Source organism: Phragmites australis, chromosome 23 (genome assembly GCF_958298935.1).
Source record: "Phragmites australis chromosome 23, lpPhrAust1.1, whole genome shotgun sequence".
Classification (NCBI taxonomy): Eukaryota; Viridiplantae; Streptophyta; class Magnoliopsida; order Poales; family Poaceae; genus Phragmites; species Phragmites australis.
The window spans coordinates 13,019,070-13,307,427 of record NC_084943.1 but is presented as its reverse complement, the minus strand read 5'-3'; the positions used below and the strand labels follow the sequence as shown (position 1 = coordinate 13,307,427).

At 46.1% G+C, this 288,358-nt stretch overlaps 1 protein-coding gene across 1 annotated transcript; it reads left to right on the top strand.

Annotated features, from left to right (window-relative positions):
• Window positions 1-161,044: 161,044 nt before the first annotated feature.
• LOC133905990 (vicilin-like seed storage protein At2g18540) lies at window positions 161,045-162,066 on the top strand. The gene is made up of 2 exons (XM_062347803.1): window positions 161,045-161,557; window positions 161,908-162,066. Exons 1-2 carry the CDS (start codon window positions 161,045-161,047, stop codon window positions 162,064-162,066), a joined length of 672 nt encoding a protein of 223 aa, XP_062203787.1.
• Window positions 162,067-288,358: the final 126,292 nt, after the last annotated feature.

The following is a 288,358-nucleotide window of genomic DNA, read 5'->3' as shown; positions in this document are numbered from 1 at the left end:
GTTGTCTCCCCTATGCCGCTGTTCCCGGAGCCAAGCCATTCCCATCCCCGTCGCCGACGCCGACTAAAACCTCTACACGTAAAACATCTACACGTACCCAGGCCGTTGAAGACAGCATGCGAGTGTCTCGTTATGGACCACGTCGCAATCACTTACTGAGCTTGGAGAGGCAAACGAGGTGACAAGTGGGCGGTTCCCAATACCATCAAGGATTTCATGTGGGGCAAGTTGACGCAAAAGTTCGAGTATCCTGAAGGATGCAACATGGCCATAGTGAAGCATCAGGCCCTAGTCATAATGGGCAGAATTTTAAAGAATTTTAAGGTTAAATTGTACAAAGATTATCACTTGAATGGTCGAACGCCGGATGGGATGATTATCTAATAGTGAAAGATTTTTGGAATGATGTTGTGGAGTACAGGGATTCGAAGGAAGCAAAAAAGATAAGTGAAGCAAACAAGACTAACTCCTAGAAGAACATATACCCTCATAGAACTGGCTCGCGCGGGTACGTTAGGAAAGTTGACCAGTGGGAGAAGATGGAAGAAGACGTAGCTACAAGTGGTGTCACACCTGTGACAGCTGAGTTGATTCCCCAAGCGAAGTTCTACCTGTATGGGAGAGGGTTGACTCTTGCGCCTGATAGAATCTTATGCTTGAAAAGAGAATGAGAACGGGAAGTCATGCAAAAGATTAGAGATGCCCACACCCAGTGTTCCCAGGGCTCTTTCCAGGCAAATAGGAAGAACGACATGCTAACATTGGCATCGGGAAACAAGGAGCACACCAGTCGTACATGCGCCAAGGGTTTGAGGCCTTGGAAGGTCGAATTCGAACAAAATGCCGACACTTACAAGAAACGAAGAAAAGAAAATATTTCAGAATTGATGGCCATGCTAAAAGAAGAACTTGCAGAGGACGGATGACAGATGTGAAGATAGAAGTAGCTATGTAGCAAACTAGGCAGAAAGCAAGGCATGAGTTGTTAGCCATCACAGATAATGCTTTGGTGCCGAGCCCTGGTGGTCACCGGAGTAGCTGCGCATCCACGAAGCTTCTAGGAGAAGCCTCAATCCATCACCCCATGGATGACATCACAGAAAGCACACCAAGCAAGCTTGTCGTGCTAGTCTTGAGAGTTCCCACCCTGGTGGCTAGGGGTCTAGCTCAGCATTGGGTGGAAGGGACCCTCTTCAACGCTAATCTGATACCATAGGGACACGCCAGGGACGTATGGACACTGTAACACATAAGTACTGTAAAAGCAAGCTGGATTACCCTGGAGAGGCGGGGGAAATGAGGCTCTCGAAAAATTTAGGCCATTACGTCCTATGGTGCAAGCGCAACATTTTGTTTGGCGAAGACACAAACAAGTCTAGGTTTAGTTTGTAGTCCTCGGATGCATCCAGAGGATCTACGCCTCCTCCACCTTCGTCTCCACAGCTACTCAGAGGATCTACGCCTTCTTTGCCTTCATCTCCACAGCCACCCAGAAGATCTCCACCTCCGTCGCCGCCTCCACAGCCACCAAGAAGATCTCCAACCCCTTCACCGCCACCGCCTTTCCCACTGCAGAAGCCGATAGCACCTGCACAAGCTCAAAAGTCAATGCCATATTAGAAATCAACTTTGTCACAGCAGTGAGCCGTAGCTAAGAAGTGACAGTCAAGATCTAAGAAGCTGACATCTCCTCTACCTTATGATTTAACTGAGGAGGAAATCAGAAGGAAAGTGAGCGCCGATGTCACTGCACACTTCAAACGTACTAAGCCAGAGATGATTCCTTTCGATCCAGTAGTGGTCGCTAAGTTTCTTCGATCTTTGACAAGACCTGTGCCTCCACCACAAAAATCTAACTACGCGCATATCATGGGCAAAAAACAGTTGAGGAAGGCGTCGATTAAGAAGGTACAAAAAGAAAGATTGCTACAACAACAGGAAGAATTAGAAAGAAACTTTCTAATGTCATCTGGATTGACAAAAGAAGCGCTTTATGATGAATCCAAGGTTGAAAAGGCAAAAATTATATGGCAAATTAAGTTTGGTGAACCACTGATCGAGTCCCTCTTGGAGCTAACAGCCCAAATACAGAGATTCTATGACTGGTACTTGGAACAGTCAAAGGTCGGTAAACAAATGTTCACGTTCCAATACATGCATTGTGATTCCTCCATGGGGACGATGAAGTCTGAATTCATTTCGACGAAATGTATCAAATGTACCACCAAGACGCCCTCAATGTTCAACTCATAAGTTTGTGGACTCTGTAAGTGTCTTACATGTATAATTCATAGTATATATTCTTGTGCCATTAGACTGAATATCTTAACTTTTGTGTATGTATAATAGAGATACATACATGTGGTCAAAAGGGAATCATTGAAGTAGGATTCCTTGACCCAATGAAGATAAACCAGACGATGGTCGCCACCAAGCCACAGGAAACCGAGGATTATGCACTTGATTGTATTCAAATATACCAATTAAAGGGATACATACTTCAACCTTACAATGTTGGGTACGTATTTTCCTTCATGTTTGTACTACTCTTTTTGAGCATCACTACGTTACGACTTACGACTAATTACCTATGGTGACATATGTGCAGATTTCACTGGGACCTCTTTGTCATCCAGACTGATTACATCACTATTGTTGTCCTTGATGGGAAAAGAAATCTAGTAGCTGAATACCAACCCGTCATAGACTTGCTACAACGGTAAACTAATTATTTCATTAACGCTTTAGTAAACTTCGAATTGATTGAATCTAAGTCTAGTTACGATCAATAATCACACTCGTACAGGGTGTACGTGCGCTATGTCAAGAGGAAAGGATGTCACTTTCCATTCCGGAAGGAATGGAAAATCGTAACAGACTTTCCTTGTAGGCTTTAGACCCACGACAACAATTTATGTGGCTTCTATGTATGTGACTTCATGCATGGATGTACCGAAAGCAATTATAGTGACATTCTCAAAGCTGAGGTAAGTGGTATAGATATTGATGATTAATTTTCAGTTCCTACTAGTGTTCAAATAGATTGATTTCTTCAATTCTGGTAATTGCAGGACCTCAAGCTAGAAACAGGTATCCTCACGCCACAAACAATCAATGCAATTCAGGAACAACTCTGTGGGTTCATCAATGACCAAGTCATTCCAGAGTTCGGGTGGTACCATATTTCCAAATGGTGTATTTCAGCCAAAGCCGTCTCTTCACAAGACCCATGGAGTTCGTTATCTGATTCTTCAAAAGGCAAAAAATGTAGTTCAGGGTCCTCGGTCAACAACAACAATTGAATGACATCGTTTCTTACCCCTTTGTTGTATATTCTGTTAATTATGAACTTTTATTGCAAACTATTATTAGTTGTGATCTGTAGTCAATGACATGTGAAATAACATGGTTACGTATGCATGAATCAGATAAGATGAGAATGAATTATGTATGTGTGTGATACATTATGTGCTGAGATGATTATATGTGCATGTGCTTTATGTGATATTATTTGTGCTGTTGTTAGCAAAGGCTACATATTGTCAAGCGGGAGGGGCTATCAGTGCCGGCTCAATATAAAAAACTGGCACTGATATGGATAATATCAGTCCCGGCTTTTACTAAAAACCGGCACTTATATTCTCTGTATCAATACCGATTTTTATTCATCAGCCAGCACTAATACTCATTATCAATGACGAGTCAAAAACCGACACTGATAGTCCATACTATCAGTGCTGAGTAATTAGTGCCGGTTCAAAAACCACCACTAATAGTGCTTTTGAGCTGGCACTAATGACCATTCCTATTGTAGTGGATGGAGTATCATAATAGGAAGCTACGAAATGAAATTCTTGGAAGTGGATGGACGTGCTAGAATCTGAACCATAAAATTTATATCCAACAATAAGAAGCACCAAGTATAAATTTATGATCATCATGCAGTACTACAAAAAATGGGCCGGATTACTCAAAAACCCTCCATCTGACCAGAATCCAAATGCTAGGCTAGCTACTAAATCTGAAATAGCATGATCCAACCCAATAGAGTAACTACACTAAGCCTAGTTTTACTTCCATTATCTAAAAAACTATTCTAACCCTACTCTATTCTATGCTTCTTTAACAGTGGACGAGAATGCCTCCTTCACCATGTTGTCATTACTTGTCGTTATCATCGTCATTGTTGTCATCACCATCGTAGTCATCCGAGGCTGGCAGCAATGGAGAACTATCCATTCAGCGCTCGTACTCCTTGTCGACTTCCTCCTGCTCCTCCGAGAGGGATCTTTGGTCATCCTCCCTATTGTAGGACACTGGCATTTCCTCCTCCTCCTCCGATTCTGACTCGAAGGGCCAACTAATTCGCAACCACCCTCCATGGGAAGGAGAGGGACAATGACCGTATGCGGGAGGCAACAAAGGTGGGGGAGGAGTGGTCATGGTGATGGTGGAGCGACGACGGCCAGCAATGAAGAGAGCTAGCAGTGGTGGGGTATTCTTGGGCGGGCAGAGTGGAGATTGGGATGGGTTTTCCTAGGCATTGTCTTCTATTTTTTTTGCCGTGTGTTCATGGAAGAGGAGGAGGAGGGTTAGCGGTTTATTAATTGCATATGGTGAAACCGTTCAACTTCCCGAGCCTTGGAATTTAATAAACAAAACAAAAGTTCGTATATATGTCAAATCATACTAGGTAATCCAGTGGGAAGAAATCCTTAAGATTTTAGGGAGGTCATAAATTCGACTCCTACCTGCCACAAAACTTTTTTGCATTTTTTGGTACAGTTTTTTCATTTGGAAATCAAAACTGCTCCTTGCTTGCATGTCGGTTTCCTTTTTTTACAACTCCCATGTGCACCAACTTTGTCTTCCTTGAACAACCATTATAATGCACGCCCTACCTATCCTCCTCCATTCCATCCATGGCGGAATTTCTCCAATCCGTCGCACAAAGTTTTCTCTCTTTCCTTTTTCAGTTTACTCTCTCCTCTCTTCATTTCATTTCGCCCATAGGCTGGTGAGGCTACTCAGATGAGAGGGGTGATGTTCTCTTCATCTCCTGCATCTTCATCTTGGTTGGTTAGGTTTTTGATTTATTTCTTTCTTCAAGGTTTTTGCTGTAGTTGATTTTATAATCGTGTGGATACAATTTGCTGTATTTGCTTGCGTTGTAGTCGCAATCATGGTATTCACGTTTCAATGTGCGGGGATCCCTCATCAGTCTGGTTATCCATTTTTCCAATTGTTTAGGTTTTTTATTTCTGTAGCAATGAGGTGTGTAATAGGTCTAATAAACTTCTCCATATTCGGAGTTTAACTGGTGCGATGCATTTTTGTTTCATTCTTTTTTATCGGTTCAATTTTATTAATTTTGCAATGGAGGTCTGTTGCAATTTTTTTTAGGAATATGTGTAGCCTTTTGAAATAGTATAAGGATGGGAGAGTAGAGATGGCTGCTTCTGTCATCCACTGCCATAGTGTTCAATTTGGCCCAGTTGACAATGTGTTTTACGTTGTCATGGAGGAATGTGCAACCAATAATCTTTGCTACAGGGCCATTCATGTAGCAACACATTTGCTTGGTTCTGGAAACTTTAATTTGGTGACTCACCAAGCGCGAGACAACTTCATATCCGTAATGGATGTAGGTGATGTGGACAAGGTGAACAACAAGTGTAGAACTTTTATCTTTAAAAAAAATTTGCTTTAGGTGCATAACTGAAATATGCCCTAGCTATATTGACCCTGATGATCTCTCATCTGTGTCTGACGATGATTGGATTGTCGAGAACTTTGATCGTCAAATGAAATGGAGAGCATGCAGGTGCACACAATCAGGGCCAAGTGATGCAAGATGTTAGGAGATGTCAGTTTGTGTCCATGAATGTAATAAAGATATTCAGACTAGTAATTATGTATGTCTCTATTCTTCTTTCTCATCTTTAATTATCAAGGGTTTCTCAATTTTATTTTCTTAGCCAATGTAGATGTACAGAGAGGCTTTGTCCAATAGCTAGGTTCCCAATTGAATGCATGAGCAAGGAGAAATTTGTTCTAATCACAAAAAGTACTATGTGTCAATAGAAGATATTTTTAATTTTATTTCAAAGGTGAAAAAAGAATAGAAAAACTCGGTAGCAGAATTGACTGTACTAGTCATGGTTGGCTAAACTGCACCACCATATCAGTTTAACCAACCAAGAAAAAAATACATTAAAGTAGGTACCCAGATAAACGATAAGGAAAAATATGGTGGGATGACCATGCAGGGTAGGAAAGCCACTCGTGCATTCCAAACCACTGCAAGCCCAACCCAACTTTTCTATTATGCAAGTAGGAGGTGAGGTTTATAAAGTAGGCAAGCTCTTCCTCGATAGGTAGTGTGGTATTAAAGGATAGTGAAGGAGCATGTTGCAAAGACCAAGGATGAAAAGGGGAGGTGAAAGTATTGGCCCACAAGGATATCATTCAGTAGGCTGCCCAAACAAGGCTACACTACTGTAGAAACCCCCTTCACTGCCAGCTCTAAAACCACCTGCATTACCGATTTTGGAGCCAGTAGTGGGCAATGGGCAGTGATACTCGTTGACTATCAATGCCGGCTCGGCGGACCGGCAGTGAAGGGCCTTACCAGTGCCAGCTAAATCTTTCAGCCAGCAGTGATAAACCTGAAATCACTGCCGACTGAAGGATTCAGCCGGCAGTGTTTTGCCTCTCCTCCTCCCTCTCTCTGTCGTCTCTGTACTCCCTCTCACTCCTCGATATCTTCATCTCTCTCTTAATACATGCATACAATGATAAATATATTTAATGTAAATCTAATAAAAGCACCTTCATTAATAAGTAGTAATGAACACATATTTCAAGTCATAGGCATCGACAAACAGACATATATACATAATTGTTCTCACAGGTCACCCCCTGAAAAGTCAGTCGAGTTCAGCCATTCCAATATCCCTCTACCTCTACCGCGATGAGGACGACATCTCCGCACTGTCGACTGTTAGTGTGTGTACATCCGGGGACGCGGGGGGCTAATGGTGGTGGAGCGTTGGACCCAACCACGCCTGACTGACCGCAGCGTCACCTAAGCTCCAGGCTCACCGGTGTGTCAAAGACATCGAAGTCTGACGTCTGAACGCCTCTATGGTATGAGCCTTCGGCCTCCTCCGCAACACACTGATGGGCCACCCTCTCATCCTCCTCCTCCTGGGCATGTTTACGGGATGCAGCTTCTTGCTCCTCTGTAGTGCACAACTAACGAGGCAGCCTCTCATCCTCATCCTGGGCACGCTTCCTGGCCACTACTTCTTGCTCCTCCTTCGCATCATCGTTGGAAGGCCATCCCATTGATATCAACTTCGCATCATATATAGTAATTTATATCATTCATTAATAAATATTAATTAATGACATACATTAATATCGTGTCGTTTGGCGGAATATAATACGTTGTCAAGCCCCTTGGTAGCCTTTCTCCTTGTCGCATACTCTCTACTAGAAGGAATCGTGTTATCTGAAGATCTGTGACGCATGGACGGCACGATCGGTTCATGAAACTCGCTGTTTGGGTTGATAATATGTTCTAAGAAGAACCCGGTAATCTGTTTTTGAAGGGCGTGTACTTTTGCAGATTGTAACACATTTCTGCGTACTTTCAAGCGCTGCGTTTGAAGAATCGAAAGAATTAGTCCTTAAACACGTATAGAAATTGAAAAGAAGGTATCAATATGTTATTTCGTACCTTAGATCATTGAACCTAACAGTGTCTCTGTCCGGGCTGAATGCGTGCATGTTAGTAACAACATAAAGTGCATAGAGATTGTTGTCGGCTACCTGCCTCATACACTTCATGAGGAAAGGATTCGTTAGTGGAATGAATTTAACCTTTTTATTCAGTAGGAAATGCAAGACATGAATATTCCCTGCGTACCGGAAAGTTGGTTTTTACATCATATTGCTTCCTGAATGGAAAGTAGATGATACTCTTTTTTCGTATCTTGTGTACGCCCTATAAATGAATATGAATACCAATTAAACTTAGATGCAATCGTCGAGAAGATTAAATGATCGAGTTAACCTATTTAGCATGTCGATGAAGTGTTGGTAAGTCATCTAATCTCTTTTTTGTGAGTCCAGGACAATGATCTTGCTCAAGTCTGGATGGATGAAAAGGAGGATCCAATGAAAACTGCAGAATATGTCACTATAAAAAATTAGTACTAGAATCGAGTTGCCCAAAAAATGAGGATGCCCTGACGCGTACTCATAATTGTAGGGTAAGAGTATGAATTTCTGGTATTCGTGGTGAAGCAGACACTTCAATAAGTAGTCCTCGGTGAAGTCTAGATTCCCCCTTATAAGTTTCTGGTTCACAAGCCTAGGATCGATGAATCCTACTTGCTTATAAAAGTCTTATCCGCATGCTTGGATCTCCATTCTACGAAAGAGAGAAGTTAGCTATGCAATTTGAAGGTACAAGATCATATAGTGTGAATTATATGCATAAGTCACTTACAGAGTCCACACTCTGACTATAGCCACGTCGAGGGCATCTGCCTTATACACTTCATACAAGTCCTTGAAATACACCCAGAAGGAGTCATCCTTGAAATACAATCCACGTCGTTCTTGTACTCTGCGCTCACATGGCTCGCATCGTACATCCATCTTCTGTCCATCTACAATTATATCATTATTGTAAATCCAAATTCATAACATCTAGAAGATTTTTGGATCACCAACAAATAAATTACCACGTCATCTCCTACCGGTAATTGGCCCGGGTTGGAAAAGCCGCCTTTTGTATGCTTTCGTGTACGCTTTCGATGAGTATTTGTTAATGCCATCCCGAGAAATTTTCTTTATTATCCAACCCTTTTGTAGGACTAAATAAATAAAAATAAAAAATACGCTCATACATAAAGTTTATATATTGGAGTCTACTAATTAAATAAAATATAAAAAATATAATTGGATCTTGCTACATACCTAAATATCATGGAGAAATTTTCTAATTCATTAAAAATCAAAATAAATACGCTCATACCTAAAGTTTTTATATAGGAGCATGCTAATTAATTAAAATATAAAAATATAATTGGAGCTTGCAACATACCTAAATATCATGGCTAATTTTTCTAATTCATTATAAATAAAAAATAAATATGCTCATACCTAAGGTTTCTACATTGGAGCTTGCTAAATTAATTAAAATATAAAAAATATAATTGAAGCTTGCTATATATCTTAATTTTATGGCTAATTTTTCTAATTCATTAAAAATAAAAAATAAATATGCTCAAACCTATAGCTAATGTAAATCAATAATAAAGACGCTTTCCACCATAAGCTACTAATTGAAGCTTCGTATAATAAATGAGATATAATTGCATCTACATTGTCTTAAAACTTCATGGCCATAGGTGTGTCTCCATCTTTTTAAAATCTAGAGCAATTTAGCATATAAAATTCAACTAGAAAGGGATTGGAGATGAAGTTACATACCTTGGAACACCTAGGGTATGAGGATTCCTCAAAATTTTGAAGCCACTAAGAACTTGGTGACAAAAATAGCCGCCACCGAGCAAATAGAGCTCCTCTCTGTTGTGTGCTTGAGCTTGGGGAAGGAGAGGGTGACTTTTATATCGTCGAGACATCACTGCCGGCTCATATAACAAGCCAGCAGTGATGCCCTGCTATCACTGCCGGTCGGTGGATTAAACTGGCAGTAAAGATAGAGCAAGGCATCACTGCCGGCTCAAGCCAATATCCAGCAGTGATGCCCTTATCACTACCGTTCGTAAGCCATGATGACTGTATTTTCCTGCGCGGCTTATGAACCAGCAGTGATTCCCCTTCATTGTAGGCCCATTAGGAACCGGCAGAGATGGGCTAGTATATATAGGGGTTTACGTAGTAGTGCTAGGAACAATGGTTTGGGCAACTTCTCCTAGTGCTAGGTAATAAATTAGTTCATAACAACTAGTTCTCTAGACAAACAATGCAATATTATTTTCAAAATACATATAAAATATGTCTCTACACAACCCTTCTAATGTTTATACTGTGTCCAGGATCTTGCTCATAGTATAGACTAACGCGGATCACATTGGTGAAGAAAACACTGTCTTCATCAATAGAGTACAGATGACGATGCAAATACTCTGTATCTTAGCATTGGGGGAGCAGTACTAGAGGTGTTGTTGGTTCACAAGGCATACTAGACAGCAGCAGTTTCAGTCATCCACCGGCTTCAAGTTGGATGAACCTGGTGCCTGCAAACCATAAACAATCATTCCTGAGGCCCTTCAAAGCGACACAAATAATCAGCCATCATATCGGGTTGAATCTAACTATCCTTCCAGTAGAGTTAGCCATCAAAATAACACAAAAGAGTATATACAAAAATAACACAAACATAAAACACAAAACTATAACTTAAGATAAGAAGAAGAAAGATCTAAGAAATAATGTTTGAAGCAAATATCCCTTCGTCTACCTAGAACAACATAGCCATATATTATAATACAAGTATTATTGCTCACCCTCTCCGGCCTCCTCAGTCTATACACGAATCATCACTCCAATCCCCTTCCTCCTCTAGCACGTCGGCGAAGCACCAAGCAGCTACACCGTCGATATGGCCTCTCCTCCTCCATCGCCGCCAACTTTAGCCTCTCCTAAGTCACAATCATCGTCGTCATTGGAGGAGGAGGCAATGCCAGCACTAAACTAGGCTAACCACCTCTCCTCCCCTAAATACCTCATGCCCTCCTCCCCGAGTGATGGCAGGGATTGGCAGTACTTCATTGAGGGTAGTCTGCCATTGCACTTCCAGATGACGAGCTCCGTGAAGGACACGGCGGACACTGATGACTCCTCCTCCACCAATGATGAAGAGGAGGAAAAGGAGGAGGACATGCTCAACCTCAAGCGCTCAACCGAGGAGGAGGAGGTTGCTGCTACTAGTGGTCCCGATGACCCCATCAACCGTCAACAACAACGATGATGATGATGAGCTGGAAAAGTCATCGAATGATTACATCCCACCGCTATCGAAGGCGTGGGGCGTGGTTGTCATCTTCATCAGACGATGATGGCTTGCCGATGATGAAAACTAATCTAGCATTGGTGGAGTAGGCTAGCTATAGCATAGGCTTAATTAGTTGATCTTTTTGCAATTTGGATATTAGCGGATAGGTTTTTTAATGATGAGGACCCTAATTATCTAGGACTGTTTTATAATCGATCGATCATGACTTTAGTTATTAGTGTAATCATATATTCCTTAGTGTATAATAAAATTTCTTAGTGCAATCATGAACTTATTTTTTACTCTTAGTCTAAATGACATAAGCTCAAAAGTAAACAATTTTAAACAATCAGGAACTTATATTTCTTAGGAGTAGTTACCTTTTTAGTCCAAATATATACAATTTTAAACAAGCATACCTCAAAATTAAATGGAAGGTTGGATCATTTGTTTATCAAAATGACAGGAGCTCAAGTACATCTATGGAAAAGAAAGCAAAAATAACATAGAGAACTAAATATATATATATATATATATATATATATATGAATATCTTAAGAAAATAAGAACAATACAAAGATCTAAGTTATTAAGGAATTAAAAATGAAAAGCACTAGATTATGAAAAGAAAACCCCATTTCTTCGCATCTACCTCCCGCGTTGAAAATGTGGCCAAGAGAAAATGATTGAGCCCCTAGAGGATTAAATAGAAGGAACAGGAGGGCATGCAATGACGATCGCATGTAGTAAACATTGAAATGATTTAAACCAATCAATTAACTCCCTCCATTACACAATAAATTAATCAAGCAGCAAGAACAGACCCCGCCAGCAAAATATTTCATTAGGTTCTTATTCGGAACCACTATATCTATCCAATTACTGCAATCAATCTGTGACATGAACTGACTGAAATGTACTTCAGTAGATTCTAACTATAACCCGAGTCTATTCGATTATTGTAGTAAGCTTGGGGCATTAACGGTTGTAATGTATTGCAATCAACCCTTATTACAAACCAACTATAATAGTTTGTTAGGATAGTCGGTTCTTTGCCAGGTGGCCATTTTCAGTCGATCTGAGCTAAGGAACTGACTACAATACATTTCATACCAATGAGTCCTTAAATCCGACTGTAAACTGCCCCTGGAAAAATCATTTCTATAGTAGTACAGGCAGCCGCATCTCCGAAACTATCTATCTTCTCCAAACTATTATAAATTAATTACTTAGATGTCCAATGCAGCATCCTCTGTTCTCACTCTCGACAACTCTATGGTGCCCTGAAGTATCAATTACGCCTTGTGACATCTTAAAATGTTTAAACAAATGATTATAGCCAACTCAATTTATACAGTATGCATGCGTGCTATTCCATCTTTCTCTGGTAAACAGAAAGGAATGAAGATTGACCATAGAAGAGCTAGCCATGCATGCATGCAATATATAGCATCACTCGTAGCCCGCGAAGCTCTCGTGGCCTCACACCTTTTTTACACACACAATCCAATATAGAAGCATTGCGCATTCATGGGCACCCCCACCGCACATAGGTCTCTCACGACACGACACATGCAAAGTCACCATCGTCCATTGAAAAGGTTTTGTAGCTGCATAACAATGGCTCAGAATAGGACAGATTTTGTAGCGGCAATGTTCATCTTCGCTCTCATGGCAGCGGTGCCGCTGGCGTGGACGTACTCCTGCTACGATCATTGCGTCAACTTCTGTGCCGACAAGAGACCTGAGAAGAGACCTTTTTGCACCACCGAGTGCAAGAAGAGCTGCGACAGTGGCAAGGATGATGGGTCAAGGAACATCGCCAGCTACAAGGAGAACTGCAAAATGGCGTGCTTCTTGGACTGCCGCCGTATGCAGGGCAAGGAGATCGACGCCAGCTGCAACAAAAAATGCTCGCCGGAGTGCGAACTGAAGACCCAGGAATATAGCGATAATTTAGACGCCGGCATGGAGAAGACAATGCCACGGCCTACGCGTCTTTGAAGAAGGCTCTAGCTTCCGCCGGCGCGCACCACACCTAGCTAGCGGGGCCTCACATCACGGCACTGCTGCCAATAGTATCATTCAATGACTGTGGCACCGTCCTATTAATTTTGATGCAACATGTTTCTTATTTTCATTTGGTTTTTATTTGTTTGTGTTTATATATTTCATCTACTGAATTATCTTTTTCTGCATGTTGGTAAGGGGTGGCCCCATCTTCTCAAGTATAATCATGGAATTCTTCCACTACTGATTAACTGGACTGCGAAGCCCGGTCTTCCCTTCTCGCCCAACGGCGTATTAGCTATGCGTGATAACTTTGAGAAATTCAATCACATTCAAGAGCATTTCGATAGGTCTCAACAGTAGATACAACCTACGAAAACGAAAACTTTCCCAATTTAGCTATCATTCTACCAAAGAAACAGGTATTTTGGACCACCATGTGCCATTGCACGGACTTGCAGCAATATGGATATTCGCTAACATGCACCGGGATGATCGCCGCTAGACCACGAGCGGGGATCGCCAAGCTCTCAATCCACAGCAGAAAAGTAAACTTGACCTTGATTTCCAGAACAAACAACGGATCGCCTAGTTCCCTTGCAGTAGTCCGCGCATGAACTCTTATGTTGAAAGAAACAAGCGATAGCTTGATGTCTATTCAAATAGAATTTTTACATGGGACTATAAAGGTTCCCCGCAGCCTGGACTTACATAGAAACACTACTATAGAACAGGTCATAACTAACGTCATATCAGTATTGATTGTGTAAAAACCGTGATTGAAGATGTATCTATGCCGGTTTCTAATCTCTCGCGTGCGAAAAATGAGTAAGACGCTAAGAACCAGTACTGAAAAAGACTTTTAGTGCCGGTTCGTGGCTAGAACCGGCACTGATACTTCAGTACCGTTTCTAACTACGAACCGACTCTAATAATCTTTTTCAGTGCTGGCTCGAGCCAACAACTAGCACTGATGTGTTCGGACCTGAATTTGGTCTCTAATACAATTTTGGCTCACGTCGGCTCAGTCCTCACGAGAGCCTTATCTCTTTCCTCACGAGTTACGTCCACAGAGCACCAGAGTCTTATCTCTTCCTCACTGGCCTCACCGAATTGATCCCCTTCTCTCTCCATCTCTCTCTTTTTTTATTCTCTGAGAATGGTAACTATGCTGGGTGGTGAACCGGCACTGATACTTGTGAAGTATCAGTGTCGAGTAGAGAGTGCTGGTTGAAAAACTTACAGTGAAGCCGTTTTTCAACGGTATTGGTATTGATGTGGTGTTTTGTAGTAGTGAAAAATAGTAACTAATTTTGCCACCTACGTGACAGGTCTAAATATGGTTTACAAGCAACCGTATGTAAAGCATAGAAAATTATTAGGTACGTATATCATGTTGTTTCCTTCTATAGCTGCACTTTCCTATTAAAACAAATCATCCTTGATCTTCCATCTGATTCGGGCCAGCTATTCACGTGTTTTCTTCTCACCCAGATGCAAATAGCAATAGCATGCTTCTCTTTTATTCGCCACACCATATGTAGGTTCCAGAATTAATTTGTTTTCTTCATCCTCCTGATTTCTCACGCACACACAAATATTATTCACGCCATCATCTTGTTCATCGACATACCTAAGGACACATAACATAGATGATTTAGATAGTATAAAATTCTCATTAAATGATTTACCATGCTCATGAAGGATTAAATTAACCTGTTCTTGAAGTTGTTTTGCTCAAGCTCCTGTAATCGATTCTACCGGCATGTCAATGCGAATATCTTGCGCTTGCAGTGGCATAGCTTGATCATCACATGGAGAAGGTGATATGCTAAGGATGCCCTCATCATCATATCCCCCTCTTGAAAAGGTGTTGTCCTCGACACTGGACCGTCACCTCCAATAAATGGCGATAAATCAGCGACGTTGAACGTGAAGCTCACACCATAGTCCTCGCTCGAAAGCTCTATCTTGTATTCATTATCATTTATCTTTTCAAGTACCTTGGATCGGCCATCTCCTCGAGGCAGCAAACTCTGATTTGCGGTGTTATGGAAAGCGGTCCTTGCGTTAGTGTATCCACAATAAATCGTCGGGTTGAAATATCAACTTCTTTCTTTCCTTGTTCGCCTTTTCAGCATATTACTTTGTCTTGCGTTCAATTTGCTCTTGCACTTGAATGTGCATTTTCATCACGTAGTCCGCCCTCTTTGATGCCTCCATATTAGCTTGGTGTTGACTTGGAAGGGGTAGAAAATCAAGTAGCATGATGGGCTTGAAACCATACAGCACCTCAAATGGACACATCTGGGTAGTGGAGTGCAAGGCTGTATTATAAGAAAACTCCACGTGCGGCAAACAATCCTCCCACTCACGCAGGTTCTTCTTGATCATAGTCCTCAACAACATTGAAAGTGTGTAGTTCACCACCCCTGTTTAACCATCAGTTTAGGGATGACACATTGTGCTGAATAACAACCGTGTCCCCAACTTTCCCCATAGTGTCTTCCAGAAGTAGCTCATAAATTTGACATCACGGTCTGAGACAATTGCAAGCGGCACACCATGCAATCTCATGATCTCTTTGAAAAACAAGTCAGCAACATGTGACGTGTCGTCACTATTGTGGCATGGAATAAAATGTGACATCTTCGAAAAGCAATCGACAACAACAAATATAGAATCATGGCCCCTCTTTGTCCTAGGCAGTCCTAAAGCGATGTTCATACTAGTATCTTCCCAAGGAGCATTTGGAACTGAAAGAGCAGTATACAAACCATTTGGATTCAACTTTGATTTCGCCTTGTGACAAGTTATGCACCATCACTACTACAGAAACCCCCTTCACTGCCAGCTTCAAAACCCCCTTCACTGCCGGTTTTGGAGCCGACAGTGGGCAACGTGTAGTGATAGTCCTTGACTATGATTGCAGGCTAGGTGGACCGGTGGTGAAGGGGGTTATCACTGCTGGCTAAAATATTTGGCTGGCAGTGATACCCAAGTCATCACTGCCGATTGAAGCCTTCGACCGGTAGTGATTTCCGTAATGTGTTCCCTCTCCTCCCTCCTAGGTCCTCCCTCTCTTTGTCCTCTCTGTACTCCCTCTCTCTCTCCTCGATCTCTCCATCTCTCTCTTTCAATACATGCATACAATGATACATATATTTACTGTAAATCAATAATAAAAGCACCTTCATTAATACATAGTAATGAACACATATTACAAGTCAGGCATTGATAAACACATATATACAAAATAGTTTTCAGAAGTCACCCCCTAAAAAGTCAGTCGAGTTGAGCTAGTCCAGTATCCTTCTACCTCTCCCGTGATGAGAATCACGTCTTCGCACTAACGACTAATGGTGTGTGTACGTCCAGGGTCATCCCGGGGGGGGGGGAGGTGATTGGTGGTGGAGCGGAGGACCCGGTCATACCTGATCGCCTTCGACCTCCTTCGCAGCACACTGACGGGCCACCCCCTCATCCTCCTACTCCTAGGCATGCTTACGGGACGCTGCTTCTTGCTCCTCTATAGTGCACAGCTAATAGGCCAACCTCTCATCCTCCTCCTCCTGGACACGCTTATGGGATGCTACTTCTTTCTCCTCCATCGCATCATCGTTGGAAGGCTATTCTATCAAAGAGTCATTCGATGATACCAACTTCACATCATACACAGTAATTCAAATCATTCATTAATAAATAGAAATTGATGTCATTCATTAATATTGTGTCAATTGGCGAAATATAATACGTTGTCAAGCCCCTTGGTAGCCTTCCTCGTTGTCGCATACTCTCTACTAGAAGGTATAGTGTCATCTGAGGTGTCTCACGCATGGACGGCACGATTAGTTCATAAAACTCGCCGTTTGGGTTGATAACATGTTCCAAAAAGAACCCGACCATATATTCTTGAAGGCCATGTATTTCTGCAGGTTGTAACACACTTGTCTATAGTTTGGAGCGCTGCGTTTGAAGAATCGAAAGAGTTAGTACTTGAACACATGTAGAAATTGAAAAGAAGGCATCAATATGTTATATCATACCTCAGGATCATTGAACCTAACAGCATCTCCGTCCGAGCTGAATGCATGCATGAAAGTAAGAACATAAAATGCGCAGAGATTGTTGCTGGGTGGCTACCTCATACAGTTCAAGAGGAAAGGATTCGTCAGTGGAATAAATTGAACCTTTTTATTCAGTAGGGAAATGCAAGACATGAATATGGATTGTGTACTGAAAGTAAGTTTTTACATCGTACTGGTTCCTGAATGGAAAGAGGATAAAACTCTTTTTGTGGTATCTTGTGTACGCCCTGCACATGAATATGAATACCAATTAAACTTAGTTGCAAGTCATCTTATCTCTATTATGTGAGTCTAAGGCAATGATCTTGCTCAAGTCTGCGTGGATGACAAAGAGGATCCAATGAAAACTGCAGAATATGTCACCATAGCAAATTAGTACTAGAATCAAGTTGCCCATAAAATGTGGATGCACTGGCGTGCAAACACGTACTCATAGTTGTAGAGTAAGAGTATCTATTTCCTGTATTGGTGATGAAGCATACACTTCAATAAGTAGTCCTCAGTGAAGTCTGGATTACTCGTTACAAGTTTCTGGTTCACAAGCCTAGGATCGATGAATCCTACTTTCTTATCTAAGTCTTGTTCGTATGCTTGGATCTCCATTCTACAAAAGAGAGAAGTTTATCTATGCAATGTCAAGGTACAAGATCATATAAATTGAATTATATGCATAAGTCACTTACAGAGTCCACGCTCATCGAGGGCATCTTCCTTGTCCAGTTCATACAAGTGCAAGAATTCCAACTAGAAGAAACAATCCCCATTGAGGAAATAATCATCTATGTATCTTACAGGGAACGCCTGAAACCCTGTCTAGACTGCTCCAGGTACTAGTAATGTAATTGTCTCCCACAGTAAGTCGTGCTTGTTCCTCTGCTGTTATTCAGCTAGAAAGTTTGCAATGTAAGATCATCCTTAATGATTAGGCCTAGTTTTGTCTTTGCCTGCTTGTTGCTAATGTGTTCATAGTCAGTTGACGGCTTACTTGAAGCCGCCCCCATCAATTTAGCTTTGGCCATTTTCATGAAAAATTTCAAGGCATGTTCAGGGACAACAGGCTTCGGTGGAGGTGGTGGAGGATTGAAATGAGACATGACACTGGCATCCACAATCTTTTTGGTTTCCTCATTAGTGAGTGAATAGACATCCTTGAGTTTCACCAACTTCTCAGATGCCACCAACTTCTTAGATGATGTCATCTGCTTGGATGTTGCAGAACCTGATCTTGTGTTCTGAGTTGATGGCTGGCTTCTGGACTGATGGACTTCTTTGAGGTGATGGCTGAGGAAGTGGATTTCTTTTGGGAGATGGGTAAGGAGAGAGAGATCTTCGAGGCAATAGAGGCTCGGGGTGTAGTGGAGAGTAGAGATTCTCAGGAGCTGTCCCTAGTGGAAACACTATGTAGACCTCCCAAGCGATGAATGTGTGTTGAATGTGTGCTTGTCCTCTCCTATAGTGTTCGCCCCTCCTCTGCGGGGTAGTCCACCCCAACATGGTGGTACTAGTCAACCGCCTTGTCTACTTCAACCACGGTCCCTTCGGTATCGGACGTCCATACAAATGTTCATATGAGCTGCGAGGATAAGTCACACTGGAAGCCACCTTCATGGTAATGTTCCTAGCATCAATGTGTAGTTCACACGGTGTCCGTGCTATGATGAGGTCCATAGCATAAGTGACAACATCAGCTCCCAAAATTCCCATGGACGCACAGCTACTTCGATGACCATCGGAGCTGGAGCACCCAAAATTAGGAGAGGCTGGCGGTCGTTCCTATTCACTCAAAATTACACCCTATTCACGCATGAGGGCATGTCGTACTGCTTTTGCTATTTTTTATTCTATATGTTCCCTCTCCTTTTTAGTACTTGTTCAAGTATTTTTATCATCCTAGTTTGTTCTGCCTCTCATTTTGAATCTCACTCTACTTGGGATTTCTTTCGACTCTTGTAACTATCAACGTCGCCTGGGAATCCATTTCCAAACCATCACCCCAACGCCTTGTGTGTGACCACCATGCTCCTCATTTCCTTAGGCCAAGGTGATCTCGTCTATATCCCTATTTGGCTTGAAAGAGCCTTGTGCAGACTGCTCATGGGCTTTTGCAAGCTTTTTGCAAGATCTTGCATCACTTTCGGATCTTTGGAGGTCGTAAAGGATAAGCTTCCATCAGACGAGTAAGAAGTACCCCTCCTAAGAAGGAAGTGTGTCAATCATTCGCTCTAGCCCTCCGTCTTAGGCGTGACACCTCTCTCTCTCATAGTTCATCTAGCTCTTGTTAACACTGCCTTTCTTTCCTCATGTACCCATGACTGTTGAGTTTGTGGGGGTATAGATTCTTCTTCGAGTTTGCTTTGTTCACCTCACTCAACCTCTGTGCTTCTTCTGTGAGGGATCGGTGACCTCCTAAGAGGGGGGTGAATTAGGACACTTACAACTATTTTAGCTCCAAAAAACAAACATAAGATAAGCCTATATCAAGATGTACTCTAGGTTTATCTAGTGTTTCTACTCTACGGATCAAAGCGCTTGCAACCTATCTAAGAAGGTAAATTGTAAGTAAGTAAATGCGGAAACGTAAATAAGGTAGAGAGAGCAAACTCGACACAAAGATTTTTTCTAGTGGATTCTATGGCATGAATGCCACCCTAGTCCACGTTGGAGCTCCACAAAGGATATGCTCCCGGTTGGCATCCGGTCATAGCCTTTGAGCCACCAAGTCACAAAGACAAGACCTCAACCTAGAATAGTCACTACTAACCTCTCTTCCGGTTCCTCACCGTCGTGATTAGTTCGGAGCTTGAGCCACAAAGGCAAGGGTCTCCATGTCCATGTACAATCGCCTTGTTGTCGCTCCACAACAAGTCAGAGGGTCAACAAGTTTACCGGCGAGTCACCAAGACTCCAAGGTGCTGGTGTACCAAGAGGTACACTGTTGGATCACTCCTTGATCCACTCTCTAGGCAGGAATCACCTAGCAACTCACTATCTAGGCCTATAAGCACTAATCACTCACTAATCTTGTGATTCATCACCTTGGATGATCACTTTAAGCACTTTGGTAGCTTGGATGTCTTCTCAAGTGTATATGAACTTCTCTGGATCCAGCCCTCTCAAATGACTGAGTGGAGGGGTATTTATAGCCTCAAACTCACGCACTAGCCGTTAACCCAACGGCTCTAAAAAGCTATTAACACCGGATGATCCAGTGAGAACAGTAGTACTAACACCGGATCATACGGTGAGTACACTCTCACAAACTAGCCGTTGGAACCCTCACTCTAGTGTATACATCATCTTCATCACCAAACTATCCAGTGAGTTATCCTGAGCCATAGGACCCTTTCCTTCTTCTTGGTGTAAATTGCTCTGGTGTAAGCATCCGGTGCACATCACTTCATCACCGGACTATCCGATGGGTTAATCTTCCTTCTTAAGCACTTGGAACCTTGTCTGCTGAAATTACTCTGGTGTGAATCTCCTCTGGTCACCAGACCATCCAGTGGGTTCAACTTCTTCTGTTCTACTGCAAAGCTCACCGGACAATGAACAGCGCCAAACACTGGACTATCCGGTGAGTTCATCTTCATTTTCCAGCACTTGAATTCTTTTATGCATGAATTAGTCTGGTGAGCACATTTGCATATCACCAGACCATCCAGTTAGGTCTTCAGCCCTCTGTCCCCCTTTATCAGAATTGCTCCGGTGAGTTCAACACAGTGAACACCGGACCATCTAGTGAGTCATTTTTCCTAGGACTTCTCCAATTCAACCAAACTTTTTCAGGCTTCGGTGGCTTCTTCATGTATTGCATCCATGAGACCTACTAACATATATTCCTAACAAACATGTTAGTCCTATTAAATATGTTGTCATTAATCACTAAAATCACAATCGTGGTCTATATAGGGTCATTTTCGCTACAATCTCCCCCTTTTTGGTGATTGATGGCAATACAACCAAAGCAAGTGGCAAATAACAAAATATTCCAAATGTAAAGATCATAAATGAGCATAAAGTCCTACCACATTGCTTGGATGCATGTTCTTACCACTTAGTCTCCCTTTGTTGTGGCTCCCCCTTTCTCCATTGCCACTTTCTCCCTTGATTTGACCTAAGCAAGAGCTTCTCCCCCTTTGTTAACCTTCATGTATCTTGCACTTGCTACAATCTCCCCACATTGTTCATCTTGCATTCCTTGCTTTGGTCGTCAAACTTCTCCCCCTTTGTCAACTGTTGGGGGAACGCTCCAACCTTGAGATATTTAGATGATGTACTATAGAATTACTGTAGAGACCATAATATCTTAAGGGGCCGGGTGGTAATCTCCGCCCACTTCTTCTCTCTATAAATAGCCTCATAGGGCCAGATAGACAGGACACATCCCGAGGAGACCCCGGGAAGGATTTTTCTCCTCTCATTAGATACGAGTACTCTCTGTAACCAGTTCATAAAAACCATATGAGAAGACACATGACATGGGGCTATTATCCTAAGGGAGTCCTAAACCTGGATAACCCCGTGTATTCTTGAGACCCCCAGAGGTCTTTTTCCATGAAGCAGAAACACACCCCTTCTCTCGCTCTATCCTCTCAGCTCACTGCTGTCCCTAAGCTTGAGCTTCCTCATTAGAAGAGGCTCTCGCCAAACTCTGCTAGGGAAAGACGAGATTTGCTCCAATAGCACTCCATCCATGGGGATGCAGATACAAAAAGCCATGAGAGGAAAGAGGTTGAGAAGACATCAAGAGAGCAAAACATGTCATCAGGTCTGTAGGCTGAGACGACACCTCCGAACACAGCTCCATGCGGAGCGTGACCGAAGGCTGCCAAAGCCACCCTCCACCCTTCGGCAGTCATTAGCATCTTGCGGGTGAAGAAGTCACAGTTGCATCGGCTCAGGCGCGTGCAAATGGTAGCTGTGGCAAGCTGTGAGCCGTCTCGAGGCCATCCAGAGGCAAACCACGTATGAGTGTGGCTTCCCATGCCCATCGAGCCTCAGGCAAAGGCTACCCATGTGAGAGCTAAGGCAAAAGTAAAATTCATGCAAACCTCCGCACACATGGTAAGTTCATGCACCCATTTATTGTGTAGGAGCTGAGAATACCTTTATTTATTACTAGTGTCAGCCGGTGGTCAGAGGGACCTGCAAGTGGACTAGCTAGTACTCTTAACAGTATTTTCATCGTTGCATTTTCATCTATGGGTAGGCGTCCACTGCATCTAGTCGCTATCAGCTTGGGGGCATTGGAACATTGTGTTTATTAGAACCCTAGATCTGCGCTCAAGCTAGGAAATATCTCTTAGGATAGAGCCAGACATGGTCCTCATCCTAGAATGATCAGCACATTTTTGGGTCACGGGGTGTACGACACAGCCTGCTGCACCAAAATGCACTCTATGTGTGCTCCTGACACACACAATGTCCGTGGCAAGGCATGGCGCCGCAATGCTTGACTGAGAGTCCTTGTGTTCAAATTATGTACCATGGATATTTATTCTCGTGGTGGAAATAAGAGTAGTTTATTTACCTGCACGCTCTTACACATCTTGTCAATGGCAGTAGTCAGTATTTAATTCTTTTGGTCATGGGTAGCTCGCAAGGCTCGACCAAGCCATAGAGGTTAAAATATCTCGATGGTTACCTGCTAGCCACACCTTGTTTAAGAGGTAGTACCTTTAAGTCTGTCCAAACTCCAAAACATGGGTTAGAACGGTTCGCCGCATTTTACGGCAGTATGCACATAGTGGGTAGTGGACATGTTTTACCGCGCTAGCATGATATGCTTCGGCAGAAACATATGCGTACGCATCAGGCTTTTTACCATGACACATGCATGAGTTTTACCATTTGTAGCCAATTATCACATGTTTGGTAGGTCATCGTGGCCATAATTCCATGCTGTTGTTACTCTGACACATGCACAGCATGGGCCTTGCAAATTGCATCTCATAAACGCCTTTTCCACTGGATAGCATTGGCTTCTTATCCTTCCACCTAGGACTTTGCAAACTGCAACGTGCCATGTTTCCTTTGCTTCTGGCCAGCAGACTTATCTCTGCTGAGGTGCTGGTCATGCCTATTTCATAAATCTGCCTTATCCTTTTAAGTTTTGCAAAATCAGTGTCCGGGCAGTAAGCTTCAGAGTGGGCTACATGCTGATAGACTGCATGCCGTCGCTTGGACTAACCATACACAGGAACCCTCTGGAAAAGCACAAGCTCCACTCATGGTGGTCGAAAGACTTTGAGCTGAAGGCCATGCACAATCAACACACCACTGGAGGCCCATGCTCCATGCCCCCTCCTCGCCTCTGGGCTGAAGACCACCTCCGGAGCTCCTCTAGGCTTGAGTTGGACCGTCCAGAGATCGCCTACCTCTACGGGCAGAGCCCGCACGCTCGGTTGTCAGCGCCACCTCCACTGCCACGCCAGAGGCCACCTCCGACTCTGGCTCACCCTCACTGCCTCTACCGAAGTCATCGGAGGCCCCTCTATATCCGCTTGCAAGCGTTGGCTCTAAGGCCGAGTCTGGAGACCCCTTATACTCTGTTCCACTACGGACAAACAACCTCGTGCCAGAGCTTCACAGGCCGGAGGGCCACTCTTCGCTGGAGCCTCACACACCGAAGCACCCTTCACTGCAGAGCCCGCTGCCTCAACACCGGAGCACCCTTCAGCCAGGGCGCACTACGCTCGACGCCGGAGCACCCCTCATTGTAGGACTCACTGCACTCAACGCCGGAGCACCCTATGCTATCGGGCTTGCTGCGCTCGATGCCGGAGACCTTCCGTCGCTATCGGAGCACCTCCACTGCTATCGAAGCTGCTCCACGCTGGAGCCCTCCCGTCGCTACCAGAGTCCATCAGCACTCTACACGAAAGGCATTCTCTTCCGTATCGAAGCAACTGCACCCTCTAGAGAGTCCATCCTCTCCATACTGGAGTACCTCCATCGCGGAGCTCCTTCGGTCCACTACCGAAGCCTCTCCAAGTGGTGGCTATAGCCTCTCCATGCTTATTCCAGGCCTCCTCTGGCTCATAGCCGCACAGGAGACTTCCTCTATTACACCGCTGGACTGAAGGCACATTCCAGCACCGACTCCGGCCCAACCTCACTGCCTTGCTGGAGACTCTCCAACTCAAGGCAGAGCCGGAGACACCCTCCGGCTCCCCGCTGCTCCGAAGGTCCTCTCCAGCTCACGGCCACACTGGAGACCTTATCTAGCTCCCTGCCCCTCTAAAGGTGCACACTCCACGCTCCGCTCTGACACTCCTCCACTGCTACAATGACGAAGCCCCGCCGCGGTCATCTGCTTGGCTCACTTCCTGCAGGCGGGCAGCAGCACGTTCACAGCATGGGAATGCAGGTAGGCAGCAGCATGCATGTGGATAGTGTAGCAGTGATCGAACCTACCGGCTCATCACACCATAGTCCGCCCTGCACGGAGGTCGCCCTCTGGCCACCTCCACCTAGCTGCACATCCTTACCAAGATACGGTCGCAGGACTCTCCAGCCTAGTACCTGCACCGATGTGACATCTCAGGATGTCCCGATGCTGTTGCTGCCTTCCGTCGTCTCGCTTCGCTTGTCAGCAATGAGAACCTCCAGCCGGACAAACTTTGCATGCATCGCTGAGGGCAATACCTATACAATTATCATGTTGTCTGCCGTTCACACATGCATGGCTCATGCGCATGTACATCCTTAGGAGCAAAATACGTACATCCTGTAGCTGAAGACAGGGTGAACTAGAGGTCCCTGCAGCTCACCGTGTGCTTGGGCCGCACCCACCCCGGAGGCCAGTCCGGCTACCAGCACTGGACACTCCATACCGAAGGCCGCCTCGGCTCTGCTCCGGCCACCTCCACGCGACAAGGCCACCTAATGAGCCTATGGCTCCTTCAGATACAATCAATACTACCAACAATCCTCGAATCATACAAGGTCCAATTACAAGAGCATGTGCACGACAATTAGACCACCAGGTGAACTCGTTCCTTGCTGTTCGTGTTTCCTTGGATGGATTACCACTAAATTCTTGTGTTGTTTTATTGCATAGGAATGTGGGAAAAGCACTACAACCTTACTCGGATGTCACTCCTCGAAGGCCAAGTCTACTCGAACTCAAGGCTAAGCTCTAGTCATGTTCGTGGTCATTGTCGAAGTCGTGGTCATGGTCGAAGTCGAGTTCTAGGTTAGCACGTCAGTAAAACGGGCATAACTCTCTCATAGAAAGTCCATTTTAGGCTATCTTGGATATTATGGAAAGCTTACGATGAGCCCTTTCCAATAGATATGAGCTCTACCAGATATTCTTTATAGTTTAGTCAGAGTCAAAGGAATAATGTGTTGCATCACCATTTTGAACCCTGCCGGATTTCGTAATCGTGTCGCAGTCGGAGTCCCGGTTGTGCATGCCTCTCTCCACGGTTGCACAAACCTAATCGACCTCCTCACGCCCCCCATATATACACAGTAGCCATCATAGTTTAGACTTGGGTTTAGCTTAGATTATTCTATTTAATACAGTTTTGCCGTTTATCGGTTTGTTGAACCCCAAACTCGAGTGCTTCATTAGTAATTAGCAATATTCAGATTGTACCAACCTGTTCTTGCTTGTGTTCTCGATTCGCTTGTAGGAAGAGCCTTTTTGGTGAGGTCAACCGCGTCTTGGCACGATTGATAACCACAGAGTAGTGGTGTAGTGGTTGCGAGAGTTCTTGATCTGTTCTGATCGGAGCCTTTGGATCATCAACATCGAAGCTCCACCAATCGACTTATCATATTATCTTTCGGAAGATCGGGAAAATGCACATCAAGTCATATCACAGCCTCGGTTGCCCGTTAGGTAATCTCAGTTATCCCTTTTTGTTTCATCGAATTCCTTTACCCAGAGTCCAGAAATTTGCCCACAAAAAAAAAAGGATTTAGATCTGAGTTTTCCGCTATCCAAACCACTTTGTGCCTTTTGCAATTTTATTTTCAGTTTTGATGTTGTTGAGTTTGAATCCATCGTTGGTGTCTTGTTGCTGGTCCAATCATCGTGTTCTAGTTTTTAGTGTTGAGTCCTTGCTATTTTAGTCATCGAGTTACTCGGCTTGCCTAGTCTGCTATAGCCGAGTTTGTGTCCCCTCGGGTACCGACCAGTCACTCCGACCACTCACTCGAGGTCCTGACCAGTCACTCCGACCACCCCTCGAGTCCCAACCACTCACTCCCGACCAGTCACTCCGACCACCCATCGGGTTCCAACCAGTCAGTCTGACCATCCACTCATTATTTGACGAGTCACTCCGATCCCACCATACCTGAAACAAAGGTAGCCAGAGTTCAGAGAGAGAGAGAGAGAGTGAGACTGGAAAAAGTTTGTGACCCACATACCTCACTGGCCTTAGAAAAAGCAGTAGAAGAGTTTTGAGTTTATGTCACATTCGCCAAAAAAAAGAAAGAAAGAAAAGAAAAGAAAGCAAGAAAAAAAAGAGAAGGAGAAGCAAAGAGTGCAAAAAAAAGACGAGAGAGAATTCAAAAAAAAGGAACCAGTTTGCATTGCAAATTTTGTTCCATTGTGCTGGTGTCTGTTATAGTTTTCGGCTTGCTTGAGCTAGTTCTAGGAACGTGTTTGGGCCAGCAACTGTGACGAGTATTGTGCACTTTTATTCAGTTTTGCTAATCTGATTTCAATTGTTGCTATTCCTTGCTACTAAATATTACCTGTCCAAGGTACACCTTCTCTCGATCAGAACTTTTGGGGGGAAAATAGACCAACCTAATGACAATGGTTCGAGATTACCATCCAGATCCCTCCGGAGTCTTGATCTCCGGACCCTCAGTTAAAGGCTCAATCTCCCAAGTCATCAGATCCCTTCATGGCACCCCTTCATACCTGTGAAGCCTTCACTTGGCTCCACCGGCTCGGTCTCCTGAAGCCTCCCAAAAACCCGACCTCCTGAAGCCTTGATCCCTCTAAGCTTCGGCCTCCCGAAGCCCCGACCTTCCAGAGTCATGCTTCCCAAAGCCTTCAGCTTCCGGTTCCATGCCTCCCAAGGCCCCCACCTTGGGATGCTCAGGCTGCCTTCCCGAAGGTAGCAAGGTGAGTCAGTAGGCCTTAGGAAGGATATGCCGGAAGGGGAGCACCAGTCGTGCTTTGCCTACAAGGAAGTGACCGGCATTAAAAACCTAGGCTAAGGGACGCCGCTCTGACACCCCAGCATGATGGAGGCTATCCTGACACCCTTGATAGTGCGGCGCCGAGCCGCAATTGGTGACCGGCTTGCCCCCTTCAGGGGGCAAGCACCATGATAGTTACCACGGTGAATATTTATCTCCCCGATAGGGTAGAAGGTAGTTATCCAGGATAAGCCCCAGTAATTCGGTCAGATCCCGGATATTTGTACATTATGATAACTTGTACACCAAGTTACGCACAGTCCTATAAATAGGAGGCCATGGTCCTCTAGGTAGGGGACGAGCAAGACAACAAAAAAGACACAAAGATGAAAACACACCAAGTCACGCTGTGATACTTATCCCAGAGTGATCCATTTTTCTACCATCCATACATTCGTTGTGTTCCTTCCTCTTAAACTTTGTCTTCAAACTAGAGTCTCCTCCTTAGAAGAAACTCTCACCATACTTGCTGGGGCAAGATGAACTCTTGCTCCAACAGTGCGCCGTCCATGGGGACCCGAACACAAAAGTGCTAAGAGGGGTAGGAATCCACCAGGAAAACCACCAAAGGATTAGCTAAAACCGCCATACCCACCGTTGCAAGCATGCAACCATATGCATGGCTGCCTCAGCCATATGCACCGTATGCATGCTCCAGCCCCGCTACCCTGTGGGACGGCGTTCCTCCGACCTTGGCCAACTCAGAACCCTGGGTCGGTACAGGAACTCCAGACAGCGCAGAGGCCTTCCAGCCTCTGCACGACGAAGACCTCACCACCTCAGGAGAGGATGCGGCCGAAGCCACGATCAAGCAGACCGCCTTCCAATGGTTCTGGGCGGTCCAACCCAAGAGTGTCCCACTTGGACTTGGTCCCTAGGTATCCCCTTCGACCATACCTGGGATACCCCGAGCAAGCCAACATCTTCGGAAAGTCTGTCCACCCAGCGCCCTCCTTGGGCCCCTCAGGTGAAAGAGGGTTCCAAGGAGACGGAGGGCTCCGAGGCGCGCAAACCCCGCCAGCACCTCCGACGTTGCCCTCACAATGCCAACCATGCACACCGCCTTGGGCAGCGACCCCAACGACAACTCCAAGCTCCGGTGCCCAGAGGAACACGGGTGCGTCCTGCACGGACCAGGGCATGGCCACAACACCAACGATTGTTGCACCCTCATGCGTTCCGAGGAATACCTCGAAGGCAAGCAGAATACCTGGTCGCAGAAGGAGCGGGCGAAGGACGGCGCAGGGTCCGGAGGCCTAGGGCCAACTCCTGGGCTAATCCCCAGCCCCTCAATCCTGCACCATCGCTACTGACCCTACCAACGGTACCACGACTAGTAACGAGAACTGAGTCGTGGACACACCGTCGCCAGGGTCCAGACGGAGCACCTCCAGAGCCGAGTAGTGGCTAAGGACCGAGGCGGTCAAGGACTGCCTCTCCCGACTAACCTTCGACTACACCTCCAACATGCTGTCGGTAGGCTCTAGACGGATTACCTCCGAGCTTGAGGGGTTCAAGCATCGCCTCTCCCAGCCTAGCCACAGGCTTCGAGGCCACCAAGCCTCACAATAGAGGCTTTATTCCTACAAAGGTACGCCCGCTATTAAACATCGAGTAGTTTACCTAGTGACCCGTCTTTCATACGGCCAGGTTAGAGTCTGTTGGATTCCTCCAACCTTACTACTAGAAGTCTTTCTTCAATAGATAGCCACTAGGTGGAAGCAGTAGAACTTAAGTTACATTCTCATTTAGCATGAACAATCATATAACCTAGCTATATTCTACGCTAATACTAGCTTCTTATTGCCAATAGTAGACTGCAAAACTTAGCTAGTATAACCATGCAAAATCCCTACACTCCCACAGATGCATGGTGCCTAGGTCGCCTGGTGGGAAGGTCCGCCCAGGTTTCCTGGAAGGCATTGTGCAGCGTCGGAAGTGTAGTTGCCACGTATCAAGAGATTTCCTTGATAGACCATGTTGCGGCGCCACCCGTAGGACATCTTTTGGTGGCATGACAAGCCCAGGTACCGCGGACGTAGCATGCCTAGGTCACCTAGAAGGCAAGATTGCCTAGATTTCCTGGAAGGCATTGTGTAGTCTCGGTAGACAGTGAAGCCCACACACCGCGGGAGCCGCTTATACGTAGGTCACCTGCAAAACAGATTATGCCCAAGGTGCCTTGGAAGGTGTTTGCATAGCCTCGGGTGTCGAATCCACACCCTAGGGGATGTCCTCAATGGAGGAGTTGCGGTGCTCCAAGGAATCCTGTGGTAAGGAATCCTCGTTGCACGACATGCCTACACACCGCAGGCATAGCATGCCTAGGTCACCTTGAAGGCATGACTACCTAGGTTTCCTGGATGGTATTGTGTAGCCTCGATAGTGTGTAGATGCTGGTTATCAAGGGACTTCCTTGGTAATGTAGTTGTGGTGCCCTCGGGGGATTTCTCCGGAGGCGTGATAAGCCCACGCACCAGTAAGCATTGCTTGCCTAAACCCAAGGTCACCTGAAAAGGTTTCCCGGAGGGTAGGCTTTGCCCTGGTAGGAAGTGGAGCCCAGACACCGTGGGCATAGCATGCCTAGGTCACCTGGAAGGCAAGACTACCTAGATTTCCTAGAAGGTATTGTGCAGCCTCGATAGTGTGTGGACATCGCATATCAAGGGACTGCCCTGATGTGAGGATGCGGTGCTCTGAGGAATGCTGTTGCAAGGAATCATCTCTGCATGACATGCTTATATACCGCAGGTGCTGCTTGTGCCTAGGTCACCTGCAAGGCAGATTATGCCCAGGGTGCCTTGGAAGGCATTGCATAGCTTCGGTCATATAAATGCCACGCGCCAGGGCACATCGTTGGTGGATAGTGTTGCGGTGCACCCCGGGCGTTTCATCAGGAGCACGACAAGCCTACACACCACGGGCGTAGCATGCCAAGGTCACTTGGAAGGCAAGACTAACTAGGTTTCCTGGAAGGTATTGTGTAGCTCCAATAGTGTGTAGGACCTGCAGCATTAATACATGCCAAGGAGTCTTACAAACCTCCGGCAAAAAAGGAGAGCTTTACAAAACCTTTGGCAAAAATAGAGAGTCTTACAAAAAACCTCGACAAAAACGAAGAGTCTTACACAAACCTCCAACAAAAATGGAGAATCTTACACAAACCTCTGGCAAAAACAAAGAGCCTTACAAAAACCTCTGACAAAAATGGAGAGTCTTACCCAAACCTCTAGTAAAAACAGAGAGTCTTACAAAAACCTCTGACAAAACAGAGTCTTACAAAAACCGCCGACAAAAACAGAGAGTCCTACCAAAACCTCCAACAAAAATAGAGAGTCTTACACAAACCTCCGGCAAAAATGGAGAGTCTTACAAAAACCTCCAACAAAAATGGAGAACTTTACAAAACCTCCAGCAAGAACGGAGAACTTTACAAAACCTCTAGCAAAAATAGAGAACTTTACAAAACCTTTGATAAAAACGGTGAGCTTTACCAACACTCTGGTAAAAATAGAGAGCTTTACCAAACATCCGGCAAAAAATGGTGAGCTTTACCAAACATCCGCACAACGAACAGCCTTACAAAACCTCCGGCAAAATGGAGAGCCTTCCAAAAAACCCCGCGATGGGAATGTTTCCCAAAAACTCCGCCGGGCGAAAAGGTTCTGAAAGGACCTAATGGGAAGGGTACCCTGGTATCTTGAAGGCTAATGCCTCCGTGCTGAAGGGATACAAAACCTGCTAGCCTCCAAAGAGCACAACACATAGATCAAAGGGGTATAAAATCCCCTTCCCTACAAGGAAAGGTATGACCCACGTGACTCAAATATGTATGGCAAAAGGTAAAATCATTACCCTACCATCTCCTTTAAATACACATTTTATATGCATCTTATGAGTGGTATACTAACATTTAATAAAAGCCCACGCTTCGTGGAATAGGAAACATAGTGGAACCCTCGACTGTCCATTGCAAAGACCACAATTCATGGCAGCGCATAAGGGCCGAGGGGGTCGCGGACTACCTCACCCGCCTAGCCTTCGGCTTCGCCTCCGACGCACCATTGCCAGGCTCTAGACGGAGTACCTCCAGAGCCGGGCAGCGGCTAAGGCTCGAGGGGGTCGCGGACCACCTCTTCCGTCTAGCCTTTGACTTCACCTCCGACACGTCGTCACAAACTCCGTACGGAGTACCTCCGAAGCCAAGCAGCGGCTAAGGGCCGAGAGGGTTGTAGACCACATCTCCAGCATAGCCTTTGGCTTTGCCTGCAACGTGCCATCGCTAGGCTCTTGATGGAGTACCTCTGGAGCTGGGCAGCAGCTAAGGGCCGAGGGGGTCGCGGACCACCTCTCCTGTCTAGCCTTCGGCTTTGCCTCCGACGCGCCATCGCCAGGCTCTGGATAGAGTACCTCCAGAGCCAGGCAGTGGTTAAGGGCCGAGGGGGTCATGGACCACCTCTCCAGCCTAGTCTTCGGCTTTGCATCCGACATGCCGTCGCCAGGCTCCGTACAGAGTACCTCCAGAGCCGGACAGTGGCTAAGGGCCGAGGGGGTCACGGACCACCTCTCTCGCCTAGCCTTTGGCTTCGCCTCCGATGTGCTGTCGCCATGCTCCGGACGAAGTACCTCTGGAGCCGAGCAGCGGCTAAGGGCCGAGGGGGTCGCGGATCACCTCTCCCATCTAGCCTTTGGATTTGCCTCCGATGCACTATCGCTAGGCTCCAGACGGAGTACCTCTGGAGCCGAGCAGCGGCTAAGGGCCAAGGGGGTTGCGGACCACCTCTCCCACCTATCCTTCAGCTTCGCCTCCGATGCGCCATCGCCAGGCTCCGGATGGAGTACCTCTGAAGTTGGGCAGCAACTAAGGGCTAAGGGGGTCGAGGACCACCTCTTCTGCCTAGCCTTTGGCTTCACCTCCGATGCGCCGTCACTAGGCTTCAGACAGAGTACCTCTGGAGCCGGGCAGCGGCTAAGGGCCGAGGGGGGTCGTGAACTGCCTCTCTTGCCTAGCCTTCGGTTGCGCCTCCGATCCAACATCGCCTTCAACTTGAGCAGTCGCTAAGGAACCCGAAGGGTCAGGGACCACCTCCAGAGCTCGTCTCCAAAGGCTCCAGATGGACTTCGTTGAGTCAGAAATCTGGAACAAATTGGAAAGGAGGCCCTACCAGTGCCAGGCCCAAGGAGTACGCAATAACTGGTGACAACGAGGTTACCACTGCTCTAGCCAGTTCTCCTTAGTTAACCTACGTATCTATCACTACCAAATTCCCGAGGCCACATCTCCCCTAGAAGGAACGAAACCAGCGATGATCTATGCGAGGGCTCGGTGCCCCGGTCATCAGAAAAACTAGCCATCGCCTTCGAAGAGGATGAAGAAGCACAGTTTGGAGGCACGAAAGCACGCGCGCATGCGGTCACCCGTTCGAAAGATCCCCACACACTCCGATATGGAAGGAGACACGATCGTTCCCAAAGGTCCATGTTATATTATTAAACAACTATTACATCCAGGGAACACATACTGAAGCAAAAGTACAGAAATTGCCATGAAGAGGATAAGGAGGAAGACGATGCCATACTCAAGTCAAGGTTAACTTCTCGCTCGTGGGGCTGTGGAGACTCCAGCCGGGTAACCCCAGCTTTATACTTAGGCCACGTAGCTATGTAGGTCCGGAAGATGAAGCGGAACCGACACCGCCATGTCCCCCCATTGAATACCTGGGGGGCCGTGGCCATATCCGGGTTTCCTCAAACACGTGGCAGCGCTCCATGATGAATGCCTCATTTTCTCGCACGGACATCCCGTCACATTAATAACACAAACCCATTTCGGTGCATGACAGGGGAGTGGGCACAAAACCCTAAATGACCCCCACATTGTCCAGTTAGAGCACGGCAATGGCACGTCTCATCCCGCCAGGCAAATGCATGAGATTCTCCAATCCCACACATAACCTCTACTCTAGCAACCTCAAGGGGCAAGAAAAGCCATACCAAAGGAATCCGGATAACCATATCGGTCCCAACACGGACCCCAGAAGTACACCACATCTCTCGACGTCCCTCCAACCCTAGGTCACTACGCCACACATGATAGCTCCAACAAGCTTCAGGGCAGATCGCCACTACCAGTATGCCATGAGGCATATTTGATGCTATACCAGGCTGGGGTTGATTTTTCCTCTGCATCCTCTCCCCACTCTGAAACATTGGGGCCCAAGAACGAGGGGGTACTGTTGGGGGAAAACAGACCAGCCTGAGGATAATGGTTGGAGATTACCATTCAGATCACTTCGGAGCCTTGATCTCTAGACCCTCAATTAAAGGCTCGATCTCTGAAGTCATCAGATCCCTTCACGACACCCATTCATACCAGCGAAGCCTTCCCTTGGCTCCACTGGCTCAGTCTCCCAAAGCCTCCCAAAAACTCAACCTCCCAAAGTCTTGATCCCCCGTATCTTTGGCCTCCCGAAGCCCCGGCCTTCCGGAGTCCTACTTCCCAAAGCTTTCACCTTCTGGTTCCATGCCTCCCAAGGCCCCCACCTCGGGCTGCCTTCCTAAAGGCAGCAAGGTGAGTTACCAGTCGTGCTTTGCCTGCAAGGAAGTGACCAGCATTAAAAGCCTACGCTAAGGGACGCCGTTCTGACACCCTGGCGTGATGGAGGCTATTCTGACACCCCTGACAGTGCGGCACTGGGTTGCAATTGGTGACTGGCTCGCCCGCTTCCGGGGGTAGGCACCACGATAATTACCACGGTGGATATTTATCTCCCCAATAGGGTTGAAGGTAGTTGTCCGGGATAATGCCCAGTAATTCAGTCAGATCCCGGATATTTGTACATTATGATAACTTGTACGCCAAGCTACGCACGGCCCTATAAATAGGAAGCCATGGTCCTCTGGGCAGGGGACAAGCAAGATAGCAAAAAAGACACAAAGGTGAAAGCACACCAAGTCATGGATGAAGAAAATTTGAGGCAAGAACGTGACGCCTTTGATGCACGACAACGGAATCGATTGAACTTCAACCGTCAACGTATGAGAGGTAATGATTTTCAGCAACATAACCCACGTGTTAATGATGATCCATTTGCTAAGGTTAAGTTCACTATACCATCTTTTGCACGTGCTTATGATGCTGAAAAGTATTTAGATTGGGAGATGACGGTCGAACAGAAGTTTAATGCTCATTTGGTTCCTGGTGTGCATAGAGTTAGGCAAGCTACTAGTGAATTTAAAGATTTTGTCATCTGGTGGAATAGAGTTTGCATCGATGGATTAGCGTCTACAACATGGAATGCTTTGAAGGTTGCTATGCATAACAGATTTGTTCCACCCTCTTTTAAACATGATTTGCATAAGAAATTGCAGCGCTTAAACCAAGGTGATAGATCTGTAGAAGAATATTATCAGGAGCTACAAATTAGTATGTTGCATTGTGATATTACTGAGGATGAAGAGGCTCCAATGGCATGCTTTTATGGAGGGTTAAGGCATGAAATTCAGGACATAGTTGATTACTAAGAATACAATAGTGTTCGTAGATTGTTCCAACTTGCATGTTTGGCCAAAAAAGAATTGCAGGGACGACAACAAAGGCCAAAGAACAAATTTGGAAGCTCAAGTTCTTCAAAATCAACGCCAGGTCAAGACAAAACAACCCCATGTTCAGTTTAACGGTCTGCTACCCCTTTCTTGAGTAGGGCACATTCAACAATACCCTCAACACCGTCACACGCTCCTGAGGTAAGCAAATCTATAAGTGTGCAGGGTCCAACCAAGAGGTCTTCTTCGGTTGCCTCTACAAGCCAATCGACCGGTATTGTATGCCACCGATGCAAGGGAATGGGCCACGTCATGAAGAATTTCCCAAGTCAGTGAGCATACATTGCAACAGAGGATGGTGGATATGTAAGTGCTAGTGATGTTGAGGATGAATATGCTCTTGCAGCTAACCTTGCAGGTAAAGAGGATGAACTCGAGACGGATATCGACCAAGAGGAAGAATTGAGTGCAGCTGCTACAGAGAATTATAGGACACTCATTGTGCAGCGAGTGTTAAGTACTCAAATGGAGCAAGCAAAACAGTTACAACGCCATAATCTATTTTAGATGTTCCTCGTAGTCAAGGACTTTCGTGTTTGAGTCATATTGATGGAGGAAGCTGCAACAATTTGGTAAGTTCAGATTTGATCAAGAAACTTTCGTTGCCAACTAGAACACATCCTCATCCATACCACATTTAGTAGTTCAACAATAGTGGTAAGGTGAAGGTAATGCAAACAGCTAGGCTACATTTTTCTATTGGTTCATACCATGATTGTGCTGATTTCAATGTAGTTCCCATGCAAGCGTGCTCTCTTTTGCTTGGATGACCATGGGAGTTTGATACTGATGCAACACATCATGTAGAAGTAATAAGTACACTCTTATGCATAAAGGAAAGAAAATAACTTTTCTACCTTTAACCCCTATTGAAATTGTGAAATGTGAACAAGAGATAGCTAAAAATAAGAGAAAAGAGCTTGAGAATGAATCTGAAAATCAGCAACTAACAGAAAAAGTTTTTCCACCCAAAAAGGAGAAAGCAACAACAACTTCTAAGTCCGATGGAATTAAATTGAAAGGGTGTGTTATTCTTGCTACTAAATCTGACCTTGCTGAAATTTATGATAGTGAGCTACCATGCTATGCTTTGATATACAAAGATGCTTTAGTTTCACTTGAGGATATATCTACCTCTTTGCCTCCTGCTGTTGCTAACCTTTTGCAGGAGTTTGTGGATGTATTTCCAGCTGAGGTACCCCCGGGATTACCACCTATTCGAGGGATTAAGCATCAATTTGATTTGATTCCAGGAGCAACTTTGCCAAACCGAGCTGCATATAGAACCAATCCAGAAGAGACTAAGGAAATTCCACTTATGATAAACAATTGTATGCTTTAGTTCATGTTCTTGAAACTTGGTAACATTATCTATGGCCCGAAAAATTCGTTATACATTCTGATCATGAATCGCTGAAACATATTAGAAGTCAAGCTAAACTGAATCAATGACATGCTAAATGGATAGAATTTATTGAGTCATTTCCATATGTCATAAAATATAAGAAAGGAAAAGACAATGTGATTGTGTGATTGCTGATGCGCTTTCTAGGCGTTATACCATGTTATCTCATCTTGATCATAAGATTTTTGGTTTAGAGACCATTAAGGACTTATATGCTGCTGATTTAGACTTTAAAGAAGTGCTTGAACATTGTACAGAAGGGAAAGCATGGAATAAATATATATTGAATGACGGATTGCTCTATCGTGCTAATAAGCTATGTATTCCAGCTAGCTCCATTCGTCTTTTGTTGTTGCAAAAGGCACATGGAGGAGGATTGATGGCACATTTTGGAGCAAAGAAGACTGAAGATGTGTTGGCTGCTCATTTCGTTTGGCCAAAAATGAGATGTGATGTTGAGCACTACGTGTCACGTTGGACCACTTGTAGTAAAGCTAAGTCGCGCTTAAATCCACATGGCCTTTACATACCTCTTCCTATTCCTAGTGTACCTTGGGAGGATATTTTCATGGATTTTATTTTAGGATTGCCTAAGACAATGAGGGGGAGGGATAGCATATTTGTAGTTGTTGTTCAATTCTCTAAAATGGCACATTTTAGACCTTGTCACAAGAGCGATGGTGCTATAAACATAGCTAATTTGTTTTCCAATTACAAGAGCACGTGCACGACAATTTGACCACCAGGTGAACTCATTCCTTGCTGTTCATGTTTCCTTGGATGGATTACCACTAAATTCTTGTGTTGTTTTATTGCATAGGAACATGGGAAAAACACCACAACCTTACTCGGATGTCACTCCTAGAAGGCCAAGTCTACTCGGACTCAAGGCTGAGCTTTAATCATGATCGAAGTCATGGTCGTGGTCGAAGTCGAGTCCAGGACAACACATCAGTCAAACAGGAATAACTCTCTCATACGAAGTCCGTTTTAGGCAATCTTGGACATTCTGGAAAGTTACGGCGAGCTCTTTCCAATGGATATGAGCTCGACCAGATATTCCTTATAGTTTAGTCAAAGTCAAAGAAATAAGGTGCTGCATCACCATTTTGAACCATGCCGGGTTTTGTAATCGTGTCAGAATTGGAGTCCAGGTTGTGCACACCTCTCTCCACGGTTGCACAACCCTCGGTCGACCTCCTCATGCCCTCTATATATACACAGTAGCCATCATAGTTTAGACTTGAGTTTAGCTTAGATTATTCTATTTAATACAGTTTTGCCATTTATCGGTTTGTTGAACCCTAAACTCGAATGCTTCATTGGTAATTAGCAATATTCAGATTGCATCTACCTATTCTTGCTTGTGTTCTTGATTCACTTGCAGGAAGAGCCTTCTTGGCAAGGTCAACTGCGTCTTGGCACAGTTGATAACCACGGAGTAGTGGTGTAGTGGTTGCGAGGGTTCTTGATCTATTCTGATCGGAGCCTTTGGATCATCAACATCGAAGCTCCACCAATCAACTTATCATATTACCTTTTGGAAGATTGGGAAAACGCACATCACCACCGTTCGCCTTCGCGCAGCCCGCCGACTCACCTTCGAGGTTCAGACCAAAGGCTTGTCTCCAGAGGCTCCTCCGACTCTCTGCCATGCCAGAGAGGGCATTGACATTAAAAAACCTCCACCTACGCAGATGTTTTAAAAACCTCCACAAAACAGAGATGTTTCAAAAACCTCCGCAAAGCGGAGATGTTTTAGAAACCTCCTCACTGATAGCATAGCCTCGGTGGTGGAGAGGTCTTACAGACATATCGTCTAAAAACCCTCCAGCATCTTGAAGGTAGTGCCTCTGTGTGGAGAAGTATAACCCTCTGCCATCTTTAAGGTCCAGCTAACCTACATGGCGGAGAGACAAAGACCGCTCCGGCATCATGAAGGCACTGCCTCTGTGCCGGATAGGCATATTCCCTCCGTTATCTTTAAGGTCTAGCTAACCTACATGGCGTAGAGGCAAAGACCGCTCCGGCATCTTGAAGGCATAGCCTCCGTGCCGAACAGGCATATACCCTCTGCCATCTTTAAAGCCTAGCTACCTACGTGGCGGAGAGGTAAAAAAAACCCTATAGCATCTTGAAGGCAAAGCCTCCATGCTGAAGAGGTATAACACTCTACGCATAAAAATGTATGGGCCACTCTACGCATAAAAATGCGTGGGCCACTCTATGCACAAAAAATTCATGGGCCACTTATTCATACATATGCACACACCATACATACATACGTTCATACATCATTCATACATACATACACTCGTACATCATACGCACATACTTACCTACGTACATATACATATGCTTATAGGTGGTACAACCGTTTTAGAATCTTCCATGCCATGGCTAAGGTCATGACAATAGTGCTAATAGAACGGATGCTCCGCTCGCTCATGGCCAAAAGCTGTGAGGGGAGCTAGGGAGTCAGGGAGCCAGAAGGCTCGGTCAATCCTACAGAGGTTGCAGAATTTTGTTATTCTGTGTCAGAGTACATTATGTTGAAAAGTAAAACCCTCTAGCATCTTTAAGGCAAAGCCTCTGTGCCGTAGAGGTAATTATTCTCCAGGCAATTACAGGCACAATGCAGGAGCAGAAATTCCAATAAACATGAGTGGGACTCAAAGTACGCAGGCTCTAGAAGCCTCTACCTCCATTATGACCCTCAGCTTCGCTGATGACTCCACTTCCAGCATCTACCACTGAGGGGGTAACGGGTTGCCTCCCACAGCCCCGTCGTTGACTCCCTCTCCAGGCTTCCATCGTCGGGGGCTTCAGACGGCTCTGTCTCTATTATGCCCCTAAGCTTCACCGATGACTTCACTTCCAGCATGTACCATTGAGGGGTAATGGCCTGCCTCCCGTAGCCCCGTCATCGACTCCGTCTCTGGCTTTCACCGTCGGAGGCTCCGGACGGCTCCACCTTCGTTATGACCCTCAGCTCTGCCGATGACTCCACTTCTGGCATCTACCACTGAGGGGGTAACGGGCTACCTCCCGCAGCCCCATCGTCAACTCCATCTCTGGCTTCCACCGCCGGGGACTTTAGATGGTTCCACCTCCATTACACCCCTCAGCTTCGCTGATGACTCCATTTTTGGCATCTACCGTTGAGGGGCTAACGGGCTGCCTCCCAGAGCCTCGTCATCAGCACCGCCTCCGTTATGATCCTCAGCTTCGTCGATGACTCCACTTCCAGCATCTACACCTGAGGGGGTACCGGGCTGCTTCCTGTAGCACCATCGTTGACTCCGCCTCTATTACGCCTCTCAGCTTCACCAATGACTCCACTTCCGGCATCTACCATTGAGGGGGTAACGGGCTGCCTCCTGCAGCCCTGTCGTAGACTCCGTCTCCGGGTTCCACTCCCCAGGGCTTCAGACGGCTCTGCTTCCGTTACGCCCCTCAGCTTCGCTGAAGACCCCACTTCCGGTATCTACCGCTAAGGGGATAATGGGCTACCTCCTGCAGACATGCCATCGGCTCTAGCTCTGTTACGCCCCTCAGCTTCAGTGATGACTCCACTTTCAGCATCTACCACTAAGGGGCTAGTGGGATGCCTCCCGCAGCACTGTCATTGACTCCGCCTCCATTACGCCCCTCAGCTTCGCCGATGACTCCACTTCCGGCATCTACTGTGAGAGGGTAATGGGCTGCCTCCCACAACCCCATCGTCGACTCCATCTCCAGGCTTCCACCGATGGGGGCTTCGGACAGCTCCGTGTTCGTTACGCCCCTCAGCTTGATCGATGACTCCACTTCCGACATCTACCGCTGAGGGGGTAATAAGCTTCCTCCCGCAGCCCCATCATCGACTCCATCTCTAGGTTGCCACCACCGGGGCCTTTGGACGGCTCCACCTATGTTATGCCCCTCAGCTTCGCCGATGACAACCACTTTCGGCATGTACCATTGTGGGGGTGATGGGCTGCCATCCACAGCCCCGTCACTGACTCCATCTTCGGCTTCCACCGCCAGGGGCTTCGGATGGCTCTGCCTCCGTTACGCCCCTCAGCTTCGCCGACGACTCCACTTTTGGCATCTACTGCTAAGGGGGTAATGGGCTACCTCCCACAGCCCCGTCGTCGACTTTGTCTCCAGCTTCCACCAATGGGGGCTCCAGACGGCTCAACCTCCATTACACCCCTCAGCTTTGCTGATGAATCCACTTCCGGTATCTACCGTTGAGAGGGTAATGGGCTTCCTCCCGTAGCACCATCGTCGATTCCGTCTACGGCTTCCACCGGCAGGGGCTTTGGACGGCTCCACCTCCATTATGACCCTCAGCTTCACCGGTGACTCCACTTCTGGCATCTAGCGTTGACGGGATAACTGGCTGCCTTCCGTGACCCCATCGTCAACTCCATCTATGGCTCACAACGCCAGGCTCCGGACGGTCCAGCCTCCGACGAGCCCTGCCGCACTTAACGTTGAGGGGGTGGTGTCCTGTTCCCCTCGGCCTCACCATCGACTCCACCTCCAGCATCACCACGACACTTCGGCATGCCTCTCCGACGTCGAGCGTCATCACAGCTCTGGACCATGTCGCCTCCATCAAACCTCATCGCCGGCAGCGATCGCCAAGAGGTTTTTACATGGACGGGAAACGATCCGGGATAGCTTGACTTCAATTAGGCCAGAGCTAGTTCTATTTACATCCGTTCGCCCCTTGAGACCTCGGAACTAGCGGATAAGGGGGTATTGTTGGGGGAACGCTCCAACCTTGAGATATTTAGATGATGTACTATAGAATTACTCTAGAGACCATAATATCTTAAGGGGCTGGGTGGTAATCTCCCCTACTTATTCTCTCTATAAATATGCTCCATAGGGGCAGATAGCAGGGGCTGGGTGGTAATCTCCCCTACTTATTCTCTCTATAAATATGATCCATAGGGGCAGATAGACAGGACACACCCCGAGGAGACCCCGGGAAATATTTTTCTTCTCTCATTAGATATGGGTACTCTCTGTAACCAGTTCTTAAAAACCATATGAGAAGACACAGGATGTAGGGCTGTTATCCTAAGGGAGGCCTGAAACTGGATAACCCCGCGTGTTCTTGAGACCCCCAGAGGTCTCTTCCCATGACACAGAAACACACCCCTTCTCTCGCTCTCTCCTCTCAGGTCGCTCCTGTCCCTAAGCTTGAGCTTCCTCGTTAGAAGAGGCCCTCGCCATAATCTGCTGGGGCAAGACGATATTTGCTCCAACATCAACAATCTTGCAAAAAGGACTATATGCGCAAGTTAAACTTAAAGGAAAAAACATTAAAGCACATGGGAGAGAGCTTCACAAATCGTGATCCAATTTAAAAAAGATACCAATTGTAACGATACCAATTGTAGGAATCACACTACAAAAGAATGATACCAATTGAAAGCTATAAAAGCACATGGATCACAATTCATGAAACTAACATAATATAGTCTAAACTCCCCTTATATGTGTGCATACATATGATGAGAAAGAAGCATATGCACAACTAGACAATATGTCAAGATAGGAAGTTTAAGCTATAATATGCATGGAGGTAGCTTAAATGAACAAAGATTTGACAATGATACCAATTGAAGCATTTGAGCATTGCACACCTCCTTGGACATGTTGATTGCTCCATGAGACTACAAGTGATACAACTTGCAACACATGTTAGTCTCAAAATCACAACCTATAGGATATACTTCCCCTAAATGTGTGCATACAAGTGTTGCATACTTGTGAGATATATGCACTTGTTATTGATAACAATGAGGAATTATCCTACATATTGGATCATGGCACATAAAAGATATCAATTGAAAAACTAGTGCCATGTAAGGGACCTACAACTATTAAACCATGTAGGTTTCTCATGGATAAGAGAGAAATACAAGCAACCAACCATATGAAAACCAACATTCATACTACCTTTGCTTCTAATTATGCACTTGAGCTTGAATCTTCATCATCACTCACCCATCTTCCTATGCCTACGAATGCTTTGGCTCTTCCCCTTGTCTCCCTCTTGTTCTTGGTCTTCTTCTTCTCCTTCTTGATATCATCAATTATGTTGACCAAGTCCTTCATGTAGATTGGTTGATCAATCTTGGCATTGATCTTCTTGATGTTCTTCTCCACTTGTGAGATGAGCTTGGTGACTTCAGATCCATCTCTTCATCGCTTGAGGTGCTTTGCTCATTTTCTTCACAGCTCTCTTCATCTTGATCTTCATCATCTTCACTTGAGCTTGACTCTTGCTCTTGTCTCCTCATCGTTGCCTTCATGTGTTGACATTGAGCTTGCTTGCTTGTGAGAGCAAGGTTCTTGGTGTCAGATGAGGAAGAAGCTTCCACCCCCATGTTCATTGTCATCTCATGGGCAGTGATCTTGCCGAGCACTTGACTTTGAGTCATCTTCTTGATGTCATTGTTCTAGTAGATGATGGAGACTATCAATTTGTACTTTGAAAGAAAAGCTTGAAGTATTTTTTCTCACCACTTGACCATCTTCAATTGGTGTCAAAACTAGCCCATTGATCTCATTGGCAAGAATATTCAAACATGAGTACATGTCATTAGCATTTTCATGGGGTAGTTGCTTGATGCCATTAAGCTTAGTAACAAGCGCATGATATTTCTCATTATGCACATACTTTGTGCCTTCATGTATTTTAATGAGACTATTCCAAATGTCATAAGCATTGGTGAGATAATAAACATGATTAAATGGATCAACACATATAGATGATAAAAGGATACCCTTTGCTAATGCATCTAATTGCCTCTCCTTGTTGGTGATGCGAGGTTTCATCCCTTCCTCGGTAACTCTCCAAACATCTAATCCTCTAGCTTGCGAATAACAAGACATTAGAATTTTCCAATATGGGAAATTTATGCTATTGAAAAGTGGAGCACTATGGGAATCCACCCCAACCCCGGGCGGCACAACTCTAGGATTTTCTAGCCTATCAAGAGCATTAGGCTCTAATACCAATTATGAGGGATCGGTGACGTCCTAAGAGGGGGGTGAATTAGGACACATAGAACTATTTTTGCTTCAAAAAATAAAACAAGATAAACCTATATCAACTTCTATCTAAATGTGGTCTAGCTTTATCTAGTGTGTCTACTCTACCGATCAAAGTGCTTGCAACCTATCTAACAAGGTAAATTGTAAGTAAATAAATGTGGACATGTAAATAAGGTAGAGAGCAAACTCAGTACAAAGATTTTTTTCTGTGGTATCGATGGCATGAATGCCACCCCTAATCCACGTTGGAGCTCTACAAAGGATATGCTCCCGGTAGGCACCCAGTCACGACCTTTGAGCAACCAAGTTACAAAGAGAAGGCCTCCACCTGGAATAGTCACCAAGCCACCTAGGCAATGTCTCACTGCTAGCCTCTCCTCCGGTTCCTCGCTGCCGTGGTCAGTTCGGAGCTTGAGCCAGAAAGGCAAAGATCTTCGTGTCCCTGCACAATCGCCTTGCTGCCGCTCTACACCAAGTCAGAGGACAAGCTTGCCAGCGAGTCACCAAAACTACAAGGTGCTGACGTACTAAGAGGTACATTGTTGGATCACTCGTTGATCCACTCTCTAGGCAAGAACCACCTAGCAACTCACTATCTAGGCCTATAAGCACTAATCACTCACTAATCTTGTTCTAAATCACCTTGGATGATTACTTTTAGCACTTTGGTAGCTTGGATGTCTTCTCAGGTGTATATGAACTTATCTGGGCTCTAGCCCTCTCAAATGACTAAGTGGAGGGGTATTTATAGCCTCAAACTTGCGCACTAGCCGTTAACCCAATGGCTCTAAAAAGATGTTAACACCGGAAGTTCTAGTGAGAACAGTAGTACTAACACTGGTCATCCGGTGAGTACACTCTCACAAACTAGCCGTTGGAACCCCCAATCAAGCTTCCGTGAACACCGGACACTCCGGTGTATACATCCTCTTTATCACCAGACTATCTAGTGAGTTATCCAGAGCCATCTGATCCTTTCCTTTTAGTCTGTGTAAATTGCTTCGGTTTAAGCATTCGGTGCACATCACTTCATCATCGGACTATCCGATGGGTTAATCTTCCTTCTTCAGCACTTGGATCCTTCTAAGTTGAAATTACTCTGGTGTGTATCTCCTCTGGTCACCGGACCATCTGGTGGGTTCAACTTCTTCTGTTCTACTACAAAGCTCACCGGAGAATGAACAGTGCCAAACACCGAACTATCCAGTAAGTTCATCTTCATTTTCCAACACTTGAATTCTTTTTTGCATGAATTAGTCCGGTGAGCACATTTTCTAATCACCAGACCATCCGGTGAGGTCTTCAAACCTTTATCCCCCTTTATCAAAAATGCTCCGGTGAGTTCAACACAGTGAACACCGAACCATTCGGTGAAGTTATTTTTCCTGGGACTTCTCCAATTCAATCAAACTTTTTCCCGGCTTAGGTGGCTTCTTCATGTATTGCATCCATGAGACATACTACATATATTATTGACAAAAATGTTAGTCCCATTGACTATGTTGTCATTAATCACCAAATCACAACCATGGCCTAATAGGGCCATTTTCGCTACATTCTTCCGACAACTTGTACTCCGCAAAGGCTTCCCAATGATCTTTTGGTTGTGACCATTTGTGGAAATCTAGCATTGTACCTTGCTACACATACATTCTGTTCAGTGTCCCCTTCCAGTTCTTAAATGAACGGCTCATGATCATTAGCGTCTTACACCTAACTACTTCCATATCTGTCTCTTCAGGGAATTCAAACTTCTCTAATATCTTGGGCCACAAGATGTCATTCTTGATTGAATTAGAAACCACGTGTGGATCACCTTGCTCACCAGTTAACAATCTGTAGCTGATGAGCATATGATCCTTAACAGCAATCCCATAGATTGACATGTATGGCCCTAGAACTCTCTCTGGTGCAGTTGGCTCCCCTGTTGGTGAGACCTCCATGATCACAAATCATCCTGTAGGCATCTTCGAGGGACCTCGAACATGATGCTACTCCTAGGATTGCTCATTGTCATGACCCTCCGGAGCATCAAGCATCCGCGCATAAGTGAAAAAACTATTGGGAACCTATACGATAATATGTAGAACATATGCATTCATCTACTTATGAATTACCTCGTCGCCTCCACGGGCGTCTGTTTGGTCCAGATTTAGGTAGTGGCTCAGGCTACCTTCTTCAATGTTTGGCGACGGCACTATATCTCCTTCTACACCTAGGCTAGATTGGTGGTTGGTGATGTCATCCCTTCCTGGGAGTTCTGCATATGATGATGACGAGCGATTGAGTATTCTACATATAAAGAGCAAAGGAAGGAGGGAGATAGAGATAAATCCAATGAGGGAGGGAGAGTGGTTGTCGAAAGAGTGAGATAACCATGAAGGAGTTGATAGATAGAATGTATACACATATAATATTGTAAATTAGTACGTTATGACCACATTTAACAAAGAAGTGACATCTTACATAGCAAAATAGGCATAAAGGTACTAACAGTTGACACATTAATCTTACAAGTCACATCATCTTACATAGAAAAATAAAGATGATTACAACCAGAACTCGGATTATCAAATCTTTACATGTGAAATCACACTTCTTATTTTCAAAGTTAGCCAATTTAGCTCGGCCTGCATAACTTGACTATTCTATGCTGCAACAGCTTCATGTTTGGACTTGTATCCTTTGTAACATGCTCCTTTTAATCCAATAACTTGTGCGTGGCATTCCTCCCAACTGGAGAACACTCCACTTTGCCAACCACGATGAACAACATACCATGATAGCAGTCCTAAATTTTAGAAAATATGCAAAAGTGATATACTACAAACCACACTAACACCAAAGAATATTCTGAGGTGTTTTTGCTAAACGAACAAGAATACAAACTCCCAATTAGTGAGACTGACTTCATCACTATGCTGGATCATACTTGCTACAAATTATGTTGTGCATCTTGTGCGATTAGAATTCTAATTATATTATTATCATGTTATTAAGCACAAATGAAAACTCTTATTAGATACATCTAAGATCTGTCTAGCATCATTAATGATTCATCAACACGTAAATTCATCTTGATACATATAGCTTGTCATATAAGCATGCAACTTTTCCACTTTTGCTTTCTTTACCATCACAAAATTTTGCAGATTATTGTGCATAATTTGAAACAGAGTTCACACTAATACCAAAGGACATGCTAATTATATGACAATATTTGCTACTTCTATCACTCATTTCTTCATCTACCTTTCGCTAAAAGGATCATGATTTGTACATGTTATGGAGACCATCAAATTAAATTTTGCAACTTCATTCACATCTGCCACTGCAGTAAAGGAACAACCTCAAGTTCAACTACCTATCTAGTGTCATCCGCTACTTTTCTAAAGATCATTTGCAATGAGATCCCTACATGACTATGCGAGATATAATCATCATATTTGTTTAGTGAGATGACCTTTTATTCAACTAGTTTCTTACATACCCCTTGGCCAACCCCAGAAAACACCTGCAGCCCTTTGCTGCAACATGCTTCCCATATTCAAAAGATTGTAAGATGGCGAGCAGTTATGTAATAAGAAGAACACCTTCACAAAGTAAACAACAGTTAACTATGCACCCATATTTACCCCACTGCAAGTGTACAATCCCAAGGCAAGCACCAATTTGACCTTGATAACAAGGCCAACAAAAAAAATACAGACTCAGTACTACTACTACATAACACAAATACAATCTTTTTTCAAGAATTGATAAAAAAATTAATGCCTAAATTTCATCTAAGGATTATAAGCCACTTGCCTCCATTACAATAGCTAGGAGATAGGAAGGTGAGGTAAGAAGGTCAGTACGAAGTAAAGAACATTTGGTACTTGCAAGACGGCAAGGGTCTGGGCGATGGGGTGTGCGGGCTGGGTGTCGAGGAGGATGGGAATGGTGCTAGGGAGGACGACGACGGTGTCGAGGAGGACAAGGACAACGGGCTCGGGCTCATCGATGCAGGCTCATGGTCCTTCTGCGGCGTGGGCTCCTTGATGTCGGGAGGCATTTTCATGGAGGGCACATGGAAGGGGAATTTTTTTCAAAGTGTCAAAGGGCGCAGGGCGTTTAATGCGCGTTTGCCTGATCTTTTGAAGGTAATATGATAAGTCAATTGGTGGAGTTTCGACGTTGATGATCCAATAGCTCTGACCAGGACAGATCGAGAACCCTCTCAACCACTACACCACTACTCTGTGGTTATCAACCATGCCAATACACGATCGATCTCACCAAGAAAGCTTTTCCTACAAGCGAATCGAGAACACAAGCAAGGATAGGTAGATGCAATCTGAATATTGTTAATTACCAATGAAGTGCTTGAGTTGGGGTTCCAGAAACCGAACAAGTGGCAAAACTGTATAAAACAGAATAATATTAGAAGAACCCAAATCTAAACAATGATGGCTATTGTGTATATATAGGGGAAAGTGAGGAGGTCGACCTAGGGTTGTGCAGCTATGGAAAGAGGCATGCACAACCTGGACTCCGGTCCCGACACAATTACAAGACCGAACAGGGTCCAAAATAGTGATGTAGCATCTTATTTCTTTGACTCTGACTAAACTATAATGAATATTTGGTGGAGCATAGATCTATTGGAAATGGATCATCATAAGCTTTCCAGAATGTCCAAGATCGCCTAAACCAGACTTTGTATGAGAAAGTTATACCCGTTTTACTGACATGCTATCCTCATAATCGACCACGACCACGACTTCGACCATAACTAGAGCTCAGCCTCGAGTCCTAGTAGACTTGGCCTTCAAGGGGTGACATTCGGGTAAGGTTGTGATGCTTCTACCATGTTCCTAAGCAATAAAACATCACCAAAATTTAGTAGTAATCCATCCAAGGAAGCATGAACAACAAGGAACGAGTTCACCTGGTGATTTAATTGTCGCGCACGTGCACTTGTAATTGGACCTTGCATGATTTGAGGAATATTAATAGTATTGATCGTATCTGAAAGAGCCATAGGCTCATTAGCATTGAGCCATTTTATAGGGGAGGACTTCCACTGCCAGCTCAATACTACCACCAGCAGTGAACTAGTACCTTCACTGCTAGCTCAAGAGGACTATCAGTAGTGAAACTACTTTCACTGCTGGCCCAATAAGTCCACTAGCAGTGAAAGTAGTTTCACTGCCGGCCTAATATGTCCACCAGCAGTGAAACCCCTTTCACTGCTGGTGCCACAGGGTGCAAACCCCTTTCACTGCTGGTGCCACAGGGTGCAAAAAATTTCTTTAAGCTTTGTGCGCACGCAGAAACTCAAACCGACGACCTGCACCAAGTAAGACCGAACAAACCACTGCGCTACCCAAGTGATTTTGATTGAGTTTATACTATCTATATTTATTAACATTATATTTACCTAAAATCCTAATACATATTTATTTAAATTTTAACTTGCTATATACCAAAATTATGTTTTGTATATACCTAAATTTTTCTTGGTTCAATTTTCTAATTCAATAAAAAATTAAAATAAATATGTTCATACCTAAGTTTCTATATTGGAACTTGCTATTAGTGAAATGGTACCTTCACTACCGGCTCAAGAGGACTACCAAAAGTTAAACTACTTCACTGCCAGCCAATAAATCCACCGGCAGTGAAAGTAGTTTCGCTATTGGCCCAATATGTCCACCGGCACCCTTTCACTGCTGTTGCTGCAGGGTGCAAAAAATTCTTTTTTGCTTCGCACGTGTGCAAAGACTTGAACCCGCGACATGAACCAAGTAATACTGAACAAACTGCTATGCTACTCAAGTAATTTCGATTGAGTTTGTACTTTCTATATTTATTAACATTTTTACCTAAAATCCCAATGCATATTTATTTAAATTTGAACTTGCTATATATCAAAATTAAGTTTTGTATATAACGAAATTTCCTGGTTCAATTTTCTAATTCAATAAAAAAATTAAAATAAATATGTTCATACCTAAGTTTCCATATTGGGGCTTGCTAATTATTTTGATCAATAAATATTTTAAATCATTAGAAATTTAAAATAATTGTCATAACTATAGGTAATTCATTAAAAATAAAAATAGTAACACATAACAATAGTGTTGGCTTGTACTATTGCTAATTCATTACTGAAAAATGAAAAATCAATAATAATAAAGACATCTTCCACAATAAACTACAAATTGAGGCTTCCTTAATAAAAGTGAGGTATAATTGCATCTAAGACAAATTCATACATAGCAACTAATACAATTTAACTACTTTGTCTTAACTATTCGCCCTTAATTATGATCACGGTGTACATAGGAAGGTTCGTCGGTGTCTTCCATAGGACCCAAGTCGACGTCCTCTTCGAAAGGAGGTACCGCATCAAATTGATTGTAGTGTTCCTCGTCAACAACATTCTTCAATCCGATAATCCTTCTTTTTTCTTGAAGAATCACGTGGTGCTCCTCCTTGTTAGCCGGGTCTGGGTCTTTTACATAGAAGACTTCCATAACATCATTCACAAGTAATAAAGGTTCTTCTCTGTATCCAACGAGTTCTTGGTCCACTGTAGTCATACCATACTTGTTAATCTTCACACCCCCAGGAGTCTGACCCATTGGCACTAGAAAAGAGGAACCTTTAACACTCCATAGTCGAGCTTCTAGATCTCTGCTAGGAATCCTGGATTTTTACGAACAACATTGCACATCGGGTGAAGTTCTCTTGTTTGTATGCATCCCATACCTGCACACCATCGTTCCACAATATTACAAGATCTTCCATTAATGGTTTCAGGTAGACATTGATATCGTTGCCAGGTTGTCTCGGCCCTGGTATCAGCATCGGCATCATAATATACTTTCGGTTCATACACAACCAAGGAGGAAGGTTGTAGATACATAGAGTCGCAGGCCAAGTGTTATGATTACAGCTGATGTTACCAAATGGATTCATCTCATCCGTACTCAACCCAAATCTTATATTTCTCTCATCTTCTGCAAATGGCTCCTTGTATTTCCTATCGATGTTTCTCCACTACGTAGAATCAGCAGGGTGTCTTAGCATTCCATCATCCTTATGCTCCTTGGCGTACCACCGCATCAGTTCGGCATGCCTTCTGTGGACTACAGGAAAATACCACATCACCTTGACAGGTGTCTTTTATTCTTTCCTTCACCATCAATATCATCACGGTCATGCTTGTATAGTGATGCACCATAGATGAGACACGCTTCCAAGTCTGCATGCTCTCCGCGATACAACATGCAATCATTTGGACATGCATGTATTTTCTGCTCTTCCAACCCCAATGGGCACACAACCAGTGATGAGCCCATGGCTGCTTCAGATATCATCAATATTATTAATATTCCTCAAATCATACAAGGTCTAATTACAAGAGCATGTGCACAACAATTAGACTACCATGTGAACTCATTTCTCATTGTTCATGCTTTCTTGGATGGATTACTACTATATTCTTTTGCTTAGGAATGTAGGAGAAGCACCACTACCTTACCCAGACGTCACCCTTCGAAGGCCAAGTCTACTCATACTCGAGGTTGAGATCTAGTCATGGTTGTGGTCGAAGTCATGCTTGTGGTCGAAGTCATGCTTGTGGTCAAAGTCATGGTCGTGGTCGTGGTCGAGTCTCAGGACAGCACTCAGTACAACGGGCATAATTCTCACATATGAAGTCCGTTTTAGGCGATCTTGGATATTTTGGAAAGCCTATGATGAGCCTTTTCCAATGGATTTAAGCTCGACCAAATATTCCTTATAGTGCAGGCAGAGTCGAGGGAATAAGGTGTTGCATCACTGTTTTGGACCCTGTTGGGTCTTGTAATCGTGTCGGGGTCGGAGTCTAGGTTGTGCACGCCCCTTTCCACTGCTGCACAATCTTAAGTCGACCTCCTCATATCCCATATAAATATACAGTAGCTTTCATAGTTTAGGCTCGTGTTTTTCTTAGATTATTATGTTATATATAGTTTCACTGCTTGTTTGGTTTGTAGAACCCCAACTCGAGCACTTCATTGGTAATTAGTAATATTCAGATTGCATTTACCTATTCTTGCTTGTGTTCTTGATTCGCTTGCTAGAAAAGCCTTCTTGGTGAGGTCAACAACATCATGACATGGTTGATAACCACAGAGTAGTGGTGTAGTGGTCGCGAGGGTTGGATCATCAATGTTGAAACTCCACCAATCAACTTATTATATTACCTTGAGAAGATCGGGAAAACACGCATCAAGCGGTATCAGAGCCTCAGTTGCCCGTTATGTAATCTCAGTTATCCCTTTTGTTTCATCGAGTTCCATTACCTAGAGTCCAGAAAATTACCCCACAAAAAAAGGATTTAGATCTTTGTTTTTCGATGTCCAAACCGCTTTGTGCCCTTCGCAACCATCGTCGGTGTCTTTATTGCTGGTCGAGTTATTATGTTCTTGTTTCTAGCGTTGAGTCTTTGCTAATTTAGTCATCGAGTTACTTGGCTTGCCCTATTCTGCTATAACCAAGTTTGTGTCCCTCCTTGGGGTCCCGACCAGTTGATCTGACCACCCACTCTGGGTCTCGACCAGCCACTCCGACCACCCACTCGGGGTCCTAACCAGTCACTCCGACCACCCGCTCGGGATCCCAACCAGTCACACCGACCACCCACTCTGGGTCCCGACCAGTCACGTCGACCACTCACTCGAGGTCCTAACATGTCACTCCGACCATCCAATTGGGGTCCTGACCAGGTACTCCGACCACCCACTCGGGTCCTACCACCTAGTCGTCGTGACCACCTAGTCGGATTTGTATGGGATTTCAGCACCATTGCTACTTCATTAAATGATGACAAAGAAAGGAGAAGTTTTGAAATGGGGACCTAAACAAGAACAAGCATTCAAGTTGGTTAAATAGAAGCTCACTCAAGCTCCATTGCTCCAACTCCTTAATTTTTGTAAGACCTTTGAACTAGAATGTGATGTCAGTGGAATTGTAATTGGAGGTGTGCTAATTGAAGAAGGTAAACATGTTGCTTATTTCAACAAGAAATTAAGTGGGCCAAGTCTGAATTATAATACCTATGATAAGGAATTGTATGCTTTAGTTCAAGTGCTTGAAACTTGGCAACATTATCTTTGGCCCAAAGAATTTGTTATACATTCTAATCATGAATCATTGAAACATATTAGGAGTCAAGCTAAACTGAATAAACGACATGCTAAATGGGTAGAATTTATTGAGTTGTTTCCATATGTCATAAAACATAAGAAAGGAAATGACAATATGATAGCTGATGCGCTTTCTAGGTGTTATACCGTGTTACCTCAACTGGATCATAAGATTTTTGGTTTAGAGACCATTAAAGAAAATATATGCTACTGATTGGGATTTGACAGAAGTCCTTGAACATTGTAAAGAAGGGAAAACATGGAACAAACATGTGATGAATGATAGATTGATCTATCGTGCTAACAAGCTATGCACTCCAGCTAGCTCCATTCGGCTTTTGTTGTTGCAGGAGGCATATGGAGGAGGATTGATGGCACATTTTGGAGCAAAGAAGACTCAAGATGTGTTGGCCGCTCATTTCTTTTGGTCAAAGATGAGACGTGACGTCGAGCGCTACATGTCACGTTGCACCATTTGCAATAAAGCTAAGTTTTGCTTAAATCCACATGGTCTTTACATGCCCCTTCCTGTTCCTAGTGCACCTTGGGAGGATATTTCCATAGGTTTTGTTTTAGGATTGCCTAGGATAAAGAGGGGGAGGGATAGCATAATTGTAATTGTGGATTGATTTTCTAAAATGGCACATTTTATACCTTGTCACAAGAGCGGTGATGCTACAAACATGGCTGAATTTGTCTTTCAAGGAAATTGTTTGACTACATGGAGTGCCTAATACTATTGTTTTGAATCATGACACAAAGTTTTTGAGTCACTTTTGGAGATCACTTTGGAATAAATTGGGGACGAAGCTGCTGTTTTCTACTACATGTCTTCATAAATTGACGGTCAAACAGAGGTTGTCAATCATACCTTATCGACCATGTTACAGGCTGTTCTAAAGAAAAAATTGAGAATGTGGGAGGAGTGTTTACCGCATATTGATTTTGCTTACAACAGGTCAGTACACCGCCCCACCAAGATAAGTCTGTTTCAGGCAGCGTATGGTTTTAATCCCCGTGCTCCTATTGATTTATTACTTTGGTCTACTTCTGAAAGACTTAATTTGGATGCCAAGAAATGTTCTAACTTTATTCTTAAGCTGCATGAGATGTCGAATATCTAACTATGGGGTATATGCGCATAAGGAATATATCATATAGGAACAGGATACGTACCACATGTATTAAGAAGTTTTAGATATCACGGACCAAATCAGCGGTACCTGATACACCTGGAATCATGGAAGTACAAATCAGGAAGGTTTTGATTAGTTACCTAACTCAATACGATTAGTAATCAAAACAAATCTATCTACTTGGACATCAAGGAAGACAACTCCCTATCGACCACGACTGGATAGGAGTCGATACTCCCACCCCTATACAAGGTGAAAAGGATGGGGGAAGAAGAACAAGAGACACCAGAATAACACACAAGGAAAACACAGGAAGAGAGAACCCAAGGCAAGCATCAAGACCCTAGCAGAGAAGGTACTTGGTGTCCCTAGCTTTAGGTTATACTAGATATGATATACTCTCTGTAACAGATTAAGCCCCATTGCCTGTACTCGAGATCATCAATATACGGCAGCAACACCCCCATAGGATGTAGGGTATTACTCCAAACGGAGTCTCGAACCTGTATACATTGATTGTCCCATCTCGTGATTAATCCCTGCACTCGAAGGTACCCAGTCTATTTACGGACACATTGTCAAGAATTAATCTTCGATAGTTGGCACGCCATGTAGGTGCCTTATTCTGCTTTGTAGAATTAATCATGCCTCGGGCTCACGTTTATGTCGGATTCTCTAATGACGGCTTCTACGACCACTTTGAGTCGATGACGGACAGCTTTGGGTCCCCTCTCGTCAACTCAGAGATCATCTTTGGAACCATGGTTTTCCGTTGGGACTGCCAAGGTGGACTGATCCATACCGGTACCCTCGAATCTAGACCATTGGATGCGTACCGGGTGGTGGGACATCTCGAGTGGGATCCTGTGGAGCCTAATATTCTCCTCTACATAGACACCTACAGTGACGAGGGTGGCAATGATGATTCTAACACTAGCCAAAGCAGTCGAACAGATCGATTTGTGTATATGGCTAGAAGCAACGACCACCCATCGACTGAACCAATGGTGATAGATCTAGAGGCTGTAGTCGACCATGGCACGGAAATTCCCAAAGATCCGGCGATAGCTCTCGCCCCCAACGGTATCGGCGCCGAGTTACCACCAAAAACATCCACAGCTGGAGCCTTGCATGCACTTGACACGACCCTTCACCGGTGGACCACGAGAGAAGAGATGCCTCCTGGCCTCCCCTAGCGACTTCTAGTGGGTACGCCTCTGCTTGTGATGACTCACGGCTCGAGGGAGAAGCTCCCTCCTAACAGTCATCATGAAGCCTCATCGGCTCAACCACCACCGGGCCTTGGTAACAACGTGTTCAATACTCTGAATGCTAACATACGAGGAGCGCATCTGATCCTTTGATCCCTTCCAGAGTTAGATCCGGCGAATCCGCTAATCCCTATGGTCAATCAAGTCAAGATCCTACTCGATGCAGCACAGATCCAAGTTGCTGAATCAAATAATCCCAGCAATTTTAGGTCCCCCAGTTGGTACAGTCCTGGCTTGAGGAGTCTCGGGCGGGAACTCTCTCGAGTAGGGGAATCTCAGACAGGAAGCTCAGGTCATCGAGCCTGAACACGACAATGTGGGCCAAACTGTAACTGCCCCGTCCATAGGCACGGAAATCAGGAAGACCTAAGGAATCGTATCCCTCGCAATTTGCGTGATCTATGGATGGTGATTAGAAACCACCGTGAAGAATGCCATGAAGATAATCGCCACTACTATGATCGCAGATCTACGGGACGGGATGGTCGACATGACTCCCCTACTCAAAGAGGCAGGTGTGAAAGTCCCCCACCACCTCTCCCTGATGAGTTCAACGAAGGTTGTGAGGCTTTTGTACATGAACTTTGGTTAATTCAGTGGCCTGAGAAGTTCAAAGCAGGCCCGATCCAAAAATATGACGGGAAAATCAATCCCAACGAGTGGTTACAGATCTACAGCACTATTATTCGAGCAGCTGGTGGTGACAATCAAGTAATGACCAATTACCTGTTAATCGCCCTCGATGGACCCGTAAGGTCCTGGTTGCTAAACTTGCCGCCCAACTCAATTAGTTCATGGGCGAAACTCAAGGCTCAGTTCATAGCCAATTTCCAAGGAACATTCGAGCGACCAGGAACGGAGATCGATCTCCACCAGCTACACCAAGGTGACAGTGAATGTCTTTGACTAAACTATAAGGAATATTTGGTTAACTGCATATATTGGGAAGGGCTTGTCCTAAGCTTTCCAGAATGTCCAAGGTTGCCTAAAACAGACTTCGTATGATAGAGTTATGCCTGTTTTACTGACGTGCTGTCCTGGAACTCGACTTCGACCACGACCACGACCATGACCATGACTAGAGCTCAGCCTTGAGTTCGAGTAGACTTAGCCTTTGAAGAGTGACGTCCGAGTAAGGTTGTGGTGCTTCTCCCACGTTCCTATGCAATAAAACTACACAAAAATTTAGTAGTAATCCATGCAAGGAAACATGAACAGCAAGGAACGAGTTCACCTGGTGGTCTAATTGTCATGCACGTGCTCTTGTAATTGGACCTTGTATAATTTCAGGATTATTGATGGTATTGATCGTATCCGAAGGAGACATGGGCTCATCATCCTCCCCTTGTTGAGTTGGAGTCATCCTCGACTGAAGCTCATCTTCTTCTCCCAAATATGGCTTCAAATATGAAATGTTAAACATGGGACTAACCCCAAAATCTATAGGTAGGTCCAATTTGTATGCATTTTTTCTCAATTATCTTAAATGGTCCATCAGCTCCAGACATCAACTTTGATTTTCTTAGTTCTGGAAACCTATCCTCCTCAAATGCAACCAAACTAAATCACCCCAGTTCAAATTTTATTTTCTTCCTACCTTTACTTCTAGTAATCTTATACTTTTCAGTCATGCTCTCTATATTCTTTTTAGTTGTGTCATGCAACTTAAGAATAAACTCAGCACGTTTCTTAGCATCTAAATTAAGTCTTTCAAAAGTAGGCAAAGGTAGTAAATCAATAGGAGCACGGGGATTAAATCCATACACTACTTGGAACGGACTTACCTTGGTGGTGGAGTGTACCGACCTATTGTAAGCAAATTCAATATGTGGTAAACACTCTTTCCACATCCTAAAATTCTTCTTTAGAACGACCCGCAACATGGTCGATAATGTGCGGTTGACGACTTCTGTTTGACCATCAGTTTGGGGATGACATGTAGTAGAAAACATCAACTTTGTCCCCCAATTTATTCCAAAGTGATCTCCAAAAGTGACTCAAAAACTTTGTGTCATGATCCGAGACGATGGTATTAGGCACTCCATGTAGTTGAACGATTTCCCTGCAAAACAAATCGGCTATGTTTGTAGCATCATCGCTCTTGTGACAAGGTATAAAATGTACCATTTTAGAGAATTGATCCACAACTACAAATATGCTATCCCTCCCCCTCATTGTCTTAGGCATTCCTAAAACAAAATCCATGAAAATATCCTCCCAAGGTACACTAGGAACAGGAAGAGGCATGTAAAGGCCATGTGGATTTAAGAGAGACTTAGCTTTACTGCAAGTGGTGCAATGTGACACGTAGCACTCGACATCATGTTTCATCTTTGGCCAAAAGAAATGAGTGGCCAACACATCTTCAGTCTTCTTTGCTCCAAAATGTGTCATCAATCCTCCTCCATGTGCCTTCTGCAACAACAAAAGACGAATGGAGCTAGCTGGAATGCATAGCTTGTTAGCACGATAGAGCAATCTGTCGTTCAACACATATTTATTCCATACTTTCCCTTCTGTACAATGTTCAAGCATTCTTTAATGTCTAAATCACCAGCATATAAGTCCTTAATGGTCTCTAAACCAAAAATCTTATGATCAAGTTGAGATAACATGGTATAATGCCTAGAAAGCGCATCAGCAATCACATTATCTTTTCTTTCTTATGTTTTATAACATATGGAAACAACTCAATAAATTCTATCTATTTAGCATGTCGTTTATTCAGTTTAGCTTGACTTCTAATATGTTTCAGCGATTCATGATCAGAATATATAACAAATTATTTGGGCCACAGATAATGTTACCAAGTTTCAAGAACACAAACTAAAGCATACAATTCTTTATCATAAGTGGAATAATTTAGACTTGGTCCACTTAATTTCTCGCTGAAATAAGCAACAAGTTTACCTTCTTGAATTAGCACACCTCCAATTACAGTCCCACTAACATCACATTCTAGTTCAAAGGTCTTACCAAAATCAAGGAGTTGGAGCAATGGAGCATGGGTGAGCTTCTATTTCTCACTAAACTAAGAAATAGGATCCAAAATCAAAGGAGTTGGAGCAATGGAGCATGGGTTAGCTTCTATTTCTCGCTGAACTAAGAAATAGGATACTGTCGCTAAGTTTCAAGCACACGAACTAAAGCATACAATTCTTTATCATAAGTGAAATAATTCAGACTTGGCCTACTTAATTTCTTGTTGAAATAAGAAATAGTTTTACCTCCTTAAGTTAGCACATCTCCAATCCCAATCCCAGTAGCATCACATTCTAGTTCAAAGGTCTTACCAAAATCAGGGAGTTGGAGCAATAGAGCATGGCTAAGTTTCTCTTTCAACAACTTGAATGCTTTTTCTTGTGCAGGTCCCCATTTGAAAGTCACTCCTTTCTTTGTCAATTTATTTAATGGAGCAGCAATGGTGCTGAAATCCGGCACAAATCATCGATAGAAACCTGCAAGATCATGAAAGCTTCTTACTTGAGTAACAGTCTCAGGGGTCGGCTAGCTCTTTATTGCTTCAATTTTTGCTTCATCCACCTCTATTCACTGTGGAGTAACAACATAGCCAAGAAAAGAAACTCGATCTGTGCAAAAGGTGCACTTTTCGAGGTTACCGAACAAACGTGTATCTCTCAAAGCATTAAAAACAACACATAAATGATCAAAGTGTTATTCTTGTGACTTGCTATAAATCTAGATATTATCAAAATAAACCACCAGAAATCTTCCAATGAAAGCACGTAAAACTTTGTTCATCAATCGCATGAAAGTATTAGGTGCATTAGTTAACCCGAAAGGTATTACTAACCATTCATACAAACCAAACTTAGTTTTAAATGCAGTCTTCCATTTATCTCCAGGTTTCATTCTAATCTAGTGGTATCCGCTTCACAAGTCAATTTTAGTGAAAATTATAGAACCACTCAATTCATCAAGCATGTAATCTAACCTACGGATAGGGTGACGACATCTGATAGTAATATTATTGATGGCTCTACAATCAACAGACATACGCCAACTACCATCTTTCTTAGGAACCAAAAGAATGGGAACAGCACAAGGGCTAAGACTTTCTCATACATACCCACGTTCCAAAATGTCTTGGACTTGTCGCTGAATTTTCTTAGTTTCTTCCGGATTGATCCTATATGCAGCACAGTTTGGCAAAGTTGCTCCTGGAATCAAATCAATTTGATGCTCAATCCCTCGAATAGGTGGTAATCTCAGGGGTACCTCAGCTAGAAATACATCCACAGATTCCTGCAAAAGGTTAGCAACAACAGGAGGCAAAGGGGTAGATATATCCTCAAGTGAAACTAAAGCATCTTTGCATATCAAAGCATAGCATGGTAGCTCATTATCATAAATTTTAGCAAGGTCAGATTTAGTGGCAAGCATAACACACCCTTCCAGTTTAATTCCATCGGACTTAGAAGTTGTTGTTGCTTTCTCTGTTTTGGGTGGAAAAACTTTTTCCGCTACATGCTGATTTTAAGATTCATTCTCAAGCTCTTTTCTCTTATTTTTAGCTATCTCTTGTTCACATTTCACAATTTTAGCAGGGGTTAAAGGTAGAAAAGTTATTTTCTTTCCTTTATGCATAAGAGTGTACTTATTACTTCTACCATGATGTGTTGCATCAGTATCAAACTCCCGTTGTCGTCCTAGCAAAAGAGAGCACGCTTGCATGGGAACTATACTGAAATCAGCACAATCATGGTATGAACCAATAGAAAAATGCACCCTAGTTATTTGCATTACCTTCACCATACTGCTATTGTTGAACCACTGAATGTGGTATGGATGAGGATGTGTTCTTGTCAGCAAGGAAAGTTTCTTGATCAAATCTGGACTTACCAAATTGTTGTAGCTTCCTCCATCAATAATGACTCGAACATAAAAGTCATTTACTATGAGGAACATCTGAAATCGATTATGGTATTGTAACTGTTCCACTTGCTCCATTTGAGTACTTAACACTCACTGCACAATGAGTGTCCTATAATTCTCCGTAGCAGCTGCACTCAATTCTTCCTCATGGTCGATATCCATCTTGAGTTCGTCCTCTTTACCTACAAGGTTAGCTGCAAGAGCATATTCATCCTCAACATCACTAGCACTTACATATCCACTGTCCTCAGTTGTAATGTATGCTCACTGACTTGGGCAATCCTTCATGACGTGGCCCATTCCCTTGTATCAGTGGCATACAATCACGATCGATTGGCTTGTAGAGGCAACTGAAGAAGAGCTCTTGGCTGAACCCTGCACACTTACGGATTTGCTTATCTTGGGAGCGTGTGATGGTGTTGGGGATACTGCTGAATGCACCCTACTCGAGAAGGGGGCAGCAGACCGTCAAGCTAAATGTGGGGCTATTTTGTCTGGACCCTGCATTAATTTTGAAGGAGTCGAGCTTCCAAAATTGTTCCTTAGCCACTGTTACCGTCCCTACAACTCTTTTTCTTCCAAACATGCAAGTTGGAACAATCTAGGAACAATATTGTATTCTTTGTAATCAATTATGTCCTAAATTTCACGTCTTAACCCTCCATAAAAGCATGCCACTGTAGCCTCTTCATCCTCAATAATATCACAACACAACATACTAATTTGCAGCTCCTTATAATATTCTTCTACGGATCTATTACCTTGGTATAAGCGCTGCAATTTTTTACGCAAATCACATTTAAAAGAGGGTGAAACAAATCTGTTACACATAGCAACCTTTAAAGCATTCCATGTCGTAGGTGCTAATCCATCGATGCAAACTCTATTTCACCAGATGATTGCAAAATTTTTAAATTCACTAGTGGCTTGCCTAACTCTATGCACTTCAGGAACCAAATGAGCATTAAACTTCTATTCAACCGTCATCTCCCAATATAAATACTTTTTAGCATCATAAGCATCCACAAAAGATGGTATATTTAAGTTAACCTTAGCAAATGGATCATCATTAACACGTAAGTTATGTTGCTGAAAATCATTATCTCTCATACCTTGACAGTTGAAGTTCAATCGATTCTGTTATCGTGTATCGAAGGCGTCACATTCTTGCCTCAAAATTTCATCATCTGTGACGGACTCTTCTTGTTCATGAGCTACAACATGAGGATCCAGTCGACCATTGTTCGATGGTAGATTAACCAATCGATCAAAGTGTGTATTGAGTATTGCAAAACTTTCATTGAGTCGTTACAATGCGGTATTGGTTCTTGCAAGCTTCTTGTCAATGTCATCACTAATACTTTGCCGATAATCATCCAACAACATTATGAGTTCTTCTCACAAAACACACTCTTTCGCATCCGATGTTTCACCTGCCATGGTTAGTAGTAGACAGAAGATAACAAAAGATATTATCCCTATCGACTACTAGGTGGTGGAGGTGGAGTGACACACTCTCAAGCGTCTTACCACGCTCTTGCAAGTGTTCTTACCATACACAGCAGTTGGCACAACCGGTGGTTGGTTCGTGATACCTTATCGGGTGCGAGTAAGATAGTTGCAAGGGAAGATACTGTTTTGATCGAGAGAAGGTGTAGCTTGGATATGCAATATTTAGTAGCAAGAAATAGCAATTAATGAAAACAAATTAGCAAAGCTGAATAAAAGTCCACAATACTCATCATAGTTGCTGGCCCGATCACGTTCCTAGAACTAGCTCAAGCAAGCCGAAGATTATATCAGACACAAGCACAATGGAACAAAATTCGCAATGCAAACTGATTCTCTCTTCTTTTTTTGAATTCTCTCTCTCTTCTTTTTTTGAATTCTCTCTCTCTTCTTTTTTTGCACTCTTTGCTTCTTCTCTTTTTTTTTTCTTTGCTTCTTGCTTTCTTTTCTTTTCTTTCTTTCTTTCCTTTTTGTGAATGTGACACAAACTCAAAACTCTTCTACTGCCTTTTCTAAGACCAGTGAGGTATGTGGTTCACAAACTTTTTTCGAAGAGTAGGGGACTTTCTCTCTCTTTCTTTCTCTCTCTCTCTCTCTCTCTCTAAACTCTGGCTACCTCTGTTTTGGCTATGGTGGTCGGATCTAAGAAGGTGGATGACTCTGACTAAGTGGTCGGATCCGAGAAGGTGGGCGGAGTAACTGGTCGGACAATGAGTGGATGGTTGGAGTGACTAGTCGGACCCCGAGTGGTTGGTCGGAGTGACTGGTCGAACCTCGAGTGGTTGGTCAAAGTGACTGGTGGGTGGTCGGAGTGACTGGTCGGGACCCTGAGTGAGTGGTCAGAGTGAGTGGTTGGGACCCAAGGGGGTGGTAATATGATAAGTCGATTAGTGGAGTTTCGACGTTGATGGTCCAAAGGCTCCGATCAAAATGGATCAAGAACCCTTGCAACCACTACACCACTACTCCGTCGTTATCAACTGTGCCAATACGTGGTTGCCTCGCCAAGAAGACTTTTCCTGCAAGCAAATCAAGAACACAAGCAAGAACAGGTAGATGCAATCTAAATATTACTAATTACCAATGAAGCACTCGAGTTTGGGGTTCAACAAACTGATAAACAGCAAAACTGTATTAAACAGAATAATCTAAGCTAAACTCAAGCCTAAACTGCAATGACTACTGTGTATATATAGGGGGGCATGAGGAGGTGGACCTAGGGTTGTGCAACCGTGGAGAGAGGGTTCAAACGGTGATGTAGCACATTATTCCTTTGACTCTAACTAAACTATAAGGAATATTTAGTCGATCTCATATCCATTCGAAAGGGCACATCGTAAGCTTTCCAGAATGTCCAAGATTGCCTAAAACAGACTTTGTATGAGAGAGTTATACCCAATTTACTGACGTGCTATCCTGGAACTCGACTTCAACCACGACCATGACTTCGACCACAACCACGACCACGACTAGAGCTCAGCCTTGAGTCTGAGTAGACTTGGCCTTCAGGGAGTGACATCCAAGTAAGGTTGTGGTGCTTCTCCCACGTTCCTATGCAATAAAATATCACAAGAATTTAATAGTAATCCATCCAAGGAAACATGAATAGCAAGGAACGAGTTCACCTGGTGGTCTAATTGTTGTGCACGTGCTCTTGTAATTGGACCTTGCATGATTTGAGGATTATTGGTGGTATTGATCATATCCAAAGGAGCCATGGGCTCATCACCGGGGACAACAAAGGCCTCAGTCGAGGTGGTGGGAAGTGGTGTCCCATGCATCGGAGCAACCAGCATGACTTCGACGAGTGCTATGTGTTCAAGAAAAAGCTTGACAAAAAGATCAAGACAAATGTTGAGTGTGACAATAAGTAGGCTAAGTCGAATGTTGAGGGTAGTGAGCCCCAGTTGCATAAGGCAGACCACAACTTGGCACACATCTTCGAAGGATCTGCCACATACGAGTCCAAAAGGCAGTACAAGGCGGTCGAGCGAGAACTTAACTTGGCCCTTACTAGGCCCACTCGATATCTTAGGTGGTTGGAATAGTCGGTCACCTTTGGTCAAACTGATCATCCGGTCGCAATACCACATCATGGTCAAAACCCGGTTGTGGTTCAGCCGACCATACTCAACGTCAAAGTTTCCAGAACTCTAGTCAATGGTGGTGGTTTACTCAATCTCATTTTCTCCAAAACCTTGGACAAGATGGGAATTCAAATATCAGAGCTTAAAACAGGAGTCGAGCCTTTCAATGGCATAACTCCCAACTCATCGACCATGCCTCTCGGCCGGATCGAGGTGCCGGTCATGTTTGGCACGCCCAACAATTTCTGCATAGAAAAGCTAAATTTTGATGTCATGGACTTCAAGATGGCGTAGAATGTGATTCTAGGCCCCCCAATGCTGGACAAGTTCATGGCGGTGGTTCACTATGCTTACAAAATGCTCAAGCAAAGCTTGGATATGGTCGGACACTTCGGTCGAATGGCTATCATCTCCAAGGATGCAAATTATAAGCGCGTCAAAGGGCTAAAAACTCCAGGCTCGTAAGTCTTGCTAGCACCTCTGAGTCCGACGACGCCGAAGGCAAGATCAACAATGGCGTCAATGATTAAAAGACCGGTGGGTGCGTCAAGGCAATGCCCCTCGACTAGTTTGAACCATCTAAGATGGTTAAGATCGGGGCCAATCTTGACCCCAAATAGGAACCTTCCCCAGGCAAACCAAGATGTGTTTGCATGGCAACCATCTAATATGCCTGGGGTCCCTAGGGAGGTGATCAAGCATTGACTAGCTGTTAACCCGGTGCCAAACCTGTGGTGTAGAAGTAGTGAAGATTTGCGGAAGATATGAAGCGGGCCATCCAGGAGGAGGTTGATAAACTCCTATAGGCGGGCTTCATTCGAGAAGTGCGTCATCCTACGTGGCTCGTGAATCCCGTCCTCGTCAAGAAGGCCAATAGCAGATGGAGAATGTGCGTTGACTTCACCAACCTCAACAAAGCTTGCCCCAAGGATCCTTTTCCTCTCTTGCACATCACCTAGATCGTCAACTCTACGGCAGGCTACGAATTGCTATGTTTTCTAGATGCCTATTCAGGGTATCACCAAATTAGCTTGGGACTAGAGGATGTGGAGAAAACAGATTTTACTACTCCCTTCAGTGTATTTTGTTATGTAAAGATGCCTTTCGGTTTAAAAAACGTTGGTGCTACATATCAAAGGTGTATTAAAAATTGTCTACAGCCCCAAATCGGGCGCAATGTAGAAGCATACGTTGATGATGTTGTAGCCAAGTCAGAAATTAGAAATGCATTGGTTAACGATCTTGCGGAAACATTGGACAACCTCAGGAAGTATCGCATGATGCTCAACCCTGAAAAGTGCACATTCGGTGTGCCATCCGGCAAACTTCTCGGCTTCCTAGTGTCAAGTCAAGGCATTGAGGCCAACCCGCACAAAATTGAGGCTCTCGACAAGATGCGGTCACCTCGAACATTGAAAGAGGTTCAAAAACTGACAAGTTGCATCACTACTCTTAGTCGGTTCATCTCTAGGATGGGCGAGTGAGGAATGCCTTTCTTCAGGTTGTTGAAGAAACAAGACTGATTCGAGTGGACAGAGGGAGCGGAATGCGTCTTCCAGGACTTAAAAAGGTTTTTATCTTCCACATTGATTCTTACACCGCCTAACGAGAAAGAGGAGCTCTTTTTATATATTGCAGCTACCCCACAAGTCATAAGCACAGTACTGGCGGTCGAACGGGAATGCCCCAAGAAAAAAGCCAACGTCCAAAAACCTGTATATTACATGAGTGATGTTCTACACGATGCTAAGCTACGATACCCCCAAGTATAGAAGCTGATATATGCAGTCTTGATGTCTTCCTAGAAATTACGGCACTACTTCCTAGCACACAGGATCACAGTCTTGACGACGTATCTGCTGAAGGATGTAATACACAATCGGGAAGCTATTAGACGAATCGCGCAATGGGCAGTAGAACTAAATGAGTTTGACGTAAGCTAGGCACCACACACAAGCGTGAAATCTGGAGTGTTAGAAGATTTCATCGCCGAATGGATAAGCATTGAGGAAACAAGGCCAAACATGGTCGAAGATCACTGGACGCTCTTTTTCGATGGATCGCTCACGCTCTAGGGCTTGGGGGCTGGTATTGTGCTCAAATCTCCAACAGGCGATGAACTCAGGTACATTATTCAGTTAGACTTTAAAGCCTCTAATAATGTTGCAGAATATGAAGGACTGGTAAACGAGCTCTGCATCGTTTGGGATTAAATGACTTCTTGTGAAAGGGGACTCATAGCTAGTCGTAAACCAAGTTCAAAAGGAGTGCTAGTGCTTGGCCCATAACATGGCAGCTTACTTACTCGAGGTGCGAAATCTCGGGCAAAAGTTCGAAGGGCTAGAAGTGACACACATCAGTAGGAGTGATAACTCTGTTGCAGATGAACTTGCTAGACTCGCTTCTTCTCGAGCACCGGTACCCATAGGGGTCTTCATTGAGAAACTCCTTAAAGCATATGCACCGACAGTTCGGCAAACGGATGCTGCCCAACCCGACCAGTAGTCTGGTCAGGTTAGTGAGGTAGAACTTGCATGCATGTATGCTACACTACTCGAATGCAACCCGACTTGGATGACTCCATACCAACCCTACCTCAAGGGTCGATACATCCCTGATGATGATGCGTCTGTAGAGAAAATTGCTCGTAAATCCAAGCTCTATGTTTTGGTAGACGGAAAGCTCTACCGAAAGGGGAGTAACAAAATCTTGATGAAGTGCATCACTCAGGAAGAGGGCAATAAAATATTGCTTGATATACATGGAGGCACGGGTGGTAATCATGCGTCTTCTCGTACCTTGGTTGGAAAAATTTCTCACCAAGGATTCTATTGGCCGACTACCCTCCAGGATGCTTCCGAGCTGGTCAAAAAGTGCAAAAGCTACCAATTTTTTGGAAGGCAGACCATTCGACCAGCCCAAGCTCTACAAACAATCCCTCTTTCTTGGCCTTTCTCCGTCTGGGGCTTGCATATCCTAGGACCATTCCCAAGGGCCCAAGATGGTTACAAGTTCCTATTCATAGCTATTGACACATTCACCAAGTGGTTAGAGGCTGAACCCGTAGGAAAAATAACCTCATAAGAGGCCAAGAAATTCATGAGGAGCATAATTACTCGATTCGATATTCCGCATTGGATAATTATAGATAACGATAGCCAATTCAGATGTGGAACCTTTATTGCGTTCTGTGAAGAATTCGGCATTAAGACTTGTTTCGCCTCAGTAGCTCACCCGCAGAGTAATGGTCAAGTTGAGCGTGCTAATGGTATAGTCTTGCAGGGTATCAAAACTTCAGTCTTCGACAGGCTAAAAGCTTACTCTAAATGCTAGGTAAAAAAGCTTCCCTTGGTACTATAGGCCATTCGTACGTTGACTAATAGGGCCACCGGTGAAACTCATTTCTTCTTGGTTTACGGAGCAGAAGCGGTGCTCCCAACTAAGTTGCAGTTTGGATCACCTCAAGTGGAAAGTTACTCTGAAGAAGGGCAGGAGCACTTGCAAGCGGATGGCATAAATTTACTCGAGGAGTACCGAGATGGAGCATCTATTAGAGCAGTTAAGTATCAGCAGGCATTGCATAGATATCAAGGCCAGACAATTCAACCCAGGCAACTCACTACTGGGGACCTTGTCCTACGAAAGGTGCAGAAACAGGCCCACTGCCACAAGTTATCACCTAAGTGGGAAGGACCTTACATAGTAGTTGAGGTCACTGAACCTGGGTCGGTAAGGCTATATACTCCAAACGGTGAGATACTCGAGCACTCGTGGAACATCGACCAACTCTGAAAGTTTTATTCATAGAAAATATGGGTTACAGGTAAGACGATTACATTCGATTCGGTTGGCTACATTGCATACCTTCGATGCTAGAACTTTACTCTTTGTTCGACTACATTATCAACCAACGGTACATGTATGTCCTTTTACTCTCCGATCGCGTAATTTCTTCCCCGTCCATAGAGTCGGGGGCTAAATCATAATACCATGTTTTTTTGCAAAATTTTATCTTGCTCTGCGTCGATCACATTGAATAGAACCAATAGAGACATGTGTTGGGTTGATGACGGTCAATTATGCCTCAAGAGGCATAACGGCACGGAGATTGTCAAACATCTCACGCCTAACAGCCGAAAGGGTTATGAAGTCCTAATCTACCTTACGTGTGCTCTCTATCGAGTTCATGTTTATGTGCTGATTGAATGCGCAAGTTGATAAAAGTTTGTAGAAGATTCGATATGCTCTAAGCTCTGTATTAGTCTTTTTTTCCTTACTATTATAGTCTTCTCGAGTACTTGAGTGCCGCGCATCTAATGACTTGTCTAGTTATGATTTCAGGTATCACAGATATACCATTGATTGGACTTGAGAATAACCATAGCACGCTCTGATCGGTTTTGCATCTATTCGTGCTAAACTCTATTTCATTGACAAGAAAATAGTAGTGGTAGCATATTAGACAGGCAAAATATCAGCAGCACCTCCAATACAATTATCAAACAAGAAGAAGCCGATTACATAATTAAGGAAAACATTTTGGTGATATCCATTTACAAGAACGCAACTTGAAATTTTCATCAAGGAACTTTACAGTTCTGGACACTCCGCCGTAGGAAACTTCAAGCGCAGTATAATCGTCTTGGTAATTCGATTAAGATTGGTAATCCCAGGTACTAGAGAAACAACTTCAGACATCAGGCCCAGCAGGATTGTTCTTTCCTTTAACCAGGGGATAGCTTCCCATTCAAGTGGATCCCATATGTTTTCACCAAATGTGAAGGGAAATCGGTGTTAGTGCGCTGTGCTCGGATGGATCATCAATCTGCTCTCCAACTTTCAAGAAAAATGCATAAGTGTCGACCAGAAGTAGTCGAGAACCTCTCAGATCAGGTTGCCAGATCTCGAACTCAGGGGTTGATTATTCTAATGATGCCATCGCGCCTGATGGATCTCCTGAAGCCACTCTATCCAAGAAATCTGCAATAGGCCACCAAAACTTGTACTAGAAACTCAGAACCATCGCAGTGGCCCGTCAACAAGATATACATGTACTCCCTCTATAATCTGAAGGTGAAAGCAAGGCATCCTCGGGACAATGATGATGAACAATTTCCCGTTCCTTTGCACTACACATCCTTCTAGACTGACCCAGAATGCATCCTACGAAAGCGGAGGAAGGTCAAAAACCATCCTGTTACCGAGTTGATCACCCTACCTTTGACTTGACACCCTCGTTCGATGATGATTAGGTGCCCATTCGAAGCCCTGATTATCTCCCAGCTATCGCCGACCAGGCCTCGGAAATGAAGGTCAATAACTGCTTCATTCCCCAGACGATGCACCTCCACCAAGCCGTCCTCATGTATGAATGTACCTTTTAGGATCCGTGGAGAAAACTTCCACCATTCTATGCACTTCTCGCCACACAGTGCAGACACATCAAAAGAATGAAAAATACTTCGGATGAACCAGCTTGTTGGAGATGATGTCGAGCACTCCCAAGGGAAGAGCTACCCAATCAAAAGTCTCTACCATGAGAATTAAAGGGAAAAGATCAAGTTCTCCGAGTAGAACGCGAACACTGGTGGACAAGATCGAATGGCAGGGTTGCAATGGAGTAGGACGATAGAGTTTTCTACTCAGATAAATAGGCCCTACATCAAGGTATGAAACGGAAGTCGTTTTCGCTTTGGAAAGGGAAAATTTACTGTCTCTTCGACAACAACGCCCGTTTTTACCATGCTTCGACTGGAGTGAAAAGCGGTATGATGATGACATGCGAATCTTTGCACACCCTTCTGCCCACATTAAATGCGCCTACACCCGTTGTTTCAAATTTTGAAAGGTTTTTTTAACTCTACTCGGAATCGGGTGTCGATCAGTTGAGTTCTTTAGTCTTTTCCTTCAAGTCTCAGGTGTGGTTAGCCTTAGGGCGCTCGACCCGACTGAGCTTCCACTCGATACTCGAGGAAGGACCCACCTATGCTTGATTCCTTCGATCATGAGACTGATCCACTTTACTCGACCAAGCTTAAACTTGGCGGTACTCGAGTGGGCACTTATGGAAACCTCTCCTCCTGAGTAGAGTTCGGGGGCTACTATCGAATATCTAACTATGGGGTATATGCGCATAAGGAATATATCTTATATGAACAGGGTATGTACCACACGTATTAAGAAGTTTTAGATATCATGGAACCGAATCAGCGGTACCTGATACACCCAGAATAATGGAAGTACATATCAGTAAGGTTTCGATTAGTTACCTAACTCGATACGGTTAGTACTGAAAATAAATCTATCTACTTATACATCGATTGTCCCGTCTCATGATTAATCCCTGCACTTGAAGGTACCCAGCCTATTTATGAACACATTGTAAGGAATTAATCTTTGACATGAGACAACTAAAAAGAATAAAGAGAGCATGACTGAAAAGTATAGGATTGCCAGAAGTAAAGGTATGAAAGAAATAAAATTTGAATCGGGTGATTTAGTTTGGTTGCATTTGGTTAAGGATAGGTTTCCAGAATTCAGAAAATCAAAGTTGATGTCTACAGCTGATGGACCATTTAAGATAATTGAGAAAATAAATGATAATGCATACAAACTAGACCTACTCACAGATTTTGGGTTTAGTCCCGTGTTTAACATTTCAGATTTGAAGCCATACTTGAGAGAAGAAGATGGGCCTGAGTCGAGGACGACTCCAATTCAAGAGGAGGATGATGAGCTCATGGCTCCTTCAGATACGATCAATACTATTAATATTCCTCAAATCACACAAGGTCCAATTACAAGATCACGTGCACGACAGTTAGACCACCTGATGAACTTGTTTCTCACTATTCATGCTTCATTGGATGGATTCCTACTAAATTCTTGTGATATTTTATTGCTTAGGAATGTGGGAGAAGTACCATGTGAGATCATGTGATGAAAAATTGGTTTCATTGATGAAATTGGCAGAGCAAAGTGATATAGCATAATGACATTTGGTTTATGTTCATGAGTTGCTAAGATATGCTTGGATAGCCTAGTTGGTTTGATGCGCTATCATTAGTTGGGCATGCTTATGTTAGCGTGTTGCTTTTGCTTGGAGTTTGCGTGGTGTTGCGTGAACTGATCTTGAGTCAAGTCGGGAAGGACTTGTGCTCGTACTCAATTGTTGTTTCATTCATTTGCAGGTGTTGCTCAAAGGGGAATGTGGTCGATGATGGATCAGGGAGGAACTGAGGTTTGGTGACTAGGTTCAGGAGGAACTGAGGTTGTGGTGATCGAGGATGTCATGCGGGACATTCGAGCTGAGAAAACAATGCATATGGAGATAAGGCTTTGCGATGGACGCAAGAGGCGATCTGATCGTGAGAGGGCGTGAAGACTAATTTGTGTTCAAGTCGGAGTAGACACAAGGGAGTCATGTGGTGGCTGGACTTAAGACAAGAGTTAGTGTCAGAGACGGACTCTGAGTTGGTTACTTATATGCATGTATGCATGGGAGATGTACATGCATGATTACGTAAGAGTTGTTGGCTAATTAGATTAATTAGCGGAAGTTGTTTGTCCTCTTGAGATTAGAAGAGGATAGAGACCAGATTGAATATGACAGGGAGTTGTAGTTCGATTCGGTCCCGTTTGTGCGTGTGGCTACTCTATAAATAGATAGGTATGTTGTATTGGATAGTAGAGCGCAGAACAACGCAAGAAAGAGATAGGGAAACTCGAGAGAGAGCTGTTTTTGGGATTTCCTGGAAATACTTGGTTGATGCTTTGGAGAGGCATCTTGTAAACTCATCTATGCAATGAAAATCAAGTTTCGTAAGTTGATGAGTTGTTGATTCAAAATTTTCTCGATGTTCTATATTCTGCATGTTTGGTTTTGGTTTTCGATTAATCTCATGCTTTTATCAAGTTTCATCTTGGTTTAATCCATTCAAAACCTTTCTAGAATATCTAGTGTTTGATCTGAGAAAATTTCAAGTGGATTTGGTTTGTTCTCGAGTAGCTTTTTGTCAACTCGACCAAGTTTTGATCTACTCGATGACACAGTTTGCTTCAACTAGGAATATCTTTTGATCCACATATCTGATTTACTCGATACTTATTGCATTAGTTTTGTATTTGAATCTAGTTTCTGCACACTAAATTTGAGAGCAATCTGACCAGTAGATCTTTCTGTACATCATTTTTACTAGAGTGTGTAAATTCTGTTTCGAGTGGAATACCGAGTATAAATCAAGTTTCGATTTGGGTGAACTAATCTTTGAATTTGGTTTCCGCAATCATTCACCCCTATCTGATTGGGTATTGTGCAAATAGTCAATCCTACATACCACAACCTTACCCGGATGTTACCCCTCAAATGCAGAGTCTACTCGGACTCGAGGCTGAGCTCTAGTCATGGTCGTGGTCGAAGTCGTGGTTGTGGTCGAATTGCAGTAGAACACGTCAGTAAAACAGGTATAACTCTCTTGTACGAAATCTGTTTTAGGCAATCTTGGACATTCTGGAAAGCTTAGGACGAGCCCTTTTCAATGGATATGAGCTTGACCAAATATTCCTTATATTTTAGTCAGATTCAAAGAAATAAGGTGCTACGCCACGGTTTTGGATCTAGTTGGGCCTAGTAATCGTGTTGTGGTCAGAGTCCAAGTAACTTTGGGATTTCAACTTACAGCTCAAGAGGCTCTTAGAAGCTTGCTTGCTGTTTAGGAAAAATCCAGGGTTCACTTGCCCAAAAAATGAAGAAAAGGTAAATGAGCGAATGGAGAGGAAAGAAGGGATTTTGTTTGGATAGCTAGACAGAGCTCATCTAGACCTTCTTCTTAACCAAAAATGATCTTGAGTGGTGGGGGAATCAAAGGGGGAGAAGGAATGAAGTGGGTGCTACCATGTGAGAGTTTGTGAGGGGGAGAAAAAGTTCTGATCGAACTATTTGTTAGCTCGAGCTTGGAGAAGGTGGGGAAGAGGGGCATCACTGCGGGCTCATTTAACCAGCCAGCAGTGATGTTATGTTATCACTGTCGGTTGGTGGATTAAGCGGGCAGTGATGAGGGAGTAGGGAATCACTGTCGGCTCAATCCATTGACCGGCAGTGATGACACTTATCACTGCCAGTTCATAAGCCATGATGGTTGATTCTTCCCATGCTGCTTACGAACCGGCAGTGATATCACATCACTGTCGGCCCATTAGGAACCGATGGTGATGGGCTGGCATATATGCCTAGTTTTGTAGTAGTGCGTTGTACATACCTGTCAACATCACGCCTCATCTTTGGCTAATAAAAGTCATCGTTAAGAATAGACAACATCTTCTCACGTCCAAAATGCCCCATCAGTCCACCTTCATGAGATTCCTGAAGGTGATATGCGCTAGAGTAAATCATACAGATAATTGTATCACGTCTATGTTTATGTATGTCACGTCCCGAAATCCGTGATTGCATGTTTAGTATTAAATATGCATCATTAGCTTCATATTTGAATCTGGATTGCTTTCAATATCCAGATTTAAATTTGCATTACGAATTCGCGATTAGGATCTCCTAAGGATTTAAATTACAACATAAAATTTTCGGAGTTTTTGGAGCTCTACCGCACCTAGATTTGGATTAATGAGGTGGGAGAAAAGAATATTGGAGAGAGAATTGAATTAAAAGCAAAATCGGACTTTTTCTCTAACTTGTGGGGCCCACATGAGGGAAATATCCCTCACTCTCTCTCTCAAATGAGCGCAACCCCTCTCTCTCTCCCCACACATGCTCCTCTCTCTCTCCCACCTCTCTCTCTCTAGCTCTCCCATTTTCCCTTGGTTCCCGCCACTACAAGCGAACCCAAGGTGCGTATGTGGTACCCACGTGACCACACGCTCGAGAGCTACTCATCCGTCCAATCCATTTTTTTTTCCCGAAGGATTCGAGCCGGCTTTAATCATTTTAGGTGTTCTAGGTTGAAACACTTGGAGCACCAGAGTTCTTCTTCGTCCCGAGCGTTTCGCTTCTTCCCGAAGGTCGCAAAGCAGGGCAAAAGCATCCTTGTTGAGTCTCCTAGGCTTCCCATGGCATGAACTTGCATTTGAATGGTTGATTTGGGTTTTGGATCGCTTTTTGAGAAATCAAGAGTTCTTGATGTTTTGGTAGCAATAGTCGAGTTTTGGTCGATTTCGGCGTATGCGTGTGATCCTATGCGGTAGAGGAGGTCAAGGTGATGCTCTAGATCCAAATCCCCACCCCAAAGGACACCGGAATCATCGCCGGCGAGCTCACCAAGTTTCCGTGGCTGTATACAGTGGTCTAACCACCAGCTCAGGCCAGTCAGACCACCAGGGGCCAAAACTCTCTGTACGTGGGTGGTCTAACCGTGACTCTTGGCGGTCTGACTGCCCATATGCTTGCTGTCTGACCGCTGTCAGCTGTCTCACCACAGTTTGCTGTTGGCTAAAACTTGTAAAATTCATAATAAATTCTCTGTAACTCCACAAATTATGAAACAAATTTTTTTGGTTTCATAATAAACTACTATATCTACTAAAAATATCCCCATCCATTAAATGATGAACTAAATTTCTGAGATTAATTAATTATGTTAAAGATTCATTAATTCACTGATAATTCTTCACAAGTCCAAAGTGGGTGAATCCAATTTTTCTAGTTTTCTTATGACTTGTTCTAGCTAGGAAAAATGTTTTGATGCATTGTAAAGCATATTTTTATGGCATTTCATCTTATGCATATTGAGGTATGCATTGTTGCACTTTATTCATACTCATGGCATTGCATGCTTGTATGTCTTATAGTGACCGCCGATCAGTCGATTTCGGAGGCCAAAGGTGATCCTGTCGTGCCATATCTTTTTGATCCAGGGCAGCAAGGCAAGCATCTATCATATTGCACCGTGTTAACTTGAAAGTCTAAAGTGTTATCTATGCTTATGTATGTATGCATGTGTCGGGTACCCTTGGGTAGAACCTATGCCGTTGCATTCTTCTACCTTGGTCACGAGTTCATGTGTGTTCCTTGAAGCCTAGATGTGATGTCAATGTCTAAAGGTCATCGCTATGGTTAGCAATGCTTAGGTATTTCAGTAGAAATCGAACAACGGTGTTCTCCGTTGTTCGCGAGATTAGGATCTACTATTGTTTACAATTACATGTTGTTGGTGATGGTATGGTTGGTGAGTGGTGAGTATGAGATGAGATGTGGGTGGTGTTAGGGGTGTCGTCTGCCTCGGTGGAAAGTCCAGGGGGCAGGTTGGGAGAGGAAACCCGAGCACCATAGACCGCTTGCGTCATTTAAGGTCGATCGTCAGGGTTGTTGGCTTTAGCACTTACCTTACTCACCACATGCCGATCTAATGGAAAGGCGAGCCGAATACCTTTGCAGCTGTGGCTTTGTGGGTGTGAACATCGACCGTGTGAGCAGGCGGGCGGGCTTGTAAGCGGTACTAGTTTGCTCCGGGAGTAGTTCTAGTATCATCGTGCCAAGCGATGCATGCCCCACATGGTTGTGGCTGGTTGTGAAAGGTTGTCCCGAGTACCCCCTTGTGTGCACTTTGGTCGGTGGCACAAGCTGAATGGTCCTCGTGTCGTGTGGGTCCAGGAGTATCCCCCTGTAGGGTGTATAAATAGTTTGAACTACCGCGCTTTCGGTCATGAGCATACTATTGTTTCATCTGCACCCGATCGTAGAGTTCTCGTTGTGGTTTGTGGATGATGGCATGAGGTTGATGGTTGGGCATGTGATTATAGTCTGGGTATGGTGGTTGGTGGTTGGTGGTTCGAGTTGGCACTTGTTCACATTGATATACTTGTTGTTACATTTACATATGCTCAGTTGTTGGTTATGGCAGGGTAGTTTCATATAAGTTGGTTAAGTTAGTTGCTCACACCAATGTCTAGGATGCTTACCGCTTAATTAACTTAACCATGTTTAAGCCTTGTTACCATCTTAAATGCATGATCCTTGGAGTCGGGAATATGTATACCCATATTGTGTAAGTCTTGTGAGTACCTTCGTACTCAGGGTCTGCCCTTAAGTTGATGTAGGTTCACAGGTTGATGAGGAAGAGGCGGTATTCGGTTACTTTGTGCCTGCCGATCAGGGTGGCAGGCAGGAGTAGCACACTCTACTCCGAACTCAGTGTTTTGGTATGTTGCCTAAGGGCATGTGGCTCCATATCCTTTTGTTGTATAGTTTTCTTCCACTACGTAGTTGTTGTTTCCTTTTGATGTAAATTGTGGAAACAGCTGCATGTTTAAAGACTTGTAATATAAAGGTTGTGATTATGTTAATGATCTGCCTGATGATTAGCTCGAATACTGTTTGGCCGGGTCCTCATAATGTACTTTTGAATAATGTGTTATTCTAGGAATGACTATCATTTACATTGATTGACAAGTATGTGACTTGTTCATGTAACTCTTTGTTTGTATCATGATGTTATTCCAAATTAATCCTTGCTCATGTATCATTGTGATGATTCATAAGACCAGCACATGTATTGATTGATGATCATGTTTCACGAATCATAGTTATAGAGATACCATGTCAATAATGTGGACATTTATGTTAGAGAACATGATGTTGGATAGACCAACCTTGATACTGTTGGGATTGTTATTTACAATGTGCCATCAGTTGTTATCTCAGATGGTGTACCAGCAATATCCTTAGACATGAGATCATCATTGATTCCTAGAATGTGTAGTGACATACTTTGGGGCTGCTGAAGGGATTGGTGACGTCCTAAAAGGGGGGTGAATTAGGACACTTCGAACTATTTTGGCTCCAAAAACTACACAAGATAAACCTATATTAATTTATATTTATATGTGCTCTAGGTTTATCTAGTATGTCTACTCTACCGATCAAAGAGCTTGCAACCTATCTAAGAAGGTAAATTGCAGGAATGTAAATGCGGAAACATAAAGAGGTAGAGAGGGCGAACTTAGCATAAGAGATTTTTATCCCATGGTATCGATGGCATGAATGCCACCCCTAGACCACGTTGGAGCTCCATAAACGATATGCTCCCGATCGGCGCCCAGTCATGGCTCTTGAGCCACTAAGTCACGAAGACAAGGCCTCCACCTGGATGAGCCACCAAGCCACTAAGGCAAGGTCCCACCACTAGCCTCTCTTCCGGTTCCTTGCCACTGTGATCACTTCAGAGCTTGAGCCACCAAGGTAAGGGTCTTTGTGTCCCCGTACATGCTTCTTGTCACAACTCCACACCAAATCGGAGGGTCAACAAGCTTGCCGGCAAGTCACCAAGAATCCAAGATGTCGACGTACCACTTGGTACAACGTTGGATCACTCCTTGATCCACTCTCTAGGCAACGATCACTAGCAACACTCTCTCTAGGCCTATAAGCACTAAACACTCTCTAATCTTGTGCTTAATCACCTTGGATAATCACTTTAAGCACTTTGGTAGCTTGGATGTCTTCTCAGGTGTACATGAACTTATCTAGACTCTAGCTGCATGCCACACATTCAAATGACTGAGTGGAGGGGTAATTATAGCCTCAAACCCGTGCACTAGCCATTAACCCAATGGCTCAGAAAAGTTATTAACACCGGATAATCTAGTGAGACCGGATCATCCGGTGAGTACACTCTCACAAACTAGCCGTTGGAACCCCACTCAAGCCTCTGTGAACACGAGACATTTCAGTGTATACTTCATTTATATCACCGTACTATCCAGTGAGTTATCCTAAGCCATTCGAGCCTTTCCTTCTTCTCTATCTAAATTGCTCTGGTGAAAGCATCTAGTACACATCACTTTATCATCAAACTATTCGGTGAGTTGACTTCAGCCAACCGAGCCAATGCAACCCTCTCCGGAAAGAATACTCCAGTGTACACAATATTCGCCAGCGGACCATCCAGTGCCTTGAACTTTGTTCTTCAACACTTGCCAACCTATGTAAATTAGCCCAGTGTTACGCCTCTAGTGTGTACAACACATACACCAGATCTTCCAATGTGTTGAACTCCTATCCATTTGCACTATTCATTGTCTGGTGTGTGCAACACATTGATCACCAGACCCTCCGGTGCTTTGATCTTCAACTTAAATGGCTGCAACCTTCTCTGGACAAAATGCTCCGGTGTGTATCTTCTCTGATTACCGGACCTTTCGGCACGTGATATGTTTAGGCTTCTCTCCATTTTGTCAAATATGCTCTGGCTAGTTCAACACCCAGAGCACCAGACCATCCGGTGAGGCAAATCTTCTTGGGACTTCTCCAATTCAGTCCAACTTTGTCCTGACTTCGATGGCTTCTTCATGTATTGTATCCATGAGACTTACTAACATGTATTCCTGACAAACATTTTAGTCCCATTGACTATATTTTCATTAATCGTCAAAATAACAATCATGGCGTAATAGGGCCATTTTTCGCTACAATCTCCCCCTCTTTAGTGATTGATGAGAACACAACCAAAGCAAGTGGCAAATTGTCACACCCAGTTTGAAGATTGAAACCAAATGTAAACTATATGTATGCCAGGATCAGTTTACACATACATATAGCGACGTCACTAGTGGATAACAGGCACAATGCTCATTATTACAATGTTATTTATTACAAAATGATCACATGAGTCTTTTAAAAATTACACAGTAGTGGAAAAGAAACATAGCGCAGCCCATGCCACAGACATTCAACCTGAAGCTCCACAAGCCTAGAATTCAGCACCATCTACAGGATATTATTCAAAAGCTTCACCTTCTGAAAAGCAAGAGTGAGTATTTCCAATACTCGGCAAGTGGGGGAAAGTATGACATGAAGGCTTAAACCAAGGATTCCTATCCTCTTGGGTTTTATTTGCATAAAGCCAATTTTAGCATAAAGCTTAGAAAAAATAGTTTTATTTTAGAAAGGAAAGAAGTACAAAAGATCTTCTTTTACATCCGAGAATTCATCCATATCTCAACCACGGAAAACATCCACCAACTAATCATGTGAGGGTCCATGCTGCTCATAACTGTGAACGCGGATGAATATGGTAGAGTTTGTACAATTTACCCACAAGTCGTGATCATCTCTTTTGCCGGTACCCGTCAGTACCTTACACACTTCCAGGGTGTGTGCCAAGAGATCACTACGAGGCCTTTCCAAAGAGTCTCCCAGTATGTACTTGCCCATTAAGGTTTCACCATCGTATATAAGTGGAGCAACCCTCTACCCCAGATGCCCCCTCTTGTGCCAGGTAGAATCAGGAAGTACTCCTTCCTTCTCTACACATCCAATTGGCTCACACACCATTGGGAGAACATCTAGTTATTTAGCCAAGCCGTACCATATAGTTCTTGTGGCTGTACTGTTGTCATGGGTGGTCCCTCCATGAACTGGTCCTTAACATGGTCTGGGCAAGACCGCCAACTATCCCACCAGGGTAATCACCAAACATATCCGTCCAAGTTATCAATGCCTAGAACACATCAACAGGCACACACCAACAGACCCTTCCTGCCCAAAACCTAGATTCCTTATTGCTAATTCCCTCAACAACATCAATTATCATAGCATACTTTTGATATCAACTTTTAGTTTCATAGCTTATGATTCAACAGCTATATACTACATGCTCAACTAAAAGCATGGCTAAGCATAAACATGATATTACTGAGAAATAAGTATCTACAAGAGTAAAGCCTGTATATAAAACTAGTGTTTACTACACTACCCATTTCACCATAAAAGTAACTTGCATGTTTTGTAAAGTGTGACTTTAAATGAAAATTGGGCTCACAACATGGTCAAGACACAGTTCCTTCAAATTCCTCTTCCTGAAAATTCCCGAACTGCTCTTGAACTGAATTATCTACACGAGCACAAAATCAACCATAAGAACAGTATACCAGACAACACTAAAACTAGATAAAAATCCTATAAAAAGATTCTACACGTCGCTACAAGAATATGAGTGCAAAGACCTCCTAAATCAGAGCGACGGGCAAAAAGTTTAGAGCATTTGAAGTTCTAGGGGTGTTTCTGCAAATTTTACTTATTAGCATAGATTAAACCAATTATTTTTACATTGAAAAACTTGTTTATTGTGCAACAATGATGTTATAAATCATAAATGAATTATTTTTTGAAGAAAATCCAGCGTGGACCACATCCACCAGGTGGTGAACCGGGGAGACCACTTGGTCCACGGGTTCACCGTGGACCAATGGCTTTAGGAAGGGCTTGGGCCGGCGACGGACAGCCAGAGGGCGACCGGACTTGGCCGAACAGGGGGTCTGGTAGCTGGGATGCTCCGACGACCGACAGAAAATGGCGAGGAGGGGCCGGCGAGCTCACCCCGAGCAACAAGGAGGCTGGAGAGGTGTCGAGGTCCTCGGGCGATGATGAGGATGGCGGCAACGGTCAGTGAGGTGGCTGGAGGGGTGCTCCAATGACTAAACGATGATGGCAAGCCATGGGATCGACTCCGGGGACACCTGTAGAGATGGAGAGTGGGTCAATTCAGCCGGAGGCTACACGGATATGAAGAAAGGCAGCGGCGTAGGTCCTCACCGGAACCGAAGAAGAAGAGGCCGGCGATAGTGATTTGAGCGGGGAAAAGGCGTGAGTGGGTGCAAAAATGCATGCAACCTCACTGAGATGGAGGAGGGTGGATTAAATAGAGGGAAGGGCGAGCGGAGTGGCCAAAATTTGAAGGAGAAGGGGTGGCGGCCATGGCTTTGATAGTCGATGGTTTCCCACCTTAATTGTGCAAAAGAGGCGGGGAAAAGATGAGGAAATGACCGAGGGGGCCTTGATGGGGCATAAGTGCTCGGATCCAACCATTATAGGAGGAGAAGGGGGCACAGGAAAAAAAAAATGGCCGATGGCCAGATGAAGCCTAGGCGCGTCTAGAGGAAGGAGAAGAGTAGTTGGGGTGGTGGCTCGGCTCAGCTTGAGTTGTGCCCATTGGTCAGCGAGGGCGGGGATGCCTCAAGCGGGCAGGCTGGCTCGGGAAGGTGGGCTTTGCCCAAATGGAGAGAAAGTAAGGGGAAAGTGGCTCGGGCTTCAGCCCAAGAGAGAGAGAGAGGGAGAGGAAAAAGAGGTTTTGGGTCTAGATATGAAGGGTTTTGGCCTGGTTTGAAATTCGTTTACTTCTCTTTTTATTTCTTTTCTAATTTGATTTCTAATTCGAATCTAAACCGAATTCAAATGAGTTTTTGAAACATTTTTCACCCAAAAAATCAAGAGAGGGAGAAAAAGGGGCCTACTGCAACTATAGAGCCAGCATGAATGCAACAAATCAAAATATAACCTAAGTTATTTATTTTTGACTTATGAAAATATCAATTTAACCCTAAGCTAATGGTGATGCTGTCACTAATATGTGGGCAAAATTTTAATAATTCACAAAACTGGATATTATGGTGTTACAAACCTACCCCCCTTAGGATGAATCTTGCCCTGAAGATTCAGATTGATCCTCGAACAGCTGCAAAAACTCTGCCTTTAGATCTTCTCGCTCCCAGGTTGCCTCATCTTCTCAGTGATGACTCCATTGAACTTTGCAAATTTTATTAGCCTTTCTCCTTGTGGCTTGCTCTGTAGTTCAAAAATTCTGATAGGATATTCTACATAGGTCAGATCTTCTTTTGGGTCCACTTCGTCTAGAGATAATTGTTCATCTGGCACTCTTAAACATTTCTTCACTCGAGATATATGAAAGACATCATGCACATTTGCCAATGCAGATGGTAGTTCCAACTAATATGCTACTTCTCCACGTCTGGCGACTATCTTGAATGGTCCAATATACCTGGGTGCTAATTTCCCTTTAACTCTGGATCTATGAATACCTCTAATAGGTGAGACTTTCAAGTACACCATATCTCCAACTTTAAAGGTTAATTCTCTTCGTTGATTATCCGCATAAGTCTTCTGTCGAGACTATGCAACCTTCAAGTTTTCTCGTACAGTCTGAACCTGCTCTTCTGTCCTTCTAAGAACTTCTGGTCCAAACACTTGGCTTTCTCCAGTATTGTTGGGGGAATGCTCCAACCTTGAGATATTTAAATGATGTACTATAGCATTGCTGTAGAGACCATAATATCTTAAGGGGTCGGGTGGTAATCTCCCCCACTTCTCTCTATTAATAGGCCCCATAGGGATAGATAGACAGGGGACCCTGAGGAGACCCTTGGAAGGATTTTTCTCTTCTCATTAGATGCGAGTACTCTCTGTAACCAGTTCATAAAAATCATATGAGAAGACACAAGACGTAGGGCTGTTATCCTAAGGGAGGCCTGAACCTGGATAACCCCGCGTGTTCTTGAGACCCCCAGAGGTCTTTTCCCGTGATGGAGGAACACACCCCTTCTTTCGCTCTCTCCTCTCAGCTTAGTGCTGTCCCTAAGCTTGAGCTTCCTCATTAGAAGAGGCTCTCACCATACTATGTTCGGGGAAAGACAAGATTTTCTTCAATAGCGCGCCGTCCGTGGGGATGCAAATACAAAAACCCATGAGAGGAAAGAGGTTAAGAAGACATCAAGAGAGCAAAACATGTCATCGGGTCAGTAGGCCAAGGCGACACCTCCGAACACAGCTCCATGCGGAGCGTGACCGGAGGCTACTAAAGCCACCCTCCACCCTTCAGCAGTCATCAGCATCTTGCAGGTGAAGAAGCCGCAATTGCGTCGGCCCGGGCGCATGCAAACAACGGCCGTGGCATGCTGTGAGTCGCTCCTGAGGCCATCTGGAGGCAAAACACGTATGAGTGTGGCTTCCCATGCCCATCCAGCCTCAAGCGAAGGCTACCCATGTGAGAGCTAAGGCAAAGGTAAAATTCATGCAAACCTCCACGCACATGGTAAGTGCATGCACCCATTTATTGTGTAGCAGCTGAGAATTCCTTTATTTATTACTGGTGTCAGCCGGTGGTCAGAGAGACCTGCAAGTAGACTGGCTAGTACTCCTACTTGTATTTTCATTGTTGCATGCTCATCTATGGGCAGGCGTCCACTTCATCTAGTTGAGATCAGCTTGGGGGCATTGGAACGTTGTGTTTATTAGCACCCAAGATCTGCGCTCAAGCTAGGAAACATCTCTTAGGATAGAGCCTACCATGGTCCTCGTCCTAGAAAGACCAGCATGTTTTTGGGTCACGGGCTGTGCATCACAGCCTGCTACACCCACATGCACTCTATGTGTGCTTCTGACACACACAATGTCTGCGGCAAGGCATGGCGCCGCAATGCTTGGCTGAGAGTCCATGCGTTCAGATCATGTCCCATGGAAATAGGAGTAGTTTATTTACTTGCACACTCTTACACCTCTTTTCAGTGGTAGCAGTTAGTATTTAATTCTTTCTGTCATGGGTAGCTCACTAGGCTCGACCATGCCATAGAGTTTAAAATATCTCAATGGTTACTAGCTAGCCACTCCTTGTTTAAGAGGCAGTACCTTTAAATATGTCCAATCTCCAAAGCATGGGTTAGAAAGGTCCGCTGCATTTTATGGAAGTATGCACATAGTGGGTACTGGACATGTTTTACCATGCTATCATGATATGCTTCTGCGGTAACATACACGTACACATCAGGCTTTTTACCATGACACATGCTTGAGTTTTACCATTTGTAGCCAAGTATCGCATGTGTGGTAAGTCATCGTGGCCATAATTCCTTATTGTTGTTACTCTAACACATGCACAACGTGTGTAATACCCTAATTTTTAGAATTCACAAATTTTTAAAATTTTCCAAGATTATTCAATAGCTTCACTAGTAGTATAGGTTTAAAACCTATTTTCTTAATCAATCAATCAATATAGGTTATTATTTCTTATGCATTACATGCTGAGTTTTGTTAGGAGCCAGGTAAATGCATTAGAGTTCTTTTTCCTTTTTCTTTCTCTTTGGTGTTTTGAGTGAAAAAGATTTTGAAAAGGTTTCTACAAAACTCTGTACTAAATTAAATAAGGATCTTAATAGTTGGAATTCAAAATCTTTTTGAATTCATTATATATTCAATCCTTGATCATACCTGATTCTTCTCTAGTTCAATTCAATTCTTATCCAAATCCTTATTTAAAGCCAATATCTACTCTTTCTCAAATTCTACCCAAATCCAAATTCAAATTCGTTATGTACGCCTATTCTTGTTCAACCTCATCTTTTTTGTTTCTCTTAAATTCACTCCAAGCTCAATTCAAATTCAAATCCTATTCAAATTTCTCTGACAAAAGTTTCTTTTCTAAACTCTAGATATACTTAAAGTGTCTTTGGGATCAATCTTGCTCAAGTCCAAACCCTTAGCAAAGTCTTCTAGAAGGCCCAACATAAAGGATCCATGAAATCTGCAAATTTTCACGGAGTCCTGGATAGCCTCATCTTTTCATGAAGTTTCGGAGTTCAAAATGGCCTCAACTACAAATCTTGAAAATACCAAAGTTGTAGGTTTCGTTGAGAGCTTTTATTGGAATCTATGGGAGTTCCCTTTTGGATAATGGAGGTGGGAGTTATGGCCCCCGAAATCAGTGATGTGCAGATAAGTCTGAGTTCAAACAGTTTATCTTGTGGTGCATTTATGGAAATCAAGATGGCGTTTTCAGAGGTTCAAATGAATACCAAGGTTGTATATCTTTTAGAGTAGTATAATGCAGAGTCAAGAAACGTGCAATTTGGAGTCCAGACGGTTGAAATATCATCCTCTTAATAGAGAGCTACGAAAAAAGAAATGGTAACCGACTCGAACTTGAACCCGATTTGTGTTCGGCTTGGACTCCACCTCAACCAGCTGCCCTAGCCCTATAAATATGAGTTGCACGCCCTCTCCTACCCCTATTCTATGCCACCAAGCCCTAGATGTCACTGCTGCCCTGTCCGTATGCCGCTGTTCGCCAGAGCCACTACTGCGCCGCCTGTGATGCGTTACGTCATCTTCTCCACAAATCCTCCTTTCTTGACCATCAAACAAAGCTGAGGACCCCTTATTCTCCTCCCTTAATACTGTTTTAGCATCATACTAAGTCCCTAGCCAAGCCCTAGCCCCGGCCAAAGCCCGATATACGCCACCATGGTCATCACCGTCGCAGACAGCCGCGTTGTAGCTTATTGGCATCGACGTTCCCGGCCAACTAGTGTACCTTTGCCATGCCCTTTCACCAACGCATGTCCCATGATGTTCCCCATGCCCTCACCAACCAGGTCATCCAGTAGAGTAACCAAACCATAAAAGTCAAGGTCGACATGCCCGCTGTCCGGTTTCTGGATGCATTCTGCGCGTGCACTGGATTTGCATTCGCGTTTCCCGTCAATCCGAAAGCCGTATGGATGCACCAACCATGTCACAGCAAGTCCCATCGAGTCTTCTACGTGACACTAGGAGCCCATCCCTATTTGTGCAGCAACACGACCGGAACACAATTGCCTACCACAATATGTCGCAACCGTCACCCATCTCATTTTCGCTGCTCGTTCTTCCTCTAGGGGGATGATCTACCAAAACCCATGCTATAGCATTGTGTTCCCAGGATATAGAACATCTCTGTTCAAATGGTTTCTCAAATCATAGTCAGTCTCTGGGAACATGAGCATCTCCGTTGCTGCATCTGTTCGCAGTCACCACTAAACCTAGCAGCAGTCATCGTTGTTTTGTTGCTACCTCGGATGACCCTTTCCAAAACCAACCATAGCATTGAGTTAGTCTTTCTGCATTCTACGCTATGCTTCCCTCGTTTCACTGAAACACCATCGAAGCCCGACATTGATGTCAGTGGCCACGCACCTGATCGCTGTCTTCGACGAAACCCAAACCACCACTGCTACATAGAGTCACCGGTAGTATCCTTAACCTTTAACCGCAACCTTTGACCTTTTTGATCCATCATAGGAGGTTGAGACTAGATCTTAGCTTATCCCTTCTTGAATCCAAGATGGTACTTGCATAGCATGCCTATCCAACCATAGTGTTTTTCAAGTGTTTTAATGATGTTTGGTATATTGTTCTTAGTGTTTTCCTTTGTGTTGTTTATCGGTAGTTCTCGCGATTAGTCGATAACGTTTCGGAGCAGTTCGAGGGACTTCAAGACAAAGGTTTTGTCAACACTGAGCAGCATTAGGTAAAAGGCAAGTGTCCTTGATCATCTTAAAACTATGATTTTAATTGTTTTGTTTTACAAAATTGCATGCAGTGTCCGTCAATATGATGGGTAGTCACCTATGTTAGGGTTTTCCCTAGATTTTCCCTTATCATCCCTTGAAACCTAGATGGTTTATGGTTAGGTATCTTCGGTGGGTAGATTGCTTAGCCATGCTTTTGGGATATTGGGAAGTGTCATAATCTTGACTAATGAATATATGCAACAGTGGTGGTTAATTTGTTAATGGTCTAGCAACATGGACCATTAGGCCTTGAGCAAAGTGGTTTTGATGGTTGTCATGGTTAAGTTGTTGGCTTAGTGTTTGCTCAAGTGACTTAAGTAAGGATCGGTTCGTGGAGCGACAACCCAAGAAGTAATGTACCAACCACGAGGCTGATATGGGTAAGGCGTGACATAGTAGTTAGAGTCTATCCAGTGTGTATTGTGTCAGCACAAAAGGGGGCTTCTGGGTAGGAGTTGAATTCGCATAAATCCTGGCGGTGAAACCTAGTGGGCAGACGCATACTGGATTAGTCTTTGGTTAGTGGAAAATGTCATTTGGAGATTTCTTGGTGGCACACCACTGGCGTGTGTTAAGTGTCTTGCAGACAAGGCAACATAGAATTTACTGACTCGTGGGGAAAGCTGGACAACCTTCTGTAGAGTGTAAAAACTGTTATAATAGCCGTGCTCATGGTTATGAGAGACTTGGATCCTCACATGATTAGTGGGTTGTGGTTATGGGTTTGGTTGTGGTTTTGGGGGAGTACTAGACGGTTATGGTATGCAAGGTGGGGAGCCTTGTATGCTGGTTGTTGGACTGTATGTGTTACATTCACTTAATAATTGTTTAATGCTTTTTGAGTTCAAATATATTTTCATTACTTGCATTTACGCAAATATACCATGTGTTAGCCTATTATTGATATAAGCCTGCATATCATTATCTTTCCCACACTTGCTGAGCGCGTCATGTGCTCACACTTGCTATTTTCCCTATGCCATGCGACATGTGTGCTGCTGCTCAGTGAGTGAAGATGTTGAAGACTATCAAGACGAGGATGTGACGTTCTAGGTGCGTATCTCCCGGTCGGTTGCCTGCGATGTTGCAGGGCACCAGTACTTCTGTTCCTCTGTAGATATCTTCATAGAAGATAATATATGTCAATTTTTGTAAGAATTTAACATTTATTCTATAAAAGTATTGCTTTTGTTACTTCACATGCGACTCCCTTATGTGTGTTGAATATCCTGGGCACACATAAGCCGCATCTAGTTCATTAAAACCAGGTGTGACAGCGTGGGCTTTGCAAATAGCGTCTTTGTTGGAACCTAAGTCCCCAAACAAGGAAGGCCTTTGCCTGGAGGAGAAGCCGAAGGCTTCAGAGTGTGACACGTGTTTAGAGGGTGAAATAATCTTAATTCCTTTGTCACCTTAGTTACAGTACTACCCTATTTATAGCCCGTACTCAACCACTCCACGCTAGGATTTACAGTTTCACCCCCCAACTGCCACATTCCAGGCATATTTTGGGGCATTATGATACCATCAGGTACATTTGCATAATTATAACTATACCCTGAGCGATTACACGGGTTCGACAACCACCAGGTACATTCGGCCAGTCCCAGCGCTACACCGCGGGTCACCCTTCGGTCTCCACCCAAAGGTTCGCTAGGATCTTCACCTACCCTGACCCCCGGTGCTGCGGGTCGACCTTCGGCCTCTGCCCAAAGGCACGCTAGGGCCTTTGCCTATGCTGGCAGATGGTGTCACGGATCAACCTTTGGCCTCCGACTAAAGGCCCGCTAGAGCCTTCGCCTATGCTTCCTGGAACACAACTGCAATATTTATCAGTGCTCAACCACCGGCGGACTTCGACTTGCCATCCGAAGGGGTACGGAAGATCATCCCCCAACAGTAGCCCCCTACAGGTAAGGTTCATCTTCAAGGGGCCAAGCCTGTAAATCAGATGATATAGCTCAATGCCATCCCCTTCGGCCCATCGAAGGCCCCCCAGGGGCTAGGTTAACTTTTTAGCAGATTGCCCCCTCATGTTGTTCATTTTGACTATTGTTACTTTATTTTTTGTTTGTATTTTTGTGTTGGTATGACCATCCTGCCCCTGCATAACCATTGGATCGAGGACGTTAAATGTCTTCGCTGCATGCCACGCGGTTACCCCCCATGTCTCCGATGCGTCTCATTTTAACCGCCGTTACCCCCTATTTTCACCGTTATAAATATGCTCCACGCGGTGGTTTAATTTTTATCGCTTGAACTCGCTAAAGCTGTAGCTCTCGTACGAAGTCTCTTGCAGTCTCTTAGCTTTTGAAGTCTCTCGCGGTCTCTTAGCGTCCAATGTCTCTCGCAGTCTCTTAGCTTCCAAAGCTCAGCACGATGGCTCCGAAGGTCAAGGCAAACCGCTCGAAGACCTACTGGATTGGACAATCTAAGGTGGATGACGAGGTACTGGTTGGGCTTGTAAGGGAGGGCTTGATTAGTGATGTCTCGAAGGTTAGGCTCCCAGGGAGCCATGAGATGCCGGAGCCCGAAGGTGACGAAGCTATCGTCTTTGTCGACTACTTCCGTGTGGGTCTCCGCTTTCCATTCGATGAGATGGTCTCGAAAGTTTTGAAATTGTTTGAAGTCTACTTGCATCAGCTCATGCCAAATGCTATTGTACGGCTTGGCCTATTCGCCTGGGTGACCCGTTCGGAAGGAGCGAAGGCGTCAGCCAGGGCCTTCGTCGCCGCCCATTGGCTTCACCATTAGCTGAAGTTAGTCTTGGCCTGGAGCATGCAGAGCAAAGCCCATTATGGATGCATAAACTTTACTTACCGTTCTGGTCTGACCATGCCAGCCGTGATATACAAAAACAAGTGGCCAAAGGACTAGACGTAGTGGTGGTTCTACCACAAAGTGGAACGAGAAAATTTTCTTGTATCCAAATGCAAAGAAGCGAAGGGGAACCATGCCCCTGATGTGCAGTGAAGGTCTCTCAAAGGCCGCCAATTGAGGCCTTCGCCAGGTGTGAGAAGTATCTGTCAACTCGCGACCTTGTAGAAGAGTTCGTGGCAGCCAGAGTATGGCCCCTTGGCCAGGACTGGAGCATCCTGGAATTTGGAGACAAAGGGCCGGAGGGGCTCTGCCGTCCCCACCATGCTCTACAAGGTTTCACATGTATTGTCTTTTATCACGTTCCTAAGTGCATCTTGGCTGTCATTTGCAAGAGGGCAAAAAGAAGAAACCACTCGCCCTAAGGAAGAGACCTCGCGAAGTGGCCTTCGAGGACCTTCGTGAGGAATGGACTCCCGAGGGCTCACTGGCCCTCCGAGCTGTACCCATTTGACAGGAGCCCCCAGAGGGCACAAAGGACCCTCGCTCCTCTTCGCCGAAGTCATCCTTTTGCACACGCGTGGACCTTCCCACAATAATCCATAGCGATGACGAGGAGGAGCCTTCAGATCCGCATACAACTGCTGAGGCAGCGGCAGGAGAAACTGAGGTCAACGGGGTTGAGAATATTGAGGCGGTAACCGACTCATCGTCCTCCTCTTCATCCTCGAGTTCCTCCTCTGCCGACAAGGTGTCCGGTGGCCACAGAGCCACAAAGATGGAAGAGGAGGCTTCACCACCCATGCCCCGCTATGGCGGGAAGGGGCTTATGAGTCATGATGGCTTAATCGACGCAAAGGCTATTGAAGTCGAAGCCTTCAAGATTTTATCGTTTGTGCCAAGCTCAGGGGAGGCTAGTGATGCGAAGAAGATTTTTAGCACCTTCGTTCTACCTAAGCTTGAGATTTCCCTCGCACAAAAGCCTGCTGCCAAACTCATCGACGCTTCCGACGTGGCCATTGCTAAGGTGTTTGTATATATTTTATTATGTTTATTTATTTATTACTGCACTACATTGTTTCCTCTATTACTCGTTCTCATACCCGCGCACTGTTGCAGGCTATGCTTATCTCGCACGCTCAGCGCAAGCAGGCGGAGAATTTCGAGGCCCGTTCAAGGAATGCAGAGGCGCAGAGGGACATGTTTGAGGCCCAGGCGGAAAAGGCCGAAGCCCAAAAATGTGAATTCGCACGCCGAGCAAGAGAGGCTGAGCTACACCTATAGCAGCTTGAAAAGGAAGTGAGCTCCCTTCCCTCAGGCGAACAGAGTGCTAAGGAAGAGGTCACATGCCTTCGGCAAAATCTAATGGCCTCTGAAGCTCAAGTTTTGGAGCTGCAAGCCCTCTGCACTGCTGAAACAGCTAAAATGCAGCAGCTGTGCGAAGAGCTAGGTGAGGCGAAGGCGCTATCTGAAGATGCCCTCACTGTGCTTGGAGAGCTGGAGCCGAAGGCCATTACAGTCTGCAAAGCCATTAGCAATACCTTTGATGGGATCGGTGCTTCGGCTCTGCCTCCAACGCTTGATGTTGTTGGGCTGGGTGGACTTATTGGATGGATCAGCGAAACCAGCGGAAGCTTGTTGCGTGCGGCCCAGTTGTACAGCGACTTCTGCTCCATGGTCTCAGCCCAGAGTTTAGTGCAGTCAATTGAAATGATCGGCTCTAACTATCACATTGCACTTCAAAAACACACCTTCCGCTACCCAACGGATATGTCGACTTCGGCCGTGTCAAGAGCATCAAAGGCCACTACGTGATCATCCACCACTAATTATCTGGGAAGTGGAAATCAATCGCCAGTGAGTACATGTTTTGTCCTGTTTTTAGAGGGTCATGATTTTCGCCGTCTACACATTCATTGAACCTTTTTGCTGCACGCGAAGGCGAAGGAGGACCCTTCGGTTAAGGCGATGACCGTGGCAGCGGAAGAACCTAGGAAGGTGTGACAAAAAAGTGAGAAGCGTCGTGTTGGGTTTTGAACATTTTGTTATCGATTGAGACATTCTGTAATATATACAATTTTTGTTTGTCGTTAAATGTTTTGACTATCCCTGCGCAGGTCCTCGCCTCAGACACTGCGTAGGTAGCCAAAGATGCTGTTCCCATCACTATGACACGAGACAATTTTTCATGTCTTAGTCTTGCTGGGACTCCTTCCACCGCTACCATCCAGCTAGCGATTTCAAGAGGCACTGGAAGGCGAAGTGTAGGGCTTATGATGCAATGAATGCCAGATCCAAAGCATTTTGGAAGTATTTTAGCCCTTCCGTACTAGGTACCCGTAGGGCTAAGCGTGAGTCCCGTCGGATTGTGCGTGGAGACGTTGAGCCTCCACATATTTTCACTGACCTGAAGCCCAAGCCAAAAGACGATAACGGTGGGTTCTTGCCCCGCCAGTTTCAATTTTGTTATTGTCGGGGTCCTTCTATGCAAATAGTGCAACATATCAAAGGCGGGAGCACTCCGCATGTATATTCGTCCACCACTTCATCTTCTTACGTTGGATCCCCATTGGATCCAACGTTGCCTTTCCATGCCAGTCAAGGCATAGGCTTTCAATTTGGCTTTAGCTGATGGTATAAGGATTTTGTTGATCCTGATGTTGATGATTTTGCGGAATAAAGGATGTTGAGAATATTATTATGTTTTGTTATTATGCTTGTGCTTATCGAGTTGGATCTTCGGTAGCACCGCCCGCGAAGTGTGATCTTGACAACGCCGTCCCCCCCCCCCCCCCGACTTTGAAGCTGTAGGGACCTTCGGCAGTAATGCAAGCGAATCATCATTTGGAGAACGCCATCCCCCCTTACTTTGAAGCTGTAGGGTCCTTCGGTAGTGGGGACTTTGCTCTTAATGGCCTAGTAGTGCATAAATTAGTTTCGCATTGTAATTGCAATTTTTCTTCCGAAGGTTTGTTTCTCCTTCGGTGTGGGGGCAAGCACTCTTAGCCCCCGACTTAACCGAGAGGTGCGACGCCTTCTTTGAGGTCGAGCAGCACTTCGAGTTTTTTTTCTCCGGAGGTATGTTTCTCCTTCAGTGTGGGGGTAGGTACTCTTAGCCCCTAACTTAGCTGATAGGTGCGCCACCTTCTTTTAGGTGGAGCAGCACTTCGGCTTTTTTTTCTTCCGAAAGTTTGTTTCTCCTTTGGTGCGGGGGTATTCACTCGTAGCCTCCGACTTAGCCGATTGGTGCGCCACCTTCTTTTAGGTGGAGCAGCACTTCGGCTTTTCTTTTTTTCTTTTGAAGGTTTGTTTCTCCTTCGGTGCGGGGGCAGGCACTCTTAGCCCCCGACTTAACCGAGAGGTGCGCCACCTTCTTTTAGGTTGAGTAGCACTTTGGCTTTTTTTTTTCTTTTGAAGGTTTGTTTCTCCTTTGATGCGGGGGCAGGCACTCTTAGCCTGACTTAGAGGAGAGGTGTGCCACCTTCTTTTAGGTCGAGCAGCACTTCGGCTTTTTTTTTAGTATTACAGACATTCATAACTCGATCGTAATTACTTTGCCATAGAGGCGAGGATGCTACAGAAAGAAATTCTTTAAAATGTGGACAACTTCGAAGCAACCCATGATCGAAGTTTCTCCGCGGGTTTATGAGTGTCCAAGGTCGACGGTTAAGGTGCCTTTCTTTGACATTTCGCACCTCGAGTTTTATGGCGGGTTCTTGGCGCGCTTCTCGTCGATTAGTGTGCTTCCTTTTTTCAAAGGCCTGCAACACTTTGATGATGAATTAAGCATACTCAACAAAAGTACATGCTTTTTTGAGGGTATTTCCATATATATTAGTGTTTACAAAGGTCGCTGCCTCATTAGAAACCTCACGCCCTAACGAAGGGTTCCCCCCATGATGAAAAGAGTACAGCGCCCGTACACTATTTTGATTACATGAAAGGAAAACAAAATTACATAAACGTTGTATTGGTTCATGTGCTTTGCCCATTGATACGAAGACTTCCTCTGTTACTACACATAGAACTTGCAAAGGTTGTCCGCATTCCATGTATGCGGGAGCTCATCACCCTCTATAGAAGCCAAGTGATAAGAGTCGGGCCTTAACGACCTCTTCACCAAAAATGGGGTTGTCCCACTTGCTTTGAAGTTTCCCATGGCTGAAGCATTGTTGAGTCTTTGCAGTACCAAATCCCAGGGGTGAAGTCCTTTGTGGACACTTTCTTGTCTCTCCACCTTCTAGTCTCCTCCTAGTATTTGGTCAAGTTTTCGGTGGCCTGTATTGTCATTTCCTCCAGTGCATCTTTTGATGTCAATTCTTCACTTTGTGCTGATTCATTTGCGACTTGAAATGATCTATTATTACACTCCTCTAGAGTCATTGCCTCTTCGCCGAACAGCAGACGAAATGGTGTGAACCCAGTTAGTCTTGTTACCGTTGTTCTTACAGACCATAAGACCTTCGGCAACTCTTCCACTCACTTTCCTTTCGGCAGGCTTTGCAGACGTCTAGTGACACCAGCAAAAACGATGCTGTTTGCCCTTTCCACTACTCCATTGAACTGTGGGTGATACACAGACGCGAAGTGGACTTTGATTCCCAGGTCTTCGCAGAATTGCCTGAACCCTTCACTATCAAATTGCATGTCGTTATCAACGATCACTTCGCGTGGGACTCCAAAGCGGTAGATGATGTTCTTCCACAAGAAGTTTTGTATGTTTATTCACCAGCAGCATTGCCTGCACCCACTTGGAGAAGTACTCTACTGCGACGACAGTGTAACGCAAGATTCCCAAGGCAGCTGGTAACTGGCCGATGATGTCAATTCCCCACCGTGTTAACGGCCAGATTGGCGGTATGAGCTTTGTCTTTGTCGAAGGCCTGTTTGATCCCTTCACCAAGTACTAGCACTACATATAACTTCAGACTATATACTCCGCATCATTGACCACCTTCAGCCAAAAAAATCCTTGCCTGAATGCTTTTCCGATGAGGGCTTGAGTGCCTACGTGCGAGCCACACAGTCCTCCATGTATTTCTCTCAACAAGTTTTGCTCTTCTGCCTAGGATATACATCGCAGCATTGGTGCACAGACTCCCATCTTGTACAAGTCGTCCCCCACAATTTTGTAGTTTCTGGCTCTCTAGGCCATGCGCTTCGCCTCGACATTATCTTCGGGCTCATAGTAGCCACGAAGTTAAGCCATTATGGGAGAGCGCCAATCTTCCCTCTCAATTATAGCAACTGAGCGTGCCTTATGCGAAGAGACCTCTACGGCTGGCACCTTCAACTTCTGATAGAACACATCTGGCGGTATTGATAGATTTTGTGCCATGGCCTTTGCGAGCTCATCGGCCTCGAAGTTTTCATTTCTTGATATGCTCTTGATTGTGAATCCCAGGAAGTGCTTTTCCATGCTTCGAACCGCTGCCATGTATTTAACAAGCTCTAGCTCTTTTATCTGAAATGTCTTGTCAATTTGGCTTGCTATTACTTTAGAGTCCGTCTTTACCAATACCCTTCGTGCGCCCAAAGTTTGCACCTTACGAAGGCAAAGGAGGACTGCTTCATACTCCGTGACGTTGTTTGTCAATCGAAACTCAAGTGTGGCAGCGTATCTCAACTTCACTCCCGAAGGCGAAGACAGTACTGCTGCCACACCAGCACTAGAAGCCTCCCAGGCTCTGTCACAATATGCGATCCAAACCGAGTCTGATGGTACTTCTTCTAGAGCTTCGGCCTGTGGCGTCCAATCTGCCACGAACTCCGCTAATACCTGAGACTTCATCGCTGTTCTTGCAACGAAAACTTTCATGAATGGTGCGATCTCTGTAGCCCATTTTGCAATCCTCCCTGTAGCTTCATGATTTTCAAACATGTCGTGAAGGAGTATGGAGGTGGGCACTGTAATCTTGTGAGCCGTAAAGTAATGGTGAAGCTTCTGCGATGCCATTAATAGAGTGTAGGCCACCTTTTCCATTTTAGTGTAGAACCTCTTTGGGCCCTCCAAAGCCTCCGACATGTAGTATACTGAAAATTGTTGTAACTTGTTATTTTGTTGCCTTTCTTGCACGAGTACGGCACTTAGTACTGAAGGGGATGCTACTATGTATAGCTACAACTCAGCCTTAGGATCGGGACTGGACAGGGTCGTGAGCTTTATTAGATATTTCTTCAACTCAACGAAGGCTTCCTACTTCTCCATGCCCCATTAGAATGGGTTAGAGCCTTTTAGCATTTTGAAGAAAGGTAGGCTTCGCTCGGCTGATTTTGTGATGAATTGGTTTAGCGCAACCAACCTGCCTGCCAGGTGCTGTGCTTGTTTCCCCCTCTGTAGGGGTCTCATGTCAATTATTGCTTGAATTTTTTGGGGTTCCACCTCGATGCCCCTTTTCGAGACTAAGAAGCCCAGCAACCTTCCAGACTGCACCCCAAACGTGCATTTTTTGGGGTTCAACTTTAAGCCTGCACTTTGCAGGTTTTCGAAAGTTTCCCGAATGTCTTAGGGGTGGTGGTCCTTTCTGACGCTTTTGACCACTATGTCATCGACGAATGCCAAGATATTTCGCCCTAGCTGTGAATTCAGCACTATTTGCACCAACCTAGAGAAGGTGGCGCCAGCATTCTGAAGGCCAAAGGCCATCCTTACAAAGCAGTATATACCGAACGAGGCTCTGAAACTTGTATTTTCCTCATCCTCCTTCGCCATCCAAACCTGGTGGCACCCAGAGTACGCATCAAGAAAACTCAACATCTCACAGCCAGCGGCAGAATCTACCAACTGATCAATTTGTGGCAGTGGAAAGTCATCCTTCGGACAAGCTCTATTTAGGTTTGTGAAATCTACAAACATTCTCCACTTGCCATTACTTTTCTTAGCTAGCACCGGGTTTGCCAGCCACTCTGAATGCAACCCTTCACGCACCACACTAGTGTCAAGCAACTTCCTCACTTCTGTGAGGAACCGTCCAAACAGTATTCTAATTAATCATCAAGAGGATCATTATTCATAAATACCACCTCAATGATTAACCAGAATACCATCCCAGTAGTCCCGGCACATGTTTTGTGCCCAAGATATACATGCCTTTCCAACATGTACATCACAACATAGCTTAATAAAGAGCGAGTAATTAAAGTTATATTACAAATTCTTAAACATGCAGCCATTTACAACAATTTACAAAGAGAGAAACTACGCAGCGAAAGATTAAAACCTTGACAACAACAAAAGGAGAGTGGAGTCACAAGCCCTTAGGCTTCACCCCAAAAGCTACGCCTCACCAGAGTAGGATGCACTACCCACCACCTACTTCGGCGGGCACGAAGTAGCCAAACACCACATCACCCTCACCAGCAGAACCTGAAAGCATAGGCATGAGTACGGAAGTACTTGCAAGACTTAAACCATATAGAGCACATATACATAGCTTGACTCCAAGGATTATGCATTGCGCTATTAGCAAGAGCAGGCCACAAGGTTAAGTAAAACATATGCGGTAAGCAACCTAGACACATATATGTGAGCATCTATACTTAACTCCAAAACAACAACCTTTCTACCCTATAAACCACAACTTGTACCTGTATGTATAGTAACCATAGTATCTCATCAACAAACACCAACCAAAACCATCACACCATAACCTTATCCCACGTTCGTAAACTCTAGGACCAATACAAATGAAACAATAGCATTCTCATGACCGGGAGTGTGGCATTTCAAAATGTTTTTTACACCCTGCAGGGAGGTACAACTTTACCCACATGACTCGAGGACCATTCGGCTTGTGCTACTCACGAAAGTACTCACAAGGGGTACTCGTGTCAACCTTTCTCATACCCGAAACCACCCACTTGCAATGCCCCTATAGCACCGGGGTTACCGCGAGCGTGTCCTGGACACCTCCGGCTCCCCGCCACCTTGCTTCTCCTTTTCTTTTTCTCTTATGCGTCATAGAGCTGCAAGGCAAGTGTCAGCATGGCATATGATAATCGTCTTACCGTACGATTAGATTAGCATGTGGTGAGTACGGAAAGTGCTAGAGCCAACTGTACCGATGGATGGCCTTAAACAATGCAAGCAGTCTATGACACCCGAGCTCCCCTCCCGAACTACCCAGAGGACTCCGCCTGGGCAGAAGATACCCCTGACACCGCCCACATCTCAACCATTCATCTCAACCTCATCTTTGTATCTGTAAACAGTGATTAAGCCCTATGCTCACGAACAATGGCAGCACTGTCGCTCGACATCTACCGACGACCTAAGCATTGCTAAGCATTTTGAATAAACCTTGAAGCTAGACAATAACTACATCATCAAGGCTACAAGGATAAGGATTCATCAATAAGTCAAGGTAGAGATAATACATCAACATAGGTTCTACCCATATCAGCCTGACACTAGACTCAACACATGCAAATATACATAAAGCATAATTTATCAATTTAGACTCCATTTAATTTGAACAAAGGGTGCAATATGCTTAGATGTTTTCCTTCCTACTCTGGGGTTTGCCCGATACTTCCTGCACAGAACTCACAGAAGTGGTGTGCCTCGGTGTTGCCCTCGGTTGCACTCGCATCAGGCTTTGGACCATCGTTCGCTTAAAGAAGAACGCGTGCAATGATGAGCATGAAGGAGGTGCAATGTTTCATGACATGAGTTTAAAGCATTAACGATTTCCTTAACCTTACTTATTGCTAAACATTTAATATTTTCTGGATTAATTTAGCTTAAAACAAAGCTTAGCCCTAATTATAAAATTAACTATGCGTAGCATGAGTGTGTGTATTTTACTGAACAAGACATAAATTAACAAGATTTACAGAGTTGATTTCATCAATTTTGGAGCTACCAATAATTAATTATGGATTAATGAAGCTCAAACCTATTTCATTAACCCATGCAATTTAACTACACATTTCATAGCTCCCAGTATTTTTATCATGTAGATTATGATCATACGAAACCAACAAAATTGTTTCACTATTTTTGGAGCAATATTCTAATTTCCATGCATTTTACAAATCTCAGCCAACTTAATAGTTGAACGAATATTCTATTTCACATTTACAGATTAAATCCGAATATTAAATGGGCCAAAAACTTTTTGCACCCAGGCTAAGCTAGCCACAGTCGCTGACAGTGGGCCCCCTGGGTTTGACCACGGGTTAAAATCGACGAGGGCAGGGCGGCACAGCCTGGCATCGCCGGTGACGAGCGGCGGTGTGACGCGACCAGCGGAGGGCACTGGCAGCACCAGTGTGACTCAGGAGACTCAATTGAGGGTCGTGTAGTCACCGACGACAACCGGATGGCGATCATCGACAACAAATAGCGGTAATCAATGGCGATGGCTCGGTCAAGCATGCTAGCGGCGAAACAACGGTTAAACAAACCCAACCGAAAGCTCCTACACCATCTACACGAGCCTGTGGATCCAACGGTGTGCTTATCGGCTGCTGGGCCCGGCCAGAGCACGATCGGCGGTGTGCGGCCATGGGCGGCGGCGCTCAGCTCTCGTAGAGAGTCGTGCCTGCGTCGGGCCCAAAGGAAACGGACACGCGCAAAAGGAAGAGGTGAGCGAGGAGAGGCTCACCGCATGATTGGACGGGGCAGAAAAGCTTTGGACCGGCAGTTTCGATGATGAGGGGTGGAGTCACTTGGCCGGCACCGAGGAAGATGACGCTCGCGCGGTGAATCCGACCGAGGAAAGGTGGAATCCGCATGAGAGGTGGTCGGTGATGCTCCCTGGGTTCTCTCTCTTGCTTCTTGCGGCTCGGGCTCGATGGATTCATGCTCGAACACAGCGGATTTGGGTGGTGGCCATGTTGTGGTGCTTTGCTCTGCTGCCCGGCCGGAAGAGAGAGAGAGAGGAGAGAGAGCAATGAGAGGGAGAGAGGGAGCAGAGCGCAAGGGGCAAGGGATAAGGGCAGCCTCGGTGCTGTGCTCCGGCTTTCTAGCGATGTGGCTGGCCACAGAAGTCAACAACGTCGGTGCCGACCTCTGGAAGCAGCTCGGCTGAGAGAGGAGGTGAGAGGCAGAGAGAGGGATGACATGTGGGGCATGATGAACTGTGGCAACCGAAGAAAAACATCCACTGCACTTCCTCTATTCAAAAGGTCACCTTCCCGTGGTCCAAAAATTATGACACAAATTTTGTACGAAACTACTGGTTTGACCCATAATGCCTGAGCCAATTTCAAAATAAATAACCCAAACATGCAACCTTTTCTAACTTGTGGTAATTTTTATGCCTTCAAAATAAATTCCCCAAACATGCAACCCTTTTCTAACTACAATCGAATTTGCATGTTAATAATTGTCCAAAACAAATAAACATGATGCTAATGATGCTTAATGACATGCTTAAGCCATTTGGGCTGTCACAAAACTCCCCCCCCCCCTAAAAGAATCTCGTCCCGAGATTCGGGTGAAGTGTGGGAAAGAGAGCGTGGAAAAGGAGTTTTCAGGACTGGAATGATAACGGCATCACTCGATGATACGGCAGTGCTGCAGGGCACATTTCCCTGACCTTGAGAAAAGTCCCAGGTTTCTGAGTGCCATATTCACCTAGACAAGTTAATCTCATAACAAGGATATCATAAGATAACAAGGTAGGTGTTAGGTGACTGATGATGGGGTCATCATGTTTTCTCACCTCGGTTCCCTGACATGACAAAGTTACAACTCCTATTTATATTCATGACTGAACACAAGTGAGGGTGGTCTCCTTGGTGACTTGATGGTGATTGTGTACATATATAAGAAAAACAGGAATACAAGATTCCTAATGACCCATGGGTGGTGTGGGCAAAACGACAGAACTTTCATCTAGACAAAGGTGAAAGCATCTCAACATCACATAGGGTGTTTCATGATATCTTCATTACCATAGCACACCATGAGGAATATAAACTAATGTAACACTCGCAATTTGGAGAGGAACTCGGGATAATCGGCACGAAGCTGATCCTCACATTCCCACTTCACTTCGCCTTCGGAGTGATTACTCCACTGAACCTTGAGAAACTTAATTGACTTGCACTGCATCTTCTATTTGGCTTCCTCAAGAATATGAATTGGATGTTCACAATAGGAGAGATCTGGCTGCAATTCTTGGTTTGCAGCTTCAATGACTTCGGTTGGGACTTGAAAGCATTTCTTTAATTGAGAGACATGGAAGACGTTGTGCACGACAGAGAGGGACAGAGGCAAGTTCAACTGATAGGCCACCTCGCCACGCCGAGCAACGATTTGAAATGGACCAACATAGCGAGGCAGTAGCTTCCCTCTGACTTGAAAGCATTGAACCCCTTTGAGAGGTGACACCTTAAGATAGACAAAATTTCCAATCTCAAACACAAGATCTCGTCTGCGGCGATCCACATAGCTCTTTTGTCCGGACTGAGCCGTGAAGAGACTCTTGCGGATCATCATAACATATTCTTCTGCCTCCTTGACTAAATCTGGGCTGAGAAAAGCCCTTTCGCCTGATTCAGACCAATTTAATGGCATTCGGCAACATCAGCCATACAAGGCTTCGAACGATGACATCTCAATGCTCGCCTTGTAACTATTGTTGTATGAGAACTCCGCAAATGGCAAGCAGATTTCCCACTTCTTCCCATATGTGAGGACACAAGCCCTCAACATATCTTCTAAGATTTAATTCACCCTCTCGGTTTGACCATCGGTCTGAGGATGATAAACAGTACTATGGAAGAGCTTGGTTCCCATAGCTTCATGAAGACCCTTCCAGAAATGGGAAGTAAATTGAGTGCCTCTATCAGAAATGATTTTCTTCGGAATCACATGGAGGCAAACAATCCGAATGAGGTACAGCTCCGCATCCTGTTTGACCAAAAAGGTGGTCTAGACGGGCAAGAAGTGAGCGGACTTCATCAACCGGTCCACAATGACCTAAATTGAGTCATACGCATCAGAGGTCTTTGGCAATCTGGTAATGAAATCCATGCCGATCTCCTCCCACTTCCAGGATGGAATGGGCAAGGGCTGAAGCATACCGATCGGCTTAAGATGCTTGGCCTTCACTCTTCGGCAGATGTCACACTCAGCGACATATCGAGCAATCTCTTGCTTCATGCGAGTCCACCAAAATCTAGGCTTGAGATCCTGGTAAATCTTGGTACTCCCTAGGTGAATGGATAGCAAGGAATCATGAGCTTCATCCAGGATCTTCTTTCTCAACTCCAGAACTTTTGGGACCACTAATCTCTTCTAAAACCACAGGACACCCTCGTCGTCCAAGGGAAAGCACTTGGCTCGCCCCTCCTTGATCTTATCACGAATCCTTTCCATGCACTTGTCCTTCTTCTGAGCTTCGTTAATTTGTTCGATGAGAATGGATTTCACCTCCAAGTTGGAAAGGTATCACTCTGAAACCATCTCAAGACCAAGTCTTTGAAAATCATCACAGAGGGTGGAATACTTGGGCGAAACCATAAGACAATGACAATGAGTCTTTCGACTTAAGGCATCGGCGACCACATTCGCTTTGCCTACATGATAATGTACTTCCAACTCATAATCTTTGATCAGCTCGATAGAATGTACTTGAGGCTTTTGTACTTGAGGCTTTTGTGATACGATAGAGATTTCCCAATAAATAATGGGGCTAGATCTTCAAGGCATGGACAACTACTGCGAGCTCTAGATCATGGGTTGGGTAGTTCTCCTCATGGCGCTTCAATTGTTGTGAGACATAAGCAACAACTCGACCTTCTTGCATGAGGACACATCTGAGGCCTATGCGGGAATCATCGCAATAGACATCGAAACCCTTGTCCACTTCAGGCTGAGTGAGAATGGGAGCGGTTCTGAGCAGTTTCTTTAAGGTTTGGAAAGCTAACTCACATCCATTGGACCACTCGAACACGCTGCCTTGCTTGAACAGCTCAGTCATGGGCTTGGCAATCTTGGAGAAATTCTCGATGAATCGACAGTAATAGCTCCCAAGTCCGAGAAAACTCTAGATGTCGGTGACATTCTTGGGCTGAGCCCAATTCAGTACATCTTGCACCTTGCTCGGGTCAACGACAACACCATTCTCGGATATAACATGCCCAAAAAAGGCGATCTCCTTGAGCCAGAACTCACATTTACTGAACTTGGCATAGAGTTGGTGATCTCAAAGTCGGCCAAGGACGACACGGAGGTGCTCAGAATGTTCCTTTTCAGTCTTGGAGCAGATAAGAATGTCATCGATGAAAACTACGATAAACTTGTTGAGTTCCTCCATGAAAACTATGTTCATCAAGTAAATGAAGAATGTTGGTGCACAGGTAAGGCCGAAGGACATGACGATAAACTCGTAAAGACCGTAACGGGTAGAGAAAGCCATCTTTGGAATATCCACCGGTCGGACCTTGATTTGGTGGTAGCCCAATCTCAAGTCAATCTTAGAGAAGACTCGGGCACCGATCAACTAATCGAATAGAATATCGATCCTGGGAATCAGATACTTGTTCTTGATAGTGACCTCATTCAGAGGATGGTAATCCACACACATCCGCATAGTGCCATCCTTATTCTTGACAAAGAGCACCGGGCATCCCTAGGGTGAGGAGCTCGAATGAATGAAGGCCTTCGCAAGCAACTCCTGAATTTGCTTCTTCAATTCCGCTAACTCATTTGGCAGCATCTTATATGACCTTTTCAAAATTGGGGCCGTACAGGGAACAAGATCAATGTAGAATTCTACTACTCTGTCGGGTGGCATTGATGGCAGTTCTTCTGGGAAGACATCAAAAAATTCATAAACAACAGGAATATTCAGAAGATCCGTAGCTGTGGCAACCTTCAGAACATATATGTGGAGACCTCCTCCAAGGTGAAGAGAAACCCGTTCACCCCTTGGACTTCTGAGAGAAACGACTCTCCTGGCACAATCAAGTTGAGCACTATATTGGGCTAACCAATTCATTCCTAAAATTACGTCCATTCCTCTAGTATCTAGCAAGATCAAATTTGCAGAAAACTGGACTCCCTTAATGAGAATCTTGGCTTTAGGAACAACTCGATTGGTTATTAACTTAGTCCCGGATGCATCGATATGGTAGGCAGAAGACAAGGTCTCGATAACTATATTGTGTCTCAAAGCATAACCCTCCTTGATGAATGAATGGGATGCACCAGAATCCAAAAGAACAACTATGGGATGAGAATTCACGAGTAGCGTACTGACGAGCATGCGGTCGTCCACCTGAGCCCCTTCATTGGTGACGTGGCGCACTTGGCCATGCTTAGGGACGTGTGTAACCTAGGAGGCTTGTGGAGTAGATTGAGCGGGTGGTGGCCTTGGAGCAATCGCCACATCTCCCAGCTTGGGGTTAAGGCAATCATGTGCATAGTGCCCAACGTGCCGACAGTTATAGGACGGGCTGCCAAGGCCACCTGTCACACTCACTTGGGATCCTGCGGGTCTTGGAGGTTGTCCTTGCGGAGTGGAGGAAGACGGGCATCGTACTATCCACATCGGCTGTGGAGAAGTCGAGGTCGACATGTGAAATGGTGGAGGTTGACTCTCCGTGCGGGTACGTTGAGAGGTCCCGCCCACGGAAGGCAACAGAACCCTTTAGCGTTTCTTCTCCTCTTGATGGCCCTTCATCTTGAACTCAACGGTGAGGGAGGTGCTCACCAACCTATTGAAGTCAGCAAACTCATGAGCTGACAAGCAGTCTTGCATCTTGAGACAGAGGCCGTTCACAAAGTGGTATTTCTTTCACTCATCAGTGTTGACCTCGTTTGGCGCATATTGTGCAAGGTGGTTGAACAACTGCACATACTCCATAACAGATCTGCCCCGTTCTCAAAAAACTCAGGATGCTTCGTATGAGTACGAACTACGTGTTAAAAATGTTGGAACTCCAGAAAATATTTTTGAGAATTAGTGAGTTAATTAAATGTGTTTCAAATTGTTTAGGTCACAGTTAGTTGTTTCCATGTCCTAAAATTATGAAACCAGTTTTGTTAGCCTTGTATTAACATGCTCTACACATTAAAAATACTATGAGCCATGAGATGAGTGTTTGGAATCCGTTGGTTAATGAAATACGTGCGGAGGTTTAATGAGTCATTGAAATGGTTTCAATCTTTACCATTTCGTAATTAATTGAATCTAAACCCCTTATATAGTGTATGACCATGTTTAGGTACAGTGTGTCTAGTGTTCAAGTTAAATCGATCAACGAATCATCGAAAAAACATTTCCTGTCGATGTCTGGAGTGTTCGGAAAAATGTCCGGAAGGTCCGCATAAATGCGGAAGGTCCGGAGAAATCTCTGGATAGTCCGGAGAATCCCTGAGTTGCGCAATGTCCGGATGTTCTGCATAATTTTGCGGATAGTCTGCATATGTCTGGAAGTTTCGTACTTTTGACAACTTTTCAAATTGGTTTAAATCCCAATTTTGTTCTAGCTTGCATGTTTGCACTTTTAACATGTTTTGCTCATCTTATTGCATGCATTGTTGCATTTCATCAATACTCATGGCATTGCACGCGTTATTCTTTTTAGAGAATGCCGATCCGACGATTTCGACGAGCGAGAGCGATCCGGAGGCACCCCACCTTTCTGATCCAGGGCAGCAAGGCAAGCATCTATCATATTGCACCTTTGTCGTATTGAATGAAGTCTAAATATTGATAAATTATTCTTATGTGTAGGTTTGCATGTATAGGAAGTCAATGTTGGGTTTGATGGGTAGATCCTATGTTGAATTGCATTGTCTCTACCTTGATGTATTGTTGATCCATATCCTTGTAGCCTGAGTTTAATCATGCTAAGGTCTAACTTAAAAGTGATGCGAGATGCTTAGCAATTCATAGGTCCTCGGTAGAAGTCGAGTGGTGGAACGTCCCATCGTTCACGAGCTATAGGTTAATTACCTTCACAATGATTACAATGTTGGGTCGATGATGTTGATTGGTGAGTGGTGAGTATGAGACAAGATGTGGGCGGTGTTAGGGGTGTTGTCTGCCTCGGTGGAAAGTCCAGGGGGCAGGTTGGGAGAGGAAACCCGAGTGCCATAGACCGCTTGTATCGTTTAAGGCTGTCTGTCGGTACTGTTGGCTTTAGCACTTACCTTACTCACCACATGCCAATGTAATGGTAAGGCGAGCTGAATACCTTCGCAGTTGTGGCTTTATGGGGCCTGAACAACGACGGTGTGAGCGGACGGACTTGTAAGCGGTACTAGTTTGCTCTGGGAGTAGTTCTAGTACTGTCATGCCGAGCGTTGCATGTCGCACACGGTTGGTTCTTTTTGGGAAAGGTTGTCACAAGTACCCCCTTGTGTGCACTTTAGCAGGTGGCACAAGCCGTATGGTCCTCGTGTCGTGTGGCTCCAGAAGTATCCCCTTGCAGAGTGTATAAACATTTCAAAATGCCGCGCTCTCGGTCATGAGCATGCTATTGTTTCATCCGTATCAGTCGTAGAGATTCTCGCTTGTGGATTATAGTTGTGGTATGTTGGGAGTGGATGTTGGTGGTCGATATGGTTGGCAAGTTGGGTTGAGGTGGTTATGATTTTGTTACAGTTATGCTTACTTACTTTTTAGATGTATTTATGTTCAGTTGAGTATTGCAGGGTAGAAGTACTTATTGTTGGTTAAGTTAGGGTGCTCACACATATATGTCTTGGTTGCTTACCGCATATATGTTTCACTTAACCTTGTGGCCTGATCTTGCTACCAGCTCATTACATAATCCTTAGAGTTGGGATATTATACTACCCATATTGTGTAAGTCTTGCGAGTACCTTCGTGCTCAGGGTGATGCCCTTAAGTTGCTGTAGGTACTACTCAGGTTGTAGAGGAAGAGGCGGTGTTCGGCTACTGGGTGCCTGCCGATCAGGGTGGCGGGCAGGAGTAGCACATTCTACTCCGAACTCGGTGCTTTTGGTGTGGAGCCTAAGGGCATGTGGCTCTATACCCTTTTGTTGTATGGTTTTCTTCCGCTGCGTAGTTGTTGTTTCCTTTTGACGTAAATTGTGGAAACAACTGCATGTTTAAAGACTTGTAATATAAATGTTCAATTACCTGCGCTTTATTAAACTGTGTTGTGATGCATATGTTGGAAGGCATGTGTTCCGATCCTTGGGCACAAAACACATGCCGAGCCTGCCGGACCAGTATTTTGATTAATCGTCGAGGTTGTGATTATGTTAATGATCCGCCTGATGATTAGTTCGAATACTGTTTGGTCAGGTCCTCACAAAAATCCTTCTTGGCGATGTCAACCATGTCTTGGCACGGTTGATAACCACGGAGTAGTAGTGTAGTGGTTGCGAGGGTTATCGATCTGTGTTGGTCAGAGCCTTTGGATCATCAACGTCGAAACTCCACCAATCGACTTATCATATTACCTTCGGAAGATCGGGCAAACGCACATCATTTTCTTTCACATATGAAGTTACTTAATCATGTGGCCTTTTCTTACTAATATCCAAATGCATAATCCTTGGAGTCGAGCTATTTATAAGTGCCCCTTTACGGATTAAGTCTTGCTATTACCTTCATACTCACGCTATTTTTTCAGGTGCTTTAGAACTTGAATGTTAATTATTTGCTCTTTCTTAAGCTTTGTTGTGATGTATATGTTGGAAAGGCATGTGTTTCGATCTTGGACACAAAACACATGGCGGGACTACAGGATGATATTCTAGCTAATCATCAAGGTTGTGATTATGAATAATGATCCTCCTGGTGATTAATTAGAATATTATCTGGACAGTTCCTTACAGCATAGTATCGGAGCTTGGTTTAATAAAGTAGCCTAAAATTTTTTAAGATGTAGGTTAGCAAGTGTGTCAAACCCACTAAAGCAACCCACTAAAGTTTCTTTTATGCCTCCTCATGATTAATATGTATGAACTTGCTAAATTTTACCCTTAAGTGTAACGCATGCTTCGTTTGTTTGTTTATGCAATTGTGTTGTTTCTCATTATGTTGCGTCAATGCATCCCGATAGCTGCAAGTATTGAGGGCTCAACCGGGCGAGGTAGGGGCCGGTGTGTTCCATATGGTGATGGTACGGAAAGTGAATACGTTAGCAATAACGTATGAACATCCACCATACGATGGTAGTTATGGTCGTCTACCCATGTGGCAATTACATAGGGTGTCCCGTAAGGCGAAGGTATGGGAAGTGAATACGTGGGCAGCCACGTAGAAGCATTGCTTGTGCGGCGAGTTGCACAAACAGCGTTCATGCGAATACTTATTCTATTCGTACGAAAGGTGATGTATGTGTTTGTGATGATTTTTTGGGGAGAGATGCATTCGGAAAAGAAACATGAAGATAAGGATGGAGCAGGCTTCTATGTTTCGTTGTTCATTTCACACCATATTTTTGAGCATGCATTTTCCCTTGTCAAGATCTAATCTGAATTTTTGCCCAAACTGCGGATTCTCCGCAAAAGTATGCGGACACTTCGCATTTTTGCGGACAATCTGAAGATTTTTTGCGGTTACTCCGCATTTTTGCCAACAATCCGATGATTTTTGCGGATACTCCGCATTTTTGCAGACTCTCCGGAGATTTTTGCGAATTCTCCGCACTTTTAAACGTGCACTTTTCATTGATGTCATGCCCTAGTGTGCATCACATGCAATTGATATCCGGCTAATGCTAGTATGCGATGTCAGGATTTGACATTTCCTTTCTTTCATCTTACCATCACAAGAGGATGAGAACCCGCCGAGACCTTCCTAAGGGTTCTAATGAGAAGGATCCTTCGCCGCCTCAACCGCCAAGTATGGCGGATGTGCTCATACAAATAGAGCAGAACCATCAGCCTCAAACGGTGCTTCTCGAAGCTCTCATGTGTAACATGGCCCCTCAAGGTGGAGGCGGGGCCGGGCACTGAGATGACTTCTCAGATTTTCTACAAACGCAGCCACCCACCTTCACGTGGGCTGAGGATCCCCTCGACACCGATCACTAGTCGAGAATGATCGAGCAGAAACTCACCCTCCTTCGGTGCGAGGACCACGAGAAGCCGCTCTTCACCGCCCATTAGCTTCAGGGTGTTGCAGGTGCATGGTGGTCCAACTTCTTGGCCATGCACCCCACCAATCACCGGGTGTCTTGGGCGGAGTTCCACCAGGAATTCCATAACTTCTACAGTCCTAAGGGCCTTATGGAGATCAAGAGGCGGGAGTTTATGGACCTCAAGTAAGGAGGCAGATCGGTGCTAGAGTATGTGCAGGTGTCCAACCACCTTGCACAATACGCTCAGGATGAGGTCAACACCGACAAGCAGGAGCAATACCACTTTGTGAACGGCCTCAACTCCAAGATGCAAGACCGGCCGTCGGCACATGAGTTTGCCAACTTCAATAAGTTAGTGAGCACCTCTCAAATGGTTGGGTTCAAGTTGAAGAATCACCAATAGTAGAAGCGCAAGAGGGTCCCGTCGCCTTCCATGGGCCTTAGCTCTCAATGCATACGGATGGAGAATCAACCTCCTCCATCCCACATGTCGGCCTTGACTGCTCCACGACCGATGTGGATAGTGAGACGCCCATCATTCTCCACTCCTCAAGGATAGCCTCCAAGACCCGCTGATTCTCAATTGAGTGTGACGTGTGTCCCCGTTGGCCCATGTTACAACTAGGGGTGCACCAGGCACTTTGCCTGTGATTGCCCTTACCTGATGCTAGGAGCCGTGATGACTACTCCAAAACTGCCACCTACTCAACCCGCTCCACAGTCCTCCCGGGCTACACACGTCCCCAAGCGTGCACAAGTGTGCTACACCACTATCGAGGGTGCTCGAGAAAACAACAACTGCTTGTCAGTGTGCTACTTGTGAATTCTCACAACGTAGTTGTTCTCTTTGATTTGGGGGCATCTATTTTGTTTCATCAGGGATAGTTATGTTTTGAGCCATAAGTTGGCTGTCAAGACTCTGCATTCTCCCTATATCATTGATGGACCCGAAACTAAGTTATGGGCCAACCGAATCGTTCCGAAGGCTAAGGTTCTTATTGAGGGAGTTCAGTTTTCTGCAAATATGATCCTCCTTGACACTAGGGGAGAAGATGTTATAATAGGAATGAATGGCTAACAAAATATGGTGCTCAGCCTGATTGTGCCAAGAGAGTCGTTTCTCTCAAAAATCCCAAGGGTGGTCGGGTTTCTCTCCACCTTGGAGAGGGCGGTCTCCACCTATATGCTTTGAAGGCTATCGCAGCCATGGATCTCCTGGATATTCCAATCATTTGTGAATTTCCTGATGTCTTCCTAGAAGAGTGCTTGGAATGCCACCTGACCGAACAGTGGAGTTCTCCATTGAGTTGTTGCCCGGTACGGCTCCGATTTCCATGAGGTCTTATCAGATGGAGCGAAATGATATAGCGGAATTGAAGAAACAAATCCAAGAATTACTTGCGAAGGGTTTCATTCATCTGAGCTCCTCACCTTTGGGATGTCTGGCACTCTTTGTGAAGAAGAAGGACGACATCTTGCGGATGTGTGTTCATTATCATCCGCTCAATGCTGTCACGATCAAGAATAAATATCCACTCCCTCGGATTGATATTTTGTTTGATCAATTGATCGGTGCTCGGGTTTTCTCTAAGATTGACTAGAGGCTGGGTTACCACCAAATCAAGATCTAACCGAAGGATATTCCGAAGATGGCTTTCTCGACCAGTTACAGGCTTTATGAGTTCACCGTCATGTCTTTCGGCTTGACTAGTGCACCGGCATTCTTCATGTATCTAATGAACACGGTCTTCATAGAGGAACTCGACAAGTTTGTCATGGTTTTCATCGATGACATCCTCATTTACTCCAAGACCGAAGAAGAGCATTCTAGGCACCTCCGAGTTGTTCTTGGCCGCCTTTGAGATCACCAATTTTATGCCAAGTTCAGCAATTATGAGTTCTAGCTCAAAGAGGTCACCATTCTAGGTCATGTTTTGTCAGAGAACGGAATTGCAGTTGACGCGAGCAAGGTGCAAGATGTACTCAATTGGGTGTAGCCCAGAAGTGTCACTGACATTCGAAATTTTCTCGGACTTGTGGGTTATTACCGTCAGTTCATCCAAAACTTCTCTAAGGTTGCCAAGACCATGATCAAATTGTTAAATAAGAATGTCAAGTTCGAGTGGTCCGAGGAGTGTGAAATGGCTTTCCATACATTCAAGTCTCATCTCACCATGGCGCCAGTTCTAGCACAACCGGATGTTCACAAGAGGTTCGATGCCTATTGTGATGCCTCTCGTATTGGGCTCAGTTGTGTTCTCATGCAAGAAGGATGTGTGGTCGCCTACGCTTCACGCCAATTGAAGCCACATGAGGAAAACTATTGCACACATGATCTAGAACTTGTAGCCGTAGTACACGCCCCGAAGATTTGGCACCACTATCTCCTCGGAAATGTGTGCAACATCTATAATGACTACAAGAGCCTCAAGTATATTGTCACCCAAGCTGACCTCAACATGAGGCAAAGGAGATGGCTTGAATTGATCAAGGACTATGAGTTGGAAGTGCATTATCATCCTATCAAGGGGAATGTTGTCACCAATGCCTTGAGTTTGAAGGCTTAATGCAATTGCCTTAGGATTTCGTCCGGAAATGCCACACTTTGAGATCATTTCAAAAGGCTTGGACTTGAGATTGTTCCAGAGGGGTTTCTTAAAAATTTGGAGATTAAATCCACTCTCCTGGATGAAATCAAGGCAACTCAGAAAGATGACAGGGGCATGGCTCGAATCCGAGATAAGAAGAAATTAGGTAAGGCCACATGTTTCTCTGAAGATGAGCAAGGTGTTCTGTGGCTTGGGAGCTGGCTAGTGGTCCCAAAGGTTGACACTTTGAGGAAGAAGATTCGTGATGCAGCTCATGATTCGTAGCTATCCATCCATTTTGGGAGTACTAAATGTACCAGGACCTCAGGCCCAGATTCTAGTGGACTCGCATGAAGCGTGAAATCGCTTGATATTTTGATGAATGCGAGGTTTTCTGGAGAGTCAGGGCCGAACATCTCAAGCCAGCCGGTACGCTCCAACCTTTACCCATTCCCTCCTGGAAGTGGGAGGAGATCGGCATGGATTTCATTACCAGGTTGCTGATGACTTCTCAAGGTTTGATTTGGGTCATTTTGGACCGATTTACAAAGTCTTCTCATTTCCTTCCTATCAAGATCATGTATTCGGTCAAGCAATATGCGGAGTTTTACCTCACTAGGATTGTTTGCCTCCATGGGATTCCGAAGAAGATCATCTCTGATCGAGGCACTCAGTTCACTTATCATTTTTGGAGGAGCCTTTATGAAGCTATGGGAACCGAGCTCTTCCATAGCACCGCATATCATCGCCAAACTCAAACTGAGAGAGTAAATCAAATCCTAAAAGATATGTTACGGGCTTGTGTTCTCACATATGGCAAGAATTGGAAAGTTTACTTGCCATTTGCCGAATTCTCCTACAACAATAGTTATCAAGAAAGCATTGAAATATCACCGTTCGTAGCTCTCTATGGCCGAAGATGCCGAACGCCATTGAATTGGTCCGAGTCTGGCGAAAGAGCTTTTCTAGGACCAGATTTGGTCAAAGAGGTAGAAGAACATGTCTTAACCATTCGCCAGCATCTACTCACAGTTCAGTCTCGTCAGAAGAGCTATGCTGATCATCATCGGCGTGAGATGGAGTTCAAGATTGGAGATTTTGCCTATCTTAAGGTCTCTCCTCTCAGAGGAACACAACATTTTCAGATGAAGGGAAAGTTAGCACCCCATTATGTTGGCCCTTATCGGATTATTGGCCAGTGTGGTGAGGTGGCTTACCAACTAGAGCTACCTCCATCCCTCTCTGTCATGCACAATGTCTTCCATATCTCACAATTGTAGAAATGTCTTTGAGTCCTGACCGAAGTCATTGAGGTGGCGATTCAAGAATTGCAATCGGATCTATCTTATCGTGAGCATCCAATCCACATCCTTGATGAAGCCAAACAGAAGACGCGGTGCAAGTCTATTAAGTTCTTCAAGGTTCAATGGAGTAATCACTCCGAGGATGAATCCACGTGGGAGCATGAAGATCGGCTTCGTGTTGATTATCCTGAGTTCTTGTCTAACCTGTGGGTGTACTTTAGTATTATTCCTCACAGGGTGGCCTATTGATATTCACCGAATCTTTTCGTTATTGCGCAAATCATGAGATTCCTAGAGTCATCGTACTCTTCCCCGACTCATACCGAATCTCGGGACGAGATTCTTTTAAGGGGAGGGGAGGTTTGTCACGTCCCAAAAACCTTAATCACGTAATTAAGTCTAATTATGCATCATTAGTACCATGATTAGTTTTGAGGCAATTTATTTTCGAATACTAGTGCAATTCGTTTAAAGTCAATCAGATGAGAGAAAGAAATTCGGGAGAGAAGAACTGAAATCGCACTTAAAACGGACCTCCTTTCTCTTCCACATGGGCCCCACATGTGGCCTCACCACCCACCACTCCAAATGTGCAGGACCACATGCTCCCTCTCTCTCTCACTCCCCATGCTCTCTCACTCTCCACCGAGCAGCCAAGCTACTACTCTCCCTCTCTCTCAAGCTCTCTCTCTTTCTCCTCGGATTCCTCTCTCTAGAAGTGAAGCCAAGGTACGCATGTGGTATCCACGCGATCACTAGCTCCTAAGCTGCGGATCCATCCAATTTGTTTGCTCGTTTCCACAGGATTCGAGCCGCATTTGACATCTTTTGGTATTTTGGTTGAAGCACAAGGAACACCAAATTTCTTCATCTCCTTGGCGGATTCCTCCATTTCCTTCATCCCCCGATGGTCACTAGCATCCACAAGCACCATTGGTAAGTCCCTTAGGCTTCCCCCGGCGTGAATGCGTGATTTGGTTGGTCAAGAGTTAGAGTGTTTCTAGGGTTCTTGAGCTTTAGAGCTAATTTAGAGAATTTAGATGAGATTTGAGTTAGGAATCAAGTGGCTAGGTTGGTGAGTAAGTTTTAGACTCTCTAAACTGTCTCCCTTTGGTATGGAGAAACTCGTTAATCAAATCAACAATTTTTCCCTGTGAAGAATTGTTCCCTGCAGAAGTCCAGAGACTCCGCAAAATTTTGCGGAGACCCCGTAGTGCAGAGTGTCCGCAGAATTTTGTGGAAACTCCACAATAATGCGGAGTGTTCACAGAATTTCGCAGAGATTCGGCAGTTACTGTTTATCAGACTTTTCCTTTTGTGACGATAGCTTGTAAAATTCATAATTAATTCATATGAGTATGAACTACATGTTAAAATTGTTGGAACACATTAAATGATTTTTGAGGATTAATTAGTTAAATAAATGTGTTTCTGCTTAATGAAATCACAGTTAATTGATATCATGTCCTAAAATTGTGAAACCACTTGGACAATTCATGTTACAATTAGTGCCATCCAGGGAAAATATTTTCATGCATTATAAAGCATAGTTTTATGGAATTTTATCTTATGCATATTGTGGTATGCATCGTTGCACTTCATTCACGCTCATCATTGTATGCTTTCTTGTTTTGTGAACAAAGAACCAGCTGGTGACCTGGCCATGGTTGAAGGCAACGCCGATCTATCAGAATTCTATGAGTGTTGCGTGGATAGCATTAGATGGTCACCTGAGCAGCAAGGTAAGCATCTAAGCATATTTCTCCCAATACTTTGGATTATATGTATCTAATATGGTAAATTACGGTTTATGATGGGTAGAACCTATGTTGGTGCACTAATTCTCCTGTCTTAATTAATTGTTGATCCGTATCCTTGTAGCCTGGGTTTAATATGGTGTTGTCTAACTTAAAATGTTACTCATGGTGCTTAGCAAGTGCTTAGGTCCTCAGTAGAAGTCGAGCAGTGAAATGTTTCATCGTTCACGAGCATAGGTTTTAATTACTTGTACAATGATCATAATGATGGGTTGCTGGTGTTGGTTGGATGAGTGGTGAGGATGAGATAAGATGTGGGCAGTGTTAGGGGTGTTTCTCCGTCCAAGATGTGGAGTTCCCCAGGGTCGGTCGAGAGAGGAACCCGGACACCATAGATAGCTTGCATCGTTTATGCACTGATCATTGTTGTAGTTGGCTTTAGCACTTTTCATGCTTACTCCATGTCGCATACGGGAACGAAAAGCCGATTACCTATGTAGACAGGGCTTTTTGGCGTGCGGGTCGATGGTGGTGGGCATGAGGCCGGTTGGGGTATTCAGTTTGCTCCAGGAGTAGTTCTAGATGACCACTGCACCTATCAGCGCATGTTCATGTCACACTCGGTTTTAACAGATAAAACCAAGTGTGGCTGCCTAGGAAGTTTAACACACATAAAGACGTCATAGGTGAAGTAACAAAAGCAATACTTTAACTTACAATTGTTTACTTCTTATAAAAAGACTTCACCTAAATAACTATAATAACTAAACGGCAGCATCTAATCAATAGCAACGGGACGAAAGAATCGATGACCAAGCACTCCACATGCACCAACCAGAAGACACGCTCCTAGAACACCAGGTCGTCGTCTTGAAAGTCTTCCACTGAGCAGCATGTGTATTGTGGGAGATAGCAAGGGTGAGCACATGGAGTACTCAGCAAGTGTGGAAAAATAATGATATGTAGGCTTACAACAAGAATAGGCTAACACATGGTATATTTGCGTAAATACGAGTAATGAAAAGATATTTGGACTAAAAAATATCATTAAACAATTATTAAGTGAATGTAACCCATATAGTTCAACACCCAGCATACAAGGCTCCCTACTTTGCACACCATAATCGTCTTTCCCTGTACTATAACCAAAACCATAACCATCTAGTACTCCCTGTACCAGAACCATAACCACAATCTATAACCAAATCCATAACCACAATCCATAATCATGCAAGGATCCAAGTCTCCCATAACTACAGGCACGGCTGTTATAATAGTTTTTAACACTCTGTAGAGGTTGTCCAGCTTTCCCCATGAGTTAGTGAATTCTATGTTACCGTGTTTGCAAGACACTTAACATACGCTAGTGGTGTGCCACCAAGAAATCACTAAGCGACATTTTTCACTAACCAAAGCCTAATCCAGTATGCATGTGCCCACTAGGTTTCACCCCAGGGTTTACGTGAGTCCACTCCTACCCAAAAGCCCTCTTTTGTGCTGACACAACACACACTAGATAGACTTTAACTAGTATGTCACGTCTTACCCATATCAGCCTCGTGGTTCGTACGTTACTTCTTGGGTTGTCACTCCACGAACCGGTCATTACTTAGGTTACTTGAGCAAACACTAAACCAACATCATAACCACGACAATAATTAAATCCACTTTACTCAAGGCCTAAGGTTTCATGTTGCTAGACCATTAAAAATTCAACGACCATTATTGCATAAGTTCATTAGTCAAGATTATGACACTTTCTAGTATCCCAAAATCATGGCTAAGCAATCTACCGACCAAAAATACCTAACCATAAACCATTTTGGTTCCAAGGGATGATAAGGGAAAATCTAGGGAAAACCCAAACATGGGTGATTACCCATCAAATTGATAGACACTGCATGGAATTTTGTAAAATAAAATAGTTTAAATCATAGGTTCAAGATGGTCAAGGACACTTGCCTTCTCCTTACTACTGCTTAGTGTACTCTTGCTCCTGGTCTTGACGTTCCTCAAATTGATCCAGGGCATTGTCAACTAATCGCACAATTACCAACAAAGCACACAAAAAAATACACTAAAAACAGAGCACAAAATAATAGAACAACAAGGCAAAACCTATCTAGAGAGATAGAGCTCAGAGAAATGAATCTAACAGCGCAAGAATCGCTTAAAACAGAGCTACAACGAAAAAGATACACTAAAAACAAGATTAGGGTTTATTGTATAAAAGAAAAGGACTAATTTGTAATTAACAGAAATTCTAGGGACCTTTTTGTAATAATAGAGGGACCAATATGTAATTTTGGAAAACTTCAAGACCTAAGTGTAAAAAGATAGGGCTATTTTTATATTGAAAATCCTTATTTAATGCGTGGTGCTGACTGTGCAACACGTGGCTGAAACATGTGCTGGGTGGCTGAGCTGGCAGCTGAACTGGCAAGCTGACAGGGCAGGTGAGGTGGCAAAGGCTGACTAGGTTAAGTGGTTGCCACGTGGCAGCACAAGATTGGACACCGAAGGGGTACTCAGGGATCTAATCTAAGCGGTTAGCTCAAGGTTGAACAGCGCAGATCAGAGGGAGTGGTCGAAGGGGAACGGGACGGTGGCACCGAGGGGTTCAAGGTAGCGGACGGACGGAGATCTCGTCGGAACCTCGTCGCCGACCACAGGGTGTGACGGCGAGTGGCGAAACACGATGACGAGCTCACGGGGAATCCGTTTGGGGCTTACCAAGGGTAGGGCGGCGCGGGAAGAGGTCTAGCGACAATGAGGGGTGGTGGAGAGCTCGGATCTTCGTCGGCAAGGCGCTCCGGTGAAAAATTGGCGATGACAAGGGTTGGAGAAGCTTCAGCACAGGCACATAGTTCATCCATTTGCTTTGGGTGAGGCTTGGCGGCTATGGAACGGCGAGGCGGCGAGGTTAACCAAAACGGCGGTAATGGCGGTTCGGCAAGCTTCAATCTCGGTGAGTTAGCACGGGAGGCGGCAACTTGGCTTGGGGAAAAGGCCGAGGGGAGTAGGGGCTTTATATAGGTGACCGAGGAGACCCTACATGCCGATTTCAACATGAATGCACTCAAACAAATGTGTCCTATGTAAAATTAGATTCTCTTTTCATGAAAATAGGTTTTTGTCCTTTTCTAAGATTTAAACTTAAATTAAATTCTAGCAAATTTTATAAATTGACAAAGATTGAAAATTAGGGTGTTACAAACCTACCCCCTTGGAATGAATCTCCCCCTCGTGATTCGGACAGATTGGAGAAAAGATGAGGAAACTCTGTCTTCACGTCTTCTTCTCTTTCCCACGTTGCTTCATCTTCCGAGTGGTGACTCCATTACACTTTGCACATTGGTATTACTTTGGTTCTGGTCACTCTTTCTAACCTCTCAAGAATCTTCACAGGATACTCTATATAAGTGAGATCTTCCTGAACATCTAGTTCTTCCATTGGCAACTGTTGTTCGGGCACTCGAAGACACTTCTTCAACTGAGACACATGAAAGACATCATGCACATCTGCCATCTGAGGCAGTAACTCCAATTTATAAGCCACTTCTCATCTTTTATCTAGTATTTTGAAAGGTCTAGTGAATCTTGATGATAACTTCCCTTTGACCTTAAATCTACGAAGACCTCTTATGGGCAAAACTTTGAGATAGATGAAATCTCCAATTTCAAAAACCAATTCTCTTCACCTGTTATCAGCATAACTTTTCTGCCTTGATTGTGCAATCCTTAGATTCTCCCGAATTATCTGAACTTGCTTTTCTGCCTTTCATAGAACTTCTGGACCAAAAACTTGACTTTCTCCAGTCTCATTCCAGAACAACGGTGTTCTACACTTTCTTCCATACAGTACTTCAAACGGAGACATTTGAAGACTTGCCTGATACCTATTGTTGTATGAGAACTCTGCATACGGCAGACTCTTATCCCAACTTTTACCGTACTTTAGAGCACAAGCTCTTAACATATCCTCAAGTATCTAATTTACTCTCTCAGTTTGACCATCTGTTTGAGGGTGATAGGCGAAACTGAAGTTCAGCTTCGTATCCATAGACTCATCTTGTTTCTGCCAAAACATGGATGTAAATTGTGTACCTCTATCCAAGACAATCTTCTTTGGCACTCCGTGCAAACATACTATTCTTGACATATACAACTCTACTAGTCTAGCCCCACTATATGTAATCTTAACCGGAATGAAGTGAGTGGCTTTTGTCAGGCGATGAACTATAACCCATATTGAATCATATCCTCCTTACGCACAGGGTAAACTGACAATAAAATCCATACCAATTTCCTCCCATTTCCATTCAAGTATCTTCAAGGGTTGCAGTAATCCTACTGGTCTCAGATGTTCTGCTTTGACCTTCTGGCAAGTATCACACATGGCTACGTATTCTGCAACATCTCTCTTCATTCCATACCACCAATAGCGATCCTTGAGATCTTGATACATCTTTGTACTTCCAGGGTGAATAGAATACGCTGAATCATGAGCTTCCCTCAGAATTAACCCTTTAATATCCTTTTGGTTAGGCACACAGATTCTCTTTTTGAACCACATAGTACCTCTATAAAGTCAGGAGCTTTATCATCCTTGATAAGCTGCCTAATTTCCTTGAGCTTCTCATCCTCCAGTTGACCTTTACGAATATCTTGTTCAAGAGTGCAATCTACTTCCAAGGTGATTGTTTCCATATCCGCTACAAATCCAAGGTTGAGCTTTTCAAACTCTTTCCATAACCCAGGTTGTCTATCTTGAACCATCACCGAGTTACAGTAACTCTTCTGGCTCAAAGCATCAGCTACTACATTAGCCTTTCCTGGATACTTGTGAATTCCCACATCATAGTCCTTGATATACTTAAACTCTTGTGATCCGTATATATCTCACACCGTTTACCAAAGAGATAGTGTCTCCAAATCTTCAATGCATGAACCACAGCAGCTAACTCCAGGTCATGCGTAGGATAGTGCTCCTCATGCTTCCTTAACTGCCCTAACGCATAGGCTATGACTTGACCTTCTTGCATGAGAATACATCCAAGTCCTTGTCGCAAAGCATCACAGTAGATATCAAAGTTCTTGCTGATGTCTGGTAGAACTAGCACTAGGGTTGTAGTCAATCTCTTCGTCAACTCTTCAAAACTTGCTTGACAAGCCGGGCTCCACTTAAAAACCACATTTTTCTGAAGCAAAGAGGTAAGAGGCTGAGCTATCTTAGAGAACCCTTCTATAAAGCGGTGATAATATCCTGCTAATCCAAGGAAACTCCTGATCTCTGACACATTGGTAGGTGGTAACCAATTCAACACATCCTTCACTTTACTTGGATCTACTGCTACACCTCCAGCTGTTATGATAAGTCTGAGGAAAGCAACTTGATCTAACCAAAAATCTCACTTGCTAAGCTTGGCATACAACTGATGCTCTCTGAGTGTCTATAACACTATTCTCAAATGCTCTTCATAGAGAAAACCTGAATGTCATCAATGAATACTACCACAAATTTATCCAAGTATTCCATAAATACTTTGTTCATAAGATTCATGAAATAGGCTGGTGCATTGGTCAATCTGAAAGACATGATGGTATACCCGTATAATCCATATTGAGTACTGAAGGCAGTCTTGGGCACATCTGACGATCGAATCTTTAATTGATAGTATCCAGACCTTAGATGAATCTTGGAGAACACTCGGGCTCCTCTCATCTGATCATACGAATCCTCAATCTAGGGTAACGGATACTTGTTCTTAATTGTCACATCATTGAGTTCTCTATAATCTACATACATTCGTCGGGTACCATCTTTCTTATCTACGAGAAGAACATGACGCACTTGGTATGGTAAAACCTTTGTCTAACTGTTATTGAATTTGCTTCTTTAACTTAGCTAGGTCATTAGTGGACATTCTATATGGCCTTTCGGCTATGGGGGCTGTACTAGGTACCAATTATATAACAAACTCAATATCTCGATCTGGTGGCAAAACTGGCAATTCATCGGGGAAGACATCAGGAAACTCACAAACCACTCTGATCTGATGAATGGGTGCATCTTCTAGTAGGTTGAGAGCACAATCCTCTGCTGCTGGTATGGTAGCTATGAACTCAACTTTGGTTCCATCTCCATTTGTTAGGTGAACTGCCCTTCTAGCACACTCTATTACTCCATCGTACTTGGCTAAACAATCCATTCCAAGAATAACGTCTATGCCCTTAGATTCCAAGGCTACAAGGTTTGCTGGGAAGTCTAACCCCCTTATTTTAAGACTCATTCGACGACACATATACTTTGTAGCTATGAAAGATCTGCCGAGCTGCAGAATCAAATCAAACTGATGCGGGCCACGAGTTTTCAAGGGACATACCATACTCTATATCCTAAGCATCTTGAGCTTCTCCTGCGGTAACATGGTTGACCTTCCCACGGACGAAGTTCTGCTACCCACAGTTGTTCTGAGTAGGAGCCTAATTTCCATTACGTGCATGGGATTAAAACTGAGTAGACTTCGGAGTATTAATGTTGGCCAGTCTTGGATACTTCTTAGGACACATATTCCAATAATGTCCTTCTTTTCCACAATGGAAACATCTCTTGCCTGAGGTGGGAGTAGCTGGGCTGTTCTTGACTTGAGGAGTGGCTGGTGGATTGGAGTGTTGAATAGGGGCTTGAGACTGAGTCCTATTCTGGTTGTTGGAACGAAACATAGGACCTTGCGAAGCTTGAGTTGTCATACGGGAATGTGTGTTGCTTCCTTGTCCTTGAAATGACATCTTCCTCTTCTTCACATTTAGCTGACAACGCTTGTGTTCAACCACTAAAGCTTTGTTCTCCATATCTTGGAAATTAGCAAAGTCTTGGGGAAGTAGGGCATACTCAATGGCGTCATTCAGATCTTCTAGAAAACGTTCTTGCTTCTTCTCATCTGTATCTACTTCATGTGGGGCATACCTAGACAACTGGGTAAACTTGGTCACATATTCGCTTACAGTCATTGATCCTTGCTTCAAGCTCATGAAACTGGATTTGGATGAATATCTCCTGATGACACATGATGAGTGCGGAAACTGGATTTGGACTCCATCCAAATGATAGCTGCTGAGTTTTCATGTGTAGCACAGTATGCTTCCCACCAGTCCAAAGCTTGACCGGCGAGTTGGTGCGAGCCATAAAGAACCATCTCTCTATCAGTTCACTGTGCAACTTGTAGCTTCCTTTTTATCTCATTCAGCCAATCGTCTGCATCTATAGGCTCTACTGCATGACTGAAGACTAGGGGCTGAGTTCTCTTAAATTCTCCAAGTTTTGCTGCATTGCATCTGCATCATAGTTTGAGCTAGGGCTTGCAAGATTTGAGTCTACATAGCCATCTGTTATTCCAGGACCGTTGGAGGAAGCAGGGGTGGATTCTAGTTGTTGTTGTTATCTTCATAGCTGCCACTGATGTTCCTTGTTGTGTTAACCATCTGATCGAAGTAGGAAAGAGAGGAATAGGTAAGCGAGACTGGAAAGGATTCTAGCTAAGGGAACCCCGATTATATTAAATTATATAGATATTAAAGATGCGACTATGGATAAGGTGCCAAAGCATTCCACAGCACACACAAACACTCAAACAAAAGATCCAAACACACACTTAGCACAATAACAATTCTCACGCTATCATTAATAACCTTAACGATTACATCGACACGCTATTCTAGTGAAACTAAAATGACGCTACTAAAAAGACTCTACTACTGGGGCTCTTCTCTAATGCGGGATCCTAAGAAAGAATCGACTAATCCTTCTTGTTCTACGGTGGGGGCATTGAGGCACGTTCTCTTGCACGGAGGTAGATCTCCTTAATTTCAGTGTTGTGGTAGATGATTCCTTCTTGTAGCAAAGGGCATTCAACTTCATCATTAGGAACTTCATACGAGGTAGAAGCGTCAAGTGAGATCTTTAAGTGCATCCTTCCCAATGGAAATTGTTTGAACAAAATGAATTTCCATAGCCAAGTAAGGAGAGAAGATGAGAGGTCAGAAAAGCACGAAGATGGATTTTTCAAAATAGGCTTTTAAAATATGACCTTATAGCCTGACCATTCTATCTAGGCTTGTGGTCCTACAGTCAGTACAACTCTGATACCACCTCTGTCACACCCAGTTTTAAAAGACAAAACCAAGTGCGGCTTATGTGTGCCCATGAAGTTTAACACACATAAGGACGTCATAGGTGAAGTAATAAAAGCAATACTTTAACTTACAATCATTTACTTCTTACAAACATACTTCACCTAAACAACTTTAATAACTAAATGACAACATCTAATCAACAACAGCGAGACGAAAGTATCGGTGACCAAGCACCCCACTAGCACCGACCATAATACATGCTCCTAGAACACCAGGTCGTCGTCTTGAAAGTCTTCCATTGAGCAGCATGTGTATTGTGAGAGATAGCAAGGGTGAGCACATGGAGTACTCAGCAAGTGTGGGAAAATAATGATATCTAGTCTTACAACAAGAATTTGCATAAATACGAGTAATGAAAAGATATTTGGCCTCAAAAAAAGCATTAAACAATTATTAAGTGAATGTAACTCGTACAGTCCAACACCCAGCATACAAGGCTCCCTACCTTGCATACCATAACCGTCTAGTACTCTATGTACTGTAACCAAAACCATAACCATCTAGTACTCCCTATACCAGAACCATAATCACAATCCATAATCATGTGAGGATCTAAGTCTCCCATAAGCGCGGGCACAGCTGTTATAATAGTTTTTAACACTCTGCAGAGGTTGTCCACCTTTCCCCATGAGTTAGTGAATTCCATGTTGCCGTATTTGTAAGACCCTTAACACATCCCTGTGGTGTGCCGCCAAAAATTAGAAAATGACATTTTCCACTAACTAGAGCCTAATCCAGTATGTATCTGCCACTAGGTTTCATCGCCAGTGTTTACACGAGTCCACTCCTAACCATAAGCTCCCTTTTGTGCTGACACAACACATACTGGATAGACTCTAACTAGTATGTCATGCCTTACCCACATTAGTCTCGTGATTGGTACGTTACTTCTTGGGTTTTCGCTCCAAGAACTAGTCCTTACTTAGGTTACTTGAGCAAACACTAAACCAACATCATAACCATGATAACCATCAAATTCACTTTGCTCAAGGCCGAAGGTTCCATGTTGCTAGAACATTAACAATTTAACGACCATCGTTGCATAAGCTCATTAGTCAAGATTATGACACTTCCCAGTATCACAAAAGCATGGCTAAGCAATCTACCAACCAAAAATACCTAACAATAAATCATCTAGGTTCCAAGGGTTGATAAGGGAAAATCTAGGTAAAACCATAACATAGGTGATTACCCATCATATTAATAGATAATGCATGCAATTTTGTAAAACAAAATAGTTTAAATCATAAGTTCAAGATGATCAAGGACACTTGCGTTCTCCTTGCTACTGCTCAGTGTATTCTTGCTCCTCGTCTTGACGTTTCTCAAATTGATCTGGGGCATTGTTGACTAATCGCACAATTAACGGCAAACCATACAAACAAAATGTACTAAGAACAGAGCACAAAACAAAAGAACAACAAGACTTAGAAAGATATAGCTTAGAGAAACAAATCTAACAGCGCAAGAATCGCTTAAAACTGAGCTATGACAAAAAAGATACACTAAAAATAAGTTTAGGGTTTATTTTATAAAAGAAAAGAACTAATTTGTAATTAATAGAAAGTCTAGGGACCTTTAGTAGAAATAGAGGGATAGATATGTAATTTTGGAAAAGTTCAGGGACCTATGTGTAAAAAGATAGGGCTCTTTTTGTAATTATATAAAATTTTAGGGGTCTATTTGCCAAATTGCCAATTAACAGGGATTTCTGGAATTATTTTTGTATTGAAAATCCTTATTTAATGCGTTGCTGCTGACTGTGCAACACATGGCTGACACATATGTTGGGTGGCTGAGGTGGCAGCTGAACTGGTAGGCTGACCAGGTAGGTGAGGTGGCAAAGGATGACTTGGTTAAGTGGTTGCCACGTGGCAACACGAGATTGGACACTGAAGGGGTACGCAAGGATCTAATCTAAGCCGTTAGCTCAAGATCGGATGGCGCAGATTAGAGGGGGTGGTCGGAGGGGAACGAGACAGCGGTGCCGAGGTGTTCAAGGCGGCAGACGGCCGAAGATATCATCGGAACCTCGTCGCCGACAACAGGGCACGATGGCGAGCGGTGGAACACGACAACAAGCTCACGAGGAATCTGTTTTGGGGCTTACCGAGGGTAGGGCAACGCGGGAAGTGGGCTAGCGACGTTGAGGGGCAGCAGAGAGCTTGGATCTTCGTCGGCGAGGGTGCTCCGGCGATCAATTGGCGATGGCAAGGGTTGGAGAAGCTTCAGCATAGGTAGGCAGTTCTTCCGGTGGCTTCGGGTGAGGCTTGGCGGCTCTAGAACGGCGAGGCAGCAAGGTCGACCAAAACGGCGGTGGCGGCGGCTCGGCAAGCTTCGATCTCTGAGAGTTAGCATGGGAGGCGGCGACTTGACTTGGGGAAAAGACCGAGGGGAGGCGGGACTTTATATAGGCGGCACGAGAGGTCTTGGGGTGGTGTTGGGACTCCTTGGCGGCGTCGACTTCAACTCGAACTTGGCGGCGGCGGGGCGGAGACAGACTCGGAGACGACGGATCTGACGCGGAGGTCCCACTTGGCAGCGGCTCAAGCAAAAATGGCTTCAGCTCAGGCGTCTTCAACGGCGGGCACAGGCGTTGGGCTGCTGCTGCTAGTGCGCTAGGCTGGTGAGTGCTAGGGCGCGGCCCAGGTGGGAACAGGGTGGAAGAAGCGAGCCGGCGCAGGTTGGGCCAAAAAGAGAGAAGAGAGAAGGGAGGCCCAGGAAGAGTTTTAACCTTTTTCTTTTTTCAAATCATTTTCAAATGCTTTTGAATTCGAATGAAAGGAAGCAAATTGAAATCAAAATCCACAAATGAAAACGAAATAAAACAAAGGAAACCCTATATGCCTATTTCAACATGAATGCACTCAAACAAATGTTTCCTTTGTCAAATTAGATTCTCTTTTTATTAGAAAAGGTTTTTTCCCTTTTCTAAGATTTAAACTTAAATTAAATTCTAGAAAATTTTATAAATTGAAAAAGATTGCAAATTAGGGTGTTACAGTTCAAATGGTCGGTTTTTATTGGAAAAGGTTGATATGAGTACCTCCTTGTATGGACCTGTGTAGTCATGCAAGCTGTATGGTTCTTAAGTTGTGTAGGTAACGGAGTACCCCTGTAGGGTGTAAAAACATTTTGAAATATCATGCTCTTGGCGATGAGCATGCTTTTGTCCATTTGCAGCAGTCGTAGAGTTACGAATGTGGATTGGTATGGTTGAGATGTTGAGATGGTCCGTTATAGATGTTATTACTATGGTTCCGTTTACATTATGTTTAGTTGATGTTTATAGGCTTGTTTATTACTTTGGTCTAGTATAGATGCTCACACATGTTTATGTCCAATTTGCTTTCGCGTAAGTTTACTTAATCATGTGGCCTTTTCTTGCTGATATCCAAATACATAATCCTTGGAGTCAGGCTATTTATAAGTTCCCCTTTATGGATTAAGTCTTGCGAGTACTTTCGTACTCATGCTACTTTTTTATGTGCTACCGGCGAGGAGGAGTTGGTTTTTGGCTACTTCACAGCTGCTGAGGGTGGTGACGGGTATGAGTAGTGCATCCTACTTTGTTGGCTTATTTTTGTGATGGAGCCTAAGGGCATTTGGCTCCATCCTCCTTTTGTTTTATAGTTTTAGTCTTCCGCTGCTTAGTTTCTTTTGTTGGTTAGGAGTTGGGCTGATCTTAGTCTCCTCCTAGCTCTATTTTGTTGTAAATTGTAATTACTTGTTGCATACTTAAGAACTTATAATATAATCTTAATTATTCGCTCTTTCTTAAGCTTTGTTGTGATGTATATGTTACAAAGGCATGTGTTCCGATCTTGGGTACAAAACACATGCTGAGAATACCAGGATGATATTCTGGTTAATTATCGAGGTTGTGATTATGAATAATGATACTCCTGATAATTAATTAGAATATTATCTGGATAGTTCCTTACACACTCCGACCCCAGAGGCTTTGGCCTGGATGCAGCTGGAGTTCCATCAAGTTGTCAATGAGCAGTAGCCAACAGATTTGTCTCCACATGAGCTTGCTGCCCCTGTGTATGCCCAAGGAGAGATCACTACCCCAGTGAATACCAGCCCAGGAGGCCGAACTGAAGATAGCAAAGTGGCTGATAATACAAATGAGGTACCGGCAGTCCATGCATTCATTCAATCTGTTACCTGCCCGTTAGAGCCACCCTTGCTTCAAAATGTTCCTCAGATTAACTCTTTAGACCTCCTCTCCAATGTTCAAGATGCTTCACATACCCTGTGCACAAGCAACAGGCTCGCCAATAAAGAAAAATTGGGCAAAAACATTCTGCAGTCTGCTTAGGACTTGTTGGCTAATAAGTTGGGGGATCTCTCTCCCCAAAAACTTTTCACGACCAAATCTGAAAAACACTCTACCTACTTGCAGCGCTTTGAGTAGCCACTTCCAAAGGCAGCTATTGAGGTGATCACCGCGCTGGTGGACAAGGGAAATGATCAGCAGAGAAAGAGGAAGGCGCCAAGGAGGATAGCACCAAAAGCGCACTCTGGGGTGGAGCCGGTGCAGCCCGTGCTGCCATGAGCTTCAAGAAGAACAGTCCAGTAGCTAGAAGTACTCCATCAATGCAACCTTTGTTTAGTTCTTCAGCTTCATCGCTGTTATGTTTCAGAGTCTGTAAGTTTGTGTTGTGTCTTGGTGCTGTCTCAGGTCGCCCTTGTGGTGGGTCTTTGTCGTCAATAAGCCTGCAAGTTCACCAGACCCTCTCACCGTCGCGCGCAGCCATACACGCACACCAAGACCACATGCTGCCCTCTACCTACGCCACTCAAGCCAAACGGTGTACTCCTTCCGCTCAACTTCAACCTGCTGGAGCCATAGTCTATGTGTCACACCCAGTTTTAACGGCTAAAACTAGATGCGGCTTATGTGTGTCTAGAATGTTCAACATACATAAGAACGTCACAGGTGAAGTAATAAAAGCAATACTTTTATAAAATAAACGTTAAACTCTTATAGCAGTAGACATATATTGTCTTCTATGAAGATATCTGTAGCGGAACAGAAGCACTAGTGCCCAACAACACTACAGGCAACTAACTGGGAGACACGCGCCTAGAACGTCACAACCTCATCTTAATAGTCTTCAACATCTTCACTCACTGAGTAACAGCACACATATCGCATGGCATAGGAAAAATAGCAAGTGTGAGCACATGATGCGCTCAGCAAGTGTGGGAAAGATAATAATATGTAGGCTTATATCAAGAATAGGCTAACACATAGTATATTTGCGTAAATGCGAGTAATGAAAATATATTTGGACTCAAAAGCATTAAACAATTATTAAGTGAATGTAACCCATTTAATCCAACCTTTATCCCACACCCAAGGCTACCCACCTTGTACACCATAACCATACCCAAAACTAACTAATCATGTGAGGATCCAAGTCTCTTATAACCATGAGCACGGCTGATATATCAGATTTTACACTCTGCAGAGGTTGTCTAACTTTACCCACAAATCGTGATTTCCATGTTGCCGTGTTTGCAAGACACTTAACACACACCAGTGGTGTGCCGCCAGGAGTTCACTACGAAGCATTTTCCATTGATTAGGTCCTGGTACTACAACAAATACTAGCCAGGTGTCTAATCAATATGCCAAGCCTTACCCATATCGGCCTCGTGGTTGGTACGGTAATTCTTGTGTTGTCGCTCCATGAACCGGTCCTTATATGTGATACTTGGGCAAAGACTTTCCAACTATCCAACAAGGAAATAACCAACAAATCCTAACATCTCTACTCGGAACGTATCCACAAGCCCACCACAAGAACCAACATCCCCTAACCCATTCTTTGCCAAAGTCCTAGGGTTTCATGTTGCTAAAACAAGTTCATCATCACCATTTCATATGTCCACTAAACATGTATATGAAGCTTCCCAACATCCCAAAGCATGGCTAAGCAATCTACCCAGCAAAAATATCTAACCATAAACCATCTAGGTTCCAAAGAATGATAAGGGAAAATCTAGGGAAAACCGTAACATAGGTGACGACCCATCATATTAACAAACACTGCATGCAATTTTATAAAACAAAATATTTAAAAACATAGGTTCAAGATGATCAAAGACACTTGCCTTTTACCCAATACTGCTCAGTGTTGTCAAAATCTTGGTCTTGAAGTCCCTTGATCTGCTCTGGAACGTTATCGACTAACCGTGAGAACTACCGACAAACAACACAAAGCAAACGCTAAGAACAACATACCAAACAACATTAAAACACTATGGTTGAATAGGTAATATTTTAGAAACATTTAGATGCAAGAATCGCCTAAATCAGAGTTAAAATGAAAAGAGAATAACTTTCGAGAGATGGATTAGATTGAAAAGGAAATGCTAACTTTCCAGAACTATCTTCCTATGGGAAAGGTTTTGTTGCACAATGATTGCGTCAAGATTGACAACATTATTGCGCAAGATTCAAGAAGTGTAGGGCAGACCAGACTTTGCTGACTAGGTTAAGGAGAATGATATGGCGTTGACTTGGCATGCTATGCAAGTACCATCTTGGAATAAAAAAGGGATACACTTAGATATAGTATCGACCACCTATGATGGATCAAAAAGGCCAAAGGTTGCGCTTCTAGGTTAAGGATACTACTGGTGACTCTATGTAGCGATGGTAGTTCGGGTTTCGTAGGAGATGGCGATCAGGCTCGTGGCCACAGACATCGATGTCGGGCTTCAGGGGTGTTTTAGTGAAACAAGAGAAGCATGGCGTAGAATGTGGAATGACTAACTTAGCGGTATGGTTGGTTTTGAAAGGGGTCGTCCAAGGTAGCGACAAAACAACGATGACTGCTACTAGGTTTGGTAGTGACCGCGAACAGATGCAGTAACAAAGACGCTCGCGTTCCCAAAGATTAGCTATGAACTTTGAAAAACTGTTTGAATAGAGATGTTCATATATACCGGGAACACAATGCTACGGAATAGTTTTGGGTAGATCATCCACTGAGAGGAAGAACAATCAACGGAGATGAGATGGGTGATAGCTGCGACGTGTTGTGGTTGGCAATGGCGTCCTGGTCGTATCGCTACACAAACGGCGATGGGCTCCTAGGGTCATGTAGAAGACTCGATGGGACACATCGTGACACAGTTGGTGCATCTATACGACTTTTGGATTGATGGGGAACGCAAATGCAAATCCGGTGCGCGCAGAACGCGTCCAAAAACCAGACAGTGGGTATGTCGACCTTGATTTCGATGGTTTGGCTGCTCTACTGGCTGACCTGGTGGGTGAGGGTGTGGGGAACATCATGGGACATGGACTGGTGAAAGGGCTTGGTGATTTGACCATTGGTCGGTCGGGAACGTCGATGCCAGTTGGCAACAGTGTGGCTATCCGCGACGGCGACGACCGTGGCGGTGTAGATCGGGCTTTGGCCGAGGCTTGGGCTTGGCTAGGGACTTAGTATGATGCTAAAACAGTACTAAGGGAGGAGAAGAAGGGTCCCCATCTTGCTTTGATGGTCGATGAAGGAGGATTCGCGGAAAAGACGATGAGGTAGCGCATCACGGGTGGCGGCGACGGTGGCTCCGAGGAACGGCGGCGCACGGAGAAGGCAGCAACGACTTCTAGGGTTTGGTGGCATGGAATAGGGGTAGGAGAGGGTGTGCAACTCATATTTATGGGGCTAGGGGCGGCTAGTTGAGGTAGAGTCCAAGCCGAACACGAATCAGATTCGAGTTCGAGTCGGTTATGGTTTCCTTTTTCACAGCTCTCTATTCCGAGAATGATATCTCCATTGTACGGCTCCAAATTGGACGTTTCTTGATTCCAAATTGTAGTACTCGAAAAGATCTACAACTTCGGTACTTATTGGAACTTCTGAAAAGGTCATCTTGAGTTCCAAAAATGCACCACTAGGTAAACTGTTTGAACTCGGACTTATCTTGACTTCCATAGGTTCAAATCGAAGCTCTCGACGAGACCTACTACTTTGGTATTGTCAGAATTTGCATTTGAGGCCCTTTTGAACTCCGAAACTTCATAAGAAGATGAGGTTGTCCAGAACTCGAAAATTTGCAGATTTCGTGGATCCTTTGTGTTGGACCTTCTAGATGACTTGGCTAAGGGTTTTGACTTGAGTAAGATGGAGCCAAATACACTTTAGGTATATCTAGGGTTTAGAAAAGAAACTTTTGCAGAGAAATTTGAATAGGGTTTGAATTTGAATTGAGTTCGAAGTGAATTTAAAAGAAACGAAAAATGAGGTTGAACAAGCATAGGAATAGATAAGGAATTTGAATTTGGATTTGGGTAGAATTTGAGAAAGATGAGAGATTGACATTAAACAAGAATTTGGATAATATTTGAATTAAACTAGAAAAGGATCAGGTATGATCAAGGATTGAATAAATGATGAATTCAAAGATTTTTAACTCCAACCATTAAGATCCTTAACTTATTCACTACTGAGTTTTGTAAAACCTTTTCAAAAACTTTTTCACTCAAAACACCAAAGAGAAAGAAAAAAAAGAACTCTAATGCATTTACCTGGCTCCTAGCAATGCAATGCACACACAATAATAGCATATATTGATTGATTGATTAAGAAAATAGGTTTTAAACCTATTCTACTAGTAAAGCTATTCAATAATCTTGAAATTTTTTATAAATTCGAGAAATCTGAAAATCAGGGTGTTACACTATGTATCTGCATGTGAACCTTATGCATGCTTTCCAAGCCCAGTAGTCCGGATTATCGCTCATATCACAGCATAACGAAGCTAACCTTGGAACGTCTGTGGTTTGAATTTAGCAGCAAAGCGAACAAGCATCAGAAACCTGATTTTGTCTACCAAAGCAATGATCATATGCTTTTAAGAAACTAAAATTCAAAACTGGAATGATACTCTTGTGGCTGAATCCCTTGGTCACAACTTTGTGAGAAACTATGCCGTTTTGCCGTCCGATGGCGCAAGCAGTGGCATCCTGTTAGCATGCCACAAGAACTAATTTACCCTCTCAAATCACCACACTACAGATCACACTGTCATCCACCATCACCATGTTGGCTGACAATACAAGTTGGTCTCTAACCACAGTATATGGACCTCAAGGACTAGAGGAAAAAGTTCATTTTTTAAATGAATTGGTCGCCCTACAAACTTTGATGAAACCTCAATGGCTAATCAACGGTGATTTTAACCTCATTTACCAGGCTCAAGACAAGAACAATAACCGGCTTATTCTTCGCTTGATGAGACAATTCAAGTCTGTGATCAACGACTTGAATCTAACTGAACGAACTTCACGGCCGCAAGTAAACTTGGAGCAACGATCAGGTAAACCCCACCATGACAAGAATTGACCGCTTCTTCTGCACTTTCAATTGGGACATTCTATTCCCGGTGGCACACCTCATGGCCCTATCTTCCAACGACTCAGACTACAACCCTCTTTTTCTTAATGAAGAGGCCTTGGTGCACAGATATTCCAGATTTAGGATGGAGTCATTTTGGATGTCTTTACCATGATTCTAGGAGATGGTTCACAATGCATGGCGGCAACCGATCCTTGTCTCTGATGATATTCTCGGACTTCATGTCAAGATTAACAGGACGATCAAAGCTTTAAAGATCTGGAGAAAGCAAAACATTGGAGATCTAAAACTGCGCCTTCAGGTCGCACATGAGGTGATTCTCAGGCTAGACTTCGCACAAGAAACATGAACTCTAACTCAAGAGGAAAGAGATCTTCGCGAGTGGCTCAAGCAAAAGATTACATGGCTTGTTGTTCTGGAAAAGGCCTGTGCTAGACAACACACGCGGCTAACCTGTATAAGGCTTTCAGACACTAAAACTAAGTATTTCCACATCAGGGAAAATGAAAAAAGGAGAAAGAAATTCATCCCATCTTTACTAGCTGATGATGGAATTGTAACTTCTCATGAACAGAAAGAAGCTTTGTTGCACAAGTATTTCACTGATCACATTGACAAGATCCATTCTACGGAGCTTACTATCAATTGGGATGCACTCAACTACCAGCCTCTTGACCTTTCGGATCTGAAAGCACCTTTTGACAACAAGGAAATACTTTCTACAGTTAAAGAATTACATCCTGAAAAGGCACCGGGACTGGATGGGTTTATAGGTTTATTTTTTAGACTTTGCTGGGAAACGGTCAAAGAAGACCTCATTCATGCCGTGAAGAATTGCCATAGGCTTGGATCAGATAAATTCAAATTGATCAATGACGCGCATATCATCTTACTCCCTAAAAGGCAGGGCGCCCAATCGGTTTCAGACTTTAGGCTGATAAGCCCAATCGGTCCAAAATCATCACGAAGTTGTTGCGAATAGATTGGCACCTAACCTACAACATCTGGTTCCTAAAAACCAAAGTGCTTTCATAAAGAAGCGATGCATACACGACAACTTCTTGTATGTCTAGAAAGTGATCGGACAACTACATAGAGCAAAACATCTAGCTTTTTTTTGTTAAATTGGATATTTCCAAACCTTTTGACTCCATCAGTTGGCCTTACCTGTTGTTGGAGGTCCTACAAGCCCTTGGCCTCAGCTAGAGGTGGAGAGACTGGGTTTCGACAATTTTGGCAACCTCTTCCTCAAGGATCATTCTTAATGGGATCCTTAGACCTTCTTTTCGGCATGCTAGAGGCTTGAGGCAAGGTGATCCCCTTTCGCCGATGTTATTTATCCTTACCATGGACCCTCTCCATATATCATCGCTGAGGGAGCTTGAGGCAACATCTTAAATCCGATCTTGCCGAGGGCGGCATGTCTCTGGTGCTCCCTTTACGTAGATGACGTCGCTATCTTTGCCAACCCAGATAGGACTGAGCTCCTTGCCCTTCGTGAGATGCTTGATGCCTTTGGCAAATGTTCAGGCTTCGTAACCGATTTGGTGAAAACGGAAATCTACCCAATCCACTGTGATGGCATCAATTTGGATGAAATTCTAGCTGGCTTCTCGGGGAAAGTTGGGTCTTTCTCTGGTAAATATCTGGGCTTACCCCTACACACAAGGAGGTTAAGAAAAGTAGATGTTCAATCTCTAATAGACAAGGTTGGTAACAAGCTTTCGGGATGGAATGGAAGATTATTTTCGTTCGCAGGGTGGGTGACCCTTGTGAAATTTATCCTCTCCTCACTAACTACCTGCCATCTCACGGTCTTTTCTTTGCAGAAGTGGCTACAAAAGAGGATTGACGAAATACGATGGAGTTTCCTTTTGAATGGAGAGGAGCCAGACAAGGTCTGTGGCAGTCATTGCCTGGTAAATTGGGCAACCGTAACCAAACCTAAAGATAAAGGAGGACTTGGGATCACTGATCTTGAGAGGTTTGCAAGGGCTCTTCATCTACGATGGCTATAGCTTCAATGGCAAGATGAGGATCGACCTTGGAAAGGTCTCCCTGTTCCATGTGACAAAACTGACCGTGATCTTTTTATGCTTCTACAATCGTAACAATAGGAAACGGTGAAAAGGCTGATTTCTGGAAATCGGCTTGGATTAATGGTCAGGCACCAAGGAATTTAGCCCAAATAATATTTGCCAAGCCAACGAAGAAAAACTTAAGGGTAAAACAAGGGCTCCACAATCATAAATGGCTTTCGTATCTTGATTAAATCAGCACACAGGAAGACCTCATGCAACTACCAGATATGTGGGAAAGAATTCAGCATGTTGTTCTCAATCAGGAACACAATGATCAGATCAAATGGCGATGGACATCTAGCAGACAGTATACAGCTCGTAGCGCATGCAAAGTGCAGTTCCAGGGAACAACCTCGACAATCAACATGAAATCCATGTGGAAAGCCAAAGTGCAACCTAACTGCAAAACCTTTGCTTGGATCCTCTTACAACAAAAGATCCTGACCGCGAACAATTTGTCAAAAAGAAGATGGCCTCATGATCAAACATGTCATCTCTGCAACCAAGAAAGAGAAACCCCAACGCACCTATGTGTTGGAGGGTGAACTCCTCAAGCGGGGATCCGGAGGGACCCCCTTTGAGATTCGGCCGGGGGGATGATTCCGAACCCGCTTCGTAGGTGAAATAAATGGGAGTAAATGAGATGCAGGTGGAGGTGGAATGATCGGATGCAGGAAGGAGTAAATTCTCAAGGGATTTTTAGACAGGTTCGAGCCGCACTGAGCGTAACACCCTACTCCTGTGTCTATGCTATAAATGCTCTGAGAATGTCTCTCTAAGGATCTGCTGCATTACAAGAATATTTGGCTAAGTCTAGAGCTTCGTGCTCCTTGTTCTTCGAGACTTGTCTTCTGGTTCATCCTCTGTTGTCTTGATTTCTAACTCAACTCCAACTCGACTTCTCCGGGGAGCCCGCCCCGCTTAAATACCCGCCGAGGCGGTAGCGTGCCCAGAAAGGATGGCGCGAGTTCCATGGTGCCATAAATGGAAAGCAACCATCATGGGCTGCTGCGCGAGGTGATGGGGAGGGTTGAAAACGCGCCCCCGTCCAGTCTTGTTCATCATCATGCCGCTTTTCAACAGGCACCGCGGGGAGGGCCCACCAGGCAGCCACCGAACAACCCGGTGTGCCCGCCCGATCAGAGCAAGTCTGACACAGCAGGGCAACGGGCGGGGTGCCTCAAGCTCTGCAACGTTATCTCGAGGTGCGCCGGATGACACGCGATGGGACCCGTGCATTAAATGTCCCCCCGCCTCCCTGCCAAACTGTGGCAGGGACTGACAGTAGGTGTGGGGGTTGTGGTTGGAAGTGACAGGCCACGCACCCTCTTAAATGCGACATCGGGCCTCTCACCAGTTGACACCTCACCGCTGAGCCCTTGTGGGGACCACCGGCGAAGAATTTCTTAGGCCCTTGGGGAACTGTGAGTGCTCGGGGGATATTGTTCGCAGCCCCAACCACTCTCTCCCGGATATGCCCTTTCTTGGTCCTCGGGGAACCGAGTGCTCGGGGGCCACCATTCATGGTTCCGAGCACTCTCTCCTGGAACTGACTGTTCGGGTCCTCGGGGAACCAAGTGCTCGGGGGTCACTGTTCATGGCCTTGAGCACTCTCTCCCGGAACTGATTGTTTGGGTTCTCGGGGAACCGAGTGCTCGGGGGCCACTGTTCGCGGCCCCGAGCACTCTCTCCCGGAACTTGGCTTTTCTTCTCATTGGGGAACTTGGGTGCTCGGGGGCCACTGTGCATGGCCCCGAGTACTCTCTTCCTGGTACTTGGTCTTCTCGGGTCATCGGGAAACTCGGGTACTCGGGAACCATTGTTTACGGCCCCGAGCACCCTCTCCCGGAACTTGGTCTTCTCGGACCTCGGGACTCAGGACCCCCTGTTCCTGTGTCACCGACACTATGCAAAGGATGCATGTTCACAAAGGAGGTGTGGTCGCACCTCCAAGCCTGGAAACACGACCAGCAACTAAACAGCATGAACGAGTGGATTAAGACCTAAGAAAATGCACGAAAATTAAAGAATTAAACTACGGCTAAAGATGACAATGTTTTTTTGATTTTTCGGTGGATTGACACATAATCAAAAACAAAATTATGGGGAAAAGTCTACCGAGTGGCTTGGAATCTGATACCATGATGATACGGAATGGCCGGATCTTCTCGAATAGAGTCATAGATAACCGGTGTTGACAACGAACAACACTCAGCTATCACTACTGCAGATACCCTCATTAGTATCGATTCAATATCGCCATCAGTGACAGGCTTTGAACCGATAGTGATTACTTGGCATAGATAGTCATAGACTATCAGTGCCAGGTACGAAACCGTTCACACCCGGTTTTAACAGACAAAACCAGATACGACTTATGTGTGTCCAAGATGTTTAACACACATAAGGACGTCACATGTGAAGTAACAAAAGCAATACTTTTATTAAATAAACGTTAAACCCTTACAGTAATTGACATATATTGTCTTCTATGAAGATATCTGTAGTGGAACAGAAGCACTAGTGCATAACAACACCGCAAGCAACCGATCGGGAGACACGCGCCTAGAACGTCACAACCTCGTCTTGATAGTCTTCAACATCTTCACTCATTGAGTAGCAACCGTGATCATGTGATGCACTCAGCAAGTGTGGGAACGATAATAAATTGCAGGCTTATATGAAGAATAGACTAACAAATGCTATATTTTCGTAAATACGAGTAATGAAAACATATTTGAACTAAAAAGCATTAAACAATTATTAAGCGAATGTAACTCATACAGTCCAACACCCAGCATACAGGCTCCCTACTTTGCATACCATAACCGTGTAGTACTCCCTATACTATAACCAAAACCAAAACCAAACCCATAACCACAACCCACTAATCATGTGAGGATCCAAGTCTCTCATAACCGTGAGCACGGCTGTTATAACAGTTTTACACTCTGCAGAGGTTGTCCAACTTTCCCCACGAGTCAGTAAATTTCATGTTGCCGTGTTTGCAAGACACTTAACACACATCAATGGTGTGCCACCAAGAAATCACTAAATGACATTTTCCACTAACCAGAGATTAATCCAGGATGCGTTTGCACACTAAGTTTCAACGCCAGGATTTATGCGGGTTCAACTCTTACCCAAAAGCCCCCTTTTGTGCTGACACAACACACACTGGATAGGCTCTAACTAGTATGTCACACCTTACCCATATCAGCCTCGTGGTTGGTACGTTACCTCTTGGGTTGTCGCTCTACGAACAGTTCGATACTTAGGTTACTTGAGCAAACACTAAACCAACATCATGACCATGACAACCATCAAAACCACTTCGCTGAAGGCCTAAGGTTCCATGTTGCTATACCATTAACAAATTAACCACCATTGTTGCATATGTTCATTAGTCAAGATTATGACATTTTCTAGTATCCCAAAAGCATGGCTAAGCAATTCGACCCAAGAGACTCATATCAACTACCACTCAGGCTTCAAGGAATGTAAATGAAGAATTAGGTAAAACCCTAACATAGGTGACTACCTATCATATTGACAGACACTGCATGCAATTTTGTAAAACAAAACAGTTTAAATCATAGGTTCAAGATGATCAAGGACACTTGCCTTTTACCCAATGCTGCTCAGTGTTGTCAAAATTTTGGTCTTGAAGTCCCTCGAACTGCTCCGGAACGTTATTGACTAATCACGAGAACTACCGACAAACAACACAAAGGAAAACACTAAGAACAATATACCAAACATCATTAAAACACTATAAAAACACTATGGTTGAATAGGTATGATTTTAGAAATTTTAGATGCAAGAATCGCCTAAATCAGAGTTAAGATGAAAAGAGAATGAGCTTTCGGAAAATGAATTAGACTGAAAAGGAAATGTTGATTTACCAGAACTATCTTCTTATGAGAAAAGGCTTTATTGCACAATCACTGTATCAGGCTTGACAACATCATTGTGCAAGATTCAAGAAGTGTAGTGCGGACCAGACTTCACTGAATAGGCTAAGGAGAATGATGTGGCGCTGACTTGGCATGCTATGCAAGTACCATCATGGATTAAAGAAGGGATACGCTGAGATCGAGTCTCGACCACCTATGATGGATCAAAAAGGCCGAAGGTTGCGCTTCTAGGTTAAGGATACTACTAGTGACTATATGTAGTGGTGGTGGTTTGTGTTTTATCGATGACATTGATCGGGCGCACGGCCACTGACATCGATGTCGGGCTTCGATGGTGTTTTAGTGAAATGAGGGAAGCATGGCGTAGAATGTGGAAATACTAACTTAGCGGTATGGTTGGTTTTGGAAGGGGTCATCTGAGGTAGCGGCAAAACAATGATGACTGCTGCTAGGTTTGGTGGTGACGGCGAATAGATGCAGCAATGAAGATGCTCTCGTTCTGGGAGATTGGCTATGAAATTTGAGAAACCGTTTGAACAGAGATGTCCATATATCCCAGGAACACAATGCTATGGCATGGGTTTTGGTAGATCATCGACTGAGAGGAAGAACGTTTAGTAGAGATGAGATGGGTGATGGCTGTGACATACTGTGGTTGGCAATCGCGTTCTGGTCGTGTTGTTGTAGAAATGGGGATGGGATCCTAGGGTCATGTAGAAGACTCAATGGGACACGCCATGATGTGGTTGGTGCATCCATACAGCTTTTGGATTGATGGGGAACGTGAAGGGAAATTCGGTGCGCGCATAGGACGCGTCCAGAAACCAGACAGCGGGTATGCCGACCATGATTTTGATGATTTGGCTACTCTACTAGCTGACCTGGTTGGTGGGGGCATGGGGAACATCATGGGTCATGCGCTGGTGAAAGGGCATGGTCAACGGTACACTAGTTGGCCAGGAACATCGATGCCAATTAGCTATAGCGCGGCTATCCGCAACGGCGACGACCGTTGCGGCATAGATCGGGCTTTGGCAGGGCTAGGGCTTGGCTAAGAACTTTGTATGATGAGAAAACAATACTAAGGGAGGAAAAGAAGGGGTCCTCTCCTTTCTTTGATGGTCAAGAAAGGAGGATTCATGGAGAAGGCGACGAGGTAGCGCATCACGAGTGGCGGCGGCGGTGGCTCCTGAGAATGGTGGTGCACGGACAGGGCAGCAGCAAAATCTAGGGCTTGGTGGCATGGAATAGGGGTAGTAGAGGGCGTGAAACTCATATATATAGGGCTATGGGCGGCTGGTTGAGGTGGAGTCTAAGCCGAACACCAATCAGATTCGAGTTCGAGTCGGTTACGGTTTCCTTTTTCATAGCTTTCTATTCCAAGGATGATATCTCCACCATCCGGAGCCAAAATTGGACGTTTCTGGACTCTAAATTATAGTACACGAAAAGATCTACAATTTTTATATTCATTGGAACTTCTGAAAATGCCATCTCGATTTTCAAAAATGCACCACAATATAAACGGTTTGAACTCAGACTTATCTGCGCAGCACTGATTTCGGGGGCCATAAATTTCTAGCTCCATTATACAAAAGGGGACATCCATAGGTTCAAATCGAAGCTCTCGACGAGACCTACAACTTTTATATTGTCAAGATTTGCATTTGAATCCATTTTGAACTCTGAAACTTCATGGGAATATGAGGCTGTTCAGGACTCCGTGAAATTTTGTAGATTTTGTGGATCCTTTTTATTAGGCCTTCTAGAAGACTTGGCTAAGAGTTTGGACTTGAGCAAGATTGAGCCCAAAGATATTTTAAGTATATCTAGGGTTTAGAAAAGAGACTTTTGCAGAGAAATTTGAATAGGGTTTGAATTTGAATTGAGCTTGGAATGAATTTAAGAGAAACAAAAAATGATGTTGAACAAGAATAGTAGTAGATAAGGAATTTAAATTTGGATTTGGGTAGAATTTGAGAAAGAGGAGAGATTGGCTTTAAACAAGGATTTGAATAAGATTTGAATTGAACTAGAGAAGAATCAGGTATGATCAAGAATTGAACAGATGATGAATTCAAGGATTTTGAATTCCAACCATTAAGATCCTTTACTTATTCACTACATAGTTTTGTAAAAACCTTTGCAAAATCTTTTTCACTCAAAACACCAAAGAGAAAGAAAAAGAAAAAGAAATCTAATGCATTTACATGCCTCCTAACAAAACTCAGCATGTAATGCATAAGAAATAATAACATATGTTGATTGACTGTTTAAGAAAATAGGTTTTAAACCTATACTACTGGTGAATCTATTCAATAATCTTGGAAAATTTTAAGCATTTGTAAATTCTGAAAATCAGGGTGCTACAAATCAACACCCTTAAAGGAATCTCACCCTTGAGATTCAGTGTCACACCCGGTTTTAATGGCCAAAACCAGATGCGGCTTATGTGTGCCCAGGATGTTCAACACACATAAGGATGTCACAGGTGAAGTAACAAAAACAATACTTCTATTAAATAAACATTAAACTCTTACAGCAATTGACATATATTGTCTTCTATGAAGATATCTGCAGCGAAACAGAAGCACTGGTGCCCAACAACACCGCAGGCAACCGACCGGGAGACACGCGCCTAGAACGTCACAACCTCGTCTTGATAATCTTCAACATCTTCACTCACTGAGCAGCAGCATACATGTCGCGTGGTATAGGGAAAATAGCAAGTGTGAGCACATAGAGTACTCAACAAGTGGGGGAAAGTAATGATATGCAGGCTTATATCAAGATTAGGCTAACAAATGGTATTTTTGCGTAAATGCGAGTAATGAAATCATATTTGGACTCAAAAGCATTAAGCAATTATTAAGTGAATGTAACCCATACAGTCCAATACGCAGCATACAAGGTTCCCCACCTTGCACACCATAACCGTCTAGTACTCCATGTACTATATAACCAAAACCATCTAGTACTCCCTGTACCAGAACCATAACGACAACCATCTAGTACTCCCTGTACTAGAACCATAACCACAACCAAACTCATAAGTACAACCCACTAATCATGTGAGGATCCAAGTCTCTCATATCGGTGAGCACGGCTGTTATAACAGTTTTACACTCTGCAGAGGTTGTCCCGCTTTCCCCACGAGTCAGTGAATTCCATGTTGCCGTGTTCGCGAAACACTTAACACACGCCAGTGGTGTGCCGCCAAGAATCACTGTATGATACTTTCCACTAACCAGAGACTAATCCAGTATGTGTCTGCCCACTAGGTTTCACCGCCAGGCTTTACGCAAGCTAAGCTCCTACCCAGAAGCCCCCTTTTGTGCTGACCCAACACACACTGGACAGACTCTAATCAGTATATCACGCCTTACCCATATCAGCCTCGTGGTTGGTACGTTACTTCTTGGGTTTTCGCTCCACGAACCGGTCCTTACTTAGGTTACTTGAGCAAACACTAAACCAACATCATAACCATGACAACCATCAAAACTACTTTGCTCAAGACCTAAGGTTCCATGTTGCTAGACCATTAACACATTAACCACCATTGTTGTATATGTTCATTATTCAAGATTATGACACTTTTTGACATCCCAAAAGCATGGATAAACAATCTATCCACAAAGGACACCTAACCATAAACCATCTAGGTTCCAAGGGATGATAAGGGAAAATTTAAGGAAAACCCTAACATAGGTGACTACCCATCATATTGACACTGCATGCAATTTTGTAAAATAAAACATTTAAAAACATAGGTTCAAAATGATCAAGGACACTTGCCTTTTTCCCAATGCTGCTCAGTGTTGTCGAAATCTTGGTCTTGAAGTCCCTCGAACTGCTCCGGAACGTTATCGACTAATCGCGAGAACTACCGACAAACAACATAAAGGAAACACTAAGAACAACATACCAAACATCATTAAAACACTTTAAAAACCCTATGATTGGATACGGATGATTTTAGAAACATTTAGACGCAAGAATCGCCTAAATCGGAGTTAAGATGAAAAGAGAATAGCTTTCGAGAGATGGATTAGACTGGAAAGAAAATGCTAATTTTTTGGAACTATCTTCCTATGGGAAATGCTTTATTGCACAATCACTGTGTCAGGCTTGACAACATCATTGCGCAAGATTCAAGAAGTGTAGGGCAGACTAGACTTCACTGACTAGGCTGAGAATGATGTGGCGCTGACTTGGCATGCTATGCAAGTACCCTCTTGGATTAAATAAATGATACACTGAGATCTAGTATCTACCACCTATGATGGATCAAAAAGGTCAAAGTTTGTGCTTCTAGGTTAAGGATACTACTGGTGACTCTATGTAGCGGTGGTGGTTCGGGTTTTGTCAAAGACAACGATCAGGCGCGTGGCCACAGACATCAATGTCGGCTTCAGTAGTGTTTCAGTGAAACGAGGGAAGCATGGCGTAGAACACGGAAAGACTAATTCAACAGTATGGTTGGTATTGGAAGGGGTCATCCGAGGTAGCGGCAAAACAGCGATGACTGCTTCTAGGTTTGGTGGTGACCGCGAATAGATGTAGGAACGAAAACGCTCGCGTTCCAGGAGATTGGCTATGAAATTTGAGGAACCATTTGAATAGAGATGTTCATATAACCCGGGAACACAATGCTATGGCATGGTTTTGGGTAGATCATCCACGGAGACGAAGAACGATCAGCATAGATGAGACGGGTGATGGCTGCGACGTGTTGTGGTTGGCAAGAGCGTCTTGGTTGTGTCGCTGCACAAAAGGGGATGAGCTCCTAGGGTCACGTAGAAGACTTGATGGGACACGCTATGACATGGTTGGTGCATCTATACGGCTTTCGGATTGACGGGGGCCCGATTGCAAATCCGGTGTGCGCGCAGAACGTGTCCAGAAACCGGACAGCCGGTATGTCAACCTTGATTTTAATAGTTTGGCTAATCTACTGGCCGACCTGGTTGGTGAGGGCGTGGGGAACATCATGGGACATGCACCGGTGAAAGGGCTTGGTGAATTGACCTCTGGTTGGTTGGGAACATCGATGCCAATCGGCTACGGCGCGGCTGTCCGCGACGGTGACGACCATGGCGGCATAGATCGGGCTTTGGTCGGGGCTAGGGCTTGGCTAGGGACTTAGTATGATGCTAAAACAGTAGTAAGGGAGGATAAGAAGAGGTCCTCACATTGGTTTGATGGTGGAGAAGGAGGATTCGCGGAGAAGACAACGTAGCACATCACGGGCGGCGGCGGCGGCGGCTCTGGCGAACGGCGGCGCTCCGGCGACGCACGGATAGGGTAGCAGCAACTTCTAGGGCTTGGGGGGTGTGAAATAGAGGTAGGAGAGGGCGTGCAACTCATATATATAGGGCTAGGGACGGCTGGTTGAGGTGGAGTCCAAACCGAACACGAATTGGATTCAAGTTCGAGTCGGTTACGGTTTCCTTTTTCGCAGCTCTGTATTCCAAGGATGATATCTCCATTGTCCGGACTCCAAATTGGATGTTTCTTGATTCTAAATTGTAGTACTCGACCATATCTACAACTTCGGTTGTCATTGGAACTTCAGAAAACGACATCTTGATTTCCAAAAATGCACCACAAATAAACTGTTTGATCTCGGACTTTTCTGCGCAGTACTGATTTCAGGGACCATAACTCTAGCTCCATTATCCAATAGAGGACTTCCATAGGTTCAAATCGAAGCTCTCGACGAGATCTACAACTTTGGTATTATCAAGATTTCCATTTGAGGCTGTTTTGAACTCCAAAACGTCATAAGAAGATGAGGCTGTCCAGGACCTCACAAAAATTTACAGATTTCACGGATCCTTTGTTGGGCCATCTAGAAGACTTGGCTAAGGGTTTGGACTTGAGCAAGATTGAGCTCAAAGACACTTTAGGTATATCTAGGGTTTAGAAAAGAAACTTTTGCAGAGAAATTTGAATATGATTTGAATTTGAGTTGAGTTTGGAGTGAATTTGAAAGAAACAAAAAAAGATGAGGTTGAACAAGAATAGGAGTAGATAAGAAATTTGAATTTGGATTTGGGTAGAATTTGAAAAAGAGGAGAGATTGGATTTAAACAAGAATTTGGATAAGATTTGAATCGACCTGGAGAAGGATCGGGTATGATCAAAGATTGAATAGATGATGAATTCAAAGACTTTGAATTCCAACCATTAAGATCCTTAACTTATTCACTACTTTGCTCCATCACTCTTGTTTCCATACTACCGATAAGAATCATTGAGATCATGATACATCTTAGTGCTTTCTGATTCCTGAGAATTCCGTAGCTTTAGCACTCCTGATAAGTTTTCTTTATTATTTTTTTTAATAATCTTCTCTTCTATTGATTGACCTTGGTAGACCTTTTTATCCTTGAAGATTTAGTAAGGCATATCCTAATTCTGAGGAAAGAGTACTTGTTCTTAGCAATCACTTCTGTGGTCGGAGTGCAGCTTCTGGGTACTATCCTTCCTTTAGCACACTTTATTACTGCATTACCTTTGCTGACTAGCCGTTTCCATCATCTGTCTTTAGATCCCAGAACCAAAAGATTAGCTAAGAAGACTCCCCCCCTTAAAAAAGAGCGGACTTCTCTAACTTACATTTCCAGTTCTTGAGAAGCAGATAGACATGTAGCCTTTGACATGGAATATATCACTCTCTTTTTTTTCGCCTACTGAGCTTCTGTGAGCTTGATGGGATCTTGTTGATCTTTCTATCTTGAGTTACAACTTGAAAGTCGTGACAGTCTGAATGTTGAACTGAGATCTTCATATTGGGTTTGGGCTTGATCCAACTCCATGCGGGGTGCTTCATGGGACATCTTTTGACCCAGCGCATAGGTTCTCCAAAGTGGACACACACCTTCTTATCGTCAGGTACAAGGATCCTCAGAGGACATCAATTGGCATAGCGTCTTTCTTCTTCACAGCAAAAACACACCATCATTGTAGGGGTACTCTGCAAATTTTCGCTCGACTTGTGAAACTTCCTGGCTGATAGAACAAAGTGCTTGTTCAGGAGTGGAACATAATCGTGAACTATTGTTTGCTTGATGGTCTTCAAAGGATTTCTTCCTCTTCTTGATGTTGCCTTGCTTTCTATGCTCGTCTTCTGCACCTAGAGCTTCAATGATATGTAGCAAACTTTCCATATTCTGAGCCATGGTTTGAAAGATCTAAGTCTGTGTCTCCAAAAATTGTTCCTTGTTGAATTGAGGTGGCATCTATTGGATGTTGTTGTTATTGTTGTTGGTACCTTTACCAAGCTAATCTTTCTTTGTGTTCACTATTTGATTGGGATTGAGGCAGAAGGTTGGGGCAAGAAGATAACAGACTAAAAGGAGAAAGCCCAGCTATACTATTAACTATAGAGATATATAAGGAATGCTGCTGTTGCCAGATGCTAAAGCATCCCACAACGCACTCTAGCACTCTAACAGAAAAAAAAACAAATCACACAAGGGACACAACACAAACACACACTACTAACAGCGCTCTAACATTTACGAAGATTAGGGAAAATCCTCCTATAACTTGAATAACTAAATCTGGAGCGGTGCGGAGGTAGATCTTCATGCCTCCAGTGTTGTGGTAGATGAATCTTCCTTGTCGTGATGGATCTTCCTCTTTATCATATAAATCTTCATGCAAGGTAGGAGCGCCAAGAGAGATCTTCAAGTGCATACTGCTCGAACAGAGTAACTGGAATGGTTCAACAACTAATAGTTTGCAAGGAGGAGTGTTCGAAATTCATTTTTCTCATCTCAATAGATTGAAATGGGTAAGTAGAGAGAGAAACTGAAAGGTCAGAAAAGCACAGAGATGGGTTTTTCAAAATACGCTTTTAAACTATGACCTTATAGCACGACCATTCTATATAGGCTTGTTTCCTACGGTTAGTATAGCTCTGATACCACCTCTGTCACACCCGGTTTTAACGGACAAAACCAGATATGGCTTATGTGTGCCCAATATGTTCAACACACATAAGGACGTTACAGGTGAAGTAAAAAAATAATTTTTTTTAAATAAATGTTAAACTCTTACAACAATTGACATATATTATCTTCTATGAAGATATCTGCAGCGGAACAGAAGCACTGATGCCCAACAACAACGCAGGCAACCGACCGAGAGACACGCGCCTAGAATGTCACAACCTCATCTTGACAGTCTTCAACATCTTTGCTCACTAAGCAGCAGCACACATGTCGCATGGTATAGGAAAAATAGCAAGTATGAGCACATGATGCGCTCAGCAAGTGTGGGAAATATAATGACATGCTGGCTTATATCAAGAATAGGTTAACACATGGTACATTTGCGTAAATGCAAGTAATGAAAATAAATTTGGACTCAAAAAGCATTAAACAATTATTAAGTGAATATAACCCATACAGTCCAACACTCAGCATACAAGGCTCCCCACTTTGCATACCATAACCTTCTAGTACTTCCTATAGTATAACTAAAACCACAACCCACTAATCATGTGAGGGTCCAAGTCTCTAATAACCGTAAGCACGGCTGTTATAACAGTTTTACACTCTGCAGAGGTTGTCCAGGTTTTCCCACAAGTAAATGATTCCATGTTGCCGTGTTTGCAAGACACTTAACACACGCCAATGGTGCGCCGCCAAAAAATCACTAAATGATATTTTCCACTAACCAGAGACTAATCCAGTATGTGTCTGCCCACTAGGTTTCACTGCCAGGATTTACACGAGTTCAACTCCTACCCAGAAGCCCCCTTCTGTGCTGACACAACACACACTGGATAGGCTCTAACTAGTATGTCACACCTTACCCATATCAGCCTCGTGGTTGGTATGTTACTTCCTGGGTTGTCGCTCCACGAGACCATTAACAAATTAACAACCATTGTTGCATATGTTCATTAGTCAAATTTATGACACTTCCTAGTATCCCAAAAGTGTGGCTAAGTAATTCTACCCAAGAGACTCATATCAACTACCACTTAGGCTTCAAGAAATGTAAATGAAGAGGTAGGAAAAACCCTAACATAGGTCACTACCCATCATATTGACAGACACTGCATGCAATTTTGTAAAACAAAACAGTTTAAATCATAGGTTCAAGATGGTCAAGGACACTTGCCTTTTACCCAATGCTACTCAATGTTGTCGAAATCTTGGTGTTAAAGTCCCTCGAACTGCTCTGGAACGTTATTGACTAATCGCGAGAACTACCCACAAACAACAAAAAAGAAGACTCTGGTATGTTATTGACTATGCAAGGACCATCTTAGATTATGGAAGGGATATGCTGAGATCTAGTCTGGGCCACCTATGATGGATCAAAAAGGCCGAAGATTGCGCTTCTAGGTTAAGGATACTACCGGTGACTCTATGTAGCGGTGGTGGTTCGAGTTTCGTTGAAGACAGCGATCGGGCGCGTAGCCACTGACATCGATGTTGGGATTCGATGGCATTTCAGTGAAACGAGGGAAGCATGGCGTAGAACGCGGAAAGAATAACTCAGCAATATGGTTGGTTTTGGAAGCGGTCATCTGAGGTAGGGGCAAAACAACGATGACTACTGCTAGGTTTGGTGGTGAAGGCAAACAGACGAAGCAATGAAGATTGTCGCGTTCCAGGAGATTTGTAACACCAAGTTTTAAACGGCCAAAACCGGGCACAACACATGTATTCCAGGATCTAGTTTCATACATGTGCTTACATCATTAGTGTTATCATCACAGTGCCATTATTACAACATCGTATTTAGCTTAATACAAAAGGACCCGAGGGTCTAAAAGAAAACACAGTGGAGAACAAAAGGGGGGGGGTCTTCAGTGCCAGTGGCTCCATCTTCTACAGCCGTCGACCAGGGCACCACAACCTTGATTAGTAGCTTCGGGTCGAAGTTGTCGTCGTCGAAGGCTCCAGCTTCATTGACGGCTTCTGAACGGTGGTAGAATGCAGGGTAGGGGACAACAAGTGTGAGTACAAAGATTGTACTCCGCAAGTGTAGGGAAAAACATGATATGCGGCTTAAGTAAAGGAAAGGCTTGACACTGGCTAACAGCACTAAGCAACTATGACTTGTCTATGACTCCAACAACAGGCATCCTATTTACTAAGTGTGAAGACACTTCTATAACCAAAGGGATATGACACACCAGATTCTCGCACATCCAGTTCTTCCACTGGCAACTGTTCTTCGGGAACTCTTAAACACTTCTTCAACTGTGATACATGGAACACATCGTGTACTCCCAAAAGTTGAGGTGGTAACTCAAGCTGGTAAGCTACTTCTCCTCGTCTTTCCAAAATCTTGTACGGACCAATAAACCGAGGTGAAAGCTTGCCTTTGACTTTGAATCTGCGTAGTCCTCTGATCGGTGATACTTTGAGATACACGAAGTCTCCTACTTCAAAAGTCAGTTCCCGACGTCGATTATCTGCATAACTCTTTTGTCTTGACTGTGCTATTTTCAGATTATCCCGAATCTCTTGCACTTGTCTTTCAGCTTCTCTCAGAACTTGTAGACCAAAAACTTGGCTTTCTCCGGTCTGATTCCAGAACAACGGGGTTCTACACTTCCTTCCATATAAAGCTTCAAAAGGGGACATCTTGAGACTAGCCTGGTAATTGTTATTGTATGAGAATTCCGCATAAGGCAGATTCTTGTCCCAACTATTACCATTATTCAATGCACATGCTCTCAACATGTCTTCAAGAATTTGATTTACTCTTTCTGTCTGTCCGTCAGTTTGCGTGTGGTATGCTGAGCTGAAATTCAATCTTGTATCCATAGATTCATGCAATCGTTGCTAGAACCGTGAGGTAAACTGGCTGCCACAATCGAATACAATTATCTTGGGTACCCTATGCAGACACACAATTCTAGACATATACAATTCAGCTAGCTTCGGACCTCGATAGGATTCTTTTACTAGAATGAAATGAGCTACTTTTGTCAACCGGTCAACTACGACCCATATAGAATCAAGTCCTGATTGCGTTCACGGTAGACCCACTATGAAGTACATGCTAATTTCTTCCCACTTCCATTCAGGTACTTTCAATGGTTGTAGCAGTCATGCTGGTCTTTAGTGCTCGGCTTTGACTCGCTGACAGATATCACACAAAGTCACGTATTCTGCCACTGCACGTTCCATCACATACCACCAATACTGATCTTAAAGATCTTGGTACATCTTGGTACTCCCTGGGTGAATGGAATATGCCGAATCATGGGCTTCCTTTAGGATTGTATCCCGAATAGATTTATGTCCAGAACACAAATCCTGTGCTTATACCACACTGTGCCTTGCTTATCTACAAAAAAATCTAGGGCTTTGCCAACTTTAATGAGCTACTTGATTTCCAAAATCTTTTCATCCTCAAGCTGACCCTTTCTTATTTCTTGCTCAAGCGTCGAGTCTATTTCCATTGCAACCATCTCGGTGTTGTACACCATTCCCATATTTAACCTCTCGAACTCTTTGCATAGCTCGGGACTCAACTCTTGAAGAGTCATTGCATTAATTTGAGACTTTCTGCTCAAGGCATCAGCTACTACATTTGCCTTTCCTGGGTGATAGTTTATTCCCATATTATAGTCCTTGATAAGCTCTTACCATATGCGCTGCCTGAGGTTAAGATTCGGTTGAGTGAAAATATACTTCAAGCTTTTATGATCAGAATAGATCTCACATCTCTGACCAATCAGATAATGCCTCCAGATCTTGAGTGCGTGAACCACTACAACTAGCTCCAAGTCACGTGTCGGATAATTCTTGTCATATTTCCTTAACTGCCAGGATATATGCAACAACATGACCTTCTTGCATGAGCACACATCCCAAGCCTTGACGGGATGCATCACAATACACCAAAAATGGCTTCTGAGTATCTGGCATGATCAAAACTGGTGCTGAGGTCAACCTCTTCTTTAATCCATTGAAAATAGCTTCTCGAGCTGTTGTCCACTTGAACTCTGCTCCTTTTTCTAGCAGTTCTGTCATTGGCTTCGCTATCTTGGAGAAACCTTCTATGAAACGACGATAGTATCCTGCTAGACCCAGAAAACTGCAAATCTCGGATACATTTTGCGGTGGCTTCCAATTCAGATCATCTCTTACCTTGGACGGATCTACAGACACACCTCCTGCTGATATGATGTGACCAAGGAAAGGAACTTCCTTTAACCAGAACTCACATTTGCTCAGTTTAGCATACAACTAGTTTTCCCTGAGGTTCTGCAAAACCATCCTTAGGTGTTCCTCGTGCTCTTCTTCATTCTTGGAGTAGACCAGGATGTCATCAATGAATACCACAACAAACTTGTCCAAATATTCCATGAAGACCTTGTTCATCAGATACATGAAGTATGCTAGGGCATTGGTCAGCCCGAAATACATCACTGTGTACTCATACAGACCATACCGTGTAACAAATGTTGTCTTGGGGATATCCAAAGCACGAATTTTCAGCTGATGGTATCCAGATCAAAGATCAATCTTGGAAAACACACATGCGCCAATCAGCATATCAAACAGATCTTCAATGAGGGGCAGAGGGTACTTGTTCTTGATTGTTACTTCATTCAAAGCTCGATAGTCTATACGCATCCTCTGTGTACCATCTTTCTTCAGAACGAAGATTGCTAGGGCTCCCCAGGGTGAAGAACTGGGGCGGATAAACCCTTTGTCTAGTAGCTCTTGGATTTGTTCCTTGAGCTCAGCCAACTGATTGGCATCCATTCTATATGTCCTCTTGTATATAGGAGCCGTTCCAGGTACTAATTCAATTACGAAATCAATTTCTCGATCATGTGGCATACCTGGCAAATCCTCTGGGAAGACGTCAGGAAATTCACTGACTACCCTGCTATCTTCCACTGCGTTGGCTTTGTTTAAACTGGCATTGATAGCTGACTCTGTCATGGCCTGAAACTCCACCTTGGTTCTGTCTGTATGTGTCAACTGAACCGTCTTCGTAGCACACCCGATGACTCCTTTGTACTTGGTTAGCCAATCCATCCCCAGAATGATATCAATACCCTTGGACTCCAGAATGATAAGGTTGGCCAGAAAGTCTACCCCCCTTATGCATATACTTATTTTAGGGCATACATGGCTTGATTGCATTTTTCCTGCAGGAGAATTTACTAGCACTCGATTTTTCAATTAAGACCTTGGCAACTTATATGTATTAAAAAACTGATATGATATGAATGAATGCGTAGCACCGAAATCAAATAATACTGTTGCAGGATGAGAGTTGGCAGAAAACATACCCAGAACCACGTCAGGAGCTCCCTGGGCTTCCTCCACTGTAACATGGTTCACACAACCATACATTATGTTCTAGCGAGGCTGCTATTGCTGGTTGTTTCCCTGGGCTTGACCTTGCTGCTTCTTGGGACACTTGTTGGTGAGATGCCTGAAGTTGCCGCAACTGAAGCAGGGCCCAATGTTGCTTGACCCTTGGCTGTTACGGTTCTGCGGCTATGGCTAACTGTTATTGGGTCGCTAGTGCTGCTGCGGGAACCTGGGACGAGACTGCTACTGCTGCTACGGCTGCACTGGCAGCTTGAACAAGCCTGTACCCTGATTCTGCATTTTCTGCTGCGGCCTTTGTGACTGATTTTGCTACTGGTGGTTCTGCCCTCCATGGCGGAACATCGGACCAGTGGCAGGGGTGTTGAAGCGGGGGCGGGTGTTGCTGCCAGAAGACTGGCCCTACAGATGGCGCTTACGCTCTTCACACAGATTCTGGCGCTTCTTCTCCATGATGAATGCCCTATCTACCAGCTTCTGGAAACTAGGGTACTCATTGGTAGAGAGGGCATACTGCAGACTAGTGTTAAGACCCTCAAGAAAGCAATCTTGCTTCTTCTCATCCGTGTCAATGTCGTTGGGGGCGTAGCGAGACAATTGAGTAAACTTCATGAGGTACTCCCTCACAGACATAGGTCCTTGCTAGAGACTAAGGAATTCCTTCCTCTTTAGCTTTATTTCTCTGGCGGGGACATGGTGAGGGCGAAAGCTGTTCTGAAACTCTGCCCAGGTGATCTCCTAGGGATCCTCATGAGCGGCGGTGTAAGCAGTCCACCACTCCTGAGCTGGCCCAATCAGCTGGTGGGATGCAAAGAGGACTTTCTCCCTTCCATTGCACTGAGCTATCTAAAGCTTGTTATCGATTGTTTTTGGCCAATCATCTGCCTCCATTGGCTCCACTGCCTGAGAGAAGGTAGGTGGCTGGGTGCTCAAGAAAGTCTGGAGCTGGGACTGTGGCTGCTGCGGTGGTGCCTGCTGAGCTTGGGGTTGCTGGTTGATTGCTTGGACCAAGCCTTGAAGAAGATTCATGACTTGGTTGGCATCCATGATGGGTGGCGGGGGAGGAAGATTGTTGTTGTTGGCAGCGTTGTCATTGATGTTGTCATTGGTGTTGTTGTTATGTCTGGTGTTCACCATCTGTTGTCGCCAAGGTACGGGGAACATAAGAGAAAAGCAAAGGTGGAAAATGAGACAAGTACAGAAAAGAACTGATAGGAACTGAAAGAAATAGAAGGGAACAGAAGGAAACAAATAGAAAGAACTCCCAAGTATTATATTATTAACTGATGAAAATGCAGAGGGGAAACCCCTACATCACACCAACACTTAATCAAAGATCCAACTCATAACAAGGTTCACACTACACACTCAAGCACAAGCACACACACGAACAGACGACACAAGACAACTAGGACACCCGGGACTAAATGACTTATTCAGCTAGGGACATCCTCCTAGCTCGACTCTACTCCTGGCCTGCTGTGCCTGAAGGGCCTGCAACATCTGCCTAACAAAGCCTCTTGCACGTAGGATAGCGGGGCGGTGCAGGCGCAGGTGCCGGTGCCAGGGGAACCTCGTCGTGGTGCTGGTCAGGGTCCTGCAGCATCATCCTAGCTCATAGATCATCTGCTCGTGCTCAGCGTGGCACTGGTGAAGATCCTCCAACTCATCGAGTGCTCTGTCCAGCTTAGCGTAGAGGGCGGTAGTGAGGTGGACCTGCTCTCTCAGACGGAGATCTGCTCCATTGGCCACGGGTGCGAATGTGACCTCCAGGCTGCCTGACGGGCGCTGCGGGAACTTCCCGAATTGGGTGTGGCTGAGGTCCTGTCTATTCTCCCGGTAGAGAATAGCCAGAGCCTAGCGAGCTGCATCCTCGATCCTTACCTCGAATGTAGCTCTGAGGGCGGTGGCAGTGTGGACTCGGTGAACTCGACAAAGACCGTCGTCGAAGGGCTTCTTGAACATGGTCAACTCCACTGACCAGGAGTAACCACGTCGTCCAAGCGGAACCCTGACACCTCTGAAGAGTGGAGCGTCGTGGTAACCAAGACCGTGCTGCAGGTACCACAGAGTGCAGGTGAAGTACCCAGCCAGCTGTCCGTCGGAGTAGAACTTAGTTGGGGGTTGGTGCCTCCAGACTGCACCAGTAGGAACTTCTACGTCTGGCACAAGCATGCGCTTGTGCGGGGTGATCTTCGTCCAGGCCATCTAAAATTTTGAAGAAAGATCGAAATCAATAACCATTTTATAAAGAGCAGTAAACTGAGAAAAGAAAAAATGGAACAAAAACAACTTTGCAAAAGTAGTTTGTACAAACATAAGTCCTTAGCGCGTCCATAGTATCTAGGCTGCATCCTACGGTCAACACAGCTCTGATACCACTTCTGTAACACCCAGTTTTATATAACCAAAACCGATCACAACACATGTATGCTAGGATCTAGTTTCATACATGTGCTTACATCGTTAGTGTTATCATCACATTGCCATTATTACAACATCGTATTTAGCTTAATACAGAAGGACCCGAGGGTCTAAAAGAAAATGCAGTGGAGAACAAAAGGGGGGGGGGGTCTTCAGCGCCAGCGGCTCCATCTTCCACAGGCGTCGACCGGGGGCACCACAACCTAGAACAGCAGCTCCGGGTCGAAGTCGTCGTCGTCGAAGGCTCCAGCTTCATTGATAGCTTCTGAATGGCGGTAGAATGCAAGGTAGTGGACAACAAGTGTGAGTACAAAGATTGTACTCCGCAAGTGTATGGAAAAGCATGATATGCGGCTTAAGTCAAGGAAAGGCTTGACACTGGCTAACAGCACTAAGCAACTATGACCTGTCTATGACTCCAACAACAGGCATCCTATTTACTAAGTGTGAAGACACTCCTATAACCAAAGGGATATGACACACCGGATTCCATCTGACTACCAAGACTCACCAGGTAATTCCATTACCTGGCTACCCCAACAATCCTGAAGAAGTCCAAACTTGCTCTTGTCTGTGAACACGGTTGATTGCACTGCTTTTCCCACGAGTCGTGATTCCCGTGTTGCTCCATACTTCTGGGGTGTGGAGTCGGGGTCTCACTACAAGGCCTTTACAAAGCTCCCTCTAACCTGCAGGCACCCACTGAGGTTTCACCGCTAACAGACAATTACATTGCTGCTGAAGCCCCCTCTTGTGCCTCTTATACCGACCTATGGTGCCCACAAAGCTAGAAGGTGACTAATTAGTTGGTCAGGCCGTACCCATATAGGCCTCGTGGTTGTATGGATATAACTTGGTTACATGTCCAAGAACCGGTCCTTCGGACCCCACACAGATACAAACACAAACATGCCATAGGCTCCACCTCAAACCATCCATTCTGTTGGGGATTCCTATACCATGTTGCTAAAAAAGAATTACCATCTCCCAACATTATTGCATAGTTCATTAGTCAATATTAAGATTTCCCAACGAAGACTGCACTAGCATAAACTACCCATTTTCATAACATGATGAGCAACGGCGACAAGGAAACATTCATTCAAAACTAGTAAACCCTAATCATGGGACATCATATTTGACAAGCATGCATATTGAAGGATAAAAACTACACCTGCAAATCCTAAAATAGGATAAATATGCTCAAGGACACTTGCCTTCGACAAGGTGCTACTCAACGTCCTCGAAAGCTTGGTCTTGGAGGTTACCGAACTGCTCAGCTCCTAATCGACAAACCGGAAAAGCACACACAAAACAAACTTCTAAGAACAGTACACCAAACAGTACAGAATCTAAGCAAAAACCCTATAAAAATATTCTACACGTCACTACAAACATTTGGACGCGAAAATCACCAAAATCGGAGCTAGGAGCAAAAAGTAATAAGCATTTGAAGTTATAGGGGCTATTATGCAAATTTTACTTATTTTCCACAGAGACCCGAATTGTTTTTATATTGAAAAGTTGAATTATGATGCAGTAAAGATTTACTGAATTGATTTTCTACTAAAAGCCATGGAATAAGTCTACAAGGCTTGCGGACCACGGCCACTTGGCCGGTGCACCGGTCCATGGTGGACCGGCTTCATAATCCCAAGGGGTATCTAATCTTGACCGCTGGATTTGGAACCAACGGCTGGAGTTTAATTGGGGGGGGGGGGGGGGGCGCCGACAGCACACAGAGAAGGGGCGACGGTCGACGGCGGTGGGGCTCGCCGGAGTAGCGCGAAAACGCGCTACCAGCCTCTGTTCTCGACGACGAGCGGCACAAAAGAGAGAGGGGGAGAAAGGGAGTCTCATAGCTGGATCGGTGACGGTGGAGGGGGCTCCGGAGACGGCCGGTGACAGGGAAGAAAGGGCGGCGGCACATGGAGCTCGGTGCGGTGGCCGATGGCGACAGGAGGAGCTCCGAGCAGCTGCAGGAGATGATGTCCGAGCCTCTGTGACACCGAAGGAGAAGGAAAAGAGGTCAACAATGATCTGGCACGGCCGAATTAAGTCGGCGGCGGAGCTCTTACCGGCAACAATGGTGGCGACGACGGCGAGCTCAAATCTATGCACAAGAGAGAGGGGAAAAGCGTTCTTCGGGTGCGGAATGGTGCAAGGAAGGCGAGGGTGGGCGTAAATAGCCGAGGGAGGGAGAGGGACGGCCGAATTTGGGAGAAATGGCCGGTGGCCCTAAATGCAGTCAAAGCTTCGGTTTCCATGCAAAAGTAAGGGGAATCAAGGGGGAAACGGTCAGGGAGGAGGAAATGGAGGGTGGGGATCATGGTGCCGTGCTTTAATTCATGAATCAAAGTGCGGGGAGGCGGAAATTGGAAATGGCGGTGGGATTTGGGGGGCTCGGGGGGGGGGGGTCTGGCGAGAGGTAGGGGATGGGGAGCCGGCTTGACAGGCGGGTGGCTCGCTCGGTGCAGCTCGGCTCAGCCAGGCCTGCGTACAGGGAGAGAGAGGCGGGGAGGGGAGCAGCTAGGGCGAGGGGGGTGCTGGCTCAGCTGGGCCCCACTTGGCAGCGGCAAGGGGCGGGAAGGGGGCCGGCTTAGACGGGCTGGGAGGCCGACTGGCCTTGCGGGCCGACGCGGGAGAGGAGGGCGATCCACGTGGGAAGGAGACAGGGGAGGGGAGATGGGCCGAGGGAGAGAGAATCGGCCCAATGGCAATTTCCTTTTTAGGAATTCCTTTTCCAATTTGATTTCAAACTAATTTTAAAAAGGGGTTTAAAGCGGTGAATTCTAGTGAATTTTTTGCAAACTTTTTTCACACAATAAAACCTTAATGCATCTACAACAGCATGAATGCATCAAACATTTAACCTAGGAAAAAATAAATTTAGAAATTATTTTTCCAATTGAGCAAAATTGCAACCACCTAATTAATTTCTAGCAACATTTTAAATTATTGCAAAAATTGAAATTTAGGTTGTTACAAGATTTGCTATGAAATTTGAGAAAACTTTTGAGCAGAGATGTTCATATATCCCGGGAACACAATGCTATGGCATTGGTTTTGTTAGATCATCCCCTGAGAGGAAGAACGATCAACGGAGGTGAGATGGGTGATGGTTGCGACATACTGTGGTTGGCAATCACGTTCTGGTCGTGTCGCTGCACAAACGGGGATGGGCTCCTAGGGTCATGTATAAGACTCAATGGGACACGTCGTGACGTAGTTGGTGCATCCATACAGCTTTCGGATTGACTGGGAACACGAATGCGAATGCGAATGCATATCTGGTGCATGCGCAGAACACATCCAGAAACCGGACAGCGGGTATGTTGACCTTGATTTTAATGTTTTGGCTACTCTACTGGCCGACCTGATTGGTGAGGGCATGGGGAACGCTGGTGAAAGGGAATGCGAACAATGCACTAGTTGGCCGGGAACGTCGATGCCAATCTGCTATAGCTCGGCTCTCCATGACAGCGACGACCGTTGCAGCGTAGATCAGGCTTTGGTCAGGGCTAGGGCTTGGCTAGGGACTTATTATGATGATAAAATAGTAATATGGGAGGAGAAGAAAGGGGTCCTCACCTTGCTTTGATTATCGAGGAAGGAGGGTTCACATAGAAGACGACGAGGTAGCACATCACGGGCGGCGGCGGCGGCGGCTCCACAACCGCGGTGCACGGACAGGGCAGCAGCGGCGTTTACGGCTTGGTGGCATGGAATACGTGTAGGAGAGGGCTTGCAACTCATATTTATAGGGCTAGGGGTCGCTGGTTGAGGTGGAGTCCAAGCCGAACATGAATTGGATTCGAGTTCGAGTCGGTTACCGTTTCCTTTTTCGCAGCTCTCTATCCCGAGGATGATATCTCCACCATCCGGACTCCAAATTGGACGTTTCTAGACTCTAAATTGTCGAAAAGATCTACAATTTTCATATTCATTAGAACTTCTGAAAATACCATCTTGATTTTCAAATATGCACCACAAGATAAACTGTTTGAACTCAGATTTATCTGCACAACACTGATTTCGGGGGCCATAACTGTCACGTCCCAAATTCCATAATCACATAATTAAGGATAATTATGCTTCTTAAGCATTATGTTTAATTTTGTGTAATTCGTTTTGTGGCTCTAGAGCGATTCGTTTAAAGTCATTCGGATGAGACAAAAAGAAATTAAGGACATAAAAGAATTAGTCACAGTTAAAACAGACCTCTTTCTCTCTAACATGTGGGACCCACTCAGCCCCACACCTTCTCCACTCAAAAAGGAGCAGGTCACCTCCTCCCTCTCTCTCCTCCCTCACTCCCACACGTGCAGCAGCAGCTGGGAGCTCTCTCTCAAGCCCTCTCTCCATTTCTTCTCAAATCCGAGCTCTAGAGAAGGATTGAAGGTATGCATGTGGTACCATTGCATTCTAGAGCTCATAAGCTACTCATCCATCTAATTCATTTTTGTTTTCTCAAAAGATTCGAACCAGATTCGATGTCTTTTGGTGTTCTTGGTTGAAGCACAAGGAACATTGGAGTTCTTCGATTTCCCTCCATTTCCTCCACTTCCCGTCGGTCACCCAACTCCACAAGCATCTAGAGTAAGTCTCTTAGGCTCCCTATTAGAGGGTGAACTCCTCGAGCGGGGATCCGGAGGGACCACCTTTGAGATTCGGCCAGGGCGATGATTCTGAATCCGTTTTGTGGGTGAAATAAATGGGCGTAAATGAGATGCAGGTGGAATGGAATGATCGGATGCATGAAGTAGTAAATGCTCCGGTGATTTTTAGATAGGTTCGGGCCGCACTGAGCGTAAGACCCTACTCTTGTGTGTATGCTATAAATGCTTGAGAATGTCTCTCTGAGTATCTGCTGGGTTACAAGAATATTTGTCTAGTCTAGAGCTTCGTGCTCCTTATTCTTCGGTGCTCGTCCTCAGCTCGTACTGAACTCTACCTCCTCTGTGCTTCACACTTGCCTTTCTCCGAGGAGCCCGCCTGGCTTATATGCCCACTGGGGCGTTAGCATGCCCAGAAAGGATGGTGCGAGTTCCAAGGCGCCATAAATGGAAAGCAACCATAATGGGCTGCTGCGCGAGGTGACGAGGATGGTTGAAAACACGTCCCCGTCTGGTCTTGTTCGTCATCATGCTGTTTTTCAACGGGCGCCGCTGGGAGGGCCCACCAGGCAGCTACCAAGCAGCCCGGCGTGCCCGCCCGATCAGAGCAAGCCTGACACAGCAGGGCGGTAGGCGGGGCGCCTTGGGCTTCGCGATATTATCCCGTGGCGCGCCAGATGACGCGCGATGGGACCCGTGCATTAAATGTCCCCACGCCTCCCTGCCAGGCCGTGGCAGGGGCTGACAGCAGGCGTGAGGGGGAACAGTTGGAAGTGACAGGCCACGCGCCCTCTTAAATGCAGCATCAGGCCTCTCACCAGCTGACACCTCACCGCTGGGCCTCTGTGGAGGCCACTGGCGAAGGACTTCTCAAGCCCTCAGGGAACCGAGTGCTCGAGGGCCACTGTTCACTACCCCGAGCACTCTTTCCCAGACACGCCCTTTCCTGATCCTCGGGGAATCGAGTGCTCAGGGGCCACTGTTCACAGCCCCGAGCATTCTCTCCCGGAACTGACTGTTCGGGTCCTCGGGGAACCAAGTGCTCAGGGGCCACTGTTCATGGCCCCGAGCACTCTCTCCTGGAACTGACTGTTTGGGTCCTCAGGGAACCGAGTGCTCGAGGGCCACTGTTCATGGCCCCGAGCACTCTCTCCCGGAACTGACTTCCCTTGGGTCCTCGGGGGACTCGGGTGCTCGGGGGCCACTGTTCGCAGCCCCGAGCACCCTCTTCCCGATACTTGGCCTTTCTTGTCGTTGGGGGACTTGAGTGCTCGGGGGCCATTGTTCGCAACCCCGCGCACTCTCTTCCCGGTACTTGATCTTCTCGGGTCATCGGGGAACTCGTGTACTCGGGGACCACTGTTCATGGCCCTGAACACCCTCTCCCGGAACTTGGTCTTCTCGTCCCTCAGGGAGATAACCCCCATGGGAGGGCGCCACATGGCACTCTGCTGTTCTGGCCTCGGGCCTCGGGGACCCCTGGTTCCTGTGTCACCGACAGCAGCCCCCGGGCCCATTGGTAGGTGATGGCCCAGAGACTCCGAATGGGGCCCTCGTCTTCATTGAGGCCGATCCCAGCACCGATGCCACGTGGCCTATTTTCAGGCGTTGGTCTCTCTGGCCCAGGCGTCTGGTACGGCCCAACGGGGAACCGAACGGACACGTGTCCATCCGACTCCCGAGGCGCGTGATAACGAGGCGGGTGACGTGCGTGGCAACTGCGCAGATCGAGGATAGTGCGTCTGGCAACCGCATGGATCGAGGGAGATTCGCCTGGCGCCAGCGCTGAACGAGGAAATTCATCTTGCCGAATGCGCCGTGGAAAGCGCCGTTTGAAATCCCCAGGATATAAAAAGGAGAGGGGAGTGAACCGTTGCCCCTTTACGCCATTCTTGCGATCAACACTCCTGCTTTCTTCTTCCTTGCGCTCGAGAGCTGTCGCTCTTCCTTCGGCCCGCAGCGCACTCTTTCCCCCACCCATTCCAGAACACTCCCCACCCCCGAAAAAATGCCGAGGGCAGGAAGCAGCCGCCGTGACAAGGGGCCCGACAGCGTGCTACTGGAGTCGAGGATTGTCAATAAGGAGGGGGCGGAGAAGGTCCGCAAACTCATGGTGCCCGAAGGCCAGCGGGAGGCGTTGGTGGTTTCGCCGGCGAGCTTCCCGCCCATCACGGACCGACTGGAGTGCATCGTCGTATTCTTCTCCTTCGTCAAAATTGGGCTAGTGCCACCGTTCCCCACATTCTTCCTCCAAGTACTGGACACGTTCGGCATCCAGCTGGTCCACCTAAGTCCAAACTCAGTGGTCATCTTGGCCATCTTCGCGCACTTCTGCAAAATGTTCGTGGGAGTGCCGCCGTCGGTGGCCTTGTTCTGCCACTTCTTTGTCCTGCAGCTGGCCGGGAAGACGAGAGGATCCTCCGGCGTGGACGTCGTCGGCTGCTGCAATTTTCGGCTACAGGACGGGCTGGCCGAGCTATACATCCCACAGATATTGCAGAGCAAGTGGGAGGATAGGCGATGTGACTGGGTCTACGTTGACGTCAGTCCCCATGACTGCCTCACACTGCCGGAGACGGCGGCGGAGCCCCATAGGCCGACCTGGGAGGTGGCCCCGGCGGAGGACGAGCGGATGAGACCAGTACTAAACCGCATTGATGATCTGCGCTGGGCAGGGCTGACGTTGGTGATGGTGGTGGCCGATTACTTGCGCCGCCGCCTGGCGCCCCTGCGGGAACGGGCCCGCCCTTGCTGAATGTACACGGGCCCAAACGACATCACCAGGACCCAAATCGGTGAGGACGGAAACATGGATGAGGGAGCGCTGGCGGCCCTGCTTAGGGAGGTGACCGTCGTTGAAGACCTCACCCGGGCGGTCCTGCCCCGGAAGCAGCTGGTGCTCTGTGCGGACCCGGGCCGGGTGGCGCTGCAAGCGACGCTGCCGGAGTTCGACGCCCAGGGTCTAGTGGACCGTCCGGGGCGCCGGAACCCAGGGACTATCCAGATTCCCGGGGTGGGGACGCTGCGGGCGGTAGGCTGCAGACCGGTGGCAGGCCGCAGGCCGGCCGTGGAGCTGCTACAGGCAGCAGCCATCAGGCCGGCAGTAGAGGCACCGCCGGTAGCGGAGCGGCAGCACTGGGGGACAAAGGAAAACGCCCCGGGCGTTCTTGCCACAGCCGTTGTCCTTGTCGTCACCGTCGCTTCCACGTCAACGGCCGGCAGCGGGCGGCGTGAAGGAGGGAGGCCAGGGCGGCCAGTCGTCGGGCGCGGAGTCCGTAACGGAGGCCAGGTCCAGGGCGGGGGAGCCCAAAGAGCAAGGCCGGGTCAGCGGCGCTACATCGGGCGCTCGGGCCAACCCGCCGCCGGAGGCAGGCTCCACGGCGGCCCCTCAATGGCCCGGGGACCAGAGCCCCCACCGAAGAGGAGGAAGGCGGACCACGGGCTGAAGCCGCAGGGCCTGGACTTCAAAATTCCAGAGTCTCGGTGGCAATACCGCGGACCAAAGTCTACGTAAGCTCTTTTCTTCTCTCGAGCGTGTTTGCCCGGATATCAGTTTAGGGTACGAACCTTTTCCGTTTTCAGGCCGTCCATGGATCCCATCAGAGCCGCAGGCACCGCCCTGCTTTGAGCCGAGGGCAGCGGCAGTGCCCGAGTAGCCGGCGCCGTTCGAGCCCGCCCCGAGCACTTTGAGAGCGGAGCAAGCAGCCACAGTGGAAGTGGTCGCGGTGAGGGCGGCGCCGAAGTGGCAGTCATCAGGGACCCCAAGCGCCTCTGCAGAGAGGGCTCGCACGGGACCCAGCGCCCGGCTATCATCAAGCCAAGCCCCGGAACCCCTCCGAGACGTACTCGGAAGCACCCGGGAGGTTATCGGGTGGTTGGAGGTGGCCGTGGCGGTGGAGCGAGCGGAGCTTGATAGGGACCGCGCCACCCTCGTTGAAGAGAGGGGGTGGCTAGAAGAGGTCGGCTGGCTCCCGTGGGCCCGCATCTCCTCGGCCTGCGCAACCCACGAGAGGGCAATGCGCGCGGTGGCCGAGGAGCAGGAGGCATTGGAGGAGGTGCGCGACAAAGCTATTGCCGCACAGGAGGAGGCCAGCCGCTTGGAGCAGGCATCGCGGCGGCGGACCGCGGAGCTGCTTGCTCGGGAGCGGCTGGTCCGTGCTCGGGAAGAGGCGTTCGGCCAACGCGAGAAATCTGTGGAGTCTGCCCGGGTAGACTTAGCCTACCGAAGCGATGAGCTCGAGCGTAGTCACGCCGAAGTCCACCGTCAGGAGGAGGAGGTCGTGATCCGCGAGACTGACGTTGAGATCATGGTGACGGCTCAAGACGCTCGGGAGGAGCAGAACACAAGGCGCGAAGCGGAGGCCGCCTCGACGTCGGTGACCCTTACTGCTCGGGAGGAGCAGGCCACCAAATGGGAGGTCGAGCTGGCCGCCCGAGAGCGAGCCCTTGCTGCCTTAGCCGAGCAGTTGAACCGGGGACAAGCTAAAGCCCTGGCCACCAGCGGTGTCCCGACCAGCGCAGCCACGAGGGTTAGCCTTGATGAACGACTACAAATCACGAGGGATGAGCTCGAGACTGTCGTGGCCGAGTGGGCCAACGTGAAGCTGATGATGCGAGACATCCTTCGTGAGGCACGGAGGTCCGTGGGGTAGCCGGGCTCGGGCGCGTCAACGTGGGCGAGAAGGGGATAGACCAAGAGACCATCGGCCACCTCGCCCTTGGCTTCGAAGTGATCAGCCGATGCCTCAAGGCTCTACCGAGGGCTATGCAAGAATTGGCGTCCTGAGAGGGTCGCGCTCTGGCCTAGGCAGTGGCTGAGTAGGTCCTTGCCTACTACCGAAGCCGAGACCATGCCTTCTCGCTGGAACCGGTCCGGTAGGGAGTGGTCGAGGCTGAGGAAATGGCAGCCCGGGAAGCTGTCCAGGACGTCGCCGTCGAGGTGGCGGCGTGCTTCATGCGGGAGCCACCGCCAGAACTGAGCAGCGGCAGCAGCAGCGAAGCCTCCTCGCTGCCTTCAGAGCCTGCTGACTTAGATTAGATTTTTTGTTTTTTTTTATTGTTGTAAATATGGGAGTGATCCCCTCCAGAATGGTTCTTTTTTGAAATATAATAGAAGCCTTTCTTCGGGATCGAAACTCCAATGCTTGTCTTGATGTCATTTTTCCGCTTTTCACTTGATGTCCCAAGAAGTACTTAGTCGGATCGAGCCTGACCTTTCTTCCCCAAGGACGAAGTTGCCCCGACCACTCATCGCACGAGTAGTCGGAACAATCCGAGCATTCAGCCCCCGAGCCCTCGCGATTCCGTAGCTGCTAAGTCAAGAGACAAAGGCACGAACTTCCTTGCTCGGGAGATAGGTCGATCCAGCACGGAGCACGCCACGACCAGTGAACACTTTCCCACTTTGTGACCTCTCGAACAAGCAGACCTCAGACACGTGCGAGCGGAGATGCGACCAAGAGTCCCCACGGTTTGGTGGTGTCCGGGCTAGGACGGACCAGACCAATCACCGACAGCCCGCTCCTGGGGTCTAGGCGGTCCCGACCACTCTTTTCTCAAGTGGTAGGATTACCCGAGAACTCCAGAGGCTCGGTAGTGCCCAGGGTAGTGCCAAGCCGGCCGAACACCACGGCCACCATAAAGGACCTCGGTCAACCATCGCCATCTGTACGGTACACCTGACCACTGTCTATTTCTGTCGTTCCGGGAAGAGCGAACACATGGGTGGGGTTTTGTGCGCGAGGAGACCATCTCGCCAAACAGATTAGAGTGCGAGGGTCCCAAGGATAACTCGGGAACAATAGTTTACTGAGTAAGTAAGAAACAAAATTCATATGACTTTAGTCACTCACCGGACAGCTGTCAGCCTTTCGACCGACTGATCCAGGAGGGGTACGCGCTCCGAGCTCAGGGTACCTGGGAACTTGGTTCCCTCGTACGGAGTTCCCGAGCACTAAAAAGCATGAGAGGGAGCCAGGGGCTAGGCAGTCCTGACCACTCATGCTCGAGTGGTAGGACTGCCCGAGGACCCCATAGGCTCGAGCAGCGCCCTGGGCACTGAGGCCCTTGCGGTCGAGCTGCTTTATTCTTGATTGTTGATCTGTAAGCTTGAGAAAATAGGGAAAGATTCTTTGTTTGGTACGCTTTGTTAGTGCGGTACTCATTATAGACTGCTCTCATTTTTGACCCGAGAACTCTCGAATACCCGGACCGGTGAAGTATACAGACAGAGGCATAATAAGGAGGTCCTATGGTTCGGTGGCGCCCGGGATTGGACTGACCAGACCAAGCACCGACAGCCCGCCCCTGGGGTCTAGGCTATCCCGACCACTCTTTGCTCAAGTGGTAGGATTATCCGAGAACCCCAGAGGCTCGGTGATGCTTGGGGCACTGCCACGAAGCCTGACACCACAGCCTACCACAACAGACTTAGGTCAGCAGCAATTGCCTGCGCGCATACCGATCGGGATTCATTTTTATCGACGGGAAAAATGAGAGAGCATGTTTTTCTCGCACAATCAAGCATCTCACCAAACAGATTAAACATATGGATTCTAGAGAGAAAATTTGAAACAAAGGTGTATATTGACAATTTTGTACAGAAGTGGTAACTTATATGGTTGGTAGCAGCACCCGGCCAACTTGGGTGGGGGGATCCTAGGCCTGGCTGGCCCGAGCACCAACATCCCTGCCTAGGTATAGAATTTGTGTAGATGCTCAATGTTCCACGCGTCTGGGAGTGGCTGCCCATCCTCCGCCGCCAATCGGAACGAGCCTAGTCGTGCGACATCGATCATGGTAAAGGGGCCTTCCCACATAGGGGACAGTTTATTTTTTCCTTCGCGCGATTGAGCGCGTCGGAGAACTAGATCCCCAACATCGAGTGACCAGGCCCAGATGCGACGCTGGTGATAGCGCTGCAGGCTTTGCTGGTATCTGGCTGCTCGGATGGCGGCATGTCACCGGTGCTCTTCCAAGTAGTCAACGTCGTCGCGCCTTCGTTGTTCCTGTTCGCCTTCGGAGTAGGCATTCACCCGAGGGGACCAAGAGTGAGCTCAGAGGGGAGGACCGCCTCAGCACTGTACACGAGGAAGAAAGGAGTGTCCCCGGTGGCGCGGCTTGGCGTGGTCCGGTTGGCCCATAGAACAGCAGGTAGCTCGTCAATCCACCCTTTGCCGTGCTTTGTGAGCACGTCGTAGGTCCAGGTTTTGAGCCCCTTCAATATCTCAGCATTTGTGCACTCGACCTGCCCATTGCTCCGAGGATGAGCGACAGAGGTGAAGCAGAGCTTGATGATGAGGTCCTCGCAGGAGTCCCTGAACAGGGCACTTGTGAACTGAGTGCCATTATCGGTGATGATTCTATTCGGGATGCTGCCAAAGCGACTTGTGATACCGTGGATGAACTGAGCGCTGTGTTCTTGGTAACCTTGATGACTAGAACCGCCTCCGACACTTGGTGAACTTGTCGATGGTGACGTACAGGTACTCATAGCCCCCGATTACTCGGGGGAATGGACCCAGGATGTCCAGCCCCCAGACCGTGAAGGGCCATGACAGGGGCATGGTATGGAGAGCCTGAGCTAGCTGGTGAATTTGCTTTGCGTGGTACTGGTACGCCGTGCAGCGCCGAACCAACTCGGAAGCATCCTGGAGAGCTGTAGGCCAGTAGAAACCTTACCGAAAGGCCTTCCCGACCAGCGTGTGGAATGATGCATGGCCATCGCACTCGCCTTCGTGGATCTCATGAGAAGCTCTCTGCCTTCGGCCCGGGTGATGCATTTCAGGAGGACACCGTCCGTGCCGCGCCGGTAGAGATCCCCATCTACTATGGCATAGCGTTTGGACTGCCGTGCAATCCTCTCGGCAGAGGCATCATCCCCGGAGGATATTTTCTTTCAAGTACCCTCGGATCTCGTCGATCCACGAGGCATCTTGAGAACCGCCGGTAAGTGCAGCGCACTCACCGGGCGGCGGCACCCTAACGGGATTCCCCACTGAGGGCGTCGCCTGGGTTCCCTCAACTAGGCTCAAGGGTTCCCCTTAGTCCTGGTCGGCAGGCAAGATGGAAGGCCGTGTGAGCCTTTCTTCAAAGGCTCTGGCAGGGACGCGTGCCCGAGAAGAGGCCAGGCGAGAGAGGTCATCAGCTAGAGCGTTGTCGCAGCGAGATATGTACCGTAGCTCCAGGCCATCGAAGTGCCTCTCCAGCCTCCTGACTTCCGCCACGTACGCCACCATCTGAGGATCCGTGCACTGGTATTCCTAGGAAACTTGATTGACTACCAGCTGGGAGTCTCTCTTGACCAGGAGGCGATGAATCCCAAGGCCCACCGCAGCTCGGAGGCCAGCGATGAGGCCCTCATACTCCGCCATGTTGTTGGTTGCTCGAAAATGCAGCTGCATGACGTACCGGAGTACTTCACCCGTTGGGGAGGTGAGAACCACTCCAGCCCCCGTGCCTTCACGTGTGAGGGAGCCGTCGAAGTGCATAACCCAGTACCCGAGCGCATCGTGCCTGGGATATGCGGAAATTTCTTCATGACCGATCTCGGGGACGGGCGTCCACTCTGCCACAAAGTCAGACAGCGCCTGGCTCTTAATTGCCTGGCGACTGGCAAATTGCAGATCAAACTCCACCAGCTCCACCGCCCACTTGATGATGCGCCCAGTGCCTTCTCAGTTCCGGAGGATCGGCCCTAATGGATATGTGGTGACCACCGAGACCTTGTGCTCCTGGAAGTAGTGGCGCAGCTTCCGGGAAGCGACGAGCATGGCATAGAGTAGCTTCTGGGCTTGAGGGTACCTTGTCTTGGCGTCTTAGAGGCCTTCGCTGATGAAGTACACCGATCACTGTACATGGCATGCCCGGACTGTGGCTTCACCCGAGGGCTTGTCACAGCCCCCAAGCTCGGCGCCTTGGTCGGGGCTAGCTGAGTGCTTGGGCTCGACTCCCTAATCGGGAGGAATCGATTGCTCCAACTCGACTCCCTAGTTGAGAGAAAATGAGTGCTTGGGCTTGACTCCCTAGTCGGGAGGAGCCAGGCACTCGGGCTCGACTCATTGGTCGGGAGGAGCCAAGTGCTTGGGCTCGACTCCCTGCTCGGGAAGAGCCGCGAGAACTGGAGACTTCTCAGGGGCGGCCAAGAGCTGGGACCCAGCACCCTGCTTTGAGCACTCATCACGCTCCACCACCAGTACCATGCTCACGACCTGAGGAGTGGCCGAGATGTAGGACAGTAAAGGCTCACCCTCGGAGGGGGCCACCACTACGGGCGGTGCGGTGAGGTACTTCTTCAAGTCGTGGAAGGCCTGCTCAGCCTCCGGTGTCCAGTCAAAGTGACCGGTCTTCTTCAAGAGTTTGAAGAGGGGGAGTCCTCGCACCCCGAGCTTAGAGATAAAGCGCCCCAGGGCCGCCATGCAGCTGGTGCGATGCTGGACTTCCTTGAGTCGAGCCGGGGGTCGCATCTGTTCGATGGCCAGGATCTTCTCTTGGTTGGCCTCGATTCCTCGGCTAGAGACCAAGAAACCGAGGAGCTTGCCCACGGGCACCTCGAAGACGCACTTCTCGGGGTTGAGCTTCAAGTGGGTAGTGCGGAGACTATTGAAAGTCTCAGCCAGATCTTCTAGCAAAGGTGGTGCGGTCTCGGGATTTGACCACGAGATCATCGATGTAAGCCTCGATGTTGCGGCCAACCTGCGAGTCAAGGGTAATGCGCATAGTGCTCTGGAAAGAGTGGTAAAAGAAGTTTATTCCTCGTCCACTATGGCCATGCGGATTTGGTGATAACCAGAATTTGCATCTAAAAAACATAAAAGATCACACCCCGTAGTGGCATCTATAATTTGATCTATGCAGGGTAAAGGAAAAGGATCTTTTGGGCAAGCCTTGTTTAGGTCGGTGTAGTCAACGCACATGCGGAGCTTGCCGTTGGCCTTCGAGACGATGACTGGGCTCGCCAGCTACTCTGGGTGGAGGACCTCTCGGATGCAGCCGGCGTCAAGGAGCTTGCTTACTTGCTCCCGGATGAACTCCTGGTGCTTGGGCACCTGTCGTCAGACTTTCTGTCTCACCGGCCGTGCGTCGGGGCGCACAACAAGGTGGTGCTCAATCACCTCCCTAGGGATCCCGGGCATATCGGACGGCTACGAAGCAAACACATCAACATTAGCCCGGAGGAAGGCGACGAGTGCGCTTAACTTTTTGTTGCCCAGGTCACCGCCGATTTGGATGACCTGGGAAGCGTCTTCGCCCACCACGACCTCCTTCTTAGGAATGGAGGCGTCGGCATCGACTCGGGGTTTGGATGAAGAGGGTCCCAGGACCCCTGAGTATCCTTCGACCTCGGCCCGAGTAACTCGGCGTAGGAGATGGCGCTGCCAGTCTCGGTGGGCACGGAGATGGGGCCCGCAGGGCTCAGCATCTTAACCGTGAGGTATGTATAGTGTGTGACCACCATGAACCAAGCGAGCGCCGGGCGCCCGAGGATGGCGTTGTAGGGGAGGGGGACTTCTGCGACATCGAAGATGACGTTCTCCGTCCAGAAATTGTCCCAGCTCTGAAATGTTACGGGCAGCTCGACCTGCCCGAGGGGCAGGGTATGCCCTGGTGTCACCCCGTAGAAGGGGAGCGATGGCTTTAGGCGCCCGGAAGGCACCTGCAGCTTCTCGAAGGCCCCTCAGGAGAGGAGGCTGTGTATGCGCCTCCATCGATGAAGGCGACGGTGTGTTCAGGCTCCTGGAACCCAAGATCTTGGTTCTCAGGGGCGGCTCCGTCGCCGTCGTCCCTTCGGCACTCTTCGCGGTCTTTCTGGCGCCGCTCAATGAGGCCCTTGACCGAGCGGCACTCCGTGAGGTCATGCCACTCGGTCTGGTGGATCTAGCACCACTTTCTCGGCTTGGGTCTCGCAGGAGCGGGAGCCATTAAGGGAGTTGGAGCCCTCGCGGGCGTGGGGCATCTGTCGGCTCCGCACGGCGCGTCGGCCGGCGGTCGGGGCCCTCTATCGGCCTACGGGTATAGCCCTCAGCCGGCACGACCGAGACAGCCTCGCGCCTTCTTCTCTTTTTCTTTTCCTACCTATCAGAGCAGGATGGACCTGGTTGATCGGCAGCGGGTTGCTCAGGGCACGGAACGTGCCACGCCTGAGCCTTCGCCTCCTTGGCGCACTTGTCGACCAACGCGAAGAGCTCCGCGGTGGTCTTAACTTCGTGCGTGCCTAGCTTTTCGAGCATCCACTCATCACGGAGTCCTTGCCAGAATGCGACGATAATGGCGTGGGGGGTTATCCGTAGCGTCTCCCCCTCCTGCTGTTTTACGGCATGGAGGTCGCACTCCAGGCCAGGGCGCGTGAATGTGCCCTGAAAGTTAGCCACAAACTGGTGGCAGAGGTCATCCCAGGAGCCGATGGATCCTGGGGGTAAGTTCGTAAGCCAAGAACGGGCAGAGCCTCTCAAGGCTACATGGAAATAATTGGCCATCACCTTTTCACTGCCGCCCCCACTTGGACGGCGGTGGTGTAGATCTGGAGGAACTCGATAGGGTCTATGGACCCGTCGTACTTCTCCGACAGTTTTGGCTTGAACTTCGTGGGCTAGTTGACCCGACGGAGCTTGCTAGTGAAGGCGCGGCAGCCTGTGCCGTACTCTGCAGCGCGGGCAGCGCCCTTGGGCGGTGAACGCCGGTGAGCCGGGGAACCCCGGCGGTCATGGGCCGGCATAGAGGAGGCTTGGTCCTCTGCCTCGGCCTCGTGCTGGGACTCCTGTTGGCGCTTAAGGGTGACGCGTGCATCTTCGACGACCCTCCACTCATTGAGATGTAAGCGGAGGTCCTGAGCTCCAGTTGTGGCCAGGGGGGCGGCACTCCGCTTGGAAGCCCCCCGGCCGGTTCGGCCGCCACCTGAGGATGGTCCGGCCTTGGTTGCGCCGCGGTGGGAGATGGCACGGGAGCTTTCGGCCAGCACCTGCCGGTGAGCCGTGCCCACCAGAGCTGCCACTTCTTGGAGCCAGTGGCCTTCTGGGGTTTCCCCCACCACCTGGACAGGCGAGTGCCTGAGGAGTGCTTGCGCAGCAAGCAGCGCGCTCCCAGGACTGGCATCGCCAAAGGCAAGCCTACGCCGTAACGGCGCCCGACGCTGTCCAAACGTGGATCTCACGGAGTTTCTGCCACTTGCTGAGGGTTAGGCGGTGCGCCTGCAATGGCGGTGGTGGCCCTGCGGGCCCAGCGCTATTGTCCCCATGAGAGGGGAGCACTGTACGGGTGGACTGGGGCTGCTGCTGAGGAGCAGCAGAGATTGGGGCCTCCTGAGCAATGGGCTCCATTTCTTCACTGGAGCTGGAGCCGGTGCATCAGAGACGTTGTCCACCTACCATTTTTTCTATAGAGAACAAAACAAATTCAGGGATGCAACTCCCTTACCTGGCGCGCTAGCTGTCGGAGGGTGAACTCCTCGAGCGGGGATCCGGAGGGACCCCCTTTGAGATTCGGTCGGGGGGATGATTCTGAATCCATTTTGCAGGTGAAATAAATGGGCGTAAATGAGATGCAGGTGGAATGGAATGATCGGATGCAGGATGTAGTAAATGCTACAGGGATTTTTAGACAGGTTCGGGCCGCACTGAGCGTAACACCCTACTCCTGTGTGTATGCTATAAATGCTCTGAGAATGTCTCTCTGAGTATCTACTGGGTTACTCCACCGGGCAGCCACCGAGCAGCCCGATGTGCCCGCCCGGTCAGAGCAAGCCTGACACAACAGGGCGGTAGGCGAGGCGCCTTGGGCTTCGCAATGTTATCCCGAGGCGCGTCGAATGACACGCGATGGACCTGTGAATTAAATGTCCCCACGCCTCCCTGCCAGGCCGTGGCAGGGGCTGCCAGCAAGCGTGAGGGGGAACAGTTGAAGTGACAGGCCACGCGCCCTCTTAAATGCAGCATCGGGCCTCTCACCAGCTGACACCTCATCGCTGGGCCTCTATGAGGGCCATGGGTGAAGGACTTCTCAGGCCCTTGGGGAACCGAGTGCTCAGGGGCACTGTTCACTGCCCCAAGCACTTTCTCCCAGACACGCCCTTTCCTGTTCCTCTAGGAACCGAGTGCTCAGGAGCCACTATTCACGGCCCCGAGCACTCTCTCCCGGAACTGACTGTTCGGGTCCTCGGGGAACCGAGTGCTCGGGGGCCACTATTCATAGCCCCGAGCACTCTCTCCCGGAACTGACTGTTTGGGTCCTCGGGGAACCAAGTGCTCGGGTGCACTGTTCATGGCCCCAAGCACTCTCTCCCGGAACTGACTTCCCTTGGGTCCTCGGGGGACTCGAGTGCTCGGGGGCCACTGTTCGCAGCCCCGAGCACCCTCTTCCCGGTACTTGCCCTTTCTTGTCGTCGGGGGACTTGAGTGCTCGGGGGCCATTGTTCGCAACCCCGCGCACTCTCTTCTCGGTACTTGATCTTCTCGGGTCATCGGGGAACTCGGGTACTCGAGGACCACTGTTCATGGCCCCGAGCACCCTCTCCCGGAACTTGGTCTTCTCGTCCCTCAGGGAGATAACCCCCGCGGGAGGGCGCCACATGGCACTCTGTTGTTCTGGCCTCGGGACTCGGGGACCACTGGTTCCTGTGTCACCGACACTCCCCATGGCAAGAATTCGTGGTTTGGTTGGTCGATTTCGAGTTTTAGAAAAGGTTCATGAGTTTTTGAGGTTTTGAACCAAAATGAGGATTTGATTTAAGATGAGATTTGATTTAGGAATTTGGTTGCTAGGTGGTTATTTTAGTTCTAGACTCTCTAAACTCTCACAAACATATCCCTCTTTGGAGTGGAAAAGATCGCAAATCGATTTGGCAAAGTTTCCCCTCAAATAGGAGCAGTTATGGGAAGTACGGAACTTCCAGAAAATTGTCCGAAGGTTCCACAGTTTGGAACCTCCGCAAAAAAGTGTGGATAGTTCGCAAAAATGCGGAGGTTCCGCATAAAAGTGCAGAGGGTCAACAGTTACCATTCATCATTAAAATTCATAATTAATTCATCTGAACTCCAAACGACGTGAGACCAGTTTCATTAGCTTTGTATGAGTGTGAGCTACGTTCTAAAAATGTTGGAACTCTAGAAAAATATTTTTGAGAATAAATGTGTTTTGGCTTGTCTAGGTCACGGTTAGTTGTTGCCATGTCCTAAAATTATGAAACTACTTTTGTTAGCCTTGTATTAACATTCTCTACACATTAAAAATACTATAATCCATGAGATGAGTGTTTGAATTCCGTTGGTTAATGAAATACGCGCTGAGGTTTAATGAGCCATTGAAATGATTTCAATCTTTAGCATTTTGTAGTTAATTGAATCTAAACCCCTTATATAGTGTATGACCATGTTTTGGTAGAGTGTGTCTAGTGTTCAAGTTGAATCGACAAACGAATCAGCGAAAACACATTTCCTGTCAATGTCTGGAGTGTTCGGAAAAAATGTTCGGAAGGTCCGCATAAATGCGGAAGGTCCGGAGGAATCTCTGGATAGTTCAGAGAATCCCTGAGTTGCACAATGTCGGGATGTTTTGCATAATTTTAAGAATAGTCCGCATATGTCCGGAGGTTCCGCACTTTCGGCAATTTTTCAAATTGGTTTAAATCCCAATTTTGTTCTAGCTCGCAACTTTGCACTTTTAACATGTTTTGTGCATCTTATGGCATGCATTGTTGCATTTCATCCATACTTATGGCATTGCACGCATTATTCTTTTTAGAGAACGCCGATCCGATGAACCCGAGGAGCAAGGGCGGTCCGGAGGCACCCCACCTTTCTGATCCAAGGCAGCAAGGCAAGCAACTAAGCATATTGATCCCTCTTGTGTAATTGGATAAGTCTAAAATTGATGAAATATGCTTATGTTTGTATGCATGTTTAGTGAGTCAGTGTTGGGTACCAATGGGTAGAACCTATGCCGATTGCATTCTTCTTCCGTGAATACTTGTGTATTTGCTTTCCTTGTAGCCTGGAGAGGTTGTCAATGTCTACGTATGAGTTCGACTTATATGCTTAACCATGCTTAGGTCATTCGGTAGAAGTCGAACGACGGCGCATTCCATTGTTCACGAGCATAGGACCTCCTTATGGTAACATACACTTTGTTGAGGTTGAGATGGTTGTATGAGTTGTGAGAATGAGACGAGGTGTGGGCGGTGCTAGGATGGTGTTTTGTCCTACTCAGATGTGGAGTTCCCCTGGGTAGGTCGGTAGAGGAAAATCGGACACAGTAGGCCGCTTGCATCGTCGGGGTAGTTGGCTTTAGCACTTACCTTACTCACCACATGCCGATCTATTGCTAAGGTGAGCCGAACACTATTGTTTCATTTGCACCCGGTCGTAGAGTTTCGAGTATGGTTTGTGGTTCGGTATGTGGGTCATGGTGATGTGGGCACTTGTTACTTATTGATATACATGTTGTTATAGTTACACTTGTTCAGTTGTTAGATGCAGGGTAGTTTTCATATGTTTTGGTAAAGTTTCAATCGCACACACATATGTCAAGGATGCTTAGTGCATATGTTTTAATTAACCTGTGGTTCATCCTTGCTAATAATCAATGCATAATCCTTGGAGTCGAGCTATATATATTTGCTCTATATGGTTTAAGTCTTGCGAGTATCTTCGTACTCATGCCTGCGCTTTCAGGTACTCCTGTTGCTGAGGGAGAGAGGCAGAGTTAGGCTACTTCGTTCCCGCCGATGCAGGTGGTGGGAAGAGTAGTGCATCCTACTCTGGGTGGTCGTGCTTTTGTGATGGAGCCAAAGGGCATATGGTTCCATCCCCCTTTTGTTGTATAGCTTTTAGTCTTCCACTGCTTAGTTCTTTTGCTGGTTAGGAGTTGAGCAAGTTTTAGTCTCCTCCTAGCTCTCTTTTGTTGTAAATTATGATAACTTATTGCATACTTAAGAACTTGTAATATAATGTTAATTACCCGGTCTTTCTTAAGCTTTGTTGTGATGTACATGTTGTAAAGGCATGTGTTCCGATCTTGGGCACAAAACACGTGCTGGGACTACCGAGATGATATTCTGGTTAATAATTGAGGTTGTGATTATGAATAATGATCCTCTTGGTGATTAATTAGAATATTATTTGGACAGTTCCTCATAGTGTGGTATCAAAGCTTGGTTTAATTACGTAGCCTAAACATAATTTAGAATGTTGTTTAGTAAGTGGTCAACTTCACCTAAACAATTCAATAAGTTTTGTTTATGCCTCTTCATGATCAATATGTATGAAAATGCAATATTATGCCCCTAAGTATAACTGCTTGTGAGTTTTGATGTTTGTTGCGGAGAGAAGTGCTTGAGAAAGAACGGTAGTTAGGTTTCGAGCATAGCGTCATTTCATGTTGCATTCATGCATGTATGATCTATATACGGTATTATGGGATTCTAGCAATATATCCGGCGAATGCATTTTTGCTGTGTAGGAGTTTGATGTTTCCCTTTTCTTATGTCGTTACAGAATGGTTAGGACTCGTCGTGACTTGGATGCCCCAGAGGGCTTGAATGAGAATAACCCTCCTCCACCGCCAACAATGGCGGTGGTGCTCATACAGATTGAGCAGAATCGCCAGACTAATCAGGCGCTTCTAGAGGCTCTCGTGCACAACATGGCTCCTCATGGAGGGGGTGGAGCCGGGCACAGAGATGATTTCTCAGATTTCCTAAGGACTCAGCTACCAGTTTTCTCACAGGCTGAGGATCCTCTGGATGCCGATCACTAGCTCTAGATGATCGAGCAGAAACTTGCTCTCCTTAGATGCGAGGATCACGAGAAGGCGCTCTACACCGCCCACCAACTTCAGGGCCTGCGGGTGCATGGTGGTCCAACTTCTTAGCCATGCACCTCGCCAATCATCGGGTGTCCTGGGCGGAGTTCCGCCAGGCCTTCCATTCTTTCCATATCCCAAGCGGCCTCATGGAGATCAAGAGGGGGGAGTTTGAGGACCTCAAGCAAGGAGGTCGATCCGTGATGGAGTACGTGCAGGTGTTCAACCACCTTGCACAATACGCTCCTGAGGAGGTCAGCAACGATGAGCGGAAGCAACGTCGCTTTGTCAATGGCCTCAACTCGAAGATGCAGGACCGGCTTTCGGCACACGAGTTCACCGACTTCAACAAGTTGGTGAGCACGTCTCTCACGGTGGAGTTCAAATACAAGAACCACAAGGAGGAGAAGAAGCGCAAGAGGGGTTCCTCGCCTTCCATGGGCGGGAACTTGCAGCGTGCCCGCACCGAGAGTCTACCTCCACCATCTCGCGTGCCGGCGTTGGGTGCTCCGCGTTCGATGTGGCTCGTGCAGCGGCCAGCTTTCTCCGCTCCACAGGGACAGCCTCCAGGACCGGTCGGTTCGCAGAGCAGTGTGACCGGTGGCCCCGGCGAACCTAGTTACAACTGCAGTCGTGTCGGCCACTACGCGCGGGATTGCCCATATTTGAGGCCGGGAGCCACAGTGGCCACTTCCAGGCCGCCACCAGCTCAGTCGGCGCTTTAGTCCTCCCAGGCGACCCATGTCCCCAAGCGTGGTCACGCATGCCACACCACCGTCGAGGACGTTCAGGAGGGTGACACCGTCCTGATGGGTACGTTGCATATGCATTCTAACTCTATCGTTGCACCTGCAGTTGTTCTTTTCGATTCTGGAGCTTCTCATTGCTTCATAGCAGCAAGTTATGTTTGGTGTCATGGGTTGACAGTTAGCACCATCCCCACACCTTACCTCATAGATGCACCTGGAGCCAAGGTCCTTGTTAAGCATTGCGTGTCCAACGCCTCAGTGATCATCAACGAGATATCTTTCGGGGCAAATTTTCTAGTGATGAACTTAAAGGGAATAGATATTATATTGGGGATGAACTGGCTCTCCAAGAACATGACCGTGTTAGACTGTGCCCAGTGGACAATTACTCTAAATGATCTGTCTGGCATCAGAATTCAATTCAAGCTAGAGGGTTTCAAATCTTATCTCTTCGCCTTGAAGGCTATCCCCACCATAGACATGATGAGTATTCCTGTGGTGTGGGAATTCCCGGATGTCTTTCCGGATGAATTGCCAGGAATGCCGCCCGACTGAGCAGTTGAGTTCTCTATTGATCTCATGCCCGGAACGGCGCCAGTCTTGAAGAGGTTGTATCGAATGCCACCTAATGAATTAGCGTAACTGAAGAAGCAGTTGAAGGAGTTGCTGGAGAAGGGGTTCATTCATCCGAGCTCCTCGCCTTAGGGATGCTCGGCACTCTTTGTGAAGAAGGATGGTACCCTGCGGATGTGCGTTGATTACCGTCCATTGAATGAGGTCACTCTCAAGAACAAATATCCTCTCCCTAGGATTGATATTCTATTTGATCAATTGACTAGAGCCCGGGTTGTCTTGAAGATTAACTTGAGACTGGGCTATCATCAGATCAAAGTCCGACCGGAGGATATTCCAAAGACGGCTTTCTCGACTCGCTATGGCCTGTATGAATTCACTGTCATGTCCTTTGGATTGATGAATGCGCCAGCATTCTTCATGTACTTGATGAACATGGTATTCATGGAGGAATTGGATAAGTTTGTCGGGGTTTTCATCAATGACATTCTTATATACTCCAAGACTGATGCAGAACATGTTGAGCACCTCCGTATTGTTCTTGGCCGGCTCAGAGACCATCATCTTTATGCCAAGTTCAGCAAATGCGAGTTTTGGCTCAGGGAGGTGGTTTTTCTAGGACATGTTTTGTCAGAGAACGATGTTGCAGTTGACCCGAGGAAGCTGCAGGATGTGCTCAATTGGGTGCAGCCCAAGAATGTCACTGACATCTAGAGTTTTCTCAGACTTGCAGGCTATTACCGCCGGTTCATCGAGAACTTCTCCAAAATTGCCAAGCCAATGACCAAATTGTTGAAGCAGGGCAACCAGTTTGAGGGGTCAAGTGAGTGTGAGTCTGCCTTTCAGACCTTAAAGAAGCTGCTCACGACCGCGCCCGTTCTCGCTCAACCTAATGTGGACAAGGGCTTTGACGTCTATTGCGATGCTTCTCGCATCGGCCTCGGCTGCGTTCTTATGCAAGAAGGCCGGGTCGTAGCTTATGCCTCACGTCAGTTGAAGCGCCATGAGAATTATCCAACGTATGACTTAGAGCTTGCTGCTGTCGTGCACGCTCTGAAGACTTGGCATCATTACTTTCTAGGAAACTTGTGCCGTATCTATACGGATCACAAGTGTTTGAAGTACATCTTCACTCAAGTAGATTTGAATATGAGGCAGCGAAGATGGCTTGAGCTGATTAAGGACTACGAGCTGGAAGTGCAATATCACCCCGGCAAGGCGAATGTGGTCGCTAATGCCTTGAGCTGGAAAGCTCATTGCCATTGTCTTAGGGTCGAGCCTAGAAATTCCACACTTTGTGATGAGCTCCACCGGCTTGGGCTCGAGATGGTTACAGATGGATTCATTGCCAACCTGGAGATCAAATCCACTCTTCTAGATGAGATCAAGGCAGCTCAGAAGATGATAAAAGCATGGCCCGAATCCGAGAGAAGATGAAGATCGGTCAGGCCTTTTTTGAGGATGAGCAGGGCATTCTGTGGTTTTGGATCCGTCTCGTGGTTCCAATGGTTGAGGCGTTGAGGAAGAAGATTCTCAATGAGGCTCATGATTCATTGCTCTCTATTCATCCAGGAAGCACAAAAATGTATCAAGACCTCAAGCCGAGATTTTGGTGGACTCGCATGAAGCGAGAAATCACTCGGTATGTCTCTGAGTGTGATGTCTGCCAAAGGGTGAAGGCTGAGCACCTCAAGCCAGCCGGTACACTTCAGCCTTTGCCCCTTCCTTCCTGAAAGTGGGAGGAAATTAGAATGGATTTCATTATCGGCTTGCCGAAGCCCTCGAATGCGTACGAATCTATATGGGTGATTGTGGACTGACTGATGAAGTCCGCTCATTTCTTTCCTGTCAAGACCACATTTTCAGCCAAGCAATATGCAGAGTTGTACCTCACTAGGATAGTTTGCCTTCATGGTATTTTGAAGAAGATTGTCTCTAATCGAGGCACGCAGTTCACTTCTCATTTCTGGAGGAGCTTCCAAGAGGCTATGGAAACCGAGCTTTTTCACAGCACGGCATATCATCCTCAGACAGACAGTCAAACTGAATGGGTGAATTAGATTCTTGAAGAGATGCTCCGTGCCTGTGTTCTCACTTATGGGAAGAGGTGGGACCTATGCTTGCCATTTGCGGAATTCTCCTACAACAATAGCTTTCAAGTGAGCATCGAGATATTGCCGTTTGAAGCTCTCTATGGCCGAAGATGCCAAACACCGTTCAATTGGTCCGAATCCAGTGAACGGGCTTTTCTAGGTCCGGATTTGGTCAAGGAGGCGGAAGATCGTGTTCTGAATATTTGTAAGAGTCTTCTCATGGCTCAATCCCGGCAAAAGAGCTATGCGGATCGTCACCGCCGAGACCTCGAGTTCACAATTGGAGTCATGTGTATCTCAAGGTTTCACCGCTCAAGGGTGTTCGCCGGTTCCTAGTCTGAGGTAAGTCAGCGCCTCGATACGTGGGACCATTCCAGATTGTTTCTCGACGTGGAGAGGTGGCATATCAACTTGACTTGCCTCCATCCTTCTCCGCCGTGAATAACGTCTTCCACGTGTCACAACTGAAGAAATGCCTCCGAGTTCAAACTGAGGTCATTGATGTTGCACCTCAGGAGTTGCAGCCGGATTTGTCGTATTACGAGCGGCCGATAAGTATTTTGGGTGAAGCCGAGCACAAGACGCGGCGAAGTTCCATCAAATTCATCAAAGTCCAATGGAGCAACCACTCGGAAGACAAGGCAACTTGGGAGCATGAGGATAAGATCCGCTCCAAGTATCCCAAGCCCTTTGAAGGCTTGGAAAAGCCGTTGTAAATTTTGCGCAGTTGGAACATTTCGCATGTATGTGTTCATCGCCGTGTAAAATGGAAATGTGCATTGGATTCTATCTCTCATAGCGTGGTTCCTAGACTCATCGTGCTCTTCCCCCGACTAATTAAGCATTATGTTTAATTTTGTGTAATTCATTTTGTGACTCTAGAGCGATTCATTTAAACTCATTCGGATGAGAGAAAGAAATTTAGGAGAGAAAAGAATTAAAGTCGCAGTTAAAACGGACCTCCTTGTCTCTAACATGTGGGACCCACCCAGCCCCACACCTTCTCCACTCCAAAAGGAGCAGCTCACCTGCTCCCTCTCTCTCTCCTCCCTCACTCCCACACGTGTAGCAGCAGCTAGGAGCGCTCCCTCTCCCCCTCTCTCTCAAGCCCTCTCGAGCTCTAGAGAAGGATTGAAGGTATGCATGTGGTACCATTACATTCTACAGCTCATAAGCTACTCATCCATCCAATTCATTTTTGTTTTCTCAAAAAATTCGAACCGGATTTGATATCTTTTGGTGTTCTTGGTTGAAGCACAAGGAACACCGGAGTTCTTCGATTTCCCTCCATTTCCTCCACTTCCCGGCGGTCACCCAATTCCACAAGCATCTTGAGTAAGTCTCTTAGGCTCCCCATGGCAAGAATTCGTGGTTTGGTTGGTCAATTTCGAGTTTTAGCAAAGTTCATGAGATTTTGAGGTTATGGACTAAAATGAGGATTTATATAAGATTTGATTTAGGAATTAATTTGCTAGGTGGTTAGTTAAGTTTTAGACTCTCTAAACTCTCCCAAACATATCCCCTATGGAGTAGAAAAGATCGCAAATCGATTTGGCAAAGTTTTCCCTCAAATAGGAGTAGTTCTGGAAAGTCTGGAACCTCCGGAAAATTGTCTGGAGGTTCTGCAGTCTGGAACCTCCGCAAAAAAGTGTGGATAGTTCGCAAAAATACAGAGGTTCCGCATAAAAGTGCGGAGGGTCCGCAGTTAGTATTCATCAGGCACGTTGAGGCTTGTAAAATTGATAATTAATTCATCCGAACTCCAAATGATGTAAGACCACTTGCGTTAGCTTCGTATGAGTGTGATCTATGTGTTAAAAATGTTGGAACTCCAGAAAATATTTTTGAGAATTAGTGAGTTAATTAAATGTGTTTTGGCTTGTTTGGGTCACGGTTAGTTGTTGCCATGTCCTAAAATTATGAAACCACTTTTGTTAGCCTTGTATTAACATGCTCTACACATTAAAAATACTATGAGCCATGAGATGAGTATTTGAATTCCGTTGGTTAATGAAATACGTGCTGAGGTTTAATGAGTCATTGAAATGGTTTCAATCTTTAACATTTTGTAATTAATTGAATGTAAACCCCTTATATAGTGTATGACCATGTTTAGGTAGAGTGTATTTAGTGTTCAAGTTGAATCGATCAACGAATCAGTGAAAACACATTTCCTATCAATGTCCGGAGTGTCCGGAAAAATATCCGAAAGGTCCGGAGAAATCTCTGAATAGTCCAACGAATCCCTGAGTTACGCAATGTCCGGAGGTTCCGCACTTTCAGCGAATTTTCAAATTGGTTTAAATCCTAATTTTGTTCTAGCTTGCATGTTTACACTTTTAACATGTTTAGCACATCTTATGGCATGCATTGTTGCATTTCATCCATACTCATGGCATTCCATGTGTTCTTCTTTTTAGAGAATGCCGATCCGATGATCCCGATGAGCGAGGGTGGTCCGGAGGCACCCCATCTTTCTGGTCCAGGGTAGCAAGGAAAGCAACTAAGCATATTGATCCCTCTTGTGTAATTGGATAAGTCTAAAATTGATGGAATATGCTTATGTATGTATGCATGTTTAGTGAGTAAGTGTCGGGTACCAATGGGTAGAACCTATGCCGATTGCATTATTCTTTCGTGAATACTTGTGTATTTACTTTCCTTGTAGCCTGGAGAGGTTGTCAATGTCTAGGTATGAGTTCGACTTATATGCTTAGCCATCCTTAGGTCATTCGGTAGAAGTCGAATGATGGCACATTCTGTTGTTCACGAGCATAGGACCTCCTTATGGTTACATACACTTGTTGAGGTTGAGATGGTTGTATGAGTGGTGAGAATGAGATTAGGTGTGGGTGGTGCTAGGATGGTGTTTTGTCCTGCTCGGATGTGGAGTTCCCCTGGGTAGGTGAGCCGAATACCTTTGCAACTGTGGCTTTGTGGGCATGGACATCGACAGTGTGAGCGGACGGTCTTGTAAGAGGTACTAGTTTGCTCCGGAAGTAGTTCTAGTATCGCCGCGCCGAGCGATGCATGCCCCACACGGTTGGGGCTAGTTGGGAAAGGTTGTCATGAGTACCCCCTTGTGTGCACTTTAGCGGGTAGCACAAGCCGTATGGTCCTCGTGTTGTGTGGGTCCAGGAGTACCCCCCTGCAGGGTGTATAAACAGTTCGAACTACTGCGCTCTCGGTCATGAGCATGCTATAGTTTCATTTGCACCCGGTCATACAGTTTTGAGTATGGTTTGTTGTTCGGTATGTTGGAGATGGTGATATGGGCACTTGTTACTTATTGATATACATGTTACAGTTACACTTGTTTAGTTGTTAGATGCAGGGTATTTTTCAAATGTTTTGGTAAAGTTTCAGTCGCTCAAACATATGTCTAGGATGCTTAGTGCATATGTTTTACTTAACCTGTGGTTCATCCTTGCTAATGATCAATGCATAATCCTTGGAGTTGAGCTATGTATATGTGCTCTATATGGTTTAAGTCTTACGAGTACCTTCGTACTTATGCCTGCGCTTTCAGGTACTCCTGTTGCTGAGGGAGAAGGTGGTGTTTGGCTACTTCGTGCCCGCTGATGCAGGTGGTGGGCAAGAGTAGTGCATCCTACTCTGGGTGGTCGTGCTTTTGTGACGGAGCCTAAGGGCATATGGCTCCATCCCCCATTTGTTGTATAGCTTTTAGTCTTCCGCTGCTTAGTTCTTTTGCTGGTTAGGAGTTGAGCAGGTTTTATTCTCCTCCTAGCTCTCTTTTGCTATAAATTGTGATAACTTGTTGCATCCTTAAGAACTTGTAATATAATGTTAATTACTCGCTCTTTCTTAAGCTTATTGTGATGTACTTGTTGGAAAGGCATGTGTTCCGATCTTGGGCACAAAACAAGTGCCGGGACTACCGGGATGATATTCTGGTTAATCATCGAGGTTGTGATTATGAATAATGATCCTCCTGGTGATTTGTTAGAATATTATTTGGACGGTTCCTCAGAATAATTCCTACCTTTATTATCCAAAAGGGGACATCCATAGGTTCAAATCGAAACTCTCAACGAGACCTACAACTTTTGTATTGTCAAGATTTGCATTTGAAGCGATTTTGAACTCTGAAACTTCATGGGAATATGAGGCTGTCCAGGACGCCGTGAAAATTTGCAGATTTCGTGGATCCTTTTTTGGACCTTCTAGAAGACTTGGCTAAGAGTTTGGACTTGAGCAATATTGAGCCCAAAGACACTTTAGGTATATCTAGGGTTTAGAAAAGTGAATTTTGCAGAGAAATTTGTATAGGGTTTGAATTTGAATTGAGCTTGGAGTGAATTTAAGAGAAATGAAAAAGGAGGTTGAACAAGAATAGTAGTAGATAAGTAATTTGAATTTAAATTTGGGTAGAATTTGAGAAAGAGGAGGGATTGGCTTTAAACAAGGATTTGGATAAGATTTGAATTGAACTAGAGAAGGATCAGGTATGGTCAAGGATTGAATAGATGATGAATTCAAGGATTTTGAATTCCAACCATTAAGATCCTTAACTTATCCACTACATAGTTTTGTAAAAACCTTTGCAAAAGAAAAAAAAATCTAATGCATTTACCTGACTCCTAATAGAACTCAGCAAGTAATGCACAAGAAATAATAACCTATATTGATTGATTATTTAAGAAAATAGGTTTTAAACCTATACTACTAATGAAGCTGTTCAATAATCTTGGAAAATTTAAATAGTTATAAATTCTGAAAATCAGGGTGTTACAAACCGGCACTAAAAATCATTATCAATGTCGGTTTGTGGATCAAATTGGCATTGATAGTACACATATCAGTGTCGGTTGGTATTACCAACCGGCACTTATAGGTTTTTTCCGCCTGTTTCGAAATGTGACGGTTGCCGCCTATACTGTGGTATTTTCAAATTTTGGCCGTTTCCGGCTATATTTTACGGTATATTTATAAACACGCACCTATAAATTTAGTTTATGAGACATCAAGTTTTATTGCAGCATATATTCACAAGCATATATAAATTTTATTTCTAATACATCATGTCTCATCATAGTATATATACACTGCATACATGTGAGGTTTTATTACAACAATGAAAAAGAGTTTAAGGTTTCTTGCTAATCGAATGTTCTAAACTATACCTTTTCTTACTGGTTGAAGGTAATGAGAGAGAGAGGAGCCAAATCCACGGAACACGCCGGTTTGACTGATGATTTGATCATTGATGAACCTGATAAAAGTTATTCTTAAAGTGTGTTGATTTCGATGGACATGAGTCTCTCTGGACAGCATGAGGAGCAGCAATTTCAAGATTTGAAGAAATCAATCCTTATGCACACGTGTTAGACCTGAAAATTAGTCATCAAGATGTATGTTGCATACCTTAGCATCAACCGCCTGGTATGACCCATCTCCGTTGAATCTGTGCATGAATTCTATTACATAAAAACCACATAAATTATTGCACAGGCCCTGCTTCCTACAAGGAAAATCATGTCGGATAGTCCATTCTTTCGCAAATGGCCGGTGTCTAACAATCTTCTGGATGTATCGTAGGTACAGTCTGCAATTGTGTGATTATTACCGTACGTGGACTTAGATTCAATCAAATCAAATATTACAAGAGCAATAATGAAATGGTGAGGTTTTACCTTTGTAGCAAGTCAATCACAGGTTGGTAGGTTTTTTTTGCATTATTCTATGAGTCGAAAACAATGATATTGCTAATGTTTGGCTGAATGACAAGGAGGATCTAGTGATAACTGCTCATAGGTCACCATAGGTTAGTTGGTCCTAATTTCTAACTATGTATTGCCCAAAAATAGTAGAACATTCATGGAGGGAAATATATACACAAAGTGGTTGGGTAGAAGTATATATTTCTTCAATTGTAGCTCCAGAATACACTTCAATGCATAGTCCTTGGTTCCTTTTGTATTGGATTGCATCATTGTCGGGTTTACATGATGTGGGTCGATGAATCCGATGCCCTCCGTCCTGCATCTTTCTACCTACATTCTATATAAGGAATAAGTTAAGATATTCAATCCAATGGTACATGAATGTATACTATGAATTATACGTAGACGACACTTAGAGAGTCCAACAACTCAAGATAGACACGTCGAAACCATCTTGCTGGTAGAGTCAATACATTTCCTCAAATAATATATAAATAAAGTCATCCCTGTGGAGGAAATCTCGATCCTTGTATTTGGCCTCGAACATTTATCTACCATTCCGTGACTCCTTCATGTACCATGCATGGAAATTCCGAAGTTCATATGTCAGTTTGTCCCACACGTTTGGTGCGACCAAGAGTTCGCCCATCTTAAATTGCCATCTCTCGGCTGCTTTTGGTGTCAGGGACTCATCTAGAATTTGCTCTTTTATCATTTTAGCATCTTTAAGAAATCTTACTAAATTATGTTCTTGTTGTATCTGTTTGATAGAAGACTCATTGAAGTATTTCTTGCTTTTGATGCGTGTGTAGTCTGATTTACTCTTACGCTCAACAGGTTTTGCCATCCTCAAAATAAACTTCTGTGTTTCTGCATGAATTGGTATTTTCTTCTTAGGCTTTGGCTTTCGATAGAATTTCTTGACACTAGCATCCACTGTAGCTCTGGTTTCCTTTGGTGTTTGTTCATAAGGCAACTTCTCGGGTGCTGCCACCTTCTTAGATGCCCTTTGCTTCTGGGATGAAGTTGACTTTTGAGATGAACTTAAATTCTTAGACTGTACAGCTAGTGTCAACTTCAGAGGGGGAGGAGTTTCCTCTCTTGGTAGGTGGTGCTGACTTTAGAGGGGAAGGAGTTGGCTCTCTTGATGGCACTGGTGCTGACTTCTGCGGGGGAGGAGTTGGCTCCCTTGGTGGCGACTTGTGTAAGGGAGGAGTTGGCTCTCTTCTGGGTGATGATGGCAGTGGTAGTGACCGTGGAGGAGTTGGCTCTCTTCTTTGTGATGGTGGCGGTGGCGGGGATCGTGGAGGAGTCAGAGAAATTCTATGTGGTAGGTCCAACTCCGCATCACATGACTCATCTGTCTTATCTTTAAACACTATGTAGCGTTTGGGCCACAGAACAAAGCCACCCACGTTTGGTCCGAGCCTCTTGGAACCTGTCTCCCTGGGGTAATCCATGCCAACCTTACGGAACGGCCTTCGCATAGTCCACGTGGACCTTGGTGTATCCCCATGATATCAGAAGATCGTTAAAGAGAGCTCCTTCCACCCATTGGTCGATCTTCCCCATAGCCATCATGGTGGTAATGATCAAGGTGGGCATGATAAGCTTGCACACTTTGCTTTATGTGATGTCGTCCACTAGGTAAGGGGCCTATTCTTCTCATGCATACCTTGCGGACACGCAGCTGCTCCGACAACCACCAGGGTTGACAACATTTTCTTCACCTTGTTTCTTTGCAGAAGTGCTTCCTTGATTTTGGCGTCTGTCATCTGACGCTCCTATACAAGTTCTTGTTGTAGTAAAGCCAACAACTCTTCCAGTTATTCTCTCCTTCTCTTCTGACTCCTGTAACTTTCAAAGACTTATGGGAATCTCTCTTTCCCAGGCACCATACCCTTGCCTCTAGTGTGACCTGGGTGCTCCTTGGTTCCCAGTGCCAAGGTTAGCTAGTCTTTGTCCCTTTCTGGCCTGAAAGAGCCTTGGGAAGACTGGGTGTGGGCATCTGCAATTCTTTGCATCACTTCCTGTTCTCTATCACTTTTAAAGATTAGGCTGCCATCTACCAACAAAGTCACCACTCTCGCTTACAGATAGTGCTTCACTCGTTCCATCCAGTTGGCTATCTAAGGTGTGACACCACTATGGTTTACTTGCTCTTCCATCTCTTTCCACTCGTCATATTTCCTCACATACCCATGCGAGCGAGTTCTATGGGGGTACACGCTCTTGTGGGAGTTGGCATTGTTTACCTCACTTACTCATTGTGCTTCCTTTGACCACTTGTACTCTATCTAATCATTGGAAAATGGTTCCACCGTCGGATAATCATCCCATTTCAGTGCCCCGCCCACCAAGTAATAATTTCTCCACAACTTACACTTGAAATTCTTGAACACGATGGCCATTGTTGATAGGGCATGATGCTTTGCTTTGGCCATTTTGCATTGTTCAGGATATTCAAACATTACCACCAACTTGCCCCACATAAGATCCTTGATGTTATCAAGAACCACCCACATGTCATGTCATCGGCTTCTCCAACTTCTGTATGTGATTGCAACATGGTACCTCACTAGACACCTGATTGCTGTTTTGAATGGCCAAAGAACAATTTTTTGTCTCGTGGGCTCCCCGACTGAATTAACCTCCGTGATGATGAAACATTCCTCAGGCATCCTATTGGGACCTCGTCCACTCCTCTCTTCTCCTATCATCTTGTCACCTCCGGAGCATCAGCATCAGGATCGATCTGACCCTCCAGAGCATCATCTTCGGCCCAACCCTACGCAGCCTCAGTGGCTATCTCCAACTCAAACTAATCCATGTTTAGGTAAGCATACGGGCTACCGCCTCCCATCTGGTATAGCTCCATGTTTGCAAGCTCATCTTGTACCGAGGCTGGAGCCAGATCTGAGGAGGGGCCTCGTATCGGAGGGGGATGGGATGAGCCTATGAATGGTGGTTGGATTTTGTACGTTCTATTCCTACATAAAAAATTTAGACACAAAAAGAATTTAATTTAGAGTTAATTTTAATGAGATATGTAATCAAATTATGGTCACAATATATGCATATAAAGTTATATGTCATAATTAAATGATGCTTCTGATTTTCATATTAAGTTATATGTCATAATTTCTCGTGACATATAAAGATGCTAGATATCGAACAGTCATTTCCATATGCATGTATTTTTTGTACTTCCAATCCCAACGAGTAGACAACCTGCTTGGCATGGTACGTATTTTCAGGCTACATGTTCTCCCTTGGAAGCAATTCCCTGAAGAATTGTAACAATTAATTAAAGCCCTTATCAGCCCAACCATTGCTAGCCTTTATTTGCATCAGTGTCAGCACCACATGTAACTTGCTATGCTCATCTTTACAGTTCGAGTAAACTGGTGTCTTAGGGTCCTTTACCATGCACTGGAACTTTTGATGTTGTCTTCCACTAGTGAATTCCTCCTCCCTATCGCGCAACATTTGCTCTAAGCTGTCTTCATTGTTGCCAACAAAAGTGTTCCCTCCATCATTCTCGACAAAAGTATCTTCAAATGCCGACATATGGAAGTCTTCTTTAGCCATCATATCGTTGCTTATGTCTTCTTCGACTTTTGGTTAGCCTTCACTCACCACATCTTCATGTTCACTGTGCTCAGTCCAACGGGTATAGCCAGCCTTAAAAGCCCTACTAATTAAGTGTGCATGGATCTGCTCTATATCTGAAAATTGCTTCTCGTTCTTGCAATCGACACATGGACAACATATATAGTGATCAGCACGCTTCCTTTTTGGCTTGTTGTACAGTGCGGCAGCCCTTAGAAAATCCTCAACACCAACAAAGTACTCTAGACCTCGATCCTTGTACATCCTTAACCAGTCCATTTGCAAATCACTATAATTAAACACATTCAACTTATAACCATTGAACATTTCAAAATTTAGAACAAATTCATTGAATTACCTCATATCGTGATTGGTCCCTATTTAAGGGCCCATCTCCTTCCAGTACTTAGGTCAGGTTGGGGGACCCGCCTTCCAAATGCTGCCGCGTCTGATTGCGACCTGTGGGTGGACGTACCATCCCAACAACACAGTATTCTATCAACTATGTTAAATTTACTATGTTGATTACTGAAAGAGGAAATCCACTAGATTATTATTTAAATTCAAGACTTCAAAAATATATGCAAACCACATACTAGAAAATTGGAGCTAGATTTTAGGGGCATTTGCAAATACCTCCTTGATTTTTATTCTTTGCAAGGATGCCACTCAAACGATAGTTCTAGTGGTATTTTTGAAATTTTTTAATGGCAATAACGGTTCAAGTAGTGGAAAATTTGCAATTATTCATAGATTTTAGTGTACGCACCCACATCTATTTTTATGTGACTATTAATCAACTCTGTTGGGGGACGTTGTTAAGGACCCCGACAGCCCCATTGCTTAGGTAGCCAATGCCCATGGAGCCAAGCCTCCCGAAGCCTGCATCTCCTAGAGCCATGCCTCCCGAAGCCTCCATCTACCAGAGCCATGCCTCCCCCGGAGCCCCCATCTTCGGGGCTCAGGCAGGCTTCCCAAAGGCTACAGGGTGAGTCATCAAGCCTCAAGAAAGATCTGCCGGAAGGGGAACACCGGTCATCCTTTGCCTGCAAGGAAGTGATCGGCGTTATATACCTAGGATAGTGCACGCGGTCCTGACACTGCAATACAATGGAGGTTATCCTAACACCCCTGACAGCGCGGCGCTGGGCCGCAATTGGCTACCGACTCACCCCTCAGGGTGCAGACACCACAATAGTTACTATGGTAGATATTTGTCTTCTATGCAGGGTAAAAAGTAGTTATCCGGGATAAGGCCAAGTAATTCGGTTAGGTCCTAGATATTTGTACATCCCGATAACTTGTATACTAAGCTACGTACCACCCTATAAATAGGGGGTCGTGGTCATCTGGGCAAGGGGGATACAAGGAGAACACTCAAGGCAACACACACCACACAGAGGTGCCCAAACACAAAGTCACGCTGTGATACTCCCCCTAGACCGATCCATTTTCTACTATCAATACATTTGTGGTGTTCCTTTGTCTCAACCTTTGTCTCCAAGCTTGAGTCTTGTCCTTAGAAGAAACTCTCACCGTACTTGCTGGGGCAAGACGATCTCTTACTCCAACAATGCGTCATCCGTGGGCACTCAAACACAGAAGTGCTAAGAGAGGTAGGGTGCCACCCAAGAAGAAGACCACCAAGGCCGTTGCAATGGCAGCCGACTCCCTGGTCATAGCTGTGCGATAGTCCAGCTGACTAAACACAGGTACCGCCGACGACGGCCCCCAAACTGGGGGAAACGAGGGCCTTACGGCCACCGCCAACCCAGCCATGACCATAGCTGTGGTCGGCACTGAAGGGCCCTCTACCCTAGAGACCCAGCAACAAGGCGAGGCCCCTGCTGTGCCCCTAGGGGTTGCGGTTGGTGCCACTGTCGTAAACACCATTCCAATCGAGCATCAATCAAGCTTGGCGACGCTCCTGACCTATATGGATGGATTGCAAATGGCCCTACGGGTCGAGCAGCAAGCTACCGCATGACCACCACCGCCCCCGTGATGACTAGCACTATTCTGACCCAACCTCTACGGGCCGATGAACTCTTCAACACCCAGACCCTGCACGTTCGGCATGTGGAGCCTCGGAGCTGGCGTCACAAGGATCCCCTGCAGGACTACGACTCTCCCCTATAGGTCGACCTGCAGGCTACGCCCTTCCTGAAGGGCTTTCAAACTACAAAGCTACCTAAGGCCAATTCGGACTCCGATGAGTTCGTCCATTCCTACACCCTCACCATAGAGGCCAGCGGTGGCGGACCGGCTAACATGGCTAAATGCTTACTTCTCGCCTTAGAAGGGGTGGTCATACGTTGGTTTTGGGCATTGGACCGTCACATCATTCACGCCTGGTCCCAACTCCGAGACCTCTTACGCAGCAACTTCCAGGGCACCTTCGTCGAGCCAGTAACCTCCGGAAGCCTATTCACTATCGGGCAGGAGCCGGATGAAACCCTCCGAGATTACTTCCAGAGGTTCACCCAGACCGAGGCCCAGATTAGGGGCATACCAGACTCTTCGGTCATCGATGCCGCAACCCAGGGCCTGCCAAAAGGCCCGCTATACGATCGGTTGAACCGGCGTCCAAAATGCACGGTAGAAGTCCTCATGAGCAAGTTCGAGGAATATGTGCAGGCAAAAGAGGAAAAACTCCACTGAAGGCACTCGCGGGCTATTGGGACTTCTCATGTCAATCTCGAGAAGTCACACTCACAAGCGGGATCGTGACATGCCCCCTCCCCCCCAGCGAAGAGGGGCTTCGAGGAGGCTCATACCTCCGAGTCCCAAAGGGGGCGGCAGTGACAATGCCAAAACATCAACAACATCAGCCAAAACCACCCCAGGGGATGCGACCGGGGATGCCTCGGAGGCCTCCCAGAGCAAAGCTGCACTCCGAACCGATGTTCCGAGGAGGAATCCTTGTGAACTCTACACGACGCGGGACGAGGACATAACACCGATAACTGCCGAAAACTCACCACCTTCCGAGAAGAGTACCTCGGGAGGCAGGTAGCCTCCGCCTTGATAGAGAGGGCCACCAAGGAGTGGTACAAAGATCGCAGGCCACCGGCCAGCTCGTGGGTCGATCATCTGGCCTTACAGAACCCTCCGCAGCTGGCCCTACCTTCTCCACCCCAATCATCCGTAGAGTGGTACAATGACGAATGTATACGGGGCAGACATATCATCCTCACTATAACCGACAGAGGGAGCTCCGGGTGGACTTCAAAACGGCAGCGACAAGTGATAAGGACCTCCCAGCAAATGTGCCAAGCCATGGACCAGCTGAAACAAGTCAAGCACCAATTACACCAATACAAGGACCCATCACATGGAGTCGTGCAAGGAAACTGCAGCAAGAGGTGAACTCTCCCCTTACTAAATTTGATTACAATACAAATGAGAATTTTATACTACCTAAATGTTCTACTTTTGTATTGCTAAGGTTTACGCATATTGGAGCTGCTGCTGGACCAAAGGAGACAAATTACACCGAGAAGGAGACGAGTTACGCAGAAGCTGAACCATCACACTGACTCCTGACATCAGAGCCATGTTCCAAGAGATACACGCACAAACTGGTCAAGATTCACCATGCATAATGCACATGGACAGAAAGATAATCAAGTCTACTTTCACCTCCAACAAACGGCTCGTCTTTTCGACTTCCCATTAAGGAGTAATGACCATTTAAGTGAAGACTGCCAGGGAGGCTGAAGATCACGCGAGGCTTCTCGGGAACCCATGTTTTCACCTTTTCCTCTCCCTTTATTTTCGTGGAAACTTATAGAACTTTCACACCTAGCTAGGAGGGGTGTTCCTAGTATAAATACCTACTGTATCTAAGCCAAAGGGGAACGATTATGAATTAAGAAAAATCCACCAGATGGTGTTTCCAGCCAAGAGCTGTTGAGTGACTTACCCCAAATTTCTTGCGAGTTCTTCATCGACTTGTGAGAGACCGATTCACTGGTATATATGTGAAGGTTCCTCTGGGACCCCCTAATCCGTGCTCTACGGTTTCCAGTTAGGCTGCACCATTTTGTGTGGATTAGTCCCGGTTTGTGGTTCTGCGGTCGTTCGGAGATCGAGTCAAAATCCATCAAGGTTTCGGTGCCTCTCTCCCCGTCGCTTGGTCACAACCAACCTTGACCAGGTCTAAAGCTACCCGGTTTGTGTTCTTGAGTTCGTGAAGATCGAGTCGAGTCCAAGGATTCGGTGCCTCTCTCCTCGTTACTTGGCCACATTCCAACCTTTGTCAGGTATAAAGCTAGTTATCCCGCTGCATTTTTCAGCAAGTTATCTCTTGTCGTACCTACTGCCGTGAAGATCGGGCCAACCCACGGGTTTTCCCCTATCATTTGGTATCAGATTTCAGGTTACCACAGTAGGTACCATCCCCATATCATCTATTAGTTTATCACCTTTTTACTGTTCCCCATCTTGTGTTATTCGTCATATCCAAAAGTCCACAAAAAAGCCACAAAAAACACCCGAACCTTTGTGTAGTACTGCTAGTCTTGTGTCGTTTACGTCATTTTGTTGTTGGTCACCATCTCCGTTTACACATTGTTATGTATTTCTGCACCCTAGTGTTGTGTTAAAAAAAAAAGAAAGAAGAAATCAGAAAAAAGAGTATAAAAAAAAAGAAAGAGAGAAAAGAAAACAAGAGGAACATCAAGAAGGGTTGCATACTTGTTCTTAGCATTGCAAAATTTCAGATTGGTGCTAGCAACATTTACACATCTTTTGTGTGGTTTACGACACTAGATTTTCAGTGCTACAAGCCTTCCTTGTTCAGCCATCCAAGCTCCACCATATACCGTAACCGGACCTCTCGACTCGTAAACCGTTCAACCGCTTAATCACAAGCCGTGGTACTGCTGCACTAGCATACTCACAGTCTTTGAGAACGCGTAAGAACTTTGGTGAGTAAGAGGTGAGGTTCCACAAATATTACCTATTCCACTATATCTTGTATTGCTCTAACATGGCAGGCTCCCCTTCAAGTGTTTGCGGTGGTAATATTGGAGGAGAAGAAGAACCCCCAGTTGCACGGGCTGAGTTACGTCAACATGGAAACTTGCTATTGGAGGCCATGGAGAGGATGCTCAATGAACGTCTCCCTCCAGCGGGTGGAAGGGTGCCACAACATAGCCCTGCCAATTCTCATGGTGAGGTTGATGATGAAAATTCAGTGGGAAGAGCTGAAGACTACTACTTTGGCCATCGCAGAGGTCGTGGTGGTCGCTTTGGCCATGGTGGACAGCATGGAGGAGGTGCTCGTCGGCGTGGTTTTCGCCCCCGTGTGCACTTTGATGATGAAGATTTTCGCGATAATTCTGATCATGAGATGGAATATGATGACAATGAGAACCCATTTGCCAATCGTGGGCTGTTTAGACAGCACCATGACCATCGTCGAGGTGCTGCTTATGGTGGTCGTGAATTGCCTCATAATCGTCATAGAGCTGAACCGGACAATCTTGCTCGAATCAAGTTGAGTGTTCCCAAGTTTACAGGATGAGAAGACCCTGATGCATACCTTGAATGGGAGGAACAATGTGATCAAATTTTTAGGGTGCATGATCTCTCTGATCAGAGGCGTGTAAACCTTGCTTCCGTCGAGTTTTCAGGATATGCACTCACTTGGTGGAATCAAATTCAAGAGAATCAGCTTGTATTGGGGCGTGCTCATATTGATACTTGGGCTGAGATGAAGCAAGTGATGAGAAGACGCTTTGTGCCATCAAGTTATCAACGTGATCTTCGCAATAGGTTGTAGAATTTGAGGCAAGGAACCAAATCGGTGGATGAGTATTATAAAGAAATGGAATTACTCTTGGTGCGCTATGGAATTAGAGAGGATGCTGAATCAAAAATGGCAAGATTTTTGCATGGTCTTGATGCTGAAATTTCAGGTTTTGTGGAAATGTTTCCTTACAACACTCTCCAAAACCTTGTTGACCAAGCTATGCGCACGGAGAGGAAGATTCAGCAAGAAGGACGTGGGCGCTCATTCTCTGCTGTACCATGGCGTCGTCAACAACCCGGTACCTCATTTGTCGGTGGACGCTCTCAAGGTGCTGCAGCTCGGAGTTCTCCCTCTAATCCAATTACAAAGGCTGCACCATCTTCGGCTTCTTCACCTGCACCACGCAATGAGAACAAGCATCCAGCTGCAACCACAGGGTCAACATCTGCTACATCCACATCTCACAGTCGAGATATTAAGTGCCACAAGTGCCAAGGGCATGGACATGTTGCCGCTGAATGTCCTAGTCGAAGGACCATGATTGTGAATGAGAATAATGAATGGGAATCTGCAAGCGAACCTGAATATGATGAGTATCCTGAAGAAGCACTGAATAGTGATGAGAATGAGATCCAAGCTGATCTAGATGACAATAATTGCTTCATTTCTCGTCGAGTGCTTAGTGTGAATGTTGGCAAAGAGGAAAATGGGCAGCGACACAACCTTTTCCACACTCGAGGTATAATCAAAGACAAGTTGTGTCAAATCATTGTTGATAATGGCAGCTGCAACAACATTGCAAGTCAAGAATTGGTTGAAAGAATGGGATTAAAACAGAGGCGTCACCCTTCTCCATACAAAATGCAATGGCTTACCGATTGTGGTGCTATGCATGTAAGCAATATGGTGACCGTGCAATTCTCTATTGGGAAGTACCATGATCAAGTGGACTGCGATGTGGTTCCAATGCAAGCATGCCAATTGCTTTTGGGAAGACCTTGGTTGTATGATCGTGATGCTCAAATCTGTGGTCATTCCAATAAGGTTGTTTTCATGTATAAAGGGGAGCGCATCTCTTTGCTTCCTTGGACTCCGGAGGAAATAATGAATGATGATCTCAAAAGAAAACAGCGAGAGAGTGAGAAACACTTGAGTGAATCCAACAAAGCAAGTGAGAAAGAGAGTCCAAAGCTAAATAAAACTCCACAGCCACAAAGATCGAAAACAATGGGAAAAGAGGGATTAGTGATGATGGCTGGGAAGGGGATCTAAAAATTTTGAGAGAACCTCATGCCATGTTCTTTGTGCTCTTGTGCAAGGACAATCTTTTGACAACTACTAACTTACCATCTACTTTGCCTAGTGCTGTTTTTGATATTTTGCAGGAGTACGAAGATGTATTTCCCGATGAAGTACCACCTGGACTGCCACCAAAAAGAGGCATTGAACATCAAATTGATCTTGTACCAGGAGCTCCACTCCCGAACCGGCCACCGTACCGAACAAATCCTGAGGAGACGAAGGAAATTCAGCGCCAAGTGCAAGAACTCCTTGACAAAGGGTATGTAAAAGAAAGTCTCTCACCTTGTGCTGTTCCGGTTCTTTTAGTTCCAAAGAAAGATGGTTCATGGCGTATATGTGTTGACTGCCGAGCTATTAACAACATAACCGTGAGGTATAGACATCCAATACCTCGTCTTGATGACATGCTTGATGAGCTTAGTGGTGCTATCATTTTCACAAAAATTGATTTGAGAAGTGGTTATCACCAAATTCGAATGAACGAGGGTGATGAGTGGAAAACTGCATTCAAAACAAAATTTGGCTTGTATGAATGGTTAGTCATGCCTTTCGGTTTAACAAATGCACCTAGTACTTTTATGCGCTTGATGAATCATGTGCTTAGAGCTTTCATTGGCAAGTTTGTTGTTGTTTACTTTGATGATATTTTGATTTACAGCAAATCCCTTGAAGAACATATTGAACATATTGCTTGTGTGCTTGTTGTCTTGAGGGAAGAAAAGTTGTATGCTAACCTTGCCAAGTGCACTTTTTTCACCGACAAGGTAGTTTTTCTTGGCTTTGTTGTTTCAGGTCAAGGTGTGGAGGTGGATGAAGAAAAGATCAAAGCTATTCGTGAGTGGTTACCACCTCAAAATGTGAGCCAAGTGAGGAGCTTCCTTGGGCTTGCTGGTTTCTACCGGCGATTTGTTAAAAATTTCAGCACCATTGCAGCTCCAATCAATGAGTTAACAAAGAAAGAAGTGCCATTCCATTGGGGAGAAACACAAGAACGAGCATTTGAAGACCTGAAAATGAAGTTAACAACAGCACCACTCCTTGCACTTCCAGATTTTGGTAAGACATTTGAAATTGAATGTGACGCAAGTGGTGTAGGGATTGGAGGAGTGCTCATGCAAGAAGGACGACCAATTGCTTACTTTAGTGAAAAGCTAAGTGGTCCAACTCTGAATTACTCTGTTTATGATAAAGAACTCTATGCTCTTGTGCGATGTTTGAAGACAATGCAACATTACCTTTTGTCGAAAGAATTTGTGATACATTCAGACCATGAATCTTTGAAACATCTTAAGGGTCAACTTAAACTGAACCGTAGACATGCTAAATGGAGTGAATTCATTTAATATTTTCCTTACATTGTCAAGTACAAGAAAGGTAAAGATAATGTGGTAGCTGATGCTTTGTCACGACGACATGTTTTGCTTGCTGAACTTGATGCTAAAGTTCTTGGGTTTGAGAGTATCAAAGAATTGTATGCTCATGACTCATATTTTGCTGAACCATACTCCAAATGTTCTCATGGAAAGGGCTGGGAAAAATTCCATTTACATGATGGATTTCTATTTCGGGCTAACAAACTTTGCATTCCAGACTGTTCTCTTCGCATTATGCTTTTGCAGGAAGCACATTCCGGTGGTCTTATGGGGCACTTTGGTGCCAAAAAGACTGAGAAAGTATTGGCCGACCATTTCTTTTGGCCAAAGATGAGACGCGATGTTGAGAGACATGTTCAACGATGTTTAACATGCCACAAAGCTAAGTCCCGTTTGAACCCTCATGGTTTATATACCCCTCTTCCTATTCCTAGTGTACCTTGGGAGGATATTTCAATGGACTTTGTTCTTGGTTTACCTCGGACTAAAAGGGGAAGGGACTCAATTTTTGTTGTGGTTGATCGTTTTAGCAAAATGGCTCATTTTATTCCTTGTCATAAGAGCGATGATGCTTCACATATTGCTGAATTGTTTTTCAGGGAAATTGTACGACTACATGGTGTACCACGAACCATTGTTTCAGATCGTGATGCCAAAATTTTGAGCTACTTTTGGAAAACATTGTGGGGCAAGCTGGGCACACAATTGCTCTTTTCTACAACATGCCACCCACAGACGGACGGCCAAACTGAAGTGGTAAACCGCACATTATCCATGTTGCTGCGTGTTGTACTCAAGAAGAATTTAAAGATGTGGGAAGAAAGTCTACCTCACGTAGAATTTGCATATAACAGGGCGGTACATTCGACCACAAATTTTTCTCCGTTTCAAATTGTATATGGGTTCAATCCCGCTGCTCCCATCGATCTTTTTCCTTTGCCTGTGTAGGAGCGTGTCAACGAAGATGCTAGCAAGCGTGCTGACCTCGTTAAGAAGATTCATGAACAAGCTCGAACCAACATTGAGAAGATGACAAAGACATATGAGAAGCATGCCAACAAAGGTCGCAAAAAGATTGTATTTGAACCTGGACAACTTGTTTGGGTCCATCTACGCAAGGAACGGTTTCCCGAGCAATGCAAGTCCAAGTTGCAGCCACGAGCAGATGGTCCTTTCAAAGTGCTCCAGCGAATCAATGATAATCCATATGAGATTGATCTTCCAAGCAAGTACGGTGTGAGCACAACCTTCAACGTTGCTGATCTCTCTCCGTTCTTCGGAATTGAAGAGTCGAGGACGACTCCTTTTCAAGAGGGGGAGGATGATGAGGACCTCCCAGCAAATGTGCCAAGCCATGGACCAGCTGTAACAAGTCAAGCACCAATTACACCAATACAAGGACCCATCACATGGAGTCGTGCAAGGAAACTGCAGCAAGAGGTGAACTCTCCCCTTACTAAATTTGATTACAATACAAATGAGAATTTTATACTACCTAAATGTTCTACTTTTGTATTGCTAAGGTTTACGCATATTGGAGCTGCTGCTGGACCAAAGGAGACAAGTTACACCGAGAAGGAGACGAGTTACGCAGAAGCTGAACCATCACACTGACTCCTGACATCAGAGCCATGTTCCAAGAGATACACGCACAAACTGGTCAAGATTCACCATGCATAATGCACATGGACAGAAAGATAATCAAGTCTACTTTCACCTCCAACAAACGGCTCGTCTTTTCGACTTCCCATTAAGGCGTAATGACCATTTAAGTGAAGACTGCCAGGGAGGCTGAAGATCACGCGAGGCTTCTCGGGAACCCATGTTTTCACCTTTTCCTCTCCCTTTATTTTCGTGGAAACTTATAGAACTTTCACACCTAGCTAGGAGGGGTGTTCCTAGTATAAATACCTACTGTATCTAAGCCAAAGGGGAACGATTATGAATTAAGAAAAATCCACCAGATGGTGTTTCCAGCCAAGAGCTGTTGAGTGACTTACCCCAAATTTCTTGCGAGTTCTTCATCGACTTGTGAGAGACCGATTCACTGGTATATATGTGAAGGTTCCTCTGGGACCCCCTAATCCGTGCTCTACGGTTTCCAGTTAGGCTGCACCGTTTTGTGTGGATTAGTCCCGGTTTGTGGTTCTGCGGTCGTTCGGAGATCGAGTCGAAATCCATCAAGGTTTTGGTGCCTCTCTCCCCGTCGCTTGGTCGCAAACAACCTTGACCAGGTCTAAAGCTACCCGGTTTGTGTTCTTGAGTTCGTGGAGATCGAGTCGAGTCCAAGGATTTGGTGCCTCTCTCCTCGTTACTTGGCCACATTCCAACCTTTGTCAGGTATAAAGCTAGTTATCCTGCTGTATTTTTCAGCAAGTTATCTCTTGTCGTACCTACTGCCGTGAAGATCGGGCCAACCCACGGGTTTTCCCCTATCAACAAGACTATGTACGTGGGGGTAAGCAACCAGCATCCATCGGCAGGCCCACGAATGGGCCGACGCCCTTGTGACATTCACCATCGACGATTTCAAAGGGGTGAAATTTCCCCATTCCGATGCCCTGGTCATCTCAGCCATCACCGCCAAAGTCGACGTCCAGAGAATACTGATCAATGCAGGTAGCTCGGCGGACCTGCTATTAATACATTCCTTCGACCAGCTCCGAATCCCGCGAAGCTGGCTCTCACCAGGCCACAGACCCCTCCAAGGATTCAATGGTGCCCCCTTCGATGCCCTAGGACAGATAGAACTCCCAATCATCTTCGGCGAGGGCTCCGCATCAAGGACCGAAGTAATCACCTTCGACATTGTAGATGTACCGTATGCCTACAACACCATTCTAGGACGAGGAACTCTGAAAAGATTTGGAGCTGTACCCCCTCACAATTACCTCTGTTTGAAGATGCCTGGACCCCAGGGGCTAATAACCATCCATGGCGACCAAGACCTTGCTAGGCACATCGAGTATGGGCACCCTGCTATGCTCCCTGGCCACCACATCCACGCACCAAGGCCGGGAGGGCTCCAAGGACCCCCCGTCGATGCATCCCAGGCATCGCTACTCTCCAAGGCCACAATCGGAGGGGGACATAAAGCGTGTCCCTGTACATCCAGACCATCCCACCGGACCTGATGAGGACATCACTCCCTCGGATACATACAGTGATCCTCCATTGAACTTTCAAGGTCCAATCACAAGAGCTCGCGCACGACAATTAAATTTAGAGGTGAGCTCGTTCCTAAGCAACTCTTTATATAATTTTGAGAATAGATTACTACCTAATGATTATGTGTTGTTTAGAAATCATGGAGAGGATAAGGAAACACATAGAGGAAGGCTTGGAGGCGTGGAGGAGCAGCTAGGACGTCCAACAACAGCAGGAGGTCCAGTCCAACTCGAGTCCGAATCAGCCTCGGCCTCCAGGACCAGCGAGCAATAAAACGGACGCCCAGGACGCATCCGGACTCCGTTTTCGACGATTCACATATGGTTGGAAAGATAATTTCATAAGGAAACTAATGGCGTTGGTTTGAGGTCCAAATTCCTTCCGAGTCAACGGGAAACGTCGAAACAAGTCAGCGTCCAGAATCTGTCCCGGTGCTGCGTCACCGTTTTTGGTCCGTTGGGCCATGTATCGTGTTGGAGTCCATTAGGGACGCGTCTAGGGGTCCTTGGCCGACCCTAATCCTTTATATACAGTAGCCGCCGCCCTAACTAGGGTTGGGTTTTGCTTAGATTATTCTGTCAAGAACAGTTTCGCCGTTTCGTCGGTTTGTGAGACCCCAACTCGTGAGATTAATCATTCATCTGCAATTTGGTTGCATTCTTCCTTGTTCTTGCTTGTGTTCTTCGATTCGCAGGCAAGGATTTTAGCCTTCTTGGCGAGGTCAACCGTGCAACGCCGGTTGATAACCAGAGGAGACGTGGTGCTGCGATTGCGGGGTTTCGGATCGTGTTGTTCGGAAGCCGGATCGACTTGTGTCTCGTTTCCACCAAATCGAGAGTTACCAGAACCTTTCGGAAGATCGGGAACCCTTGTTCATATTAAGTGGTATTCAGAGCTTCAGGTATACCGTCAGGTTCATATCTACCCTTAGTTTCGAGTGTTTTTCGCCTTCGTTCCATAGTCCACTGCCATATCGTTTTTTTTTTTTTCGTGTCCTACAACCCTTCCGCGCCTTTAGCTTTTGCATATTTCAGTTTCAGAGTTCGTCGTGTTGAGTTTGTGTCCTGGTCAAGGTCTTGTTGCTGGTTAGGTCGTGTTAGAGTCCAGTTCGTGTGTTTTCCCCCACCGTTTCCATCAAACCCTAGCCTCCGTCGCATATTTTCCCCACTTTCTTCCCGTTTTGTCCTCTAATTCGGAGTCATTTCTCAAATCGGGCATAACTTTCGCATACGAACTCCGTTTTCAGAAAAGTCATAGAGTTTTTCGCATCGAAACAGCGTTTCGGATCCGTTCGTCCCCGCTTCGCCAGGTTCGGCGAAATCAGAATTCCCAAATTCGCCTCCGAAGTTTGAGTTTTCAATTTCCAAATATTTTTCTCATTTTACGGCTGAACTTCAGAAAATTCTACAGGCCACGTCTTTCACTTGTTTAAGCTCAAATTTTCTGTGGTTCCCTCTTGTGTGCTCCTAAGTGAAAAAAAAATATCAAAAAAATAAGAAGAAAAAGTCGAATTTTCCCAAAAAAACAACGACAGCCCAAAAAAATAGAAAAAAGAGAGGGGCAAAAGAGGAACAATATCTAGAGGAGCACATAGAGAAGGGCAAAGTGAGCTGTGTTAGCGTGTGCTGTTTAGTTCTTTGTTTCTGTTGCTCTTGCTATCCATCATACTTGTTTCTCCACCTTGTTTAACACACATACTTGGTACTTGCAACACTTTAGGCCAGCAACGAGAACAAGTACTTGGGACTATAATTCAGCATTACTATCTGTTTCTGATTTGTGTTCCACATATACATATTTGTTCTCTTTGTGAGCCTTCCAAGCCCCACAGATTCTTCTGAACAGCATTGTTTTGCATCCCTGCAATCGCTCGCACGCCTTCCAGGTATCCTTTGCTTTGCTGGTAAGAACCCGGGTAAGAGCTTGGTAAGGTGTCTACCTTTGCTGATCTTGATTGAGAGGCACCACTCCACCTTTGTAGTACGATTATTAGGGATAACCTTCACTGTTTGTTGTTGTGTTTGTTTCCACAATGTCAGTTGAAGGAGATAAAACGCCAAAGGACTTCAAGGAGTGTGTCAGCCAAGAGCAGCTACAAGCTGTTGTAGACAATGCTCAGAAGGAGATGAGGGAGACAGTCATCAAGGCTGTCACTGAAGCGATAATTGAGATGAAACTCGCAAACGCGGTTGAGCGGGTGGACAAACGGTTATCCGAGCTCACCGACAGGGTAAATGCTTTGGAAAACCGTCCTGTGCACAACGAAGATGTGAATGGAAGCAACACCGGTGATGAGTTGTATGATGACGATGTTAATGTTGATCCAGCGGCGACATTGCAAAACAGATTACGGCGTCGTCTTCGCACTAACACCACAGGTATGGGTGGCGTTCCACATCACCACCACCATCGAGGTATGTATAATCGAGCTCCTGAAGATCCTTATGCTAAGATTAAATTTACTATACCTTCTTTTTCGGGACATTATGATGCTGAGGGATATCTTGATTGGGAGATGACAGTAGAGCAAAAATTTAGTGCCCATCAAGTACCTGAACAACATAGAGTTAGACAAGCCACTAGTGAGTTTAAAGATTTTGCTATTATTTGGTGGACTGGTTTAGCTGCAGATGGTGCCACACCTCGTACATGGGAAGAGCTTAAGGTTGCTATGCGTGATAGATTTGTTCCCCCATCTTATCATAGAGACTTGCGTAAGAAATTGATGCGCTTAGAACAGGGAGATAAATCTGTGCAGGATTATTTTGGTGAGCTTCAAAAGGGCTTGATGCGTTGTGGCATAGTAGAGGGAAACGAAGATTCTATTTGTCGATTTTATTCGGGTTTGAGACGTGAAATCCAGGATATTATTGATTATAAAGAATTTAACAATGTCAACCAGTTGTTTCAGTTTGCTATGCTTGCAGAGAAGGAGTTGCAGGGGCGTGAGCAGCAGGGCAAGTACAAGGCCAGCACCACATACACGCCACGTACAGGACCATCCTTTGGGCTGTCCAAACCATCCACTTACAGGGCACCCTCACCAGCAAGCAAGCAACAAGCAGCTACGGCACCAAATCCTGTCACTACACGACCTTCGGGCTCAAGTAAAAATTCTGTTTTGCAGGGACCTTCCAAGAGTGCTTCCTCTGTTGCATCAACGGGACGCACCTCTGGCATTCAATGCCGTCGCTGCCATGGATTCGGTCATGTGCAGAAGGATTGCCCAAGTCAACGGGCATACATTGCAACGGAAGATGGGTACATCAGCGCCTCTGACATTGAAGAAGAAGAAGAACCAGTTGTTGAGGAGAGCAACGAAATCTTGGGCAGTGATGACACAGCGACCTATAGGAGCATCATTGTGCAGCGGGCGCTCAGCACAAAGGTACAACAACCAGAGAAGCTGCAACGCCATAACTTGTTCCAGATTTTCTTCGTCATCCAAAATCGGCGAGCACGTGTCATCATCGATGGAGGTAGTTGTAATAATTTGGTGAGTTCAGATTTGGTCAAGAAGCTTGGCTTGACCACACGCCAACACCCCCATCCATATAATCTTCAGTGGTTTAATGATGCTGGAAAAGCTAAGGTAACACAAACTTGCAGAGTTTCTTTTTCCATTGGTTCCTATGCTGATTATGTTGACTGTGATGTGGTACCTATGGAAGCTTGCTCACTTTTATTGGGTCGACCTTGGGAATTTGATAATGATGCTATACACCATGGTAGAAGTAATACATATACTTTTATGCATAAAGGAAAGAAAATTACTTTGGTTCCTATGACCCCTGCTGAAATTGTACAAGCTGATAAAGAACGAGCTGCTAATTTGTGTGATACTAAATCTGAAAATCAGCAAGTTGCTAATTCTCTTTACCCACCTAAAAAGGATAAGTCTACACCTAGTTCTAAGGTAGAGGGCATAAAATTGAAGGGTGGTGTTATGCTTGCACTAAAAAGTGACCTTGCTGAAATTTCTAATAATGATATTTGCTACACCTTGGTTTGCAAACGAGTTTTGTATTCGCTTGATGATGTTATTAGTTCGATACCTCCTGCTGCCACTAACCTTTTGCAGGAGTATGATGATGTTTTCCCAGCTGAGATACCCCCGGGACTGCCACCTATGAGAGGGATAGAGCATCAAATCGATTTGATCCCGGGAGCAACATTGCCAAATCGTGCTGCGTATCGAACCAATCCCGAGGAGACTAAGGAAATTCAGCAGCAAGTCCAAGAGCTTTTGGACCGCGGGTATGTACGTGAGAGCCTTAGTCCTTGTGCTGTTCCTGTGATTTTGGTTCCTAAGAAAGATGGTACTTGGCGTATGTGTGTTGATTGTAGAGCCATCAATAACATTACTATTCGATATCGCCATCCTATTCCTAGACTTGATGATATGCTTGATGAGTTGTGTGGCTCTGTAATTTTTACAAAGATCGACTTGCGTAGTGGTTACCACCAAATTAGAATGAAACTTGGAGATGAATGGAAAACAGCTTTCAAAACTAAATTCGGATTATATGAGTGGTTAGTAATGCCTTTTGGTTTAACTAATGCACCTAGCACTTTCATGCGTTTGATGAATGAGGTTTTAAGAGCTTTTATTGGACGATTTGTGGTGGTTTACTTTGATGATATATTGATTTATAGCAAGTCTTTGGATGAACATATGGATCACTTACGTGCTGTTTTTAATGCTTTACGTGATGCACGTTTATTTGGTAACCTTGAGAAGTGCATCTTTTGCACGGATCGAGTCTCTTTTCTTGGCTATGTTATTACTCCACAGGGAATTGAGGTGGATGAGATGAAAATTGAAGCCATAAAGAGTTGGCCGGTGCCCCAAAACATCAAACAGGTGAGAAGTTTTCTTGGACTTGCAGGTTTTTATCGTCGTTTCGTGAAGGATTTCAGCGCCATTGCTGCCCCCTTACACGAGTTGACAAAGAAAGGTGTGGTGTTCCATTGGGGTAAGGCACAAGAGGAGTCCTTTGACACTTTGAAGGACAAGCTTACGCACGCGCCATTGCTGCAACTTCCAAATTTTGGTAAGACCTTTGAGCTAGAATGTGATGCTAGTGGAGTTGGCATTGGAGGTGTTTTGATGCAAGAAGGTAAGCCCGTTGCATACTTTAGCGAAAAATTGCATGGCCCTGTTCTTAATTACTCTACGTATGAAAAGGAATTGTATGCACTTGTACGTTCTTTAGAGACGTGGCGTCATTATTTGTGGCCTAAAGAATTTGTTATACATTCAGATCATGAATCGCTTAAGTATCTTCGTTCTCAAAATAATCTGAATCGTAGACATGCTAAGTGGGTTGAATTTATTGAATCTTTTCCTTATATTATCAAACACAAGAAAGGGAAGGATAATATAATTGCTGATGCTTTGTCTAGACGATATGCTTTGTTGTCCCAACTTGATTATAGAATTTTTGGACTTGACTCAATAAAAGAACAATATGTGCTTGATCCTGATTTTAAAGATGTATTGCTGAACTGTAAAGAGGGACGTACATGGAACAAGTTTGTGATCAATGATGGATTTGTGTTTAGAGCTAACCGTCTATGCATTCCAGTTGGTTCCGTTCGTCTTTTGTTGTTGCAGGAAGCACATGGAGGAGGATTGATGGGACATTTTGGTGCTAAGAAGACAGAGGATATGTTGGCCACACATTTCTTTTGGCCAAAGATGAGGAGAGATGTTGAGCGGTTCGTGGCACGCTGTACCACATGTCAAAAGGCTAAGTCTTGCTTGAATCCACATGGTTTGTATATGCCTCTTCCTGTTCCTTCTATTCCTTGGGCAGATATTTCGATGGACTTTGTTTTGGGATTGCCTAGGACTAAGAGGGGGAGGGATAGCATTTTTGTTGTTGTGGATCGTTTTTCTAAGATGGCACATTTTATACCTTGTCATAAAAGTGATGATGCCGTTTATATTGCTGACCTCTTTTTCAAAGAGATTGTTCGCTTGCATGGTATGCCTTCTACTATTGTTTCAGATCGCGACGCTAAATTTTTGAGTCACTTTTGGCGCACTCTATGGAATAAGTTGGGTACAAAACTATTGTTTTCTACTACTTGCCACCCACAAACTGATGGCCAAACGGAGGTAGTGAACCGCACTTTGGGTACCATGTTGAGAGCTATTTTGAAGAAAAATTTGAAGATGTGGGAAGAATGTTTGCCCCACGTGGAGTTTGCTTATAATCGGGCAACACATTCTACCACCAAGGTTAGTCCTTTTCAGGTAGTGTATGGTTTTACCCCTCGCGCTCCTATTGATCTTTTGCCTTTACCTACCACTGAAAGAACACATAGTGATGCTAGTGCACGTGCTGATTTCATTCGTAAGTTGCATGAAACAACTAAAATAAATATCGAAAAGATGAATGAAAAGTATAGAATCGCTGGTAGTGAAGGTAGGAAAGAAGTCAAACTTGAACCGGGTGATTTAGTGTGGTTACATTTAAGAAAAGATAGGTTTCCAGAGCTGCGTAAGTCTAAATTAATGCCAAGAGCTGCTGGTCCTTATAAGATAATTGAGAAAATAAATGATAATGCATATAAACTTGAGTTGCCACCCGAGTTCGGGGTTAGTCCTTCTTTTAACATTGCAGATTTGAAACCTTACTTGGGAGCCGATGATGAGCTTGAGTCGAGGACGACTCCAATTCAAGAGGGGGAGGATGATGAGGACATCACTCCCTCGGATACATACAATGATCCTCCATTGAACTTTCAAGGTCCAATCACAAGAGCTCGCGCACGACAATTAAATTTAGAGGTGAGCTCGTTCCTAAGCAACTCTTTATATAATTTTGAGAATAGATTACTACCTAATGATTATGTGTTGTTTAGAAATCATGGAGAGGACAAGGAAACACATAGAGGAAGGCTTGGAGGCGTGGAGGAGTAGCTAGGACGTCCAACAACAGCAGGAGGTCCAGTCCAACTCGAGTCCGAATCAGCCTCGGCCTCCAGGACCAGCGAGCAATAAAACGGACGCCCAGGACGCATCCGGACTCCGTTTTCGACGATTCACATATGGTTGGAAAGATAATTTCATAAGGAAACCAATGGCGTTGGTTTGAGGTCCAAATTCCTTCCGAGTCAACGGGAAACGTCGAAACAAGTCAGCGTCCAGAATCTGTCCCGGTGCTGCGTCACCGTTTTTGGTCCGTTGGGCCATGTATCGTGTTGGAGTCCATTAGGGACGCGTCTAGGGGTCCTTGGCCGACCCTAATCCTTTATATACAGTAGCCGCCGCCCTAACTAGGGTTGGGTTTTGCTTAGATTATTCTGTCAAGAACAGTTTCGCCGTTTCGTCGGTTTGTGAGACCCCAACTCGTGAGATTAATCATTCATCTGCAATTTGGTTGCATTCTTCCTTGTTCTTGCTTGTGTTCTTCGATTCGCAGGCAAGGATTTTAGCCTTCTTGGCGAGGTCAACCGTGCAACGCCGGTTGATAACCAGAGGAGACGTGGTGCTGCGATTGCGGGGTTTCGGATCGTGTTGTTCGGAAGCCGGATCGACTTGTGTCTCGTTTCCACCAAATCGAGAGTTACCAGAACCTTTCGGAAGATCGGGAACCCTTGTTCATATTAGGACCTTCCAAATAGGGGCAGACCTCACCTCCGGGTAGGAAGCCTAGCTTCTCACCATCCTACAGGGTTACCTCGACACCTTTGCATGCTCCCTGCAGGATCTCCTGGGAGTCAACCGCTCCATTATCAAACACTCTCTTCAAGTCGACCCGAAGGCCAAGCCTGTACACCAGGGGCTTCACAAGCTCTCCCCAGAGTGAGCAGAAGCTTAAAAAGAGGAGGTCCAGAAGCTACTAAGGGCCGGTATTATCCGAGAGGTCATCCACTCTAATTGGCTCTCCAACACCGTCGTGGTCAAGAAACATAGTGGAAAGTGGCATATGTGCATCGATTTCACATCGCTGAACAAAGTATGACCTCGGGATCTGTACACCCTTCCTCTCATCGACCAGCTAGTGGATTCCACCCCTAGTTGTGAGTTGCTAAGTTTCCTGGATGCCTACTCCGAGTACCACCATGTGTGGATGGCGATGAAGGATGAGAGCAAGACTAGCTTCATTACCCCCTTCGGGGTATACTGCTACGTCCGAACGCCCTTCGGTCTTTGGAATGCTGGGGCCACCTTCTCTCACCTAGTGCACAAAGTACTACAGAAGCAACTAGGACACAATTTCGAGGCCTACGTGGACGATATCGTGGTAAAAAGTCAGCTCCAAGCCAACCATATGGCTAACCTGCAAGAAACATTTAATAGCCTCTGGGCTGTAGGAAAGATGCTGGGATATCTCATCTTACAAAGAGGCATCAAGGCCAATCCAGGCAAGATTTGTGCCATCATAGAAATGTCACCTCCCACCAATCCAAAGGAAGTACAATGCTTGGCCAGCCAACTTGCAGTCCTCAACCGCTTCCTCGCCAAATCTGCTGAGCATAGCCTTCGCTTTGTCAAAATGCTGAGGGTCTCCATACCATTCAACTGGACTCCGAGATGCCTTGCGGCATTCAAGGCCCTTAGGGTCCACCTTTCCCACCTCTAAACACCCGCGATACCCCTCCCCAGCTAAGGGCTGCTCTTATACTTGTCTGTCTCTGCCTCTAAGGTCAACTCAGCCCTGGTAAGGGAGGAGAAATGTGACAGTCGCTCTACTCAAAGGGTTGTATACTATTTCTCAGAGGCCTTAACCAGAACCAAGAAATGCTACACCAAGCTCAAAAAGATAGCATACGCGCTGCTCATGGCCTCATCGACTAGAGCTTTCAAGTTTGACATCCGGACATGACAAGATACCTCGAAGCCATCCGCAAGGACAAAGCACACTTTCGTGGCATATCAATATGGAGTATACCGTGAATGGAGAATAGCCAGGCAGACGCCCTGACAAAAGCTACCGCCATGGGCAAAGACCCACTTTTAGGTGCCTTTCTCAAAAACTCTACACCAACCAGCTGCTAAAACCCTTAGCGAGACGGCTGCCACCATCCTCCCGATCGAAACCACCAACTGGAGAGCTCCCCACTTATCCTTCCTCACTGGAACAGAAGAGCCGAAAGACCTAATTGCGCTCTGCTGCATTCAGCATCGCGCCAAGGGCTACTGTCTCATGGAAGATGCCATTTACAAGACTAGTGTCTGCGCTCCCCTCCTTCACTGCATTACCAAACATGAAGGGGCCAACCTCCTCTGGGAGATACATTGTGAGGAACCGTCCAAATAACATTCTAATTAATCACCAGGAGGATCATTATTCATAATCATAACCTCGATGATTAACCAGAATATCATCCCGGTAGTCCCAGCACGTGTTTTGTGCCCAAGATCGGAACACATGCCTTTCCAACATGTACATCATAACAAAGCTTAAGAAAGAGTGAGTAATTAACATTATATTACAAGTTCTTAAGCATGAAACAAGTTATCACAATTTATAGTAAAAGAGAGCTAGGAGGAGACTAAAACCTGCTCAACTCCTAACCAGCAAAAGAACTAAGCAGCGGAAGACTAAAACCTATATAACAAAAGGAGGATGGAGCCATATGCCCTTAGGCTCCATCACAAAAGCACGACCACCCAGAGTAGGATGCACTAGTCTTGCCCACCACCTGCATCAGCGGGCACGAAGTAGCCAAACACCACCTCTCCCTCAGCAACAGGAGTACCTGAAATCACAGGCATGAGTACGAAGGTACTCGCAAGACTTAAACCATATAGAGCACATATACATAGCTTGACTCTAAGGATTGTGCATTGACCATTAGCAAGGATGAACCACAGGTTAAGTAAAACATATGCACTAAGCATCCTAGACATATGTGTGAGCGACTGAAACTTTACCAAAACATATAAAAAATACCCTACATCTAACAACTGAACAAGTGTAATTGTAACAACATGTATATCAATAAGTAACAAGTGCCCATATCACCATCTCCAACATACCGAACAACAAACCATACTCAAAACTCTATGACCGGGTGCAAATGAAACTATAGCATGCTCATGACTGAGAGCACAGTAGTTTGAACTGTTTATACACCCTGCAGGGGGATTCTCCTAGACCCACACGAGACGAGGACCATATGGCTTGTGCCACCCGCTAAAGTGCACACAAGGGGGTACTCATGACAAACTTTCCCAACCAGCCCCAACCGTGTGGGGCATGCATCGCTCGGCGCGGTGATACTAGAACTACTCCCGGAGCAACTTAGAAGCCCACCTGCTCACACCGTCGATGTCCACACCCACAAAGCCACAGCTGCAAAGGTATTCATCTCGCTTTACCATTAGATTGGCATGTGGTGAGTAAGGCAAGTGCTAAATCCAACAACCCCGATGATCGGCCTTAAATGATGCAAGCGGCCTACGTTGTCCGGTTTTCCTCTACCAACCTACCCAGGGAAACTCCACATCCGGGCAGGACAAAACACCATCCTAGCACTGCCCACACCTCGTCTCATTCTCACCACTCATACAACCATCTCAACCTCAACAAGTTTATGTAACCATAAGGAGGTCCTATGCTCGCGAACAATGGAATGCGCCGTTGTTCGACTTCTACCGAATGACGTAAGCATGGCTAAGCATATAAGTCGAACTCATACCTAGACATTGACAACCTCTCCAGGCTACAAGGAAAGTAAATACACAAGTATTCATGGAAGAAGAATGCAATCGGCATAGGTTCTACCCATTGGTACCCGACACTGACTTACTAAACTTGCATACATACATAAGCATATTTCATCAATTTTAGACTTATCCAATTACACAAGAGGGATCAATATGCTTAGTTGCTTGCCTTGCTGCCCTGGATCAGAAAGGTGGGGTGCCTCCGGACCGCCCTCACTCGTCGGGATCATCGGATCGGCGTTCTCTAAAAAGAATAACGCGTGCAATGCCACGAGTATGGATGAAATGCAACAATGCATGCCATAAGATGCACAAAACATGTTAAAAGTGCAAACATGTGAGCTAGAAGAAAATTGGGATTTAAACCAATTTGAAAAGTTGCCGAAAGTGCGGACCCTCCGGACATATGCGGACTATCCGCAAAATTATGCGGAACATCCGGACATTGCGCAACTCAGGGATTCTCTAGACTATCCGGAGATTTCTCCGGACCTTCCGCATTTATGCGGACCTTCCAGACCTTTTCCGAAAACTCCAGACATTGACAGGAAATGTGTTTACTCTGATTTGTTGATTGATTTAACTTGAACACTAGACACACTCTACCTAAACATGGTCATACACTATATAAGGGGTTAAGATTCAATTAATTATGAAATGTTAAAAATTGAAACCATTTCAATGACTCATTAAACCTCAGCACGTATTTCATTAACCAATGGAATTCAAACACTCATCTCATGGCTCATATTATTTTTAATGTGTAGAGCATATTAATACAAGGCTAACAAAAGTGGTTTCATAATTTTAGGACATGGCAACAACTAACCATGACCTAAACAAATCGAAACACGTTTAATTAACTCACTAATTCTCAAAAATATTTTCTGCAGTTCCAATATTTTTACCACATAGTCCATACTCATAAAAAGCTAACACAACTGGTCTCACATAGTTTGGAGTTCGGATGAATTAATTATGAATTTTACAATCCTCAACGCGCCTGATAAATAGTAACTACGGACCCTCCGCACTTTTTTGCGGAACCTCCGCATTTTTGCGGACTATCCGCACTTTTTTGCGGAGGTTCTGGACTTTCCAGAACTGCACCTATTTGAGGGGAAACTTTGCCAAATCGGTTTGTGATCTTTTTCACTCCAAAGGGGATATGTTTGGGACATTTTAGAGAGTCTAGAACTTAACTAACCACCTAGCAACTCAATTCCTAAACCAAATCTCATCTAAATCCTCATTTTGGTCCAAAACCTCAAAAACTCATGAACTTTGCTAAAACTCAAAATCGACCAACCAAACCACGAATTCTTTCCATGGGGAGCCTAAGAGACTTACTCAAGATGCTTGTTGAGTTGGGTGATCGCCAGGAAGTGGAGGAAATGGAGGGAAATCGAAGAACTCTGGTGTTCCTTGTGCTTCAACCAAGAACACCAAAAGAAATCTAGTCCGGTTCGAATCTTTCGAGAAAACGAAAATGAATTGGATGGATGAGTAGCTTATGAGCTCTAGAATGCAATGGTACCACATGCATACCTTCAATCCTTCTCTAGAGCTCGAATTTGAGAAGAAATGGAAAGAGGGCTTGAGAGAGAGTTAGAGGGAGAGCTCCGAGTTGCTGCTGCACATGTGGGAGTGAGGGAGGAGAGAGAGGGAGCAAGTGAGCTGCTCCTTTTGGCGTGGATAAGGTGTGGGGCCGGGCGGGTCCCACATGTTAGAGAGAAAGAGGTCCGTTTTAACTACGACTTTAATTCTTTTCTCTCCCAAATTTCTTTCTCTCATCCAAATGACTTTAAACGAATCGTTCTAGAGTCACAAAACGAATTATACAAAATTAAACATAATTCTTAAGAAGCATAATTATGCTTAATTATGTGATTATGGAATTTGGGACGTGACATACATGAAGGCCTTTGCTGCAACCATTTGGCGCTTCACGCCCTAGTCGGCAAGGCACTTCGTCAGGGGCTCCATTGGCCTACAATCATGTCCGATGTAGAAGACCTCGTCCGCACCTGCCAAGGATGCCAATGGATGGGACGCCAAAGCCACCGGCCCCTGGCTCCCCTACAACCAATAGCTCCCGTCCGGCCCCTGGCTCGTTAGGGCATGGACCTCATCGGACCATTCCCCTGTGCCAAAGGCAACATTCAGTACGTGGTGGTAGCATTGGTGTACTTCTCCAAATGGGTCGAGGCCGAGCCCCTCACGGCGATCACATCAAAGAATGTCCAGAAATTCTTCTGGAATAACATAATTTGCTACTTCGGTGTTCCATGATAGCTCAGAGTCTACAACAGCACGCAATTCGGCTTTGGACCTTTCAAACAATTCTACGATGACCTCGGCATTGAATTATGCTTTGCCGTAGTCCAACGTGGCCGTCGAACGGGCCAACGGCAACATCCTCTTCGGCTTAAATCGCCAACTCATCAGCCTAGCTCGAGGCCTATGGGTCGAAGAGCTTCCTAAGGTTTTATGGTCCCTCCGCACCACTGTCACACGAGCCATCGGGTTCACCACCTTCCGCCTCCTATATGGTTGCGAGGCCATGACCTCCACCGAGATCAACGGATGCTCAATTGGGGTGCAACTTCCACAAACTACCGGAGAAAGAGAGCTCTCTCTTGCTCTCACCGAAGGCACGCAGCTCCATGCTGTCCAGAATCTCGATCGCTACATCAAGAAAACCAAGGTCTGGTATGATCCTAAGGCTGCGCCATGAAGCTTCGAGCCTGGCGACCTAGTACAATGACGTGCCCTAGCTCTGGGAAAACTGTGCAACAAATGGGAGGGCCCATACTTAGTCCTCAGGTCAAACAGACCCAACTCGTACCACCTGGCCGATACAGAAGGGACTCCCTCGAACACAGTTTGAATGTGGAGACCCTCCGCAAATACTATGTGTAGACAACCCCAGCCTCAGTCCTCTCCAAAGGTCAAGAACAATAAAAACCCTTATCCCATAGAAACAACCCCACACAAAACCTATGAAGACCATGTGGCATCTTGAAGGCATTGCCTTCGTGCCGGAGAGGTAAAAACCTTCGGCATCTTGAAGGCATTGCTTCCATGCCAGAGAAGTATATCCCTCTGCCATCTTTAAGGAATGGCTGACCTACGTGGCATAGAGGCATAGACCACTCCAGCATCTTGAAGGCTTAGCCTCCGTGTAGACAGGCATATATCCCTCTGTCATCTTTAAGGTCTAGCTAACCTACATCGCGGAGAGGCAAAGACCGCTCCAGCATCTTGAAGGCATTGCCTCCATGCTGGACATGCATAAGAACCTCCATCATCTTTAAGGCCTGGCTGACCTACGTGGTGGAGGGGTAACCTCCCTGGCATCTGGATGGCCTAGCCTTCGTAACAAAAAGGATTTATACAAAGTAAGGATCCTCCAGCACCTTGAAGACTAAAAGTCTCCGTGCCAAAATCATTTGACCCCACCGGTATCTTGAAGGCTCAGCCTTCGTACCACAAGGCGTCACACATCAAAACATAAGTAAATGATATGTTCTTCCCTACTCACGTCTAACGCAACACAGTACCCCACGGATCTCGCACCCCGTGGCCGCTAACAACCACAGAATTCGAAGGGGATATGATAGAGGGCACATGTGAAGCATTGATACGATAACAAAGCATTGATACGATAAATTATAAATGCCAAAAAACAAAGCTAACACAAAAAACGTTTATTCATACATGACATACAAAGAGTTGCATTCAGCTAACCACTGTACATCGAATCTATTCCTAGCAAACTTGCTAGCCTGTTACGCCTCCCTAAAATACTACGAGAGGACGAGGGCGCTTGACCGCCACACCTCCTAGAAATACCTCAGGACATGGAGACTTGACCCCAGTAACCGACGCGAATCCCCTCCACGAAGGGAGCTACTACCAAAAATGAAGCCCCCTTGGCCCCAGAAAGACGAAGGATCCACTGGGAAGGGATAGGAGTCGAAGGCCAAGAAATCCAGCTCTTCCACCTGCTCCTCCAACGGGACTTGCAGCCTGTACCTCCTCCAACTTCACCTCGGCTAGAGTAGGCTCAAGGATTTCCGAAGGCACCCTTTTGTTAGAATCCCGGGGGAGGACAAGGCATTGAATGAAGCGTGAGACGGCAACCTCCTAGGCTCTTTGGGCTGCAAACTAGTCATCCTTTGTAACAAAATAGACATCCAGAGCAGACGCAAGGGGGCCCTCCGGCTCGATCTTGACCAAGATATCGACAGCCACCTTCGGATACATATGCCCCTCGGAATTACGGGGCATAACGAAATGACTCCGCTGTCAGATGGACAGAGTAGCCCTAGATGCTCTGGACGCACTCGATCCCTCCACGGAGGCACCATCCTAGATACGAGCAAGGCCCCCCTCTGGCTTTGGGCCACTGCACCTATATGCACATATCGAACTCCAGTTAGCCTTAAAGGAATGAACATTCTAGAACAACACAGGCGAACCACAAGAAGACAGACATGGCTCTATTAGATGAGGAAAAGCCCAAGTACATGAAACAGAAGGGTGTCGTCAACATACTGAGACTTTGACCCTCTTCGGAAAGAAAAGAAAGCAAAAAACAGACAGCCTATGATAGTGCTACACCTCCGGGGCATCCACACGTGGAGACTACTCCCACGGAGAAATAGCGCGAAGCAAAAAGCCTTCAGATGGACCGCAGTGCGCCTGCAGGCTCCAAATGAAGGGTAGGACCTCCCGATGAAAAACCTTGTCGAAGACCCCCCAGGGCATCTGGAGTCCCCTGACTTGCCATATAGTGCAGCGTCACACTCAATCCATGCCTCGCCCATAAGTTATGGTGGAAGTTCTCTAGAGCTGCATGAATCTCCACCGAAGGTGCCTTTGGACGAAAACCCTCAATCATGGAGTCCGACCACCGCTCGGTGCAGCAGGGTGCAGCAGGGTTAGCTGGAGTGTCGTAGCCACATGTGTGCTGGGCCTCGCGTAGGTCTCTGTGGCTCTAACCATCACCTTCGCAGCAGACCAAAGCCAGAAGAGCGGCATAACCGACGCCTCCGAGGCAGAGGGTAGTGGCGGCCTGGATAACCAGAAGAGCTAAAACTAATTTTGCTCATAAGAATACTTGTGTTGTGCCTACTTTTGGTCATGTGTCTCGGTACTGGATTCCTAAATGTTTAATCACTAACCCTAGTACCAAGGCCTCGACACCTTCTAGTGCTATGTAGGTTTTTGGAATGAGGGATGGAGAACAAAAGCTTTCTAAAATCAAGACATTTATGGTTTTTCGTACCCTCGTGATGGCCTTCAAGAGGCTTGTTGGATATAATGGCATCTACAATGATTTTGTGAGAAATTCTAAACACTTATGTCTTTTATATTCACATGTTTCTACTTGTGGAATGAGTAAGATGCTTGTTCATATGATCATTTATATATCCCCGTATGTTCGATCATGTTGCATCATGGCTTTTCAAATTAAGAACATGCTTATCATGATTCATGCTTGTACTTAAAGGGACATACCATGATATCACAAACATATATCTCCTTGTCTCCCTTGATCTCATTGGTTATTCTGTTGAGGGGGAGCAATTTTTTTTTAAAAAAGGAATCCTTTCTTTTGCTTAGAGGTAAGATTTCTCTTTCGCTTAACTGTTTTCGAAAATAAGTTTTTGAGAGGATTGTTTTGAGGGGGAGTTCTTATGTGTTTGGAACTTGTCAATGTTTATAAAAATAAGAAAACAATGAAATATGATGAGCATCATATCTGATGCATATATGACTTTTGAAGCTAGTGCGTATGCTACATAGGAGTTTTTGCACTTACATATCTACATGTGAAACTGTGTAGTTTTTGTCATGACCTTTTAAATCGAGTGACAACTTGAATTAAATTTTGTCATGGTTAAACTCTCTTGATTGATTTAATCTTTGATAAAAATGCTATATGTGAAAGAATCAAAGAAATGAAAAAATATTGAATAATAGTTGATAGACAAAAGATCATGGAAGTATGCATTGTCGCACTTCTTTTTTTGAGACTGGCTTATCATTGCACTTCGATATTAACTTGGAAGAAGTCGTGTAGGACCAAAATCATTGTCTTAAGCTTTTGATTATCTTTTGGACATAGGCTTGGCATGGTTGGATAGAATGAGGCTGATGGTGCATATAATTCCTTGCAAAAGAATATGTGAAGTTCTTGACATCAAAATTGGCATCTTGTTATATGTCATTCTAAGACAAAACAATGACATACTTTTGACATTCATGTTTTTGATAGCATATAATTCTAGGATTTGAGTGATTGAGATTGGGAGACCATGCCTTGAAAATAAATCATTAATTATACTTGATAAGTTGTGCTCACACTATATTTTTACATGTGTAGACGGGTTGCTGCAAGTATCCTTGACAGTGTGGCTTGGTCGAGTATTTGTTATATATGTGGATGAATTCTGATGCTCATTGAAATGATTGAAATAACAAGACTTGATTCCCTCTTTTGAATTTTTGATGAAATCATTGCCAAAGGGGGAGAGAAAGTTACTCATTTTCTCTTTTCGATCATTACCCTTCAACCGGGTTATTCTATTCCACTTCTAGATAGAGAAAAGAACTAAAGGAGAATACCCAAAGTTTCATATCTGAAGCAAGTTTTCAAGAAACTGCTCGAGTTTTAGCAAAAGCTGCCCTACGAGGTCGTATTGATTGGTTGAAAGGCCTGAAAGAAAACGTAGTTCTGGGGGGGGGGGGGGATTATAGCAATGTGATAAAGCATCAATATAATAAAATAATTAAAATAAAAGAGAATTCTAAATCGCAACTTGAAACAAAAAAACCGGAAAGGATAAGGGCCGGTGGTGGGCATTTGGGAAAGTCGTGCCGATCGAAATCCAAAAATCGATGGAATTACACCGGACGCTCCTGCCAAAACATTGACTTAGCAAGACATCTTTTTGTTTGTTTACTGGCTTCATATAATTCCGAAAACACAAGTTTTCTTGAAGCCCGAATTAGTATAGCTATCCTTCCTATGGCACAGCAATGCAATTTCGCTTGGTCCCGAAACAGAATTCCTTTTTTCTCTTCTTTGTTCCTTGTTCGAATCTGTCCGATCTTTATCTTTTTGCTCAAAGAACGAATAAAACCCCTTGTCGAAGCCCCTTTTTTATTATTTCTTGGTGCAGTTGCAAAATCTACACAATTCGATTTGATCAGGTCGTGTAGGAACAAGGTTCAAATCGGAACAAATTATTTGATAGTGATAGGATCCCCTTTTTGACGTCCCCATGTCCCCCCATGTGGAAGTGAAATAGAATGAAATAGAGCCACTTTGGGCTTCCCTATGAAATGAGGCACTTACTTTTTTCCAATATTTTTCAAAAAAAAAATTCTGCTTTTTTGGATCCTGTTTCCTGGGGAATTAATAGGACTATTGCGAGCGGAACGAGCAGGGCGGGCTTTGGATGAATCGATCTATTATCGGGCGCGTAATATTTCTTTTTTGATTGACCTCCTCCAGACCAGAGAGGAGGTCAAATTGGAGACAATGGGGTCGGTCCATGGATTTTCCTTCCTTTTGCCACATTTCGCTCAAAGGGTTGAAGGGAGATAGTGCATCAAGCTATTCGCGTTCGCTTCAAAGGATTTTTTTGTTTCAAAGGGGGAGAGAAAAAAAAATTCAAAGGATTTTTTTTGATATTTTGATTTCACTTTGTGTTTGATTTTAAAATCAAATCATGTCTGTTAAAAGGTTGCCAGTGTTCACATGAGGATTGCCAATGTTTTCATCATGAAGGAGATTGTGAGATCATGTGACGAAAAAATTGGTTTGATTGATGAAATTGGTAGAGCAAAGTGATTTAGCATAATGACATTTGGTTGATGTTCATGAGTTGCTAAGATATGCTTGGATAGCATAGTTGGTTTGATGCACTACCATTAGTTGGGTATGCTTATGTTAGCGTGTTAGTTTTTGCATGGTGTTGCATGAACTGATCTTGAGTCAAGTCGGGAAGGACTTGTTCTCGTACTTGATTGTTGTATGATTCATGTGCAGGTGTTGCTTGAAGCGAACGTGGTTAATGACGGATCGACGAACTAAGTTCAGGGAGAAACTAAGGTTCGGTGACTAGGTTCAGGGGAACTAAGATCGTGGTGATCGAGGATGTCATGCGGGACGTTCAAGCTGAGAAACAATGCATATGGAGACAAGGCTTTATGATGGACGCTAGAGACAATCTGATCGTGAGAGGACGTGAAGACTAATTCATGTTTAAGTCAGAGCAGACATGAGGGAGTCGTGTGGTGGCTGGACTTGAGACAAGAGTTAGTGTCGGAAACGGACTCTGAGTTGGTTACGTATATGCATGTGTCCATGGGAGATGTGCATACATGATTACATAAGAGTTGTTGGCTAATTAGCTTAATTAGCGAAAGTTGTGTGTCCTCTTGTGATTAGAGGAGGATAGAGACCAGATTGAATACGACAGGGAGTTGTAGTTCGATTCGGTCACATTTGTGCATGTGGCTACCCTATAAATAGAGAGGTCTGTTGTATTAGGTAGAGTACAATGAAGCGTGCAGAATGCAGCAACGAGATAGGAAACTCGAGAGAGAGCTGTTTTAGGATTTCGTGGAAATCCTTGTTGGATGCTTTTGAGAAACATCTTGTAAACTAATCTATGCAATGAAAATCAAGTTCCATAAGTTGATGAGTTGCTGATTTGAAATTTCTCTATGTTCTATATTCTGCATGTTTGGTTTTGGTTTTCAGTTAATTTCAAGTGTCTATGAAGTTTCATCTTGGTTTAATCCATCCAAAACCTTGCTAGAATATCTAGTGTTTGATCTGAGAAATTTTCGACTGGATTTGGTTTGTTCTCGAGTAGCTTTTTATCAACTCGACTAAGTTTTCATCTACTCGATACTTGTTGACACAGTCTGGTTCAACCAGGAATAACTTTTGATCCACATATCCGATTTACTCGATACTTGTTGGGTTACTTTGTATTTCAATCTAGTTTCTGCTGACCAAATTTGAGAGCAACTGACCAGCAGATCCTTCTGTACATCGTTTTTACTAGAGTATGTACAATCTTTTTCAAGTGGAACACTGAGTTTAAATCAAGTTTTGATTTCGGTGAGTTAATCTTTGAATTTAGTTTCCGCAATCATTCATCCCGTCTCTGATTGGGTATTTTTCGCAAATTTTATCCTACATGAAGAGGCCAGGTCCTTCCCCCAGTTACCACCACCGAGCTGACCCTCACCTCCGGACGTGTCGCCCACGCTCCTGACCCGCCTTCGATGCTTCCTATGGACCAGTGGCACCTCGGACGACTCACCCGTCAAGCCGGTATGCGAACCTCCAAAGATAGAAGGCCACTAGGCCTGAAGTTGCCTCACATGGATCGTTGGAGCGACACGCACTCATTTCCCAGCAGCCTTAGGCTCCGGCGGATCCCACCACACCAGAGCCTCCAGTCCAAGATAAAAGCAGACGCGGTTGTACCGCTTTCAGCTCTATGTCAGAGCCACTCGCTGTTCCTACTCTGCGTGAGTAGGTGGGCTCAGGATCACCTCCGCGATCTACATCGCACGCTCCAGAAGAAGGCAACTCTCTGAAAGAAAAAGGAGGCTCACTTCTGTGGGTCAAAAACTAGACAAACAAAGAGGACTTACCAGAGATGACGGGGGGCCAAGTACACCTTCCACCACTCTTCCGCACCTTGCACGAAGGCGCAATCCCAACCCATTTGAAGGGGCCGAATGCGCAACATGGTTAACTCCTCCACGAGGTCACGCATGCTCATCTTTTCGGCGACGCGCTGAAGAAGGGCCAGTCGTGAAGCGAACTGGTCATCTGTGATCCCCGTCTCTGGCTCTGAGACATACATGATATCCTGATTTGTAGAGCGAAGGGGATGCGAAGCCTACGTCATAGTAAAACCATCACTGCAACCAGTCGGTATACCATCGATCGTTAATAGCCTTCGCCGGGAAGGCATCACAGTATTGCGTCCATATCTGGAGTTAACACTACCAAAGCTGAGCGACCACTTCATCCCATCGCCCCGGATCATCTTCGGCTGGCAGCTGGTGAAGTGGAGGGCCGCAAAGAAATCCGTCCTCCCCTCACACCCCTCCGCCTGCATGGCCCATTCGAAGGTGGCCAGGTGGACGATGGCGTAAGCATGGTGCTATGGAAGCTCCACGTAGTAGTGGAAGAGCACCTCCTTGAGTAGCGGCACTGATGGAAAGCCCAGTCCTGCGTCGAAGAAAGCCTCGAACACCACGACCTCGTGGGCTAGAGGCTCCGGGACCTCCTCATCTAGCAAGGACTGAGCGACAACCCTAGAGGGAATCTTCCCTTCCCTAACCATCCGGTCAAGCTCCTCGTCATCGATGGCACACACCCCAGCACGGTAGTCTACTGGGGATGACTTCTGCTGGCGCAGTGGAGCGCCACCCCTAGCGGCGGCCCCATCAACAACGGAGGAACCAACGGAGGATAGACACTATCAGTGCCGGTTTGTGGTTGGAACCGACTGTGAGGAACCGTCCAAACAATATTCTAATTAATCATTAGGAGGATCATTATTCACAATCATGACCTTAGTGATTAACCAGAATACCATCCCGATCGTCCCGGCACGTGTTTTGTGCCCAAGATTGGAACACATGCCTTTCCAACATGTACATCACAACATAGCTTAAGAAAGAGTGAGTAATTAAAGTTATAATACAAGTTCTTAAGCATGCAACCATTTACAACAGTTTACACAAAGAGAAACTACACAGCGGAAGACTAAAATCTTAACAACTACAAAAGGAGAGTGGAGCCATATGCCCTTAGGCTCCACCCCAAAAGCTACACCTCACCAGAGTAGAATGCACTACTCTTGCCCACCACCTGCATCGGCGGGCAAGAAGTAGCCGAACACCGCCTCACCCTTACCTGCACAACATGAAAGAGCAGCATGAGTATGAAGGTACTCATAAGACTTAATCCATATAGGGCACATATAAATAGCCTGACTCCAAGGACCATGCATTGAGCTATTAGCAAGAGTAAGTCCACAGAGTTAAGTAAAACATATGCGGTAAGCAACCTGGACAACTACGTGTGAGCATCTTTACATAACCAACCTACTAGTGTACCCTGCAATCCACAACTTGAGTATGTATGTATAGAAACCATAGTATCTCGTCAACAATATTCACCAACCATTTCCATCATACCATAACCTTATCCCACATTCATAAACTCTACGACTGTGCAAATGAACAGAAGCATGCTCATAACCAAAAGCGCAGCATTTCAAAATGTTTTTACACCCAGCAAGGGGGTACAACTTTACCCATATGACTCGAGGATCATTCGGCTTGTGCTACTCGTGAAAGTACACAAAAGGGGGTACTCGTGTCAACCTTTCTCATACCCGAAACCACCACTGGGGTTACCGCGAGCAAGTCCTGGCCATGCTCCAGCTCCCCGACACCTTTCTTCTCCTTTTCTTTTTCTCTTACGTGTCATAGAGCCGCAAGGCAAGTGTCGGCACGGCATATGATAATTGGCTTACCTTACCATTAGATCAGCATGCGGTGAGTACGGAAAATGCTGGAGCCAAATGCACTGATGGACAGCCTTAAATGATGCCAATGGTCTCTGGCATCTGGGCTCCTCTCCCGAACTACCCAGAGGACTCCTCTTGGGCAGAAGATACACTTAACACCACCCACATCTCTCCTCAACCTCACATATCTACCATCATCCCAACCTCATCTTGTATTTGTGAACAGTGATTAAGCCCTAGGCTCACAAACAACGGCAGCACCGTAGCTCGACTTCTACCGAGGACATAGTAATTGCTAAGCATTTTGTCAGTGTATCGGGAACCAGGGGTCCCTGAGTCCCGAGACCAGGCCGGCCGTCCGCCACGTGTCACCATCCCGCGGGGTCCCCCCTGCAGGATGAGGAAAATCTAAGTTCCGGGAGAAGGTGCTCGGGGCCACAGCCTCTGGTTCCCGAGCACCCCAGTTCCCCGATGACCCACAGAGTCCAAGTACCGGAAAGAAAGTGCTCGGAAGGGTTCCCACTCACCCCCGAGTACCATAGTCCCCCGATGGTTCGAACAGCCAAGTGCTTGGGAGAGAGTGCTCGGGGCTGCACGTGGCAGCCCCCGAGGACTCGGTTCCCCGAAAGTCCTATCGAAGTGCTCGGGAGAGAGTGCTCGGGGCTGCACGTGGCAGCCCCCGAGGACTCGGTTCCCCGAAGGATCTGCCCAAGTGCTCGGGAGAGAGTGCTCGGGGCTGCACGTGGCAGCCCCCGAGGACTCGGTTCCCCGAAGGATCTGCCCAAGTGCTTGGGAGAGAGTGCTCGGGGCTGCACGTGGCAGCCCCCGAGGACTCGGTTCCCCGAAGGATCTGCCCAAGTGCTCGGGAGAGAGTGCTCGGGGCTGCACGTGGCAGCCCCCGAGCAGTTGGTTCCCCGAAGGTTCGCGCAAGATCGCCCGACGACCCGAAGGGTCCCATCGGCGGGGTGTCAGCCAGTCAAATGTCCAATGCCGCATTTAATAGGCACGCGCGGCCTGACATCCTGACATCCTGACATTCTCAGCTGCCCACGCCCTAGTGTCAGTCCCTGCCATGCTTTGGCAGGGGGGCGTGGGTCCATTAATTGCACGGGTCCCGTCCCGTATCATCCGGGTGCCTCGGGATAACGTTGCCAGGATCAAAGCGTTCCGCCTGCCACCCTGCCCTGACAGAAGAACAAGACAGGGTGGGCACACCAGGCGCCTCTGTGGCCGCCCGGTGGGCCCTCTCAATGGCGCCGGAGGACGTCCACAGTGGCGGGTGGTCGGATGTGCGCCGCATTTTTCCACCACCCCTGTCACTTCGCCAAGACGGAATGATGACGCCTTTCTCCGTGGCGCCTTGGCACTCACGCCCCCTCTTTCCCATTCAGGATAAGTCGAGGTCGGCGTGTGTATAAAAGGAAAGGAGGGAGAACACATGAAGGCACGTCAACAGAAGTTCAACTAGGTCGACAACTGGTCCCAAGCAGAACCAAGTCCAGTTCAACTAAGCCAAGCCCAGATCAAGAAACGAAGAACATCACGAACAAGCTCGAGCAGAGCTAGAACACGGGAGCCTCAAGCTCTCTGTAGACAATACACCTTTGTAACCAGACACATCCTTGAAGAATTCCCTTCAAGGAAAGATATTGCACTGACACAGGACTAGGGTGTTACGCCCCCGTGCGGCCCGAACCTGTCTAAACCTCGGTGCATCTATCTCTTTTTTGCACTAGGTCGATCATCCCCCACCACCAGCCGTTGCATTTATTTCCGTTTCCATTTATTTCCCTGACGAGCTCGTTCAGGATCATCCCCCCGGCCGAATCTTTAAAAAGGGGTCTCTCGGGATCCCTGCGACAGGAGTTCATCCTCCGACACATTTCAAATAATCCTTGAAGCTAGACACACCAACTATATCATCAAGGCTACAAGTATAAGGATTCATCAATAAGTCAAGGTAGAGACAATACATCAACATAAGTTCTACCCACATAAGCTTGACATTGCACTCAACATATGCATACATACATAAAGCACAATTTATCAATTTAGACTCCATTCAATTTGAACAAAGGTTGCAATATGCTTAGATGCTTGCCTTGCTCCTCCAGGGTTTGCTCGATACTTCCCGCACAGAACTCACAGAAATGTGGAAGGTTGGCGTTGTCCTCGATCGCACTCGCATCACGCTACGAACCTTCATTCTCTACTGAAGAACGCACGGCATGATGAGCATGAACGACATGCAATGATGGATGCTCCATAATGTATGACAACAGTGGAGAAGCGATGAATCATGCATAAGTTTTAAAGGATTAAAGGTTTTCCTTAGTTTGAATTATCGTTAAGTATCTAATCATCTCCTAGATTAATTAAGTTTAACACGAAGCTTAACCCTAAATAGGAATTTAATCATATGTAACATGTAGGTGATTATTTTTGGTGCACAGGTTATATTAAAAAAGTATTAACAAAATTGACCTCATCAATTTGGGAGTTATCAATAATTAATTATGAATTAACAAAGCTTAAACACTTCTTCATTAATTAAACCAATTCCAGTACATATTTCATGGTTGCTAATATTTTTATCATGAAGAGTATGATAATACAAGGCCAACAAAATTGAATTCACTATGTTCAGAGCTATATTTTTTTGTTATGCATTTTACAATGTTCCAGCCGATTTATTAGTTGTACACTAAATCCATTTCAAGATTTTTTTGAATTTAACTGAATAAAAAAAGGGCCTAATCCCTTTTTGCACTCGGCCCCGACTGGCCCTTGCAGTTGACAGTGGGGCCTAGCAGGTTGAACCGGGTCAAAATTGACCCGAGGCGTGCTGCACCACAACCCTGCCAGCCGGCCGGCTTGGCTGGCCTCGCCGGCAGTGTACAGTGGCGAGCCACAGTCGGAGGAGGGCAGTAAGACCATCGGTGCAAGCATGCGGACCCATTCGAGGCACGGGACCAACAGCGATGGCCGGAAAGGCGGTGAGCGATGGTAATACGGCTCCATGGTTAGGCACCCCGACGGTGAACGGTGGCGTAACCAACCTGACTGAAAGTATCTACGGTATCTACGCGGGCATGCGAACACGATAGCCTGCCTCTTGGCCAAGGGGCCCGACGGCGACTTGGCCGGCGGTGTGCGCGGGGAGGTGGTGGCCGCTCGACCAACGCGGAGTACGGTGCCAACAATGGCTAAAATAGGAAGAATGTGCACAACAGGTAGAGGAGAGCATGGGGAAGCTCATCGAGCTTTCGGTCGATCGGGGAGAGCTTCGTAGCGGTGGATCAACAGCAGAGGGCCGAGGAATGCGCCAGAGAAGAGGAAGACGATGTGGGCGCGTGAAATCCAACAGGGAAAGGTGGGGCTTCATGCGGGAGGAAGCTCGGTGAGACGGTGGCGGCCTTCCACCTTGTCTTCCAGGGCTCAGGCTCGAGGGATTGGTGCTCGGGTGCGACAGATTTTGAAGCGGCAGCGCTTCCGTGCTATGCTGTGCTGCTCTGCTCTATGCATTTGAGCTTGGCCAGAAGATGGATAAGCGAGGGAGAGAGAGAAGGGAGGGATGAGGCCGGCCTTAAAAGTCCACCAAGATGGTGGCAAAGAGGCAGAGAGAATGACGGTGGCCCATAAACAGTAACCCAGTGAAGCAAAATATCCCCTCCAATTCTCTAATCCAAAAAGTAGTCTTCGTAAGCTTCAAAATTTGTGGGACAATTTTTTTAAAAAAACTATAATTCCTATGTAATCCATTTTAACTTGTTTGACCAAAAAATCCTAAGCAAACTTTAAATTAAATTTCTCCAAAGTTGGAAGCTTTTCTAACTTGTGGTAATTTTTTTGCATTCAAATTAATTCCCAATAATTTAGCAAAATTAATTTATATTCTTCACATGGCGTGGACTATTTTCTAAAATTGTTTCCAGCCCTATGTTTCATAGTAACTTTGTGAGATGCTTCACAATGCACCAATTAACATTGATTTTAACAAATTATGTTTAATAGAAATTAATGTAAAAATTTCTCAAAACAAATAAACATAATGCTAATGAATCTTAATGACATGCTTAAGCAATTTTGGCTATCACAAAACTCCACCCTTAACCGAATCTCATCCCGAGATTCGGGCAGAGTGCGGGGAATTGAGAGTTCCCGAAACGAAACAATGATAGCATCACTAGACGACACGATGGTGCTGTAAGGGCATACTTCTTAGATCTTGAAAGACTCCCACGTTACTGAGGGCCATATTCACCTAGACAAGTTAACTCTTCACAAGGATTCCACAAGAAAACAACGGGTGTTGTGTGAGTGATGATGGTGTCATTATCCTTTTCTCATCTCAGTTCACTGACATGACAACGTAACCACTTTTACTTATACTCATGAGAGAACAAAGGTGGGGTGATCTCCTTGGGAACTTGATGGTGATTATGTACATATATAAGAAAAATAGGAATACAAGATTCCTACTAAACCACAGGTGGTGTTGGCGGAATGATGTAACTTTCATCTACTAAAAAGTGAATGCATCTTAACATCATGTAGGGTGTTTCATGACGTCTATATTACTATAGCACCACTTGCACGCTGTGAGGAATAGAAACTAATGCAACACTCACAATTTGGAGAAAAACTCAGGATAATCAGCGCGAAGCCGATCCTCCTGTTCCCACGTCACTTCACCTTCGGAGTGATTACTCCGTTGAACCTTGAGAAACTTAATTGACTTGTGCCGCATCTTCCATTCGGGTTCATCAAGAATATGAATTGAATGTTCACAATTGGAGAGATCTAGCTGCAATTCTTGGTTTGCAACTTTAATGACTTCGGTTGGAACTCGTTGAGAGACATGGAAGACGTTGTGCACGGTAGAGAGGGACGGAGGCAAGTCCAACTTATAGGTCACCTTGCCACACTGAGCAACGATTTCAATTGGACCAACATAGCAAATTGCTAGCTTCCCTCTTACTTGAAAGCATGGAACCCCTTTGAGAGGTGATACCTTAAGATAGACGAAATCCCCAATCTCAAATGCAAGATCTCATCTGCGGAGATCCGCATAGCTCTTTTGTCGGGATCGAGTCGTGAGGAGACACTTTCAAATCATCAAAACATGCTTTTTTGCCTCCTTGACCAAATCTGGACCGAGAAAAGCCCTTTCGCCGGATTTGGACAAACTCAACGGTGTTTGGCAGCATCAGCCATACAAGGCATCAAATGGCAACATCCCAATGCTCGCTTGGTAACTATTGTTGTAGGAGAACTCCGCAAATGGCAAGCATATTTCCCACTTCTTCCCATATGTCAGGACCGAAGCCCTCAACATACCTTCTAAGATTTGATTCATCCTCTCAGTTTGACCGTTGGTCTGAGAATGATATGCAGTGCTATGGAAGAGCTCAGTTCCCGACAAACTTCTTGAAGGCCCTTTCAAAAAAGGGAAGTGAATTGAGTGCCTCGATCAGAAATTATTTTATTTAGAACCCCATGGAGGCAAAGAATCCAAGTGAGGTACAACTCTGCGTACTGCTTGACCAAAAAGGTGGCCTTGACGGGCAAGAAATGAGCGGACTTCGTCAACCGGTTCACAATAACCCAAATTGAGTTATAACCATGAGATGTCTTTGGCAACCCGGTAATGAAATCCATGCCAATCTCCACCCATAGGGGGGAATGGGCAAAGGCTGAAGTGTACTGGCCGGCTTAAGATGCTCGGCCTTCACTCTTCGGCAGACATCACATTCAGCTACATATTGAGCAATCTCTTGCTTCATGCGAGTCCACCAAAATCTGGGCTTGAGATCTTGATACATTTTTTGCTCCTTGGATGAATGGACATCAAAGAGTCATGAGCTTCATCTAGTATCTTCTTCCTCAAAGCTTCTACCTTTGAAACCACTAGACGGTTCCCAAACCACAGAACATCTTGACCATCTTCAAAGAAACATGTGGCCTTGCCTTCTTTTGCTTTGTCTTAGATTCAGGCCATGCCCTTATCATCTTTCTGAGCGGCTTTGATCCCATCCAGGAGAGTGGATTAGATCTCAAAATTTGCAAGAAAACCATCTGAAACCATTTCAAGTCTTAGCCGTTGGAATTCATCACAAAGTGTGGCATTCTTGGGCTTGACCATAAGGCAACTGCAATGAGATTTCTGGCTCAAGGCATTGGGGACCACATTCGCCTTGCCAAGGTGATAAGGAACTTCCAGCTCATAGTCTTTGATCAACTCGAGCCATCTCCATTGCCTCATGTTCAAATCGACCTGAGTGAAAATGTATTTGAGGCTTTTGTGACTCATGTGGATACGGCAGAGATTCCCAAATAGATAATGGTGCCAGATTTTCAAGGCATGGACAATTGCCGCAAGCTCTAAATCATGGGTTGGGTAGTTCTCCTCATGGCGCTTCAACTGACATGTGGCATAAGCAACAACTCGGCCCTCTTGCACGAGGACACATCCGAGGCCTATGCGGGAAGCATCGCAATAGACATTGAAACCATTGTCCACTTCTGGCTGAGTGAGAACGGGAGCAGTCCTGAGCAGTTTCTTCAAGGTTTGGAAAGCTGACTCACATTCACTGGACCACTCAAGCACGTTGCCTTGCTTCAATAGCTCAGTCATTGGCTTGGCAATCTTGGAGAAAATCTCGACAAACTGATGGTAATAGCCCGCGAGTCCGAGAAAACTCCAGATGTCGGTGACATTCTTGTGCTGAACCCAATTGAGCATATCCTGCACCTTGCTCGGGTCAACTACGACACCAAAAAAGCAACCTCTTTGAGCCAGAACTCACACTTGCTGAGCTTGGCATAGAGTTGGTGATCTCGAAGTCAGCCAAGAATAACACAGAGGTGATCAGAATGTTTCTCTTCAGTCTTGGAGTATATAAGAATGTCGTCGATGAAAACCACAACAAACTTATCAAGTTCTTCCATGAACACGGTGTTCATCAAATACATGAAGAATGCTGGTGTGTTGGTCAGGCCGAAAGACATGACGGTGAACTCGTAAAGTCCATAATGGGTGGAGAAAGCCATCTTCGGAATATCCTCTAGTTGGACTTTTTTTTATGGTAGCCCAACCTCAAGTCAATCTTTGCGAAAACTCGAGCACCGGTCAACTGATCGAATAGAATATTGATCCTATGAAGTGGATACTTATTCTTGATAGTGACCTCATCCAGAGGACAGTAATCAACACACATTCGCAGAGTACCATCCTTCTTATTGACAAATAGCGCCGAGCATCCCCAAGATGAGGAGCTCGAACGAATGAAGCCTTTCGCAAGCAACTCTTGAATTTTCTTCTTCAATTCTGCTCACTCGTTTGGCAGCATCTTATACCACTTCTTCAAAATTGGGGTCATTCTGGGCACAAGATCAATATAGAATTCTACCGCTCTGTCAGGTGGCATTCCTGGTAGTTCTTCTGGAAAGACATCGGAAAATTCACAAACCACAGGAATATCTAAGAGATCCATGGCTGTGACAACCTTCAGAGCATATAGGTGGAAACCTCCCTCTCTAAGGTGAAGAGAAACCTGTTCACCCCTTGCGCTTTTGAGAGAAACGACTCTGTTGGTACAATCAAGTTGAGCACTATATTGGCCTAACCAATTCATTCCTAAAATTACGTCCATTCCTCTAGTATCCAACAAGATTAAATTTGCAGAAAACTGAACTCCCTCAATGAGAATCATGGCCATAGGAACAACCTGATTGGTTATTAACTTAGTCCCAAGTGCATCGATATGTTAGGTAGAAGGCAATGTTTCGATAACTATATCATGTCTCAAAGCATAACCCTTCTTAATGAATGAATGGATTGCACCAGAATCGAAAAGAACAACTACGAAATGAGAATTCACAAGTAACGTACCGATGAGCACGCTATCGTCCTCCTAAACCCTTTCGTTGGTGATGTGGCGCACTCGGCCATACATGGGAACGTGTGTAGCCTAGGAGGCTTACGGAGTAGATTGAGCAGGTGGTGGCCTCGGAGCGATTGCCACAGCTCCCGGCTGCGTGTAGGGGCAATCTAGAGTATAGTAGCCGACGCACCCATAATTGTAGCAAGGGCCGCCAAGACCACCTGTTACATTGCTCTGAGATGCAGTGGATCTTGAAGGCTGCCCTTGTGGAGTGGAGAAAGATGGGCACCGCACTATCCACATTGGCCGTGGAGCACTCGAGGCTGATGTGTGAAATGGTGGAGGCTGGCTCTCCGTGTGGGTGCGTTGAGAACCCCTGCCCATGGAAGGTGACGGGACCCTCTTGCGCTTCTTCTCCTCCTGGTGGTTTTTAGATTGAACTCCACCATAAGAGAGGTGCTCACCAACTTGTTAAACTCAGTGAACTCATATGCGGATAGCTGGTCTTGCATCTTCGAAGTGAGGCTGTTCACAAAGCAGTATTGCTTCCGCTCATTAGTGTTGACCTCATCCGGCGCATATTGGGCAAGGTGGTTGAACACCTGCATGTACATTGTGATGGTCCTGCCTCCTTTCTTGAGGTCCAAAAACTCTCACCTTTTGATCTCCATTATCCCCTTGGGGACATGATAATCAGAGAATGCCTAACAGAACTCCACCCAAGACACCCAGTGGTTGGCGGGGTGCATGGCCAAGTAGTTGGTCCACCACACGGACGTCGCACCCTGAAGTTGATGGGAAGTGAAAATCGCCTTCTCATGATCTTCACATCTGAGGAGAGCAAGTTTGTGTTAGATAGTACGAAGCCAATGGTTGGCACCAATAGGATCCTCAGCTCGCGTGAAGGTGGGCGGCTGAGTCCGTAAGAAATCAACAAAGTCACCTCGGTGTTCGGCCCCACCTCCTCCTTGAGGGGCCGTGTTACGCACGAGAGCTTTGAGGAGCACCATGTGAGTGTGACGGTTCTGCTAAATTTGCATGAGCACATCCGCCATGCTCAGTGGTGGAGGCGATGGAGGGTTGTTCTCATTAGAGCCCTCAAGAAGATCTCTGAGACAATGGCAGGTTCTCATCCTGTTGCAATGATAAGATGAAGAGGGGAAAGTCAAACTCCGACACAGCCTAAAAGCATTCACCAGATATCATTTGCTTTGACCCTTAATACCGTATACATGGAAATATGCATCATATGATCAATAAGGAAAAATGAATGCATGCTTGATTCCTATCTACCATTTCTTTCTCGAGTGCATCACTCCCCATAACCGAAATATACGCTCGATGCTTGTGGGGAGTTATCAAGGTCACAATCACCACAGACATTCCACTATATTAACCACCAAGCATCACCCCTCGCGCTAAATAGCGCTTGTGCAACTCGCTGCACAAGCGACATTTCATACATTGTTGGCAACGTATTCACTTCATGTACCATCGCCTTACGGGACACACCAGGCCCCTACCTCACACTGGTTGAGCCCCTGATATCTACCACCATCGAAATACATTCCTTACCTTTTTCGTCGAAGCGACATAAATCATAAATGCATCATAATGCGGAAACAAACAACCTAAGCGTCGCTCATATCAATGCTTTACACTTAGGGCATAATATAGCAAATTTATACGTACTAGCAAGAGAGGCGCTAAAGAAACTTTAGTGGGTTGCTTAGTGATGCTGACACACTTACAAAACAATGCATAGGATATTGTTTAGGTTACTTAATTAAACCAAGCTCTGATACCACACTATGAGAAATCGTTCAAACAGTATTCTAATTAATAATTAAGAGGATCATTGTACACAATGACTACCTCAGTGATTAATCAGAATACCATCCCGATAGTCCCGACACATGTTTTGTGCCCAAGGTCGGAACACATGCCTTTCCAACATATACATCATAACATAGCTTAAGAAATAGCAAGTAATTAAAGTTATAATACAAGTTCTTAAGCATGCAACCATTTACAACAGTTTACACAAAGAGATACTACGTAGTGGAAGATTAAAACCTTAACAACAACAAAAGGAGAGTGGAGAGCCATATGCCCTTAGGCTCCACCCCAAAAGCTACGACTCACCAGAGTAGGATGTACTACTCTTGCCCACCACCTGCATCGACGGGCACAAAGTAGTCAAACACCACCTCACCTTCACCAGCATAACCTGAAAGAGCAACATGAGTGCGAAGGTACTCGCAAGACCTAATCCATATAGGGCACATATAAATAGCCCGACTCCAAAGATCATGCATTGAGCTATTAGCAAGAGTAAGACCACAGGGTTAAGTAAAATATATGCGTAAGCAACCTGGACAACTAAGTGTGAGCATCTATACTTAACCGACATACTAGTATACCCTGCAATCCACAAGTTTAGCATGTATGTATAGAAACCATAGTGTCTCATCAACAATATCCACCAACCATTTCCATCATACCATAACCTTATCCCACATTCGTAAATTCTACGACCGATGCAAATGAACAGAACATGCTCATGACCTAGAGCGTGGCATTTCAAAATATTTTTACACCATGCAGGGGGTACAACTTTACCCACACGACTCGAGGACCATTCGTCTTGGCTACATGCAAAAGTACACACAAGAGCGTACTCGTGTCAACCTTTCTCATACCCGAAATCACCACTTGCAATGCCCCTATGGCACCGGAGTTCCGCGAGCAAGTCCTAGCCATGCTCTGGCTCCCCGACACCTTGCTTTTCCTTTTTGTTTTCTCTTACGTGTCATAGAGCCACAAGGGAAGTGTCAGCACGTCATATGATAATCGTCTTACCGTACCATTAGATCAGCATGTGGTGAGTATGATATGTGCTAGAGCCAGCTAGCTGCACCGACAGACAGCCTTAAACGATGCTAGCGGTCTATGGCATCCGGGCTCTTCTCCAAAACTACCTAGAGGACTCCTCCTGGGTTCAAGATACACCTAACACCGCCACATCTCGCCTCAATCTCACATCTCAACCTCATCTTTGTATTTGTGAACAATGATTAAGCCCTAGGCTCATGAACAACGGTAGCACCATCGCTCGACTTCCACCCAGGACCTAAGCATTGCTAAGTATTTTGAATAATCCATGAAGCTAGACACACCATCTATATCATGAAGGCTACAAGGATAAGGAGTCATCAATAAGTCAAGGTAGAGACAATGCATCATCAAAGGTTCTACCCATATTTGCCCGACATTGGACTCAACATATGCAAACATACATAAAGTATAATTTATAATCTTTGACTCCATTCAATTTGAACAAAGGGTGCAGGATGCTTAAATGCTTGCCTTACTACTCTGGGGTTTGCCCGATACTTCCCGCACAAAACTCACAGAAATGCTACAAACCTTCGTTCACTACTGAAGAACGCATGAAATGATGAGCATGAACGACATGCAATGACGGATGCTCCACAGTGTATGATAACAATGGAGATGCAATGCATCATGCATAAGTTTTAAAGGATTAAAGGTTTTCCTTAGTTTGAATTATCGTTAAGCATCTAATCATCTCTTGGATTAATTATGCTTAACACAATGCTTAACCCTAAATAGGAATTTAATCATATCTAGCATGTACATGATTATTTTTGCTGCACAAGGTATATTAAAATAGTATTAAAAAATTGACCTCATCAATTTGGTAGTTATCAATAATTAATTATGAATTAACAAAGCTTAAACCTTTCTTCAATAATTAAACCAATTCGAGTACATATTTCATGGTTGCTAATATTTTTATCATGTAGAGTATGATAATCCAAGACTATCAAAATTGGTTTCACTATTTTTGGAGCTATATTTTTTCTTATGCATTTTACAATGTTTCAGCCGATTTATTAGTTATACACTAAAAACATTTTGCAATTTTTTTAATTTAACCGAATATAAAAAGGGCCTAATCCCTTTTTGCACTCGTCACCGGCTAGCCCCTGCGGTTGACAGTGGGGCCCGATGGGTTGACCTGGGTCAAAATTGACCGGAGGCCCCCTGCACCGCGCCCCTACTAGCCGACCGGCTCGGCTGGCCTCGCCGGCAGCGAACGTTAGCGAGCCATGGCCGGTGGAGGGCAGCAAGAGCATCGGTGCATGCACGCGGACCCATTTGAGGCACACGGGACCAACGGCGATGGCCGGAAGGCAACGAGGAGCGGCAATACGACTGCACGGTTAGGCGCACTAGCGGCAAATGGCAGCGCAACCAACTCAACTGAAAGCACCTATGGTATCTATGCGGGCACGCGAACATGATAGCCTGCCTCTTGGCCGAGGGGCCCGACAGCGGCTCGGCCACCGTGGACTTTAGTGCCAGCGATGGCTAAAACAAGAAGAACGTGCACAACCGGTAGAGGTGAGCATGGGGAAGCTCGCCAAGCTTTTGGTCAGTCGGGGAGAGCTTCGTAGCGGTGGGTCGATAGTGGAGGGCAGAGGTATGCGCTGGAGAAGAGGAAGACGACATGGGCGTGTGAAATCCAGATGGGAAAGGTGGGGCTTTGTGCGGGAGGAAGCTCGGTGAGACAGTGGCGGCCTTGCACCTTGCCTTCCAGGGCTCGGGCTTGAGGGATTGGCGCTCGTGGCCATGCTGTGCTGCTCTACTCTACTCTCTGCATTTGAACTCGATAAGCGAGGGGGAGAGAGAGTAGGGAGGGGTAAGGCTAGTTTTCGACGTCTCTGGAAGCGCCTCAGTGGCCGACCTCAAAAGTCCACAAAGCTGGTGGCAGAGAGGCAGAGAGAACGACGGTGGCCCATAAACAGTAACCCACCGAAGAAAAATATCCCCTCCACTTCTCTAATGCAAAAACTAGTCTTCCCAAGCTCCACAATTTGTGGGACAATTTTTGTGTGAAACTATAATTTATGTGCAATCCATTTCAACTTGTTTGACCCAAATAGTCTGTCCAAACTTTAAATTAAATTTCTCCAAAGTTGCAAGCTTTTCTAGTTTGTGGTAATTTTTATGCCTTCAAAGTAATTCCCAAAAATTTAGGAAAATTCATTTATATTCTTTGGATGGCACTGACAAATTTCTAAAATTATTTCCTAACTTTGTGAGATGTTTCACAATGCACCAATTAACATTGATTTTAAAGATTTATGTTTAATTGAAATTGCATGTTAAAAAATGCGTAAAACAAATAAACATAATGCTATTGATCATGATGCTTAATGACATGTTTAAGCAATTTGGGCTATTACACTGACACTAATGTATCAGTGACTTTTTCAGTCACGAACCGGCACTGATAGTGTCTATCAATGCCGGTTCTTAAATCCTCAGTGGTTGTTCACGCACGAGAGTTCAAGAACCGGAACTAATATGTCAACAGTACCGGTTACTATTGAACCGACACTAATGGGACGCTATATATGTGGTGTTATGTAGTAGTGTCTACACCACGTGCTAGTGCACAGACTGCCCTATGGATATTCGCCAGGATGCTCCAGGATCGCCGCTAGACCACAAGTGGGGATCGCCAAGCTCTCAATTCACAGTGGAAAAATAAACTTGATCTTGATTTGCAGAACAAACAACGGTTTGCCTATTTCCCTGCAGTAGTCCGCGCATGAACTCTGATGTTGAAAGAAACAAGCGCTAGCTTGATTTCTATTCTTTAATCAAAACGTGGTCTGCCAAATAGAATTTTTACATGGGGTTATAAAGGCTCCCCGCAGCCTGGACTTACATGGAAAAATAGTAACTAATTTTGCCACGCCTAACGTGACAGGTCTAAATAAGGTTTACAAGCAACCATATGCAAAGCTTAGCAAATTATTAGGTACGTCTAGCATGTTGATTCCTTCTATAACTGCACATTCCTTTTGAAACAAATCCTCCATGATCTTCCATCTGATTTGGGCCAGCTATTCACGTGTTTTCTTCTCACCCACATGAAAACAGCAATAGCAGGCTTCTCTTTTATTCTCCACACCATATATATGTAGGTTCCGCAATTAATTTGTTTTCTTCATCCTCCTGATTCCTCGCGCACACACAAATATTATACATGCCATCATCTTGTTCATGGACATACCTAAGGACAAATAACACAGATGATTTAGGTAGTATAAAATTCTCATTAAATGATTTACCATGCTCATGAGGGATTAAATTAACGTTTTCTTGAAGTTGTTTTTTCGAGCTCGTGTAATCTGTCGTACCGGCATGTCAATGTGAATATCTTGCGCTTGCGATGGTGTAGCTTGATCATCTCATGGCGGAGAAGGTGATAAGCTAAGGATGTCCTCGTCACATGTAATCTATTGAATTATCGATGTCGACTCCTTTAATCTAGGTTGTCGATCGATGATCGGATGATCTCAACACTGCCTAACCAAACCGGTATTCCAATGGTGGATAGCTCACCTTGCTGTGACCTGGTACGACGAACGGCGTAACGGCTCGGTCCTGCAGTGGCCCGCGATGGTGAACTCGCCAAAATCATGTTGCGATGCTCACATGACTCCAATGAGCGGTGGAATTCAAAGAGAAGCTCCTGGAGAACTCATTCTAACTATGTGTCGACGTCGGGGATGAGCAGAGAAGGGTGGCGATGGCGGCGGGTGGCTGTTCTTCTCGGAGCTCGATGAGGGTGGTCTTCCTATGGGATTTCTATGGTGAGAAGCGGGGGGAAAGGCTCGGGATGCTTCAAGCAGGGTAGATAGGCAACCAATTTATAGTCTTGCTAAGGGGAGAGTCCTAATTGAGTCAGATTAGGATTCGGCAGAGTCCATCTCTAACACGTCTTGGTTTTCCTCTTTTGAGCTTCGTCTGACTCGAGATAAAGGCCCAATGCCATCGCATCATTGATCTTCTTTCCATATCCGAGCTTCTAGAAGCACACCTTCCTGTGTATGAGTTGGGATAGCTTGGGATTTGTTTGGGTTTTTGGATCAGGTATAATAGAGAAGAAGAGGAGAAGGGGATCAGCGCGAGGTTGACGGAGCAGTCCAATCGGGCCTCGGCTTCGCTTGGGTGGAGCGGGCTGGATCGGCATGCATGTCCAAAGAAGCGGAGGAGGGAGGGAGGGGAGTTTTTTTATTTTTATATTTTTCAATTAAAAATTTAAATAAATAGATTCTTTGGAGCAACATTTGCAGATATAGGCGTCTACCGCCCTCTGAAAGGGATACATCTACCGCCCTCTGAAAGGGATACATCCCTCTCAGAGGGCGGTAAGGAGTGCCACGGTGGTAGAGCCACCCCTTACCATCCTCTGAAAGGGTGGGTGGGTCTAACTACCCTCTCAGAGGGTGAGTAGGGGGAATCCCCACGCCCACCAGCCTTACCGCCCTCTGAGAGGGCGAAGGCCCCTTGCCGCCCTCTCAGGGGGCAGTTAGGAGGCCAGCCCCGCACCCCCCTCCCCTCCTCCCTCCTCTATATAAGCCGATAAATTGAGGGAAAATTCTCATTTTATTCCAAAAAAAGAGAAAAGGATAGAAGAGGAGAGCATAGCAGAGGAGAGGAGAGGGACACAGCGCAGCGAAGCCCTAGTGTTTTTTATGGACGGATGTTGAATAGCATTTTCCAGTAATTTCTTTTATACTCATGTTTTTGTTAGTAAGTAAAGTACCACTAGATCTAGGGTTTAGCGGTATGACCTAGGGTTTAGGGTTTAGAAAATATTGTATTTTGTAGTATATTGTCAATATTAATTATGATATGGTAGGATAGCTATTAAATACATAGTAGTATTTATAGTATGGTAGTTTTGAATATCTAGATTGTGCAGAATAATGATGTTAGTAATAATTGTAGGTTAGTTTGCTTAGGGGCAATATTGAAGAACCTATTATTAGGCGATAATCAGTGTCGGTAATTTTTTTTAGTTTCAATAATCAAAAATATAGTTTGCCGGTCTTAATATTGGATATATTTTTGGATGTTTCCAGGGATGACAGATAAATTATATTTTCAGATATGTAATAGTGAAGGTCAAATTAGTTATGGTCCTAACGGAGTAGATCTCTATGGGTTTCGTTATGTCGTCAAGGGTCCTAGTAAAGCCAATGAGAGGATCATTGTGGGTCTGTGCAAGTGGCTGATGCGTCATTTTCAACTGGATCCGCAGGAACATGATATTAAGCTAAGAGTTGTCCTAAGGAATGGTAATCAGGGCTACTTTGGTGAGCTCATCCCGATCGATGCGACATCTACTTGGAGGTAGTATGTAGATATATTATGTGACCATGGGCTCCCTCTGGTTTTGTTAGCTGAGACGTACTAGAAGGATCAAACAGAGATAAACTTTGTGGAAGCAGTAACGGGAACAAGTCAGACAGTGGTAGATGAATCAGATCCGGTAAATGTCGGGGCTAGGCAAGATGTTGGGGATATGCCTGAGATGCAACCGAGGGGTGTAGCCAATAAGGGGGAGCACATCCCTAGCATAATTGAAGAGATGGAGTTGGAGGATCAAGAGCTGGAGGAAGCCGTTGCCGATGAGGATTTATCCGACGAGGAGGGAAATGCTCTGGTTCCTGCAGAGTGGAGGAATCAGGAATTTTCGAAGCTAGTGGTTAGTGAGGCTGATCGGACACCGTAGGAGTATCATGAGAACAAGGTGTCTCAGGGTGCTATGTACCCTACAAAGGAGTCTGTTATTGATGCAGTTAAATTCTGGTCGCTGTCTCTTCGGAGGCAGTTCATGGTTGTTAAGTCGAGTAAAAGGGAGTATGATGTGAAGTGTTTGGTGCCTGAATGTCCTTGGCAGGTGCACGCATTCAGGGGGAAGTGGGTTGACTACTGACAGTGCTCAGTAGTTAGGGAGCATAATTGTCACATTGAGGAAATAGAGTTCTCCCACCGGAACCTAACATCTGCTTTTATTGCCAATGTTATTTATAGGGAGATTTTGTGGACAACCTGAAGTATGAACCACGATCAATAATCCATGCTATTGAGCAAAGGTTCCAGTATACAATAAACTACGCGAAGGTATGGAGGGCGAAACAGAAGGCTATTAAGATGAGGTTCGGGACATATGAAGATTCATATCACAATCTACCTCGCCAATTAGCCACAATATGTGGAAGAAACACTAGAAGTTACTATGACATCAAGCATTACCCCTCGACTGATGTGCAGGACAGTGGGAAACAAGTATTACAGCGTGCTTTCTTTGCATTCGTGGCAACCATAAAAGCATTTAGGCACTATCGACCCATCATTTGCCTGGACGCGACGTCCCTCACTGTGAAGTATAAAGGACAGATATTATCTGCAATTGGGATCGACGGGAACAACCAAGTCCTTCCATTGGGATTTGCCTTCGTGGAGAGTGAGAATGGGGATAGCTGGTATTGGTTACTTGAGTGAGTGAAGCATGCTACCGTTCTGGACCGGCCAGATGTTTATTTGATTCATGATAGACATGCGGGGTTGTTGCAAGCTTTGCTGGATATGCAATATGGGAGTGTTTGATGGTGTGTTATAGCAAAGTGGCTCGACTTGAAGAGCAGGTGGTGCATGTGCCGTGTGGGTGGGAACTTTTACAAACAGTTCGAAAACAAAGACTTGATGAAGCTTTTCAAGAAATTGTGCAGTCAAAACTAGCAATGAAAGTTTAGCAGTTGAGGTAGCAGCCACAGGTGATGAACCAATAGCTCTTGGACCTCTCCCAACAGATACTCCTCAGATAGTAAGGAGGTTAGGGTCAGCTATTAGGAACTTTTCACAGTGGATACGTAATGAGCCAAATGAAAAATGGGCTTTGCTCTACGACAGTGGTGGGGCAAGATATGGGATAATGACAACAAATCTTGCTGAGGTCTATAACTAGGTCATGCGGGGTATGAGGTCCCTCCCACTCATTGGAATTATAGAAGGTATTATGCATGGGACTTGCAGATACTTTATGGATCGGTACACAGCTGCTTCGAAGGTAATGGAAGATAACCGTATGCTTTATGGATGGATGCTATGTGAGTACATGGAGAAGGCCACAAAGAAGGAACACATGCACCGCGCTAATCAAGAGGGGACTGCAGAGCATAGGTTCAGTGTCCTGTGCCGGGATAAGGGTCGTAGGGGTGGAAGACGTGAGCGGCAAGTGCAAGAGTGCATGCTTAGGAGTGGGTCATGCATTTGTACATGTTAGAAGCCACAATTTCTTCACAGGTCGTGTAGACATGTCATAGCTGCATGTGCGGAGCACAATATACTTCCCAGGCAATATGTTTCAAAGTACTTCATTAAGGATCAGATACTGAACACCTGGAATCATGAGCTGTATGGCTATGACATTGTTGATACGTTTACATGTAATCCAGGTCCTTCATGAAATATGTGCCTGATTTGGAAAGGATGAAGAACGCACCGGGACATCAATGAACTCGCTGGATTCGCAACAATATGGATGAATCCGAGGCGAGCCCAATGGTGAAGCGATGCAGCCAGTGCAATGAAACAGGTCACACGTACAAGTATTGTTCGAAAAATGCACTTGTTGTGTAGGTGAGTACATGACTGCGGTTTAGTGTGAATGTATTTAGCATACCTTGCTATTATATTTGTACGGTAATAGCCTTAGTTCTCTCTGTTGCATTTGTACCTTACATTTGTACCTACATGTCACAATATATTCATGTAACTTTTCGTACGTCTATGTAATATGTTGTTCTGTTCACGTAACTATGTACATATTTTCATGTAACAGACTCTACATATTATTCATGTATATGTAGTTGCAATGTATATTTTGATTCAATATATATTCTTCTTGTCTACATGTTGCAATATATTAATGTACATGTGGTTTTAATGCACATATGACGCACATTCTGACCCCCGAGCTTCTTGACCCTGCAATGGACAAGAGACACCGCAGCTTCTTGCCCGCCATGCACCAGATGGAGTTAGGGGTATTCCGACCACATGGCCCTGGAGTGAAACTTACGATCGGCGCATCCCCTAGTTTAGATACGTATGTGCTGATTTATTTATGTATTGCATCCCCTAGTTTATTTCTATTCCCAATGGTGTAGGTTGGCAGCATTGGGACTTCTACCACTTTGTCGTTTGGTGGAGGCTCAAGCGACGGAGAACCCCGAGGCAGCGGTGAGACGATTCTATTTTGATTGCTTGCTGATAACTACCCTAGTTGACCGCTGGAGGCCTGAGACCTATACTTTCCACCTCCCCTGCGGCGAGATGACTCCGACGTTGCAGGACGTAGCCTACGTGTTACGCTTACCTTGCGTCGGAGCTACTGTTGGGGTCATCGACATGGATGCTGACTGGATGAACATCATGCATCAGCGCTTCGCCCCTGTTCAGAGGACGGAGGACGCACCCCCTACGTGCCTAAGTTCTTGTCAAATCCACGAGGGCCCACGAAGAAGTGGATCCTATAGTTCCAGGTACCTTCCAATTGAACTTCTCATTTACTTTTCGAGTTTCCAGATATTTTTCTTACTATCACTTGTAGCCTGCATACATGCACCCGGAGGCCGGTGTGTACTCGACGTCGAGGCATTTGGAGGCCTACTTGCTTTGGCTGTTTGGCTAGGTTATGTTCACCAGCAGCCAAGGCCACCTGGTGTCGAGGACCCTTGTTCTGTATGTGAGGTTGATAGCGGATGCGGAGGGCGATGAGGTACCACAGTTGAGTTGGGCATCTGCTGTCCCTGCTGCGACATATCGGGCATTTTGCGATGCGTGCACGAAGGGGCCACAAGCCACTTTTGCTGGGTGCCCACTATTGCTGCAGCTATGGTCTTAAGAGCAGTTCGCGATAGTTCGGCCAGTTATGGACCAGTCCCCGTACCCTGAGGAATGGTACGGCGAGCCCGAGGAGGACGGGCCCACCATGAGCTCATTGTGGTGTCGACGCCGGGTACATACGTAATTTTTCAATGCTTTACTTCTCACATGTTTTTGTTCTGGATTCTGACTATGTTTCTCACAGAGCCGCACTGGGTGAATGAGCAGGCCCATAGCGCGTATGAGCTTTTTTGGTCGCAGTTTGACCGGCTTTGTCCAGACGATGTGGTATGGACCCCGTATAGCTACTTCTCAATCCAATCGCGCGTCTTTGGGCCTATCTCCATTGTGTACCCGCAACGAGGAGTACTGGCTTACGAAGACACAACTCTTCTTTGACATCTTTGTCGAGGAGTACTCACCCCACCATGTCATGCGGTAGTTTGGCGCTACTAGGCTTTCCCCCTCGTCAACATTCACGCGGTTCCAGGCCACATCAATAGGTAACTATAATCAAGTAAATAATTCATAACATTTGTCTCATTGTCAGTCTATTTAACGTGGTTCACTTGCAAGTATACATGAAAGGGACAGTCGGGTGGCAACCTCTGGGCAGATCACTTGGCACCGTACATCTCAGCTTGGGGCCAATCTCTTGAGGATGTCGTGGAGGAGGCGCGTCCATTCGACGAGTGGAGCTTCGAGGAGTACCTGCGGTGGTACCTGCCACGTACACGTACACGGGTCACCTTCACCCCAAAGGATGTCTAGCCCTACGTCGCGTCGACTACAGAGGCCTACCCGGGCCATTGGGACGAGGACGCTGCTTTAGCGGTATGTGTAATTTACATCTTATTTTAGTACCATATACTCGCGTAAGAACAACTATAAACTGAAATTCTCATTTTTGTTTGTTTCCACAGGCCGATATTATTTATGATATCCATAGGGACGCAGATGGAACCATGGACCACCTCAGGCAAGGGGTCCTGCTTAGTGTGGTGGATGTAGCAGGTTTTGTCAAGTGGGTTTTCGAAAAGACAACACGGGCCCTGAAACGTACCTCTTGCCGGTACACCGCAGACGTCACCGGGGCGCCTCCCAGGTCGAGTGGGGTCCATGCAGAGTCGTGCAGGAGATCTAATGTGCAACACCGTACACCAGGGTCGGCACCCTCACGGCCCCCTGTACCATGCCCTACAAGCCTAGACCCAATAGGTACAGATATTTCATACGCACGGCTTGTAAAGATATTCATTTGTTATTGATGCATTAATTTGAAACAAATATTAGGTGCACCTACACACATCTCGACACTGCCACCTAGACCGTGCCTAGTGCCGACACCCTCACCACTCGTAGGCCACTCAGGTACTGGGCGACACTACATTGTCCTATTCAATATATTCAATAGTATATCTAATATTGTCCACAGGTTATTGCGCAGAAGAGGTTGGGCCATCTTCAGTTGCACCTCGACCAATCTCACCACCGCCGTTTGACCCCTACTACGGCACGCACGCCTAGCCATCTACTGCTGCACCTGCATACCACACAAGTACAATAATGCATTTTATACAAATACTTTCATTTGCACATTTTCTGTATCTAATAAATTCATCTGTTCGTAGGCCCCTCCAGCCAGTACACATGGACGCCGGTGGAACCTTTGCAGTCTTCATACCCGAGCCAGGAGGATGAGCCTGGGCCAGACCTCCCGTTCGACCTCGTGAGGGACTTCTTCGGGGGCACACCAGAATACGACATCTTCCAGCAGTCCCAACTACCCAGTGCTCCACTTCGTACACAGCGCACCCAAGAGGAGGCCTCGACACCTTTGATCCCTACTAGGCCTACCAGGTTGGTTGGTGCACCCGATGCCCTGACCTACTCTAGGGGCCACGTGAGGGCCAACTAGCGGCAGCGGCACCGGTACCATGATGGTGGGAATGACCGACGTCAGCGGAGGAGACAGCAGTAGGATTGTACCTTTGCTTTTGTAACTTACATATGCATGTTCGATTCATGAGCTATTCTTACATATTTGGATGCGTCTAATCTCTATGGACTTACCATGTCGTAACTGCATTTCTTATTCCAATGTGACCGCATGCTAGTTGCATTTCTTAATCTAACATGACCACACGCTACTATTTATCATCCTCGGCTTTGTATGAACCGTTCACGATAGACCTAGAAAAGTATTTCTCACAAAGCTACTTATACACAAAGTGACCACTCGAAAACTTTGTTGGGAGTATAGCTTTAGTCACGAAGTGACCACACGACTCAACTTTAACCATTAAATGACATCACCTCTGTCCTGGCATAATCTGCAGACATGAATTGACCGCACCACTAAACTTTAACCACGAAATGACAACACCTTTGTCCTTGCGCAGGCTGTAGACAAGAAGTGACAACATGGGAGAGCTTTTACCAAAATAAATGGCAACACATGTATCTTGACACATGGAATCTCTGCCCAGCATCAATGCCACAACTTTTCCATTCTTCAAGAGCGAATTCAATACTCCTGCCCCCCGCCAAGCCCTTACACCCACTCCTTTCTTCAAGACAGAATCCAATGCTCCTGCCCTCTGGCACCATAAATAACCCCACCTTCATGCATGGATACACCAACTCATTTCTCAGTTCTCCCAACTACAATATCTTCCTCAGCTCCACCAAGCCCACCCAAGAAACATTGGTTGATTTTCATCCCCCAAGGGGTCGAACCACCGATGTGCTTCTGTGGTGACTGTTGTAGGCTTCGCGAGTCCTAGGACATCTCCTACACCTATGTCCTACTCTTCTTCATGTGTGCCAACTACCAATATGACAAGCCTCAATATGGACTGTAGGAGTACCCACCGGTATAGCGACAAAGATCAACCACATCTTTCCCGGTATCATGCACTATTTTACTAATCTCCCATCTTTTTCTATTTGTCCGGTCTCCTCCACCTATCTGTGACTTTATTGAATGGCTCAACATTGAGCAAAATAAAGACTAGATGCGGTGGGTTGACATGACCATACGGTGGAGGAGGGAAGCTTACGCACGCCGAGAGTAGGAGCAACAATAAGAGGAACTACGCCTAAAGCAGCAGGAAGAAGAGCGCATGAGGAAGGCAACGCAAGACCATACTGCGGCTCAGGCCAGCGAAGCTGAGAGGGCAAGGAAGCTGGAGAGGGCCCTTCGCGCTAAGGCGGCAGATCCAGATGCCCTGCGAAAGGGCAAATATCCTAGGTGCACTCAGTAGAGAGTATCTAATGTAACCCGGTATGTTTCCACTCCCTAAGGCATGTTATGATTAGGAGCGGTGCACTATTAAGTAGGTCTTTATGCGAACCGTACATGCCACCTTTTTTTGTCGTCATGTCTTCGTGGTTATAATCCCATGCAATGTTTTCCACCGTATGTATAATCTTATGTTTGTCGCCATTTTTAACCTCATTGCCGCGTAATATGCTGCGAGTGCTTCACATATATAATTTGTTCACAAATATTGATTTTGTATCCTCCCAATAATACGTAAACTCGTCCAAAATATCGACATATGTACAACGATCCATATTTTCTAAAATATCGCTTCCCCATTATGCCGTATTAGCCACTTTTTAACCATTTTAATTCCAAATTTTACAACATATCAATTTCAAATATTGAGCAATACAAATGTACAATTAAAAAAACTAGAGTGGGGCCTACCCGCCCGGTCAGAGGGCGGTTGGAACCTACCCGCCCTCTCAGTGGGCGGTTGCCACCTACCCGACCTCTCAAAGGGCTGTTACGCCCTACCCGCACTCTGAGAGGGTGGTTAGACCCACCCGCCCTTTTAGATGGTGGTAAGGGGTGACCTTGCCACCGTGGAACTCCTTACCATCCTCTGAGAGGGCTGCAGCCCTTTCAGAGGGCGGCATGCGCCTATTTTTGCAAATGTTGCCCCGAGGAATCTATTTATTTAAATTTTTAATCGAAAAAATATAAAAATAAAAAACTCAGAGGGAGGGAGCAGAACAGGGTGGCTAGGCAGTCGGGATGGAAAGAAAGGTGGAATAGAGGAAAGTGTAGGGTGGGTCGCCGGGCAGATTTTAGCCCAAGCTGGTTTTCTCATTTCTTTTTCTTTTTTCCTTTCTCTCTCAACCTCATACTTGTATATATACCTATACATCATATATACTCTTAATATATATACACATAGGCACACAGAAGCAATCAAACAAGTCAAACAACTTTTAATACATATATACATTTATAACTTATAAAATAGCCCTTTTATATATATGTATATATACACATATACTTATGTACACTCTTCACATGTATATGAATATGTACATATGTATATATATACATTTAGGTTTGTTTTAAGTTCTATAAAAGGTTTATTTCCTTTGCCCGACACGTGCACAAGAGGCATTCATCCACACAAAAGCGCATCACACATTGCCACTACACCTCCTCCTTGTCATCGTTGTCGTTCGGATGTGCACTGTCACGGGAGAACTTCGCGGCGACCTAAATGTAATGCCATAAAAGTCAAAACATCATTTTTTGGGTTAGTCGTTCAGTTTCTAGTTCCCGATGAATCAGGGCAAATGAACTAAAATGCAGTGGTTCTTTCATCTCTACTACTAAAAAATCTCTAACGAGTCTCGCACCCAGCCTGTATCCCACACTTCCTGAATCCCACGCCCACCTCACCCCTCACATGTTCGTCCCATGTAACACCCTAATTTTTTTTATTTTGTAATTCCCAAAATTTTTGCTAGAATTTAATTTTGCCTTAGGATATATTTTTTGTTGCATTCATGCTTGAATAGATGCATTAGAGTTCTCATTGTGTGGAAAATAATTTTTTGAAATCTCGAGGCACGCAGTTTGAGTTTTTGAAATAGTTGAAAAATGTTTCTATAAAAGAAAATATCTTTCTCCCTCCCCGGGCCAAAGATTTCCTTCTCTCCTTTTCTTTTTGCCCTTTTTCACAGCAGCCAATTCTTTCTTCTACTAGGCCAAGCCGATTCTCCTCTCTCCTTCTCCTAGCCTCCCCTCCCGCCTGGACCTCGCGCTGGCCTAGTCGCTCCATTCCCCGCCCCCCCACAGTGCCAGCCAAAGGTTAGGCCCAACAGCTACCGCCCGCCTCCTCTAGATGGTGCCCTGGCCGAAACCCACCTCCCTCTCCCCTGGCATGTGGGGCCCACCCATCGTTTGTCATCTCTGACCCGAGCTCGGGCTTCCACTGAGTCCACATCGAACTTGATGCCGTGTGTCTTCTTCTTGAGCCCGAATCCCAATAACTCTAGCAAAATCCGAACACCCTACTACTTGCCTGCCTATATAAACCAGTTTCCCCTTCCTTTTCGATTTATTTTGCACAAACAAAGCCACCACCTCCGCCACCATTGCCGCTCGACCAAGCTTCATTGCTGGTTGTTCTAGCACTGCTGCACCCGAGCACACCTCTGGCTCCATGTGCTCACGTGGAGTCAATCCTGCCACTTCCTATCGCCTCTTCGCCATCGGAACACCGTCGCCGATGAGGACCTAACAATCTCTACCGCCCTTCACATTGCTAGTGCTTTCCACCACCTTCTCAAAGGTCCTGAAGCCCTAGGTGAGTTTGCCGCCCTCCCGTGGTGCTTTTCCACCGCTTGGCATCACTGTCAGCGAGCCAGAGCGCGTTTACGGGAAGACTCTAGCCATCCACCACCGCTAATCCCCTCCTGCCATCATCTTTGTCCAAGCCGTCGGCTGGCTAACCCTCTCTCTGATTCTCAGCTGTCGGATCTAAGATAGATGGCCATGATTAGATTCAAAATACCCCTTTGCCCGAGCCAATCGTGTGATGCCATGTGACCTCCTTAATCCAGTCAGCCGCCCAGAGCCCCGTCATCGTCTACATCAGCTGGCCATGTCATCCAATTTGCCTACGTGTCATGCCACATCAGTAAGCCTTTATCCAGTCAGCTTTCGGTTTATTTTAATTAAAGAAAAGTGGCACTTTGCACTTTAGCCCTTGAACTTTTCTATAATTACCCAAAAGCCCCTGTCTTTTTACTGTTGCATTTTAGTACCTTTTTTTATAGATGTTAGCTACTGTTTGGTGTACTATTCTTAGTTAGTTTTGTTGTGTGATTTTTTTATGTGTGCCGAGTGTAAACGAAGAGTAGTTCCAAAATCCCTAGGACCAAGTCTTTGAAGAGTCCGAGCAACAAGTTGGAAGAGGCAAGTGCCCATGAACATTCTAATCCTAGTTTTCAAATGCCTTCTTTATTTCAAACATGCATGCTGTTAATATTGAATCCTATTTACTTGTAGTACCATGTTCCATATATTCCTTGTCGCCTAGTTGTCAGTAGTGGTTATGTGGGGGTAGCTTATGCTTAATTTCGCACAAGGGCATGGATGGGTTGATGGTTAAACATGACTAATGAACTATGCAACTATGAGTTAGAAACTCTGGTAATTGTTGTAGCAACATGGGCCATAGGGATGTTGAGTAGAAGGTTGGTTGATGATGGTGCATGAGGCACAGGTGTGTGAAGGACTTTGGTGGGTGGTAATGTCTGCTTGGTATCCTAAGGAATTGTTTATGGAGCGACAACCCAAAAAGTATCATCTAATCATGAGGCTTATATGGGTACGGCCTGGCCTATTAATTAGTGGATCCTCAGCATAGAATGAGCCAATGGTGGTGTAGTGGAATATATATGGCGCAAGAGGGGGCTTCTGGGTGGTTTGACTCCACTTTGACGGTGGTGAAACCTTAGCGGACTTATTCTTGTTTGTAGGATGCTTTGTAACGACCTTGTAGTGATCTCTGTGTGACACACCACTAGGGTTTGTTAAGTGTCTTGCAAACATGGCAACAAGAAAATTACATCTCGTGGGGAAAGCTGGACAACCTCTACAGTGTAAAATCTAATATATCTGTCGTGCAAACTATTATGAGAGACTTGGATCCTCACATGATTAGATGGATGGGTTTGCTTTGTTTGGATGGTTTGGGAACCTGAAGTGGTTTTCAAGTAGTTGAAAAACATGTGAAGATGTTTCTAGGAGTTGGAAGTCTAGTGATTATTCACCTAGTTGAATAGGTTGCTTTTTTAACTCTTACGTTAACTTAGTTGGCTTTTATGAAAATTTAACCTGTTACAACCTGTTCCTTTATTTAAGCTTGCATGTCATTTATTTCCCACACTTGCGGAGTACGACACGTACTCACATTTGCTATTTCCATCCAAATGTACATCGAACGCTGCTCAGACAACGAAGGAGAATTAGACTACTACGTCGATGAAGATGAAGATTGCTAGGCCGGTGGACCCCCGGTCAATTGCTTGTGGAAGATGGGAGCTTCGCTGTGTTTAGTTTGTGTTCTTAGTTAAATACTTTGGATTCTATCTGTTTTGTTTAAGTTAAACGATGTAATAATGGCACTGTGTGTGATAGACTGATGAACTTGATCCTGGCATACATATGGTTTATATCTGGTTTTATCCCTTTTATAAAACTGGGTGTGACATCCTACGGCCCTCATCCCCTGTAACATTTTCATCCTACGACCCTCATCATCTTGAATCCACCCAACCCCCCCCCCCCCCCCCGCGTCAATCACTCCTTTTTCTTGCTGGTGCCCAACAAACATCATCGCACCCTCCTACCCTTGCCCAGCCCCACTGCCGCAGCACCATCGTGCCCTCATCCACATGCAGCCTCACCGCCGCGTATCCCTCCTACCCCTACATAGCCATGACACCGCGTACTCCTCCTTCCCTTGCGCCATCATGTACCCCTTCTGTAACCCTCACGTGCCCACCACCTCCTCCTCCTTTCCTTCTTCTTTGGCACCCACCGCATCGGCTTTCCAATTCAAGAAGCACTATTAGAATGCCATTGCCGACGAGGACACAATAGTCTTCGTCACCCTTCACGCTGCCAGCACTTTCTAGTGCCTTCCCGAAGATGACAAGGCCCTAGGTGAGTTCACCGCCCTCCTGTGGTGTTTTTCCACCGCTTGCTGTCAACGCCGGCGAGCTAGAGCGTGTTTCTAGCAAGACTCTGGCTGTCCGTCGCCGCTAATCCCTCTCTCTGATTCTCAGTCATCGAATCCGAGATAGATGGCCATGATTAGATCCAAAATACCCCTTCGCTTGAGCCAATCGCGTCATGCCACATGGCCTCCTTAATCCAGTCCGCCACCCAGAGTTGCATCATCGTCTACATCAGCCGGCCATGTCATCCAATCTGCCTACGTGTCATGCTACATTAGCAAGCTTTTATCCAATTAGCTTTAGGTTTATTTTAGCTCAGGAAAAGTGGCACTTTTGCACTTTAGCCTCTAAATTTTTCTGTATTTACCCAAAAGCCTCTATCTTTTTACATCTTAGTCCCTAATTTTCTCATATTACATATAGGTCCCTCTATTTTTTTAAAACGTCCCCAACCTTTCTATTTTCTTCAAAACAACTCTATTTTTTTTCAGATTTTACTTTGAACTTATTTTTAGCGTAACTTTCACATCCTAGCTCCGATTTAGATGATTTTGTCGCTCTCATATATCGTAGCAGTGTGATTAGTTTTGTTGTGTGATTTTCTAGTGTGTGTCGAGAGTAGAAGAAGAGCATTTCAAGAATCCTAAGGACCAAGTGTTTGAAGAGTCTAAGAAGCAAGTTGGAAGAGGCAAGTGCTATTGAAAATTCTAATCCTAGTTTTTCAAATGCGTTTTTTATTTCAAACATGCATGCCGTTAAACCAAATCCTATTTCATTGCAGTATCCTGTTCCATATATTCCTTGTCTCCTAGTTGTCAGTAGTGGTTATGTGGGCTAGCTTATGTTTAGCTTCGCACAAGGGTATGGATGGGTTGATAGTTAAACATGACTAATGAACTATGCAACTATGAGTTAGAAACTCTGGTAATTGTTGTAGCAACATGGAACATAGGGATATCGAGCAGAAGATTGGTTCATGATGGTGCATGAGGCATAGGTGTGTGAAACACTTTGGTGCGTGGTACTGTATGCTTAGTATCCTAAGGACTGGTTCGTAGAGCAAAAATCAAAGAAGTATCGTACAACCATGAGGCTTATATGGGTACAACCTAGCCTATTAATTATCGGACCCTTAGCATAGAATGAGCCAATAGTGGTGTAGCGGAAGGGAAGAGTGATTTTTTTGGAGCTACATGGTACAAGAGGGTGCTTCTAGGTGGTGTGACTCCATTTTGATGGTGGTGAAAACTTAGCGAGCTTATTTTTGTTGGGAGGATGCTTTATAACAACCTTGTAGTGATCTCCGGGTGACACATCACTAGCATGTGTTGAGTGTCTTGCAAACATGGTAACAAGGAAATCATGACTCGTGGGGAAAACTGGACAACTTCTGTAGAGTATAAAATTTGATATGTCAGTCATGCTCATGGTCCTGAGAGACTTGGATCCTCACATGATTAGATGAATGGGTTTGGTTTGGTTGCATGGTTTGGGAACCTGAAGTGGTTTTTATGTAGTTGGAAAACATGTGGAGATGTTTCTAGGAGTTGGAAGTATAGTAATGATTCATCTAGTTAAATAAGTTGCTTTTATAACTCTTATGTTAGCTTTGTTAGCTTTTATGCAAATTTAACCTGATACAGCCTGTTCCTTTATTTAAGCTTGCTTGTCGTTTATTTTCCACACTTGCGGAGTACAACACGTACTCACACTTGCTACTTTCATCCAAATGTACATCAAATGCTGCTGAGACAATGAAGAAGAACTAGACTATTACGTGGATGAAGATGAAGATTGCTAGGTTGGTGGACCCCCGATCAATTGCTTGTGGAAGATGGGAGCTTCGCTATGTTTAGTTTGTGTGCTTAGTTAAAGACTTTGGAGTCTATCTATTTTGTTTAAGTTAAACAATGTAATAATGGCACTATGTGTGATACACTAATGAAGTCGTGGCATGTATGAAACTTGATGCAGGCATACATTTGGTTTACATCTGGTTTTATCCCTTTATAAAACCAGGTGTGGCATCCCACAACCCTCATCCCTCGTAACATTTTCATCCAATGGCCCTCATCATCTATGAATCCACGCCCCCCAGCGTTAATCACTCCTTTTTCCCTCTGGTGCCCAACAAACATCATCGCGCCCTCCTACCCTCGCCCAGCCCCACCGCCGCAACAATATCATGCCCTCGTCCACACGCAGCCTCGCTGCAACATATCCTTCATGTCCCTGCACAGCCACGACGCCACGTACCCCTCCTACCCTCATGCCATCGTGTACCCCTTCCGTAACCCTTGCGTGCTCACCGCCTCCTCCTCCTTTCCTTCTTCTTCTCTACCCACCGCATCGGTTTTGCAATTCCTCCTCCCTGACTCTAGATTGAGCTTCACTGCCACCACCGATTTGTCTTTTCTAGTGAGCCTCATTCCCATCCCGTCGGTCCATGGCTCCAACTCAACCGCGCGCTCCTCATCCGGCATTTCTTGATTTGTTTCCCTGGTGGATAGAGCCATGATCATCGATCTCCTCTCCGCCAATTGTCGCCACCGTGGGACGAAGCCCATGACACCCATAACCACATGGAGCAACACTGAGCTGTGGAGCCTGGTGGTGACGGTACCCGAGGATGAGTGTGGTACTATGTCGTGCTATGCTGGGAGGGTTTGGCAAGACATCGGTGCCCTAGATGTAGTTGAGACACAAGGGCATGGAGCTGGTCTGGCTGTGGCGTGGCCAGCTCCGTTTCCGACCAACTGTTCATATTGACGCTGCGGATGCTATGCGCTCCACTGACCAATCAATCGTGTGCCCATGTAGCACGAAGCTAGCATGGCCATGGTGGCATGGCTCGTCCAAGTAGATGACATGACCAACCTCGTGAGACATGGTATGCGACATCCACTCGCTATCAGAGAGAGCTCTCCCATCGCCGCTGCCGTGGGCTGACCACCCACTACTCCCGCTATCTTAAGTGAGCCGACCACCACCACTGCTGCCGAGATCCCCCACCAAGGAGTCTACCACATCACCTTCATCAGGAACTGCATTGAGCTCAACTGGTCGGCACACCATCCTACCACTCATGCCTAGAGTTTGTTCAACGAAATGTGTGGGAAGACAAAGTGCTCACATGGCCATTGGGGCAAGATGTTTAGGATGAAGTTGCCTGATCCTAGGGCTAAAGTGGCTGCTGGTGAGTGTGAGCATACACATAGGATGTGCTAGAGAATTGATACGCGAGACAAAGGAGGCTCCACGCAGGGTCGACACAACATTTTCCATGATCCAGGATTGGATCCTTCCATCAACCTGAGGTAATAATGTAATATGCGTGCATCATTCTCTCTCCTACCATTCTGTGGAATTAATAATGGTCTAGTTTGTGCTAACAAAAGGGATCTCAAAATTGTTGAAATTTATGCAATGGTTACTGAAAAATGAATGTTCTCGAATCATGGCATCCTTTTGCATTTTGTTTTTTCTGGCTTCTGGACATGGATCACTCTGTTTTCTGCCTTAGTTTATTTTGTTGGTATATTCTATCAAACGTCTCTTATTAGGCTATCCTTTTCTGATTGGTGAAGACGACCATTCTTTTGCAACGTGCAAATCTTTTTGCTGCAGATCTTGCGAAAAAGATACTAGGGTTTGTTTCGCAGAAGCTATATACTTACTTTAAGATATCTGATGTTTTTGCAATGTATGTTTCGTTCATGCCACCAAGAGCAATAATAGATGATAGCCATTCTGGTTAAATAATAAATAATATTACTATCTCTATTAAACATGCAATTAAATGTTACATGGTGCAGTATTTGTCAAAATAAATAGATTACCTACCTGTGGAAATGGCAGTGAACATTGCATACAATAGTTAAATTTTTTGTTCCTGTATAAGTGCAGAAATTTGCTTTGCTTTGCTTTGGGACTCTTCGTTAGTATATATTTTAGAGAGTTTCTAACATTGGGAACCCTGATAAACTGAAATGGTAGTTACGCTCTCCATTAGGGACTTTGAGAAGGCTCTTGATTAGCTGGGAGGTTATAATTCCATTGCACATGCTTTGCATAAGAAATTTCAATACACTCATTGGTGATGGATTAACATTGATTGAGTTCAGGCCAACCTCATATACTACCTTTGCTTTGGACTAGCAAAACCAGTTGGTTTACATATGCTAATCGTGAGTTCCTAAAATTATCTACTGCAACCATTTGATTCACGATGAGATAGGTTAAATTCTGCATTCTTGCTTGGCCGTGGAGTATTCTTGTCATGTTGTTGCTATCTTGCCAGGAGGAAGAAACTTCTGAAATTTGTGAAGTGCTAGCTCCATTACGATTATCATCCCTTAGAATACATTATAGCAGAGTACTACTGATCAGCCTTGGAACAATCTACTGCCAAGGATTATTTATGAACAGACAATAGGGCTGGCAGAGTTTATCTTGAATTATAATTGCCGACCAAATTAATTCCCCTTTTGTGCAACACAGTATAAATGGCTGCTATTGTTAATCACTATTCCCATATGGCAATAGAACTACGTGAAAGAATCATGGGGGAACCATTTATTTGCGTAAAGATTGAGGGAAAGTAACTGATTGCTGTTAGTTAGTTAGAACATTATTTATCATTAAGTTTATTAGTTTTGACCATACACATATATTCTACCCTTGATATTAGGAATTCAATTTTGTGTGCTTATTATCAGTACATGTGATGAGATTAACATGTACATTAAAGCTTGGTTGCATTCAACTTTTGGTCTTAATTCTTGCATATGTCGAATGCATGTTGCCTACTTCATGGTAGCCTGTTTTGAGATAAAAATGCAAGATTTTTTTATATTAATTATTAAACCGCATTCCTCAATTCTATTACGCAGGAATGCTGCTAGAGGATCACAAGGAGCAATGACACGTAAGTGTGGGAATGCTAAAGGTAATGGTCAATCAAGTAGAGTGAGCTGGATAGAGCAAGTTACAAGGATATTTTCAAGGAGTTTATGTCAAAGTAAACCTGCAATTTCCAATGTCGATGTTATTGGACATTTTTGGGAATGATGGTATGTGTTTTAGATAATCTTGCCCCTTTCTGAGAAATTTGAGTTGAGAAATTAACTTGTATAAGGGGATGATGCATTGGGTTGTTAGCATCTCCTGAGTAGAGTTTGCTTTGCTCTTCATGTTAGCATTCCCCAAATGCAAAACAAATTAACTACATCATACTAAACTCCGATGAAGGAAAATACCTAGATTGACACCACAGCAAGAGGAAGCATGAGATTTGGCAAAATAACATGTTAATTTAGTTGTTCAAGCAAAATTATTTTTGTTAACATGTGACAAATTTGTGAAGTACAGTGAATATGTTGAAATTTTTTAGCTCTCACTGCGATGCACGGGCATTTGACTATTTTCTATAACATATGTTGGGATATGACAGACATTTGTGCATATGTTTCACCTAATTAATAATATTATCTTGTGAAAAAATTTGCCTCCCGTTGCAATACATGAGTATCAAACTATTTAAACCAAAATAAATAAAATAGAGTGGACCGTTGGCCCATCCGGCCTTTTTCCCATTGGCCCATGCCAGCCCACCATTTCCCCCCTATTTAACCACCCCTCCTAAGGCTAGCCACCCCTTTCCCCAACCCTAGCAGCCGACCTACAACAGTACTGTGTGCTACAGTGCTGAGCAATGAATTATGGTATTACGTTCTCCCGGCCGACAGTGGGACAGGTGGTGGCCTCAGGATCTCCGCTGATGACACACGCAGCCAAGAAATGATTGTAGAGCATGGCACATAAATTTGACAACCATCTTTGAGAAGCACCTTGTAAGAACATATTTGTTCATCGAATTCCTTCGAAATAACTTTGGTACGGAATGCAGAGAATCCTGGTGTTAAAGAAGCAATCAAGCAGGTAATAGTGGTAAGAAAATTTTATAGAATCAAATTTTATAAAAAAAATTCCTTTTTTAAGGTGACACGTGTTCTTTTTCTCTCTTTTCTCTTCAGTTTAATCGTTAGACTGAGCCAATATGGGCACCGACAAGCTTTGAACTCGAGGCAACCACATCCTCGTACATGGTGCTTGTTTGTTGGTTTTTTCTCCAACCTACAACAGTACTGTGTGCTACAGTGACGAACAGTAGAGATAAGCAGGATAGGAGAGAAGAAAAGGAGAAAAAGAAGAGAAGGAAAGGAGAAAGGTTTCTTGCGGGAATTCAACATGCCCTCGCTGTGGTTGTGCTAGGTGAGATGGACCTAATCCCCTCCGTTTGGATGCAAATTGTGGTTTAGATCACGTCTTTAAGGGGTTTTCAGTTGGGGGAATCGTCAAATTCCAGTTTTGCGCGCGTGCAGATTTTTTTTTACAGATTGTGCAGCGTCTATTCAACGTGGAGTTAGGGAAAATTAATGGTTGAATTCTTCTGGAAAAATATAATAGAAAGGTGTAGAGTACTACAATATCTTTCTTTTAGCGCAATAACAATGATTTTAGCCCCTGTGGTTTGGGAGGAAACAAATTTACAAGTTGACTGAAATTTTCTGATGAGGTTCTGGGCAGTAGTAGATTGAACTTGTTTTGGACCATTTAGATGGCAGAATCGTAAGGAAAAATGTGAAGCAAAGTCGTAGCTAATGGTTTGTTCTTGCTCCGGGAAAAATTTGAGAATTTTTTGATACACAGATTAATTGCTATAAAAGTGTGGAGAGGACTGTCAGCCTTTTTGACAGTTTTGGTGTGCTGTTTTCAACGGCGAATTGGGCAACTCTAATGACCTGATAAAAATATGGTTTCTACATGAAAGTTGTAGATATTGTCCTGTATTTTCCGAATATGTACTTATTTACTGTCATATCTGTCGGAGGATGAACTCCTGTCGCAGGGATCCCGAGAGACCCCTTTTTAAAGATTCGGCCGGGGGGATGATCCTGAACGAGCTCGTCGGGGAAATAAATGGAAACGGAAATAAATGCAACGGCTGGTGGTAGGGGATGACCGACCTAGTGCAAAAAAAAGAGATAGATGCACCGGGGTTTAGACAGGTTCGGGCCGCACGGGGGCGTAACACCCTACTCCTGTGTGAGTGCTATATCTTTCCTTGAAGGGAATTCTTCAAGGATGTATCTGGTTACAAGGGTGTGTTGCCTACAGAGAGCTTGAGGCTCCCGTGTTCTAGCTCTGCTCGAGCTTGTTCGAGATGTTCTTGTTCTATCGTGTTCGTCGCGCTTCTTCTATGTCTCCTGTTTTTGCTGTCTCGTCTGATCTGAACTCTAACCTCGAATCATCAACTGGGGGTCGCTCTGTCGTCTGGCGTGCTCTTTATGTGTTCTCCATCCTTTCCTTTTATAGGCGCGCCGACCTTGACTTATCCTGAATGGGAAAGAGGAGGCGCGAGTGCCAAGGTGCCACGGAGAAAGGCATCATCATTCCGTCTTGGCGAAGTGACAGGGGCGGTGGAAAAATGCGGCGTGCATCCGACCACCCGCTACTGTGGATGTCCTTCGGCGCCATTAAGAGGGCCCACCGGGCAGCCGTAGAGGCGCCCGGTGCGCCCACCCTGTCTTGTTCTTCTGCCAGGGCAGGGTGGCAGGCGGAGCGCTTCGACCCTGGCAAAGTTATCCCGAGGCACCCGGATGAAACGGGACGGGACCCGTGAATTTAATGGACCCATGCCCCCCTGCCAAAGCATGGCAGGGTCTGACACTAGGGCGTGGGCAGCTGAGAATGTCAGGATGTCAGGATGTCAGGCCGCGCGTGCCTATTAAATGCGGTATTGGACCTTTGACTGGCTGACACCCCGCCGACGGGACCCTTCGGGTCGTCGGGCGATCTTGCGCGAATCTTCGGGGAACCGAGTGCTCGGGGGCTGCCACGTGCAGCCCCGAGCACTCTCTCCCGAGCACTTCGGTGAGACCTTCGGGGAACCGAGTCCTCAGGGGCTACCACGTGCAGCCCCGAGCACTCTCTCCCGAGCACTTCAGTAGGACCTTCGGGGAACCGAGTCCTCGGGGGCTGCCACGTGCAGCCCCGAGCACTCTCTCCCGAGCACTTTGGTGAGACCTTCGGGGAACCGAGTCCTCGGGAGCTGCCACGTGCAGCCCCGAGCACTCTCTCCCGAGCACTTCGGTAGGTCCTTCGGGGAACCGAGTCCTCGGGGGCTGCCACGTGCAGCCCCGAGCATTCTCTCCCGAGCACTTGGCTGTTTGGATCATCGGGGGACTACAGTACTTGGGGGTAAGTGAGAACCCTTCCGAGCACTTCCTTCCCGGTACTTGGACTCTGCGGGTCATCGGGGAACTGGGGTGCTCGGGAACCAGAGGCTGCGGCCCCGAGCACCTTCTCTCGGAACTTAGTTTCTTCTCATCCTGTAGGGTGGACCTCGCGGGATGGTGACACGTGGCGGATGGCCGGCCCGGTCTCGGGACTCAGGGACCCCTGGTTCCTGATACACCGACAGTAGCCCCCGGGCCCATTGGTAGGCGACGGGACGGAGACTGCGGATGGGCCCTTCGTCGCGGCCGAGGCCGAGGCTGGTGTAGACGTCACATGGCGAGCTTTTGAGAGGTGGCATTTGTGGACCCAGACCTCAAGCACGCCCCAACGGGAAGGCGAGCGGACGCGTGTCCACACAACTTCCGAAGGGTATGATGACCGTACGGGCGGCACGCGCGGCCGCCGTGCAGATCGAGGAAAATACGCCTGGCAGCCGCTGACACCGCACGATCGGCGGGAGATTCGCCTGGAGGTTGCGTTGATCGAGGCGACGCTTCGCTGAGCGAACCGTTTGGGCGGCAATTTTTGAACTTTGAGATATAAAAGGGGGAAGGGATCGACCCGTCCCCCTCTTTACGCCTTCTTGCATTTGTGCTCTTGCTTTCTTCGTGCTCCAAAGCCCTTAGGAAATTCTCAGGCGACCAGAGCATTCTTCCTTTTCTCTCTCTACCACCAAAACACCTTCCATTCTTGCCGAGATGATGAGGGTTGGAGGAGGACGCCGGGACAAGGCTTCGGACAGCATCTTGCCGGAGTCTCGTCTGAGGAACAAGGAGGTGGCGAACAAGATCAGGAAACTGCTGGTGCCCGAGGGGCAAGCAGGAGCTGTGGTGGTGACGCCGGCGAGCCTGATGCCGGCAACGACCGTCCCTGGGCGGATCGTCCTCTTCACATCTTTTGTGGCGGCGGGGTTGGTGCCGCCGTTCTCCACCTTCTTCTTGCAAGTGCTGGAGACGTACGGCATTCAACTGGTGCACCTAAGCCCCAACTCCGTGGTGGTGTTGGCGTCGCACACCTCTGCGAGATGTTTGTGGGGGTGGCGCCGTCGGCGACGCTGCTTCGCCATTTCTTCATCTTTCGGCCGGTGGGAAAGAAGAGGGGGCACTCCACGGCGGACGTCGCGGGGTGCTGCAACCTTCAGCTTCGGGACGGCCTGGGGGATCATTACATTCCCCAGGTGCTGCGCAGCAAGTGGGAGGAGTGGCGATGGGACTGGTTCTTTGTCGACGTCGACCCCCACGAGCGCCTCGAACTGCCAGAGGCGGCGGCAGAACCTCGGAGGTCGACGTGGGAGGCGCCGCCGCCAGAAGACGCGAGGCTGAAGCCGGTGCTGGAGCGCATCTTGGAGCTGCGGGAGTCCAGGCTGACCTCCGTTATGGTGGTGGTGGACTTCCTGCGCCGTTGGCTGGCGCCTCTACGAGAGCGGGCCCGGCTGAGCTGGTTCTACACCGGGCCGAAGGACATCACCAGGACCCAGATCGGCGCGAGCTGGGACCTGGGGCCGACGGAGCTGCGGGGAATGACGAGGGTGATCACCGGAACGGAGGACATGGGCCGGGCGGAACTCCCGTGGCCGGAGATGGCACTCTGCGCCAACCCCGATCGGGTGGCAATCATGGCGCGGCTGCCGGAGTTCGACGCCCAGGGGCCCGTGGACCGGCCGAGAAGCCAGAGTCCCGAGGCCTCCGAACTCCCCGGGTTGGAGGAGCTACTTGGCGAGGAGGCCACTGTCAGCTCGGCGCGGGCTGGCGACGGGGCCGCCGCAGGCAGCAGCCGCCGTGCCAGAGAAGAGGGTGCCTCCGAAACCGTCGTGGAGGTGGCGCCGGGGGACCGGGGAAAGCGTCCCCGAGCCCTGATTCTAGTGCCGGATTCTCCGCCATCGCCGACGGCAGCGGCGGCATTCCCGGTGCTGGAGCCGCGACTGGTGCGGATGGGGCCTGCACCGGCGCCTGAGACCCGCGCAGCGGCCCCACTGAGCCCCCAGCGGAAGAGGCGGCGGGAGGAATCCGGGCCGGCGCCGCCAGACCCGGACTTCAGGCTCCCAGCGGCTAAGTGGCAGTACCGGTGAATCTCTTTTCTTGCTCTTTCCTGGGCGTTTCTTGCCCGAACTGAGCTTTGACATTCTTCATCTATCTCCCGTAGGCCGGCTGCGGGCGCCACCGCGACGGAGAAGGCGCGGGCGCCAAGGCCAGAGTCGAGCCCGCCGACCGCGTCGACGGAGGCGGGCACAGGAACGGCGGAGGCACCAATTGTCATGGTGGCCACTGGGAGAGAGGCGGAGGCGGCGACCGAGAGGAGGACGGAGCAGCAGTCCGAATCCTCGGCGCCGGCGGAACCTACCCCGGGCGGACGACGGTGGAGGTGGAAGTTTTACCGAGGCCGGTGGACGTGGCGGCCGGTGCAGGAACATGGCCGCCGTCCGAGTCTTCGGCGCCGGCGGAGCCTACCCCGGGCAGGCAGAGCCCGGGGCGGATGGTGGTGTAGGGCCCTGCCGAGAGCTCGGACCCCCCGGAGGCAATCTGCGGGGAGGCCTGGGCCCCACCGGCGCCCGGCCAGCCCGCCGACCCCTTCCTGGCCGCCATCGAAGGCGTCCAGGCGGCGGTTGGGCGGCTGGGCGCGGCGGTGAACGCTAAGGAGGAGGAGCTCGAGGCTGAGCGCGCCCGCCTGGCGTCGAAGAAGGCGCAGCTGGCGGGCGCCCAGGAGGAGGCCCGCGAGGCGGCCGCGCGGGAGCAGAAGCTCCTAGAAGACACCCGCGCGGAAGTCGCGCGGGAACAAGAAATTTTGAAGGCCGCGCGGGCAGAAGCCGCGCGGGAACGAGAAGACACCGCCCGCCTGGTTGAGGCGTCGAGGCAGCAAGCTGCCGAGGCCCTTGCCAGGATAGGGCAGGCGTAGGAGAGGGAGGTGGCAGTCGCAGCTCGGGAGCAGGCGGCAGAGGAGCGGCAAGCCGAGCTGACCCGCCGGGAGGGCGCGGCCGAGAAGACGCGGGCCGACCTCTAGCATTGGGAAGACGACCTCCGAAAAATCAGAGAGGACATCTACCACTGGGAGGGGGATGTCTCCCTTCGGGAGGTGGATAATGAGTTGTCGGCGGCAGACCTCGGCGCCCGGGAGGATTCGGTGGCCCAACAGGAGGACGCGCTGGCCCGGCGGGAGGGCGAGCTGAGTCGCCGAGAAGGTGAACTGAGTCGTCGAGAGGGCGAGGCTGCTGCGGCGGCAGCGGCCGCTGCTACCAGGGCGGAGGAGAATGCGAAGCACGAGGCGGAACTGACCGCCCGTGAACGCACCTTATCCGAGATGGCGGCCAAGACGAAGTAGGCTACCGGCCCCGCAGCCGTTGGCGGTTCTTCTGGTCCGGCCGGGGACCAGGGACTTGAGGCGCAGCTGCGGGCTGCCAAGGAGAAGCTGGAGACCGCTTTTGTCTCGCAGGTTAACCTGCAGCATATGCTGGAGGACATACTCCGGCGGATGCGGCGGGCCGTAGAGAAGGGCGGCCTTGGGCGGCTTGTTGAAGACCAGAAGAGCCAGAGCCCTGCACGACAAGTGCTGGGGCTCCAACAGGTCTGCGAGCGCCTTGAGGCCTTGCCTTGGGCGGTCCAAGAACTCGCCGCCCGAGAGGGACGTGGCTTGGCACATGCAGTGGCCGAGCACGTCCTGGCCTGCTACCGAAGCAGGGACCCGAACTTCCCGCTGGAGCCGGCGCGGGAGGGAGTGGTCGAAGCTGAGGGAGAGGCCGCCCGGGAAGCGGTCCGGAGTACTGCCGCCATGGTGGCGGCCGGCTTTAGGCGGGAGGTGCCGCCGCCGCCAGCCCCCGGGGACGACTCAGAGGACTCAGCTGACGCCTCCGCCGCCGACTAGATCTTTGGTAGTTGTTTCTTTCTTTTGTTGTCTTGATGAATGTAAATATAGGAGTGATCCCTTAGAAACGCTTTGTGTACGCCTTGTGAATATAGTGGCAGCTTTTCTTTGGGCTCGCAACTCCAATTTCTCTGAGTGTTTGAAGTCCCTTCTGATGTTTTGCCTTGAAGTCCCGGGGAGTACTCAGTCGGGCCGTTCCCGACCTTCCCATCCCCGAGAACGAAGTTGTCCCGATTGCTATTTGTTGGCGCAGTCAGCCCTCGAGCTCTCGCGAGTCCGCATCATCTAAGTTAAAAAACAAAGACACGAACTTCCTTGCCCAAGAGATAGATCGATCCAGGATGGAACACGCCGTGCCCGGTGAACACTTTTTCACTTCGCGACCACTCAGTTAGTAGACGGGAGACGCGTGCGGGCGAAAATGTGACCAAGAGTCCTCGTGGTCCGGTGGTGCCCGGGCTTAAGATGGACCGGACCGAGCACTGACAGCCCGACCCCAAGGCCTGAGCTCCAGACTACTCGAGCAGCTCGAGCGATAGGATTACCCAGGGCACCCGAGGACTCGGTAGTGCTCGGGGTCCTTAAAACCGGACCGAACACCACGACCACCACGAAGGGCTTCGGTCGGACATTACCGTACGCGCGGTACTCCTTTCTACAAACCGCTCTGTCGTTCCAGGAAAAAGTAGACACGCAGCAGGGTTTTGCGCGCGAGGAGATCACCTCGCCGAATAGATTAAAGCGCGAGAGCCCCCGAGAATGATTCGGGAACATAAATTTACTGAAAGCAGACTTGTCTGAATATAACCACTCACCGGACAGCTGTCGGCCTTCCGGCCAACCGATCCAGGAGGGGTGTGCTTCCGAGCTCGGGGTGCCCGGGGACTTGGCTCTTTCAGCGGAGCGCCCGAGCGCCTAGAGGCACACGAAGCTCCCGGGGTCGGGTGATCTCGACCACTCGTGCCTAAGTGGTAGGACCACCCGAGGACCCTTGGGGCCGACCAGACACCAGGGCATTGAAGCCCTCGCAGTCGAACTGCTCTTGATTGCCGGCCTGTGACTTAAGAGAGAATATAGAATTTCTTTGTCTGGTGCGCTCTATTAGTGCGGTACTTGTTATAGACTACTCTCGTTTTCGACCCGAGACCTCTTGAATACCCAAACCGGTGGACAAGAGCGGACAGAGGCATAACCCAGAGGTCCTATGGTTCGGTGGCGCCCGGGTATGACAGACCAGACCGAGCACCGACAGCCTGCTCCGGGGGCCTGAGCTCCGGACTACTCGAGTAGCTCGAGCGATGGGATTACCCAGAGCGCCCCGAAACTCGGTAGTGCCCGGGAGCCTGCCACGACACCAAACGCCACAGCCTACCATGCCGGACGTAAGTTAGCGGCGACTGCTCGCATGCATACCGATTGGGATTCTTTTATCAGCGGGGAAAATGAGAGAGCGAACTTTTTCTCGCACAACCGAGCACCTCACCAGACAGATTAAACATACGGAATCCAGAAAAATATTTCGACATAGCGATTGCCTATTGAAATACTGAATGTGCAATGTTTACAAGGTTGGGCGACGGCGACTTACCCAAGGGGTGGAGCCCTCGGACTGCTTGGGCGGGGGGAAACCCCCGGCCTGATTGACTTGAGCCGCGAGCACGACCATCTACGGGTAGAACCTCCGGAGATGCTCGATGTTCCACGGGTTCGGGAGTGGCTGTCCTTCCTCTGTTGCCAACCTGAAAGAACCTGCCCGCGGGACCGCGATCACGGTGAAGGGACCTTCCCACATAGGGGACAGCTTATTCATTCCTTCGCGCGACTGGACGCGTCGGAGAACTAGGTCCCCCACCTCGAGAGATCGGGCCCGGACATGGCGCAGATGATAACGCCGTAGACTCTGCTGGTACCGAGCCGCCCGGATGGCGGCACACCGCCGGCGCTCTTCCAGGTAGTCCATGTCGTCGCGCCTTTGCTGCTCCTACTCACCCTCAGAATACGCATGCACCCGAGGGGAGCCCAGAGTGAGCTCGGAGGGGAGGACCGCCTCGGCGCCGTAGACGAGGAAGAACGGAGTCTCCCCGGTGGCACGGCTTGGCGTAGTCCGATTAGCCCACAGCACGGCTGGCAGCTCGTCCACCCATCCCTTCCCGTGCTTAGCGAGCACGTTATAGGTCCGGGTTTTGAGGCCCTTCAGTATCTCCGCGTTGGCGCACTCGACCTGCCCGTTACTCCGAGGATGAGCGACGGAGGCGAAGCAGAGCTTGATGCCGAGGTCTTCGCAATAGTCCCCGAACAGGGCACTCGTGAACTGGGTGCCGTTGTCGGTGATGATCCGGTTCGGGACGCCAAAGCGGCTGGTGATGCCGCGGATAAACTGGAGCGCCGTGTTTTTGGTCACCTTGATGACTGGGACCGCCTCCGGCCACTTGGTGAACTTGTCGATGGCGACATATAGGTATGCATAGCCCCCGATTGCTCGGGAGAATGGACCCAGAATGTCCAAACCCTAGACCGCGAAAGGCCATGACAGGGGAATGGTATGAAGAGCCTGAGCTGGCTGGTGAATCTGCTTTGCGTGGAACTGGCACGCCCTGCAGCGCCGAACCAGCTCGGAAGCATCCTGGAGAGCTGTAGGCCAGTAGAAACCTTGCCGGAAGGCCTTCCCGACCAGCGTGCGGAATGATGAATGGCCACCGCACTCGCCCTCCTGGACCTCAGCGAGAAGATCGCCGCCTTCTGCCCGGGAGATGCATTTCAGGAGGACACCTCCTGCGCTACGTCGGTAGAGATCCCCATATACTATGGCATAGCGTCTGGACTGCCGAGCAACTCTTTCGGCAGACGCCTCATCCCCAGGTAGGAACTTTTCTTTCAAGTACCCTCGGATGTCAGACATCCACGAGGCATCTTGAGAACATTCGGCGAGCACAGCGCACTCGCCGGACGGCGGCGCCCTGACGGGGCTTCCCACTGAGGGCACCGCCGGGGTCCCCTGAATTGAGTTCGAGGTTTCCCCTTCATCCTGTTCGGCAGGCAGGACGGAAGGCCGTGCGAGTCTTTCTTCAAAGACTCCGGCAGGGACGAGCGCACGTGAGGAGGCCAGGCGGGAGAGCTCGTCGGCCAGAGTGTTGTCGCGGCGAGGAATGTGCCGCAACTCCAGGCCATCGAAGCGCCTCTCGAGCTTCCTGACCGCAGCCACGTACGCTGCCATTTGAGGATCCGTGCACTGGTACTCCTTGGATACCTGGTTGACGACCAGTTGGGAGTCCCCTTTGACCAGGAGGCGACGAATCCCGAGCCCCACCGCAGCCCGGAGGCCGGCGATGAGACCTTCATATTCCGCCATGTTGTTGGATGCGCGGAACTGCAACTGTACGACGTACCAGAGCTCTTCACCTGTTGGGGAGGTGAGAACCACTCTGGCCCCTGCGCCTTTCAGCGAGAGGGAGCCGTTGAAGTGCATGACCCAGTACCTGGGCGCGTTGTGCCCGGGATAGGCAGAGATCTCTTCTAGGACAATGTAGGGGACGGGCGTCCACTCTGCCAAGAAGTCGGAGAGCGCCTGGCTTTTGATCGCCTGGCTACTGACGAAGTGTAGGTCGAACTCCGCCAGCTCCACTGCCCATTTGACAACACGCCCGGTGCCTTCCCGGTTTCGGAGAATGGGTCCCAGTGGATACGTGGTAACCACCGAGACCTTGTGCGCCTGGAAGTAGTGGCGCAGCTTCCGGGAAGCGACGAGCACGGCATAGAGTAGCTTCTGAGCCTGGGGATATCTTGTCTTGGCTTCCCGGAGGACTTCACTGACGATGTACACCAGTCGCTGCACCCGGCAGGCCCGGACAGCGCCTCCACCCGGGGGGCTGCTGCAGCCCCCAGGCTCGGCGGTACGGTCCGGGCTGGCCGGGCACTCGGGCTCGACTCCCTGGCTGGGAGGAGCAGTGTGCTCGGGCTCGACCCCTTGCCCAGGGGGAGCCGCGAGGACAGGTGAGTGGTCGGGGGCCTCTGGGAGCTGGGACCCAGCACCCGGCCCTGAACACTCGTCGCGCTCCACCACCAGCACTATGCTTACGACCTGAGGAGTGGCCGAAACGTAGAGCAGTAGGGGCTCACCTTGAGAGGGAGCCACCAGCACGGGTGGCGAAGTGAGATACTTCTTTAGGTCGCAGAAGGCCTGCTCGGCCTCCGGCGTCCAGTCGAAACGACCGGATTTCTTCAGAAGCTTGAAGAGGGGGAGCCCTCGCTCCCCGAGCTTGGAGATAAAGCGCCCGAGGGCAGCCATGCAGCCGGCGATACGCTGGACCTCCTTGAGTCGAGCCGGGGGTCGCATTTGCTCGATGGCCCGGATCTTTTCTGGGTTGACCTCGATTCCTCGGCCAGAGACCAAGAAACCAAGGAGCTTGCCCGCCAGTACCCCGAAGACACACTTCTCCGGGTTGAGCTTGAGGAGGGTATAGCGGAGACTGTTGAAAGTCTCGGCAAGGTCCTCGAGCAGGGTGGCGCGGTCTCGGGTTTTGACCACGAGATCGTCGATGTAAGCTTCGACGTTGCGGCCAACCTGCGAGTTAAGGGTAATACGAATAGCACGCTGGAAGGAGGATCCAGCGTTGCGCAGGCCAAAAGGCATTGACATGTAGCAATAAGTCCCCACCGGAGTGGTAAAAGCAGTTTTTTCCTCGTCCCCTACGGCCATGCGAATCTGGTGATACCCAGAGTTTGCATCTAAAAAGCATAAAAGATCGCATCCCGCAGTTGCATCTACAATTTGATCAATGCGAGGTAAGGGGAAAGGATCTTTAGGGCAAGCCTTATTTAGGTCGGTGTAGTCCACGCACATGCGGAGCTTGCCGTTGGCCTTCGGGACGATGACTGGGTTTGCTAGCCAGTCGGGGTGGAGGGCTTCTCGGATAAATCCGGCGTCGAGGAGCTTGCTGACCTGCTCGCGGATAAACTCCTGGCGCTCGGGCGCCTGCCGCCGGACCATCTGCTTCACCGGGCGGGCGTTCGGACGCACCGCCAAGTGATGCTCGATCACCTCCCTAGGGATCCCGGGCATGTCGGACGGTTGCCAGGCAAACACGTCTGTGTTAGCCCGGAGGAAGGCGACGAGCGCGCTTTCCTATTTGCTGCCCAGGTCACCGCCGATCCGAACGACCTGGGTAGCGTCTTCGCTCACCACGACCTCCTTCGTCGGAACAGAGGCGTCGGCGGCGAGTCGGGGTTTGGATGAAGAGGGTCCCGGGCCCCCTGTAGAGCCATCGACCTCGGCCTGCGCTGAGACCAGAGCCATGTATGACTGCTCAGCGCAGGAGACGGCGCCGCCGGAGTCGGCGATCACGGAGATGGGGCTCGCGGGGCCCGGCATCTTAACCGTGAGGTACGCGTAGTGCACGGCCATCATGAACTTGGTGAGCGCCGGACGCCCGAGGATGGCGTTGTAGGGGAGAGGGAGCTCCGCGACGTCGAAGAGGACGCACTCCATGCGGAAGTTGTCCCAGCTTCCGAACATCATGGGCAACTCGACCTGCCCGAGAGGCAGGGAGTGCCCGGGGGTCACTCCGCAGAAGGGGAGCGAGGGCTTTAGGCGCCTGGAGGACACCTGCAGCTTCTCGAAAGCCTCCCTGGAGAGGAGGTTGAGGCCGGCACCACCGTCGATCAGCACTCTGCCGACCTTAACATTGCAGACAGTGGGGGACACTACCAGAGGTAGTCGCCCCATGGCTGCAGTACTGGCGGGGTGATCAGCCATGCTGAACGTGGTCGGAGCGTCCGACCACCTCAGGGGCCTAGCGGCCTCCTCGCTCGGGGTTTCCGAGCACACCTCGCGTCGCATGACCTTGATGCCACGGCGCGAGGAAGGCGTGTACGCACCTCCGTCGATGAAGGTGACGGCGTGCTCGGGCTCCTGGAAACCGAGCTCGGCGTTGTCGGGGGCGACCTCAGCATCGCCTCCTCCGCGGGACTCGTCGCACTCCCTCTGGCGCTGCTCCACGAGTCCTTTGACCGTACGACACTCCGTGAGGTCGTGCCATCTGGTCTGGTGTATGGGACACCATTTACCTGGCTCGGGCCCCGCGGGAGCGGGGGCCCTCGCTGGAGCAGGAGCCCGGCCGGGGGCCGGAGCTCTTGCGGGAGCCGGTGCCCTAGCTGGTGCCGAGGCCCTCGTGGGCACGGGGGCCCGAAGAGGAGCCCTAGCAGGGGCCCTTGCGGGACGTCGGTCGACGCCCGGCCGGCGCTCTTGCCGGCGGTCGGGCTCTTGCGACGCCCTATGGGCGAGGACCTGGGTCGGCTCGACGGGAGCGGCCTCGCGCTTCCTTCTCTTCTTCTTTTCCCGCTTGTCGGAGCGGGAAGAACTTGGCTGGTCGGAGGCGGGGCGAGGAGCATGCCACGCCCTGGCCTCCGCAGCCTTGGCGCACTTATCGGCCAGTGCGAAGAGCTCCGCAGTGGTCTCGATCTCGTGCGTACCTAGCTTTTCGAGCATCCGCTCGTCGCGGATGCCCTGCCGGAAAGCAACAATAACAGCATGGGGGGCCACTCGCGGAATAGTGTTGCGAACCTGGCTGAAGCGCTGTATAAAGCGCCGTAGCGTCTCCCCTTCCTGCTATTGGACGGCGTGGAGGTCGTACTCCAAGCCGGGGCGCGTAAATGTGCCCTGAAAATTGGCCACGAACTGGTGGCAAAGGTCATCCCAGGAGCTAATAGACCCTGGGGGTAAGTTCATAAGCCAAGAGCGGGTAGAGCCCCTCAAGGCAACATGAAAATAATTTGCCATCACCTTTTCGCTGCCTCCGGCCGCTTGGACGGCCGTTGTGTAGATCTGGAGGAACTCGACGGGGTCGATGGACCCGTCGTACTTCTCCGGCAGCTCGGGGCGGAACTTGGAAGGCCACCTGACCCGGCGGAGCTCGGCGGTGAAGGCACGGCAGCCGGTGCCGTACCCCGCAGCGCGAGCGGGGGTCCTCGGTGGCGAGTGGCGGCGAGCCGGGGATTCCCGGTGGCCTTAGGCCGGGAGAGAGGATGCCTGGTCCTCTGCCTCGACCTCCTGCCGGGTCTCCCGCTGGCGCTCGAGAGTAACCTGGGCGTCCTCGTGGCCCCTCCGCTCGTCAAGACGCAAACGGAGGTCCCGGGCTTCGGACACGGCCAGGGGGACAGCACTCCGCCTGGAGGCCCCTCCGGCCGTGCGGACGTTGCCCGTTGAGGAGCCGGCTCTGGCGGCGCCACGCTGAGAGGTGGTGCGAGGACTCCCGGCCTGCACCTGGCGGCGAGCAGTGCCAACCAAAGCGACGACATCTTTGATCCACCGGGCTTCCAGAGTATTCGGTGTGGCCTGAACGGGCGGGTGCCTGAGGAGAGCATGCACTGCAAGCAGCGCGCTCCCCGGGCCGGCCTTGCTGAACGCGAGCCTGCGCCGAGGTGGCACCCGACGCGGTCCAGAGGCGGACCTAGCGGCCGGGGTCCCGACCTCCTGCTGGGGGTCGGAAAGTGCATCAGCAGCGGCGGCGGCGGCCCTGCTGGGCCCAGCGCCTTGATCCCTTGGGCGGGAAAAACCGCGCACGTGGATAGCGGCTGCTGCTGGAACGCATCAGCGACTAGGCTCTCCCGGGCGTCGGGCAGCACTCCGTCACTGGAAGTGGAGCCGGAACGCTGGAGACGGTGCCCACCAGCCATCTTTTCCTGTGGAAAAAAGCAAACAAACAAATACAGAGATATTCCCCCCTACCTAGCACGCCAGCTGTCAGAGGATGAACTCCTGTCGCAGGGATCCCGAGAGACCCCTTTTTAAAGATTCGGCCGGGGGGATGATCCTGAACGAGCTCGTCGGAGAAATAAATGGAAACGGAAATAAATGCAACGGCTGGTGGTGGGGGATGACCAACCTAGTGCAAAAAAAAGAGATAGATGCACCGGGCTTTAGACAGGTTCGGGCCGCACGGGGGCGTAACACCCTACTCCTGTGTGAGTGCTATATCTTTCCTTGAAGGGAATTCTTTAAGGATGTATCTGGTTACAAGGGTGTGTTGCCTACAGAGAGCTTGAGGCTCCCGTGTTCTAGCTCTGCTTGAGCTTGTTCGAGATGTTCTTGTTCTATCGTGTTCGTCGCGCTTCTTCTATGTCTCCTGTTTTTGCTGTCTCGTCTGATCTGAACTCTAACCTCGAATCATTAACTGGGGGTCGCTCTGTCGTCTGGCGTGCTCTTTATGTGTTCTCCATCCTTTCCTTTTATAGGCACGCCGACCTCGACTTATCCTGAATGGGGGCGCGAGTGCCAAGGTGCCACGGAGAAAGGCGTCATCATTCCGTCTTGGCGAAGTGACAGGGGCGGTGGAAAAATACGGCGTGCATCCGACCACCCGCTACTGTGGATGTCCTTCGGCGCCATTAAGAGGGCCCACCGGGCAGCCGTAGAGGGTGGTCGGACCCGGTGCGCCCACCCTGTCTTGTTCTTCTGCCAGGGCAGGGTGGCAGGCGGAGCGCTTCGACCCTGGCAACGTTATTCCGAGGCACCCGAATGAAACGGGACGGGACCCGTTCATTTAATGGACCCACGCCCCCCTGCCAAAGCATGGCAGGGTCTGACACTAGGGCGTGTGCAGCTGAGAATGTCAGGATGTCAGGCCGCGCGTGCCTATTAAATGTGGCATTGGACCTTTGACTGGCTGACACCCCGCCGACGGGACCCTTCGGGTCGTCGGGCGATTTTGCGCGAATCTTCGGGGAACCGAGTGCTCGGGGGCTGCCACGTACAGCCCCGAGCACTCTCTCCCGAGCACTTCGGTGAGACCTTTGGGGAACCGAGTCCTCAGGGGCTGCCACATGCAGCCCCGAGCACTCTCTCCCGAGCACTTTGGTAGGACCTTCGGGGAACCGAGTCCTCGGGGGCTGCCACGTGCAGCCCCAAGCACTCTCTCCCGAGCACTTGGTGAGACCTTTGGGGAACCGAGTCCTCGGGGGCTGCCACGTGTAGCCCCGAGCACTCTCTCCCGAGCACTTTGGTGAGACCTTCGGGGAACCGAGTCCTCGGGGGCTGCCACGTGCAGCCCCGAGCACTCTCTCCCGAGCACTTCGGTAGGTCCTTCGGGGAATCGAGTCCTCGGGGGCTGCCACATGCAGCCCCGAGCACTCTCTCCCGAGCACTTAGCTGTTTGGATCATCGGGGGACTACAGTACTCGGGGGTAAGTGAGAACCCTTCCGGGCACTTCCTTCCCGGTACTTGGACTCTGCGGGTCATCGGGGAACTGGGGTGCTCGGGAACCAGAGGCTGCGGCCCCGAGCACCTTCTCCCGGAACTTAGTTTCTTCTCATCCTGTAGGGTGGACCTCGCGGGATGGTGACACGTGGCGGATGGCCGGCCCGGTCTCCGGACTCAGGGACCCCTGGTTCCTGATACACCGACAATATCTGTTGTAGGAAAAAAGATAGGAAAAAGGCAAGCAGCACTGCTGCAATCGAACGAATGCGATCTTTGCGGTTTTTGTATGTATGTCGGTTTGGGGCATAGGAATGCTTTACCTACTGTTTGTATGTGTTCATATGAGTATGTATGCTGAGTGTATGATGTGGGAACAGGTGGTAGTACCTCGGATCACGCCTAGAGCTTTATTTGCTTTTGTTGGAGGCAAGTAAACCTAGTAGTGATTTTGCTACTCACTTTAACCTGTTATTTATTCTATCTCCACCTTAAAAAAAGTTCAGAACCATGATTCACTAAATAAGACATGAATAGTTGATGAATATGATGAAGTAAAGCTTGTTTATTCATGTATATGTGGTTATCTTGCTTTATGTTATTGATATTCATAAAGAATTGATTTATTGTGGCAAATGTGGACGACTGAGGCATTGAGGTAATGTGGTATTTGCATTTATTCATAGGCACTCATCTGCATTGCCTTGCATATGAAGAAAATGTCACTGTTTGCTAGACGCGACTTATACCGGTACGCGTTGTACGTTGCCCGAGGAGTTGTACGATGCAGCTTTACTATGTATTAATGAATTACAATTTTTTATGAAAATGAGGTATATTGCAAACTTTAGGTATGATATTTAGGTATATAGCAAGTTAAAATTAAAATAAATATAAAAATTGGCTTGCTGGAGCTGAACTTTATATTAGTAAACAGTTTTAGTACCAACTACAATGAATATACTTGAGTAGCGTAGTGGTTTGTTTGGTCATACTTGGGGCAGGTGGTGGGTTTGATCCTCTGCACGCACAATTTTCTTGCTCCTCATCCCCTCCCGAAGTTGGCAGGGCTTTCACTGCAGGTGTACCTATTGGGCCAACAATGAAAGGGATTTTCCTGCTATTCTAAGTAGTGTATCGGCAGTGAAGGCACTCTTTCACTGCCGGTCTACCTATTCAGCCGGTGGTGAAGCCCCTATATAATGAAACACTGCTTGCTGCCCTTCGATACTTGGAAATTTTTTGCTTCTCCGAATCGCCTCCCGAAGCCCCATCCTCATGTTCATCAACCCATCCCTATCGCCGCCTGTCTCCACGCCACCATCCCTAAGTTCTCCGCCCCGTCTCTTTAGCCACCTACCTCCATGCCACCGTCCCCGAGGCCGCCTTCCTCCATGCTACCATCCCTGTCGCCATCATCCCCGAGGCTGCCGCTTCATCACCTTCGTCCCCGAGGCCACCGTTGAACGCGGAGGAGGGCCCCTCTCCTGCCTACGCTGCCATCGAGCTCGGCGTCCACCCCCCATCTCTGTGAAGCTCGGCATGCCTCCATCTCTGTCAAGGAACGCCACCCGCAATGGAGCAATGTCCTAAGTTTGAGCCATGCTGGTTTTAAACTTCGCATGCTTTAGTAAGGACCATTGGGTTCTAACTTATGATCTTTAAGAAATTGCCAGCTGATTGTATGTGAATTCTGAGCAAGGAAATAATTAAATGAGATTCCTAATACAAGCTTTTTCAGCGGCAGCATGCTTTCAAAATGTTGCCCTGAGATCTATAAATCAGAAAAAAGAATTCTCAGTGGCAGTGCCTTAAGTCTATGCAGACGGAACTCCAGTGTATTCTTCGTGTAAATTGGAGATGAAAGCTTGCTGCACGGAGCAATTTCCATTGCAAATTTTATTGATGTTTGCTGTTCTTATTCCAAATTTGATCTCCTTCAGAAAAGGTGTATGACTGATGGGCATGTGTTCCTCCTTAGCTCCTTGCCACATGATCTCCTTTTTGAGCTGCCTGAGCTGAAATTCTAGGAGATTAATCAATGTCTTTTGTTTCTATGGGATCAAGTAGATCACCCTTGTTAGATTGTGATGGCCAGATTTCCTTGCAGAAAAAAAAAATCTGATGGCCAGCTTGTGAAATTGCTAAAAAGTTGCAGCTAGGCATTGCAGCTTGCTAATGATTTCATTAGAAACGGGATGCGGTTAGCTTTTAGATTCTTGTGGGGGTAAGTACTTAGCTGAATTTAGCTTCATGCAATCATGAACAGAATGATCCTGATACCAAAATACAGATATTCTTGCGCTTCTAGAACTCCAGTCAACTATTTCATGACAATTGCTTTGTCAGAATTAATGTCTGATGATGAATCAAATGCAGAGCCAAACTACTACAGAACATGTTATAAGTAGCATCTTATCAGTGTCGGTTGTGCAAAAACCGACACTGAAGATGTATCAGTACCGGTTGTTAAACTCACACGAGCGAACAATGGATGAGGCGCTAAAAACCGGCACTGAAACATCACTATCAACTTGCTATATGCCGGTCGACGAATACATCGATATGCCGCTTGCCGGAGATACGTTGGCCGATGATGATCTAGAGCAGATGTTGGCCGACGTCAACGTCGATGATTGGAGCAGATGTTGGCCGACATCGACGTCGATGATTGGAGCAGATGTTGCGTGATGGGGAGAGGAACTTCACCAACGAAAGAGAGTTTCAAAAGTTCTAGTGTATGATAGAAGACTTTAAAACACGTATGACTCTTTTCCGGTGCCAATGGGTCAAACTCCCAGAGGGTGTGAAGATCGATAAGTACGATATGACTACAGTGGACTAAAAACTCATTGGATACAAGCAAGAACTATTCATACTTGCGAATGATGTTATAAAAATATTCTATGTAAAAGACCCGGACTCGGCTAACAAGGAGGAGCGCCACGTGGTTCTTCAACGAAAAAGAAGGATTGTCAGAGTGGAGAATATTGTTGACGAGTAAGACTACAATCAATTCGATGTGTTACCTCCTTCCAAAGAGGACGTCGACCTAGGTCCCATAGAAGATACCAACGAATATCTCTATGTACGTCGTGATCATAATAAAGGATGAATCGTTAAGACAAAATTGCTAAATTGTATTAATTACTATGTGTGAAATTTGTTTTAGATGCAATTATACCTCACTTTTGTTATGGACACTTCAATTTCTCTGCGTGCGCGCGAAACTAAAACAATGTTTTTACACCCCGTGGTACCAACACTGAAAGGGGATTCACTTTCGGTGGACATATTGGGCCAGTAGTAAAACTATTTTCACTGCCTGTCGATTTATTAAGCCAGCAGTGAAAGTAGTTTTACTGCCAGTTGTCCTATTGAGTTGGCAGTGAAGGTACTTTTTCAAATTTAAATAAATATGTACTAGCATATGAGGTCAACAACATATTAATAAATATAAATAGTACAAACTCAATTGAAAACTTTTGCGTAGCTTAGCGGTTTGTTCGTTCTTACTTGGTGCAGGTCATGGGTTCGATTCTGTGACCGCGCGCGAAACTAAAACAAATTTTTTACACCCCACAGTACAAATAGTGAAAGGGGTTTCAGTGTCGGTGGACATATTGGACCGGCATTGAAATTACTTTCACTGCCGGTGGATTTATTGGGCCGGCAGTGAAAGTAGCTTCACTGCCGGTCGTCTTATTGAGCTAGCAGTGAAGGTACTCTTTCACTGCTTGTACTCATATTGAGCCGGCAGTGAAAGCCCTCCCCTATATAATTCCTCTGACACTTACAAAAAATTTCCCGGTCTGTGCCCTCCGCGCAGAAATGCCTCCGCCTCATCCTCCCCAACCCCACCGTCCCCGAAGCCCTGTCGTCTCCGTCCTGGAGGCCACCGTCCCCGTAGCTTGTTAGATTGTGATGGCCAGATTTTCTTGCAAAAAAACATAAAATTTGATGGCCAGCTAGTGAAATTACTAAAAAGTTGCAGCTAGGCATTGCGGCTTGCTAATGATTTCATTAGAAACGGGCTGTGGTTAGCTTTTAGATTCTTGTGAGGGCAAGCTACTTAGCTGAATTTAGCTTTATGCAATCATGAATTGAATGATCCTGATACTACAAAATATGTCATAAGTAGCATCCTATCAATATCGGTTGTGAAAAACAGACACTGAAGATGTATGAGTACCGGTTATTAAACTCCTACGAGCGAACAATAGCTGAGGCGCTAAGATCTGACACTAAAACGTCACTAACGATGCCGGTTCCACAACAAACTGGCAGTGATAGTGACTTTTCAGTGCCAGTTCGTATCACGAACCGGCATTGATAGTTGATGACAACTAATTTTCCGAAATTCATAGCTTTTTCATACGGTGTTTGTCGGAGGATTAACTCCTGTCGCAGGGATCCTGAGAGACCCCTTTTTAGAGATTCGGCCGGGGGATGATCCTGAATAAGTTCGTCGGAGAAATGAATGAGAGTAAATGCAACGGCAGGTGGTGGGGGTGATGATCTAGTGCGGAAAGAAGTAAATGCACCGGAATTTAAACAGGTTCGAGCCGCACGGGGGCGTAATACCCTACTCCTGTATGGATGTAATAACTGTCCTGAGGAAGTCCCTCAAGGATGTCGCTGGTTACAAGAATATTTGTCTAACTAGGAGCTTGAGGCTCCTTGTTCTTCGGCAGGAACTGTCCCTTGTGTTGGTCTATGGTTCGGTTCTTATGCTTGGGTGCTTGTCCCTTCAATCCTTGGATTGTTGCCCTCTGTTGGATGCTGGGATGCTATGATTCTTGTTCGGATTCTCTATCGATGGATCCTCTTCTCTTCCGTATTGCCGGCTCTTTTAAGCACTCGCCGGCTGCGACATGCCCCGAACAGGAAGGAGGGGGGCACAAGTTCCAAGACACCATGACTGGGAAAGGCGTCATCATTTCTTCTGGGTGAAGTGACTGGGGGGTGGAAAATGCATCGCACGCCCGGTCACCTATCACCATAAACGCCCCTGGCAACGGGCGCCGTGGAGAGGGCCCACCGGGCAGCCGCAGAGCAACCCGGTGTGCCCGCCCTGTCTTGTTCCTCTGCCACACCAGGGCGGCAGACGGAACGCTTTGATCCTTGCGATGTTATCCCGATACAAGCCGGATGATACGGGACGGGACCCGTGCAGTTAATAGCCTCACGCCTCTCTGCCAAAACATGGCAGGAACTGACACCGCGGCGGGAGCAGTTGGGGACGTCAGGCCACGCACGCTCATTAAATGCGGCCTCAGACCTCAAACTGATTGACACCTCATCGGCGGGTCCCTCGGGGGTCTTTCTGGGTCGTCGGGGCACCGAGTGCTTGGGGGTACTGTTCACCTCCCCGAGCACTTTCTCCCGAGAATGCCTATCCTTGCCCTCGGGGTACCGGGTGCTCGGGGGTATTGTTCACCTCCCCGAGCACCCTCTCCCGAGCACTCTTGTACGAACCTTCGGGGAACCGAGTGCTCGGGGGTTGCCACGTGCAACCCCGAGCACTCTCTCCCGAGCACTCTTGCTCGATCCTTCGGGGAACTGAGTGCTCGGGGGCTGCCACGTGCAGCCCCGAGCACTCTCTCTCGAGCACTCTTACGTGGATCCTCGGGGAACCGAGCACTCGAGAGCTACCACACGCAGTCCCGAGCACTCTCTCCCGGAACTTGGCTCTTCTGATCGTCAGGGGACTAGAGCGCTCGGGGGTGACCGGGCACCTCCCCGAGAACTTTCTTCCCGGTACTTAGACTCCGTGGATCATCGGGGAACTGGGGTGCTCGGGGACCAGTGACTGTGGCCCCGAGCACCTTCTCCCGGGACTTGAACTTTTCTCACCCCACAGGAGGGACCGCGTGGGATGGGCGGCACGCGCGGCTGCCGCGTAGATCGAGAAAAATACGCCTGGCAGCCGCTGACACCGCAGGACCAGTGGGAGATTCGCCTGGCAGTTGTGTCGATCGAGGAAACCGTCTCGCCGAGCGCGCCGTGGCAGGAGGCGTTTGAATTCTCTGAGGTATAAAAGGGGGAGGGGAGCGATCTGCCCCCCTCTTTACGCCATCTGCGATCCTGCTCTTGCTTCCTTCGCGCTCCTGAGCCCTTAGAATCCCTCAGGCGATCAGAGCACTTCTCTCTCTCTCCCTCTCCACCACCCAGACACCCTCCCCCTCCGATGAGATGCCGAGAGCCGGGGGAAACCGCCGCGACAGGACTCCGGACAGCGTAGTGCCGGAGTCTCGCCTGAGGAGCGAGGAGGCGGCGGAGAGGGTCAGGAAGCTGCTGGTCCCCGAGGGCCAGCAGGGGGCCCTGAAGGTGACGCCGGCGAGCTTCCCACCGGCGACGGCCATCCCCGGGCGCATCGTCCTATTTACATCCTTCGTGGCGGCGGGGCTGGTGCCGTCATTTTCAACATTCTTTCTCCAAGTTCTCGAGACCTACGGCGTGCAGTTGGTGCATCTGAGTCCCAACTCCGTCATCGTGCTGGCAGTGTTCGCGCACTTCTGCGAGATGTTCGTGGGAGTGGCGCCGTCGGTGACACTTCTTCGCCCCACCACCGGCCGTTGCATTTACTCTCATTCATTTCTCCGACGAACTTATTCAGGATCATCCCCCGGCCGAATCTCTAAAAAGGGGTCTCTCGGGATCCCTGCGACAGGAGTTAATCCTCCGACAGTGTCGGTTGGAGATGAACTTTATATGAAAATTATAGCTTTCAATGAGATCTATAACTTTGTAGTTGACACCATTTTCCTTTGAAATAATTTAGATACCAAAATAATCATGATAAACTTTCAGCAGGAGGGGTCAAATGGAAAATATCTCGTAGTGCTATTAGTAATAAGAGATAGGTGAAATGGTAAGGAATGTATGTGTGAGGGAGGAGGTCATGGCTTCGAATCCAATGGAACACACAAGCATGAAAAAACACGACAACGACGTGTGCGTGTGGGGTAGCTCAGGCCTTAGCCACTGGTTGGTCGCAAAAAATATTCATTTTTTTTCAGAATATCGATTTTTGGAACCAACTATCAGTGCTGATTCCAATTAAGAACTAGCACTGGTAGCACTTTCGGTGACTATCAGTGTCAAGTAATCAGTTTCGGTTGAAGAACCACCACTTATAGCGATTTTGAACCGATATTGATGGTCTGTTACGTTGTAGTGTCATCACCTTCCCTCCGGTTGGTAGATGATTATCAAGGAAAATTGATAGCCAATTAGCCATAGTTTAAAACTTTCGATCACGGACACTTCAATATGTCACTTAATTTTTACAGGAGGTAGTATTCAGGTTCAGGGAGAACAACATTGCTAGTTTCTTTTCTTTTGCTGCAGAGTTCCCCTGTTTGATTATTAAGTATTTAGAGATTTCACATCCCAATTCATATTCTGTTCTTAGACAGCTCAAAAGCTTCTCTGAACTTTTGCGATGACTAGAAGTTGTTTCTTAGTTTCCGCATGTGGATGCATTCTTGATATTGTTATTTTTTATCTTGCTTAATCAAGGAAGCTGTATTATATTTGCAGCCCTCTTCAGTATGAAATTTAGTAACTTGAACTGTGTCTTATTTACAGTATGATAGCTGTGGTTCGATTCTCTTTGAAAAGGAAAAACATGTGTTAGGACAGTTATCGTTAGATGTTGGGATGAGGTTATAATGGCATCATATTGCCCTTGTTTTGATCTAATTATAATAATAACTCATTTAGAAGAAAATGGTATATGAGCTACAGGCTGCAGTTACTACTGCAGAAACCCTCATCAGTGTCAGTTCAAAATCGTCATCAGTGGCGAGTTTTGAACCGACACTAATTACTCGGCACTGATAGTCACTTACAATCATTGCTGGGTATGGAACCGGCACTAAAAATTACTATCAGTGCCGGTTGGTGACTTCAACTAGCACTAATTGTCTCGGTCTTGATTCAATGTTTTTTGGGCTGAGAAAAGCTTAAAAAAAATTTCATGAGTAGGGGCACCCAACCAGAGGGTGCCCACTCGAACGCACCCAATATTCGTAAGTCATGCGATATTCACTCGCGTGCGGTAACTAAGACTTGAACTCAAAACCTCATAGCCTATGTGCGCGTGTGACTCCTCTAACCATCTCAGCTATCGTCCATCCGTGAGTATAATAGCACAATAAATTCTTTTGACATCTTTTGATAAAATTGCTTCTTACCCTTATTTTTATGTAAAGGATCTTGTAAGTTGGGTAGCTTCTGCTATCTTTTTTTTCCATTTGGATTTTTTTTGCTCCAAATGTTTTGGGGCATCCATACCTGCTAATCCCATGCCCACCCCGCCTCATATTGTGCCGGAATGGTATTTCCTACCGATCCATGCCATTCTTTGCAGTATACGAACCTTTCTTTATTAGGAGGCTCGGGAAAACTGGGCTTTCTGATAACTAATCACTGGAAGCACCCGATTCTCTCACGAGAAATTCAACTCCTTTGACTGCGCTAGTGAACTCTCTAGTTCTCATATATAAATAAAAAACGAATTCATTCAGTAATTTAGAGACAATGACAAATCATTTGTTGGTTGCGGATCATCGAGTCCGATCTCGGGAAGGCGCATAGGCGAGCCACTACTTAAAAGTTCTGGTTCCCTAAAACGCATATCACGATGCTAGTGAATGTCCTTTGTGCACCGGGACCCTTGCGGATAGTTTTGTCGGGTTTGCAGTAGACGACCCACCAAGAGCCAGCCTCCCTACAGAAAGAAAGCAGCAATTTTATGCCCTCGGGGAGGAATTTTTTAAGGGATTGACTTCGGCTCGCCAAACCTGAACGAGAGCCAAGCGGGTCGATCAGAATGTCCTTTCGCAGCGTTATAACATTCTCGATGTTATAGTCTGACTATCTCGATCTATTCTAAGTAGCACCCGAAAAAGCACACGCTAAGCAGATCTTTACCAAAGCCATATCTCAAATTCTGAAAAAAAGAATAAGCGGATCCATAGAAGATATATGCTATGAATAGATCCAAAATAGCTAAACTTACAGAAGAAATTGCATTAGTGAGAAATTCATATAAATTTATGGAAGAATTAGAACTTTTCTGGCCTACTTTCCTGTTTGCTTGCTTTCTTGCTTTGCCCTTTGGGTGATCTTACCTTCCCTTGAGTCCGATCTCGGAAAGGCGCTTAGGCGACTTAAAAGTTTCGGTCCGGAGCTCACTCTATAGAAGTTCAAAAGCTCACTTAGTAAATTCTTTCACGCATATTATACACGTCAAAGTACTTAACTACACATAGCTGAACACATAGTTTAAGTAGAAACTGTTAAAGCTCCCTGGTCTCGAAACGGCCGGCTTTGGTTCAGCTCTCGGTTTCTAATATTAGATAGATATAGAATACCAAAAGCAAAAGCCTGATAATGGGTTTCAAAAGAAGAAAAAAAAAGCATTTTTGCTTTCTTTTATTTTTTGTGCGTGCTTTTCGCCTGCCTTCCCGACCACGGATAGGCCATTCTCATTGGACGTTTTGACTTAGTAGCTATGTGATTTTTCACTTTGATCCGCGTACTTTATTTCTTCTTTCACTACTTCCTTTCGTCTCTCTTCTTCGGGAGCACCATGCCGAATTTCTCTACCATTTTCTTCTTTTTTACTTTAGGGACTTGTCCACACCATAGTATACCGGGGAGCTCAATCTGCACAGAAAAATCCACGGACCGAAAACCCATATATTCCCATGGGAATGGGTGGTGCCGAACAAGCAGGCAGGCCCATGGCATCGGACGCTGAGGCATTCATTCTCTTACAATCATCAGACTCCGAACCTTGATTTGCAACGGGGCCTTTGGCTACTAAATTTCTTGGATTTTGCTGCCTGCCGCAGGTGATTACTCTATATATACTGAAGTACGGGCTTACCAAATGTTTAAATGGCTATTTGGATATCTAAATGACCTCAAATGAAAAAGTTGTCAACTACAAAGTTGTACATATCGCCGAGTTCTACAACTTCCACATAAAGTTTTTCCCCATCCGACTTAGTGTGAAAAGTTATGAATTTTTTAATGGAGCTATCATTGATCACTGCTGCAACTTTATTATAATTATTTGGGCATTTAAGTGACCACAAATAAAAAAAAATCAAATAGAAAGTTGTAGATCTCATCGAGAGCTATAATTTTCATAAAAAGTTTTTCCCCATCTAACTTTGTGTGAAAAAATTATGAATTTTTTAAGATGAGATGTGATAGTAGCAATCTTAAGTACCGGTTCGTGGCTAGAATTGACACTGATACTGATTATTAGTGTCAATTCGTGGCTAGAATCAGCACTAATACAATCACTATCAGTGCCGATTCATGGCTGGATTTGGTATTGATACATCAGTGCCGATTCCAACCATGAACCGACACTAATAGTGACTATCAGTGCTGGTTCTTTACTCCTCAGTCGTTATTCACGCTTGGAAGTTGTACGATGTGAGCCATGTAAGCACGGAGTACAAGAACGACGCAGAGGGCTTCCTTGTAGCAGCTGCGATGCACAAGTAAAATACACAGTCTCAATACAGGTGTTGTCCATGCGTCGATTGCAAGAACAAGAAGCAGTTCTCTACCACTCAGCAAATACATTCCGATTTGATGCCAAGAGGCTTTATGCCTGGCTATACCCGTTGGACTAAGCACGATGAAGCTGAGATCGTACAGGAAGAGTAATATATTGGAAGAGAAGACAAAGACATGTGTACCGATTTGCCGGTTGATGAATACATCGATATGCCGCCTTCAGGAAATACGTTGGCTGATGATGATCTAGAGGAGATGTTGGTTGACGCCGACATCGATGATCTGGAGCAGATGTTGCATGATGGGGAGAGGAACTTCACCAATAAAAGAGAGTTTCAAAAGTTCTAGCGTATGGTAGAGGACATTAAAACACGTATGACTCTTTTCCGATGCCAATGGGTCAAACTCACAGGGGATGTGAAGATCGACAAGTATGGTATGACGACAGTGGACAAAAACTCTTTGGATACACGGAAGAACCATTTGTACTTGTGAATGATGTTATGCAAGACTTCTATGTAAAGGACCCGGACCCGGCTAACAAGGAGGAGCGCCACGTCATTCTTCGAGGAAAAAGAAGGATTATCGGAGTGAAGAATGTTGTTGACGAAGAGGACTACAATCAATTCGACGCGCTACTTCCTTTCGGAGAAGACGCCGACCTAGGTCCCATGGAAGACACCGACCAACCTCCCTATGTATGCCGTGGTTAAATGAAGGGCGAGTCGTTAAGACAAAGTAGCTAAATTGTATTCATTACTATATATGAATTTGTTTTAGATGCAATTATACCTCACTTTTGTTATAGAAGCTTCAATTTTTCTGCACGCGTGCGAAACTAAAACAAATTTTTTGCACCCCGTGGTACCAACAGTGAAAGGGATTTCATTGTCGGTGGGCATATTGGGCTGACTTTCACTGGTAGTGGATTTATTAAGCCGGCAGTGAAAGTAGTTTCACTGCCGGTCATCCTATTGAGCTGGTAGTGAATATACTCTTTCAGTGTTCGTGCTCATATTGAGCTGACAGTGAAAGCCCCCCTATATACTTGCTCGACTATAGTGGACTATCAGTGCCGGTTGAAGGTACCAACCGGCACTGATAGTCTCGGTCTCGATTCAACATTTTTTGAGCCGAAAAAAACTCCAATAAAAGTTTGTCGCAACCAAAGGCATCCGATCAGAGGGTGCCCACCCGAATACGCCCAACATTTGCAAGTCATACGATATTCACTCGCATGCGGCAACCAAGACTCAAACTCAAAACTGCATAGCCTTTCCGCGCGCATGACTTCTCTAACCATCTCAGCTACTGTCCGTTCGTGAGTATAGTAGCACAATAAATCCTTTTGACATCTTTTGACCGAACGTTTGAATAACTATTTGGACATTTAAATGATCTCAAATGAAAAAGTTAACAACTACAAAGTTGTACATCTCGTTGAGGTCTACAATTTTCATATAAAGTTTTTTCCCATCCGACTTCGTGTGAAAAGTTATGATTTTTAATGTGAGCTGTTATTGACCACTGCTGCAACTTTATTATAATTATTTGGGTATTTAAATGACCTCAAATTAAAAAAAAAATCAACTACAAAGTTGTAGACCTGATCGAGGGATAATTTTCATATAAAGTTTTTCTCTATCCAACGTCGTATAAAAAAGTTATGAATATTTTAAAATGAGTTGTGACAGTATCAATCTTTAGTGCTGGTTCGTGTCTAGAACTGGTACTAGTACAGTCACTATTAGTGCCGGTTTGTGGCTGGAACTGGCATCAGTGCAGGTTCCAACCATGAACCGACACTGGTAGTGACTATCAGTGCTGGTTATTTTCTCCTCAGTGGTTGTTCATCCGCGGAAGTTTAACAACGGGTACTGACACGTCTTCAATGATGATTACTATTGAACTGGTACTGATGGAACGCTACATATATAATATTCTGTAGTAGTGGATAGACAATACTATATATAGGCATGTGGGTATGTGGTCATCTCATATCATTTCAAACTTCCTAAGAATGACATATCGAACATATAGCAATAGTTGTGTTGTCTATGATTACTACTTTTTTCCATGGGCTTGTGAGTTTCTTAATTTATGACATATGTGCTGTAATCCAGTAAGCTTATTGATGTGGTAAAGAGACACGGATCTCTGTCTGACTATGGTTGGGAAAGCTAGTGTTAATTCTGTTAATCGGCCTTAAGAAAATAATGACGTATTGTTTGAATAAATCATGTTTCCTCCATGCTATTTTTTTCTCTCAATCTAATGCCAATGTCTAGTGCTCTTGTACTTTCATACATCTATATGGTGTCCTAGAACCTAGGATACTCTGAATAGCTATTGAGAGATTCAACTGAACTAGTTGCTTAGTGATTCATCCAAACTTTTTTATAGATCATGTCGTATTAGTTGTAATTATGCAATCACAATATTGTACTCTTTTTTTAAGGCAAATGTGTTGTATTATTTAATTATGTAGTATGAGTTGTAATTATGCAATCACAATATTGTACTCTTCTTTTTTGGCAAATATGTTGTATTATTTAATTATGTAGTATGAGTTGTAATTATACAATCAAAATATTGTACAATCTTGTTTAGGCAAATGTGTTGTATTATTTAGTTATGTAGTATGAGTTGTGTACAAACACAAACAAATTATGATAATGTACTTTTTTGTTAAATGTGATCCTAACGTACTAATTTACAATATTGTATGTGTATACATTATCTCTATCGACTCCCTCCCGGTTACACTCTTTCGATTGTCTCTCTCCCTCCCACCTTCATCAGCTCTCTATATGTAGAACAGTCAACCGATTATCATCATCATGTGCAGAACTCTCAGGAAGGGATGGCACCACCAATCGCTCATCGCCATCGTATGCTAAACACTCAAGAAGGTGGCTCGTCCAATCCGACCTAGGTGCCAGAAAGAGATGTGCCACCGTCAAACATTGAAGAAGGTAGCCTGAGCAACTAACTAAACCTGAACCAAACAGATGCGTGTGGAGGCGATGAGGTAATTCATAAGTAGATGAATGCATCTATTGTACATATGATGGTATAGGTTCTTAATACCTTTTCCACTTATGTGTAGATTCCTGATGCTCCGTGAGGTCATGACAATGATCAATCCCAAAAGAAGCATCATGTCTGAGGTCCCATGAAGATGTTGTTGGTGATATGCCCTAGAGGTGATCGAGTTTGCGGATTGGATCTGCTAATAGGATTTAATGTTGATTAAAGGACCATTAGGGTTTAGAGTCGTAATGGGCTTTAATGTTGATTAAAGGCCCATTAGCGTGCTCTATATAAGAATAGGCAGGGGCCAAGGCGCATTGAGTTTTTCCGAAAAACAGATCTTGCCACCAAAAACCCTAGCCGCCTCCTATTCCCGAACTCCCTTCGAAACCCTAGCCGGGCGGACGGTGCTAGCACACCGGCGCACGGCGATTCCATCCTTGTACGTGTGGATACCGTAGAGGCGCTGCTACTATTGCGGTGCTGATCTGCTCGGGGGTACTCGGGACGTGCTCGGGGTACTCGGGACGTGCTCGGGGGTACTCGGGACGTGCTCGGGGTACTTGGGATGTGCTCAGGAGTACTCAGGACATACTCGCGAGTACTCGGAAGGTGCTCGGGACGTCCTCGGGACGAGGTTGACGATCGACTACTTGACGCGCACGACGTTGGATTGGTCTGCTCCAACTCTTCTTCCGCTGCACTGCTCGTCAAGTGGTAACGATTCATGATCCCCTACTCGCTTGGCTTCCTGGTTGAATGTGGTAGAGAAAATTTGTTTTGTGCTAGCGTAGCCTACCCGTTCCCCAACAGTGGTATCAGAGCCATCCTGCGTAGTTTTCGATTTGGATCAGTCACATATAGAAGATATGTGATAAAAATAGATTAGATCTATTGTTTTTTATCAGTTCATATGATGGATTGATCAATGCACGGTTGGTTAGGTGAATTAGAGATCGGATGAGATGCCAGTCGATGAAACCACATAGCCAAAAAGATTAGCTCGATCTCCCACCTAGTTTTGCGTGCGACTTGCCCCTACCGGCTGGAATCACCATCGGGGCTAACTGCGTGCATCGCGACATGGTCGAGAGAACAGCAGATCGAGGTCGTGTGTGCTATCATCGTTTCTGGAAAAACCTCACGCGATGATCAATGGGATTGATCTAATGGAAATTGAGGCATTATGAATGACTCGGAATTGGCTCGATACGATCGATCCGATGAGATTTTCATAGCGATTTCATAGATGCGATCTATGTATTTCCGAGACCACCGTCGCGTACACGCATAGATTGTTGTAATAACATGATCCCATCACGACATTAGAATTCGATTCTACGCTTACTCGTTTTTGCAGAGAATGTTGTGACTGGTATGGCCTTGTGATATGTGATGCATGTGTGTAATTTTTCATGGCCTGCGTGTCATGGTTAATTGCAGCCCAAGGCTGTCATGTTATTGTATAACGGCCTGCGTGTCGACTTGTGATGCTTCTTCTCATGTAATTTATCTAGTGCTATTAGGTGTAATAGACTAGAACAAGATCATGGAGATTTGAAGCATGATGACCCGGAGGACAAGAACCGTGGCGATGGAGATCACCATGTGAAGGGGCCATACTATGTCACAGTTAATATGATTGCCTGTGATGTTTTTATGTTCCTGTCATACTATTCTTTCATGTTTTATATGTGGTGGATATGATTTTCATGATAGAGTAGTTTCCCTCAGAAAAATCAAGAGTAATTGATGCCCTTCCAATAGCTGCACCTACAAAGGTTTTGATCATTATGTGGTAGGTCTGCCAAAGCAGGGTGCCATCATTTATCTTAACCAGTTAGAGTGGATGTCGGATATCCACACACATAGTATTGGTTTACTTGATAAAGCTATCAAAACGGTTTTGGGCTTTGGGGCATGGTGTTGGGCGCCGGGGCATTCGATGCCACCCAACAAACAAGAGTCACATAGGGATGTGATTAGCAAGGCGTTGCTTACCTATGTCACTAAGTTTCTAGCAGTGATGCCAAAGCTCACTAGAACTTAGTTGAATATGGATCTTGATCCTCTATATGTTGTTAGAGGGAAAACACATATAGTGGAGTATCTTTTATTAAATTGTTTAATAGAAGATTCACATAGGCATAGTGCTGAACCTGCATTTTCTGTTGTAGATTATGGCACCGGCCGCTAGTAACACTTTCAGTTTTAATTTGCGATCGATTCTTGAAAAAGAGAAGCTTTCTGGAACAAACTTTATTGATTGGTATAGAAATCTGAGAAGTGTTCTCAAACAAGAGAAAAAGGAATATGTTCTAGAGGTCCCCTATTCTGATGAACCAGCTGATAATGCTCCTGCCATGGATCGGAGGGCTTATGAGAAGCACACTAACGATTCACTGGATTAGGCTGCCTCATGCTTGCCTGTATGTCCTCTGAGCTTTAGAAGCAATATGAGAATAGGGATGCCCATGATATGATTGTGGGACTCCGAGGCATGTTTGAGAACCAAGCTCGGGCCGAGAGGTACAACACCTCAAAGTCCTTGTTTGCGTGCAGGTTAACAGAAGGCAGTCCAGTCAGTCCTCATGTGATCAAAATGATTGGTTACATTGAGAGCCTGGAAAAACTTGGTTTTCCCCTTAGCCCTAAGTTGGCTACGGATGTAATTCTCCAGTCGCTCCCTGCGAGCTTCGAGCCATTCATTTTGAACTTTCATATGAACAGCATGGAGAAAAGCATGGCTGAATTGCATGAGATGCTAAAAACTACTGAGGAAAGCATTAAGAAGAGCTCTAGTCATGTGATGATGGTTCAAAAGGATAGCAAGAAGAGAAAGTGCAAGGGCAAGGCTAAAACTTCGGATGAGATCTCGAGTTCTAAGCCTAAACCTGTTGGAAAGCCCAAGGCTAGCCCTGCCGCTTCTGACACTTGCCACCACTGCCATAAGACTGGTCATTGGCGGAGGAACTGCAAATTGTACTTGGAAGAACTCAAAAAGAAGAAGGAGAGTAAGACTTCCTCTTCAGGTATAAATGTTATTGAAATTAATCTTGCTACTCGTCCTGATGATTCATGGGTATTTGATACCGAATCAATGATTCATACTTGCAAATCGTTGCAGGGACTGAAAAGGACTAGGAAGTGTGCAAGAGGCGAATTGGATGCTCGCGTCGGCAATGGTGCAAAAGTTGCTGCGTTGGCCGTTGGCGTTTACTCCTTATCGCTACCCTCAGGATTAGTTTTGGAATTAAATAATTGTTATTATATTCCTGCCTTGGGCAAAAACATTATCTCTTCTTCATGTTTGGAAGAAGATGGTTATGAATTCATAATAAAGAACAAGTGTTGTTCGATATTTTTGAATGGTATGCTCTATGGTAATTGTCCATTAGTAAATGGATTATATATATTGGATCTTGAGGATATAACTATTTATAACATTGATACAAAGAAGCCTCGGCTTGATGATTTGAATCCCACTTTTGTTTGGCATTGTCGATTAGGTCATATAAATGAGAAGCGTATGCAGAAGCTCCATAAAGATGGTCTTCTACATTCATTTGATTTCGAATCATTTGATACATGCGAGTCTTGTTTACTTGGCAAGATGACTAAAACGCCTTTCACTGGTCGAAGTGAGAGGACAAATGAATTATTGGCCCTAGTACATACAGATGTATGTGGACCGATGAGTTCTACAGCTAGAGGTGGTTTTTAGTATTTCATTACTTTCACCGATGACTTTAGTAGATATGGTTACATCTACCTAATGAGGCACAAGTTTGAATCCTTTGAAAAGTTCAAGGAGTTCCAGAATGAAGTACAAAGTCATATAGGCAAGACAATTAAATTTCTGCGATCAGATCGTGGAGGTGAATATTTGAGCCATGAATTTGGTGATCATCTAAGGCAATGTGGAATCGTTCCACAATTGACTCCACCGGGTACGCCACAATGGAATGGGGTGTCCGAGCGGAGGAACCGAACTTTGTTAGACATGGTCCGGTCGATGATGAGCCAATCTGATCTTCCATTGTCCTTCTGGGGATACGCTCTAGAAACTACTGCTTTCACGTTAAACAGGGTTCCATCTAAGGCTGTAGAGAGGACACCATATGAGATATGGATCAGGAAGCATCCCGGATTGTCTTTCCTTAATATATGGGGTTGTGAGGCTTATGTAAAATGTTTGTCATCTGATAAGCTCACTCCCAAATCTGATAAATGCTTCCTTGTGGGGTATCCTAGGGAAACCAAAGGATATTATTTCTATAACCGGGAAGAAGGCAAAGTGTTTGTCGCCCGGAATGGTGTCTTTCTTGAGAAAGAGTTTCTCGCGAAGAGAGTTAGTGGGAGCACGGTACAACTCGAAGAAATTCGGGAACCACTTGTAAGTGTTTCAGCTCCTATTGAACCATAACTCAGTATGCAAGATGTTGCGGAACCTGTTGTCGAGACACCAGCCCCACGTCGGTCGGAAAGGTTCAGTCGTGCACCCGAGCGGTTTATATTCCTAACCATGGAGCAGCGCGACATATTATTGTTGGACAATGATGATCCTAAGACTTACTCGGAAGCAATGGTGGGACCAGACTCTGAAAAATGGCTTGGAGCCATGAGATCCGAGTTAGAATCCATGCGAGAAAACCAAGTTTGGAACTTGGTCGATCCACCTGATGGTGTGAAAACTATCGAGTGTAAATGGGTTTTTAAGAAAAAGATAGACGTTGATGGAAATGTTCACATCTATAAGGCACGATTGGTGGCGAAAGGTTTCAGGAAAATTCAAGGTGTTGATTATGATGAAACGTTTTCGCCCGTTGCAATGCTAAAGTCTATTCGGATTCTCCTAGCAATTGCTGCATATTTCGACTATGAGATATGGCAAATATGTCAAAACGGCTTTCCTTAATGGAAACCTAAGTGAGGATGTGTACATGACACAACCTGAAGGTTTTGTCAATCCGAAAAATGCTGGGAAGATTTGCAAGCTGCAAAAGTCCATCTATGGACTAAAGCAAGCTTCTCGGAGTTGGAATCTTCGTTTTGATGAAGTGATCAAAGGGTTTGGTTTCATCAAGAATGAAGAAGAGCCTTGTGTTTACAAAAGGACTAGTGGGAGCACACTTGTGTTTCTGGTCTTATATGTGGATGACATATTATTGATCGGAAATAATATTCCAATGCTCGATGCTATCAAATCTTCATTGCAAAAGAGTTTTTCAATGAAAGATTTAGGAGAGGCAGCATACATATTGGGCATAAAGATCTATAGAGATAGATCGAGAAGGCTAATCGGATTAAGCCAAAGCACGTACATGACAAGGTATTGAATCGGTTCAATATGCAGGAT

Bases quoted from the DNA above. Each gene is read 5' to 3' on its own strand.
- LOC133905990 (XM_062347803.1), top strand. From the start codon at position 161,045: ATGCGCGCGGTGGCCGAGGAGCAGGAGGCATTGGAGGAGGTGCGCGAC. The intron at 161,558-161,907 runs GTTAGCCTTGAT...CCGGTCCGGTAG, and splicing joins CGACCAGCGCAGCCACGAGG to GGAGTGGTCGAGGCTGAGGA.